The sequence below is a fragment of the Gymnoscopelus braueri genome, assembly GCF_963280865.1.
Source record: "Gymnoscopelus braueri genome assembly, chromosome: 20".
NCBI lineage: Eukaryota > Metazoa > Chordata > Actinopteri > Myctophiformes > Myctophidae > Gymnoscopelus > Gymnoscopelus braueri.
In genome coordinates this window covers 8,033,064-8,241,035 of record NC_137622.1, presented here as the reverse complement: position 1 = coordinate 8,241,035, position 207,972 = coordinate 8,033,064, and the positions used below count along the sequence as shown (strand labels likewise).

Below are 207,972 nucleotides of genomic sequence, written 5' to 3'. Positions count from 1 at the left end.
AGGCATAAATAAAGGTAGGAGGGGCATGAGAAAGGGGGATAGGGTGGGTGGGTGGGTGGGTGGGGGGTAGGTGGACAGAGAATGAGAGATTGGCGGGGGGGGGGGGGGGGGGTGTCCTGATTGTCTGATTTGCCCAGAGCCTTTGGGGGCTCATTCACACAGCAATCTGTCAATCAAAAACAAAAGCGAAACTTCACTCAAAACAGAATTTTCCCCCTCGAGCTGAAAGGAGCCGACAGTGGCCGCCTGGCCGGACAAATTCCTCGCAGGAAATGAAGACGTATTGGAGAACAGGAAGGGGGCAACAGGCCCTGGCTGGGGTCGCGGGTCAGAGTTGAGGATTTGGGGGTCAGGGGCAGATATGAAGCCTTAAAGACGTCCGTGTCATATTTATTGGGTGGGGTTAAGGTGATCAGTGACTCCGTCTGCCAGAGAGGCTCATAAACTTTACAGAAGTTACTCTGAGGAGGATCAGGGAGCCCCCCTCGCCTCCACACACTACACACATTAGTCAACCTGGGTCTTTTGAGGGGAGTCAGCACATTCTGCCGCATCCGCACCACGGTACCTCGCTATATCCAGAGCAAAGTTGCTCCCACCTGGCTGGGGCTTGTGGGGCGGGGGGGATGACGGATGAGAGCGGCTCCGCACTATTTTTAGGGGGGGGTGTTTATTTTCCTCACGGTCGGAACGAACCAACATCTCTCATTGTGACCTCTTTATCACAGCTGTGACCCTGACCTAACTCCTGCAACAACCAACCACCTCCACTAAACCCCCTCCCCCTCCTCCCCATCTCTCCCACCCCTCGCTCTCTCCTTCCTCTCAGCCTCGTCCACTCCCACATGCCCTGGGTCAACCACTCCCCTCTCCTCTCTGTGCTCTCCAAACAGTGCTTGTGTTTGTTTCTGTGTGTGAGTGTGACAGAGAGAGAGAGAAAAAGAGAGTTGGGGGTTGAGAGAGCGAGTGTGTCATGGAGAGAGAGAAGAGAAGAGAGAGAGAGAGAGAGAGAGAGTGCAGGGTGGGGGGCTGAGGGAGTGAGCGTGTCAGGGAGAGCTGGTAATACACGCATATGAACATGTTTATGAGGGGGGCGTCCTGGCTGATTTAGATGCTATTCTAAGAGCTAATTTACGGCAACTTGCCCTCCGATGAGCACAATTCATGACACAAGCTTATCGGAGGATACCGTGGGCCCAGTGCTCGTGAATCACTTAAAGAGAGATGAAACACTACACGAGAAAAAGGCTACAAGGAAATACCTCAGCTCCAGGTGCTGGCGGGCGGGGTCAAGGGTGAGGGGTGAGAGGGGTCACGCACCACCCCTTTAGGCCCTCTCTGAGCTCTGACCCCAACAGGCTGATGAATGGAGTGCTAACGAGGAGCAGCTCTCTCCAGAACTGTGTCTGTGCTCTCTCTTCTTGTCTCGTTTATTTTTTCCCCCCTCATTGTCTCTCCTTTCTGCAGGGAAACCATGGTTGTATATGGCAGACAAAAAAGTCACAACGCTTCTACCTGACGAACCCCTCAAATACCCTGCCATCTGCCGATGTATAGCCTAATTGCCCTCCTAGAACATTTAAACTGTGCATCGTCACCGCCTAACAGAATCCACCTGTCGCCACGAGCACTGCCGCTACTTAACAAGAGATTGAATAAATTGTTATTGCGCGAGGTGTTAAATCTTGGCCCGGGAAGGGAAGTGCTCTCTTTCTAATCAGGGTCGTACTGGCGCACACTGGAAGTGAAAGCGCTAATCATGGCACAAGCGTACAAGCACAAGCACACGGACACACTGTGACACACACACACACACACACAGAGGTCATGGACACAAACACATGCACACGTAGGCTACCTGCACGCACACGCGCACGCATACCCACACGTGCACACACACACGTGCACACACACACACGCACGCACAGGTCATGGACACATACACATGCACACAATACCCTTGCAGGTCCTGATGCGCACACACACGTGCACACACACACTCAGAGGGACGTTTTCACAGTCATATCGTAGAGCCAATTAAAGAGATGAGTCTTATTAGAGAAGGTGTCCAGGCTCTCGTTAATCAAAGGGTTTTCCTGGCTCTGCCGGCTGACACACAGAGCTCTCTGTCATCTTTATGAGAGCTGTCTCATCACGCCCTTATAACACAGTCATCCAAACTCCACTGACACCGGCGTGATTTAACGGTGACACTCGGCCCGGACCTCAGCCCCCGAATTCCGTCATGTCGTGGAGGGTCACCTTGGCGTGAAGCTTGGACCGGAAATGGAAGGCACACAGGAAATAGTTCTGTTTATTACGCTATAACGTGACAGAGCACTAATGTTCAGTGAATGCCGTAAACGTTCCTTCCCGCTGGCAAATACCATTATGACTCTTTTAGTTCTAGTGCGTCTCGCCCCCCCCTGCTGTGATGAGTGAGAGATTCTCCCGCGGGACGCGAGCGGGTGAGGTAAGGTGAGGACAGGAGGTGGAGACGTCCTGATTCTCTCCTGTCAGGGTCAGCATCGTGCGCACTCCCAGGGGAACAGCTGTCTTGTCTCACTTCATGGGGTCAAACCGCTCCGGCGTGACCCCGGTGAGACCCCAAACGGACCACCTGCGGCTCAGCCGACGACAGATTCCCCACCAAACACAACAAGACGGGCCTCGGCGCTCTGCAGGGATGAGAGAGCCAGAGAGTAATCCCCCTGTTTCTCTCCTCGCTGGGACTGCAACAACAGCGTCTGTCTGTCGTTCACTTGTTCAGAACACCTCAGCCGCCCACTGCCCCGCTCCGTCAATACTCAGTAAACTGACGGTGGAGTCAGACAGTTTGTTCCCACGGCGCTCTATTCATAGCTTCCGAGCTGGAATCTGTGACCTGTTCTGGCCTGCCTGAGTCGCACTCATAAAACCTGCTCTTCATAATGAAGAGCATTGATCCGCTCTCATTTCACATTCACCTCCATAGCTCCGTTACGGACCACAGAGCACTCCCTCTTAATCCGGGAAAAGATTCTTTGCCTTTGTCAGGGATACCTGATACGTTATTGGATGTACGCAGCAGTTTTGAAATGATTGGAATCACAAATGTCAAGGCTGCAGGGTAACTGTAGGGTGCTGTAAAGTACAGTTAGAGAACTAGTGGACTATTCTAGTCGGACGGACGGAGCAAGCCCAGAGTTGCAAGTCTGTTTGTATAGCAGTCTGCCTGCCCTATGGCCTGTGTGTCTGTCTCTCTGCTTAATCTGTGGCCAGCCTTGGTAAATGATTTTCCGGGGTCAGCTGCTCTCCTCGGCCCTCAGCAGACTAGCAGATTACAACTGATGTTGTCCATTAATGATTCAACCATGGAATAAAAATTCTGTGGATTTAACCCCTTGTGGAACACTGGAATGTTGGGTCCTACAGTGAGTACAAAAGCTTCATTGATGCGTGTAATCGTTTCTGAGAGAACAGCTGAATCAAGTGTAAAACCCATGTATACAATTTTTATTCTTGTTCTATTATTTATGTGAACGTATCGTTGCCAGATCTGCAAAGTGGTCCACAGTGAGTGTGTGTGTGTGTGCGTTTGTGAATCCTGGTTCCCAGGTCTCCTTGACCCTCCTTGAAGTCCCAACACCAGTTGAACTGATATGGCCCTTGGGGGCCCCTGGGTTATCAGGAGTAAATACATGCTGAGGAGCCTATCTGTGGCTCTGGCTGTGATTGAAGTTCAGCAGCCCTGACCTCACACAGCACAGCCCAGCCAGCAGCACCGACACTGTGGGAACAACTGTGGCACAGTAACTCCTCACTGTGGAAGAGCTGCTTCAAGACTGAGGGTCTGAGTTAACTACTTTCAACCTGATGACCCTATTTTTTGACATGTTTTCAAAAATGTAAAAAAAAAATGAAACTAGCAGATCTACAAGATCACATTGCATCGCCATGTGACCCGTTGTTAGCTTGTAGATCGGCTGCCACGTGAACACTTTTACAATGTGACAAAAACTAAACCTCCTCTTGGAATTATTTGTCTCAACTTCACTTAGTTTTCTGCTGAAGCATAGGCTTTCTTTTTGCCAGCAGAAGTGTCCCTTCAAATCAAAGGGACATGTTACCCCACCATATAATTATTGGACTTCTGAGATGGAAAATAAATCTTGTAATTTGATATATTTAATAGTGATGATTTTTTTTAAAGGTTATTAATCAGGAAACCACATTTTCCCTTCCATGTGTTTTTAAATCGTTATCCAGACAATGCAGCTATCTCTACCATTACTACCTGGCAAGTCCCTTTCCTACACGGCTCAACCAGCTTTGATATCTATAGATTTGCAGTGTGGTTATTATGATTGTGTGGAACCGTGGGCCCCTCAGAAATGCGGGGGTACAGTCTGTCCCTGCCTGTTGCATCCATCCACGTGCCGCTTAGCCAAGCTTTGAAGAGAGCGACCTACAGAGAGCACAATCAACCCGAGCTGCCAAGGTAACAGTGTTTTTTCACGGACACTACACATCCACTCTGAAAGCAGAGCTGTGATGAGAGCGTCGATGTGGTGATGGATGGATAGGCCACTCCATGTATCACACACACACACACACACCCACCCACAGAGGACGTGAATGGACCTCTTCCAAGTCCAATTCTAATGAGGCTGCATTGATCTGAGCTGCTCTTTATTAATGCTGCACTTAACACAGAAGACCCTTTTGCTTTCATCCTTTCATCTGTGGGCACATGTCCTCACTTTTATCATTACAGAAACCATGGCCCTCTTTGTCTGTGCGGACACGGATTGCTCTCTGAAATGGAGCCCTTTGACAGTAAACTCTCATTTAAAATACGTTTCCCACAACCAGGTACAAGCTATTAACACACTGGCTGCTTAAGGTTACATATTCGATTAGCTTTTTTCTTCAGGCTGAAGAATGAAAATGCATACATCACTACTATCAGTTCAAGTGACTGGTTTCATCCAGCAGTTCTGAGATTGGCAAGATGCATGACGGTCTTAGACTTGAATGCCCTCTACTGACAAAGAATGGAATAGAAAGTTAATTTAAACCAGTCAAAACTAATGTCACAGTATGGGTCGCTGAGTTCTCTCCTCAAATAACTTAAATAAGCACATTTACAATAATTACATTTAGAATAAGTGTGTACGTTTGGAATTAGAGGACTGGATTTGAGTTAACACATGCTTCACAGTGTTGGATGCATTTAGCCCTTCGGCTATTTTAGATGAGAAGCCATTCAAATACAAAGTAGAGGTTTGAAAACGCTCCGATTGTGTCATTGGTGTGAAGTGGGCTCCTCTATTTAGCCACTTTTAAAGTCTTTAGGAATGTATTTAACCACTTTCAACCTGGCTCACTATTTTGGCCATTTCATTATAGACTAACATTTAAAAAGAGAAAAGTAGTCCAAAAAGTTTCACAAAATGGAAACATTTCCACATAGACACTCTACAAGCTCACAACTCATTGCATCTTGAAGCGTTGTGGGCTTTTAGAATAGCTATTTTCATAATTTGTCGTCTAAGAATATAGGGCTTAAGTCGTTAAACAAAACTTAAACCAAAACTAACGTTTAGCAAAGGTCACATGTTCTCTATATTGAGCCTGTTCTAATCAGCGCCAGGAAATATAGTTACGCAGATGAAATGTGTTGATTTTTATTCAAAAGTTACTGTCTCCAGACAAGTACAAATCAGAAAGAGTGACAGATGGGGAAAGACAACTCAGAATGGGTAGAGTGCAGAGGAGAAAAAAAAAATCTGACATGGCCAAAAAAGGGAAGGAAAAAACAAAAGGAAAAAGAAAATAAAGCTCAAAGTTTTGTATATATATATACACATGATCTAATAAGAATTTATACCAATGTAGTGGTAAGTAAAGTAATAACAAACAATAAACAGTACTTTCTCCGTAAAAGAATTTGTTTTACTTACATAAAATAATTAGGCAAAAACACACACAGGCTGTTCATCTACTTTTATCACATTACATCCGATCACCTCGTGTCTCATGTCCTAAGAAGCCAATCAACCAACCATTAAACATGACTGATCCTCTGACATGGAAGATTTACTGTAAGAGAAGATGACCTTTCACAAGCATGTTTAAGGCTTGGGCATGGAATGAACACAAAGCAAAAATACCCCAAAGTAGACAAATCAGGATGCCATTAAAATATTTGTGTATGTGACAAGGACATGTCAAAATCTAAGCGTTTTTTTTTATTTTTTATTTTTTTATCTAGCTGCCAGAGCTTTCTGAATACCGTCTCACCTTCAGTAGGGTTTGAATGACTAGCTTGTCCTCTTTTAAACATTGTGGATTTTAAGCATTATTATAGTGACAGGACTGTTTGTTTTGCTTTAAAGCTGATTTTCACAAGTCTTTTCATTAGTCTTACCAAACTAATTTACACGTAGGAAAAAAGGTAGAAACCCCAGGACATTATCAAGACAAAGAAAAAACCATAAAAATACAAATTTAAAAATCTTCCTTTCACGCATGGCTTTACATGCTTTCAATTGTTTTGTGTTTTTTTTTTAAAGTCTACTTACACATTTCTCAAACGTTGTGACTGCAGGTTGAAAATAAGAAAATAAGAAAACCAAAAAGCACATTTATAAAATCAGCACCGATTCATATATTTATATATATATATAACCTTTTTCGTATCATTGTTATTTAAAATGGAGAGCTAACCCAGTTCCACATATCAATATGCTGGATTCCAAGGAAGAAATTTGATTTTCTTCAAAACGTGCTGCTGCTTTTTTGTTGTCATTTTTTCTCTTTTCCTCAACAGTCCACACAGTGGCACTAACCAGGACATACGGTACATATATTCTAGGGGTAAATGGAGGAGAGAGAGAGAGAGAGAGAGAGAGAGAGAGAGAAGCAGAGAGAGATAGAGAAAGAGAGAGAGAAAGAAAGAAAAGGCGAGAGAGAGGGGGGGGTGGAGGGAGAAAGAGAGAGGTCTGAATCTTTGGGGTAAAGCTTCAGGCCGTGTGGATCCACTGGTCTCTCTGGGCAAAATTCACAGCACTGAGGGGATTTTTCTTTTACCCATTCTAGATGATAATGGCTTCACCATATAAACCACCAGTGGTTATTAGGACCCGACCCCGGTCCAAAAAAACAAGCGAAGGGAAAAGGAAGGGGTAGGGGGAATTTTTAAAAGAAAAAGAAAGAAATTAATAAAACCAGAAAGCCGTCCGTCCACGTGGCTAGAACACAGTACAAGCTACTACAGTCTGTTTATAAATTACTACGTCACACCTGGTTACTGACTACCATTATAAAAAGGGTTAGACATAAAAAAAGGCTCTTAAGTTAAACACCAATTCGTCCCCATTTGAAACAAAAGCAAAAAAAAAAAAAAAAAAAAAAATGGATGTTTTTTTTCTTCAGACGTCTGATTTTTAAATCGGTTCGGAAGTGGCCTGTCACTCTGTTTCTGAACAGGAAGAGCTTACCCAAGATTATAAAAAGTAAATATCTGAAACAAAGTCCTCTCTGAGCAAGCAACACTGAGTGTGGGAGTCGTTGGTCCACGTATGTCGAGTATACGACAGAAATGTCCTTTACATAAAAGAAAACACTTCTGTTTATCGCATCTAAAATTCTCTTTAAATACAAAGCGCCTCTTCTCTCCTCTTCTCCCAGCATCTAAATATTAGCTTAAAACATGGACACCCCGAGGACCTAGACACAAATAAAAACATAACATTAGTTAACAAATCAACAAATACCAAAGAAACTCACTCAAATGAATCAAGCTCACTCAAAAAATCACCAACAAATAAACAAAACAAAACACTCAGTGTCACACACTGTGTCTAAGCATTTCACTTAGAATTTATGTTCCATTAAGCTTCTCTGAAAACACCAAAGCGGACTTTCTCTGAAGCCAGACTGAGATGATTCTGAATGTTTTGGACAGCAGACACAGGGTGGCTGTATGTTTCAGCGAGATAACTTAAAATCCTTTAAAGACCATTTTTATACCAGTTAGAGTGAAATATAAGGCCGATTTCACCAGTGAAATAAACTAATCCAAGTCTGTGTGACCTGGTAGATTGAAAACTAGGGATTCAGTGAAGTCAAGAAAACAGATTATTTCAAGGGCAAGGACACTTTGGTAGGTTTAGAGGTTTGGGTTGTGTACTTAACTTGCCATGATTTAACTACAAAGGTGGGGGAGACTTTTTTTTCCTTCTTCCATTTATTAGAAAAAAAATGATTCAAAATATGCTCCTCATTGACTTACATTGTTGTGAAAAAGCTCTCAAAGTCACTCTTTTAGCCCGTAAACGGACGCAAACAAAGCTGATTCATTTCTGACAATATAGATCATCACAAAACCCGGTACAGTTTTTGTTTTTTAATTTAAAATAATTCAACATAGCAAGGTGGCATGGCAGCTAGCTCCCAGTACCAACTCTCACACTAAAGGTGAGACACCACAGAAGACACTTCTTTTGTAAACTATTTATTGTTGCTTCAATAGAGAACTGATTGATTGGTTTAATATCATATTAAACCAATTTAGACCAGAGGCCAATTCTAAAAACGGCTTCTAAATCCTGACTAAATCCTGAATAAATTACAAAAGTTGTTTTTGCCTTGGCGGGGCACCGAGGCGAAAACAGCGATTGGATTCAAAACAACGATTTTCGCTGAAAAGCTACACGTTTGCATGCCTGGGAATTACCTGAATGCCCCCTCGAAGTGAAACGCTCAGAAGTGAACAAATGGACAAATTCAAACTATTTTCACACCACCTGCAATATGTTGTGCCAATGATCCAAAAATATTATTTTCTTTGTAATTTTATACATTTTCAGAATCTGCTTTGTTGGCGTTCATTTGTGCTAAAAGAGAGATTTTGAGACCCGTTTTACCATGCTATGTAATTCAATGGGGAGACTGAATTATGAATTTCAAATCAATCAAACAACTATTGAAGTTCATCTCAATGATATTTGGAATTACATCATGGCAAGGTAACTACCGTACACATTACAACCCAAACGAAAAACACAAATGTTTCTTTAAGACCATTTCAGGACGATGTTTCTCACCGATTCATCCATGATAGAAGCAGGGTCGAAGTAGTCTGGCTTCAGCTCGGACCTTTCACGTCGATTCTTTGAGGGAGGCTGGAACAAAATGACACAGGAGTTAAACATTAACTGATTCACTGCCAATCACGTAGATCTACGCGAACTTATTTAAAGCCGCCACGTGCCAATCGCGTAGATCTACGTGAACTAAAAAAAAAAAAAAAAATGTATATATATTTTTTTCAATTTGACCCAAAGACCAAGGAGATATGATTTTTCAAAGATCTAGACTCCTATCCACTTCCTTGTTAACTTAAAACTTAAAAATTCTGTATCTCGGCTCCTGAGTACTTTTTTCTTTTCAATGAAAAACTCTGGCACTGGCTAAAAAAATATGAAAATACCTCTGGCAGTTAATGGGTTAACCCACCAACAGGAACGCACTTTTAAAACAGTTCATTGATCACGATCAATATCAACTCTTGGTTTTGTTTTATTTCACCACAAGATTCAGTGTGCTGCTATTTTCTACCACCACAGGTGGTGCCTTTAAATATTTTATTCCATTTTGTGAAGTCCTTCATGTTTTTGTACAATGTTTTGAAAAGTGTTTTTTTAATTCATTAAAAGTCGTTATAACTGTCCTTCTGCTTGTGTAATGAATTACAGTATGTTAAAAGCTGAACTAACTGTTCTCTAAACCAATGACGGGCACAGATAGGTCTCCTCGAGTCTCACCAGGTCGATGTCCATGGTGTCAAAGTCCATGCCTTCGTTCAGATCGTCCATGCGACCTTCTGATGACATCATCACATCCTCCACTATTGGCTCCTCGTCTTCCTCCATAAGTCCGGTGCCACGGCGACTACACAAATAAAAACAAAAACATATTTACACCAATGGACTTGTGTGTGGCTTAATATAGGAACATACTGTTTGCAATCCATGGTTCAATACGCACTTGTGAATTGCACTTTTTCAACATTACAAACAGTTATTACTTCCAAAATGGCACTGTGTCTGTGTCACTGAAGAAAACCCCTCCCGTGAGTGAATCCAAAACTGTTTTTCTCCCCAATAGCAGCCTATCTACAAGCATTGCATCACATTGTGAGCTTGTATATTGTATTTTTGGTGAGTCTCACCGTCAGATTAACAAAAGAGCATAATGATTAGCCTACTGCATTGACGTCTTGTCGTCTGGACTGAGCTCGCTGCCTCATTCAAAATGTTAAGTTATTTCCAACATAAAAGCTTGAACAAAGTACTCCATGACAGCAGAGACGGACAACACTTGTGTTTCAAACACATTTTTAAATCCTTATATACAGAGATTAAAACAACCAAAAATAGTTTTATTGCAATAAACTCATTGCACTTGCAATAGTACCTCAGTGAAATAAGGTTTGTTTTTTTCCCTTGAAAGCAATGAAAGGCAGACAATAATCTTGTCATAATGTTAACTGTTATTTCTTTGCTGAGCAAAATGGAGAATTTCAGCAATAGTATCAACATTTACTGTACCAACCAAACTGAATCTGTTACCCAAAAACCGAGGTACGAACGAGGACTAACTGAACAGTTGCACCCCTAGTGTGTCCGTGTGTGTGTGTGTGTGTGTGTGTGTGTGTGTGTGTCTTACATAGCGTGCTGCAGGTTTGTCCTGAGCTTGGCGTAGTTCATGGCTCTTTCCTGCTGCTGGCGAGCTTCCTCCTGCTGTCTCTGTGCCAGCATCCACGTGACCTGGGAACTACGCACACACAAAGACACTGGTTCTTAATGTGGGGTCCGTGAGAGGGCTCCAGGGGGTCTCGAAGCAAAATGAGGAACAGTTTAAAAAAAAGTATGACCAATTTTATTTTTCAGCTATTTGAAAATAGCCGATCTACAAGCTCACGACGCGTCGCGATATGACTTGTGGTGAGCTTGTAGATCTGCTTTATTTATGTTGAAAAAGGTCCCAGGCACAAAATCTTTTCAGATGGGGGACCATGGCCAGATACATTTTGGGGTAAATTTGGGGGTCCTTGACATGGAAATGTTTGAGAACCACTGCATACCACTGCAACCACTGCAACCACTGCATCCTATATATATATATATATATATATATATATATATATATATATATATATATATATATATATATATATATATATATATATATATATATATATATATATATATATATATATATATATATATATATATATATATATATATATATATATATATATATATATATATATATATATATATATATATATTTTTTTTTGTCCACAGGTTAAAATGCCATTAACACGCTGACGCAGCATGCAACATTAAAATATGTCCTGCTGGCCAGAGGCCAGTTTAATAATCATGTCAGTTTACTGGTCAGTCACTGACCTTATTCATATAGAACTTGGCAAGCCTTTATGTGCGAGTTTTTCTAAACTTATTAATGTGCAAATGGGAAATCAAAATCAATCCTGCCCTCATGCATTTTGGCTCCTGATCATGTCCAATCGCCTGGGCACTGATTCATGGGTCGGATATGAAGTTTAACATGACACACCAAGATAAAGATGTAAAAATGTAATCAAAACTAAATGTCTTGTTGTGAATGACTGAGTGTCTAGTAAGTATACTGTCTGGTGCAACAGTGAGTTATCAGAATTATTATTCATACAGCAGCTTTCAAAACAGAGCTACAACGTACATTTAATATAATTCTATTATTTTACCCGTTTGCTTAATCGGAAACATAAAACGCACATAAGCGTGTGGGTGTGTATTGAAGACATGACGCACAATAAATAGACTGAATCAAAGCATTAATTAATTAAAAGCTAGTATGTAAAAATACATTTTGAGAAGATGATTTAGAAGGGATTTAGTGCATACTTGTAGTCCATGGGTGTTTGGATGTGCTGAGGCGTGTGCGGGAGGTGTTGGGGGAGTTGGTGCGTCTGTGGCTGGTCGTGGGGGATAGGGGGGTACACAGCACCCAAGTAGCTGTCTTCTCTGCCCCTCTTGGGGTCCCTCATGACCGTGGAAGTGAGGTGGGGGGACGGCAACATGATTGGGGTCTGTATGCTCTGCTGCCAAACTTCACTGCTGCTACTGCTCTCCTCTGGAATGCAAAACACATATGGTACACACTTTTAATTACATTGATTGCATTCATGCCATAACCTTAATTCCATGTGTAATTAAATATTTTGTTATAACAGTCTGTGATTATTTATGTGAACTGTGGCACTGATGAGAAGCACTGCTAATTAAGAGACCTTATCGGTCCGGTCAGTACTTTCCACTTTGGTGCAGGTACATTAATAGCACCTATACTCTATACCGATACCTATCCTTAAATGTACTTTAGTCAACTTATTAAAATGCCTTCTGACACAAAGTCCTAATCCAAAGTCACAGAACTCCAACTCAAGTCACAATAATCAGGAGCCAGGATTGGACTCAAGTATTACAAGACCGTCAGTCATACACATTCCCACAGCATTCTCCTTGCTCACTTCTCCCGGTCTGAGGACTTCTAATCACAGAGGCCTTTGTTTGTCTGAGTTATACCAACTAGAAGGGCTGGGCAATTAACCGAAAATATATCAAAACCGAAATGTAGAACCTCTAACTCGGTTAACCGAATCATCGAGAAGCAGTCTGATTAACCACTTAAGGCCTGTATTATGCAATGGCGGTGTGCAAAAATAGCTAGCCTGTAATATTTAGTACAGTACAGATTTCGTTAGAGAACTATGGGGCAGAGTAAAAAATATATATAAAATGATCATTCATTAATCGTAATCAAGGCAAAAGTTTAAAATAATTGTGATATTGATTTGAAGTCATATTGTCCAGCCCTACCAACTAGTATTGCTTTATGGGACCGTAGAAATTCATTTAGAACAACTGACAATACACTGACCCGGATCTAGATCTATAGTGAGCTCTCTCCTCCCATCTGCTATTTAATCTGCTCTCCCACCAGCATCTGGGTTAATCTGGGCTCCAACTCAGCTTTCATAACATCATGCCTGGGCTATAATGTATGGCTGATGGAGACCTCCACTCTGTGTGGGCACAAGTCTCCTCTACAAGTGAAAAGGGTACCGAGTGGATTCCCAACAATCAAGAAAATAATTGGAGAGGATTTTTTTGGGGCAACATAAAACTGAGTTGCATGTCTCAAAAGAGGGGTCTGGTTCCTTGGTAAACAGGTTAAGTATAAAGGCATCATCATGGTTCTTCAGAACAAGTTCGCACAACACATTTTGCAACCACGTATGACAGCAAAGTCTTTCATACCTTTTACAAATGGCAAAAATTGATGATGGGGAAATATATAGTCCACCATTGAGAGGGTGGGATTATAAACTGTTAGTAGTCGTTGCTACAAGAGATCAATTGGTGACATTGCGGTGGCCCATAGCTGTACTGCATGTCTTTGTTCGCCAAACGCTAAAGAAAAAGGAGGGGCCTGTTTACCAAAGAGCTGTCTCTACCTTCATAGGGACTGTCATTGCTACTAATGTTACAGGACTTGTTTCAGAATGTGCACACAGCTAAAGACTGTCAGTGAATAACTGCTTGTGCTCGCAAATTCACAGCAAGCTCACCAGCTGGACTAGTGCCAGTGTACAATGTGTACATTTTGTGCCTTTTCAATGCTTAGGCGATTAAGGATCTTAATTAAGGATTACTGTTCTGTTCAATCCATGAACCATGACCTGAGTTGACAATGTTCTGAGAGAAACTTTGTGATTTTAATTAAAGTGTTGTATGTGGTATAAACCCTGGTGGTGGTGGGCTACACGAGAATACAATTGTACCCAACAAACCACTTTTTTGATAGGTAAAAAGTATTAACCCAACTTCAAGCTACTGTCTGAGCTATAATCGCTGTTGGGGCGGACTAAATGAGAAGGTAACACTTGCTCAGAGCTTATTAAATTACCTTTTCTGTCAATTTCAATTCTCCGAAATCTGGCTTCAATGTTTTGACAAGGATTTTACCACTTCGGTGAATAACGGTACATTCTCGCCACCAACATTTATGTTTCCAGTTTTATTCTTCTTATATTATATTTCCTACCTTTCATCTGTGTGCAAACCACTTTGTATTGACTTACAATTTAAGAAATATTATATAAATGAAGACTAATTTACTTGAACCGTTACTGCCTGTTTAAACTAATGTATTAATCGTGTGTATAAAGTAGGGCCGCAACTATTGATTATTTTCCTAGCCATTAAATAACTTTTTTGATTAATAAAATGATCGAGAAGCAAGGTGTTTTAATATACATTTTTGTATATATTAACATGTAAGTTAAAATGTAAGTATTATTTTATACTTGGTCATACAATGGTATGATGCAAAAATAGCTTATCTAGGTCATGACATGTCGTATCGTGACGTGTTGCGAGCTTGTAGATTGGCTATTTTCACTATTATTGATATTCTTTTAACAGTTTTGAAATAGGGATCGATGATTGAACGATTATTATCTTTACTTTTAATAATCGATTGAAACCATTAGATCAATTAATTGTTGCACCATTGGAATAAAGTTAAGTTAGCGTTGCATGTGTTTGTCTACCTTCTGGCAACTTCCTCTTGGCCGTCGAGGGGCCGGCCGATGCAATAGGGGGCTTGGCTTTCTTGGAGCGGACCGAGGACCCTCGGCTGGAGTAACCGCTCATCACCGACATGGTGTCATCGTCACCCCCTGCTTGGAGGGAGTTCCTGTAGGAGATGAGAGGAAGCCAGCAGTCCTCTCTCTGCAACGCCATCTGAAACGTCATGAAGCGCTCCAGGTACATGTGACTGGAAAGAGAGAGAGTAGGGGGGTGAGATGTCAGCAGTGGTGGAAATGTATAAATTCTATACTACATCTCAGTGGAAAATATTGCACTTTTTACTCCACAATAATTATTCGACAATTTGAATTACTAGTTACTTTGCGGATTCAGATTCATATTACAAGATATACATTATCCACTTTAAACCAATGTTATACTAAGCTATTCGAAAATATACAATCTTAGATTGGCTTTTTTCAAAGAAATTTGACAAACCTCATTCAAAATAAGTATATTTTCATGCCAAAATTTTACTTTTAAAATGGAAAATGAGAAATACAGGCCTTTTACTTGTAACAGAGTATTTCTACATCATGGTATTGGTACTTAAATGTGACTACTTCTTCCACCATTGGATGTCAGATGGCGAAGACAAGATGCACAAACTCACGCAACACACACACACACTAGAAGCACACAACCAGGTGCACATTCCTATGGGAGGGGAGAAGCAGCCTCCCACCACACCAATCACACGGCAGCAGCGCCAGTTGTCAGGAACACCTGTTGCACAAAGACACCAGGGGCTCACGGCCGTCAGTCAGACTTACACCGTCCTCTTGTCCTGTCTCATCAGCTTGGAAGAGAACTCGCTCAGGATGTCGAGAAACGCTAGATTGAGGGGAGGGTTCCCTTCTCCCTGGGGACTGGGCTCTTTGAACGCAAACTCTATACCATCCCTGAGAGAGAGAAAGATAGACAGAGAAAGAGAGAGAAGGGAGAAAGAGGTGGAGAAAGAGGTAGAGAGAGAGGGTGTTGAGAGATGGAGAAAGAGAGAGGGATATATAGTGAGAGGGAGAGGAGAGAGAGAGGAAGACAAGGTTAAAAAAAGCATGCATTGACAAACCGCACCAAACAGGATGTTCCTGATAACCGAATGAAAATTCAAAATCCCAGGATGTCACGCTTAATAGTTCACATATTTTGCTTCGCATGCTTCTAAATAGCTGCCAGCAGTGCTTTTTAACAGCACAGCAGCTTAAAACTGAAATGAAGAACACTGCATTTGTGTCTGATAATACATCAGAAACATGTCTTCAATTCCCCCCATTCCATTACAACACAATTTGTCAAAGCAGATTAACACACAAGCCTCTCTGCAGTAGTATAATATAAAGAGCTGATCTGAGCACAGCAGAGCAGAGACTCACTTGTGTAGCATGGCAATGGCATCTCTGGTTTTGACCTGGTCCAGACCGAAGGTGAGAGAGAAGCGACGAGCCAACTCCTTGATCCCACAGAACGAAGAGGAGGACCGGTCGAACGTGTGACCCAAGTCTGACAACATCTCATTAAAGAGCTAGAGGAGACAACAATTTCAATGATCTGTTAGAAACAGTCTCGCATGTATAAGGCTGTGTGTCTGTGTGTGTGTGTGTGTGTGTGTGTGTGTGTGTGTGTGTGTGTGTGTGTGTGTGTGTGTGTGTGTGTGTGTGTGTGTGTGTGTGTGAGTACCTGTTGCAGACTGAGGATCAAGGTCTTGGCACACTGAATCTTGTCAATCTGCCGGGTCTTACTCATCGTCTCCTTGATGATGTCACCATAGTCGTTGTAATACTACCAACAAAGACACAGCAAGAAATTCTTGAGTCAAAATACACATTTTGTGTAAGACTACAGACAAAATAACGCCATAACATTTTGTTTAAGACTACAGACAAAAACAAACCCAAAACATACAGAGACTTCCATTAGTGCAAAAGGACGGATTTTTTTTTTCAGCCATGCAATTTTTTTGTTTGCACATGACCTGTAAATACGCATTGTTTTTAAGAAAGGTTTTGTGAATGAGGTCCATTTACCAATACCAATCTACATTAAACAAGCAGATCAGATGAGTTTGTGCATCACAAATTGATCATATTTAATGACAAGATCTGCTGAATGAAGACGTGATGATTCCTTTGGTATAGTCAGATCAAAACATCTCACCCTCACAGTATAGTGATATAGACCCATCTCACCCTCCCAGTGTAGTGATATAAACCCATCTCACCCTCCCAGTGTAGTGATAAAAACCCATTTCACCCTCCCAGTGTAGTGATATAAACCCATTTCACCCTCCCAGTGTAGTGATATAAACCCATTTCACCCTCCCAGCGTAGTGATATAAACCCATTTCACTCTCCCAGTGTAGTGATATAAACCCATTTCACCCTCCCAGTGTAGTGATATAAACCCGTCTCACCCGCATGTACTGTTTGAAGATGTCTGCTCCTGTCGACATCTCCACCACACAGTAGATGATCAGTTTACTGTACGCAGCCAGAAGATTCCTCCTCTTGTGGAGAGCTTCAATCTTTCCTGCCTCGTCATCCTGCTGGCCATCTGACGGACACACAGACACACAACCGCGCGTCAGCCACACAAAAACCTCATTGGTATCAGGGACCATGCACACTTGTTTTCAAACATTTTCCAAAAATATTGTAACATTTTCCAACGAAAACGATTATGCTAAATAATCGAGATTATCTCAAATAATTGCGATCAGGTATGATGGGCCTAATGTACCTGTGCTGTTCGTCTCATCGTCCTGGTCGATGAAGACGTGGGTGAGGATGAAGGAGAGGAGTTCAGACTGGAGAGTATCGTCTGGAGAGTAAACCAGAGGTTCCAGATAGTCTCTGCCTGTTGAAACCATCTGATGACTGAAGATTAACAGAACATCACACAGGATGGTGAACGCCTGGAGGAGGTAGAGGGAGAAGAGTGGGAGACAGAGAAAGAGCAATTAGGACTCAATTAGGACTCCATCTTTCACCAAGTTACATTCAACCACTTAAACTCTCTAGACTTATGAAATGATAGGCATTGTTCTTTCTGGTAACAATGTCACACAGGTTAAAGCCATTGGATTTCACAATTAAAGCAAAGCGATATTTTGTGGTCAAAGGTAAGTACTTCTTTGTTTAATGGGCCCCATATATAATGACTGAGAAATGTTAGTGGCACAAAACATTTGTAACAGTGGCTAAAGACAAGTAACGTTATGTTTTGCTTGGTGGATACAATTAGTAATGATAGCACAGGGACTGCAGGTGAAAGTTATCCAACTCTGGTACAGTACAGCAATCAAAATATGTTTTTAACACTGCAGTGTGCATGGTCCCTTACAAATAGAATTGGGTTTGACAAACTTTTGACAAAGTTTGACAAACTTTTGACAAAGTTTGACAAACTTTTACAAACTTCAATCATAAATTCATAATAAGTATATTTTGATGCCAATACTTTTAAGTACAATGCGGAATACAGGCCTTTTACTTGTAACAGAGTATTTCTACATCATGGTATTGGTAGACTTATGGCATATTCTATTTTTTGGGGGAAAAACTTCAACTTTGTATTCAAAACATTTAAAAAACGCTCATTAAAATAATCAGAAGAGTGTGTAGCTTGGAAGCTGGTAGTAGAATTGAATAGAACGTCATTGCATGTTTGAGCTCAGTGAGAAATCCTTGGCCGTTATGAATTGTACAAACACGTACCAGATGCATATCTAACATTGTGTCGCATCTCTGTTTTTGAAATGTGTAGCACCGCTGGTGCTTTTAGTGTTTTTCTGATCGAATAAAGCCAGTTGGTAAATTTAAAACATTGCTGCATAGGCTACTTATTGAAATTATTCAGATAAACAGGTCTGTTTTTATTTATATTTACAGAGGTGTGCACAGTGGGAGGAATATTATTACCCTTTCATAATATAAACTGTAGTTTCAACCATATGGTAAACATCGCCTACGCACAGGCGTGAGATTCAGACTCAAAGGGCTTGTACAAGCGAGGGAGAGAGGCTATATTTGTATTTAGAACAATGTCTGGAGAATAAGACTAAGTAAGTAAGGCTGGTTTGACTACCGAGTACTGTGTCCCTGCAATAAAAATTAATTAACTTAAAGATGTTGCACAACACACATTTGTTTATATATTATAACAATATTTATTTGGCTTTCATTAACTCTTTGACTGCGGACGACGCGATAACGCGTCAAGTGCTACTTTGTCCAGTTGGCCGTCGACGCGCTCGACGCGCTGGACGCGCGTTCATTGTTTAATCTCTGATTGCGCTATGCTGCTTAATATTCAATGTTATTCTCGAGTTCCACTTACTTCACGGACATCTGCATCCGGTTTCATGACCTGGATTCCGTTTCCGGTTTTTGATTCTTTTCCCCAGTCATTTTCGTCCAAAATAGGTAAATAAACGGTCTTTCACACGGTATGACGGACAAACGGACAGTTTCTCTTCTATAATCTATGGTCTGGGTGACGATCAGTCATCGCCGTCGTATATCACAACGTAATTTTCGCCGATCAAAACAATGGGGGGGACGTCACATCCGTTTTCATGTTTTTCCTTGTCTAATCTATGAAGAAGGGTGAGAGAGACCCAACGACATGATCAAAGCTGTCATGTGCTGCGCTCTAGTGGCGGATTTGTGCTGGGTCTTTACATTATGTGTCCTTAAATTATTTTCATGAGAAAAATTCAAAATATAAAAATAAAAAAACACGAAAATTGCTGGCACTGGGGGAGTACTTTATGAAAATACTCTGGCAGTCAAAGAGTTAAATAAAATTGCCAAAACAACTTCTTGCGTCTTGGGTGACGCATAAATCATTATTTGGAAGATGAACCACATTGTTTTAACTATACATATTTCCCCAGGAGTTATCGGACTGTTATCTATTTTATTTCATTTCATGTTTGTATAGTTTACGTTACTTTTGTTACATCAACAGGCCAGAGCTACTGTAGGTTGCACCACATGACTATAACTAACATGCCCACCACCTCAAACACCAAAAGACATTCACAGACAACATGCACTGAGTGCGCAGTCTGCGCACGCATGGATGGCTACAGCAGCAATAGACAACATTGTGGTTATTAGAAACAAAGTATCGGGAAAAGTATGTGTGTGAAAATACAGTGTCCTTCACATAATTTTGAGAGAATTGAGTTACGTTTCATGGCCTTGTGATTTGATAGTGTATTTAGTCATTGCGGACAGTGCAATACAGTCGTTACAATAATTCTTCTAGACTCAACTGATAATCATTGTACAGAAATGCAACATAGGACAGCACAATGTGGAGGAGACCTGCATTCCAACCCTGTGTGGCAAACTACCCCATCTTATAAATATCTATTGTCTGTCTGTGTGTTTTACTAAATGAACAGATTAGAAATGCTCGATTTATCTTTGGCAATAAGACCATAAATAATTACAGCTCCCATGACTAAGAATCGATCTAGCTCTGCTCAACTGCAAAGCAGGAGCACTATCCTCTAAGCCACACTGAGACTTAAAATCTGTAAATGTACAGTTGCTACAAGAGGATTACAACTCAGGTTGTTTTATGTTAGAGGACAGGATTGATTCAGCCTCAAATGTGCAATTTTTTCTTTGAGTAGACCTACACTATATAAATTCACCCTGTCTGGCTTCCTGTGCTCAATTATACTGTACTTTTCTTTTCTTTTTTGTTTTGTTTTATTTTATGATGTAATGTATTAAGCAATGTTGATGCCTATAGAAAATGTCTCAAAATTCAACATATAGTACAGGAACACTCATCCCGATGATCTGCTATAAATCTATCATCTATGAAAAATATGCCCAAATCCTTATTTTCACAGGGCTTGTGTGTGTGTGTGTGTGTGTGTGTGTGTGTGTGTGTGCGCATACACTTATGGATGGAAAGAACAGCCAGTGTGACAACTGGAGGAGTCTTAGCAAGTTAGCATGCACATCTAATCCCCAAAAAACAGAAACACATGGATAGGTTTAAGTCAAGTGCAGGTTACCTGTTCTTTGACAGCTGTGTTGACATTAGTGAGGTAGCGTTGACACATCATACAGAACGCCCTCATCTGTTTCCTCAACGTCACCATGTCGTCCTGATTTACAAGATAACCCCCGCAAAAACAAACATCATTAACATTATATTAGCACTCATCCCACATATCCCAGTGCTTTACAAATCATGGAGAACAGAATGCAGCTCACCTTTCTGGAGCTTCCTTCAGACAGCTTCGCCAGTTGCCACTGAATTACGTAGTGGGTACACTGCAGTGAGTGGATCACTATCTGTTCACACACACACACACAGCAAGACAACAAGTCAATACTCATGAGACCCAACTTAACACATGAATACATGTTCAGGTGTGACCACATATGTGACTGTGTGTGGAAAAAAAAAAAAAAAATGTAACTAAATAAGAACTAGCTTAAAGGAGTAGTTTATCCAAAAATTACTTATTTTCTATCAATTACACACCCCATGAAGCATTGAATTCATGGAATTGTTTTTGTTTTTGTCGCATTCCTAAGCCAATAATTTGATTACCGTCTCCTACCGGCTAATGTATCCGGTAGGAGACTCTTTGTGTCTCCTATACCGGAAATACACAAGGTCATCAAAATATTGGCTTAGGAATGCGACAAAAACTAAAAAATCCATGAATTCAAGGCTTCATGGGGTGTGTAATTGATAGAAAATAAGCAATTTTTTGGGTGAACTATTCCTTTAAACAATGCAAAATGAATTCAAATTAAATAGAATTGCATGTTAAAAAAAATCATCTTCAAGTGAGTTTGTCCGCCATCATATCTTATGCCATGCATTCTTTCATCCTACCCTTTTCAGCTTCTCTATAAATCAAGGCTTTCGTTATAATACCTGAAAAACTTAAAACTATAATTAAATAAAAACGAAACTAAAACTAGGCAATTCCTGAATCTAAAACCATGTATGCACTCGTAGAATTAACTGATTCACTGCCAATCACGTAGATCTACGCGAACCTATTTAAAGCCGCCACGTGCCAATCGCGTAGATCTACGTGAACTAAAAAAATAATAATAATAAATAAATTTAAAAGAAAATCCAAATTTGACCCAAAGACCAAGGAGATATGATTTTTCGAAGATCTAGACTCCTATCCACTTCCTTGTTAACTTAAAAATTCTGTATCTCGGCTCCTGAGTATTTTTTTTTTCAATGAAAAAGTCTGGCACTGGCTAAAAAAATATGAAAATACCTCTGGCAGTTAACACATTTACCGCCGGGCCCGTAGTTCTACGGGCCGTTAAATCCAACGGTTAAGCGCCGAGCCCGTAGTCCTACGGGCTGCGGTCTTTTCGCGCATGCGCGGTCCGGGTGCACTTTCGGATTTTTTTTGATCCACTTCCGTTTCCGGTTTGATGACAGGAAATAGAATTATTTGGGATCCGGTTTTGAAGATCACGCCCGCTCCCATTCTACAGACGAAACTGAAACTCAATTCTCTTCCTGTAGTTTTTTCTCCTCGCATTTCACTGTTTAACGTAATCCGCTCTAACTCAAACATGGATGCCCCGTTTGACACGCGATCTTCACTGGGAGATACAGGGAGATCTCGCGGATGTAAACAGACCGTGTAGAGCTCAATCTTAAGGATTTTAACAAGATCTATGGCGACATGAAAAAAACAAAAAAACAACAAAAACACCTTGGCACTGGTGAGTACATTATGAGATTAACCTCTGGCGGTCGATGTGTTAATGGGTTAAGACTAACCTGAAAACAAACTAAATCAAAATAAAAACGAATGAATATTTCAAAACTATAATAACGCTGGTGTATACCAACCTGCTCGGGCATGTCTCCGTTCTCGATGCCTGTGTTGAGCAGCTTGAAGTTGCTGGTGAACAGGTCCCACCCCGAGAGATCATGAGCACTGAAGTGAGATGGAGTCCGTCAGTTTCACACAAGATAAATCTGAAGTATTTTATTATTTGTATAATCGATTAATTTGCCAATAATTTATCAATTCATTTGCCAATAGTCCATAAGTAGTTGTACAAGCTCACAATGCATTGTGAGCTTATAGATCTGTTACTTGGACATAAAAAGAAACTCGCCTAAAAGGACATGTCTAAAATAGAGATGCCAGGTTTAAAGTTTCATTCAGACCATAACATGAGAGTAAAATAAGGTAATGTCCCATACTTGTGGAAAGCTGTAATCCTCTTCAGTGTGGACAGAACCTGGTAAGCATCGTCTTCGTCTGCTTCTTCACCCTGGAGAAAGATAGTGATACAGAACGACCTTTAGAGAGATGATGACCTGAAACGAGGTCAGACTCGTGCCTGACTGGCACCATATTGATTTAGACCAGGAACCCCTATACGCAACTCTAACTTTCAATCCGGGAACCCCATTTGGGGTAGGTGTTGTTATGTACAGTATATAGCAATATATTTTTTTTTGTAATTTTGGAATAAATATTTGAATTTAAAAAAAAAAACTTAGGTCAGGATTTATAAGGTGTTTTTAGAACCGGCCTCAGGTCTAAATGGGTTAACCAGTATCAGCTACACAACCTCAGATCAATCCTACAATCACACGTATCGATCAATCCTACAATCACACGTATCATAGGATACGCTCACCTACCCCCTCACTAAATGAACCAACCAGTAGAGGTCAGCATTGAGGGACTACAGTACTAACAGACTTGGGAGAATAAATTGGGAGAAAAAGATCAAGGTGTTATTTGAGCCAATATGGTGGAGTATAAATATAATACCAAAGTTTAAAACAAGCACATTTGCTGTGGTTGGAGATGTTCTTCATACTCTGCAATTGAGAATTTTTTCCTGGGCATCGAGCCAGAACTCAGTCATGACAGTGCCGTCCCAACAGGAACATGCCCAGACTTGTTCATGTGGGCCCAAGACGCACACATGCTGCAGCTATGTGGACCACTGCATTACTGGCAACCACATTTTACTGATTCCCAAAATAGTCTTTATTACCATTATCGTTAATAAAAGTACAGTATAATTATCAAGTACAGTATAATTATCGTTATTCTATGAACTTTGTTTTCACCTCTTGCAGGAAGTCCTCCAGTAGTCTGTTGAACTTGTCCACCAGTTCGTCCAGTAGCTGCGAGCGGGCGATGTCCACCCTGTTGTAGATGGTATACTCCTCATTGCAGAGGGCATGGTAGGTTCTAGAGCAGGCCTCCAGAACCTCAATGTCTGTGTGTTTCTCTACGATCTCTCTGATCTGACGGAGTAACGACTCCAAGTGCTGAGGAAGATGACGAGAGGAAGGTTTGAATGTGCGATACCAGCCAAAGATGAGCAAGACCATTTGTTAAACATTTACTGAAGCACCAGAAATATACAGTCTGTGTATGTATGTGTGTGTGTACACACACATGACTGAATTTAAGACTTTAGCGCTGAATAGAACAGTTTAAAGCACCGTTAAGGCCTCAACCTGGCGTCCTTATTTTGGGCATATTGTCATATATAGATGCCATATCTTAAATATTATTTAAAAAATAGCTGCTCTGCATTGTGGCTTGTAGATCAGCTATTTTCACAGCACAACACACCATTCATACAACAAAGTAGAAAACGGCGCTAAAGTGGAAGACATTTTCAGGACCTGCATAAATAGACCCAGTAAACTGTTCCACTATGCGTTACCTTCTCCAGACGTCCTGTGGTATAGATCTCCAGGTCAAAGTACTGAGGAAGCTGCAGCAGGTTGGTCACCTTCTCTGCATCAATATTATACTGCAAAACACATACACACACACAAATAAGGTTAAACTGGGAGATCATTTTAGATAACTGACTTGCAATATTCAACAACCACTATGCAGTTAGGGGCCAATGTCCACAGAAAGCGTCTTTTGAACTTTCTATGGTATGCTGGAGCGCTCCTCTTCCTACCGCCGAGCATCACGTTTCAGCACTCCCAGCATCTTTTGCTAGAGTGCTCTGGATGCCAAGCACAAAATAGTGAAAATTTTGGGAGAGGGGCACCACTCAATGTCACTTTCCTGTGCTGGGCTGGAGAGACATGGCCACAATCATTGAGCAGAGGTGTGTTTTGCTCAGTGCATGTGTAGCGCTCTGGAAAACAATATCCAAAGCGCTCCATCACTCAAAATAGGCTTTCTTTAAAAAGTTTCCTTTAAACATTACGAATGTCGAGTACGATCCAACCCTTCAGGCATACACAAAGTAGTTTTTATAGAGAACCACAGGTTCTCACAGAGCAACAGCGGTCATGTAAGGACGACTGTGTGTGTGTGTGTGTGTGTGTGTGTGTGTGAGAGAGTGTGTGTGAGTGTGAGATTCATACCTTGGCCAGCAGAGGGGGCAGTGTCACAGCAAATAGCTCTGTCATCCTGGTTCTGTCATCCAACTGTGTCTTCTTCTCCTTGGCTGTCATCACCTGATCATGCAAGCACACACACACAGAAATATTGAACTAGAAAACTCCCTAAAAGTCTCAATATGAGCTTATTTATGTAAACATAATTTAAAAACATTGGGCAAAGCAGCAAGCGTTGAGATAGGAGTTCAGATAGGGCAGCACAATTTACGCCTAAAATTATAATCCTGATTATTTTGCTGAATACAGTAATCATGATTATTAATCACAATCATTCATTAAAAAGATTTTTGGTCGAAAAATATGATTTTATGTAATGTGTGTTAATGCCTTTGTTGTCAATTGTGCTCATCATTACCATATTTTTGGCAAAATATGTAATGGCCTATGACTATGTGATATTGTTGAGCTTTGAGCTTGATGGACATAGAGATGGGTTGTACAATGCTCTGGCTCTTGTTAACTTATATTAACGGAGGGCATGGTGCAACAGCTGACCAAATGAGAACTTTGAATTAATTGCCAATTTCCACAATTACACAACTGTGAACCATAAAATTACAATTTCTGATTACTTTCCGTTGAGCAGCCCTAATTTCAAAAGAACCCATTCAACCATGAATCAAAGGCATAAAAACAGAATAAAAATAAGTTGTGTATCTCACCCTCTTCCCTGTTCCTCTGCCAACAGGCGGATGACATTCAGCGGCCTGTCGTACCGTACAGAGCATGATCTCTATCAGAGCCGTCTCCTGTCGGTCTGTCAGAGCTGCAGGACAACAGTCAATACAATACATGAACTATGTTATTGGAACAAAAGGAGCAGATTTTACACATGTATTGTCACATTTACTACAAACTGCCACTACTGTGGGATGCACCAGTAAGTGACCAGCTAGACGGTGAGTGTCAACCATGAAAATGAGCTTACAATCTTCTCTACGCTGTCAGGAGTCTAGCTAAAAGTAAAACATATTTGAAATAAAACTATTCCACATATTTTCCACATGTCTACATTGAACCCATTAAGACCGGGAACGCATCCGTGTCATTTTAGATTTCTTTGGCTATTCAAAAATAGCAGATATACAAGGTCATAGCGTGGCACTGAGTGCCGTGTTACAAGCTTGTAGATCTGCTATTTTTTTTAAATCATGAAAATGTGTGCAAATCTTTGAATATATATTTTTTTAAAGTGAACATTTGTAACTCAAATCTTTGCTTCTGGGAGGTCCCTGGAAAAAATATTTTGAGATGGAGTCCGCAGCCAAATGCATATCATTTTGGGGGTCCTTGACATGAAAAAGTTTGAGAACCACTGATGTAGCAACATAGGTTTTTTCAGAAAACTGTTAGGATTTAGAAGACATTTTGTAGAATCGGCCTCAAGTCTTAACCCATTGACTGCCAATCGCGTAGATCTACGCGAACCTATTTAAAGCCGCCACGTGCCAGTCGCGTAGATCTACGTGAACTAAAAAATATATATATATATATATATATTTTTTTTTTTTTTTTTTTTGGACCCAAAGACCAAGGAGATATGATATTTCGAAGATCTAGACTCCTATCCACTTCCTTGTAAAAAAATCTGTATCTCGGCTCCTGAGTACTTTTTTTTTTTCAATGAAAAATCTCTTATGAAATAATTTTGGCAGTCAATGGGTTAATGGGTTAAAGTCTCCGCACAGGCCGGTTGAGCTCTTTACCTTCTTCTCCCGGGAGCGTATCGTCTAGCAGTAAACTGCTCATACACTCCCAGTCTTTCAACACCTCCGGACCACAGTCCCATAGAGAGTCTACCAGGTAGGCTGCATGTTCATGGAGCTGAAAAGACAATGCATGTGTATCCAGTAAAGACACCACTTACAAACACAAACTCAAGAGAGACATTCCCGTATACCGCCATTATATATACAGTAAATGCTTAGAACTAGAATCTACATTCCTTCATAAACTGATTTAATGATGCATAAAATGCAATTATGCACGCTTGTACAGTAAAATCCATACTGTTAATTTAACTGAGTGTACCCGTAGGGTGCATTTGGTTCCATTTGTACGCTCTTTGAGTTAATGAACATGCTCATGGTCATGTTCTTTCGTGTACCTCGCTCTCCAGGAAGAAGAACACGGTGGTTTTGATGAGATTGGCATTGGGACTCTGTCTTCCTCTCCTCTTGGGGGCGCCCTCCTCTTCTGGTTCCCTGTGACTGAACAACCTGTGGTGGAGATGTGCTCCATGTTAATCACCACGTCTCTCTCTCATAAAGCCTCTTACAAGCCTTCAAAGATAACGGACTGTGACTGTCAACACTAGCAGACTATTTGAATTAAAGCCAAGTCAACTGCAGAAACTCATTAAATCACACTTCAGGTTTTTTTTTGTATTGACAATAATGGAATGGTATGTAAAAAACGAAATGTGTGGACTTCTGCTGACATACAAAATAAAGGCTTAAGAATCCATGTTTCACATTTCTAGGTCAGCAGTTTTAACATTTCACAACTTCCCCTCGATTACTCATAAGTTGTAAGTAGTGGAGTCTACACATTTCTAATACAAACCACGGCCTGGTCTTCCATGGCCTGCACTCTCTGCTCCTTTCCTCTTCCCTGCACTCTCTCCTCTTTTCTTCTTCCCCTCTGCTCTGTCCCCTCCTTTCCCTTTCTTCCCTGTGCTCCCTCCTCCGTTCCTAGCCTGCCTCTACTGTTCCTGCCTCTCTGTTCAAGAGAAGAATCACACCATCAGGTGACAGCCGCTCCTCAACATGCACACTGTGCTGCTGCTCAACCACAAACAGCTAGAACAGACGTTCTCGGGGTGACAGTACGTCTAAAGCAAGTTAAGGTCATAGCGTTTTAAAATTAAAACAGTTATATTTGATATATTTTTCATAACAACCAGTCCACACAAAGTTGTGTCACTCTAAATACAAAATAAAATAAATCATCTGTCCCCTACACTGAGAATCACAGTTTTGACCGACGCTTTGAGGAAGTTCACCGAAGGTGTCCCCAAAAAGCAAAGTTGCATAGTATGCCTTTAAATTGAAGACATTAATGCAACATAATATATGTAATATTTTAGACGATCATACCAGCAGTCTGGCATTAACCCATTAACAAAGACTCACAGTATACTTTCCAAAGCATACCGTAGTTTATTTCAATACAATATGAAAATCCGTTTGCAGAGTTCTAACTACTTGAGATGGGTAAGCAAACACAAAATTTAACTGGGTTTGACTCTGTCATTAAAAGGAACAATAGACAATATGCAGCCACTAGATGTCGTACTTTTACAATACGACCGTTTCTCAGTAACCTCTATAAGCGGCCATATCCACAGAAAGTGCTTTTGAGCTGCCAGTGGCTTTCAGCCATGCAAGCTATGGTAAAGATGCGGTGGAGCACCCTGAGCACTTTAAGTAGAAAATAGTTCAACCGCGCTCATCAACCGCGCTCATCATTGTCAAATTTCAAGACCGACCAAATCACAATCGAGGAGAGGCAGAACTAAATGGAAAACTCTCATCCAATCCCCCTCCCTTCCCCAATGAGGATGATCAACAAACATTAGTTTGATCCTCCTGGCTGTGTCTGTCATCCTGCTAAGAATGCACATGACATTATGTTTGAGCACAGCAACGGATGACAGGTTGGAACATTGCTGCCGTCTTTTAATGCTCTGTGCACTATGAAGCGCTCCGGACATGATGACAATGGAGCGCTCCTTCAAAAAATGCTTTCTGTGGACATCATTATAGTCTACAAAATTATAATGTGATGAATGCCTTATAAGAATATATTTAGGGTATAAGTACTCAAACCAACTCAACCCAATGCACAGCTAGGAGGGGAAAGAGGTGCACCACCTACGTAGAACCACTGCAGCTTGAGAGCTAGTAACACTATTTTTTTTAAAAGTATTACTTTACCTACGTATATAAACTTTAATAAAATACACATGAATGCTTTAACCTACAATTAGACATCAGCAGACGCCCTTATAGAGAGTGACTTACAAAGTACAAGGTAAGATATATTTATTCCCAGTAGTCTATCTGCGTGCATGGACATAAAGAAACACTGTGACATACTTCTTGTAGAGGAATTCCCCGGCTGCTACTGCGACCGGCCTGTGGGCGGAGTAAACCAGGTGATAAACGCTCTCACAGTCCTCGGGGCTCAGCACCTCATCTGTACTACTGTAGAGTTGCAAGGGCACACACACACACACACACACACACACACACAAACGTACAGAGCAGGGTCAGTCACCAAGGTTAGAGAGCACACGCTGGTGTCTGCCTGAGTCAGCATTACATTGCAAGTGCACCGTTTTATGATTTAACCCATTAAGACCGGAAAAGCATCAGTGTCATTTTAGATGTTGCAATGTATATAGCAACAGGATTTTATTTATATATTTTTTACAAAACAGAAGATTTTCTGAAAACTTAGGTTAGGATTTAGAAGGTGTTTTTAAAATCGGCCTCAGGTCTAAATGGGTTAATGTTCATCGTCCTTTTTTGTTATTTGAAAAACTTAACAAACGTCGATCATACAAGAAAAAAATGTGAAAAAGGGTAAATAAATAATGAAACAAACATAACATTACAAAGGCACTAAGCATACATAGCATAGGTATTAAAAGCAGGACATGCAGACACTTGAATATCTGCAGGTAGCTGCAGAGACATTAGACGCACATCTGATCTCCCTGTATAAGGAACCACAAAATCTGTGTGCTTCAACGACAACAACCCATTGAATTTAAGTGGGGGGAAAACAAGCCTGTAGAGAGAGACACATCTGATACAGCCTGTACAAGCATCCTGAAAATCTGTGTGCTTCAACGACAACATCCCATTGAACTTAAGTGGGAGGAAAACAAGCCTGCTGGTTTTATTACAACAGCTGGTTATCAGATAAAAAATAAAACAAACCAGATACTTACTGCAAGACTAGAGTGAGCAGTTTTATTGCTTGTACTGCAACATCATACTCCTTGTCTAGAGTCATAGAAACAATACGATCCTGTGAACAGAGAGGAGAACAAAATAAATATAAATTTCATAGTAATATGGCTTTTAATTTCCTTTTATCTACCATCATCTCTTTATCTATTGCATTATTTCTCTGGCTACTTAGCTTTTTTCTGGAATATTCTGGAATATTTCGCTTTTTCAAAAACAAATAATTTATTTTTCAGTCACCAGAACCAAGGATGGGTGTTTTTGAGGACTTTATCATGGTTAAAATTGAGTTTGAAGTTAAAATGGGTTTGTATAGGAAGGGGGTGTGTCTGATAATTGAATCAAGCAACTTATAAACTGTCTGGGGTGCACACAAACGCCTGAGTAAACCTTAAAATGACCCCAAACATGTTTGAAAGTGAAATATCCCATAAAGTAAAACAAATCTAAAATCGAATAAAAAAATAAATAATCATCACTCGCTAAAAACAACCTTGAGCGGAGCCCACAACAAAATGTCAAGCATTAAGTTGAAGTGGTGAGTTATTGTGTTTGTTGTGTCCAGCAAGTAGCACTGACCTTAAATCGACTGGTGAAGAGCTCTAGTCTGGTGTTGAGTTCCCTGTTGTAGTAGAGACCCTGTAGAGCTGTCAAACATTTCAAGCGCACCTCACCTTGCTGGGAAAGAAAAAAAACAACACCACACAAAGGTTATAGCAGACTCATACTAGGGCTGTCCCTAACTGAATGAGGATTAACTGAACGTCATACTATCAAGGGGAATTTAGTATGACGCTAGATGGTAGCTTAGCAGCATCACTAGCAAAGTGTTGCTAACAACAGGACAGACTATAATGAAGATCTGTTATTTTCAACTACAACAAAATCTTGAAACATTTTTTAATTGATTTGAGAAACACTACGGACAAATCCTGGTACAAAATATGTTCAGATGGGTGTCCGTGGCCAAACACATAAGGTAGGCTAAGTGATATTAAAATGTTTTTTTTATTGGCTATATAGTGTTCAGTAACGAGTCTCCCCATCTCTCCAGCTCTTTAATAATCAGAATTCATTTTCAGGTTGGTGTCAAAATTTCAGCCTATTAGGAGAGAGTACCCATTAATCAGCTTAATTGTTATAGTGTTCCAGTTCCAGTGTTTGAGGTCTCTATCATGATTGGATAAAACTGATACCCCGACCGGAAAATGCCTTTTCTGTTTAATAGAGAGCTGGAGAGACATGGAGACTCCCGTTACTGAACAAACACTATAGCAACAAGTACTATTGAACACTTATTTTAAAAATCACTTAGCCTACCTTTAATTTGGGGGTCGTTGACATGAAAAAGTTTGAGAACCACTGCGTTAGGAAACACCATCGAATGTTTAAACCCTAATAAATTACTTTGGGGCCCTAACACAAACCAAATCAAAAGCTAAGTGTGACCCACCTTATCGTGCATGGTCCATCCCACATATTTCAGATAGCTGTCATTGAGGAAGGCATCGCTGTAGAGTTTCATCCACACTCCAATCTCTTCTATACAGATGGCTCTGATCTCTGCAATCGAATCACTGACAATATCACAGATAAAGGCATAAGCATTAATACACCAGGAGAAGGCTGTCAAGAGTGGCTGTCTGTTAGTTACTAACGATCATTTTTTAAATTGATTAATGTGTCAACTTTGGGTGGAAATGATTCGAAAATCTGATATTGATTTAGACCACAAAATGACGGTAAAATAAGCGGCAAAATGATGGTAATTGCTTGTAAGATTATTTGAACACAAACATACGTAGTACATTCAATTTGAAATGTCATAATATTACCCAATACCTAGCAGTCCAAAACATAACTTTTCATTTTCTAAAATGGAACAGCAAGCAGCAAGTAAATGGCATACATTAGCATTTAATAAATGTCTGTGTGCATTATTTGATTAATGAAACTCAATTTCTACAATAAGGATGGCATCGTCAGGTGTTAATTGACTTCAGTCTCAGATGTGCAGGCCTACCGATATCGGTGAACAAACACTCCTTTGAATATCGCATTCATCATGTTTTCAATCTCGTCCTGATTTTCTTGGAGCTACAAAAAAAAAGAAGCACAAAAACATCTGTGAACACACTGGTTTGGTTCAAACATGAAGCTTCCTCTAAACACGGCCGTAATGGTAAGGAAGGAATGCCAAGCGGGCATTGTTAATGTAAGCAGACAGTGCGTGGTGACCAGCAATACCACCATGCAGCGTCTCTGCTTATCGGTGAACCAGCAGATGGACGCTCAGTGGGACCTGCTGTTACGTAACATAATAAACTGCCAATGGTAGCCGAATTACACTCTGCAGTACGCTCCACACCGGGCACACACCTACGGAGGTGTCGCCTGGGCTAAAAGCGGAGTGGATTTGTTCTGACAGCAGACAGGAAATGCAACAAAACAGAAGCTATTTGTTCTGGCACATGTTTCTACTAGCTCACTGGATGATACCAGCACAGATATGTCCAGTAGCCAACAACAGACAATACAGACTACAAGAATGTGAGTCACTGTTTCAAGAAATTAAGTGGCTCAATTATGAAATTACAAATTGATATTAACCAATTCATCAAAGAACCATTTCTTATTTAAGACAGTATATAGCTAAAGAAGAAAAGCTGACACGTTTAAAATATATTTATATACCGTGCAAAAGACGGTCCAACGGTGCGTAACGATCCATTAATCTAATAATAATGATGATGCAATCCAATCAATGTAAAGCAAAAATATCAATTTCAATCTTTACAGTACAGTAAATTGTTGCCAAACACTTTCATTGTGCAAAAATGAAATGTTTTATTTAAAAAGGCCACAGCATCGAGGCTGCTTGTCAATGTCTAACTTTTTTCAACTTCCTTCAGTCCAGAAGGTATTTTTTTCCCTGCCGGTTGCCTTTTAGGCAGCAATAAAGCAGTTTTCAGCCTTGCAGGCCAGCTGCCTGCTATACACCACCGAGGGAAAGAAAGCACCATCCTGAACTACAACACAAGCAGCGTGGATGACGAAATTGGCCTTGTGGGCTTCAAATCAGGCAGGGCTACAGTCAACTAGTAGGTGTCGTCCGACCCGACACCAGGAAGACGGAAACTCATGTCAGATGAAACGGACATGAATCAAACACAGCAGAAAGCTAGAGCTTCATGTCTCCACAAGGGAGCACAACTTCACCTCTTTCCGTTTCTGCAATAGTAGCTCCAGTCTGTCGTTCGCCCGCTTCGCCGCAATCTTGTTTCTCTCTGCTTCGTACTGTCGCTGGGTATTGTCCATGTTAATGCTCAGGTTCAGAGCTACATTCACCAGGGCTGTCATCAGCTTCATGGCTGCCAGAAAGAAAAAGACAACATTTTACAGAACATCTTCAAACGGGATGAGCCAGTAGCTGACTGGAAAGTGCATTGACCACGTAGCGTCGCAGTTTCAATTCCAGACTTGAGACCTGTGTTACCATGCAATTCATAGGGTTGTGATGGTAAAAAAAAAAGCAATGTAACCCCATTGTTTGCCCCTCAAAAAGTGTGTACATATTAAATTGAACATTATTTGAAAAGAATATGTAACTTTTGCAGTGATGATAATGAACTCAACCCTGCGGTAGGCATCACATAATCATTGACATCACAGCCCTAAGTTATTCCTCTTCTCTCAGCACTCAGTTTCCTGTCTTTCCAATATCCGATCTAAAGAGAGCAGAAAACTGCCCAAAGAAAACTCCAAACAGGGTGGAGTACTATGGGTTACTATCGGTAAGTACAAGGAGTTCAACAACTACTTACTTGAATTCAACACACATGCATACACACAAGGTCACTCACGAAAACAAGAACACAAGCTGTCTCGCTCTCTCTCTCTCTCTCACACACACACACACTCACAGCCTTACCTGCCAGTGTTGAGGTGTGTCTAAAGGCTCGGACCTGCGAGTCCGACAGGCCGGTGAGAAGTGATATGACTGTGTCCATCATGTACTCGTCGTAGATGATGCTGTACTGACACTGGCGCACCAGCACTGCGATGAACTCACAGAAACTCGACTTGAATTTCTTCCACTGTGGCCCTGCTATAGTTAGAGGGTAGTCTCCACTGTCCTGTAGCAGACACACGAATGAGAATATCACATTTTGTTTTTCTCTTTTTTCCCACCTTTGCAAAAGCAGTTTATAACATCGGTTTTGAAAAGTGTTGTATAAATTATTTGTATGTATATTTAATAGTAACACAGTTACTAAGTAGTGTAGTGTAGCTCTATGTTTGTTGTAGGACTAATGACTGTCCCAGACATTTTAAAACCATTTCAATACTGGTTACAAAGAAATATGAGAACAATTTCACCAGCGAGAAAAAATAAGAAAAGAACATGCATTGAAAATGAGAAAACAATTCTGTGAGACCTGGCTGATTTCAAACTTGTAGATAAAAAACCTAAATCAGATTAGACTGAATTCTCATTAAATATAACCGTTTTTAAAAATTTTAATTTGAGAAAATAAAAAAACTAAGTTTAAAGGGATAATTCACTTTCAAAAAAACTTTTGGTAATTTTATCGTCTACTCAGGCTTTTGAGAGCCCCCAAGACCGTTTTTCAGTTGCTTGATTCAGTATATAGATATTTGATATTCATTTTATCAGACACGCCCCCTTCCTATACAAATCCATTATAACTTCAAACTCCATTTTTAACATGTTAGATTCATCAAAAACACCCGTCCTTGGTTCTGCTGACTCACCATGCCCTCCTAATACGCGAGGGGGCCGTGTTTTTTCGATAACTTTTTTCATTTATTTTTAATATTATTTTTGGAAAATGAAAATAATTAAATACAATAAAATAAATTAATAAAATAAATGAAAAGGAGGGCAGGGTGAGTCAGCAGAACCAAGGACGGGTGTTTTTGATGAATCTAATAGGTTAAAAATGGAGTTTGAAGTTATAACGGGTTTGTATAGGAAGGGGGCGTGTCTGATAAAATGATGATCAAGTATCGAAATACTAAATCAAGCAACTTAAAAACGGTCTGGGGGGTTCACAAAAGCCTGAGTAGACGATAAAATGACGAAAAGTTTTTTTGAAAGTGAAATATCCCTTTAAGACACAGAGTTTCACTGCTCAAATGACATGGAAGAGTTTTGTGGTAAATGTAATGTGATTGTTTGTGGAAGAGGCTTTAATTACCTCATCAAACTCCTCTGTCATTCGTCTGATGATCTCAGAGTTCTGCATGTTACGGAACATTTCTCCAGTGACCACACCTGACACAAACACACAGGAGGTTATTTCCTGTCAAAGAAAACCAGCTCAACAATTCACTTTCAATGTAGGCCTAAGCCAAATAGAGGCGGGTAGTTCTGTTGGACAGACATTCAGGACAACAGAACCAAGTAGCACAGTATTACAACTTTGAAGTAGATAGAATTGGAGGGCCGTTATGACCCAGATGTAAGGCTAAGTGTGAGTGGTAATGGCACTAAATTATATTTTAAGAAGCCCATACTTTTTACCACACCTTAAACTCTGCATGTGATTGTATGTGTTTTTAAGAAAACAAGATGGTTGTTTTGCTATTAACTTATTTTCTCTCACGATCGCATGACCATAGAAAACTATGTGGGGTAAATGTGAAACTGTCACAATTAAAAAAGACATGGCATTTCTGGATTTGTTGTGCTTTTCAAATGCCTTAAAGTTGCTGTGCACCTTCCTGTACCACAAACAAGTGCTTTTTTCCAACACTGACAAGACATACGGACAGAGGACAATTAAAAATAGTATACTTAATGTCAGTCTCAAAATACGAAGAATGTGAATGGCAACGGAAACTGTTTCCATTTACTTGACTGGGAGAGACTTTATAAAGGTTGTGCCCTTACCTGCCTATATTCGGCCACAAGCAATCTCTCAGATTTCCTTTACTTTATACACACGCATACCAAGAACAAGCCAGCTCATCAGATACAGGTCTCCTAACTTTAACTAAATCTGGTGCATTTAGTCACTATGGTCCTACTCTCTGGAACAAATTGCCCGATAACCTGAGATCTGTAACAACGGTGTCATCTTTTAAAAGCAGGCTTAAGATCTACAGTACCAATTCTGTTTGTGTGTGCATGTGTCATTGCCGTTTCTCACAGGGGTGTTAAGCGTGAGCTGTGTGGGCGGCACTCATAAATGCTGTATCATGCAAATGAGTGGATGGTGTTTTAATGCTTTATTTTGTGTGTGTGGGATGTATAGTATCTGTTTGTATAAACACTTTTTTCACCATTCTTTTTTGTGAAGCACATCGGGTTTACCTAGTATTGCTTTATCAATAAAATTGACTTTAATGCTATGCATCTTACACACTACAGAAATATTCTCAATAAGCCTTTGAGTTTAAAGAATAAAAACAATGGAGATACGCACCTTTACATCCCGAGCACTGGATGAAGAAATTGATTAGGTCTAGGAGAGCTACATCTCTGTCATGTTTGTAGGATTCAATCCAGTCATCAACAACAGACTGTAAGAATCAGAACAGACAAAAATATGCTCAGTCTCTAAAAGTGAAGGGGTAAAACAAAAGCAACCAGCAACACAGCGATTCATTTCCAGGGAACAAGGAAAGCTGTCATACTGTACCTGCATTGCGCTTCTCCCCAGCCTAACCACTTCAAACAGCATCATGTTCTCCATGCCATTCTCCTGGTGGTGGCCGTTTAACCGGCCTGCTCCTTTGCCTCCTTTCCCCTTCTCCCCCGCTGCTTTCTTCCCCTTCTTTCCACCCTACAAACAGAAGTAAGAAAAAAAAAAGAACAGGTGAGTGTTCATGTGTCATTTAAAAAAGGTTACGTACATGCAGCAGACCTATAACAGTGAGTAGCTATTTGTCCATCCAAATGCAAACGGAGATTGAAATAAATGCATATTAGGTGATTTTCTATCAGCTTGGCTAAAATAAATAATTATTGACGATCAATAAGCTAGGAGAATGTAGAATGGAGCAATGTATGAAGACATCCAACAACTGTTTAAGTTGAAACGTTAACTGTGCTAGAATAAAACTGGGCTTGGCGGTTTCAATTATGTGTTCCAGTCCTATCTTCCTGTTTATGTTTTGTTTTTGTTTTTGTCCTGCACCTTGAAAGAAAGTTTGGTCACAATAAAAAAATAATAGCACAAAAGGCTATGTGCTTTACCTTTCCTTTGGTGGATGATATTGTACTTCTTCCATCTGGATCTTCAGAGAAGTCTGTGTCTGAAGAGAAACGTGTGTCTGTATCCCTGGTGGGAGGACAGAAAAACAGATGTTGGACAGTGCTGACACCAGTTCACACCAACGCATCTTCAAATGAATACACCTGTGAAGTAATGAGACAGGCCACTTACGGAGGGAAGGGGAACTCTGACGGTATTTCTGGTGCCGCTATCATTTCTGTAACATCTTCCGGACAAACTCAACTTATGATTGACTTGAGATCCCAAAGGACAGGAGGGGGTCGCATGTGACCTGCAATACAAAAGGGAGAATTTAAAAGGACAGCCCATTTTCAACATTGGCCACATTGTTTACATAAACCTCTACCTTTTTCTCCAAATTGCTTTATTTTTGATAGATTTTTTATCCATATTCATTAACGGTTACAGAACCTACCTGGCATTTTGGTCAACGTTAGCGCAAACTCATTGGATCATTTAAAGCTTTCTTCAAACAATATTTTTAAATACTGCACTTAAGCAAAACATTTAACAGACACAGCCTTTCGGGACACAGCCTGGAAGTCCCAAATATATTTTTTATGCAAGCCGAGATGTACAAAGAAATACACTGCATACACTTATAGAACACATTACTTGGAGACAGGGACAATCAATCTCTGCTAAAGACAAGAAATCAAAATTAGACTGGTATTGTCTTTTAAATATAAATGTACATGCAGGCACGTTCACACCTTTCAAATTTCAACACAAAATAAATGTGTTACAGCATTGAAAGCGAGAGCTGAGCATGTAGCCAACGTGTTCCTCAGATAACACATGCTCCGTAGTAGAGCCAATGTTTCTTTGATACTGTTTCACAGAGAGAGAGAAAAAAACTGTTTCACATGGTAACAGGGGGTGGCTAGGCTACAGATCCTCCTGTCACGCACAGCTGCATCCTCATTGGCTCCCTCTCTTTCTCCTCTCCCTCCATATCACACACAGCGTCACTGAAAGGCAGAGCAAGGGCTCTTCCTCAATGGCCAAATATGGCAGTGCCCTATCCGCCCCATGCTCGGTTCAGCCAATCCCTACCTAGTATCAACATCAACAAGGAGGCACAGTGGGCTCCAGATGAACAACTGCACTGTTGTGATATGTGACATTTACCCAGATCAAATCACAGAACGTGACAATAAAACACAGATTCTCACTGTGTGCCATCATAAACAGAACACATATGGGTATGAAATAACAATACAAAATGCTAAGTGAATAGAACATGAAAATGTATTCCATGGATGTAATCACTAGAGATGGCAAACATAACTCCTCCCCACTGTAGCAGCGAGGGCCTTGATCTGGGTGTGTCTTCCTGTAGTAACACATACAGTAGTGACACGCAAAGTGTGTCATTCAGAGATTACTGTAACATTTCCGTCACAAGCACTGGATAACTAGTTCAGAAAGAAAAAAGACCATTGTAGCTCTGTGTACATGACCTGATCTCTTAAGTAATTATAATCAATTGATGCTGGTGATCAAAACATCACCTCCCTCCCAGAAAAAAAGATGATCCACATGGCCTTAAGATGAAAGGTCTCATCAAGGCAGCACATGAGCACAAACAACTCATCACCACCATGTCACTACACACACATGCAATCTTGCAACGTGTGACCGCTGTGTATTAATACACCATGCAGTGTAATAACGCTTGTTACTACCGTTAATAACATGTTTACGTTCCAGAGCAGCATTTATGTTCTGCAGGATTCAAGGGGTGTTGACTGAAAAAAGTGGCGCCAAACCCGGCTAAGTTATAAGTCATAAACCCGGGATCAGCGACCCCCAGACAACACCATGAGACAGATGAAACACAACGGCTTCATAACGAGACTGTGTGTGTGCGACGAAGACGCCACAATTCGCCGATCCGTTTCCACCAAGCAGGCCGACCAGGCTGCGCTCTACGGCGGCGCATGTCAAAATTGACACCGGTGCGGGTGGAGGGGGATTGTTGCTAGAAGGCTAACTAGCCGAGTGAGTCTCTTTTACGTCCCACACACAGTCAATATTTTGATAACGAATGCAAATCAAACAATAAAATGTATTGGGGAAAAAAACACACGCACGAAACTAAAAGTGTTACAACAACCACAAGATGGCTTGTTATTTACCAACAATAAAAGGACCCAACGACGTCCATCTGAGATGAATAAACGTAACATTGAGCCTCATAACAAAACAACTGTACAGGCTAGAGTTAGCTGGTTAGCAGCAGTCTTGTTGTTTATTTTTGAACCAGATAGAACATCAACGGGGCACAAATACCGACAACACGTTCAACCAGATGAAAACAAAGAACAAAAACAACAATGAACCCCATGCCTGATAAGACCTCTGAGCATCAGTGTTTTGCTGCTAGCAGCGGCGCTGTAAAAACACACACATCGCGTCGCACGAGCCTTTATTTCCTTCCGCTCAATAAAATCGACGTCATTTTCGACCGAATAAAGTGTCGACGAGCGTCGCGTCGACACTTTTATCGGTCGAAAATGCGTCAATTTGATATTCAACGTCATTTTTGACATAGGATAAGTGTAAACGACTAAGTATAAACGAGTACTTAAAAGAGGAGAGAAAAAAACATCCCGTCCTCTCGTCCTCCATCTTGCCTCGGGACTTCCAGGCTGAGTGTGTGTGTGTGTGTGTGTTCTTTACATAAGCTGCAACCACAAACACTTTGTTTACTAATCAAAACGCCAGTGAAAAACGACTCTAAAACGACTCTATAAACGCACGATTTGCGTCTTTTTAAGTTGCAAATTAACAGCATTTCGCGAGGCGAGGGGGGGCAGGAGGAACGTATAGCTAGTTAGCCTAGCCAAACAGTCGAAGTAGCTGCTAACGGCGGCTAACGCTAGCCGCGGCTAGCTGCGCGAAGCTAGCTAGCAAAATACAAACCAACTTAACTTCCAGATTGCTCCTCTGCTCCTATCCGCCATTTTACGGCTAACTTACCGTGCTTGTAAGTACTTTGCTTCCGATAGAATCCCGACTCTCGCTGTGCTTTATGAAGACGTGGTCTGCATTTCGACGCGAATGTGTAAAAAGAGTTTGAAAGTGGCGGTCAGAGGCGGTTTTCGGACGCTTGCTCCGTACTTCAGTTTGTTGTTTCGACGACCTGAGGAAGGGGGGGAAACTGGAGCACAGCTGCCACCTAGCGGCCAGACTGGGTACCGCCCGCCATAAACCGTGAATCGACTGACACCTAGCGGCGAATGACTTGAAGTACAGCTGTCAACATTGAGCTAAGCGAGTTATATAATAATATTGTAAACGTTTCGCACCCCGAGCTGGAGGCGTGGGTTCATATCCCACTTCCAGTGGTGTAAAGTAACTAAGTACATGTACTCAAGTACTGTACTTAAGTAACATTTTTAGTTTTTTTTTTACTTTACTGGAGTATTTCCAATTTTCAGTACTTTTACTTCTACTCCACTACATCTCAGAGGCAAATATAGTACTTTTACTCCACTACAATTATTTGAAAGCTTTAGTTACTAGTTATTTTGTAGATTTTGATTATTATTACAAAACATACATTAACCACTTCAGCCCTATTTAAACTTTGGCAATTTGAAAATATCCGATCTACAAGGCAAGCTCACAACATGACCTCACATGCTGGGACTTGTTGTGAGCTTTTGTATACATATGATACCTTGTGAAACGGGACATTCTGCATAATACATAGTACTTTTACTTTTGGTACTTTAAGTACATTTTGATACCAATACTTTTGTACTACTTCAGTACATTTGAAATTGCAGACTTTTACTTGTAACTGAGTATTTCTACATTGCAGCATTGATACTTTTACTTAAGTAGAAATTTGAGTTATTTTTCCACCACTGCCCACTTCTGACACCAATATAACTGTACGCACCCCGATGTGGAGACGACGCACTCCGGCCTAGAGAGCCAGCTCCCCCCATGGAGGAGCAAGTTCCGCCCGGGTCTTTTGCGGGGTCGCTACTCGCTACATTATCTCTACTTGAGAGCCTTCAATCAAAACTCAGCGCCACTCACTCGTTATATTTGTGTAGATCGTGACCGTCTAGTATTTAAGTGTATTTCGTTTTCTCGAACTTGATAATCAATCCTGCCCAATTCTGGGCTTGAGAAAAGGTATTAATCGTCCTTATATTTCATCTCATATTATGCAACACACGTTGACAGGACAAATTATATAACTACGTTTGGAGTTACATTACAACTATAGATACACTTACAGGAATTTAAGGTTTTACTGGTTAATTTCAAAGCAATAAGTAAATAGGTAGGTCGGAGAGGCTTATTGTCTGTAAATGGATTGCCTTTAACTTATATTAATGGTGTATTTTAACTCCTCTCATACTTTAATATAGCATTTCTGTATAAACAAAGTATATAGCTCTAGCACTAGCTTCTGTGTCAGTAGTACTGACATAATACATAATACTGACTCAGTACCAGTGGGGTGCCCAGTGGAACTCCAGTCCACATTTAGGTTTATAATTGATGTCAATTATATCCATAGTTGGGAAAAGTTTGGGGGGCATATGCAGACAAAACGATGTTATGGGTGACCCCTTCACTGTTACACCGTAACAATGTTTATTTTGATGGAGTTACACGTTTTTTGGAATACTCTCACTAACGCCCAGGATTCGAACCCGAGTCTCCCGCGTGGAAAGCCAACATTTTAACTGCTAGACTAAAGAAAAACAATTCTGAATTTGGGGAGAAAATGTGTTTTTAACTCATCAGGCTGAGGCTGTGAGCCACTCTGCTACGAGTTAGCCTTCTTAAATTCGCTTTATGGATTATATTCCCTTCCCTCTAGTTTATTTCCTAACTTAACTCAGTAAACCATTTGATTAAATGACAATTTAAGGTTTCCCCAATAAGAAAAACAAAGAAAACATTTTGAATCAAGTACTTTAAATTTATTTCACACAAATGCAAAGCTGCATGACGGAATGGAAAGGGAGATGTGACCCAGAGTGACAGATGACAGAGACAAAAAACAGTAGAAACTGACTCAAGTCTACAGATGTCAACAGCAGCAAGAAACACTGAGAAAAAGAAAACCCTAAAAGTCTAAAACTGAAAGCACACCCAGCAAAAACAATATGAAGAGTGACATACATAAAAGGACATTACATCCACCACCATAAAATCCAGATAAAATGTCAAAATTAAATAATTAAATGACACACATTATGTTTAGCACTAACTTGGAAAAAAGGCACCTCTGGCAAGCAAAACAAAATGGGTCAGTGTTATCACGGTGCCCTTTAGTGTCCTTTAGTGTCTACATACGCGGTGAAATGCTCACCAAAGACCTTATGAATCTGTGTAATGCACAATATCAACAAGAAAGGTTTATCATCATATTGTGAAAATGTAGCCATCTTGTGCCCTTTTCCCTTTATCATATATACATATGTGTACAGAATGTTTTTTTTATTATTATAATACAACTCTATATACACTAGATTTTAGGAGAGAGTGTTATAAAAATAATAATCAGTTGACAAAGCAGCATAAATTAGTCCTCATTCCAGAGCCTGGTTAAAGGCTTATTTATATTTTATTGAACGACCGCGTTGTATTTTCAAATGAAACAAGTTCTTTGCATGAATAACATTTCATGTACAACACAGTCTTTCAAGGAAGTATAAATTAGCAATAACCAATTAAACCCAAAGTACTTTGTTGACCAGGGTCCCCCCCGGGGGTCTATAATTGGTACCCTACTTTTTTTCCCTCTAGTCTACACCAAATCTCTTCGCTGAAAATAGCTGATCTATAAGCTAACAACGCATCGAACGTTCACCCACTTTTACCCAATGTTCACTATTATGGCATGCCCAGAATAGGGACGGTAGGTTTCATGTGGTTAAGCAATATACGTCTTGATCTTCTGTGTGATGGCACCGCAGCAGATGGGACACTTGTTGAGGGGCTCGGCACACTCCTTGCAGGTGACCAAGTGACCACAAGGGATGAAGACAATACAGATGTCCCTGTCCATACATACTTTGCATTGTTTTTCCCTCTGCAGCTCTCGTAGTTTCTCCAACGGATCCTCATCTGAAAGGCAGAATTATAAGTACTTTGAGTGACATTCTTCAGGTGATTAGCACCGTCCGATAGCGATGATCTATTATAACAGAAGCTTGACTGGTTATAGATGTGTTGTTCTTTTTCTTGTCTAAACCATACTGTAGAAAAAAATACCGTATACAGTATAGATGGCATATGTTTCAAATGCATGAGGGTCAGCTTGCCGCAACTCCACAACAAGAAATATCCCTTTGATTTAAATAAGTAGAGACAAAAACCTTTTTTCTGTTTATAATCATTACGGTTAGCTAGCTATGCAAGATATCAGACTGTGTTAATCACCTATTACTACTTGTTTCCTGGTTTCCTTTGTGACCTTTTTATTATTTCACTTTAAAGCCTTTTGTATTAATCTTACTTTAAATCAATACATTTTAGCCTTGAACTTTATTGTCACATCACAAACTTACAATCTGCAGAAATCTACAGTAAAACAACTGAAGTTGCAACTTCATATGACAAATGTTAATTAAACTAGGACTAACTGTTATTGGAGGATAGATATGATACCAAGGGGAATAATAATCATGACAATAATTTCCCTCTCCAACAGTTAGGGATGGATAAAATGCAGAGGACAAATTGTACATATGTTTAAAGGTACTGTAGCAAATACCTCAAAAACATCATCAACAACAACAAAGTTTTGGTCAAGAAGACGATTTAAAGCTGCAATCCAGAACTTGTTTGTCTGTGTGCATAAATAAAATGTTATTTTGACCAAAGTGTATGGAAGAATATGTTAATACAATATAATTATAAGTAACACATCTGCAGTGGTTGGAGGTGGTCTCCCTGCCCTTCTATTGAGAAATGTAGACCCAGGCCTGTGTTCAGGTAGGACACCTACTGGTTGATAAGTGGTATTGCCTGAAGCACAAAGCACAATATTTCCCCTGCTCAAGCAGGCATTCCTTCTTCGCTCATTGGTAGAAATTGGGTTTGAATCCCAGGAAGGGCATTGCAGCTTTAAAAACAAATGGGAGGCCATCCTAAACTAATATAAATAATTAATCAATCATTCATAGAGGAAGCCAAGGAATAAAAAGGCAGTCTTGCAGATGGAGACAGACTAAATAAAATGAAACTTTACATGTACATAGTGATTTCGATGAGAATATGCAAGACATCAGCAACACTGCAGCAAGATAAAGTACCTTGTGACTCTGGGTTGAGACAGTCCTGGATAAAGGCCTCCAGGTTGGGGTAGCCTGACCCAGTTCTGCTTATCTTCTCCTGGATAGTTCTCTCTATCACAATGGGGTCCAGGCCCATCTCGAGAGCCTTCTGAGCCATTTCTGACTGCAGCACATCTGGACAAAAACAGAGATATTTTTAACGAGATAATCAAATAAGTAAATCAATATATGATTAAATAGAAGATTTAATGTTTACCATTTTGATGACTTGAAAATCCATTCTGATGACCTGATGTCTGTAGAGGAAAGACGTTTATTTCATTATCATTACCGGAATTATTAACTCAAAGCTTAACCTCAGCTAACATCAGCCGTCAAGGTAATTAACCAATAATGCACAAGAGGGAGTGCTATAGAGCGTGCCAACGTGTCGTCACCACGGGGGGGTATTGGGCGTGGCATTGGGCAATGTTAAGTCAAGCTGGTTTTTACCCCTCAAAGATATCCACCGCTACCAAAAGACACTTGTTGACGCCCCCTTCAGGATTTTTGGCACGCTCTATACGACGAGATTTTGGCACCGATGTGCTCCGAGTGTTGCCTATCGGCATTAAATGGCATAGCACAATCATGTGTATTATACCATTGTTTCATAGTGTAATATATAAGAAAAGGAAAAATACTTTGATACTAACAGCTGGCGACAGTCATTGACATTGCAAGGTGGCACTGTGGCAGGTAAGGTAAAGGAGTGCCGTTATCATGAGCTACTGGCACTTACACCAGTGGTTCCCAAACACTGGGTTGGGACCCATTTGCGGGTCACAGACCCCTTTTTATGGGTTGCAAGAAGATAGCCCTTTTTTTGGTTTTCTACAATTTCTTTACAATTATCATCATTTCAAAATATTTTCAAAAATCCCCCCTCAAACATTTTCATAAATTATTCAAAATAATTTCATAAATAAATAAATAAGAAGTCCCAGATCTTCAATTGAGCCACGCCGTTCCCATGCGAATTCTGAGATCCACAGAATTTGATTTATTCCCTATGTATCTTTTCATGTAATTATTCCAATTACGCTACTCAGTGGCTACTAGCCTGGTAAACCCTCCCTCCGGAAATCTCATTTGTAATTTATTTCAGGAGTGAGTCTGGCATGATCGCCCATTCGGCAATTTGGCTATGGGCTGGAGTTAATACCGTTGACTGACAACCCCTTCAGCCAATCAGCAGTGTTCCCCTTAAGCCAGTGCATTTTTACCACCTCCAGACTAATGTGATGCAACAGGACTTTTGTGACGCAACGGGACTTTTGAGACGGCCATGCCCAAAATAGGTTGCCTTATTCGGATACATGCGTGTCACTGCCCGCCCCTGCCGGTTCTCAGAATTTAAATTTTTAAATAGGCTCCGTCATGATTAATTGACCACATATATGAAGTTAAACAACTAAATTCTATCCAAACGGTATCTTAAAAGTAAATTCCGTGCCTCAAAATAGAAGTTTGAGAGCGTTTTGAAGTTTAAAAGAGAGTAGAAAACACTGCGGTCAAAAAAGATGGCTGCCATTCGTTTTTGGTCGGCTGCACTCAGGCTGCACTCGGTTCCATTTGGGCTCACTCGAACTCCCACCTGATTGGCCAACTTTCGCTGTCAATCACAGAACGATGAGCGACGACGCTGATAGGCTCGTCCATTTGGTGAACGGGCTAGAAACGCCCAGACAAGCCTTCAGGCCAGAGTCCTTCCTGAAATCAAATGGAAATGAGATTTCCCGGAAGGAGGGGCTTTACTAGCCTGGTAAACCCTCCCTCCGGAAATCTCATTTCTATTTGATTCCAGGAGTGAGTCTGGCCTGATAGCCCATTGTGGGGGTTTCTAGTGGAATTACCAACTAACCGAGCCTATCAGCGTCGTTCTGTGATTGACAGCGACAGTTGGCCAATCAGGTGGCGAGTTTGAGTGAGCCCAAAACACGAACGGCAGCCATCTTTTTCTTGTCCGCTATATTCTCCGCTATTTTTTGACTTCAAAAAGCTCTCTAACTTCTATTTTGAGGCACGGAATTTACTTATAAGATATCGTTTGGATAGAATTTAGTTGTTTAACTTCATATATGTGGTCAATTAATCATGACAAAGCCTATTTAAAAATAATAAAAATTTAGAGAACCGGTAGGGGCGGGCAGTGACACCCATGTATCCGAATAAGGCAACCCATTTTGGGCATTGGCCGTCTCAAAAGTCCCGTTGCGTCATATTAGACTGGTGAACTGCTGATTGGCTGAAGGGGAAAAATTATCATTGGCTGAAGGGGTTGTCAGTCAACGGTATTACTCCCGCCCAACTCCAGCCCACAGCCAATATTGCAGAATGGGCTATCAGGCCAGACTCACTCCTGGAATCAAATAGAAATGAGATTTCCGGAGGGAGGGTTTACCAGGCTAGGGCTTTACCAGGCTAAGTGGCTACTGCGTGCTTAGTTGCCTTTACCGAGAACCACTGATTCGACCGACTTCACACTCGGCACTGCACTCCTTGGGGCCAGTTTGACACCTGTGTTAACACATTGGGTGCCAAAACCATATATATACTTCTTTTCAAATACACCTGTTGAGTGCCAAAACCGTATATATACTGTTTTTGAAAAAGAAATGAAAAAAATAAAATAAAACATTCTTTTTTTTTTCTCAATTTCTTTTTCTTTTTTTCCTTCACAGCACCAGGAGATATAATTTTTCGAAGATTTAGACTCCAATCCACTTCCTGGTTAACTTATGACTTCAAAAACCTGCATCTCGGCTCCTGTGTACTTTTTTTTTTTACAATGTATTTTTAACTATTTTCAACTGGCTGCAACTATGGAACGGATTACCGAATGTTTTTAATTTTTGTCCCCCGATTGTACGAGACCTCTATGTGTGTAATGAGGGGATCACCGTGAGGACGGTGATCACTGAAAATTTTTTGTGACTACTTGAAAAAGGTTCAAAAATGGTTAAAAATCCAGGCACTCAACGTATAATATTTTAATAAACCTCTGGCACCCAATGTGTTGTTAAGAGGTTAAAACACAGAAATCATAAAATTGCTTACAGCTCTGTTTCGTCGAGGGTGTTGTAGCTGAACACTGTTGACAAACTCCTGTCCCTTTTCTGCCAGCAGGAAACTGCACCTGGTTGAGAGAGGAGAGGGAGTGAAGAGTGAAGAGTGATGATAATAATAATAATAATAATAATAATAATAACTTGAATTTATATAGCGCCTTTCTGAAACCCAAGGACGCTTTGAAGAGTGGAGTGAAGAGGAGAGGAGGAGAGGAGACTTACCCAGGATAGTGTTTGGCATGTTCCTCCCATGGGTCTTCTTCTGGTTGCCAGCCTTTCAGACCTCCACCACAGCTGAAACACGTCACCATGTCTCGTACTCCTACAACACGAAATGAAATGACCAACTGTTCCTTTGAGCTTGCTAAGATGTAATCCCAAATTTTATAGCCTCCGATTGGTCAACATAACTTTAGTGAATTTATTGATTTTGATACCAGCAACCTTTGCATACATTAATTGTTACCCTCAAAATATTTTCATTTTAAATCAACACTTGAAAATTATGCTAGAGATTTCTCCAAGCCCAGAACTATCACATGTACGAACCTTTGCTGTAGAAGCCAGCCGCGGCCAGTCTCTCGGGGTCAATGAGGTGTTGGACACCTTCAAAGCTCCTAAGCCTCTCTTCATAGCTGCCCATAGGAACAGCAGAGCTTGTGCGTTGGCTGATCCCTCCCTCCTCCGTCTCCATAACCCTAAGGGAAGGGATGTTGCCCACATCGTGCCCCAGGATGAAGAAGCAGTGAGGGAAGTGTTTGGAGTGTTCTCCCCAGGCTGTGTCACCTGCCTCCCAGCCTGCCAGCATTTGCCCACAACAGAAACACTGCACCTTGTCCCCATCCCCCAGGTAGTAGAGACCTGCTTCTGCCAGATCCAAGGGCCTCACAAGGGCAGCGGAGGGCCACGAGGCAAAGGTCGCCAGCCGGGAGTCCTCGCTGATCATGTGGGGGGCTTTGGGGTAGGGGGTCTGATCGACCACCTCCCCCGTCCTCAGACGAAACTCCATGTCCTCCATTTCCTCATTGTAGGGGGAGCCATTAGTCAGTGACTCTGGGTTGACATTGGACCGGTGTGTGCACCTGAGAAACTTGCACGATGGGGAAACCTGGAGTGCAATGAAAATATGAGTTAGGGGGGTACTATATTTGGTAGGAACCAGAAATGAAATTTCTAATTAGATTTTGTTTTTATTTTATTTTCACCTCTTTGTGTCGTTCTACAGGCATGTCTTCCCCACACCAGTTTTCCACGGTCTTCTGACAGCTGAAGCAGCGAACACGGTCAGCGTGGCCAGTGAAATAGAAGCCGGCACGGGCCAGCCTCTCTGCTGACAGCTGCTGGGCCAGGCTGGAACCACGGAACGAGGCTAGACGACTGTTCATCAAAGACCAGTCAGTAGCAGCGTTATCTGCCTCCAAGTCACCGTCTTGTGTGAGGTAAGACATCTTATAGCCTGGGTTCTGCTGAGATGAACAGAGACGACAGAAGACCTGAAGACAAAAGACAAGAGAATTCTATTATACGTAGGTATTGAAACACTGATAATCGGCTGATTGTTTAGAACCGGGCTCAAGAGCCACTGAGATGTACGGCCAGCCAGTCGTCCTGGTACTCTGTGTAGGGTCAAGATGATCTTCGAGCGTCGCTGAGTACACTGGGTTGTCTGATGCGCTAATCCTGCTTGGGTCGATGTTGGTCACTCTGGAAGGGTTAAGACTGAGTCTAGTGCCGATGATGAGAGTGGTTTCAGCCATGACATCCAGTGTGTTTTATCCTGCTGTGGGTAGCCCCTGACATCACCTTGGTGATGTCAGATAGTGTCAGACATCTCCCCACATGGAGCTGCCCATGTCCGCTATGCCCAAATATGGGACCAGGACGTCAGTCCTGGACGTGACGGTTATCTCCACATATGGAGCCTCTGGGAAGGGTTCACTGATGTCAGACCCCGTATCTATGACACGTCTTGGGTCTCTATGACGACCTCGTAGGTCGCTCGTCTCCATTTATGGGGATCTCCATATATAGGCCAGTGCTGGCAAGTATGCCCTGAACGTTCGCAACAGGTATAGTATATTAGGCAGGTTCTTTTTTTGCACTGATGTATAGATGTTCATCATCATACCTTTTACAAAATGATCCTAAATTACCCTACATTTTTGCACATCCCCCTGCCGATAAACAATGCGGCCCCCCAGAGTGATTGAGGAAATTTTGTGGCCCTCACCATCTACAAAGTTGCCCACCCCTGGGTTAGAATGTGTGTCCTGCCTGTATATGTTCATCTTTATCATATCTTTTTTAATTTACAACCCAGTATAAGTTCTATTAATCTTATTTTGTGTATTGTATTGATGTTGTAAGTAGTCTTGTAGAACACGCCACACTAACATTTAGCTGCTTTTACCTGTATGAGTGAGTGACAAATAAATTCTTGAAATCAAGCTCTGATGAAATCTAACAATGGAAAATCAAGATGTGATGAAAATTAAGACAATAAGTCTACACTGTACAAAGTGTAAGTCTGGTTTCAAAGGTGTAAAAACAGGGAGATGTCTTGCAAAAGAGTGCAGTATATTTGGCGAGTACCGCAGTGCTCTGAATTTCCACTTCCAGCGCTTAAAATGATCTGTTGCCCCGTCTTTAACAATCAGCGGAAAATAAAGTCAAAGTATGTCAAACGAGGGTGTACTGTAAAGGAATTCCTTGGCTGGCCGCAGTGGTCTTATATTAGGCCACTGTGCCTTTAAAAGCAGCAGTCAGGCTGTGGTCACATGGAGGCATTGGCTGTTCCATGTGAGGGAGGAGGAGTCGGATTGGCTCTCAGCACTGCACCCTGTGCAGCACTAGTACACACCCCTAGACACACACAGGAACACAAGGCACACCCAGCGCAACTACCAGCAAAATATCAACTCCTCCTCAAGGGAGAGATTTAATCTAATATACAATATGGAAAAAGCAATATTCAGATATCTAAATATTCTTATGTTCATTGCAGTGTTTCAACATCGTAAAGGAAAATAATTGTCCAGAACTTCTCCATTGCTACTAGCTACCCCTTTAACCTGTGTTATTCAGAAGTCTGATGTCAGTGAATAAACACATTGAAATACATGGTGTATATTTAAAGTTTACAGAAAACATGCCAATATTCAGACAACATATACAGACACAGTATGATTCATAAATAATATTAATATTATTTTTTGTGATTCTTACGTTTTTTTTATGTGATTCTAAAGCTACAGTAATACTTTTTAAGTCATATTGCCCTTTTCCAGATGTAAGGCAGTTGGACCCATAATGATAGATCACACACAGACCTGATATATTATCACCATGCAGCTGATAGAACAGTTAAATTGGAATAGCGTAGTGGCCTCCAGTTTGAGGGCAGTAACATGTTCATGTTTATTATGTAATGTACAAATGGTACTCTGGGATATGCTGTGACCCATAAGGGAACAAAGAGCTTAATGTGGGACTTTGTTAACGTCCTAGAGGACCATGTCTCGATGTAGACAGTTTCTTACAAGCATATCCTGCGGCAGATTAAGACAATCAGACAATCAAGAAAGGAGATGTGTGAGAAATACAAGTGTTCTCTGTGGGTATTCCATGTTCTGATGAGAAACAACAAACCATCATGTCTGATGTTTGATTTATGTTGATATCCAAACTTGAAAAATCTTGCTTATAGGACTGGCCGATATCTACTAAATTAAATATCACAATATTTGTTTAACCAAAATTACATCGCTATCAATAATGTGACAAATCATATTTTGAGGATTATTGTTGGTGATTTTAGAAGATATTTACAAACATTTTGGAAAGAATCATTAGTAATGTGGAAATGATGATCAAACAGGGAGTGACATTTTTAATTAATTTCACTTAGCTAGAAGTTTAATAAGTCCAATAAGTTTATAATGATAAAGTAAAGTGTAAAGCAACTCCCAAAACGGATGATAAAGTCTCATATCAAAATATCGATATTGTATCAATATGTCAGCCAGCCCTGCTTGCATGTATCTCCAATGGGGATGCGTCTGCACTCTGCACACAAGCCGTCTGATATAGGATGCATACACAAGCCAGTTTACAATACTACGAATCTCAGGACTGACAGAATATATTAAAGGCCAAAGTGGCAATAAATGTCACCACGCGGCAAGAATGTATAATGTACAGTAATAATTATGTTACAACTGAATATATCAGCCAACATAAGGCTTCAATCTAAATGGTCATTTAATCTGATGATATGTTATTGCATATTGGCTTTTTTCTTTTACTTTTCAAGTTTCTTTCTCGTCATTTTTGTATCTGTTCTGAATGCATCCATGATTCATTCCTCAGCAGATGTACTGTAATGAAGACATGCATGCAAAGGTGTACAGACCGATTATTCATTACCAGCAGCAACAATTAGAATAAACATCAATATTGGTATATACTGTATATAAAATCCATATGTGTCAGGGAGGGTTCAGAGTGAAGGGAGGGTTACTCTGAAAGGTGTGTTTCCATAATCTAAGTAAGGGGAGATGAGTAAGAGTTATGGATGACTTTGATGCAATCACAGGCGCAACAATGACATGTTCAATCAGCATCAATTGTTTCTTGATAACATTGAGGCCCAATCTTAACAGGCTTAACATGCAGTTTGGACCTTTGAGCTGCCAATGATATCATTGGGGTTAGGCACAAGTATTCTTTAAGAAAGCAGGTATATGAACTTATACGGGTGTTATACTTTTATCACGTATAATTATAACAAATGCCTGAGGACAGTCAGAACTATTGATCTTACACACTGAGTCAGAGTCATAGGGGTTAATGCATCCACCCACCCAGCTCAGTCAAATGTGTGCACAAAGTTGAAGAAAATATGCCTGAGGATGCATTCATAGCCATGTGATTTCAAGTCACACTGTATTGACTAACAGTGATGGAAGAAGTACTCACATGTTTTACTTAAGTAAAAGTCTCAATACTGCAATGTAGATACAGTATACTCTGTTACAAGTAGAAGTCCTGTATTCAAAATGTAAAAGTACAAAAGTATCGTCATCAAAATATACTTAAAGTACCAACAGTAAAAGTACTCATTGTACAGAATGTCCCATTTCACAAGTTCAAAATGTATAAAAAAGATCTTTTGAAAATAGCCGATCTACAAGCTCACAATGCGTCGCGTGCAACGCATTGTGAGCTTGTAGATCTGCTATTTTCAAATGGACGAAATACATATAGGTCTGAAGGAGTTTGTTTTGTAATAATAATCAAAATCTACAAAGCGACTAGTAACTTCAGTTTTCATATAACTGTAGTGGAGTAAAAAGTACAATATTAGCCTCTGAGATGTAGTGGAGTAAAAGTAAAAATACTGAAAATTGGAAATACTCCAGTAAAGTAAAACATTTTTAAAAAACTCAAAATTGTACTTAAATCACCAATCACATACATGTGCACTCTTAAATGATAGTGGATTTCAGATTTGTGTTTTAGGTTATTAGATAGGCAATTGCATTTTTTAGATTTGAAGTTTTATATTGTAATTATATTTCAGTATAATTCAATGTTTTTAATGGCACCTGTCTTTTTAAACATCTGTGTGACTGACCATGCTGAAAGCTGAATAAACATTAACATAAGTACTTGAGTAAATGTACTTAGTTACTTTACACCACTGCACTGTATTGACTGGCCACGTACACTCTGGAAGCATCACAAGGCTTTATGATCCAACACAATGAGCCAGACAACAAACCCACCGACACGATGGTCTCTGGTCTGTTTTGGTTCGGGTCAGTTTGACAGCTGGAATGTGGCAACGCAACAGCATGCAGGACCAGTGACGACTTAGAATGGAACATATAGCCGTGGTTACCAAAATAAACACAAACCAGTAACTAGTGTACAGTCCTGGAAAAAGTACTCAAATGTTTGAGTTTGACTTAAGTAAAAGTACAATACTGCAGTGTAGAAATATACTCTAAAAAATGTACTTGAGTAAAAGTACAACAATATTGGCATCAAAATATACCAAAAGTACTCATTATGCAGAATGTCCGATTTCACAAGTTCAACATGTATAAAAAATATTTTGAAAATAGCAACTCTACAAGCTTGTAGATCTGCTATTTTAGAATGGCCGAAATGTATATAGGGCTGAAGTGGTTCATGCATGTTTTGTAATAATAATCTAAATCTGCAAAGTAACTCGTAACTAAAGATGTCAAATAATTGTAGTGGAGTAAAAGTACAATATTTGCCTCTGAGATTAGAAGCAAAAGTATTGAAAATGGGATATACTCCAGTAAAGTAAAAAATCCTTAAAAGTGTACTTAACTTAAGTACAGTACTTGGGTAAATGTACTTACAGTAGTTACTTTACACCACTGCTAGTGTATCGGCTACTTGTGCAATTAGCCTACAATACCTTGGGCAAATGGGCACCAACGGTATTTAATGTGCCCTTTGATAATGTAGGTGCAGCTGCTGTAACGTTAATTAGTGATGAGAAAGCGTGGGATCCATCCAGGCAGTTAAGTTAACCCAAAAATTACTTATTTTATATCAATTACACACACAAAAATGACAAAAAAAATCTCCATGAATTCAAGGCTTCATGGGTGTGTGTGTAATTGATAGAAAATAAGTAATTTTTTGGGGTGAACTACTCCTTTAACGTTACGTTATATAAATACCTCAGAAATAGTATTGTTATACCTCAACTAAACAAGGGCCATGAATGGCACTAACACTTGTACTCTAACTTAAGTTAAAGCCACGTTTATAGACACAATAACGTTAGTAGCTACATAATAATAACGTTACGGGGCAAAGCGTTGTTTTGGTTTCCACACACAACTCACCGCGGACAGTTGTAAAGCGTCCCCCCTCTGTCACTGTCTGTTGGTCCCTTATTGTCACCGTGTGAGAAGAACTGTGTCCTTTATAAACCCGTTTAAACGACAGTTCTTATTTTCAAGCTAGATGTGACCTCCTGGTCGTCGTCGCTGCTATCCAGGAAGTCAGCGGCGCAGTTGTTGTGTGCAGCAGCGCGCAAGCGCAACGCTTTCGCGCACCCCAGCTGACCGCATGCATGAATGAAATGGGGAATGTCTGTCTGGTATCAGAGGGGCGGGGCCAGTCTGCTGTGACACCATGGTGACTGTGATCATAGATAGGGTCCATTTGGTTCCATTTGTATACTGTCAGAGTTACAGACTTGTATGGGTCAATAGGCTCTATGCACAGCAGCCATATTGGAAAGAAATTGGGCCTCTTCTTACTTCCTTAACAGGTGTTACCAATAATACCAATTAAGGCTCTGTTCCATTCTGGTCTCAAAGTGTGGTCCAGGGTTCCTTGGGGGGGTTCCAAATGGCCCCTTACGAGTGTGTAACTCTGAGAGTGTACAAATGGAACCATTTGGTTCCATTTGTACACTCTCAGAGTTATGGGAGTCCTTGTAATTAAAAAGTTTGAGAACCACTGTGCTACACTAAATGGAACAGAGCTTTCATTAGTATCATGAAGGCTCTTCAATGATACTCCCTCCCTCCCTCCAGAAATCTCATTTGTAATTTGAGATTTTCCGGAGGGAGGGGCTTTACCAGGCTAAAAGGAACCCACTGAGTCCCTGGAATCCACTTTGAGAACCGCTGGTCTAGTTCAGGGGTCTTCGACTTGGAGACAAAGCAGGGACTCCCAATATTGTGTAAAATTAATGTATTATTATTCTTTTGTATTTCATTCCATGCTCTTGAAGAGGTTTTCAAAGGTTTTCCAACGTTAGCTCACCATAGCTTATCAATGTCTGTTGATGATGACAGAGATTTGATACTAGCTTGGAAGTATTCCACTGGCTTTTCTTTAAAAAGGATCCCTGGCTAATACGGCAAATATGCCTTAATACGTTATAATTGCCCTCTAAAACAAAAAATACACCTTAATCTTTTATTTTATAAATAGTTCATCTTTTACTCAAGGGGGACAACGCCCGTCGCAAGTTGATGATGTCATTTGTCCATGTGTGGTCCAGGAAGTGGTTAGCATGTGTTAATCAAAAAACAACTTAACATTTCCTAAGGTTAATATGAGCATCAAAACAATATTTTAAATACATTTTATTAGCACATGCATTCCATACATTCCATAGGGCTGGACTACACATGGACAAATGACATCATCAACTTGCGATGGGTATTGTCCCCCTTGAGTAATAGATGAACTATTTATAAAATAAGTAAAATATTGAAGGTGTTTTACATTTTAAATGTTTGTTATATTACATATTAAGGCATATTTGGCTTATTAACCAGGGATAATTTTTTAAGTGGATTGATGATGCATCTTTGATGGCTTCCTAAATAGCAGCACTGTCATCATTGTTGTGTACATTTTACTCTAGTCTAGACCCTCAAAGTTCTTGAGCGGTTCCAGAGTGTCCCCAGCAAAATTAGTTTAATACAGCATCAAATATTGATTACTTGAACAGCATATCTACAAGCTCACAACGTTTCACAATGTGACGCCTTGTGAGCTTGATATGCTAGACTATTAAAAACATCTTATTGTCTCCGCCAGGCCGAAAGGCATGGCGATAGAGTATGTTTTGCCCCCTGTCCGTCCGTCCGTCCGTCCGTGTGTGTGTGTCCGTCCGTCCGTCATTCTGTCTGTGGACAGCTAATCTCCGGCACCGTTGGCTTGCTCGCAGTGAAACTGTGCACACACACTCCCTGGATGCCACAGCAGAACCTCTGCCCAAAAAAATTCACATGGGCCTTTTATAGCGCCACCAGGAGGCCGATTTGTGCAAAACATATGGCAAAACAAAAATGGCTTCCAAAGTTTGCAGGAGTGCTCCGTTTTGAACAAAATGGGCTCAAATCATGAACACAGCATGCAATTTCCTTGAAATTTTGCATGCATATTCCCACTATGCCGAGGAAGAAATGCCACTTGAAAATGTTCAAATCAGCCTCATGGTGGCGCTATAACAGGCCCATTCGTGTTTTTACCTATAACTGCACCGATCTGTGTAAAACTTTGTAAGCGCATTCCCTAGAGGTCAAGGAAAAACCCTTGCCCTGCATTTTTCAGATCTGCCTTTTAGAGCGCCACCAGGAGGCCGACTTATGTAAAACACATTTTTGTATATTACTCCTTCCGATTTGATCCAAATTTCACGCAAATCGGTACACATGATCTCTATAGTCATGTGATCAAGACGATGTTGATGATTTTTTACATTCCATCCTGATTGGCTAAGATTGACATCTGAAGTTTGCAGTAGTGGCTTGTTTTGAACAAAATGCTGCAAATCATGAATGCAGCATCCGATTGCGGTCAAACTTTGCACGCACATTCACACTATGTTGAGGAGCAAATGCCACCCTTTTAACATTGGCCTGTTATAGCGCCACCAGCAGGTCTAATTTAGCAAAACACATTTTTTGAACAAAATGCCTCAAATCATGAATGCAGTGTCCGATTGCCGTGCAAGGCCTAAGAAGAAATGGCACCCTTTTCACATTGGCCTGTTATAGCGCCACCAGGAGGCCACAATAACCTACCTGACCTGGCGAGGAGCACTTTTTCTAGTTTTGAATAATTTAAACATTTTTACAACATAAATCTTGTATGGGTCCCTAACACTGTGAGCTTGTAGATTGTCTATTTTCACTATTTTTTAATACATAACATTTCCCCCAAATGCCCCAAATAGGGGCACCAGGTTGATAATATAGTTAAACTAATTACATATATTAACGGAACAATAACTGTGTTTGACGTGTGATTTATTGGCTTTATTTGGGGAATTAAAATACAATACACCGTCATGCATAGTTAGCTAAATTAAATAAAATACACAATACAATACACAGACATGCATAGTAGACTACCTAAATATCTATCAGAATATGCAATACTACGTCAACATATTTACATTGTGGTCCAGTAGACTTGGCTGGAAGGCAAGCATGAATATGGAGTATGTAACTACTCATAGCACATTATAAAATCAACACATATTCCACAGATACACATTATAAAAAGAAAGTATGCATTCTGATATTTTACTCACGAGAATTCTTTTTTTTTCTTTCTGGAATCTGTGGAATCCCACCCGATCTACTATGAGTCAAACCCATTCAATGGAAAGGAATTTGCAAGTAATTCCTTTCCATTGAATTGGGTGATTCATAGTAGATCGGGTGGGATTGGGAATCCACAAAGTATGATTCATTCCTTGTGTCGATTATGTTTGTGTCAGTGTCACCACCAGTCAATGAAAGGTTGCTTTTTGAAATGGGTGGATTTTCTCTGCCCCACAGGTGCTTTGTGAGTCCTTTGCAAGTGGAAGTAAGATCCACTACAAATCTGAAAACTTTGTAAAAGAAAACTACATACAAATGTTACATCATCAACTAATCTACATAGTTCAAAGAAAATTGTGTCTGGCTGTCTGTAGCAACATGGAACATTGTGAATACTGAATATAGAACAGGATAGTTATCCACTGAAAGAGTATACCAGTACAGGTATCAGTGGTACCTAGTATACAGCTATCTACTGTATATAACAAAGTATAGCAGACAGTAGTGTTATCTACTGTGTAAACAATAACATAGTAAAGTAATAGCAGCAAATTCAATTATCAAATAAAAACTTAAGTAGTACAAAGGTGTCCTCTTTAAGTTTGAAGATAAAATAACATGACACAAATATGTTTTTGTTGCATTGGTAGGCTAAGTAAGCACAGACTGAGGCTGGGAGGGCGGCATCAGAGGTGTATTATTTAAGAGCAGAAAATATAGCTGCGATAGTTTCTTGGTTAGTAATGCTTGATCTTTAGTGTAATTTAAAAACATTTATCTTTCGTTGACTATTATATAATTATTAATGTCATACTGTGTAATATTAATTTTAGTAGTCTTTTTGGTGACAGCCTGATCCGAGCCCCACTGACTTCCATGATCAAATAAAAGTTGAAGTCTTAAGGTCCTTACACACCGGGGCGATTTTTTTCATGGGAATAATACGTATTTTTTTTAAACCTTATAAAGTCAATGCAAGCTTCCACACCAGTTTCGCGGAGCGAAAAAAGCGTCTTTTAATTATTCGGAACGAGTCCGAATTTTGCGTATATTCGCATATTCGCCGGTGTGTAACCGCCTTTACTGTGTAACATTCATTATAGTACTCTTTTTTTGGCGACACCTCTCTTAGCTCTGTTGTTATTACAGCGTGTCTATATGGCAGTAACGCTCAAAAAGGAATACTGCAGGGACTTTTGGAACACAACAAGTTGCGAGATAGAGATTAGCTCCGGGAAAAGAGACAGACCAAGTCATAAAACCTTTAAAAGGTTGGGGAAGAGATGGAGTCCTGAATAACCCAGTTAAGGTTGGGAAAGGCCTAATAATATATTTTAGACTATAACGGACAGACTAGAACATATTGGCCGTGTCTCTCAATCAAATGGAAATTGCTTCCATATTAAGGCAACATTCAAACTAAGGCAAGAAAGCATCAGGACATCCCGATCAGAGGAGCTTAAAATGCTGCCTGGTAAGGTGCCTTCTTTTGAATGATTCTGAAAGCAGCATTAGAGTATCCTTCTCGGGAGTAGGACATCCCACAATTCTGTGGGAAGAATAACATCATCCCTTGCTGTATATTTGTAATATTTTAAAGCTCATAAATGATTGGAGTGTATTTGACTTTAGTAGTCAGTGTTGTATAACAATATGTATTCAATGAAAACTAGCCAGCAGTTCCTTATTAGATTAAATATTACATTTGGACTTCAACTTCCAATAGGTTCCATCTTTGTCAAGACAATTACGGGCACTTTTTTACCCCAGCGGGCTCTGTCCTGTGCATTGGTTTGTGTTCCTTGCGCTTGGTGCCATGCTTTTATGTATGATTTTAGAGACTGCTGCGCGCCTTGCCCCTCTGGACGTTGTTTGGCGGCCTTCGCTCTGCGTCTCGCCATGTGCTGTCTCTGCAACTCTCGCCGTTGCTGCTTGCCCTCTTCCGTTTCTTGCGCTCTTCTCTGTGCCACGGCTTGTCTGTGTGCAGCTCGGCGACGGTTTGCAGCTTCTGTCGTTTCTGCCATGCGAGCTTCACGCTTTCTTTCCCTTTCTTTTTTTCTGCGCGTTTCAGGGTTTGATCTGCGGCGAGGAGCCATAGTAACAGAAAAGGAAGTGCCTCTTCAGCAAAATTGTCGTTCCTGTGGTTGATTGTAGGTGGTCTGCGTACAATGACAAAGAGTAGATACAAGACATACATAGGCAAAGTGGGTAATGGGTATACTATACAGGCCTATATTTATAATAAACACACTATTTAATAGTCACTGATTTAATGTTCAGATAAAACCTTTATTGATTCAACTGGGGAAATTCAGGCAGTACAGGCAACACAGGACAGATGCAGAAAAACATACATCTAGGAGTAACCAATACTGCTACTGCTGCTACTTCTACCACTAATACCAATAATAATAATAATAACGGAAGGGGATCTGAAAAAAAGAGCACCAGAGGCCAGGCGTTTCACAGAAGGCACACTAGCCAAAAATATTGTTTAATTTAAGTGTGCATGTTAATGTTAAGTGTCATATGGGAAAGGCTCTGAGAATGAAGACGAATCTGTCAAGCAAACAATACCTCAGAAGTCACCAAATCTGTAAATGATACAGAGAGGAAGGTTGATACAAAGAATAAAGTAGCTGCATAATGACCAACATGTCACAAGGGAACTGGCAGACTGAGAGCAGACTGAGGTTCTAGACTCAAAGGTCAAGGATCCCTAGGCTTGGATCAAGACTATCATAAATGTATTTTATCGATTCTGACATACGAAAGTAAAAGTCAGACTCGATAAAAATGCATCTATGATAGGTCTTGATCCAAGGCTAAAGGATCCCCACATTGATATCTATTTGAATGACCAATGACATCCCCCAGCATTGATAAAGCCTGACTGTGAATTAGCCTTCTGTATTAACACGGAGTCGTGTACTTAAGTACAATACTTGAGTAAATGTACTTAGTTACTTTACACCATTGCATACACACACACACACACACACACACACACACACACACACACACACACACACACACACACACACACACACACACACACACACGAAAGCGTACACATTATGGGCGTTCCACAAGCGTGGAGAGGACATTGCTGGGTGTTTTAATAGTGGTGTATATTTATGTATTGTCTTGTCTTGAATGCATGCATTGACCCGAGCAAAACGACGTTCCCTTGTGGATAATGAAGACATCTAATCTAATATTGGGTACAAACTTGGGTTGACTTACCACCGTTCGTGACTGCGATTGTTCAGGGTTATAAGTGAAGCTTGGATAACTGAAACTATATCCTGTATTTATCGGCATTTATCGGCAATTTTCTTTATCAACATAATATTGATTTGAGTTGTTGTGATGATCAATGATCAATCACTGAGCTGAGAGCTCGGCTCGCGCCGTCGCACTTGGATGACGTCACACACAAGCGAGTTCCTCTGTAGTTTAACCAACGGCGGGTTGCAACCACTGTTTTTAAGTGCATACCGCCACCTACTGGACTTGGAATTGGGGTCTATCCATGGCCTAATCCAGTGGTTCTCAAACTGGCAAGGGGTCCCCAAATTATTTTGGGGGGGTCCTATAGGCGATTATCTTACTGGGCAACATTGTTTTCTCACTCAACAGTAAACAAACCTGAAACCAACATACAATATAAGTGTTTACAGGGTTTCTGCACATTTTAAGTTACAATTCAAGGACCTTTAAGACCTTTTTAATACCAAATTGACAAATAATACATAAGAAAGAGGCAAACATTGCGAAAATAGCTGATTAACAAGCTCACAACACCTCGCACTGCGAGGCGTTGTGAACTTGTAGTCCGGCTATTCACAATGTTATTCTGTGAAACCGAGTCAAACTAAATGTAATGCTTACAATTCCAAGTGCTTGTCAAGGTGGGGGGTCCCCAGTTCAAATATGATTTTTTAAAAATTATTTTAGTGTGGGGACCCTTGGCCTAATCAGTAATCCATTTGGGGGACCGTGTGTGTGTGTGTGTGTGTGTGTGTGTGTGTGTGTGTGTGTGTGTGTGTGTGTGTGTGTGTGTGTGTGTGTGTGTGTGTGTGTGTGTGTGTGTGTGTGTGTGTGTGTGTGTGTGTGCGTGCGTGCGTGCGTGCGTGCGTGAGTGCGTATGTGTGTGTGTGTGTGTGTGTGTGTGTGTGTACTCAGATACAATAGAAACTAAAGTTTTATCAGGGTTATTCAGTTATTCTAATTAAAACTACAGTATAGTTGTTTTTCATATTTATAACATATAATAATGGTGATGATTTATACTTTGTCCTACACAGTATCACACACTGAAAATAGCAGATCTACAAACTCTCAAAGCATTGCATCAGTGATGCTTACATGGTAAGCTGAAGTATAAATCAGGCTTAAAACTTGGATTCTCTTGTTGATGATCCTCATCATGATTTGTGTGCATGGGGTCCTCATCTTAAACAAGCGTAATGCTTAATGAGGGTTTCCAGTTTAGTAGACCTTGTATTGTGAATTTGTACTTCCATGTACTGTTATGTACTGTCATGTACTATTCTCATGTCTTTCTAAATAAACTACATCAATCAAAATAAAAAATAAACTACATCAATGAGACAGAGTTCCCAGGTGTATAATGAACAATCACAGGCCTATAATGTTTATTTTATGTGAAATGGTCAGTTGTGGCCAATACTCTACAATGAAACATGCCGTGAGGCCACACACAGGGAAGTATTATAGTAGTAGGCCTATTCACAAACCTGCAATAGGTTTGTGAATAGGCCTACTACTATAATACTTCCCTTTTCAGCTTTTCAGTATTTGAGCAATGTGAGAAAAATGCTTCCTCTTTTGAGGTAACAACTGTGTTTGCTCACTTCAGTCACATTGTTCTGTCTGTGACCACAAAGGAACTCATGCAGGAAGCGATATAAGAACAAATGTCCTCGTATTTTTAGCTAGATAGACCTTTATTGATCCCTCAGGGGAAATCCAATTGTCATGGCATTACAGCACTTATGATAACAGGACAGAGAAAAAGAGATACAGCAAGAAGAAGGTAGGAAAATAGTTTCAGAAACCATGTATACTACATAAATCTTGCTTGGCCCTCAGCACTTGGACTGCCTATAGAAATTAGTATCCACGATTTGTTTGATTGATTAACAAATGTTTTTTTTTATTATTGTTTCTCTTCTCTTCTCATGTGGCTATGAAAAATATAAGAAAAATATAAGAAAAAAACAGTCACAGCCCACAAATTGTTTGTCCAATAAGGACATTTGAGGAACATAAAAAGCACATAATCACATTTTGATGATTATTTAGAATAGTTATAATGATTGCTGCTATTTACTGTTTTTATTCTTTATTTTATTTTAACTGCAACAGTGGATTTGTAAGAATGTCACCTCACTTTTACCTTTTATCTGTGTTGTGACAATAAAATGTGATTGATTGATTGATTGATTGATATCTTTATTGATCATGAAATAAACATATGGGGTTGGCGAAAGGGCCTTTATGTGTGGAGTTTGCATGTTCTCCCCGTGTCCCCTAGGTTAGGTACCCTCACAAAAAAACATGCTGTAATCCTGGTCTCTATACTGCCTCCCCCTGGTCAGCCGGGGCGCCTGATGGAGGGGAAAGGAACTGGTTGGAATAACATGTTCCTTCCACACACTACGTCCTACCGGGGACACTTCCCACTGTCAGGTGATAAGCAGCGGCTTGCTCACTCCTCATACATTGAAGGAAGCATGAGCTCAGTTCGGGGCTCTCCCCAGGCTGGCAGAGGGAGAGTAGCACCCAGGATTACAGCTTAGGCCAGTGGTTCTCAACCTGTGGGTCGCGACCCCCGACATGATTTTGGGTGAAGACCTTTTTTAAGACCTTTTTAATACTTAAATAAAAAAGAAAGAAAAGAACAACTAATCAGCAAACTATACTATAAAAACTATACCGATTAAAATAGACGATCTGCAAGCTCACATGTGAGCTTGTAGATCGGCTATTTTCACAATATTTATCTGTGGAAACGAAAATGTAATGTCTCCTAATGAAACCTACATTCCAAGTGCTTATCAGGGTGGGGGGGTCCACAGTTCAAATATGATTCTTTTGGATTCTTTCCCTGAAAAGGTGGAGAACTAGAGACATGACAGGCTGTCAAGTCATAGTGGCAGGGTGGGGAACTTCTGAGATGTTCAGAAACAAAGTTCAAGTCCTCCATAAAGAGCTAGCCGAATAGCAGCTGGACCTAACTAGTACTGTCAAGTTGAGGTATGCCAATCAATCAATCAATCAATCAATCAATCAATCAATCAATCAATCAATCAATCAATCAATCAATCAATCAATCAATCAATCAATCAATCAATCAATCAATCAATCAATCAACTGTCTGTTTTGTCTTCAATGTAATGTTTTGTATTTGTTGATGACATGTATTATTGTGTTATTTTTATGCTATGTTGATGAATTGAATACATAAGACCATAATGGAAACAAATCCCCAGGACTTTTTTGTGTTATCCATTCAGCCTTAATGTCTGCTGTACATACTACGCACTGTTTAAATGTTTGACTAATAAAGTATTAAATCAATCAATCAATCAATCAATCAATCAGCCATTCATGGTGCTGCATTTATTGCCTATTATTGACGTTGTCCCTCCTTTTATCAATTAGTTTACATAATATGTAGATTGTTGTTTTTTATTGTTTGAAAATGTATGAAGATTTGTCAACACTCCTCATGTGTCCTTTTAATATGCTCTCTAGTCCACATCCTTTGCCACAAACATATGACGGTTAATAATTGGGATTATCTCAAATTATTGCGATAAGGCAATATTGAGCTCTATGCACAGCAGCCATATTGGAAAAAAAATTTGGGCCCCTTCCTTCACAGATGTTACCAATGATTCTAATTAAGGCTCTGTTCCATTCTGGTGCATGTTGGCTCACTGGAAACACTCTGCTACACCAGTGGGTCTCAAAGTGTGGTCCAGGATATAGCCATGGTTCACATGATGACAGTCATGTTTCAGGGCTAGGTCCAGGGACTTTTTCCCATGTGTTTTCATGGTTCCTTGTGGGGGTTCCAATTTCCAAATGGTCCCTTACGAGTCAATTTGGTTCCATAATTGTACTCTCTCAGAGTTATGGGGGTCCTTGAAATTAAAAAAGTTTTAGAACCACTGGCTTAGGCAATTGTCACAGGGTGATAAAAATGGGTTACAAAAATCGTGGGATAAATAAAAAAATGAAAAAAACATCTGACCCACCATAATCAAAAGGATAACAAAAAAGCTTACAGCTTGCTTCCATTGCAGTCCTTTGCGGTCCTCCCAGTGCCAGAGTCTTTGAACACAGTTCAAAAGCCTGCAACTAGAGCAGTTTATGGGTTTGTTACCTATGCAACAACCGGCCATGCTCCTCCAATTTATAATCAAATCAAACTTATTTATAAAGCACGTTAAAAAACAACTCTCATTGTACCAAAGTGCTGTACAGAACAAACAGCATGAGAACAGTCAATAATAAAACAACATACAGAGGCATAATAGACAATCAGTAGTAAAAAATAAAGAAGAAATGTTTTTTATTAAGGGTTTGTTTGTTGAATGATGAATCAAATGGGATTCATAATTCAGCACACCTGGATAAGAGTACATTTTTATTTTGGTCATCAGTTCACTATGCAAACAATATACTCCATTCGCATTAAACAACAACAACTATAATAAATATTACATAGTTATGTGACTTTCAGAATTGATTTTAAGATTTTACTGGTGATATTTCATGTCTAAACTACAGGACTAGGCTCCTATAGTTACATCTTAGGTCCCTTATGGGCCATCCCTGCCTGATAATCTCAGGCTAGAAAAATCTTTAAAATCACTTCTAAGGCCTTTTCATAAATCGTATTTGTTTAATCTCCCTTTTCACCCATTGTACTGTTGCATATCTCCTTTATGCTATTTGAATTGTTTTATTTTATATTTATTATATATATACTTTTGTACTTATTAAGGTATTATTACTGTCATTCTACACACACACACACACACACACACACACACACACACACACACACACACACACACACACACACACACACACACACACACACACACACACACACACACACACACACACACACCTTCATTTAATCGGGGAAGCTCTTGGGTTATGTGATCCATTTGCCAGCATGCACTCATATGACTCATCCGAAATACACCTCACACAGCTATTGGAAAATGAACATTTTAAAATGCTTCTGACGCCCTCTTGTGGCTCATTAATGTAAGTCTGCCTGAAGTGCCCTTGACCAAAACTTTGAACAATATAATAAGCTAAACATCAACAATTGCTTGCATTTTTTTGAACTCCCTTTAACCTTGTAGTTGGTGAGAAATGAAAACATTTAATCTCCATTGTGATTTATTGGATAGGCCTATTCTTCTTTCAGGAGCAACCATAGGGAGCAACACTGTGCAGGTACATGATTAAAATAAGTTTATCCCTACACATGAATGATCACAGGATGTGTGCCTGGTCTAGATTTGACCCCAGTGGTGGAAAAAGTACTCAAATATCAGGAATTCAAAATGTACTTGAGTAAAAGTAACAAAAGTAGAAAGTACTCATTATGTAGAATGTCCCATTTCACAAGTTTTTTAATAGATAAAATGTATTAAAAATCTTTTTAAAATAGCAGATCTACAAGCTCACATTGAGTCGCATCACGACGCATTGTGAGCTTGTAGATCTGCTATTTTCAAATGGCCAAAAGGGCGAGAGGCTGAAGTTCTTAATGTAGGCTATGTTTTGTAATAATAATCAAAATCTACAAAGTAACTAGTAACTAAGGTTTTCAAATAATTGTTGTTGAGTAAAAGTAGGCTACAATATTTGCCTCTGAGATGTATGGGGTAGAAGTAAAAGTACTGACAATTGGAAATACTCCAGTAAAGTAAAAATACCTACTTTTGTAATCCAGTACTTGAGTAAATGTACTCTCCGGCACTGGATTTGACCTATGGAGCTCAAAGACGTTTAAAAAAAAAAAAAAAAAACTACATCCCCCATAACAGGATGCTATTCTCTTAAACCGCACATGCGCATTGAGTTCGACCCCGACAGACAGCTGAGGAGAAAATGGCAGCACACATGCTAGGACAGCAGGTACGACTTTCAATGATTTCTGTCTATTATTTTTGTTAAAATGTCCCCTACTCATCATTGCCAACGGCAAACATTGCTTTTTATTGTAGAACTCACTTTGTATATGATGGGGATACGATGTTAAGTATTCTTATTAAGATGTGTACGGGGCCTTGAGCTTGAATGACAGCTTATGTGCTAGCCAGCTAACCAGCTAGCTGCTGCACCATAACGTTGCACTTTGCAGACTGGGTGCAGTGGAAAAATAACTCTAAATGTCTTACTTAAATCAAAGTATCAATACTGCAATGTAGAAATACTCTGTTAGAAGGAAAAGTCCGGAATTCAAAATGTACTTGAGTAAAAGTACAAAAGTATTGGTATCAAAATGTACTTAAAGTACCAGAAGTAGAAAGTACTAATTATGCAGAAAATCCCATTTCACAAGTTTTCAAATGTATAACATTTGAAAACTTCTTTTGGAAATAGCAGGTCTACAATCTCACAACGCGTTGCATCTTGACACATTGTGAGCTTGTAGATCTGCTATTTTCAAATGGCCGAAATATATATAGGGCTGAAGTGGTTAATGTATGTTTTGTAATATTAATCAAAATCTTCTAAGTAACTAAAGTTTTTCAAATAATTGTAGTGGAGTAAAAGTACAATATTTGACTCTTGAGATATAGTGGAGTAAAGTGAAAGTACTGAAAATGGGAAATAATCCAGTAAAGTAAAAGATACCTCAAAATTGTACTTAAGTACAGCACTTGAGTAAATGTACTTAGTTACTTTACACGGATGCATGATTCTGCTCAAGGTCTAGGTCATATTCAAGCACTAGAAGAATAACACAATATGTTGTCTTCCAGATCCGTCAGTTCAGCTCGTCTGCGATCAGACAGGCGCTGGTAAAAGTAAGTAACGTAGTAAATAATAAAAAAGACTCCCTAGACTCCGAAGACTGTCATGGTTTTTGTCAGTGCAAATGGATGGGATAACTCTTTCTCCATGCATGACTTTATACATTTTCTCTCCCTTTAGGCTCCCATCACGGTTTATGGAGTGGAGGGCCGCTATGCCACAGCTCTGTTCTCTGCTGCCAGCAAGCAGAAGCAGCTGGAGCAAGTGGAGCAAGAATTGGTCAAAGTCTCTGTAAGTCAGGTCATGGGTTAGGAGAAACAGCTATACAATATTTTAGAAAGAATGTCATCACATCAAAAATGCGACTTTAGATCGTTTAAAAATAAATCATCGGTTGCATAATATTATATTATATGTAAATACACATTTAGATAGATACTACTCAGAATGTTCTATGATTATTGTATTATTTTTAGTTAATTTTATATTTCTACTTTCTTTGTATTTTGTTACTTTTTTATTGTTTCTACAGTGTTGAGGTGCTGAAACCAAATCTTTTTTACTCATGTACCAGTATGACAAAATCTGCTCCATTCATACTATTGTTAATGTACACCACATGCTACCAACCAATGTATATGTTTTGAGTTTCTTCATTATGACATCATTATTAGATGCCAAACTGGTAGCCTATCTGAGGACGAGTAGCCTGGGCACCATTCCTTTTCGGGTATATGATCCGGTCGGGAGCGGAAGTAAAAAAAATAAAAAGTGGCCGGATGGGCAGAACCGGAAACACGTCTCACCCCAAAATAGGTCCGTCCTAATAAAATCCTTGATGCGGCATAGTTTAGCTTATTTTTTAAATGTAAATGTGCGTGCACTATCCGGAAACTATTTAGCGTCTGTATTATCCCACGGGGAAATTCTATTCCATTTAAATAGGGATTGGGGAACCAAAACAAAGCGGCACCGCAAAACCGGATGGGCAGAATCCGGAAACAGGATTATTTTTTCCTTTTTTTTTTTCAGTAGGCGTGGCCTAGACCGGATCATATGGGTCTTTAGTAACAGACACCAGGCTTTCCTCCGAGGTGGAAAGACTGGTGATGCGAGGTTAGAGGACGAGTAATATACGACCACCAGATGGTAGTCTAGTGTAGTTTAGTTTACTTATTTTTTGCACTTTTTGGTGCATGTTTGTACAGCACTTCCATGAAGTGCACTGACTGTTCACAACAAGCCAGGTGCAGAATAAACTAACAAAACAAACGAAGTGCACAGCAGCAGTTTTACAGAGAAAAACCGCTCATGTATGCATAGACATTAACTGCATAGTGGTAGTGTTAAATAAATAAAGCCATCTTACCTGGAATTATTGCGCCAACGTAGCCTTGCATTCCCGTGTGTGTTGCTATTTTGATACGTCTCATGGTACTGTTACTTTGCACATGCATTACAGCTAGATGTCAGCCTCTTCTGACTGATCACATTTTATAATGTAAACAGGAGATTGGAGACTGATTTTCTTTTTACATGACTGCTGTCATAGGGAGGTACAGAGTTATAAACGTTCAATTAACATCTCAACGTCTTTGAACAGCCCCCTCATTTGTGGATGCAATAATGGCAGAAATCTGGCAACCTTATTGGCAAAGTTGAATGTTTTCCCAATTTAAGTCGGCTGCATTTCCATGTGTGATCTGTTGATCAGTTTTTGGAGTTGAATCTCATTCAGTGGCAAAACAAACAGATTGACAGGCTGACGGGGATCATTTCGCTTTGCAGTTTGTTATCCGTTCTGGAGTGGATACAGAAATGATCTGTGTGTGTGTGTGTGTGTAAATTACTGGATACAATAGGTGAGCTCGACCGTTTAGAACGGACGTCTCCACTGTGCATCTCCTGAGTAAATGTCATTCTTTCGCGTTACTTGGGCATCTAAAATATTATTCAGATTCAGACATTGATTCCACTTGACTTGTTCCCTCAGGCCATCATCAAGGACCCCAAGCTTTCCAGCATCATCTTTAACCCCCATGTGAAACGTAACCTCAAAAAGAAGGTTTTCCATGAGCATCTTGCCAAGGCTAATGTCTCCACCACCACCATCAACCTCATCAGTAAGTTAAATGAGTTGTTTGTAGCCTATATGACCGCGGTATTTGTGGGCTTTGCAAACTGAGGTAGTTGTACTGAAACATTATCTTGTTAACGCTTCTTAGATGTGTCCCTGGCCTTTATCAATAGATATTCAACCAGATACAGACACATTCTCATTTAGTCCAGAACTTAACCACAGCCCTATTTAATACTTAGTTGTATGATGGCGTTGTGCAGCGAAAATACCCAATATGCAGCTTGTAGATCGGCTATTTTTTGAAAAATATAAACTATGACTATGACATTTCCCAAAATTGGGACGGCATGTTGAAAGTGGTTAATCCAGGTGACTAGGAAATCATCAGATGACCAAACATTTCAGCACATTTAGAATGGAAGAAAGTACATAATTCAGATTTTGCACATCTTTATTGAAATCTCCACCACCTGTTAGGGTGGGGATCGTAATCGTTTTATTATATTGCCATTTTGATACTTTGATTAACAGAACTGTATTGCATTTAATATCTTGTCAAATATTAGAAATATGTTGGCGTATCATAAAACACGACTCATCACCAGGCCCTCAAATTATTGTTTAAACGGAGAGAAGGCAAGTGACACATTTTAGTTTGCTAAAATGTAAGAAGAATCAGTTTTGTTTGTTTGTTTGTCCCATGACCCTCCCTTTTGTATTGGAAGGGTAAGGGCTACAAGTAATGCATTCAGAGTGTATGATGCATTCATACATATAGCCAAAAGGCTCAGAAATGCATTACTGAAAAAACGCAAGAACATGGCTTTCTGGGGGAAAAAAACGAATTTGTTCAATAAACTTTGTTGTTGTCGTCCTGCAGATGTTTTGTCTGACAATGGCAGACTGACAATCACTGGGAATGTGATCACCGCTTTTGATAAGATGATGAGTGCTCACCGTGGAGAGGTCCTCTGTTCTGTCACCACCGCTCATGTAAGAACCACTCAACATGCATGTGCACACTCACACCCTCATTTTCATGCTGTTCTACAACTGTCCGGCAGAAACCTTGTATCTCACTTTTTTTTTTCTTCCATAAATTAATGTCGTCTTTGAACGGTGTTCACACACAAGTTGTGGAAATGGCCAATCTACAATCTCACAATGACTCTTGATGCAAGTGTCCCTGACGCGCATCAAGTATTCACATTGGAAGCATCTAATCCTCTCTATATTCGAAATATGTCACAGCCTTAACAGTTTGACACATACAAGATTTCTGGCCAACAGTGAGCAACTCTATATATATATAGATGTATAGATATATAGGTATATAGATAGATGTATATAGATATAGAGTTTCTTATTGAGTATGTAAGTTGCTTTAACCCTGGTGTCCCTTATTGGTCATTATAGACAGAAATGGTCAAACCTGCGAAAATAGCAGATCTACAAGCTTACAACACATCGCATTGTAGATGGGCTATTTTCGCTATTCATCATACGACAAGGTATATTAGGGCTTTAAGAAGGAAGGCACTGGAGCATCTCGAACAGTTAAACCCTTTTTTGATAGCAGGGTGCAAGTAAAAAAGAGCGCGACAATGTTTCGATGTCAATACATCTTCGTCAGGTCATATTTAGGGCTTAGTTAAGCCCTATTTTATACTTGGATGTATGATGGTGTTGCATGTTGAAAATAGCCGATCTACAAGTTTGCGATGCTTTGAGAGCTTGTAGATTTTTTTAAAACTGAACATTTTTGAAAATGTTCATTCACCTATAATGGCATGCCTAAAATGGGGACGCCACATGGAAAGTGGTTAAAGTGGTATAGCAGCTGCTTTAGCTTATGTATCCATCAACTGTTTCTCAACTTTTATGTTGATTTCATGTAATATTCACAACGTTATGAAGCACTTTGATCTACATGCCATGTATGAAAGGTCCAAATAAAACATTATTATATACAGGTGTCTGCACTTTCTCTCACACACACACACACACACACACACACACACACACCATGATGTATAAAAAGATGTTTGCACATGAGGAACAGATTCAGTGTTCCTGTTCATCTGTCGTTACAATGTTATTCACCAGAAACTCTGACTTTAGTGAAACATTTGTATTTTACTTCCATTTCAGCCTTTGGATGAAGCCAACCTTGCTGACCTGAAAGTTGCCCTCAATGCTTTCCTCAAGAAGGGTGAAAAAGCTTTGCTGGAAACGAAGGTAGACATTTTGTCCAGAGATCCCTTCTTTAGGGAGTCTGACTCCATGTTAGTGTAATAATAGAAATCGATAAAATGTAATGCTACTTCAATGAATTAGCAAGAAATGAATCTGTTATTGTAATTGGCAGTTTTTGTTTTTATAATTTATTCTCAATGCCACAAAACAATTTTTGCTACATTCTATTCATGAAAGGTATTGTAGAGTTACTTAATAATTGTTATTTATCTCTCCTCCTTACAGTCTGACCCCTCCATTCTTGGTGGTATGATCATCAGTATTGGAGACAATTATGTGGACATGTCCACCAAGACGAAGATTCAGAAACTGACCAAGCTCATCAGGGAAACCTAAGTCCTGTGGACCGCATGGAAAGCGAACATGGGGGGGAAATGCTTATAAATTGTACATTGCTACCGGTTCCAACACTGCAATTTCTGCAAAGCCAGTGTCTATTGTCGAGTTGATCTTAATGTAATAAAAACCTCTAAAGTGGTACATGCTTTTGTTGTCATTTACAGCAATTTCATTGACACAATATTTGTATTTCATGTGTTATCAATTTACAATTTAGGCATTTATGATCATATGCTCTTATCTAGAGTGACTACTAATTTAAATATCTTGGGAGCCTGATATTTTGACTTATCATCACATTGATTTATTGCTTTGTTAGAAAACAAAGTTAAGCATCTGTATTGTGGGGAAAGCTTTCTCTGAAAATAGCAGATTGACAAGCTCAGAATGTGATGCATTGTGAGCTTGTCCTTCGACTATTTTCAGCAAAAGCTTTCCCCAGAATAACAGAAAATACACTAGTATTGAGCCCTGAGGGGTTATGGTTTAAGTGGCTAAGTTGTGAGAATATTTGTCACAGTAACACGTGGATTGAATGGAAACGTTTGTTTCCAGAGAGAGCAGAAGAGAGTTGTAGCGCTTCTCCGACGCCAGCCATGGGGCGCATGCGCGATCTGTACATCTATTTTATTACTTCTTTTTTTTTTTCCTCCGACAAAATGGCTGCCTCTATCATCTCAACCTCTGCTCCAAAGAAATAAAAAAGCATGAAATAACCATCGCAAGTCGCAATCCTGATGCAAGACGGCATTCATGGACACTGGGGCGTAGGTTTGCATGCATCCTTTTACAGATGTTATGGCTGTCAAACGGCAAAAAATGTATCCGATCCAAATTTAACCCTTTCGATTCCATGTTCCGCCTACAAATGAGGTACGGGCTGATAATTTGCATTGTTGAAATATTTAAACATTGTGTATGTGGAACAACCGGGAATGTATGTATATTTCTAAAAGTAATATTTCTGTGTACAGGTAACGTGCGCGTCTCTCTGCATCCTTTTGTCTTGACGATGCATTTTGTCTCTTCAGTTGCAAAGCGGAGATGCTCGGCTTTACCAAATCAAAAGTAGACGATAATTAGGAAAATGAAGGTTTTATTCTGTTTGTATCTCCGTTTGAGTATAGCTAGCGACATTTAATGTCCACTATTGCCCCCCACCTCCACCTCCACAACTAACTATTTACGTTTGTATTTGTCTTTCTCTTTTGTACCAACAGAAAATGATGCACCAAGTGACCAGTGGCGGTAATGACTATTGCATGAGCGGACTGTCAGAAGACTGTCAGCACTCTGCCAGTCACTTTGACTTATGTACCACACAGGCCAACAAATTCTACCCCTCACCAAGCCCTGCTTTGCAGCTGTCACTTTCAAACTTGCACCCTTTGCCACAGGGCTTACACAAACCCGTGGCATGTCAAATGCAAGACACCCCAAATGATTTCCAGCCCCAAACAGCGAGAAATAGAAGCACTGAGGCCCCTGGAACCGATGGCTCCAAGAAGAAGAAAGGTATCGTGAAATCAGGCAGACGAGGGAGACCAGCGGGGACCACAAAGTTAGCCGGGTACCGTACGAGTACCGGACGTCCATTGGGGACCACTAAGGCTGCAGGGTTCAAAACTAGTCCAGGAAGGCCCCTTGGCACCACCAAAGCAGCAGGGTATAAGGTCAGTCCCGGAAGGCCCCCTGGCAGCATAAAAAGCCTTGCTCGGCTTAAGAAGCTGCAGTATGGCGGCTGTGAGGGTACCAAGAAACTGGACTTCAGCAATTCAACTGTCTTGAATTGCAGTGGTTCCAAGAAACTGGACTACACTAGTTGTGATGTTACACCACCCTTCCCGTACGCCATGATGCAGAAAAGAGACCTATGTGAGCCCAGCAACAAAGTAGAAGGCAACAATGAGTAGCTTTGCAGCTCTCTCACTTTCCACTGCTTTAAACACAGCTGTCAAGAGGTTGTTTCAGTGTGGAACGCTTCTCGGAAGGCGTGAGAGGAAAAAACTTTTCATGACTTAAGTAGTCCGTGAATGACTTAACCGTTGTACAGTGTGGACATTCTCCTCGTCTTATCGTTTTACAATAATCACTCCTCTGAAGTATGTTATCCTGTTTGACAGAGATGCATGCATAATAGCCTAGGCATACAATCAGATCAGTATAGGGATTAGTATGTATTCATTGTAGTTTGTTGTCCAATACTCACTGGAGAAAGGATGTTATTCTTAATATTTTTGTTTTTGGATTCGAGTCATTATATTCTTTGTTATTGTGCTTTAATACTACACTATATTTCATTGTCTTGTTCTCATATTTTCTACTTTCATAAAGAAAACAAACAAAAAAAAAACATTTTAGTAGGAACATTTGCAAAACTATTCAGCTCTTCCCTCAAAGTATGTGGAGTTCTTGTCATATTTGTGTTGTCTAGTGTGATATGTTTCCTTTTTCTTTCTACAATACAGTATCATAAAGGAATGGGGTCTCTACCAGTTTTATTCACTTGAATTTAAAAACTATCCATTTGAATTCTGCACTTTGTGAATATGGTTTTGGACTATGTATGTGGCCTCTTTGTTCCATCCAGCTATCACTTGATAAGCAATGCAGATTAAAATGTATGTTGTTATACTGTTCATCATAAAGTAATAACAAACCAACACAAAAAATGCTTCGTGGGCTATGTATTAAAAGCTAATGTGATGTTTGTCAAACCAAAATAAAGGAAAGAAATTGTGATGACTTGCTATACTATAAGTACATAGTCATTACTGAGAAGCATGTAATTCTTGTGGAATTACTTAATGTACTATAAGTACATAGTCATTACTGAGAAGCATGCAATTCTTGAAGTAGACACAAGAGGTCTCATGTCCCCAGACAATAGTAATACCTTTATTTTATTTTATTTTTTATAATAGAAATTAATTATTGTGTGAGTGCAGCCTACCTTTAAGCTGTTACATAATATCATTTGGTCTAGTATCGTGTTTTGAAAAAGAAGAGGTATAAGTGTAAGTTGAACACACCAAGCATATGATCCTTTGTGCATGTGTGTGTGTGTGTGGGGGGGGGGTTAAGTATCTGTTCATGGGTAGATCCGTCAGTCTCATGCGGTCAGCCTGCCAGAAAGCTTAGGAAAAATCGGTAATAACCACCGTATTCATACCCGAGCAGTTCGGTTGTGTTGCACAGAAAAGGTAAGTATTCGATGAGATCAAATCAATGCCCTCGCCTGGACGGGCTTTGTGTAACTGGCCCACTGCAGGAGGGCAGCGTGTCTGCAGTCTGTATGTCGTGGCTCTTAACAGTATGCGCTATGCGCGCTCTGGGGATAAATCACTTTTCATAGTCATAATGCCCACATTATACACTCCTAGAACCCAGCACGAGAACACAATAGACCCGGGTCATTATTTGAAAGTAGTAGAATTCGTAACACTGACACGTTTATTGCCGGTGACTTTTCCCCCCCTGTTCCTGTAGAGAGCACCTAGCGGCCTAGATTTCCTTTCCTCATGTCAAGAATCTTCTCCAGACACAGAGAGAGGCAACAACATGGCGCACAGTAACACAGTAACACAGGCCGTGTTTCCCCCTACGCGCCCAGGCCTCATGTAGCCTATATGGTAACCGGAACACTCGCCCCAAAACACGCTCACCCCCATTTTTTTTCGCGGACCATGTATTCTTGTATTTGTTTTACTGAGGATAATTAAGGTTAGAAATAAATGAAGGTTTAGGAATGTTTTTTTTTTACTGCGGTTAAGTTTAGGAATAAGGTTTAGGTATAGTTTTTACTGGGGTTTGGCTATACGTTTAGGAATACGGTTAGGTTAAGGAATAGTTACAGAGGTTACGTTTAGGAATAAGGTTAGGTTTACGAATACCAGGTGAATACGCCCGGATTTTACCCCCGGGGCGACTGTGTTTTGGGGCGAGCGTTTGGGTATTTGCCTATATACTCCGCCGCGCGAAGGTGTCGCTCGCCGAAAGAAAAGAACAGATCCCTCAAACTTAACAACGTGTCGCATCCGCGGCTCGCTGTTAAGCCCAATCTGTTCTTTTCTTTCGGCGAGCGACTCAATGAAACAACAAACACCCACCAGATCCTCGAGCCCAGTGTCGAGAATCCGCGGCCTTTAATTATTCGCTGACTGGTTTACAAACAACCAACAGAGCGATTGTTACGCGAATGTTGTTTTATAGGTCCTACCATGGGTTTACAAACAAAACAAACGCACATATCTAAATAAAAGCAGCGTGCGCGTGTGGCGTGCGCGTGTGACAGTGTGTCGGTGTAGTTGTGTGCGTGTACGTGTGAGTGTGTGTGCGGTGCCACGGCCCTGTGCACAGTCAGACGGGGGGTTGGGTATCTGAGCCGATTGGTCGCTGCTCCGCTTCACCAACACACTGGGCTTGTTTTAACACAACCAGGGGCACTTCTTCTCTTCGACAGCATGTAGCCAAATATATAAGCTTCTATTATTGTGATCGTTGCGGGACCCGCCATGGCACACTGACATTCCGCTGCAGCGTCCATGGAGAGGTTATTTCATTGAGATTTTTGGGTCTTTCATAGGGTTTCTGATGAGGAGGGAGATGAGGTGGAGAGAATGAGAGCTGCCTTCGGCCTGCTAGTGCTGCTGCTGCTGCTGCAGCTGGGATTCATGAGCAGATCTGCTTTCACACAAACCGAGAAAAACACTCGCTTTATGCCCGTTTCTGAAACATCCGCTGTCGGTTTCACGGCGGCCGACCTCCAAATGGTAAGTTTTGTCACGTCTGATCCCACGTGTTTGTAGTTTTTTTTTAAAACTTACAAGTTTGTCCAGTCCCCTTTTGTAAGGTAAGCTTCCTATGTTATTTGTGTGTGTGGGGTTGCGTGTGTGTGTGTGCTGTGTGTGTGTTTATGTGTGTGTGTGAGAGAGAGATGGCTAGTGTCACCACCTCTAGTCTGCGCTCCTTGGATTTTGATACAATCAGCGGTAGATCATCAGTCAGAGCGATAGTATTTTACAGTAGTATACTTAGTAGTATGCTCATTTATGAACGGAGCAACACCAGAGGTTGTATCCTGTTTTGTCTTAATGCCGTCCGGCGGCCTTTAGAATGGAGGCCAGCAGCAATGTCGGCATATTAGTGTGTGTGCTGTGTGTCTGTGTCTGCTATCCTACTACTGTCGCACCGGGTGCCATTGTCGCTCTGCTTTCAGCGGTGTTTTGAGATTGCATTATGTTATCATCAGACCCCTTTGTTACACTGACTGCCCCGGTGCATGAATGACAATGATCACCCGACCAAGTAATCAACATTTATTGAAAAACCCTCATCGCAGCACTGACCTAACAGGCACCATTTGGATTTTTCTTTTTTTACAGGAAAGAGCCATGACAACATGAGTCAGTCGTACAGACGGGCTGTTAGGGGAGGCTCAGTGTTTGGCTCAGGCCAGCCAGAGCTGAGGCCCCCCAATGGCCTGACCAACACTTCCTATGGGAACCAATGCAGCAGTGCTAAGCGCGTCTCAAAGAAAACGTCAGCCATGCAACTGCCATCTTCTACGCTCAAACAGGCACCTGTCCAGGGCTACAGCCAGCCAGAGAGGTCCCACCGCTACAGCCCACAGAGGAAGTGGTAAGTGTTCCGTTGCATTGCTTGTGCTGCAGGTAAAATACCGCACACTTTTACAAATAAACTATAAACTTGAACTTAAGGGACCTGAACTCTCTGGTTGACAGGTCTGACCTGGGGGGCCACCATGCCAGGAACCACATCCACTCACCGTCCCCAAGCCCAATCAGCGATGATGATGATGATGATGATGATGAGTTTGAGGCTCCGTTAGTCCGTCTGCCACCCTCTCCAGGTGACGATGAAGAGATGGAGCCCTTCAAAAACGGATTCTCCCCTCACAGTCCGGACAGCTTGGAGAATTGTTCCCCCCTTCCCAACGGTTACCTGCATTTTGAATCTACGCTGTTTGACAGCGGAGAAGTTAAGGGGGAGGAGGTGGAGGAGAACAGTGATGGAGAGCTGACGCCTTTTCCCCCCTCCCCGAAACGGAATCGGGGCCGAACTGTAACTGACCGTAAGACCACGACCTCCAGCTCAGGGGCGGACAATCATAGCACATACAAACCCGCTGTCTTTAATCTTATGGCTAAGACTATATCTGAACTCAACCCCACACTAAGCCCCAGCGCGCTGCCGGACATCACCATGGGAGATGGGTGGAGCATGGGCGAAGACTCAGATAGCGACAATGAACTCGTCTCTACTCCTGACCGGGGTCTCATGTCACCGGCTAGCACCAACTCTAATGTGAGTCTGAAAGCCCTGGGACACTTCCTCTGTTTAGTTTATTTATTTGACCAACTACATTTCCCACATTTAACCCATCCTAACAATTTTGAGCAGCGGGAAGTCATTCTCTGTTACCTCAGGGTCAGCTCCAGCTCTGGGGCCGCGGTGCATCTGTCAAGGGCGCTGGCAGCATGTCCCTAACATGCATGTGTTTTGTCAAAAGACATGCAATACATTTCATGTTGGTTGCTCTTGGTGTGGGATGAAACCCACGTGGGTAAACACACAGCCCTGGATAAATGCAAACTTTGCACAGTAAGGCCCCATTGAGCCACAGTCGGGTTCAAAGCCAGGACCTTTTTTGATGTGAGGTCACCGTGCTAACTACTGAGCCACGGTGTCCTTGTATTGAAAACCGGATTACCCAATGTTATCTACTGTTGTATTGATTGTCATTTTATTGAGGAACACTCCTGGTTTAACCAAGCATCACAAATGGGATTTAATTCTGCATTTTGTTGCCGTCGGGCAGAAACCTTGTATCTCCATATTTCAACTTTTTCATGTGCAAAGACAGCTGATCCACAAGCGTCGCATCGTGACACGTTGTGAGATTGTAGATGTGCAATTTTTTTAAATTTATTTTGGAAAGTGAAAGTCCGTCTGTGGATCTTTATATTAAACCAATTAAAAGTATTAACAAGAGCTTATGACTGAATAATAACTACACTAGATCCATTGGAACACAGGTTATTTTATCCATTTCCTGAAAAGTAACAGTTTTGGACATACAAGGTTTCCAACGGCAGCAGGGATTTATTGTACCGGCCTGGATCTGTAATTATGTATTCTCATACAGTAGATCATTTAAGACACGTTATTTACTTATTTGAAACAAATATGAGAATTATTTTTAAGTGAATTTCACAATCATAGAATGCATGAGTGAACAAGCAATTATTACTGGTTAAGTGGGCGTTTTTCATTACAAGAAATACTTATAATTCGTCAACATCGACTTGACTCTGGCTTCTTACAGAGAACATAATTGAAATTCAGAATTTGTCTTATGCAACTTATACATCTTATACACATCAGGTCTGTGGCGGAAAAGTATAATCTCACAGTAGCTGCATGGCAGACACAAATACGCCAACAAAGATGTGAATATTTTGCCCTGTGTTCTGCATAACATAGTAACATTTTTACTTTTGTCTTGTCTAGTCCAACAGCCCAAAGAAGAGGCCCCTCCCAACAGTACAGTACGCGGACGGGAGCCTGGTGTGGGCAAAGTTCAACAGAAGACCATGGTGGCCATGTCAGATCACCTCTGACCCTAAGGCAGGGAGCCACACAAAGATGAAAGGTGAGACGGAAGTTGTTGTGTGACCGATGGACGTGTCACTGAAAAGTGTCTCCAATGAGGAGTGCTTTGTGAAAATGACTACAATTTAACCTCCAGTACACGCAAAGAAATATGGAAAAAATGCAATGTGATTCAATGTCATCATACACAGAGAAGAGTCTGTATCGGATATTTTATTGAATACTAATATATCAAACTGCTGATGGAAGTCTGCCTCTTCTTACGGAGGGACTTAGGAATTCAGCACACTGCTCTTCGCCTGTACATACTTCCACATGCATTGTTTGCAAAGTCATGTATTATTTATATTGATTATGTAAAAAACACAAACCCGTTTAAGACAACAATTTTAGGTGATGGCTACTAACATTACATTTATCAATGGAAGAAGCAGTGTTTACATAAATATTGCCCACCACTGTATTAAAGTTGTGTTCAAGTGTACAAGGTCACACGCATTTGTAAGATTTATTGCATTGGCTGTGCTTGATCTTGAGCCTATTTTATACTCATAGTATGATTGTGTCACTCACTGAAAATAACAGATTTTCAGAAATTCTTCAGCAATTTTCGTAGTGAGAATGATTAGGCCCATTTAATACTTCGGCTGATCTACAAGCTTGTAGGTCTGCAATTTCCCCAAATGTAGCCAAAATAGGGATGCCAGGTTGAAAGTTGTTATTTCTTGAATGCATCAATATAGCTGCTTTGTCCTTGCAGTGCCCAGTCAACGTCCGTGCCGTTTGTATTTTCTGGAGACGATCGGGGAGGTCGTAGAGTGTTCCTGGGTTCAGGGGAAAGCCATTCTCCCATTCGTGGGTGGTCATCAATTTGATGATCTCCCGGTGCTTCGACGGAGAGGGAAGCAGAAGGAGAAGACCTACAAGTATACAGTACGTTTTACATGGACTGAAGTGAAGTGAAAATATTCAGAACCTTTGTTGTAAATGTCAATTATTTAAGCCATTAAGACCGGGAACGCATCTGTGTCATTTTAGATTTCTTCGGGCTATTAAAAAATAGCAGATATACAAGCTCATATTAGCTATGAGCTTGTAGAAAATCTTGAAAATGTGTGCAAATCTTTGAATAAATATATTTTTATATAATATAGATATTGTTAACGTTTGTAACTCAAATCTTTGCTTCTGGGGGGTCCCTGGAACAAAATCTTTTGAGACGGGGGGTCCGCGGCCAAATACATATCATTTTGGGTGTTCCATGACATGAAAAAGTTTGAGCACCACTGATATAGCAACATACCTTTTTCAGAAACCTGTTAGGATTTAGAAGACATTTGTAGATGCCTTCCTGGATTGAATGGGTTCTCATTACTCTTGTCCTTCGCAGATACCCAAGAGTTTATTGACTGCATGGAATGTCAGTGTGGCAGAAGCAGAGCATCTGCTCTCGGGTCAACGGCGGGGTGCAGAGAGCCCGCTGACCACTCCTGTCAACGGCGGGGAAAGGGTACCCACTCCACTACCTCCTGAAAGTCCACAGGAGACCCCCTCTGTTTCAACAGACCCCGGTATATCCCTCCCATCCGGCTCTTCGGCCAATGGAAATGTACACCCTCCTGTAACGAACTCGACCACAAATCAAGTGAGCAGAAACAAAGCTTTTAAGAGGAAAAAGAAATGTCTGTCTGACATATTTGGACATATAATTGGGGGAGTGAAGGAGGAGCCGGCTGCCCTTGCAGCGGTTAATCAGACTCACAGTGCAGTTCCAGTTAAAGAAGAGCCCAAGGACTCGCCGTACTCTGATCTGGATTCGGTACCTATGCTCCAGCGCCCGAAACGAACAGAAATACTCTTAACGCAGGACCCAGAGACACTGGTCAGTAAAGAACAGGGTCCTAAAAAGCCACAAGGCAAGTCCGATTTGAAAGAACAGAGTCCTAAAAAGCTGCAAGGCAAGTCTGATGAGAAAGAACAGGGTCCCAAAAAGCCAGAATGCAAGTCTGCAGAGTCCGCACAAGGCAAGTCCGATTTGAAAGAACCGCGTCCTAAAAAACTACAAGGCAGGTCCAATGAGAAAGAACGGGGTCCTAAAAAGCTACAAGGCAGGTCAAATGAGAAAGAACAGGGTCCTAAAAAGCTGGGCAAGTCCGTTGAGAAAGCGATCACTCCTAAGAACGCTGAGTCTGCTGTTGTCTCTAGCGTTCACCCCAAAAAACGGATTCTTAACGACACAGACAAAAATAAAACAAAGTCTGAACAGGGTTTGGGGAGCTCTAAAGAATCGTTAGAGAGCTCTGTTAACGAGCACTCTACGCTTCTTCCTGCCAGCAGTCGTCTGATGACTCGGGCCTTGAGAGCAGTGGAAGAGACAGAAGTCAATGATACATCAACCTCTTGCCAACACTCAACAGATGATAGCATTGATGATGAGCATGATAAAGTTTTTATTGGCAATGATCAGAGCAAAACTGACCTGTCCCCTAGCAGTGTATTGTCCCCCAGAAGCCACAGCTCTCCAAAACGACGCGCCAGAAAACCTGATAAAAAGCAAATTCGTAACGGCTCCTTGATAAAAACCAAGTCTCCATCTCCAGGTCCCGGGCAGCCGGTTGTGCAGCCAGTCAAGATCAAAACAGAGAATATTGTCTCTGATATATCGTCCTGTTCCTCCCCTCCATCCTCTCTCTCACCCATGGACGCGTTCCACGACGTCAAGGAACTGACGTTCAAGTCCCTTGTCAAGGAGGAGCACGATGACCCTGATTTATCTTCATTTCACCCCGATGCCAACTACAAATTCAGTACCTTCCTGATGCTGCTGAAGGACATGCATGATACCAGAGCGAAAGAGGGCCGACCTCTGAAAGTCCCTCCAACACCAGTGGTGATCAAAGAGGAGCCTATGGTTATCCCCAGCTCCTCAGGGAATGACCCACTCTCGGGGGGTGGTGGTACCTGGACATCAGGGATCAAAATGGAGAACAGACAGCCGGTTAAACCCTCGACACCCAAAAGCACAGCAGGCAAAGCCAAGAACAGGACTAAAGCTATCATGAAAAATGACACCTACAAATGTGAAGGGATGCCTCTTCTCACTCGGGGGCCGAGCTCGGACAAGCAACGTAGAAAGCAGCGACTGCCCGCCAAACTAAAGGTCAGCATACCTGGCCTATCTCCTGAACTAGCTGACCTGGCTTATGGCAGAGAGTTTGTTAGCGGCCACGCTGACCTTGCAGAACCTGGATTTAGCTCTCCTGTCAAAGCCACCGAACCCACAGTTAGCTACCTCGATAAGAACTCTGATCACAAAGTGGCTCCAAAGAAGCGCTGGCAGATGGTTGAGGGGGTTCCTCAGAGGGCAGCTGAGGCGGGGGGTGTGGTTGGGATGACCATGGAGGTGAACGGGGTTTCCGGTGGCACGCCAACGGCAATGCCACTCCTTGCCCCGTCTCCTGATGTGAACTTCGGGACTGAGAAGAGCCCGCACATCACGGAGAAGAGCGAAACTGCTGGTAAGTCCTAGATTGCGTCTATAAAGCCTAACCTTTTTACTTCATTGTACGACCATGTCGCTCACTGAAAACAACAGATTTTCAAGTGTAAAACGCTTTCACTTTAACACCGTCTTTGAGCCAACTGACTGATGACGGCCAAAAAGCTGATCGTTTATGTCCCATGTTTGCTTCCACAGCGCAGTCAGAAACCAAGCGGCTCCGGAAACCAAGCAAAAGGCTGTTGGAGTCGACAGAAGAGTATGAACAAATATTTGCCCCAAAGAAGAAATTTAAGAAAAATTCAGAGCTTTCTAAGACGGTAACATATCATTCACCTTTATATTTCTTTGGAAAATTTCAGTGGAAAAAAACTTACCCTAGTACTGGCACAATACTATGTTAGTCATATAACAAAAACTAGGATCACTGGATTCTATATTGGGATGTTTTACTGAATTATAACGGTATTATGTATGTAGTGTACAAAGTAAAATCCCCTCTATGGCCGCCCCTCTGTGGGGCGCCCATAGCTGAATGGGTAGAGAGGCCACCTGGGAAACAGAAGGTCCCAGGTTTGATTCCCGGCCCTACCAATCCTTGAGTCCCTGAGCAAGACATTTATCCCATAACTGCTCCCCCCTGCGCTCAAGTCTGACCACTTGGGCAGCAATCAGCTGGGTGAAGCTGAAAACTGACATAGAGAGGGATGTTATATAGTAGGGCTGTAGTGCATAAACACCTCATTACAAAGACAAATGCACATTTGCGAGTTCAGTGGTGCAAAAACCATAGGCACTTGTCTACTGAGAAAAAAGTGATATGGTCCGATGAGTCCTCCCTCTCCACAAGTCTGCGAGTGCATGAGAGAATGGTACAGGACTGAATGTTTGACCCTGACAGTGATGAGGTCTGGTGGCTCTATTTTGGTGTGGGGGAGGCCTTATCGCATGCTTTCGGTCCACATGTCCACTTAGGGAAGGGTCCCTGCATGCAAATTAATAAAGTTATAATTTTTTCCTTATATATATATATATATATATATATATATATATATATATATATATATATATATATATATATATGTATATGTAACCACTACCAATGGGTAAACATAAAAGCATTACAGTACGCATAAGCCTAATTTATACTTTGACGTATGATGTGTCGTGCCCCGAAAATAGCAGTTCTATAAGCAATGCATTTTGAGCTTGTAGATGAGAGCATGCTGAGAGCATAAATAAAGCATAAGTATTCTCATATTCCCACTTCGGTCTGCCACCACGATTAAGTGACTGACCTTCATGAAATAAAATTAATTGATTTAACAATGCAATAGCCTCAGGCAAGCTAAATGACAACACACGGCTATATTTGGATTAGTGTGTGGAAAAGTAGAGCTCTATTGCCATAAACGAATGGAACATGTGTTACGTGTGCTTTATAACCAATCAAACAATACATTTATTAATCAGAACTCTTAAATGTATGAGCAACAACAAAAAATCAGCAGGGGGAGGCACATAGATACAGCTGTTTGCAGCTTGCATCTTTCTTCGTTGCTCTTCTGTCTGGATTGCTTTATTGGGGGAGAATGGAATTAGGCAGACAAACGGAACACGTCACTTAGGTCAGATTTTTAGCCTGCTTGTTTTTTATGTTTGTAAATACGTAGAACTGTCCGTCATTCTGTTTGTCATTCTGTCTGTTTGCCTGCCTGTCGACCTCCTCAGTCACAGAGTTATTTTTTGTATCATGCGGCGTGCTGAACAGATTTATATCTCAGTGGGACCGTTTACCTGGTTAAATAAAGGTGAAATAAAAGTAAAACAGTGCTATCCATGGTTCTGAATATTATACGATCCACTACTGCAAGTCCACTCATTTTAATATATGATAAATATTATTTAATGTAGGCAGTTTATGTTGGTTATTATCCCTGGGCCCCCTTGTGGCAAACGGGCCCCTAGGCATGTTCCTAGAATGCCTGCCTGTGCATACTGTAGATCCACCCCTGAATGGGATTCCCTCCCTCCAGTACAGTTCTAGAGACTAGGATCTATGCCAAGATGCATTGAAGGTGTTTTGGCAGCTCGTGGTGACCCAACAATTAGACTAAGGGTTTATATTGCTTTGTCCTTTGTCCCCCATCTTTATATACAGTGTATATATCGTCGCTGTCACGCGGAAGCTTTCTATCTCCCTATTTCAACTTTGTATGTTTTTATGTAAATTGATGCCCTACATTGTGCTCCGGCTAAATAGCAAAAAATAGCCAATCTACAAGACATTTTTGTGAAAAAGTGGATAAAGTTTACTTTATATATTGAACCAATGAAAAGTATTAAAAAGAGCTTGTGACTAAATAATAACTACACTGGTTCCATTGGAACCAGTGTAGTTCCTTTTCAGGAAATTCCATTTCCTGAAAAGTAACAATTTTGTTTCCAGCCGACAGCGACGATATTCTGAAAGAATGTGTGCATGTAAACACAGACCATGTATTGCATTGATGTCCATATTACTGATCGGCATTGTTTTTGTTTTTGTCCCCCAGGGTACTAGTCCAGTCAGTGATAAAGTTAGACAGCCCCTCCATCTCAGCACCACACCAGGTGCTGTCACCTCCACATCCACCCCAACACCGTCCCCCTCCCCCACCCCCTCTGCTGGGGGTTCTGTGCAGCCAGACATGGCTCCAGCAGCACTGGAAGATGGCCTGACCCAGGACGAGTCCCCTGCTGTGGCACACCCGGTGACCCCAACACGGCCCTGTCTCTCCACAGAGTCAGCAGACAACACTCATCTACCTCTGGACTCTGGTAAATAGTGTGTGTGTGTGTGTGTGTGTGTGTGTGTGTTGCATTTTGTTCATATTACCATCAACCCTTATACCAACTGTTCTGTAGTTTTGTCTGTGTGGAATCACATCAGATATCGATCTTTGGTTCATAATTCAGTTTCCTCTGTGTACCTCCGTTTTGACAGAAATAGGACTTCCTAATAATTCATAAAGCTTACTCTATCGCACAAGCGTTTCTTGCCTACAAGAACTGATCCTGTTGGCAAGCAACGTGTCATATTACAAGTATACCTGAAAAGGAAACAACTGATACAGAACAGATGATTCTGGTGAATCATTATTGGACATTTTAAATAAGTATGTTCTTTGCAATACCTGGATATTGATTTTTTTCACATTGTTCTTTGAAATAGATTAATTATATTGGTATGACGTAGAATAGACTGATGATGTAGGCCAAATTTAAATGTTATTTTTTGAGAAATCCATTTCATATGTAAGAATGGTTGGGTAGGTAGTAAAAATACGTTTTTGTATCCCAAAGCACCTGTAAACCAAGAGAGGAAGAGGCCGAGGAAGTCTTCGCACAAGGTCCTGGAATGCACCATAGAAGAAGTGTCTGTAGATCCTTCAAAGGAGAAGGTATAATATACCTTCAGTCCAAATAGACATTGCCCAACAACTACAGTACCTCCTGTGATCCATTGATGGTTGTTGCAGCACTCTCTGGATGCATTTGAACATACATTTTTGGTTCTCTCCTTGTTATCCAGGAGGAGGCGAAAAGACACAGTGGAGTTACCTCAAAGAGCAAGCCAGAAGTCACAGTCACTCAGGTATCACCAGAACTCTTAACCGCTTGAACTCTAGCAGGCCTACTCTGGATGATAGTCAAACATTAAGCAAAAATAACAGATCTGCAAGCTCATAAGTGAGTTATTCCTATGGTTTAAATGTGCCTTAATGCGCATGCAAGTCAATGATATTGGGCTGGTGGGTTAATAACTAATGCTGGTGGGAGCTATTCACCTGTGCATCATTAAGCTAGCTGCATACTACACCAGAACAACCAAAGTCGGTTCGGGAGGGGTCCCAGACGAAAAAACGTCTGACAGACAAATTGCACTTCTTATTGTGACCTGTGGCCCCCGCTCACACCTCACGCTGTTGGTGGATAGTCACTCAAGCAGTGTGTACACTAGCCAACAGCACTGCTGGGCCCAGTGGTTAAATTAATACCTGGATGTTGCGACCGCAAGGCACTGTGGGGAATTTGTGACGGAAGTATGGAGGCTTTGCCCTTTCTAGTGATAGGTTGCGTTTATGAATGGTCGATAAAGAGAGATTTCAGAGGTGTTTGTACCTCCTGGAAGGTGGCTCTTGTCTATTCCAAACTACCGCTGCTTTTCACTCGCTTCACTGCTGACAGAATGAACTTGAAGCTGGGATGAATGAATGCGGAAACAATGCGGAACGTCTGACCTATGTCTGACCAATCACAGTAGCCAGACTTCACCGGGTGGCCACAACATCTCTGAGGCACCAAACACCCGAATTTAGTTCTGATCCCGCCCACCCGAACCTCTGAATGACGTCATATCGTAGTATGTAGCCAGCCGAACCAAACAAGCGTTGGTTGTTTTAGTGTAGTATTCATTGGGCTTTAGAATAATGGCATCTCTGGTTGACCATAAGAAGGATTTATACTTTGCCGTACATACTTTCGCATCGCCATGAGCTTTTTTTCGGAAAGCGTTTGATGTACCCTATGTAGCCGTTTTGTACTTTACCATCTTGTCTTGCTGCAAAACCAATTATCCTGAGAGGGACAAATAAAGTTGAAGGTGTTTTGGTACAGGTTGAATCTGTGCAGAAGGAAGTGCCTGCACCCAGCACGTCGGCTGACACCATCACTGCTGTCCAGCGTGTCCTCACCCCCTCTGGGCCTCCAAGCCCACCAGGATTGAAAACGCCCAAGCAGGAAATAGATATGGAGGGCTCCAGCCTTGGGGAGAGACGAGGCCCAGCCAATGGAACACTAACTCCCAAACCTGAGGTAACCTGTTATGTAACTTTCAAGTCAATTCAGTTTGTACATTCTTGCATGGTCACGATGACCCATCTGTAAGAGCTGAATACTTGGTCCTTGTGCCAGTAGAACAAAGGTGTGCCTGAGTAACTGTAACGGGCTCAATGGTAAGAGGAGGAACAACTGCAGGTTTTCCTTCAGAGTTGTCTTTATTTCTGTACAGCAACAGAAACTGATAGTCAGCTGCTTGCCTGCCAGTAGTTGTCACCACATTGGAATAAGAGCCAAACAATAGTAGATAAAACAACCTGTCATAACAGACTATTAACTCAGATTAATTGTCACATCACATGACAGGTTTACAAGTGTGGGTTCATTTCTGTGTCATACAAGCTCCATCATTACAGTTGAGTGGTAGAAAGAGACAGAGAAAAAAGAAACAGAAAAACTGATCAGATATCATTGTAAATATGGCAGTGTGAAAGATACACTGTACATTGTGAATATGGCAGTGTGAAAGATATACTGCATGGTTAAAATAGCAGTGGAATGGGGCATTTAAAAAGATGTAATGACAGATATGTACATAGGGTGCATGGAAGAAAAGATATCAACAAAATGTGTCTGTTTAAAAGTAGCGTGGCCGTAGCATGGTCATTGCAGATATCTGCTGGAAAATAATATGTAGCTTAAAGCAAAATTACACTTTGGTAGACTACTTGCCATGATGTAACATGAGGTATCTTCAGTGTAACTCCAAATATTCTTGAGGTATCTTCAGTAGTTGCTATGTAACTAAACCAGGCCTCTACGAAAGTGTCAGTTTGCTTTAAGAGATCAAGTAGGGCATTAATTTACGAAAAAACACAAAGTTAAAACATGGATATAAGAGGTTTCTGCCCGACAACAGCTGTATATAGATAGATAGATAGATAGATAGATATAGAGCAACGACTAAAATGACACAGAGGCCTTCCCAGCTTGAAAGGTATAACAATATATGTGTAACTGGTCTAAATGGGTTAAATCAGTCGTCACCCACAGCAACATTATTCCTTATTCTTTCTCGCTCTTTCTTCAGGTTTCCTGTCCTAGCCTGAACGATAGCTTCTTCTCCCAGATGGAGTTGAAAGGGAAGATAGGAGCAACCTTGAAGGAGAATGTCTGTCAGGTGAGATGATCGCCCAGACCTGATGTTTTTGTTTGTTGAATTTTTTATGGTTATTTGATGGGGATGTTGCCATTTATCGGGGAGATAGTTCACCCAAAAAAAATCGTATTTTCTATCAATTACACACTCCATGAAGCCTTGAATTCATAAAGATTTTTTTGTTTTTGTTTGGGGTGAGTAATCGATAGAAAAAAAGTCATTTTGGGGGTGAACTATCCTTTTAACATATATATATATATATATATATATATATATATATATATATATATATATATATATAAAAATAAATGGATAATTAGCAGATCTACAAGCTCATATGGCGGCACTCAGTGCCGCGCTATGAACTTGTAGGTAGGCTATTTTTGAATAGCCAAAGAAATCTTAAAATGACACAGATGCGTTCCCGGTCTTAATGGGTTTTGTTAATAGTTGTGGCAACTTGTGGGCAAGTAGCCAGTTTCAGTGTGTGTGTTTTTTTGTGTGTGTCGTTCTGCAGGTGTGTGAGAGGACAGGGGAACTTCTGGTGTGTGAAGGCCATTGCTGTGGAGCCTTTCACCCACAGTGTATTGGCCTTTCAGCGTCTCCAAGAGGGAAATTCCTCTGTCATGAATGCACTACTGGTGGGTGCACGTTTATTCTTGTGTTGAAAGCAGTGTTCAACGGACTGGTAGTCTCTCAAGCCAGACTATCTCTTCCACAATCTTCCAAGGCTACAGAGAGTTTGTAATTCTGCCCTGTAAAAAGATGAGTACTTGAAGCTGGCATCTGATCTTCCGAACGGAAGGGTATTTGACCAATCATGATGTGTTCAAGAAAATGTATTTAAAAATATTTTTTTAATTCCATTTTCAACAAGCAGCTAGCCGGATAGGCATAGACTAATTTGGTTTCCATTAGGAGTTAATTATGCGACTGCACAGGCTAACAGATATTGGAGGAGGCAGGACATCCGCTATAATTTCTACACATTTTCAGAGATTCTGAAGTACATACTGTTAGGCAGGAACATTTGTTCCTAAATTGTGGGAGACAACACGTCTGTCTCGAGAGACTACCGATCTGGAAACGCCCTTAGTTTTTTTTGTTTTGTTTTTCATTAGTTTTGCTTCTTCTCCTCAGGTGTTCACACATGCTTTGTGTGTAAGAAGTCAGGTTCAGGTAATCGGGTGAAGCGCTGTATGATCCCTCTGTGTGGGAAGTTCTACCATGAAGACTGTATACTGGCCAACTCGGTCACACAACCACAGAATAAAGGCTTTCGCTGCCCGCTGCACGTCTGTCTGGCCTGCCACATCACAAACCCGCTTAACCTCTGCAGCTCCAAAGGTAAGCTCTTAAGCCACCAAAGAAACATGATCTATCTATAAATTCCAGGAATCTCTTGACTTTTTGTCCGTTTCTTTTGCATATCTCGAGGTCCGTTCACACGATCGGCTTCACTCTTGGTGGGTGTACTGCTGAGGAAGTACAGCGTCGAGTGTGAAGTCGATCAGATGAGCGGGGATCTTCAGAACTGGCCTGCTACAAACGGCAGACACAACCGAACGGGCATTGCACCAATAATGCAAAATTATAATATACACTGCTCAAAATAATTAAGGGAACACTTTGATCCCTTAATTCTTTTGAGCAGTTTTTGTTAGCAGTATGTACACAGTTCATGAAAACTCAAAAATAATTAAGGGATCAAAGTGTTCCCTACATTTCTTTGAGCAGTATATTTTTAATGACTTATATTTGATTTAAACATTTATTTTAAACACAGTAGGAGGACATAAAGATAAAGTATTGGAATTATGATAACTATGAAGCAAGTTATTCGAGTATATCGTCTACTAAACACACTATGCTATGGGTTTATATCGGCGAGACTTGCAGATCACAGAGCCACCTAGGCAACACTTGCATGTACTTGAATATCGAACCTCCTTTGTGTCGTATTGTGCAGGTCGACTGGCTCGCTGTGTACGCTGCCCTGTGGCCTACCATGCTAATGACAACTGCATGGCTGCAGGCAGCTTGGTGCTGGCTAACAACAGCTTCCTCTGTCCAAATCACTTCACCCCTCGCAAGGGCTGCAAGAACCACGAACACATAAATGTCAGCTGGTGCTTTGTCTGCTCTGAAGGTAAGTCTTGTCTTGTCTTGTGTACGTTTAAATTTATTGATTTTTTATTGGGGTGCAGGGGTAAAGTTCATGCCCGCCACCGTGGCGACTGGGGTACAATTCCTCCACGGTGTCTCTGGCTTGGCCGGGCGCTCCAATGAACACATTTGGTCATGTTTGTGGGTGGTGGCATTGCACTGGCCACTCCGGCAGGTTGGTCAGGGTGCCTGTTCAGCAGGGAGTGGACCTGTGAGGGATTAGCTTGTTCCTCTGCATGCGTAACACCTTCTTGGTGAAACTGCTTACTGTCAGGTGAAAAGATGCAGCTGGTGACGTCGCATGTATCGGAGACATGTGGTTGTCTACACCAGTGTTTCCCAAACACCGGGGCGGGACACATTTTTGGGTCACGGACAAATTTTTATGGGTTGTGAGTAAATGACCTTTTTGTATAAAAAAAATACGATAAAACAAAAGAAAAACACATAAAAAAGGTTCAGAAATAAAAACAAATTCAAATATTTTTCTAAGTAACTATTACTATTAAATACTTTAATGAAAGGAATACCATAAATAAATAAATAAAAATTATCTCACAAGTCACAACACATCGCGACGTGTTGTGAGCTTGTAGCTCTGCTATTTTCACTAGTTTAGTTCTGTGAGACATCTAATTTCTCTTTTGGGTCTCGAGCTAAAAAAAAACCTACACCGTCCCAAGATCAACAAGTAGGTGTTTGCAGTGACAGGGAGTGTACACATGGGGGGGGGGGGGGAATTGGCATGACGACGAAATTGGGGAGAAAACACAACAACCGTTTTAATCATTCAGTCTTTTATGATGCGTGCTGGTAGTTTCCTGTCCACTATCCTATCTAAACAAAGGAGGAAAAAAAAACCTACCAAAAGCATATGGTAGCATCATTTTGTCATTCATGCCGATGCCAGTCTTGCTGCTCAGTCAGCACTGGAATGACCATTTCAATGGGTCTCTAACAACTAGATGACACTGTTGACCGTTGAGTTCATTTAATGTTTTGGTATATGTGATGATGTACTGAAACGCATTTCAGATGGGACTGTATTCTTTCTGAGGTGTGGTACTGTAACATTGTAGTGTGGTGCTACAGGGGACTTTGGGGTGTGGTACTGTAACATTGTACTGTGGCATTACAGGGGGCATTGGGGTGTGGTACTGTAACGTTGTGCTGTGGTGTTACAGGGGGCAGTCTGCTGTGCTGCGAGTCCTGTCCTGCTGCGTTCCATCAGGAATGTCTGAATATCGAGATGCCTCAAGGCAGCTGGTTCTGCAACGACTGCAAAGCTGGGAAGAGGCCGCGCCTCAAGGACATCCTGTGGGTCAAATGGGCTCGTTACAGGTGAGGACAGGGAACATGGATCTCTCCAGTATTGACAGAGGCTATAAAAAAAAGCTGCAGAACCTGGTTATCGTTGCTGTCAGGCAGAGACCTCATATGTCCAAAACCGTTACTTTCCTTTGTTCCAATGGATCCAATGTAGTTATTTTTTTGTTACATGCTCTTAATACTTTTCATTGGTTAAATATTTATATCACTTCCACTTCAAAAATAGCAGATTTACAAGCTCACAAAGCATTGCATTGTGCCACGTTGTGAGCTTGCAGATTTGCTCTCTTTGCTACTTTTGTGTGAAACTGTAGTATGACAAAGTAGGGCATTAGATTACAAAAAACATAAAAAGATGAAATTATGGAGATACAAGGTTTCTGCTCCGACAGCAACGTGTGCTTTTTCAACACCTGATCTCTGTGTTTAGGTGGTGGCCTGCTGAAGTTTGTCTCGCCAAAGATGTTCCAAACAACATCCTGAGGATGAAACATGAAGTGGGCGAGTTTCCGGTGCAATTCTTTGGCTCCAAAGACTTTGTGTGGACGTACCAGGCCCGGGTCTTCCCGTACATGGAGGGTGACACGCACAACATAGAGAAGATGGGCAAGGGCGCCGATGCCATCTACAAGCAAGGTAAATTGTCAACCATTGCACTGGTTGCACAATGTGAATATGCTTACAATGCACTGGATTGGGCACTAGATGCACCGCCATCTTTACTGTAGTTTGGGCGTTGTTGCAGTTACCTCTCTCCATCGGGAGAGGGAGACTGCAAACTTTACGCTTTAAGCAATTTTAAGATGCCCGTTTGGGTTCAGATCTATAATGTAAAGTACCATCATTTTGTACTTTTATTACTTTATTTTATCTTCAACAGATGAATCGATAAAGATAAATAAAATGAATATATTTTTGGGGCTTTTCTGCCTTTATTGATAGTAGACGGGAAACGGGGAGTGACACTCCGTCAGGCTCGGTAATCGAACCCTGTCAGGCTGCCTATATGTGGTATGCGCCTTAACCGCTAGGCCAGTGGCGCCCGAGATGAATTTATAATGAAAATAATCTCTCTCTATATATATATATATATATATATATATAATTAGCCCTAGATGTCTCAATCATCATGTCTTGTGTTGTTAGCGCTGATTGATGCAGCCGAAAGGTTCAAGGAACTACAGACGGAGAGGGAAATGAGGCAACTGCAAGAGGACCGAAAGAACGACAAGAAACCTCCTCCATACAGACACATCAAGGTATCGTATCCAAACCAACATACACGCGTCAGTTTTATCACCCACCTGAGGAGGTGTTGATTTTGAAAGCAAATTTTATTAGCAAATTTTGATTTAGTTTTAGTCATAGTCTTTTGAATAAAATTCTGTTTAGTTTTAGTCATATTTCAGTCACCTGAAATGTTTACTTTTAGAGTAGTTTTAGTCGACTAAATATGATAAGAATTTTGTTGACTAAATATACAGTTGATTTAGTCGACTAAAATGTATTTTTGGCGGGCCGTGATGGCATCGAAATGATTTTCACTTAGCTGCATGCCGAAAATAGCCGATCTACAAGCTCACAATGAGTCGCAGGCTAGCGTGACGCGTTGAGAGCTTGTAGATCAGCTATTTTCGGTCTGTGGCACCCGCACGCACCCATGATGACTTGTCTTAGTTCTACTGGATCTCTTCTCCACTAGTCCCACCCAAACATTTTAGTCTAGTTTTTATTTGTTGACGAAATTATCAGTATATTGACGAATTCAACACAGCGAGGAGTTTCAACAAAACTGTGCTGTTCCTTTTACTCAGGTGAACCGACCAATAGGAAAGGTGCAGTTCCTCACGGCTGACCTGTCGGAGATCCCACGATGTAACTGCAAGGCAACGGACGACCACCCGTGTGGCCCAGACTCCGAGTGCATCAATCGCATGCTGATGTACGAGTGCCACCCTCAGGTGTGTGTGGCTGGGGATCAGTGTGAGAACCAGACCTTCACCAAGCGCGAGTACACCGTCGTGGAGATCTTCAGGACGCTGTCCCGGGGCTGGGGACTGCGTGCCCCCACCGACATCAAGAAGGTCCGTGGTTGTGGAGAAATCAGCGGGAGGGGTTGTTTTTCTTAACCTTGTAAATGTGAATTAAAATGACCCGTCATCTTATCCCCTTCTCAATTATTTTCTCCCCCCTCTGCTCTTTTTCTTGTCGTTATCGTTGTCACGTTCCCTCGTGCACAGGGGGCATTTGTGAATGAGTACGTGGGAGAAGTGATCGATGAGGAGGAATGTCGAGCCAGGATCAGACATGCTCAGGAGAACGACATCTGTAACTTCTACATGCTTACACTGGACAAGGTGAGGCTGCGCGCTGGGCATTGAAAACATCTTGATTCATAATAATCTATTAATTGATATGAATTGTGGTATTTTGCTGTTTTTATTTATGTGCCGTGTAATGCACTTAAACTAAAAGTAAGGTAAGTAAGCCTTGCTGAGCCATGAGGCCCCTAGGGCAGGAGCCTATCTCCTGTTTATGTAGCGTGAGGCAGCTTGATGTACAAATACACCCCCTGGACAGGAGGCGAGTATGTCACAGCGACTTACCCGCAATCTAGCCCTTGATGCTGAGTGCCAAGTAGGGAGGCATCGGGTCCCATTTGAGTCTTTGGTATGACCCTGCCGGGGATCGAACTCCGACCTCCCAATCTCAGGGCGGACTAATCTAACCGCAAGGCCACAGCTGTTTTTTGTTTTGTTTCTTAACTCTTTGACTGCGGTTGACTCGATAACTCGTCAATTGCTAGTTTGTCCAGTTGGCCGCCGACGCGTTAGACGCTCGTTCATTGTTTAATCTCTGATCGCGCTATTCTGATTATTTTTCATTCTAGGTTTCGAGTTCCACTTACTTCACCCACACCTGCATCCGGTTTTATAACGCAGATTCCGTTTCCGGTTTTCTTTTTTTTCCCCGGTAATTTTCGGCCAGAATAGGGAAACACACGTTTTTTCACACGGTATAAAAAACGAACGGAGAGGTCCACTTCTATAATCTATAGTCTGGGTGACGAACAGTCATCACCGTCGTGTATCACATCGTAATTTTGGCCGATCGGAGAATCTGAGAACACGTCACATCCGGTTTGACGTATTTGACTGTTTGGCTCTGTTTGGGGGGGGGGCAGCGAGTCAGTGAGCTGATGAAGGTGTCTATTTGCTGCTCTCTGCTGGTGGAACCATCGTATGTGTTCAAAACCGCAGCTAGACTATATGAAAATTAAATAACAAAACAAAAAAACATGAAAATCGCTGGCACTGGGGGAGTACTTTATGAAAATACTCTGGCAGTCAAAGAGTTAAAGTGCTACAAAAATATCTTGTTCCAAATCAAAAGCTATCACTTACCCAGGATGTGTGTATTATTGTGACACCAGGACCGGATCATTGATGCCGGGCCCAAGGGCAACCAGGCTCGCTTCATGAACCACTGTTGCCAGCCCAACTGTGAGACCCAGAAGTGGACAGTGAATGGAGATACCCGGGTGGGCCTATTTTCTCTACAGGACATCCCAAAAGGTCTGCAAACATGACTCACTTTCACTTACTGGTCCCTTCTCGTTTTCTATTGAGTTGGCCTTGATTGTTGACAGTGTCTAAAGCATGCAGGTAATTCGTTGAAATCCATCTGTGGCTAAATAGCATGCTAATGCACTTTATCCAAACAGGTGTGGAGTTGACATTCAACTACAACCTGGAGTGTTTAGGCAACGGGAAAACTGTCTGTAAATGCGGAGCTCCCAACTGCAGTGGTTTCTTGGGCGTCCGACCAAAGGTAAATAAATCATCTTTATTTTCAAGCGTGTCAGTCTAACATTTAATCTATTGGCCATTAGAGCTCAAGGTCATCAGACTTGTGAATAACAGAGGTTCAAAATGAAGCAGCAGAGGTATAAAATAGGACATGGTTTTGAATAGAATCCCCAGAAGCAAAAATTTGAGTACAAATGTTCACACATACACACACACACGCATATATATATTTTTATAAGATTTGCACACATTTTCACAATTCTTCAAAAAATAGCAGATCTACAAGCTCTCGGTGCTGCGCTACAAGCACTCGGTGCTGCGCTATGAGATTGTATATCTGCAAAAAATATATATAGCCAAAGAAATCTGCAAAAGACACAGATGCGTTCCCGTCTTAATGGGTTAAAATAAATCTGTCATATTTGAGAGATCTCTCTCAGCCCAATGTACCATGTTCTGGGATTTGGCCAAAGTGCTGCAGAACAATCTTGTAGACCTCCAGTGTCTCAATGTCTTCTCAGAACAAGCCGCCAGCAGAGACACCGAAAGAAGGGAGAAGGAAAGGTGCTGTGAAGAAGAAGAGCAAGCCAGAACTGACAAAGGAGCGTGAGGATGAGTGTTTTAGCTGCGGCGACGGAGGACAGATTGTGTCCTGTAAGAAACCTGGCTGCCCAAAGGTCTACCACGCCGACTGCCTCAACCTGTCCAAGAGACCTGCAGGCAAGTGATCAGGAAGGGATTTTTTATTACTGAAATTTGAAGCCTTTATTCTGAAACATAACAATTACAATTACATCTGAAGGACACTTAAAGGGATAGTTCACCCAAAAAAATGCTTTTTTTCCTATCGATTAGTCACCACATGGAGGCTTGAATTCATGGATATTATTTCGTTTTTGTCGCATTCCTAAGCCAATAATTTGATTACCGGCGGAAAGATGCTAATGTATCCAGTAGGAGACTCAAAGTAGACTCAATACACCCGGTCATCAAATTATTGGCTTAGGAATGCAACAAAAACAATCTCCATGAATTCAAGGCTTCATGGGGTGTGTAATTGATAGAAAATAAGATTTGTTTTTGGGTGAACTACTCCTTTAAGAACAGTGCGACTGGATCTTAGAACAAATCATGAATTAACTAGTAAGAAATACACAAAATGGGAGTGTTGGAGGAGAATTTGAAATAACAAATATAAAAATATATGGTGCAAGATAAATGCATAAATAAATAAAATTATTTTGGAGTTCCTCACTTCAGCTTGCTCTGTTTACACATTATCTGGAATTATGAAATTAATAAAAAATAAAAAAAGCTAAAATGTTTCTAAATGAATGCACATCTAACTTAGAAAACTAAGCTGACAGTGATTTTGTGCCCCCTATAGGGCGATGGGAGTGTCCGTGGCACCAGTGTGACGTCTGTGGTAAGGAGGCGGCCTCCTACTGTGAGATGTGTCCCAACTCGTTCTGCAAGGAGCACCGCGAGGGCATGCTCTTCATCTCCAAGCTGGACGGTAAGCTGTCATGCAGCGAACACGACCCCTGTGGCCCCGACCCGCTGGAACCGGGGGAGATCCGCGAATATGCGCCCGACACCGCCCGCATGACACCGGGAGGAGGGGCCACCCCCTTGTCGTCGTCGGGTTCCGGCTCCTTGGTCTCTTCCGATCAGAGACCGGCGCCTCCTCATCCTGCTGCCGCCTCCCTCCCCTCGCCGCCCGCTGCCGCTGCTCTGTCCTCGCCGGTCAAACCGGAACCCGCTCCTCGACTTTACATCAACGCGAGAACCGCCACCACCAGGTTCATCCCCCCCAGCATCAACTACTTCGCAGACGCCGAAGCGCGGCGAAAAACATTCCTTTCTCCGCCCTCCTACAAGGACGAGAAGGAGGAGGTGGTGGTGGTGAAGGAGGAGGAGGAGGAGGAGGAGGAGGATGGGGAGGAGGAGGAGGCGGGAGAGCTGGAGGAAGGAGAGGTGGACGAGTTGGAGGTGGAAGGGGATGATGAGGACGACGACGAGGAGGATGAGGATGAGGAGGAGCAGGGGGACGAGGAGGAGGAGGAGGAAGAAGAGGAGGAGATGGAGATAGTGGAGGACGAGGGAGAGGAGGGTCAGTATGGTGCAGTAGAAGAGGAAGCCGAGGCGGGCGGCGACGTGTATGACACCTGGGGGGGGTATGTAGAGGATGAGGAGGATGAAGAGGAGGTGGAACATGATGACAAGGAGTGGTGGAGGGTGGAGGACGATGACAAGTGAGCGCTCTCTCTCTCCCTCTCTCTCTCTCTGGAGCGTGTCCATCCATTCCTAAACAAACGACTCTGCAGAGACGTTCTCATAGAGACATCGGAGGACTTCAAGGCCTGAGAGAGTTTAGTTCTGTCTGTGTGGTACCTGTTTGAACGCAGCACTCTGCCTAAAGTCCTGGTACTGAGTTGCCTTCCACATCTCCTGTCCCGGTTGGACGAACAGTGGGGAGGGGGATGCGAACTGGTGCTAAGGCTCAAGGACCGAGCCACTCCGTCTGTCACGTTTTTTTTATTATTATTTGTGTCTGGTGCTGATTATTATGTTCTTTTTTTTTTCTCCTTCCATTTCCTCTCTTGACATTGTTTACATTTCCATCTTTTTTTGTTTTGGAATACAAAAGAAAAAAAATGGATGAGAACACACCCCCTCCAACCCCCGACCACTGACTACTCGGCATAAGGGCGTGCTATCCTGTTGACATCGTCATTGTAGTAACCATGTCTTATTGGTTTACGAGAGTGATCAAAATGTATGTTCTCACTGATCAATGTCATAAAAAAAAGAAAACGATAAAACGCCAAACTGCTTGATGCCTCTAGATGGCAGAAATAGACCTTTCTCACAAAAGACTGGTCCTACACAAGAGAAAAGTAGCACTACAGTGGGTCTCCAGTGTAAAATAGAAAGAAACGGTGCAAACAGTTCCATATTTTATATATTGTAAACGGAAGCCAAGTCCAAATAAAGATCCAAAAAGTACAACTAGGTTATTTTTGTGAATTTATAACCTATCTCGTACTTCAAGGCCAGTCTTGAGCCGCGTGGGACTCCATATTGGGATAAAACATCCCCTGCCAATGTCACATTCTCCCTCTTACACAGCCCTGGGTAGGTCACCAAGCCTGGCGGAGATATGTCCTCCACTGAGCACCCCTTACTAGTTTCTATATATTATTGAGACTGGGTGCCCTTTTTAAGACCTGCCTTTTTTTGGACTTGCTTGGTGTTCACACAAGAAATAGGGCAAACAACTGGATATTTCCCTAAAAGTAGTCATTTATTTCTCTAAAGTCATCTTTTCCTTCTCCAAACAGAAATGTCAGAGCATAGATCAAGTTACAGAGCTGTGGCTCTGGGGCTGAGAGAGCCAATGTCTTGCTCAAGGACGGGATGGATATGTTGAGTTAGGGGGGATTTAACCTGAAACCTTGGGGTTATGAATTTGTTTGAACTAGCCAATTAGTATAAAATACATTCAAGGCTGTGATATATTGTGATTATACCACAGCTTCTGGCGTTTCAAACACCCGTAGCCTTGGTATAATCACATAGCCTTGTGTGTTATCGCTTAAAACACAATAACATTCCATGAATTTAGGATGTGGCCCAGCTTTTACTAACACACACCGTCTCTGTGCCGCACCACGTGCTGAATTAGAATAAAGTCAAACTACTAAAGTACTTGGATGCAGCGTTTTGTTTTGTCATAGTTCACATCTCCCGGACAACACACTTACACCACCTGGTCAAATTTTAGTGAGCTCTTTATCGTTATGAATGGTCACATTCTGTGTGTTTCAATGTACATATCTGGTAAATAATCAAGCAATACAGGTCATATTTTGACTTATGACAAGTCCTCTTTAGAGTTTTATGAAGTAGAGTTTTATACTTATGAATATGAGTGTTGTGCTGTATTCCTTTAGTCCCCGGATCCTCGGTGCAGACAGCTCTGTCTGAGATGACCATTTGCTCACATCTCTTAAGTTTAATGTTAGTTACTGGAATGAACACAAGCCAAGTATACACAGTGAAGTCCTCGGTGTTGACCACATTCAACCTGGTGTCACTATTTTGGGCATGTCATTAAAAGTGAAAGTGTTTTCAAAATGGCAGATCTACGAGTCGACATGTTGTCCGAGCTTGTAGATGAGCTGTTTTAGCCGTGCGGCATCATCATGCAACAAAGTATAAAAGTGATTAAATTAACTCAGAGTGTATGTAACCAAATGGACTCTTTTGGGTCCTGTTGGTTACATATGTACACTCAGTGTTTATTTAACCATTGGTAACTCTGAGGATTTTACTGTGTAATAATAATAATGATGTTTCGTTAGGCAGCTTCTGAATCAGTGGTTGGTTCTCACTCTCAGACTGTGAACATGCCAGGGTGTTTCAGAATTAGCTGAAATTGCCTTCAGTTACCTTCTGTTCTGTTGACTTCATGACTCGTACTGATATTTCTTTGTGGTTTGGGTTTTCTTTTTTTTACTTACGTGGCATTTTTCTGGCATTTGAATATTCACTGTGCTTTTGGCAAACGGTTTGACATTTTAAACTCCGATGGCAAAGCTGATGTTTTGTGGTGTCCTTTTTCATGAAAGTGTCTGGCGGGAATGTCATTTAAAGTTTGGGATTCAGCTGTAATCAGGACATTATTTTCCTACTCACTGTTCACACTATCTGTTTTTTGTTTTTAATTGAAATGTACATGGTTTTATAGAAACAATGAAAGAATGTCATTTATCAAAAATAATCAAATTGTTTCTTGATAATGTCCTCTAAAATTCAGACAGGTGAGACAGATTTTCTCAGTTGTTTGTCGCAAGTCACTGTAATTAGCCACGGTTTTGGATGGAACATTTATTTTTATTCTTTTGCAAAATGAACAGTATCGTGTTAGTAAACAGACTGCCATGAGAAGAATGTACTGCCTTTTTGGATAGATTTGGGGAAAACTTCTTTTTTGTGTGTGCCCATTTTTATATATATTAGGTTATACAATTTCTGTGAAAAAGGCGTCTCAGTCCCGTATAGCAAGCAAACACTTTCAAGCACTACCATTTTACATTATATTATTACTTGCTTGACATTGTTTTTGACATATGGGGAGATAGATGTAGCTTCTGTTGCATAGTTTTTGTATTAATCAATCATGTCTTTCATATTGCTAAGTTTTGTGTTTGTGATGATAATGCCAATAGGTCTCATGACTTCTGACCCCCTGTCCTTAAGAGATGAAACAGATATAATGATGCTCTTAAACTGAACAGAACTGTACTGTACTGTACTCCTTTATGTATTATAAGTAAAGTTTTACAATAGGCACGTTCTTTTCCTAGTCTATTGCCCATTTACTGACTTGTTATCCTAAATTGAAATTGGCTTAAAGGGAGGACTGGCTGGCCGGCCGGCCGGGTGGTGGGCAGACCTCTGACATGGTGCCATGACTCAGCCATAACGATATAAGGAGTTCCCAATGCAGCTACGCTCAAATATGGAGTGTGTTGTCTAACCTCAATGTGTCGTCATGGCATCAGGCGCAAACAAATAAGTCAGCGCCACATATGGGTACAAAAGGGGGCATGCCCATATATGGGCATATACTGATGACATTAGGAATCTCCATATATGGGCATAAAAGGGGACAAGGACTGACAGATACAGAGATCCCCATATATGGGCATAAAAGGGACAAGGACTGACGGATAGAGAGATCTCCATATGGGCGTATCAGCATGCACATATATGGGCATATACAGATGACATCAGGGATCTCCATATATGAGCATAAAAGGGACAAGGACTGACGGATACAGAGATCTCCATATATGGCCATATCAGTCGGCTTGCCGGTGCACGTAGGTGTGAAGGCCACGTAGCAGCCCCTAGCACTAGTGTGGACCGAACCTCTAGAACCCTGGCCTCCCAATTTTGGGCATGTGATTACAGGCGAAAATAAAAAGCGTATTTTTTATAGCAAATAAAGCTCAATGAATCACACCGCGCCGTGTTTGAGCTTGTACATCGGCTATTTTCAAAATAATTTAGGAAGGTTTTGATTGTGATAGTGGTTTTAATATGCACAGATAGTCAGTAAAGGAACATTACATGCTGTGTTCACACTGGGGGCCCTATTTTGCACGTCTTTGGCTATTTTGAGGGGCCAAACAGCGTTGGCCACACCTCCAGGTCTTGAGTTAAGTCATAAGACCTGGTACTTAAGACGCACAAAATAGTGCCCTATATGTGGAAGTGCTGTGAAAACACCAGATGCCGAAACGATTGCTGAACATCGGGAGCCTGCTACACACGCAGGAGGTATGAACAGCCCAACCGATTTAACATGGGATCCAAAAGGAAACTGGTGCAAAAAATTGCAACAGTAATGTCTAGTGATTCATCTCATTCAAATTTGACCAAATCCATCCATCCATTCATCTTATCCAAACCACTTATCCAAAGTCAATCGGGTAGCAGTTCCAGCAGAGAACACCTCAGACTTTCCCTTTCCCTTACAACATTACCCAGCTCTGACAGGAGGATCCCAAGGCGATCCCCAGGCCTGCCTGGAGATATAATCCCACGGTCTCTTCTCAGCTGGGTGTGCCTGGAAACCTCCCTAGGGATGCCCAAACCACCTCAACTGGCTCCTTTCTATGCAAAGGGTCATAGTCTGAGTACTTCATGGATTACTGAGCTTTCTTCTTACCTTATCCCTAAGGGAGATGCCAGCCACACTCTGAGAAAGTCTATTTCCTGCTTGTATTATCTGTGATCTTCTGTCATGTCCACATTTCATGACCACTAGGCCAATGCCTGTTGAACGCATAGTACTCCTCTGGTTATGCAATACACTTTGTATCCATCCCACTGTCAGAGTAGTAGTTAGCGCAGTAACCATTATCATAACTAGGACGGCATCAGGTTTCTTCTACCCTAGCCCCCCCATACCCTCCACAGTTTGATCATTAAAACTGCAATATGAGTTATGCACATACGGTACATTCATTGATTATCCACACATAGACAGCGGACACATACATCATGCACAAGAAGAGTTAAGCTTCTGGCTGCCACGGCATGGGGTTGTTGCTGCTGGTTAGTAGACCAGTTGTTTTCCTAGATTTTCCCAATGGAATCATGAGTTTCTGCACAGCCAGCAGGGCGTTGTAGCGGACCAGCTGATCCTCATGGTACATGTGGTTCATCACCAGTTGCTTTCCACCCAGGTGCTCAATCATTCGTTTGCCACGTGGATAGTGTCGCACGTACTCTCCGATGTCGTGGGCTGCCACCGCGATGACCTGTGGGTCATCTGACACCTCTAACGACCTGGTTAAGACCTTGAGGAGCTCATAGTTATTCTCATTCAGACGGACGGCATTCTCACACCAGAAATTCTCAGATTTGTGCACAGGACTCCATTTCAGGCGGCTAGACTTGAGCTCAAAGCTGTACTCGTCAAAGGAGGTGAAGTCTTGCATGCTCTGTTCAAGACGCTCTAGCAGGAACTTGATGTCGTCTGTGATGTCTTTGTCATCATACTTCTGCTGGCTGATGTTCTCCAACTGCTTCAGCACATTGCACTGTATCATGGCCAGGGCATACTCCTGGCACGTCTCCTTCTCTGCAGACATCTCCAGGAGGTTGCGGAAGGTGGCCAGAATGATGCGAGTGACCTTCTCCTTAACAGAGTCCTGGAAGATGCCGGACAAGGCAGGCACAATGTTGTAGCGTCGCAGCTGCTCACAGAGTTGGGGGCTGAAGGCCAGGAGCCAAATGCAGAAGATCATCTGGTACTGAAGCTGGAAGTCACACTTGTTGCTCAGAACAGCAGTAATGCAGTTTACGCCATCAGCCGCCACCCATGCAAAGCGATACTCGTTAACCCTGAGCATCAGCTGAAGGCAACCGGCCACACAGTGGATGTACTGAGAGCTTTCGCTGGGGGAAATAGTCCTTGTTCCAGTGCCTGTTTCTTGGCATGTACCATGTAGGTTTTGTGAGCTGAGTTGAGTCTTGATCCAATTGAAGTAGCAATTGAGGTCACTTCCTTCCATCAGGTCGCATCCCCAGGTGGCCAGTTTGGCTGTGATCCTTGCAGCCATGTGGACAGTGAATAGATCCTGGCGGTTCAGTTTGGGAAGAAAGTAGGACCATGCAGTGTTCTTAGTCTTCTTGGCATAGTCAAAGAAGATGTTCACCCTCTGTTTTTTCTCCTGCTGCAGAGTGTCATCAATCAGAGTCAAGATGTACTGGATCGTCTGCTCCTTGGAGATTTGAGCCATCAGGTTCAGAAACGTCTTCGCATACTGATGTCCTTCATTGGTCAGAATGGCCTGTTTATCCTCAGAGCGAGCCACCACAAACTTCTTAACAAACTCACAGTCCTCAGCAGAAATTATCTGAACCTGAAGGTAGGATTGCCAGTTGACCTGATTGGCTCGAACCTCAGCTGTCTTAGCAGCAAGGATGTTCGTGGGAACTGCAGCGTCCACAGACCCACAGATGTCCATCATTGAATGTGTAAACTAACTGAGAAGTCACACCACCCACTTCCCAGAGTCACTGGACCGGAACTGCAAGGTTCAAAGATGCTTTTGTTGTCCTTAGGGAAATGTTCCACACGGCTCCCTAACTGGCACAGTCTGTGCGTATCGGTCATAGCGTTGCCCAGATTAATGTGCATTAGGTTGAGGCCAGTCGATGATGTCAGGCATCTATGATGCAGCACTGTGATGTCATTATTGTGTCCATATATGTCAGGCATGTCCATATATGGGCATATGCGCTGTAGTTCATGGTCAGTCTATGATGTTAGTCATTATGATGTCTCGCTGTACTGTGACAGCAGTACCATGTCCATATTAGGGCATCATCGTCATGGATACACAGACCCATAGACACACCCACAACTTCAACTTTATAGTAGACTAACATAGTCTCGCGTGGCCAGACTGTTGCCTCCCACAATTTTCAAATGTTCCGGTCATACAGTCTGGAGCACAGACGCTCTGATCATGAGTAAAATATAAAGAGGATGTGAAGCCTCCTCCCCACACTAATGGAAACTAAAAAATTTAATTTAAAGATATTTTAAAATATATTTTCGTGAACGGAAATGCCAGCGCCCTCTCTGGGCTTTCGGGAGGTGTAGTTCCAGACTCTATATAGCATTCGGAGATTGTGTAATAGTTTGGCTACGCGAGACTATAGTAGACTAGACCGGTGCACTGATCTACTCTGAGTTGGGAACGATGCAAATAGGGAATGCATGCCCTACCCGGTTATGCTATACCTGTTGTCAGAGTACCCACTGTAACCGTCTTTCTATCTCTTCACCTGTCTGTCTGCCTGTATCCATTTTATGACCATATATGGAGATCTCTCACACAGACCCACAGCCACACGGACACACCCATAACTTCAAGTTTATATAGCGGCTATTTGGCCAGGGTTGACACCTATTTGGGCAATGCTGTTGATGTCACGCTATATGATATAAAGCGCAATGACTGTTCAGATTCTCATTGTGCGGCAGGTTTGGGTTTTTGGCACAATCCAAAAGACAGTCAAACATACAGAATTTATTTTCAAGGTTGGTCAATTAGCCTCACCTTATTTTTTAAGCATTTTGACATCACAGCGAGATACCTCACATTCACTCCGTCAGCAAGTTCTCAAACTAACTAGTTTCAATAAAAATTATTAAAGATAAATAACTTCCTTATAACACTTGTGTTTTTGACTAAAGATAAATAATGGATATTTGCAATGGGAGGAGACGGCAAAAGATGAGAAGCTTCCCATGGAAAGTGTTACCATATCCTATTCGATCCAAAAGGGACATAATTCGTCTCAGGAGGCGGGACGTGGACAGAACAGTCCACCGGGCACTGGCAGTGGAGAACAACAGCAGCGGTGGGGACGTCCCTATGGAAGAAGACCATGTCACCATTAATTTCCTTAAAGACCAACGCTTGGAACATGGCATGGTTATGCCACCACGTTACAGTTTGCTGTGTGAAGTTGGCAGGGGAAACTATGGGGTTGTTTACGAAGCTATCACCCGAAAAACCAGGGCACGGGTAGCAGTTAAAAAGGTCCAGTGCAACACTCCTGAAAATGTCAAGATGGCCCTGGCCGAGTTCTGCGCCATGGCGAGCCTGGGAAAGAAACACGAAAATGTGGTCCAGCTTGAGGAATGTGTGTTACAAAGGAATAACATGGCCGAGAAGATGAGTCATGGGAATAAAAATTCCAAACTTTACCAAACTGTTGTAAACAGTGAGCGCATCCTGGGTTACCCGGAGGAGCCGTGCTACCTATGGTTTGTCATGGAGTTCTGTGAGGGCGGGGACCTCAACCAGTATATCTTGTCACAGCGGCCCAATACCCGCACCAACAAAAGCTTAATGCGCCAACTGACGCGTGCTGTGGCTTTCTTACACAAGAACAACATTGTCCACCGTGACCTCAAGCCAGACAACATCCTAATTTCACAGAAGTCCGGCTCACCGATCCTCAAGGTAGCTGACTTTGGCCTCAGCAAAATCTGCACAGGTCTCGGTTCAGGCTGCAGAGACGGCAACAAGTGCACAGTGCCAGGCAGCAAAAGAGTTGCAGTCAACAACAAGAGCGCTGTTGATGTCAACAACTTCTGGCTGTCGTCGGTCTGTGGCTCAACCTTCTACATGGCACCCGAGGTGTGGGAGGGCCACTACACAGCAAAGGCTGACATCTTTGCCCTGGGTATCATCATCTGGGCTATGATTGACCGGACCACATTCATTGACCCAGAGTCCAACCGCGAACTCCTCGGCACCTACATACGGCAAGGCACTGAAATTGTGCCCGTCGGGAAGGCACTGTTTGAGAACCCCAATATAGTTATACACATCCCGCAGAAGACCAGGAGCATGTCACAGGGACTGCGGAAACTTCTCCAGGACATGCTAGCTGTAAACCCTCAGGAAAGGCCTGACGCCTTCGAGCTGGAGGTGCGGATGTACGAAGTAACTACTGAACTATAATGACCACAAAGCTCCACCCCTCCCCTCTTTCCAAACCATCATGTCGGAGAAGGGACTTTTGTGTGGCATGGGGTTTTTATTTATTTATCTTGAACAATTGACGGGATTCCAGGATTTTAAGCTCAGGGGTGGGGTCATTATTTGGACTCCAGCTCATGTGTCATGACATAGGAAATACAAACTCAAGCCGCTATTAAGTCCAGTACAGCATTTTGGTTTAGTTTACAGTGAGTCTTAATGTTGCATTTGGTTTGCACATATCAACACGGTAATTGCATAGGTAAACATAACATTTTTACAACCAGAATTAGAGTAAAAAACTAGAAAGGTCCACTCCTCTGATCTCAGATGTCCACCAGGCTGGGTTGCCTACCCAGGGCCGTCGCGTCATCCATCGTGTCGTAACATAGGCCCCGGCCACGATTTTGTGGATCTAATTACAGGCACAAACGATATGGAGTATGAAAACCTTGGTTAACCGTCATTGTCACATGACACATAAGAGCATTTGTGCCTAATTTTGTAAACATCATGCATGTGCAACAGTAATTTGTGGTGCCCACTATGGGTGTAAATAGAATTGTGGTTGGCTCTGCGTTGTTTAGATGCCCCTCAATCTATGTAAAAGATTTGGGGCAAATCGGATCAGTTCATGATTTGGGGCATTTTTTGCTAAATGGGCCCTATCCACAAACTTTGATAGTCAGTCGTAGTCAATCAGAAGAACGGATCATGAAAAATCGATCTGACAGATAGATTTTAATCATATGACTCCAGAGATAATGTGTGACCTTTGGGTCCATAGGACTAGTAGCAAAAGGTGTCAAATGAACTATGTGGAGTTGCATCATGGTCCAGGGAATCCAGGGGAAAACTAAATTTGATTGTATTACCTACGGTTCAAGAGTTATAGGCTAAAATGTGGAGGAGGCTGTTATGGTGCCAACATGATACTGATTGAAACACTTTGGAGTGAGGAATTCCCCCAAAATTCATTGCACTCCACCCAAAATGTGTGTGGTTTGTCTCTATACCTCCCCTAATGGTTGTTGTGCAACCGTTTGATTACTCTTCATTTTGGTGCGATGATCCAAACTCCCACTATGTTATTGAATTTGTAGTGGTGTGTTGTGGTCCATACAACGGTTCCCTCTCCATGCCATGGAACCACAAATAGCCATGACCTTTGGCTGCGACTAAAAACAAAATAGTGAAAATAGCCGATGAAGATCACAACACGTCACGATACATGTTGTGAGCTTGGAGGTATACAAGATAATAAATAGGAGTGTATTTGTCACTCATACAGGTACAAGCACAGAAATATTGGTGGTACATGTTCCGCAAAACTGTGCTAGTACAATATAACAGCAGGATAATAATAAAAGAATACTGTATTTAATAAATAAAAATAAGAAAATTATAAAGATATAGAAGTAAAGTACAGGTAGAACGGCAGGTATGACAGGTAACATGTTAAGGCAGTCTGACGTCATGAACCTTCACAGTAGTAGAGGAAGCTGTCACCTCCCTTTCTAAAAACGACTTTAAATTGTTAAACCTATCATCAGTCTAAACAGTATAATATACATTTTAAAGAATCTGTACATCGGAACTATACAAACTATAGGATGCTAGGTCAACAAATGAACCCGAAACATGAAATCTGTCTCCATAGCATGCTATCTAAATAAAATTTGAATCTTAAATTTGCATAAGCCTGCAAGGTTGTCAAGTGCTACGGGCTAAAGTGGAGTCTGAAGAAGTGAGTCTTCAGATTACGATGGGGAGTTCGTTCCACAGATTGGAGGCCAGAAGGGAGAAGAGGCTGGGACGTGTGGAGTGTTGTCCTGGATGTTTTAGGAAAGGTTCTGACAGCTACTCTGTGTTAGCTGATCTGAGTGAGCGGGAGGGTTGGATCGGGCTTTGAAGATATGGCAGTGCCATACCTTTGGTTGCTTTGTTGGCCAACATCAGTGTTTTGTACTCCAATGGAGGGAGTGGAGAAGGGGGGAGTCATGTGAAAGATTTTGGCTGGTTGAAGACCAAGCGTGCTGTGGCATTCTGGATAATTTGGAGGGGCCTAAGAAGTGCACATGCCCGGAAGCCAGTATGGAGTTACAGTAGTCAAGTTTTGATATGACTGAGGTCTGGATAAGGAGCTGGGCTTCAGAGATTAGCTCTGGATAAACAAACGAACAGACCCTCTTATAGACGACTAGCCTCTTTCAGAGTCATGCCATGCATGTGATGTCACCCGTTTATGCAATACCAGTTGTACTTGTTGTCAGAGTACTAGTTGTATCCGTTATCAGAGTACCCAGTGTGGTACCCACTACCATATAACCGATTGACTTACTATGGATATTCCGGGATTCCTGATGTCAAATGCTGCCGTCGTGTTGATGACGTACATGCGCGTAAATGGGAGACAGACAGACAAATACAAACACTTCCTGCTCTGCACCGTAAAGGAATGGAGTTCTATTGTGCACACTACACCACTTATATTGGTGCAGCGGCACAAACGTGACGCAAAGCGTGGCCAATCTGTGAACACACACACAGAGATGCAGACATTCATGGATTGTCTGTTCTGCACAACTGTTTGTCCAACTGAATCACTCGGCACAACACACCCAAGGTCATTGGTGACACACATGCCCGGACAGATACACAGATTCCGTGACCTAATAGATATATATAGAGATCTATATTACCCCCACCACCAGGGTTGACATCATATTTGGGCAATGCTCATGGCGTCACCCTACACCACAAATGATATAGGCTCACAAACCTTTTCATTTTTCATTGTGCGACAGATACGACAGAATCGTATTCTGCAGGCTGTGCAATGAACATTGCACAGCACTTTAACAACACAGTTGAGAGATCTCATGTTCAGGCAAACTAAACATCAGGACTTCAAACTAAGCAGTTAGAATGAAAGTAATTAAAGATAAGAAAAACTCCTCAACACACAAATTCAACAAAAAAGACATGAACATTTGCAATCGGAGGAGACGAAAGATGGGAAGCGTGCTATGGAAAGCCAATGAAGTCTTATCCTATCCTATCCGATCGATTATTCATGTCAATCGGTTGAAGAAGCAGAACTCGGACGCCAATATGAAGCAGGCCTTGGAAAACAGTGATGGGGATGGCCCCATGAAAGAAGACACTGTCACCATTAATTTCCGTAAAAACAAATTGTTGGATCACACAGTTGTCATGGCGCCACGTTACAGTTTGTTGCGCGAATTTGGCAGGGGAAACTATGGGGTTGTTTACGAAGCTATCACCCGACAAACCGGGGCACGGGTAGCTGTTAAAAAGGTCCAGTGTGACACTCCTGAAAAGGTCGAGCTGGCCCTGGCTGAGTTCTGGGCCATGGCGAGTCTGGGACAAAAACACGAAAATGTGGTACAACTTGAGGAATGTGTGTTACAAAGGAATGACATGGCCGAGAAGATGAGTCATGGGAATAAAAGTTCCAAACTGTACCGGCGGCTGGTGGAAACCTCACTCAAAGGTGAGCGCATCCTAGGTTACCTGGAGGAGCCGTGCTACCTGTGGTTCGTCATGGAGTTCTGTGAGGGTGGGGACCTCAACCAGTATATCTTGTCACGGCAGCACAGTCCCCAAACCAACAAAAGCTTCATGCGCCAACTGGCAAGTGCCGTGGCTTTCTTACACAAGAACAACATTGTTCACCGTGACCTCAAACCAGACAACATCCTCGTTTCACAGAAGTCTGGCTCACCAGTCCTCAAGCTGGCTGACTTTGGCCTCAGCAAGGTCTGCAAAGGTAATCCCAGTTTCAAAGACAGTGACATGTGCGCTGTGACAGGCGGAGGACGAGGTGGAACCAACAGCAAGAGGAGCATTGTTGACGTCAGCAACTTTTGGCTGTCGTCGGCCTGTGGCTCAGACTCTTACATGGCACCCGAGGTGTGGGGGGGCCACTACACGGCAAAGGCCGACATCTTTGCCCTGGGCATCATCATCTGGGCTATGATTGAGCGGATCACATTCATTGACCCAGAGTCCAAGCGTGAACTCCTTGGCACCCACATACGGCAGGGCACGGAAATTGTGCCGGTTGGCAAGGCATTGCTGGAGAACCCCAAAATGGTTCTCCGCATCCCTCAGAAGAGTGGGAGCTCCATGTCAGAGGGAGTGCGGAAGCTTCTCCAGGACATGCTGGCTGTCAACCCTCAGAAGCGGCCTGACGCCTTCCTGCTGGAGGTGCGGATAGACATAGTGACAAGTGATGCATGATGACCATCATCTGAAACCCCTCTCCTTTTTCAAACCACCCCATCAGAGAAGGGGCTTTTGTGTGTGTGTGTTTGTGTGTGTGGAATACAAAAGAATCCTCAATATAACACCAAGGAAGCATACTATTAGTAGACCCCGTCTTGTTTGTTTGTTTATTCATTTTCGTTTTTTGATTTGATTTAGTTCCTCTTACTGAGTCTTTACATTAGACTCAGAGCCATTCCCATGTGCCCATGTGCTGAATTCTGACAGGACACGGCCTATTCTGACAGGACACGGCCTGTCAGAATTCAGCAAATGGGCTTTTTGTATTTTATTTTCTAAAAATATTATAGAACAAAGACGTTCTTTCTTGATCCAAAGAGTTGCAGCATATTCATGATAGCAGCAAAGAGCAGAGAGAACAAAGGAAAGTTTCTTCTGACTTGGAAGTTGCAAAGCCATAGCCACAGGGCTATGGTTTTGCAACTTTGATCAAAATGTAAGCCTAATTTATTCATTCATTTATTGTGTTTTTGTGTTTATTTTGTGTGTGCTTTTTTTGCTTTCTTTTCAGCGAGTCACCCAGGCGGCTAACCATCTTGTATGTGTATCTGTCCCGGCTAATCTGGCAGACCAGAGGACTGATCAGCAGTCCGGTACCGGTTACCTGTAGGCCAGGGAAGTAAATCTCTGAATATTTTTCACATATTATGAATATTTGTTTGAATTCTTTTCACATTTTTCAAATTCATAATCTCAGATCTATTATCCCATTCGCATTGTCCCTCCATATTTAGGCAAGATTAACGTCATTAACATTTAGTCATTCACATGATTCTCAGGGAACCAACATCGTATTAGACCCACTTATTTTATTATTTACCATTTTAATGATTTCATTTATAAGTGGGGTTGGGACACCTCATTAGCTGTATTGTGATTGGCTCATTAGTACACCCCTAGCTGTACTGTGATTGGCTCACTCTATTGGCTGACTCTATTCAGCACTGTGATTGGCTAGTGAGACACATGATGACATTAATAACCTATAAATAGGATTATGCACTTCCAAAAATCATTTTTTTTGGAAGTGAGCTTCCATCACTATGATGACCACTGTGATGACCACACCGCCCACTTCACACTGGGTGTGATTTTTTATGTTCTCACCTGAGATTCACCTTTTTTGTTTTGTTTTTACCGACAGTTCTCTGAACTGTTAAACCACTATTTAAGCCCAATATTATACTTTGGCTATTTGAAAATACCTTATCTTCAAGCTCACAATGTGTCAAAGTTGTGAGCTTGTGGAGCAGCTATTTTCTAAAACGTTTAAAAAACAGTTGCATAAACTAGATTTGAAGACTGCATCAAATCTAGTCCTACATTGCGCTCATCAGAGCAATGGTAACCGAGCTATGGGCATTTGAAGTGTTAGACACTGCTGTAACACTGCTTTGGTGTGACTATTCTCATGCCAGACCACTGAACAGTGTTTGTGCCAGGTTTGAAACGGATTGTAGAAATGGAGTGCCTGTGGCCCTGTGGGGGCCCCTGACTGGGCAACTGGTGGCCCCTGATGTGACTAGGCAGTCCCCTGGACGGTGTGTGTGGCAAGTTTAGAGTAATTCGGAGCAACGGTGCGCCTTGCAAGTCCGGATGTTACGTTTGTGACGTCCACCATTGACCCACCCTCTTAATATGGGATTGTGAAAAACATTGAAAGATGTTCACCTATAATAGGGCCAAAATAGGGTCCCAAGTATGAATCAAACAAAGAACGTATCACTCTTGTGAGTGTTTTTAATATAACATAATACATATTTCTGCAGTGCTTCGTCATTCTATTTTTTTTACTTGAATATTCACCAACCTGGACCACATTAGACTGGGATCAAGTCGCTTTGCAAGTTGCTGATCCGGTCTGGGTCTAGGACGGATACGGAAACGGTGCATGCGTGTGTGTGTGTGTGTGTGTGTGTGTGTGTGTGTGTGTGTGTGTGTGTGTGTGTGTGTGTGTGTGTGTGTGTGTGTGTGTGTGTGTGTGTGTGTGTGTGTGTGTGTGTGTGTGTGTGTGTGTGTGTGTGTGTGTGTGTGTGTGTGTGTGTGTGTGTGTGTGTGTGTGTGTGTGTGTGTGTGTGTGTGTGTGTGTGTGTGTGTGTGGTCACTGGTCAATTCAGAACAAGAACTATATGGATGTTTTTATTGGACTTTATTAGTTGTAACCCACAAAATACAACAAATCTGTAACTTGATTTGCATGTATTTTTGCATGTATTTTTCACAAATGTGTCTTATTTGATTTGTGTTGTGTAAAGCAGTGCTTCTCAAACCTTTTCATGTCAAGGGCACCAAAATTAATATGTTGCTAGTTGGCCGCAGACCCCCATCTGAAAATATTTTGTGTCAGGGACCCCATACAAGATTTGTGTTGTTAAAATGTAATCTTCTTTTCCAAATTTGTTCAACAAAAATGTCTCCCTTTTTATGGCAGATCTACAAGCTCATGATTTGGACATGCAAATTATGTAGAATGAGTACTGTCAGAGTATAGAGCTATTTAACGCTTATTTTAACCAAAGAAAAATCACTTACCCCTTTTTATTATCATTAAAATCTCTATTGCATTATTTGGGGGGCCACCTGCAATACCCTCTTGGCCCACCAGTGGTCCCTGGCCCAGTAACTAAATACATTTACTGAAGTACTGTACTTAAGTACAATTTTGAGGTATTTTTTATTTACTAGAGCACTTCCAGATTTCAGTACTTTTACTTCAAATATTGTACTTTTGCTCCACTACAATTATTTGAAAACTTTAATTCCTAGTTATTTTGTAGATGTTGATTATTATTACAAAACATAGGCCTACATTAACCACTTCAGCCCCAACCACATTTCGGCCATTTGAAAATAGCCAATCTACAAGCTCACATATGCGTTGCGATGCGGTGCATTATGAGCTTGTAGATCTGCTATTTTCAAACGTTTTTTATACATATTAATACATTTGAAAACTGTGAAATTGGACATTCTGCATAATGAGTAGGCTACTTTCTACTTTTGGTACTTTAAGTACATTTTGATGCCAATATTTTTTGTACTTTTACTCGAGTTAATTTTGAATTCCGGATTTTTACTTGTAGCAGAGTATTTCTACATTGCAGTATTGATACTTTTACTTAAGTAAAAAAAACATGTGAGTACTTTTTCCACCACTGACAAAAAAATATATTTTGAAGTCCACCAAACGGAAGTGAACTGCTGCTGCCCGGCCGCTAGAAAAGCTCGCGGGCCGAACAGCAGCCGGAAGTACACACACAGTCCTCCACCATAGAAGAAGTTCTGCTGCCTGCTGCTACAAGAAGCTCAAACACATTCTGACAGAACGGTAGGTCTTTACAATGTTTAGATTTGAATTAATTTCTAAAGGTTTGTATTTTATACGTTGTATGTATATACATATATAATGTTTTATTCCTTATTGTCAAGCAATTAAACGTCAACTGGTGTTCATTGAATGTAAACACGAAGGGTAGGTATATGGTATTAATGTGGGGAAACTAACTGCTAATCTTAGCCACCATTATGACCGTTTAGCCTCTATGTTGTGTTTATATGTTCATGTTTTAACTATCACTGTGTGTTGGAGGGCCGTCTGTGTGCTTTGTTACCTTTATGACGTTGTTCATGTATGTCACAGAACGTATAGGATAAGGCTTAGCTAACGACTGGCATGCTAACGATTAGCTAATGCTTAGTTGGTTAGCATGAACTAATATCACTTACAATTTAGGCATATATGAGCAGAGTGGGGTCCGGGGACCCCCAGAGGTCCTTGAGGGAGTTCCAGGGGGTCCCCAGAAGCTAAATGAAATGATAGTGAGGAACCAAATGGACCCTTATGAATCTGTAACTCGGAGAGTGTACAAATGGACCCGTTTGTTAAATTAACACATTACAATATAAATTGGGGTCCCAGAGGTATAAATGCCATTAAATGGGGGTCCGTACTCCGTAGCCCAATGCATATAAAACTAGGGGTCCTTGAAATTAAAATGGTTGAGATTGAGAATCACTGCTATAAAGGGCCATGGCCGTTAAAATCTTCTCTTATGGGGGTCCCTGGCGTACATTTTCAAATTGGGGTCAGTGGGCTAATAAGTGTCAATTTGGGGGTCCTTGACATGAAAAAGTTTGAGAACAACTGATTTAACAGACTCTTATCCAGGATGACTTACAAGTGTGAGATTGGAATAAGCAGAGTACGCATGAACTCTGTTCAATAGACAACAAGGCAAATGGTCACATAAGTAGGGTTGCAGAGAAAACAAGTTATAGATATTGTATTGATTGAATACTTTTATTAGGCAGAAATGCAAACAGCACGAGGTACAGCCTGACATTTAAAAAATGAACGCATCAACATGCTATCTAAATAACATTATAGTGGTCAGAAAAAATACAACTCTGAATAACAATGTGAGAACAAGTGAGATATACAATGATAGATATATCTTAATAATACACATACAGGACTCCCACTTTCCTTGGTGTTTCGCCTTGATTGCGTCTAAATCCTAACATTTAACTTCACTAAAACTATGCCTAACCCTAACTCTAACCTCACAAACACTATGCCTAACCTTAACCCTAGTCTCACAGAAATTATGCCTAAACCTAACCTCAAAACCCTGTCCGCCTTGGTGAAACACAGGGAAAAGAGACTCCCTTAATAATACACTGGCATGCTGCATCTATCAAACAACGGTGACACGAAGGGTCAAGTAATCCTACAGTTTTACCGTTATGAAATATCACACTAGACTTTATTTCATTCTTGTGTTTTCTCTCTCGTCTTTATCCAAGCTGTCGAGCAACAGGACTGAACCATGAGCAGTGTAAGTTAATTAGTAAGTTCTAGACTCATTTTAAGTAGATCACCCTTATTTATTGTCAACATAGTCTTCCTCTGTGTTTCTTTTATGTTCCCAGTTGGTATTAAGAACATAGGTTTACATTGATCGACAGTCTTGTATCAAGGCTAAGGTTTACAATGACTAAGAAACAGTGGTGGAAAAAGTACTCAAGTTTTTTACTTAAGTAAAAGTATCAATACTGCAATGCAGAAATACGCTGTTACAATTAAAAGTCCAGAATTCAAAATGTACTTGAGTAAAAGTACAAAAGTATTGGTATCAAAATGTACTTAAAGTACCAGAAGTAAAAATACTCATTGTGCAGAATGTCCAAAATGTTAAAAAAATTACGTTGATCTGCTATTTTAAAATGGCTGAAATATATAGGGCTGAAGTGGTTAGTGTATGTTTTGTAATCAAAATCTACAAAGTAATTTGTAACTAAAGTTTTCAACTAATTGTAGTGGAGTAAAAGTACAATATTTGCCTCTGAGATGTAGTGGGGTAGAAGTAAAAGTACAGCAAATTGGAAATACTCCGGTAAAGAAAAACGTACTTAGTTACTTAACACCACAGCTAAGATTCATTATTATATTCATTGTAAACCTACTGTACATGTTGAGCAGTATCTTTAGGCTTTAGGCCTTGCTAGTTTGTTTTGTGTGCGTGTGTTACCAATTTAAATTTGTGTTTTTTTCCCTCCAGGGGCTGAGGAAGAGAAAGTCCACGACTCAATCCAGGGGGAACAAGAAGACCAGCAGGATGGCTGACGATGATAGCTCTGCAAGTGACACTAGCCCCACTAACTCCAACACTGACACATCAGACACCAACGATACCACAGACGTGTTGGACAGCAGCAGCAACAGTAAGTGTTGGTGTTAGGGCCGTACGTGATGACGCAGGGCGAGCTGTCCATATAGCACATTAACCCATTCAATCCAGGAATTTTTTGATTTTAGATTTCTTTGGCTATTCAAAAATAGCAGATATACAGTAAAAGCTCATAGCGCAGCAGCTTTTCTTTTGTGAAAACGTGTGCAAATCTTTGAATATTTATAAAGTGAAAATATTTCACTCAAATCGTTGCTTCTGGGGGGTCCCTAGAACAGCATATTTTGAGATGGGGGCGGGGGGGGTCTGTGGCCAAATACATATAATTTTGGGGTCCTTGACATGAAAAAAGTTTGGGCACCACTGATATTTTCAAAAAACTGAAGATTTGGATGACATTTGCAGAATCTCCAGAAGTAAAGATTTGAGTTACAAATGTTCGGTTTAAAAAACATAATATATTCAAAGATTTGCACATTCTCACGATTTTTCATAATGGTTATAGCTAAAAATCTAAAAGACACAGTATGCGTTCCCGGTCTTAATGGGTGAGTTGAACATGACAAATGATGTGCATATCCGGCTACTATTACTACTGTTACTCTACTGCTGCTCCCACTGCTATTAGTATGACCACTACAGTTATTAGTATGACTGCTATTTGTATTACTACTAAAAATATCACTGTGTGTAGGTGTAGGTGATGTAGTAGATTTGACCTGCGAGGGATCTGACCCAGCTGTTGTTGACCTGACTAACAATGACTCTATAGTGGTGAGATGCACAACACACACACACACACTCACGCTGTCTCTCTTGACACTCCATGGACATACACACACCACTCCAGGCTCCGTACAGTGATGGCTTATTCCGCTTACATGCTCGTCTGTTGCCTTAAACTAGTTTATCAGTTAGCTATTTCATCCAAGAGCATCTGCCAATCAATCATCTGTTTTTTCCCCATTTTTTTTATTGAACCGTTCCAATGGCAAAAATACATTGTCCCAAGTTGCCCTAAATGTGAGATGTGTTGTACAACCTTCAATATGTTGAATATGGTAGAGGCTATGCTAACCAGCCACATCAAGGCAGCACAAAATCCAGTGCTTTTATACATTTAAACGCTGGTGAATCAACACGTTGCCACAGTTTCAACTGCAAAGAAGGAGACGATAGTTGAAACAAGCCCTCAAATCTGAGACTCAGACCATAAAGATGATGAATTCATGTTACTAGTCCTACTAGTCATTGCTGAAAAAGTGTATGCACCCCCCCCACACACACACACACAGCCTAACCATCTACATTTTTAAGTTGACTTACCATAGTAAATGTTTTCTTATTGAACACATTCAGTCTTAATTTTATTCTAATGTAAACAGGTTTTAAATGTAACTTTTCTGTCTGTTTGTCTGTCCGTCCAGGTGGTTGATGAAGGTAAGTGTTATTTTTATTCAACTGCATTTTAGATTTCTACTCACTTCAGATCCTAGATCAGCAATATTATAATCAACCAACCTGTAGTAAGGAGTACAAGGACCAGATCCTAGATCAGTGACATTACAACAAGTAAAACGCGCGAACGCTGGAAGCGAACGCAGCTTGAAAATATTGTGTATTTACGGACTTGTAATCCGTGTTATTTCACCGTGATGGGGAGAGAACATTGACATTGTGTGTGTGTGTGTGTGTGTGTGTAGGCTGTTGTGCATTGTAAGCAGAGCATTGTCTAAATTCCTGCACTCTGGCGCACTCGGGTGGCTGCTTACAGGCAGTGCACGCATGTGAGTCACATGAGGGCATGAACACAGACACACAGACACACAACCTGAGCAGGGTTACATAGTAAGCTCCACTTGGTCGGAGGCGTGCGCCGCGCCTCCTTCCGCGTTCGCAATCAACCAATAGTAAGAAGTACAAGGATCTGATCCTAAATCAGTTCATATCCTAAAAGAAACTCGGATGAGGTAGAATCTGAAGAAAAGGAGAAAGAGATAATGTATTCATTTATTTTTTTGGACACTTTCTCTTTCATCTTACTTAACCTTCTCTCTCTTCCTATCTCCTCCTGTTCTCCGTCAGGTTCTCACACCAAGAGTCCGGAGAGTTACGTGGTCAGTAGTGATGAAGAGGACCAAAGAACAACTGATGAACAAAACAGTAGACACAGGTATTAGACAGTCCTAAAGGTTGAACAGGGTAACTGACATGGCCCTATATAGGTAGAGACTATTAGACATAACATGTATAGGTAGAACCAGGCCATACATATGGAAACTGGAAGAGTGGGCACCTCAATGTTAAATTGGCTATTTTTTCCAAAGTGTTAAAAAATCACATCATTTGACATTTAAGGCCCATCACTTTGGAAGAAATAGACAATTTAATATTGAGATGCCCACAATGTTTAGGTGCCCACTCTTCCATACACATATCCCTACACCAATTTTCAGCCTTAAATTCATATAATTGATCCATACTAATTCTCATAAGATGGTACCATTTTTGTACTTGTTCTGCATCTCAGAGGTTGGCTTTGGACAGGTCAGAAACCTTCCTACAATGACATCATTGGTCATTTCAACCAAGATTTCTCTAGAGATAGAGATTGGTTCAAGTCCAATAGCTTCTATTTTAGCTTCTATTTCAGCGTGCTAACTTTCTAGGAAGAGAGGCTGTAGTTTCCAATGGCTTGGAATCTCCACTGATGATGTAATTAGAGGAAGGTTTCTGAACCGTCCACAGACCACCTCTGAGACACAGAACGAGTATATCTTATAATGAGCATCATTGAGGGCCAATTATACAAATAAGGTTGAAAATGGGGGACGTGCTCCTTTTAATAGACATATATTATTGATGTTAATATGAATTTGGCTGTATAGTTAATAAATAGACATGGCCGGTGTATGCTATTATCGGAATGAATTTACTGAGGTAGGTTGCTCTGTTAATGCAACTCAAATAAACAGAAGGTAACAAATCTGAAATGGAAAAGAAAACATTATAAATATTAAGAATGACAGTACTGGTCGTGGGAGGGAGGGCAGGTTGCAGTCAATGAATTTATCTGTGAATGACAGGCTAGTTATTACATATTCTTATTTTTTATGTTCTGTTGCTAGGGCGACGCCTGGAACCGTCAGCTGTCCTGTGTGTATGGATGCCTACGCAGAGGTAGAAACCATTTTATAATTAAAGGGGATTTCACTTTAAAACACTTCTGGGGTCCTTTAAACATCTACTCTGGCTATACTGTATGTGTGCACCCCATACAGTTTAAATTGCTTAATTCAATATTGAGATATTTTTTATTAATTTGATCAGACACGCCCTCCTTTATAAACCCATTGAACTTCAAACTCCATTTATGCAAGATGGAAAGTGGATTCTGCTAATGTATAAAATGAAAAATTACAACTTTGTGTTTATTGTACTATTTGGATTAGGAAGAATATCTGAAAACGAATCGCTGCTTATTTGTCGGACATGTTAGAAAACAACCATAGTACCTTTTTACCAATCATTATTATCATACAAATAAAATGCTGAACTGTGCTTCATCATGTTAGACATTGGCAGAATCTCCTTGCTTGAGTGTTAGTGTGATAAGTGTGACCACCTGCCAGACCAGCACAATGTGTTGTGTTAATATGAATATATGAATATCGTAGACAGCGGTAGGCTAGTTGTGTCTACTCGCTGTGGTGTAATGTGTATTAAATGAATAATTCTATTATTTACCAGATCATAAAGGGTGGTATGCTAGTAGTGTCTGGTCAGTGTCGTCATATAGTCTGTATTAATATGAATTATTTCATTTACAGATCGTAGACAGCGGTAGGCTGGTGGTGTCTACTCGCTGTGGTCATGTGTTCTGCAGTCAGTGTCTCAGAGATGCGCTCCATCACTCTCACAGCTGTCCTACCTGCCGCAAGAAACTGACACCTCGACAATACCACCCTATATACATCTGAGCACTTCACTGTGTGTGTGTATGCACGCACGCACGTGTGCCTGTGTGTGTTAGATTTTAAAGGACATTTGAGGGGGGCGTCAGTTGGCGCAGGGGGTCAAGTTTCTGCCCACCACTGTGTAGATGGGTTTGAATCCTCCACGATGCATCTGGCTTGGCCTGGCGTTGCCAGCAATATACCCTGTGCATAACCGTAGTCCCCGGGTTAACAGAAGGTGACCTGTCCGGTTCCCTTTCAACATAGCTTCATTTGATTGTTTCTGTGGTTCAAATCTGTTGCTGAGCCAATCAAGCGAAGCTATGGGGGAAAATGAACCGGAACCGGTCATGTCGCCTTCTGGAAACCCGAGACAGCAGTTATGCACAGAGCCTATTGGCTGTGTTCATGGGTGGGTGGGGGAGGGCAATCTCTGTTGTTACATTAGCGACTCCTACAGGTTGGTCAGGGCAGGGCACCTCTTCAACAGGGACCTGGAACTGGGAGGGATGGCGTGTTCGTCTGCATGCGTTACATCCTCCCGGTGAAATAACTCGGTCCTGTGAAAAGAGGTTGGCTGCTGATGTCACATGTATCAGCCAAGACGCATGTGGTTGACTACACCATCTGCAAGACCAAACGGTATGGGTCAGTGGACTAATGGCATAATTACCAAATTGGGAGAACATTCAAAAATACAAAGTTAGTCAATCTCATCTGTGGCTGGTAAGTCTGTACTAGCCACTTTGGACCGCTGTTAGATTAGAGAATGTGATACATTACCCTGTCTTGTTCTGACAGATATGGTATTTATATTTAATTTATTGTATTTTTTTTATTTCTCTTTTTAATTGGTTTTATTTTCTCCCTGCACAGGGTAATCTCTCCTACCAGTGTACTGGATGTCTTTTCTTTTATTAACCACTTAAACCCTCTAGTTAACCACTTTCACTGTTAAGTAAACTGGACCTGAGCTCTGTACTTTCCCCCCCAACGCCAAATCTCTTCACCAAAAATTGCCAATCTACAACTTCACAAGTTGTAAGATTGTAGATCGGCTACTTTTGGCTACCCCCCCCCCCCCCAGAATATGGATGCTTTGGTTCAAGTGGTTAAATAATTGTACTTGTTTTAGAGTAAATTTAATAAAGCTTATGTATCTTGAAGTTCAATCATTTACCTTGTGTTTATGAGCTCACCACCAGATAGCTTTCTGAAGAAGACCTTCGTTGAAACCTAAATAAACTGTTGACCATGGGAGCAAGTTATTTTACTCTGGACTCTTTATTTTCTTTTTACCAGCCTTGATCAGTTTGTCCTGCACCTGGTTTTTATAGTGGATGTGCATGTGCTTTTTTCTTTCAACACCAGAGAACTTCCCACAGCAGTCTGTTACTCTGAACACACTCAAATACTGAAATATTAAGGTCACTTTATAAAGGTGAAATATTAAGGTTAAATATAATTTGAAACTCAAATGTTAGGGTAAGATATTCCCTGTATAGTAAAGGTTCAGTGTTACGGTTGGCTGTAAAGTTAAAATAAAACTTAAAACATTAAGTTCTACAAAATATGTAGAACTTAATGTGTAATAATTTGGTCCCCACTCCTTGGTGTTTTTGTCACTTGTATATTTGCACATACGTGAAATTTGTCCTTTACATTTACCCATCCTATAACTACTTGGAGCGGTGAACGCCATTAGTACAGCGCTCGTGGAGCGATTAGGCGTCAAGTGTATGGCTCAAAGGCACTTGGACACATTGAATGGAATCAAACCTGAGACCTTCTGTTTTCAGCGTCTATGAACTAAAACTAACCTTTTCCCAGTAGAACACATCAAGAATGTTAGATATCAGTGTGAAAGGATGACATTGACCAAGTTCTGGAGTACATTTACTCAAGTTTGTACTTCAGTACAATTTTTACAAACTTCTACTTTGCTACATCTCAAAAGCTAACATTGTACTTTTTACTCTATTACAGTTATGTGACAGCTATAGTTACTTTGCAGATTTTCGATTATTCGTACAAAACATGCATTCACCACTTAAGCCCTATTTTATACTTCAGCTATTGCGATGGAACGCGTTGTGAGCTTGTAGATTTTAAAAGAAACATTTTAGTACTTTTACTTTGCTACTGAAAGTAGATTTTTATGCCAATAATTTTGTACTTTATTCAAGTAATTTTTTTTATACAGACCCTTTACTTATATGGCCTTATTGATACTTTTTTTAAGTGAAAGACCTGAGTACTTCTTCCACCATGATTGTGTGTGTGTATGTGTATGTGCATGCACCAGGGGGTACATTTTGTATGAATACATTGTGTGTAATAATAAAGAATGTGTATATAGTTTGTGTGTCACGCTTGCAGACATGTGACATTGTTTTATTGGTGTTCCTGCAGGTCTGCTGACTTGTGAACAGTATAAGGCTAGCTGCTGTTTTTGAATGCGACCCCCATTCCTCCTGTTCAATGTCTGGCGAGAACATTCCTTCCATTAATAACTATGTTACAGAGACACAGGATGAGAAAGAGCGTGAGAGAGAGACAAACCGACAGGCAGAGAGTTAGAGAGATTTTTTATTATTTTTTTTCCAATTTGTGTTTATTTGCCTATGTAATCCTGGGCGCTAATCTCCCTCTGCCAGCCTAGGGAGAGCCCAGAACTGAGCTCATGCCTCCTTCAATGCATGAGGAGCTAGCAAGCCGCTCTTATCACCTGACAGGGGGAGTTTACCCGGTAGGACATAGCGCGTGGAAGGAACACGTTATTCCAACCAGTTCCTTTCCCCTCTATCAGGCACCCCGGCTGACCAGGGGGAGGCAGTATAGAGACCAGGATTACTGCATGTTTTTTTGTGAGGGTACCTACTCTAGGGGACACGGGGAGAACATGCCCACACACAGAAAGGCCCTCTCGTCAACTCCACCTAGGGTATTTGGGACATGACAATATTAGTATTATTCAAGTTTTATAAGTATTCTCTACCAAAAAGCCCCTGAAGGAGATAAACCCATAACACGCAGAATGGGGTGGAGAGAGGCCGTCTGGGAATCAGTAGGTCCCCGGTTCGCCCCCTGGCCCCGACCTATGTGTTGAAGTGTCCCTGATAAAGACACTGTAACCTCTAACTGCTACCTGGGGACTGTATAAATGGCACCCACTGCTCCTAATAGTTAGGATGCAGGTAAATACAGAGGACAAATTTCACTTAATATCTGAAAATGTACAGTGACAAAAAATGCCTCAAAGGATTGGGGACCATAGTATTATTATTATTATTATAAACAACAAGCATTATTTGGTCCAAATGTTAACTTACTTGTAAAAGACACACCTATGTATTTGTTTGTTTAGTAACTTTTGTCCGTTTTTCTAAGTTCACAAGAATATATTGTGGTTCCACCTTGTCTTTTATAACAGTTTGACAATGTCAACAGTGTATCTGCACATTTCTAAAGTGACAATTTAAGGACTTAAAAGACCTTTTTAATACTTTAAAAAAAATCAACCAACTACACTATAAAATTGTGAAATATTCCCTGAGAAATAGGTGTTGTGAGATTGTAGATCGGCAATTTTCACAATATTTATCTTTAATGCCTCAACTCCTACAATTCCAAGTGCTTGTCAGGGTGGGGGGTCCCCAGTTCAAATAAGATTTTCTTGGGGGGGGGGTCGCGGCCTGAAAAGGTTGAGAACCACTGATCTAGGATATAAACATTATTCTACTGTTGGAAAAGTGTATGTTGAAGTTGAGTTACCAAGCTATATGTCAGTTTTCTTTTATTTAGTCCCAAATTAATGATCCACAGAAAATGTACTAGCAATTGGATAATATGGTTTTAGAAATGTGTTAAAAAAAAATGGCTGAAAAATCTATCAAGGCACAAATAGTCGTGGCTTATATGGGGGTTCTCAAACTTTTTCAGGTCAAGGATCCCCAAATTGATTTTGGCCACGGACCCCCATTTGAAAATATTTTGTACCAGGGTCCCCCATAAAATGTGTTAGATTATTCAAGAAAAAAAATGTTGAAAATAGCTGATCTACAAGCTCACAACGTGTTTGTGAGCTTGTAGATCAGCTATTTTTTTAATAGCCAATGTATGAAATAGCGTTTAAAGTGGTTAAACTGATTTTGATGGTACATTATTAACAGATTTTACTGGGGACCCCCTGGAACCTCCTCAAGGGCCCCTGCGGGTCCCCAGACCCCACTGTGAGAACCACTGTATTTAGGTTAAAAAGTTATGGGCCAATGAAGTAAAGTTGTTATAGTGCCACCATTGGTCAATAATGCTATATCTATAAATATTTTCTCTGAGTCACCTTAAAAATATTGCAAGAGTCAGGGGAATTATGTCCAAGCAAGACCTAGAAACACTTATACAGTGGTGGAAGAAGTACTCAGATATTTTACTTAAGTAGAAGTAGCAATACCACAATATAAAAATACTCTGTTACATGTAAGAGGCCTGTGTTCAAAATGTTACTTGAGTAAAAGTATAAAATAGGGCTAAATGTATGCTTTATAATGTAATACTTTATATCTGCAAAGTAACTAAAGTTTTTAAATAATTGTAGTGGAGTCAAAAGTACAATATTTGCTGACATGTAGAGGAATAGATTAGTAAAAGTATTGAAAACTTCAGTAAAGTAAAAGTACCTCAAAATTGTACTTAAGTACAGTACTTGAGTAAATGTACTTTATTACTTTACACCACTGCACTTATACATGCTTTTGTTTCCAGTAGACTGGATTACTGTGATGGTCCGCTCACAGGACTCTCAAGCAAAGCTCTTCGACAACTCCAACTGATACAGAATTCTGCTGCCATGACTCCTGACCTCCTGAATGTTGTTACTTGTCTATATGTCTCTGTGGCTCTGGGCCCAGCTACATCAAGACATGCTGGAGCCATATGAACCCCAGTGGTTCTCAAACTTTTCCATGTCAAGGTCCCCCAAAATGATATGTATTTGGCCGACCCCCATCTCAAATATTTTGTTCCAGGGACCCCAGAAGCAAATATTTGAGTTACAAATGTTCGCTTCAAAATATATATATATTCAAAGGTTTGCACAAAATTTCACGATTTTTATAAAATGGCAGATCTACAAGTTCATAGCACGGCACTCGGTGCCGCGCTATGAGCTCGTATATCTGCTATTTTTGAATAGCCAAAGTATAAAAAGTTAAAATTATTGTGACGCTATATTAACACATTTTGCTGGGGACCCCCTGGAACCCCCCAAGGAACCCTGGGGGTCCCCAGAACCCACTTGGAGAACCAATGCCCTAGAACCCTTAGGTCATCTGGGGCTGGCCTGCCAATTGTTCCCAAAGTTGGAACAAAACATGGTGAAGCAGCATTTCACCACTATACACCACAAACCTGGAACACTATTCCAGGTTACATTAGACAACCATAGCCGTTTTTAAGTCCAAATTAAAAACATATTTATTATTTATTTAACATTGCCTACTCTACCCAATGATGGCTAAGAACAGCTAGGTCTGGCCTCTGCTTTAAATCACTTTTTATTATTTTTTTGTATCAAATGTGGGAGTATTAATTGTTATAATTGATATGCTCCTTTATCTTATTTTAATTGTATCTATTATATTCTCCATTTCTTTTTTAAGTGCATTATTGCACTCATTTTGTAAAGCACTTTGAATTGCCTTGGTGTATGAAAAGTGCTGTATAAATAAAGTTGCCTTGCCTTGCCTTACCATGTCTTGTCTTGCCTTGCCTTCCTTACCTTCCTTGCCTTGCCTTGAGTAGTGGGTGAGATGAGATTTCCAAACTGAAGTTTTCTGACACGCAGAAAGATACCTTTAAGGGCAGAAGAATAATCCTAACAGATACAATAGGGTGGGACCAGTGGTGTAAAGTAACTAAGTACATTTACTCAAGTACTGTACTTAAGTACAATTTTGAGGTATTTTTTTTACTTTACTGGAGTATTTCCAGTATTCAGTACTTTTACTTCTACTCCACTACATCTCAGAGTCAGAAGTACACTACAATTATTTAAAAACTTTAGTTCTGGTTACTTTGTAGATTTTGATTATTAATACAAAACATACATTACCCACTTCAGCCCTCTATAGTATAGAGGGCTGAAGTGGGTAATGTATGTTTTGAATTAATAAATGTATGTAAATGGCTACATTTCGGCCATTTGAAAATAGCAGATCTACAGGCTTACAATTGAGCTTGTAGATATTCTACTGCAGTATTGATACTTTCACTCAAGTACTTTTTCCACCACTTTGCATAATTGACTACCTATAAAACAAATCAAACCAGTTATTGTTGTCCAAAGGTTAGTTTTCAGGTCAATTGCATAATAACTTCATTTTTGTCTGCAGATTGCGCATTTTGTCGGGGCATTACGGTAACCCGTTTTAAATCACACAAGCTACCAATGGGCGACGCCGCTGCGCCGCGCCGCAGATCTACAAGGCATTCAACTCTCCCAAAGTCAACTCACGGATAGTTTGTAGATCTGCGCTCTGGCTGCGCCGTACACACAGTTTGTCTCAGGGCGGAGAGAGAGAGAGAGAGAGAGAGAGAGGAGGGTTGAGTTGTGTGTTTGGGAAGTCTCTCATAACGGAGAGAAAAGAAGAGAAGAAGGTCAGAGAGTGAAGAAGAGGAGAAGAAGATGGGCTGCAACCACAGCACGGTACTGTTAGACATCTTTAATACATGCTGTTGTTAGTTTGACTAAGTTTAGAGGAAGTTCAATAACAGTGTGTCACCGCATGGCCCTGTTTATGGGGAGGGAACGTGCACAGAATGTTTGTTACTAAATTAACCAGTGAGTGGTGGTACTCGAATCCTTTACTTAAGTAAAAGTATCGATGCTGCAATCTAGAAATACTCTGCTACAAGTACAACTTAGGTATTTAAAAATTTACTGAGTAAAAGTACAAAAAGTATCGGCATCAAAAAGTACTCATTTATGCGCAAGAAAGTTATCATTATGTCTAAACATTTTTTTAAAATCTTTTGACAATAGCAGACCCACAAGCTTGATGCAACACATTGTGAGCTTGTAGATCTGCTATTTTAAAATGTCCAATTGTTATTGTATGTTTTGTAATAATAAGCAAAATCTACAAAGTAAATAAAGCTGTCAAATAATTGTAGTGGAGTAAAGTGTGTGTGTGTGTGTGTGTGTGTGTGTGTGTGTGTGTGTGTGTGTGTGTGTGTGTGTGTGTGTGTGTGTGTGTAGAGGATCGGTTATTTTATATTAAGAAGAAACCATATAAAACATCAAGTTGTTAAACATCTGTTTCCAATGATCTCACCCTCTTCAGTTATGTTTCTACGTTGGTTTCAAACTAAAGTAGAGGCTGAAGGTGTGAGATAAATCTGGCAACTGTCCTTCCTAAAAGTTATTAACAACTACATTAACTATTATACTATTATAAATACATGAATCTGCAACTGTTTGTTTGTCAGACATCGAACCGGTTTGTTTTATCATTATTTTGTATTGCTTTGAGCAGAGGAACATGTACAGACATAGTGACATCATGAACCAGTGGTGGAAGAAGTACTCAGATATTTGACTTAAGTAAAAGTAACAATAACACAATATAAAAAAGACTGTTACAAGTAAAAGGCCTGTGTTCAAAATGTAACATGAGTAAAAGTACAAAAGTATTGTCATCAAAATATGAAAGTACCAAAAGTAAAAGTACTAAAATGTTTGAAAATAGCAGATCTACAAGCTCACAACGTCGATCGGCTATTTTCAAATAGCCTATATATGTATAAATAGGGCTAAAGTGGTTAATGTATGTTTTATAATATAATAATTAAAATCTGCAAAGTTGAACTAGTAGCTTAACTAAAGTTTTCAAATAATTGTAGTGGAGTAAAAAGTACAATATTTGCCTCTGAGATGTAGTGGAGTAGAAGTAAAAGTATTGGGAATTGGAAATATTCAAGTAAAGTACAAATACCTCAAAATTGTTCTTAAGTACAGTACTTGAGTACATGTACATAGTTACTTTACACCACTGGTGACATATCATGAACACCACATAGTACTAGATATTTAAATAACAAAACAATGCACACCTCTCCCCAGTGAGCTTATAAGATTTCCATTGACATTTTCATTTAAAAATAAACTTTGAATGCAATTCTCCTTATGATTACCTACTTATACTGTACATACACGTGTCAATGAAATATTGAGTGTTTATAGAGAGGTTTATACAGTTGAAACCATTGTTGATGAGAAACCCTTACTTTATGTTCGTTTTTTCTTTGATTTGTTTCTCACCTGCCTTTATATCAAATGCAGGATTAAAAAGTAGTTTCATTTTATTGTTGAATTTCTACTTTGTTGATGTGAAGGCTATTTAATCTACTTCTGAAACAACACGGGCATTGTGATTATTTAGGCCTATGAGTTGTGTGTTTTCCTAGGTTTAGTCTACCTATTATTTTAGTTTTACTACAGTCAATCTGTATTCTACTAGCCTGGCTACTTGGCTAGCATTATGCTACACTAGGGTCAGTCATTTTTGAATACTGCAATTCATATCTATTACTACAGTCCTAAAATCTGTATTTAATACTATAGTTTGGCTAATGTCTGAGCTGGTTTACAATAAGTAATGTTTCTGACTGGCAGCCTGCCGATTAATCTTCACATTGACTGACAGCTAGGGCTGTCACTATGACTACATTTAAGTTGATGATTAATTCTCATACCAATAATTTTGGCATCGAACATTGGAGCATATGAATGAAAATTACATTTCTGTTTGGCCTTTTTAGGCTTCGTAATCAAAAAGCTGAAATAGCTGATCTACAAGATTACACCAAGTGACGCGTCGTAAGCTTGTAGATCAGCTATTTTGAGCTTTTTCTATATTTTAAAATTGATGAACATTTTTTCAACATGGAAACGATTATGACAAAATAAATAATTGCGATAATCTCAAATAATTGCGATTACACGATTATGTAATAATTGTGACAGGCCCACTGACAGCTGCTGTCTAGAACCTTTTTCCGTTGTAGGACCTGTCATCCACCCATACATAGTACATCCACCCTCTTTAGTCTTTACACAGGTCAAACAGTTCCATTTTAGATTCAACAGCTGTGTGATATATTTGACACATTGAAGGAAAACGGACAGAGTTTGCCGTCAGTTCACCTTACAATTCTTTCTTCGAAGTGCGTGTGTGGGGGAGGGGGGGTGGGCGGGTGTGTGTGACTGAATGATTCACACTGCTTTTGGCAAGGTAAATGTATGTTTCCCATGACAATAAAGCCCCATTGAAGAGACACAGACAGACAGACAGACAGACAGACAGACAGAGAGGCAGAGACGGAGAGAATAGCAAGTGGACAAGTGAGCTTGTTAACACTGAGGCCTCTTTAATGTACAGCTATGGACATGGGAGTAAAGTTGTACTGAGAGCATGGAACAGGAACACACACGCACGCCCCATTGTATAAACACTAAAAACTGAATTCCTCCTTTCTTTAAACAGAGAGTAGGCTAAAGGCTAATGAAAGCAGCAGTCCGTGTATTTTACTTGTGTGGGCTGGGAGGCACAGAGGACTTTACATACTTGTCCTCCTCAAACAGGCTTAAAACGTTATGTTATCTTTTTTTTTTTTTAAGTTAATATTTTGGAATTTAATGCGTCAAATTGGGGATGTTTCTTTCTGGACATTGGTCTTATAGAAGAAATTTACTCAGACATGATCTCAACTGTTTAACACTGGACCTCAAGATCCCCTGCTGGTTTTCTATCCAACCAGGTCCTCTAGTACTGTACTTCTGGTTTCTCTATTACCAAGACACCTAGTATTGCTGGTCTTACTTACTCTGTCCTATCAGAACCCCTAGTACTGCTTGTTTTCTGTCCTACCAAGATCCTCAGTACTGTTGATTGCTATCCTACAAGCTGCACTCCTAATACTGCTGGTTTACTAGTCTACCAAGACCTCTAGTCCTGCTGGTTATCTATCCTACCAGGACCCCTTGTATTGCTGGTTTTCTGTCCTACCTGCCAGTATAAGATGCACTTGAGTCCTTTTTTAATTATTTTTCTACACCAATGATTTAATGTTCCTTCCTCTTCTCTCTTTTCTTTATCAGAAGAAAAGCAAAGGGAAGAAGGGAGAGAAGACACAGAGAGGTGTCAAACATCATGATGGTGGAGGTGAGTTCACTGAGGTTAGGTCACACGTGTGTGTGTGTGTGTGTGTGTGTGTGTGTGTGTGTGTGTGTGTGTGTGTGTGTGTGTGTGTGTGTGTGTGTGTGGAATAATCATCTTATTTCTACCTGATGTCCATTTATTTATTGTGTGAAGTGAAGTGTCCAGAAGATTTTTTTTTATCACAGGCTGGCTGGTCATGTGGACTTGTTTTGATGGATCACCCCAGGGGTCCCCATTTGATAACATGCCCCTCCCAAGCTGATCTTAAGCTGCATGGCTCAGTACTGCTTTGGGTAGCTGAAAACAGACTTGATCAGTAGCCTACTATTCAGAAACAACTACTATTGTCAAGGCAGTTAACCCCCCCTCCCCCCATTCTTGTCAGTCTCAACAAGCTGTGTTCAATCAATGCCATTAACCGCAACAAACTTGGTATGGAATTTTGTTGTAACTTGTAACATAACATGCTACCTTTCAATACGCATGTCGGAGATGGAGGCGACTGTCCCAAAAATGGAACGTTTGTCCCGCATGAACAGAACATTGTCCTGGATTCAACGATCATGAATAGAGAGAGAGAGAGAGAGAGAGAGAGAGAGAGAGATGCAACATGTGTCATAACCCCCCAGTCTCATCAATGTGTCAATGAGGTGCACTGCAGATACAATTTCAATATGAAAAGTAGGCTGTAATGACCAGATAATGGCCAGATGATTAACCTGAAAGATGCAGAAGTTGGCTACTACTGACCATGTGCTTTGTACTTTGTTTTGGGATGTTCAGCAATAAAGTTTAAATGCATTCCATGCATGCATGTGATCGCTATAATGACAGTTTCAGTAGGCTAAACTTGGTCAGGCTGACATCAGTGTTTACAGAAAATGAATTATGTGCATGGCACATAATTCACAAAACAATTAATTGTGTGGCAACACATGACACCTTCATATGTGTTCCCGGTTCAGATCTTCTGCTGAGCCAATCAAATGAAGCTATTAGAAACTTACTCCGAACATTTTTATACCACTTTCTGGAAAAGGGAACTACAATAATGCACAGAGCCTGGAAAAGGGAACTACAATAATGCACAGAGCCTATCGGCCTACCTGCTGGTATATGTAGTGTTTTTAACACACACACACGTGTCCCACATGCACACACACGTGTCCCACATGCACACACAGAACCTAGTGCATCACAGCCTCGATAATTTGCTCCGTCCATTCATTCTGTCATATGTAGGCATATAAATGTGGCCAACAAGTTGAAAGATCTTACTCCTCCTTACAATTAGTTGATTGTAATATTTGATCTATAGGATCTGAACATAATTTTTACTGTTGGAAGTGGAGAAGAAAACTGAAATGACTGTAACGATCGTCATGTGCCATTTGTCTGGCCGACAGTTGTGTTAACACACATTTTTATGTGTTTTAATGTGTTTCAATATGGTTTAATGTGTCTTTTATACGTTTTAATGTTTTTACATGGTTTACTAATGTGGTTTTATACGGCTCAATTCATATTTGAACCACGTGACTAATGCAGCACGATATGAGGGAGCATTATGAAGATGGATTTATTGCCTCTCTCTGTCCTTCTGTCCGTTAGGTAACGTAGAAAAGCAGTATGATTGGCAGGTGAAGGTGCTGAAGGAAGTGTTGTCGGCCAATGGAACGCAGGAGAGGGCGGCGCTACTGAAGGGTCACGCCCACGGAGAGCTGTGCTCATTGGTCCAGAGCATTGTTGACAAGGTGAGGTGTCCCAGTACAACCAGTACTACGCCACTGTATGAGCTGCAGTCTTCTACTCCTGGTCACTGGAGAAGTGCTTTTGCACAAGGGTTCACCAGTCATAGATGTCATTGCACGGGACTCCCTCTTTCTTTGGTGTTTCGCCCAGGTGGGCGTGGTTATATGCCTTAACCCAGTGGTTCCCAAACGTTTTAGCTCGAGACCAATAGAGAAATTTGATGTGATCCCGGGCCCAAATTAGTGAAAATAGCAGATCTACAAGCTCACAACGCTTGTAGACCTGCTATTTTCACTACTTCTAAAGTTTTTTTTAGAAGTAGAAATTGAAAATCTTTTGAAATTTGAAAACTTGCGAGTCGCGACCCATAAAAATGGGTCAGCGACCCACAAATGGGTCCTGCGATCCACTGTTTGGGAACCACTGCCTAAGCCTAACCTCAAAACCACACCTACCTGGGCGAAACACCTGGGAGAGAGGGAGTCCTGTCATTGCACATTCACCACACACATGGGATCTGTCACAAACACTTCTATCATCCATAGGTATACTGCTGTTGTCTGCTTATCTTGTCTCTCTGTCTCACGGATTTCGCATGGATTAAAGTTCTCAGTCGCCACTGATTTCAGGCATTTGGATTCCATAGAAGTTCAGCCATAGAGCTTGTAGATTAGCCATTTTTGGCTATTACTTGTTTTACGTTTAAAGGGTATTTGAAGTGGTCCAACTAGAATGTTCAGAAGCATCTTCCATTAAACCCTAATGGTCTGGGATATTTCAAAAACGCAAAGGTTAAAGCCTCAATATGTGATTTCATCAACTGGTTGGCTGTATGAAGAACAGCAAGAACATGGGTTTAGATTTAGAGCAATTTTACTGAAACATCAGGATTGTACATACAGTATTGTGCTAATTGATTAGATTATTTTTGCTTTAATCCATGCTATCGTATAGGCTATAACAAGACTTTATTTGTATAAAGGACTGTAGTCATGATGTCAAAACCACGGCCTCTGGGTCATGATGAAGTTAAAAAAATACCACATTTATTAAATCACGTAATCTAAGAACTGTATACGAAAAAAGAATGGGCATTTTACTCGTATGTTTATGAAACATCAACTGACGGTGAAAAAGTACTAATTAATCCAAAGAGAAAGAACATAAAATTGCCGCCTACATATTGACTATACAATTCCCAGGCTTAGAAATTACCTAACAACTACATCTCCCATTGTACATGCGGCCGCCGCCCAGTGGCAACACGTTGTGTCCATTGCAACACATTGTGTTGCATCGGATTTATTTTTTTATGTAGTAAGAGTTGTCAGATTTAATTTGTTTCATCAAACAAACTAGATAACAACACACACTGAACACATGTCATGGAATCTGAGGAATCTCTGGAATGTTTTTGACAGAGCGTGACATACTTCAGTATGGACACGTGATTTCATCCCTGGTACCGTTTTTAGTTTTTTTTACTTCCATGTACAGCAGCAGAATTGATAAAATGTTCTACAAACACAGATTGTATCAAATACTACAAAATGTAATCAATACAGAGCCACCAGACAGAAGTAGACCCCCCCCCCCTTTTTTTTTTGGAACACAATCCCATTGTGGATTACTGAACATCTGACTGTACATTACTGTACAGATTACTATACATAAATTATGTTCCTGAACAGCTTTCTGAATATATGTAGGTTACTTTACAGTTTACTCGTTATATATGATTGTAGATATATTACTGAGCATATGACTGTAACAAGGTTGATGCAGATCACGCCCCCTGCCACATGGACAAAGTACAGTTCTTTACTTCTTAACTTGAGTATTGGTATTTTTGGATACGGCCTCAGGTCTTAATGGGTTAAAATATTGTGAAAATAGCTGATCTGCTCAAGCTCACGAGTCGACACGGTGTGAACTTGTGATCTGACACGTTGTGATCTGCTATTTTCACTATTATTGATATTTTATGAACATTTCTGGAAAATCATTAAGAATTTTGAAAATGTCTACATACATTTCAATACAGCAGCGCATTGATATTAAAAAAGAAACTGTACTTTGTAATTTGCTTTTTTGAATACTTAATTATTTTTAACTAAGACATACTTTGAGGAGGAGTATCTATACTTTGACTCAAATACTGTGGTTGAATACTTTGTCCACCACTGCTGGTTGATCATATGAATGTAATCTTGTCTCAGATTAAGACAGAGACAGCTGCTGAGCTTAATGTTGTGCAAGAGCAGAGGAACCAGAGAACGGCACAGGAGCACCACAGGAACATTGAAGGTAAACAACAAAACAACAAAGTTGCTATGACAACAGCCTTCAGAGTAAAATTAGGTCATGGAGTTTCTGCTGGTTTTTCTTTCGGTTCAGTTGAGGCTTCTTTGTCCTCAAGGCCTTCAAAATGTAGGACAACAAGCATGGATGGATGGATGGATAGATATCTAGAGAGTGAGATAGATAGATATTTGAGGAGAAATAACACTACTAGTCACACACACATACTAAACTGCATTAGTGTGTTAAGCCCAGTCCACACCCATGATTCGCAATGCAACTCGTTGCAACTTGCAACCAGTTGCAGTGGTCTGAATTGACCCATTGCAGGTCAGAGCATGCAAGTCTCACTCTCAGTGCTTTGAGATCACTGCCAGTGGTGCAACTCCTTGCAACTACTTACAACTGCAACATCTTGCAACCATTATCCCCCCAAATGGCACCGGTCTGCCACTGGTCAGTCCACACCGCTGCAACAGTCTCTAAAACGGTTTTGTTGCAAGCAGTTGCATTGATGTGGACTGGCGAAAGCTAGCTGTTAAATAAAAAATAACCAATTTGGAAAAAAAAGTATTTAAATTTTGTTAGCTAGATACAGAAAGATAATATTGTAATTGAAGTTTAAAAAAGAAGAGATCCGAGCACTGAAAAAATGTGGAGGAGAGGAAGTAAAGTTAAAACAAATGTTTTAACTTTACTTCCTACTACCTACTACTACTACTACTACTACTTTTGAGTGCTTGGATCTCTTCTTTTTTTAAAGTCCTGCTGATCCTAGAAGCACCATACACCTTTTAGACTTTTTTTTTTTTAAATCTCCTGTGAGCACCCGGTTGGCCTCTGTGTCTTTTCATTGTAATTGAAGTGTTGTGTAAAGTTAGTCACCATTAATGTACTGTGAGTACAGCTGTGAGTACGGCTGTGAGTAAGCCAGACTGCTAACGTCACACTAACTTGATGACACTTTGGCCCAATCTCAATTGTATGGACGCACAGACTTTGATATGTGTTCCTGATAAGTCGGTTCATGACTCTCGAGGGCTCTGTAAAATCGGCAAGTGCATGTGGGCTCTGTCACAGACTTTTTGAACCCTTAACCCATTAAAACCGGTGTTTTATTGTTTTACTGTGTCATTTTAGATTTTAGCTATGTTTGTACAGTAGCACATTCGTTGGCTATTTAAAAATAGCAGATATACAAGCTCATAGCGCGTCACTTCGTGCCGCGCTATGAGCTTGTAGATCTGCTATTTCTTTTAAATTATGATAATTTGTGCAAATCTTTGAATATATATATTTGATTTATTAGATGTATTTGTGTACATATGCATGATATGTTGTCTTTTTCATGGGAAAGTTAATTGTTGTGCCGGTGAGGTAAGAAACCCTAGGGGGTTGATGGGAGAACCTCACCTTTTTACATTGCGTACAATTTGAATGATTTAATATCATTCAAATTGATTTAATATCATTCAAAGTGTAATATATATTTTTGAAGCGACATTTTTTTACTCAAATCTTTTCTTCTGGAGGTCTCTGGAACAAAATATTTTTTAGATGGGGTGTCCGTGGCCAAATACATATAATTTTGGGGGTCCTTGACATGAAAATGTTTTAGAACCACTGACGACATAAGTTTTTCATAAAACTGGATGTAGAAGACATCAGGCCTCAGGTCTTAACGGGTTTATGTACACATCCTATAAGCCTGCATTGCTGCAGACTTTAGGCAGTCGCCCATAATTCATGCCGCTGTGATGTTAAAACCAGGAGGTGATGACAGGCGAGGCCCAGAAGCATCCAAAAAAACCAATAAATATATAAATAAAACATGGAAGTTGCTGACAGAAAAAGGTTCACACGCAAGTATGAACACGACTCACTGGTGATTCATAGTTAGCACTAGTGTGTAGTTGTTTGTCCTATGATGGCATCATTGGCAAGATGACAGTTTCCAAATGTTTTTTATCTGATTTGATACAACAACATGATTATTTTTGCTTATACAGGGATCAAACATCTAACACTCCAACTAATTCAATTACGTATGGAATATGGGTAAGAAGCTAAGAAGAAAGGGAGTTCTACTGCGCCTTAACCACTCAAACCCCAGCATCTGTATTGTGGGGAAATCTACTATTTTCTGCTATTTTCCCCAAAAAACAGAGAAGACACTATTACAGAGCTCTGAGGGACTCCGGTCAACCGTATAGGGTTAAGCCAGGTTCAGGAATGATGACCAGCTTTATGACGCACTCTGACACACGTACATTTGACACGAGCATCTCCACATAAACCATGTACATGAACACTTGTTGCCCAAAAGGTATACACGTCAAGCCTGACACCATTGCGCGACGACAATAGCCGATCGACAAGTTCTTTTTTTCTTCTTTCTTTTACCTATAAGGTCCAATGTCATGCCCAAAATAGGGTTAATATGAGCCATCTTAATGTTATATTGTTTCTCCTACTATTTATGTGTGACCGACCATATTGTGTGTGTGTGTGTGTGTGTGTGTTTATAATAACTAAAGTTGTCTGTTTCCCGCAGAGCTTCAGAAACGACACAATGAGGAGAGCGGTGTCCTGAAGGTCTGTCTGTCTGTCTGCCTACCTGTCTGTCTACCTGTCTGTCTGTCTCTCTGCTATTTACACCAGAGGTAAAATATACAGTATGTCTGATCAGGTTATTTTCAGGATTCGTAAAAAATAAAGAAAAAAAAGATAATAATTGTTGAGGATTAAATTAACGAAGTAAAGAAGATAGATTATATTGATTATTATATGTAATCAGGTCTGTCTGACCCTGTATTGTCCAGACAATGGATATGCTAACCTCGGTTAGAGTTGTGTGCGTGCGTGTGGTGTTGTGTACTGTATGCGTTGTACATCTTCATTCATTCCTCTGTTTTATTCATTCTATTATGCTTTTTAAATACCTATGTATTTTAATGTCTTCCCTTATGAAAATCACTGAATTGCATTTGTGTTTGAAACATGCAATACAAGTAAACTTGCAAACCTTCTGTTGGAGTGTCAACCTCCAGTGGATCATTTAATATTAAAGGGAAACTTCACTGATTTTGAACCTAAATCCCATTATTCTGATGTGAGGAGATGTGTGGGGAAGAATGGCATGTCTTCTGTGTATTTCTACACGTAATTTCGCGTCATCTGGCTTAAATTAGTTACACCCGATGACACGTCTGATGTCCTCGTTTCATGACCTCAACATTTTGCGGATCAAATACACAGAAGCATAGGGTATTTTTGTCACACTATATCTCCTTACAACAGAACAATGGGATTTAGATTCAAAATCAGGTAAGTTTCCCTTTAAGACACGTTTATTAATATTTTCATTCTAGTGTTTATTCTGAGGTCAGGAGAGTTTTCTACCTGAAATCCAGTTTGTTAACCTTGTGTGTTTTGTTGTGTGTATGTCGTGTGTGTTTAGGAGCAGGTCGATGTGTTGAGTTGTGAGTTGAAGGAGTTTCAACAGCTGAAGAAACGAGTTCAGCAATCTACTTTTAAGAAAGACCTTCAAAGAAATGTCCCGGTAAGGCACGCGCGTGTGGGTGTGTGTGTGTGCAACACACACTCAGGACAATACAAAATTCGCTTATGATTCATCATTGGCTCACTTAGTTAATTGTGATGTGCGTGCTTAATCATCCATTCATTTAACACTCTCGCTGCAAATGTTTACTCTCTCTATCTCTCTCTCTCTCTCAGGCACATGGCAACCGAGGTGAATACTGGGAAAAGGAGTTCGAATCCTTGTTGTTTGTGATTGAGATGAAGTCTGAACGCGTGCGAGAGCAAGAAATCAAACTTCAGCACATGGCAGCACTGGTGGGTTGGCCCAACAACTCTGTAACTAGCAACCTGCACCTTAACTACATCTCAATTAATAAACTGCAAAGTACATATTTACTAACAAACTAGGGCGGCCATAGCTGTATGAGTAGGGAGGTCGCTTGGGAATCGGAAAGTCCCAGGTTCGATTCCCTGTTCCAGTTATGTGTTGAGGTGTCCATGACCTAGATGCTTAACCCCTAACTGCCGAGCACTCCATACGACGACCTGAGCAGCTTTCAGCTGAGTCAAAATGAAACCGAATTTCCCCATTGAGATTAATTTCAGACAGAAAGCCTGAAAAGTCAAAGCACCAACTGCTCCAGCCAGCCTCTGCTGTGTCCCACAAGTAGCCTGCATATGGAGGATGAGCACCAGTCACGGTTATAATGGTTTTAGATTTTTCATTTTAGTTACGTTTTTGGTTTGTTTTGAAAAAAATCGAATTCAGTTCGTTTTAATTAGTTTTTAGAGCAGATTTGCTAGTTTGTATTATTTTTGAAAATGCTAATAGTTTAAGTTGCACTTTAACTATTAAACTATGGCTTACATTACAAATTACACATTGAATAATAAACTACACCTTTACTAAAACTACCAAACTGCACAATAACCACTACTACACCAATGCAAGAACAATGGCTTCTATGTCAGCATGCTAACTTTCCAGGAAGAGAAAGGCTGTAGTTTCTATTAGCTTGGATACGTGTATATGAAGATTAGGTTGAAAATGGGTGACATGCTCCTTTTAACAGGTGAACTACACCTTATATAAGCACACCTTAACTACTCAACTTGCTAACCAACCACACCCGCACAACCAGCTGCACACAACTAACTACATCTTCTGAACACAATGATGGTGTCTCACCTCATATGGACTGACAGAACGACGTGTGTGTGTGTGTGTGTGTGTGTGTTTGTTGTGTTTCCAGATGGAGAAGAATCAGGCTCTGGGGGATCAGTTCGATAATGTTATTAAGAAGAATGAAGATCTAACAGTTCGAATCAACAACAACCAAACTGTCATCAAGTATGTAAATAATTCTAGACCTATATCAAATATATAATGTACTGTGTCTATAGATTTACAGTTTATATCATATTTATATTCTCAAACAATTGTCTCTGGAATTTCAACTAGCGCTGCAACAGATTTGAACAATTACTCACTTAGTGCTGGTCAATGATCCTCCATAGAACTGTAAAGTAGGCAGAATCTCCAGTTCATCAGTTCACTGTCCTGTTAATTTTTAACACTTCATTTTGTTTGTTATACACACCTGCATAGAATACAACAGAGTATGTTGCTGGACAGGCTGTTGAATAGAATAGACTAGAGTACATCTCTGGGTACAATAGAATAAATTACATATCTGTACAACAGAATAGAGTAGAGTATATCTCATGTACAATAGAGTACGTCTGTGTGCAATATCTTAAAAGTCGTTTTTCTTCTGTTTCTCAGGCAGCAGATAACAGAGCAACAGGCCCTGCAGGTGGCGCTGGAGAGGCAGACTGCTGCCAATCAGGCATTGTGTCAGGAGAAAGAGGAGCTGCTGTTCAAACTGAGACACAGGGACCCCTGCCAGGACCTGCAGTGCCCTCTGGTGGTCACTGATATTACATCACGGTGATGCTTTATTAATATTCTCCAAACCTGGACATAGCATACTGGAGCTAATGGTATACTGTTGGTTTTCTATTATACCACGACCATTGTTACTGCTGGTTAGAAACCCAGCGGCTCATCTGATAGGAGAGCATACCACACTGGTGGGGCTGTGGCCCTTCTCGCGGCTGTCCTGTGTTCGAGTCCGACCCGAGGCTCTTTGTTGCATGTCGTTCTATCTCCTCTCTCCCGCCTTTCCTCTCTCTCTCTCCCTGTCACTATCATATTTGTGTTGTTTAAAAAACAAAAACGGTTTAAAAAGGTTAAAGAAATGCCTAGAAAAACAAAAACGGTTTAACCCATTAAGACCGGAAAAGCCTATACGTTGTTGTCATTTTAGTCCTGTTGCTATATATTTTTTTCCCTGAAAAGTGGCGTTGAAAAAATAATCTGCCTCAGGTCTAAAATGGGTTAAAGAAAAGAAACCCAGTGGTACTAGGGGTCCTGGTACTCAAAGACCACTACTGTTCAGAGAAGTGGGTTTTTCAGGTGTTTATGACTTCCAACTTGATGTGCAGACATGGGAGCTTAAGACACTTCAAACAGGGCAAAGGAATCAAACCTGTGACCTTTTGGTTAGAGACGCTCTCTGAACCACTAGACCACTAAGACTGCTGCCTGGTTCTACGGCTGAACTGTCCACTGTCTGAATGTCCATTCCCTACATGTATATAGATGCTACTGCACTCTACTGAATTTCCGCCATGGGATTAACAAAGCCCCCCATTCTGTACTGTAGTCTGGCTTGTTTATATACAGAAAGACAGATTAATTTTATTTGCTGAAAATTTGTTTTACAAAAGCTGCCTTGCCTTTCATACAACCAATCAAAGCACAGTGAACTGACCAGTAACCAGTGTTTCTACTGTTGGTTGCTGAGAGCTGGCCAGTACAACCACAGAGTAATACTGTTGTACTTGTAGCTGGCCAGTACAACCACAGACTAATGCTGTTGTACTTGTAGCTGGCCAGTATAACCACAGACTATTACTGTGAGTGATTGGTGATTTCCTCGCTCAAGGGAAGGTAGGGGAATAGGTCAGGGTTCTTCTGAGAGCCAGTGTTCTTTGATGGGTAAAACATCCCTTCATATTTTTTATATAAATAAAGGCGGTTTATTTTTTATAAGAGGTTTTTATGTTTTAAGAACCTTACCCAACCCAGCGACACATTGGCTGATGTGTTTGTGGTCAAATATATTGCCATATGTGTTACCAATTTGGTAGTTGCAGTATAATTTTGTTTATTTGTTGCAGAACGTTGTATTATTTTTCAGTGTTTGGAGGTTTGTCTCTCCTGATGCACGAGCACTTTTGATTGTAGTTTACCTGTATTTTTGTTTACCTGGTTGTAGGTTTACAGTACCTGCTCCCCTCTCTTCATGTTTGTTTTTTTTTGTTTTTTTTTGTGAATTAAAAAGTTGTGAAGTAATCTAGTCTGCTTAATTTGACACCCTACAACCCATACTAGAATCAGAATCAACTTTATTGTCACATCACAGGTGTACCGGTGTAAAGAAGTGGGTGAAATTGTCATCTAGTTTTCATGGGAGGGGGAAAGTAGAAATTATGGAACCCAAAACAACAGTATATTGTTACTCAAAAATGACTTTAATGTTGCTATTAGAGACAATACGCTCAACACAATACACACAAGTCTATAGTCATCACAAGTACAGTGACAGACTACACAATTAAGTGAAAATCTACACATTGTGTGTCATTCCATGGTGCTGGCTTAACCACTTTTGTCCTGGTGTCCCTATTTTGGGCATGTCGTAAGCATTTTATTTTTTTTGCAATAAAAAAAAACCGTGAATATCGAGCTATTTTTTGCTATTCATCATACAATGAAGTATATAGGGCTTAACCAGCTAAAGAGAAGACACTTAATGCACTATAGACGTGTGCATATTTGTCTGTGCGGTGTGCATAGGTCTCTGATTTAATGCAGCCAAAAAATATTGGGCAAGAAAAGCCAACTAACTTCAACTTGACTTCATGGCTTAAAGCTGCTATAAGTAGTTTTGTCAAAATTTTAATGTATTATTATTTTTATTTTTTTTACGTATTCAAATAAAAAATGCTTATAGCTGCTTTAATGCCTTGACAAAAACTTGCCAATACGAAATGGTGATTTACTGTATACAAGTACATGGGGCATAAAAAGGAAAATACATAAACGGGGGCTTTATAAACTAGATGTCTACGGATTGAATGTTGGCAATGTAATCTCAATGTTTTTAATTTGAGGTATCCATTCTGCTCTATATGAATACTGGTCTCCCCCATAAAAGAGACGTGTAGCCTATCAATGGGACCTCCTGGATAAAAGAATACTGAAGGTGCTGTAAGTGATTTAATTTGTTAACATAAGTGTTAAATAGCTCTATACTTTTGATAGTAATCATTGCTAGAGGGTTTGTTCAGTGACGGGTCTTCAAAATTCATTTCTCCTTCCCATCTTGGTCCTATCTGTGAGAATCACAGATTTCCACCTTTCTCCCTTGATTTAACTTTTACTCAGTGGAGCAGAAGAGGTTTCTCTTGTTTAAAAGACCTTTACAGCAATGACAGGTTTTGATAACTTATGTGAGAGAGATATGACATTTATTTTCAAATGTGTCACTATTAGTATGAAACAAAAAGGCTGATTGACTGAATACTTTATTTGGTTTGCACAAAAGAAAAAGCACTATGGCTTGTTTCCATTGGAGTCCTGTGTATTCAATTCATCAAAACATTTAATGACCAACAATAATATACAATACCATGCAAAAACATATAAGCGAGTAGTATCAAGAAGAAAAAGATGTACAGTAAACAGTTCGGGGGGATTACAGGGGCTGGTCAACAAAGCTACTGCATTAGTAAAGCATTTCCTTCCTTCCCTTCTCTACCTACTGAGGCAATATGGGAAGAGAATACATTTTGTTCAAAAGGGGACTGATATCACTTTTATACTCTAAAGTTGTCACTGGAACATCAAAACCTCTCCCAGATGAATTCCAAATGGGAAGATGAGTTGATGATGGAATTAAGTTTGGAATGGAGCTTTGTATACCATTAACTCCTCTTCATGTGCTCGTTTGGGGTTGATTCAATTCAAGGTGGTGCATAGTCAGAGCTCATTTCAGTAAAAGTATATATATTTCTTACTATAGTACATGTTTTCCCATAGGTGACTGTTGTAATTCCCCACAATGACCACAAGAGGGCAGAAGAGGACAAGTGATGAAGGATGCTCCTTCTGAACCGTTGTGACGTGAACATTTCCTTAGAAGTTGAACTATGGTTCAATTCCCATGAATATATATGTTTTTGTTATTTATTTACTTAGGGTAGTAGCTGAGCACAAGTGCTCATTTTCAGCAACGCCCTGCACATAGAAACACACAGACAGACACAAAAATAATATAAATGGTATAAGAACAATATTATTAAATAAACACACACACACACACACACACACACACACACACACACACACACACACACACACACACACACACACACACACACACACACACTATATGTGTGTGTGTGTGTGTGTGTGTGTGTGTGTGTGTGCAAGATAGAGATTTTTTTTAATTAGTTTTTATTTTATAAAAGTTAGAATTATTAAACTCTTAAACTAAAATGCGTCTGCGCACGCTCACTAGCACTCTTTTGTTATTCTGGGTGGGCGGGGCCCGGGGCAGGTGTTGAGTCGCTCGCAGTGTTGCCATGTGTGCTTATTATAAGCGACGTTGGGCGGCTTGTTTTTCTGTAAAGTTGCTTGTAAATATTGGTGGTTTCGGCGGGGGCTTGTTTCTAAAGTGTTGGCTAGTTGTTTGGGTTTGTTTCTAAAGTGTATTTGGGCTTGTTTCTAAAGTGTAGTTGTTTATTTGTGCTTGTTTCTCAAGTATAGTTGGTTATTTGGGATTATTGTTTCGAAAGTGTTGTTGTTTGTTTCCATTAAAAAAAAATTAAACCAGTGGTTCTCACATATTTTCATGTCACGGGCCCCCAAATTAATATGTATTCGTCCCTATAACCCCCATCTGAAAATGTTTTGTGCCAAGGGAGCAGATTTGTCTTGTTAGACTGTTTCAAAAATCTTCCAAATATTCCACATTTTATTTCAAGATTGTATTTGAAAATAGCAGATGTAGGCCTGGCCTACTAGTGTGTACAGGTTTAAAGTGCTCATGTGCCCTAGTCGCTTCTTTTAGGCTTGTTTTTCCTGGACCTGGTTGCTTATTTCTCTCACAAACTCTGGCAACACTCGAGCCGTGTGCTCCTGTCAGAAGGCTGCTGATCCTCACATTAATCAGTAGCTGCACTGGCTGCAGGTCGCGGCGTTTAGACACTTCAAAACGAATTAACTAATTGGCTGTTTATGAAAACTTGGAGGATGAAATTATGAAAAAAAATTAAGAGGAGCCACATCTAATTAGAGTTGAATGCTTTGCGGGTTTTTTTTTTGTCTTCTTGAGGAAATGTAAGGATAAATAATAATAATAATAATAATCTGCTACTATTGTGAGAACCAGGTTTATCTACGAGAGTCATTGATTTATTACGAGATTATTACTGATTTATTACGAGATTATTACTGATTTATTACGAGACATACAGACTAGAGTAATAACTACGGCACAATTAGGCTACAACAAGGTGGAACTTGGAATTAATATGGATCTTTCACCTGGGACATTACTAAAGAATCAGAGATTGTAGAGACTTTTTGACGGACAGACTGGATTCGAGTCCTTCATCATCATCATCACCACCACCATCACCACCATCAGAATGTTCCGACAGGGAAACAACAAGTGTTTCACCATCGAGTCTCTGGTGGGTAAAGATCCAAACATCGGCTCTTCTCACCCGGCCACAGCCTGCTGCACCGCCCCGGCTGGAGGAGGAGGAGGAGGAGGAGGAGGAGGAGACGACCCCATCAGACCCACTGCCCTGCGGTTCGGGGAGCTGGGGTCTTGCTTCGGGACCACCACCGCCGCGACCACCACCACCACCACCGGCAGGTCTCTGTACGGGCCATCAGGGGCCGGGCTGGAGCACATCATCACCCCGGCATCCTACCACCACATCCCAGCTCCTCACAGCTTCTTCACCTCCGCCAGCCACAGAGACGCGTTTAGTTTCTACCCCTGGGTTCTGAGGAACCGGTACCTGCATCACGGCCACCGCTTCCAAGGTGAGAGACTCCTTTTAATTGTACATGTTAAATATTACTTTGTTTGTTTTGAATGTTTTGTTCCACTTTTCCTTGGCAATGTAAACGTATGTTTTCTCATGCCAATATAAGCCCAGTGAATTGAATTGACTTGCCGATCGATCGATTGATTGTTGTTTCTCAACGTTGGGTTCGGGTACCACCAGGGGGTCCCACATGGACCCTTGCGGGCCTGTAACTCAGAGAGTGTACACATGGAACATATGGACCCTTTGGTTTGTAGGCTACACTCGACTCGGAGTTAAATGAGGGTTTTATAGTGTAGATTGGGATTCCAGACATTAAAAAAGGTGTGAAATGTAGAAGAAACCGAGGGTCTTTGAAATGAAAAAGGCTTAGAATCACTGATCTATTGATTTTTAGTCTGTTGTCGGAACTTGAACGAGATGAGATTAGTTATTAATCTATTCTTAAACCAATTGGGTCCGTGTTTGTTTATATTTGTAGTTTTACACTCTCAGCGTTAATGGATACATTTTCACCGATGATATACTTATGATAGATGAGACTTATGTTATTGATCTATTGTTTTGTTTTTTAAATTATTATTGTAACTATCTGAGCATATTTGTATAATATACACATATTTGTATATTATACAAATATTTGTATAATATACAGATATAGGCTAAATGATGTTGTCTTCTAGGTGTGTTAAACCACGCCGATTTGATATTTGTAGATTCAATTTATATGATTCTCAATCTTGTAAAGAAACACTTTGAAGAATAATTAAGGTAGGCTACTAAACATTATATTCGTTGCAGCATTTAGTTCATCATGAAACAGGTATCAAGGCCTAATCAAATCCATACTGTTCGCCGTAAAATGAACACAAAAACAAATGATTCATACTTAAACTGAAATGAAATGAAAACAAAGAAAATGTCGGATTTCCTCGTTTATAATGAATTTCAATCCTTTTATTTGAAAGAAACAAAGAAACAAACAAACAGCGAATTTCACACAGAATAGGCTATTCTGATTAAGTGAAAAATAAATAACGGCTTTATTAGTTTATTTTAATTTAAAAAAAAAGTCAAATTACAGTTTAGCCTATAGTGTTTGGTTGACATTTAGGCCTATCTGAAAATATAATTTAATAACAGGCTATATCAAAATGTCAGATAAACAGAGACAGACAAAAGAAACAGATAGATGATAGTCATTATTATTACGTAGGCTATTATATCACAAACTGAACCACGCATGTGAAATAGAAAATTTGAAAGTAGGCTAAATAAATATTACATAATTTAGCAAGTTATTTGTCCAAAGTGAGTTGTGAGAAACAGTGGTTTCATAATTAATAATACATTTCAGTTCACGGGGATTCAGAAACATAATGATCACAGTAAAATACAGTGAAATAAACACAATAAAACATAGAATAAAAATAGGTATACAGTTATAAAGAGGACACTATAGGCTATAAATTCCCCTTGAGTTGAGACTCTATTTCACAGAAACAATTAATTCCGTATAGGCCCCGTAGTCAAAAGACACCGTTGTAGCCTAATAGGGTAGTGGTTCTCAACCTGTGGGTCGGGACCCCCACATGAAAAGAAGAAAGAAAAGAAAAAAAAGACCATTGCTGCATCAAAAGTAATCAACAAACTTCAAAATCAACAATACCATAAAAACTGGTAAAACATTGGCCAAATTGTCAAATAATATAAGAAAGACGCAAAAATTGTGAAAATAGCAGATCTACAAGCTTGTAGATCTGGTAGTTTCACAATATTTATCTATCGAACAGAGTCAAACTAAATGTAATGCCTCAACTCCTACATTCCAAGTGCTTGTCAATTATGATTATTTTGGGGGGTCCCCGGTTCAAATGTAATTGTTTTGGGGGGTTGCGGCCTGAAAAGGTTGAGGACGACTGGGGTATAAAGTTGTTTGAGAAACCCGACCTAAACCAATAAAACATGGCCATTGAAGGACTTGAAATGGAATAGTTGGTATCTTAATTAATATATCAAATTTCAGTTTGTTGTTTTTAACTATACTGCTGCTATATGTATTTTGTATAATGTATTATCATTAATTGGTTACTGTCTGGTAGTAACCCTTTTTGTCATATTTGGTTTAGTTGAATATAAGCTATACAGTAGGCTATATCAAATTTTAGATGTTTATTTATTTATATATATATATATATATATATATATATATATATATATATATATATATATATATATATATATATATATATATATACAATACACACACACACACACACACACACACACACACACACACACACACACACACACAGAAAGACCAGATAAAAAATGCACAAACATGTCACTTTGCTAATTCATGAGTCAAAAAAGTTTTTTTTCTTTCATGGTCAAAAACAGAAAGTTTATGATATTGATATTTGGTGCATTTAATTTATAATAATAACAGGACATTATATATATATATAATATATAATTATCAGGGTTGTTAAGGTGGAGAAAATGTTGATACAACTTTGATTAGAATGAAATTAAACGTTTCCGTTTGTTAAAAATGAAGCATGAAACCATGTTTAAAATCCACATAAAACTAATGTTTACGGTTGTATGAAAAATGTGTGTTTTCACAGAACTAAACAAAATAAATGAGTTATAAAAGTTTAAAAAGAGTTAAAAACAGGTTTTATCTATTCTAGACCCTATATGTATTTCTGTCTCGCATGCAGTCTCTCCCCTCCCCTTCCACATCAACAACAATGAGACAAGACAAATTAGGACATATACAGTGGCCTATGATATAAAGATATCATGGTGAGTTAACAGATAACATGCCAGGTTTCTGTTCAGGGTTAAAGACGTTTGTAGTTTTGATATCAGTTAAAAGAGAAAGAGAAGTCCTCATGAATGTTTTCATACCTTGTTATTTTTTACATAGACCAAAACAGAACAGTTAATTTTTACATTAAACTGGAACGGGTTGGATAGAGAACCCAGTTCATTTTAACATAGACTGAAATGTGTGGGGATTCCGAACCCCGTTAATTTTTACATTAGCCTGAAACAGGGAAGGATACAGAATCCCTCATGGGGAAAAAAACTGACTAACTCCTTCACTTCACACAACGTTCTGACACATCAGCCAACCAGCTTCCTATGAGTAACACTGATTCATCAGCTGGTTTACATTCTGTTGCACAAGCAAAGTGAGAAGACTGCAGCCGCAAATGGGAAGTGAATCAATAATTTGTGGCGATGAGATAATAAAATTACTAATTTGCTGTGTGCCCATGCCGATGCTAACACTTTAGCATGCTGTCTGTATATATAGGCCTACTATATTTTGTGTGTGTGTGTGTGTGTGTGTGTGTGTGTGTGTGTGTGTGTGTGTGTGTGTGTGTGTGTGTGTGTGTGTGTGTGTGTGTGTGTGTGTGTGTGTGTGTGTGTGTGTGTGTGTGTGTGTGTGTTTGTGTGCGCATGCTCAATCATCCATGATTCACAATGCTTATTTTGCTTAGTTTAAACCTCTACTTCTTCAAGGAAAGCTACCCAGTACATCCACAGTCTTCTACTGTTGGTCACTGGGAGCTGCCAAGTACCACCACACACAGTCATGTGTAGTAACTAAGCATATGTCTTTCTGTTCTCACCTGTATGTAAAGTCAATGTTGACTTAATTTGAACAGTTGCAGTGGTGTGTTATGCTCTTCACTGCTGAGGACAGTCAGCAACAACGTCACAAACTAGGATAATTGCCAACTGGAGGTAGTACAAAGTATTTCTCATCTTTGTTCATCAATTATTCTTCATTTATGTCTTTATTCTCATTTTTATTTTTCAGTCTTAATATTTAAGGAACATTTGAGACACGAGAGCTGCAACCCAGTACATCTGGGAGCTGCACTGCCCAGTACGACAGTTTTCTATTGTTGGTCAATGAGAGCGGACCAGTACAACCACAGTATTCTACTGTTGGTCATTGAGAGCTGACCAGTACAACCACAATTCTACTGTTGGTCATTGAGAGCTGACCAGTACAAACACAGTATTCTACTGTTGGTCATTGAGAGCTGACCAGTACAAACACAGTATTCTACTGTTGGTCATTGAGAGCTGACCAGACCAGTACAAACACAGTATTCTACTGTTGGTCATTGAGAGCTGACCAGTACAAACACAGTATTCTACTGTTGGTCATTGAGAGCTGACCAGTACAAACACAGTATTCTACTGTTGGTCATTGAGAGCTGACCAGACCAGTACAAACACAGTATTCTACTGTTGGTCATTGAGAGCTGACCAGTACAAACACAGTATTCTACTGTTGGTCATTGAGAGCTGACCAGTATACAAACACAGTATTCTACTGTTGGTCAATGAGAGCTGACCAGTACAACCACAGTATTCTACTGTTGGTCATTGAGAGCTGACCAGTACAAACACAGTATTCTACTGTTGGTCATTGAGAGCTGACCAGTACAAACACAGTATTCTACTGTTGGTCATTGAGAGCTGACCAGTACAAACACAGTATTCTACTGTTGGTCATTGAGAGCTGACCAGACCAGTACAAACACAGTATTCTACTGTTGGTCATTGAGAGCTGACCAGTACAAACACAGTATTCTACTGTTGGTCATTGAGAGCTGACCAGTATACAAACACAGTATTCTACTGTTGGTCATTGAGAGCTGACCAGTACAAACACAGTATTCTACTGTTGGTCATTGAGAGCTGACCAGTACAAACACAGTATTCTACTGTTGGTCATTGAGAGCTGACCAGTCATTGAGCACTTTTATTAAAGCAGGTAAGTGTTGGCAATTGATGCCCTGCTCAATGGCACAACAACAGTAGTTGGGAAGATAGAAGGCATTAATAATTCATAATATCCCCCAGTGTTTCCGAGCTGGTTTCGGGGATCTGAGCCAATAACCACGTGACGTGGAGCCCACCTGCTGACATGACAGTGACTTATAGGTCAGTCCAACGAGATGGGAGCCGTTCTGTGTCGACTGAACCTTTTTGCATGTGAATACAGATCCACAACAGTTCATCAGTCAGGCATCCTACAGCCACACCAGACCCGACCACACCGATCAGGGCTGAACCAGGCTTCTTTGCGTGTGCGTGTCTGCGGTGGGCCGTTTTCTCCGTCTCTTTTCAGACTGCCTCGCAACTTTCCATAAGGCGGTTCAAAATAATTCCTAGATCTATTTGCTTATGTAAAATATTTTTGTAACTTTACGTGCAATTTTAATAAACCGTCAAAAAGGCGGCGGCAGGGTCCCAGATGATGTCTTCGTGTGGTTTGGGACGGTCACGAACACAATGAGAGCCGAGAGTAAACTTCGTTGCACTATTGTCTGGGTTTGAATAAAATCCGAGGCATCTGTGAGATCGGATTTGTTTAATTGCACATCAATTCACCTGACAAACAAATGGATTTTGCATTTTCTCAAGCGTGACACATTTATCTGTCGATGGTCGTTAACTGATGGACTCGTATTTACATTTAAATGTGTATTTCTATATTTGTATCCAAATGAGGCTCTTAATGTCACACGGAAGGGAATGATACATCTGTTTTAGCCATAATTCATTGTGCAGTGCCGTGATGCTTTTAGGTGGTCCGTGGTTATAGTGAGCAGACCTTGGACCAGCTAACAGAGGGGCATAGGAGACCTGTCATCGATGCTCTTTATAATGGCAGGCTACTTATCTTTAGATTATTATCCAATTTGATGGTTTGTTTTTGTACTTTTGGAATAAATGGTTTTTGGTGTAGTTCTGCTACTGTGTTATTGAGGGCATTTCTTTGTATTCTGGTGATGGGCTCGCAGAGTTCATGTATTTGGGGTTACCTTGGAGGTTTTCCCAGTTTTTTTGGAAGTCCTGTTTTGTCTGTGGTCTACAACAGTGGTTCTCAAACATTTTCCTTTCCTTTTTTCATGTCAAGGACCACCCAAAATGATATGTACTTGTCCGCGGACCCCCATCTAAAAATATTTAGTTCCAGGGACCCCCAGAAGCAAAGATTTGAGTTACAAATGTTCGCTTTAAAAATATATTTTTTTTTGCAAAGATTTCTTTAAAAAAAAGAACAGATCTACAAGCAAGAAATCAAAAAATGTAGGTAAAACAGGAATTAATACAGGATTTGTCCTCTCTCTCTCTCTCTCTCTCTCTCTCTCTCCTCCAGGAGATGACAGTAGTCCAGAGAACATGTTACTTCATGGTCCATTTTGCAGGAAACCAAAGCGGATCCGGACAGCGTTCTCTCCTTCTCAGCTGCTCCGACTGGAACGAGCCTTTGAGAAAAACCATTATGTTGTGGGAACTGAAAGAAAGCAACTGGCCTCCACTCTCTGTCTCACTGAAACACAAGTAAGACACACACACACACACACACACACACACACACACACACACACACACACACACACACACACACACACACACACACACACACACACACACACACACACACACACACACACACACACACACACACACACACACACCTGTCTCACTGAAACACAGGCAAGTCAGACAGACTGGTCTTGCTGAAACACATAAAATGATAAATAGACAGGCTGTCTCAGGGAAATAATGGAGGCAGAAAGGAAAAAAAGAGCAATAATCTTATGTGACACGTTGTATCATGTTATATTATAGAGAGATGGATTGATGGATGGATGGATGGATAGATGGATGGTTGAGTCACACGTCTTTCTAATCAAACCTGCTGTTTATCATCTGGTCGTCACAGTAACGTTACATGCCAATGTAAACCAATGATGCAATTGGTGACGATTATTTTTATGAGCTAATTTCACAATCAATCAACCAACCAACGAATCAATGAATCAGACACTCAGATAACATGACTCAGATGTTCTGTTTTGTGCTTTTCTGTTCTGAGTGAACAAGTTAGTCTATCCTCTTCTCTTCTCTTCTGTTCGACTTGAGACCAGTGGTGTAAAGTAACTAAGTACATTTACTCAAGTGCTGTACCTAGGTACAATTTCAAATACTTTTACTTTACTTGAGTATGTCCATTTCTTGATACTTCATACTTTTACAACATTGCAGAATCAAATGTTGTACATTTGACTCCACTACAATTATTTTACAGCTTTAGTTACTAGTTACTTTGCAGGTACAATGGCTGTCACAAGTTACATTGGTTTTTAACAACCTGAAAAGGAAATGTGATTTGTAGTGAAGACGTCAGGCAGGCTGCAGTAAATCATTACCTCGGGCATCACAGATGACTGTTCAAGATGATTATCAGACAAAAAGTGATTACATGAATGTCTTGAATCTTAAAGAAACATTCCATGTACAACTACTGTGGAGACCTGCCCTAACCTGTCTGGATGGATGGATGGATGGATGGATAGATAGATAGATAGATAGATAGATAGATAGATAGATAGATAGATAGATAGATAGATAGATAGATAGATAGATAGATAGATAGATAGATAGATAGATAGATAGATAGATACTGTAGATAGATAGATAGATAGATAGATAGATAGATAGATAGATAGATAGATAGATAGATAGATAGATAGATAGATAGATAGATAGATAGATAGTTACTGTATAATTGACAGTCTATCTATCTATCTACAGTGTAGATAGATACTGTAGATACTGTGTAGATAGATAAATATATATATAGATAGATAGATAGATAGATAGATAGATAGATAGATAGATAGATAGATAGATAGATAGATAGATAGATAGATAGATAGATAGATAGATAGATAGATAGATAGTTAGTTAGTTAGTTAGTTAGTTAGTTAGTTAGTTAGTTAGTTAGTTAGTTAGTTAGTTAGATAGATAGATAGATAGATAGATAGATAGATAGATAGATAGATAGATAGATAGACAGGTATATGATTGAATTGTAGCTGGACATTTTAGGTGAAGTTTGTCTTTTTTCTAAGCCTACAAAACCAGATTGTTTCTCTCCTCAGGGTTTGTTCACATTAATTTAATTGCCAAAAGTGTGATTTTAAAACCTGTTTCAACATACAGTGAGCGTGAATGGAGTCACTACTTCTTGTTCCTCCATCACAGATCACAGAAGATAACCATGATAGATAATATTTGGACTTATGTCATCATGAGCAGAGTGCTATACAACCCATTGACTAAATCAGAAATTCAGAGTTTGTGCCGCATGTGTGTGTCTGTGTTCTTGAACATGGCCATTTAGGGACACATTTTAACATCAAACCAGTTGATTGGGGACACATGACCAAATGGGAGACAACATTAGTGTCTCCATGTTTGATTTGACTGTACTTTGAAAGTATCAGAGGTTAAACTAAAACGTTGCCAATTTTCAACCTAAATCCCAATGTTTTGATGTGATAATAGATAATAATAGTGTGGCAAAAATACCCTGTGTGAAATGTTGACATTGCAAAACACTGACAGCACATGTGCGAAGGTTAGTGTTTCAGTAGGGTGTGTGTGTGTGTGTGTGTGTGTGTGTGTGTGTGTGTGTGTGTGTGTGTGTGTGTGTGTGTGTGTGTGTGTGTGTGTGTGTGTGTGTGTGTGTGTGTGTGTGTGTGTGAATGTGTTTTTGTGTGTGTGGCTTAGGCTGTGCGTGTGCTTCTCAACTTCAAAAACACCCATTGTGATATGCATTAGGCAGCGGACCGCCATTTCTTACAATTGTTTCATCTCTGTGACCCTAATCTACTTGGTAAAATCCTCACTGGTTCATTTGGTTCCATTTGTACACTCTCAGTTACAGGCCCGTAAGGGTCCATTTGGAGCCCTCGAGGTCCCCAGACCCGACATTGAGAACCAGTGTTGTAGTTCTTGTTTACACCATAAAGCTTCATTGAGATAGCTGCTGTATAAGTAAAGGTGGTTGTTTCTATTGTATTAACTTTTTGCCCTCCATCCTGTGCCTTTAGGTGAAGGTCTGGTTCCAGAACCGCAGGACTAAACATAAACGTCAGAAGTTGGAAGAGGAGAGCCCCGAACACAACAAGAGAAAAGGAAGTCAGCACATCAATCGCTGGAGAGTCGCTACACAACAGGGCAACAGCCCTGAACAGATAGACATTATGTCTGAAGACTAGAGACACACACACGCACGCACACACACACACACACACACACACACACACACACACACACACACACACACACACACACACACACACACACACACACACACACACACACACACACACACACACACTAGAGCCCGACTGATGGCAGAATTTTGAGTCCGATGCCGATCCAGATTTTGGACAGTCCTAGCGATTGAAAAACTTAGATTTGCTTTAAGTTTCTATTTGAGAACAAGTAACTAGAATTCCTTTAAGCCCTATATTAAAAAAGCTCACAGCGCACTGCGTCGCAACATGTTGTGAGCTTTTAGATTTATTAGTTTGAAAACTATTGAACATTTTCAGACAAAAAAGTCAAATAATGAGGGCTCTAACACACGCACGCACACGCACACGCACACATACACACACACACACACACACACACACACACACACACACACACACACACACACACACACGCGCGCAGGTTTAACAGATGTTAATCAGGGAAAGCAGAGGAGCAGCAGGACATAAGTAAATGTATAAAGGCACATGAAATCGTGAAAAACAAAAAGACTGAAGACACGTTTGGAGGAAACGATGGTCTGTGAGTTGAAGTGACTGGTGGCTGAACAGAGCTATGCCAACTTCCACTAAATATGTTTTGACTGATTGATCGACTTTCAGAGACTGTTGTTGAAACGGTTCTACAATTCACACTGTTGATACACTGGAAAGTCTTCTTAGAGACACGGGTAGCTAAACAACCATTTCCGTTGCTCAACGGAGCAAAGCGATTTTCATGGAGTGCCTGCTGCGTTTTGTGATCGAATTCAGAAATGGTTTGTCTATAAGAAGATGGAAATAAAATGAGATGTAGTTTGATTTGGGCTGGAATTCATTGGTCATCTTACAGAGACAAACAGCAGCAAACACTTTGTTAAACAATATTACAGATATTATGTCAAGATGTGCGGTACATTATACTGTATGTTTGGTCTTCCATACGGGAGACCTGGGTTTGAGTCTCGGGTAGGACATAAAACCTCCAGATTGCAGCTTTAATTGAAAATTAAGCGGGACAGTTGATACAGTCAGGTTTTTCTCTGTAGGACAGACGATGCCGTTTGTCTCTGTAGGACATTGAAGAGACACTTTTTGTTAGTTTCTTTTAGAGCAAATCGTGTTTTTATAGCAAATCTAAAAGCCCTGAAACTTGCCTCTCTGACGTATACACAGTACTTTCAAATCTTTCTTCCCTTAAATGTAGGTATTTATGTAAATGATTTAAAAAGTATTCTATGCATCTGATGAATATAATGTGTTGGTTTCTTGTGCCATATCCTCCTCAACCCCGACCTGTCTTTCATTCCTTTAATAGTCTGTCTTTCTGGAATGTTTCTATAAGAAAAATAAGAATTACCTCATAAAAATATTGTTTTCAGCATACGTTCCTGATAAAACATCTCCATACAGTATGTAGCACTTCTTAGTGAAATCTATTTTTTCATTGCTTTAAAGACATTCGGGTTATAATGCACTATGTGTCATTTTACGCTTGAAAATGAAACGTTCTAATTTGTGTCTTTATTTGAAAAATAAACAGTTTTTCCTCATGTGGTTGGTGTTAATTCTTTACTTAAAAAAATAACATATCTGATTTCACATTGTGGCTAGTGACCCCCCAAAAAGACTTGGCCATGGCTCGCGACTCCCCTCCTTCACGTCTCACCAATCTAACAACATACAAGGACTGAACAAATGCTTGTGCGTGTGCGGCACTGTGCGCACACTAAACAAACACGTGTGTGCGCACATACCTACTGAGACTGCTATACTAAATAAAATGGCTAAATTAGTTAGTCGTTGTGGCTTTAATTATAGGTATATTTTCTAAAACCGGGGTTTTGATAAGAGGAAAACTATTATCGAGTCAAACTGTGCATCCGAGAGGAAAATGCACCTTTTGTCTTCACACAGCTCCAGTAGCCAATGGCATTGGCCCTGCAGTTCCGACTGTTAGGTTGAAAAACTCAGACATTAAGCTTTCGTGTGTCAGAACCTCAGAAGACACATTTATGATTTGAACTGTATTTCTGCTGTTAATGGTAGACTCAGAGCCTTGCATTAGAGAGTTGCGTCACCTCAGGGGCAGAAAACAGCGCCGGCCACGTGGTTCATGTAAACTCAAAATAGTGACAAACGCTCATAGACTCCAGTGCATTCCGTAAAGTTCCGGTTCAGGGCTTTGTCACTATTCTATTCACCAATAGAAGGCTCTGTAGAAGACTGGCCAGATGAAGTGAATGGAGGTGACGCAACTCTCCTTATATGGCTCTGGGTATACTTAGCTTGAGTTTGATTAGGCTACTTGCTAATAGGTGTAGAACTGTAGGCTGTATTTGCTGGAAGGTGAACTGTTCCTTAAAAGCCGGAGAAAGTTTAATTTAATTAAAGCGAGCCCACATTGTTTCTTTAGGAAAAATATTTTCTAGTGTAAATTTACTGTTCTACCCAGGATTTGTCTAAAGTGCTTTTGAATTGTTCTTTTGTAGTTTGGCCTTCATAATTTCAGAGTACTTCAGCAATGAACAATAATAGAACTGGGGTTTGAACATGGGCTCTCTGTGCTGAATTTCAGACCATTAGACCACCACGCACAGACCACTACACCATCACTCAGTGACTCTCAGCAGATGTCTTCAAGTAGTAGTTTTCAAAACATGTAGTGCCAGTGTACTAAAAAAAAAAAAAAAAGGAAATACAAATATTTCTTATGGGGGGCCCCCCATAAGAAATATTTGTATTTAAAACTTTTAAAAAGTGCATTGCCAATCCATGGCAAGGCACAGCCGGCCTGTGAACCAGAATGTTATAGGTTTGATTCCTATCCCTGACATTGTGTGAAAGTATTGACAAATTTGGAAAATATATATATATATTATTTTTAAGTATTAAATATAAATCTTTGTCATGGGGGGCCCTGACACTACATGGGGGCCTTGACCTCAAAATGTTTTAGATCCATTGATATCATAGAAACAGCTGTAGGTGAATGGATAGAGTGGCTGCATAGTGAGCCTAAGGTTACAGGTTCAAGACCCGATTGCTGCAGTATGATCCTGAGCAAGACATACTCCACTGCAATTATTTGGTAATAATACTGGTACTTTTACTTAAAACAAAGTATTTTTGTGTGCTACTATTTACTTAAGCACACAATGTGCTTTCCACCACCGCTAGTAATAACAGAGAAACAATATAAATATTATATAAAAATAACTCAGTGATGAGCAGTGGCCTACTCGACCATACTGTAGCTGAGTGGTCAGTGAGCTTACCTGGGGGATCCAGAGGCTCTGGTCGATCCAGGTTCGATTCAAGGTCAGGACACATGTTGAGGTATCACTGAGCAAGACATTGGAGTTGGAGTGGAGTTTCTAGGTGAAAGTGTTTTTTTTAGGTCCCAAAATCTTCCATTGACCTCCATTATAAATGTCTGAACTTTTAAAGGAGTATATTTCTAAAATTATGAAACATTTCAAAGATTCCTTTTCAGGCAAACATGTCCACACTAAGATGAACATTTTAAAGTTTGAATGGGGGTTCTAGGTGTAAGTAAAATACAAAAAAGCAAGTCAAAAGCACAAAGAGACATGATGTGAGCAGCTGAGGGATGGTGTAGTGGTCTAAAGAGCAGACTCTCAGCACAGAGATTCCATGTTCAAGTCCTATGTTTCAATGTTGTAGTACTTTGACATTTTCAAGGCCAAAATACAAAAAAGCAAGACAAAATCACAAAGAGACACAATGTGAGCAGCTGAGAGATGGTGTAGGGGTCTAAAGAGTGGATTCTCAGCACAGAGGTTCCATGTTCAAATCACAGTTGTCCTATGTTTCAATGTTGTAGTACTTTGACATTTTCAAGGCCAAAATACAAAAAAGCAAGTCAAAAGCACGAAGAGACACCTGTTGAGGGCCCAAAGGTGTGTTGGTGCAGTGGTGTGGTGCGCTTGATCGGTTGCCTCTGCTACAGACAGTTCGCAGGTTCAAGTCCCATGCCATCAACGTACTGGGGGACCGCGTCCCTCCCCTGTTTCCTGATACTTAAAGGTGGGGGGTTATGTCTGAAAGAACTCTGCCCAGCTAAGGTTTTACAGAAAGACACTCCAGCTCATCCAGTGAGAGTTCATATTTAACTAGAAGCGCCCAATGCATTGTCAATGGCAATGGACACTTAACTCTCTCAGTGCCAATGAAAAAAAAGATTTATTGCGAACCATGCCAACTTTTTATTTTTTAAAGTGCTTAGGAAGCGAGATACAGCCTTTTTCAGTTATAGGTTAAACAAAGAGTGGATGGAGCTGCAAATCTTCAGATAATGATATCTTGGGTTCTGAACACTTTTTTCAAAAAAAAAAAAAAAAAAAAAAAACGTTTTTTTCTTCTTTTTTTTTTTTTTACTCGGGATTTCTCGTTCTGGCACTGAGGGTATAACCCTAAAACTCGGGATAACTCGGGGTCTGGCACTGAGAGGTTAAACTGGGGGAAAACTGGGGTCCCAAAATCTATGTATGTAGGACTAGTAGTCTGCCAAAGTTTGCCAAAGTTTGTACTTTTTCCCCTTTAAATGTCCATTGCTATTGACGTTAAATATTTCGATATGTCTGAGTCATAGTGTCAGAGGCTTTGTCAGAGTACCCGTTGTACCACCTGTCTGTGTCCCTTTGTTTCTGTCAACCAATAAAGAACACCACAACATTGCGCCAAGGCACCTTTGGGCCCTCAGCAGGTGTCTTCTAATGCTTTAGTTATTCTTTTGTATTTTAGCCTTAAAAAGTCCAAAGTATTCCAACATTGAACTATAGGAGGACAAGGATTTGAACTTGGAACTTCTGTGCTGAAAGTCAGATCATTAGACCACTACACCATCACTTAGTAACTCTCAGAAGAGGTCTCTTAGTACTATTGAAGCATTCTTTTGTATGTTAGCCTTCAGTCAATCTGGGAACCCATCGCCAACTGAAAATGAAAAACAGCGCCCTCTGCTGTTTGTTCTATGTCTGTTGGCTCTGGGCGGAAGAAAACGTAACGCCAGAGCGCAAGGAAACCGGTGTTTGTTGTATGCCTTCAGCGCATCACTTCCGGTTGGTGCGACTATGTTTTCATTCCCACTAACAATGTTTCTACACGGAACACTAACACCACTTCTCCCAGAGAACATGGATCGTATTGGTTATAAGCCCACTTGTTTCTATGATGAAAGAGTAAGTTAAAATGTGAATATCTTTCCGTGGTTTTGTCTGCTCCGCGGACGCTATTGTTAAATTAGTTTCGGTTTGTTTCGAGGGGGGAAGGATCGACGGACACGTGAATCCCGCCCACTACATTTGATTGGGTAAAGCGCGGCCTGCTTCCTGATCTGAAGGCACGCCCATGCGCACATGTTATGACGAACCTCCCCGACAGATTCCAACGCAGTGCAGAAGCTGTTCTTGAGAGATTAGCCTTCAGTTAATTAAGTAAAGTTGAAATACTCTGGTATTAAACTATAGGAGGGCTGGGACTTGAAATGTCTGTGCTGTGGGTCTAATCATTAGACCACTACACCATCACTCAGTGACTCTCAGCAGAGGTATCTTAGTACTGTTGAAGCATTCTTTTGTATGTTAGCCTTCAGTAAAGTTGAAATAGTTGTAGAGTTGTTTTGGTTGTTTATTAGTTTTGTTTGAGATTTGAACCTAGGGATTATAAACCCTGGATTTATCCTTTGAGCCACACTAGCATGGAAGACACAACTGAGAAAGTAATACTTAACCCACCTTTAAGAATTTAGATGCACAGTGAAAATGATCTATAGGAGATTTGAACCTTTAACCTTCAGTTTACAAATCCTGGACTAATCTCTTGAGCCACACTGACATGGAAGTTTAAACCAAGAACGTAATACTTAAAGGTAGGGTAAGTGATATTTTTTGGGGGGGTTTTTGTGTTAAAAAGGTTAAAGTACTATATTCTGATAGTAATCATTGCTACAGAGCATTTGTTCGGTCACAGGGGTCTCTCCAGCTCTTGTCTTACTTGTCTAGTAAACAGAATATAGTACATTTTCAGGTAGGTGACACAAGTTAAGCCAATCAGGAGAGAGCACTGAAAATGCATTCTCTGTTTAATAAAGAGCTGGAGAGACATGGGAGACTCCTTTTACTGAGCAAACACTCTATAGCAATGAGTACTATCAGAATATAGAGCTATTTAACACTTATTTTAACTAAAGTAAATCACTTACCTTACCTTTAACTCATCTTTTAAAATTTAGATGGACAGTGAACCCTCCACCTTCGGTCCTGTAATCACCACATTTATCTCATGAACCAAGCTGGCACAGAATGTAGGACTACATCCGAGAACGTAATACTAAACCCACCTTTTAGAATTTAGATGGACAATGAAATTGTTCTTCAGGAGCTTTGAAACGCTATCCTTTGGTTTTTAAACCCCTGACAAATCTCTTGCGCCACAGAGACATGGAACATTAAGATGAGAAGGAAATTATCAACTTTTTAGACTTCAGATGCATAGTATTTCTACATATTGATATTTTCACTTCACCACTTAAACCCTCTATTCTTCAAACAGATCTGAGTTGTAACTGCTTTTTTCCGCCTACAGACTCTAGTTTCTCAACAGGGGCGGTATAGCCCCCCAGGGGGCATACAGTGAAGTTTGGGGGCTTGCTGAAGAGCATGCAAGGCAATGGTCAACATAGAAACCCCAGTGGTGTAGTGGTATGATTTATAGCTTCTCATACTAGAGGTTGGGGGCTCTAACTAAGTTTGAAGCTGGCTGTAATCTTTCATGAAGAGCATGCAGGGCAATGGTCAAATACACACAACAGTTTTATAAATACACACAACAGTTCTATAGTGGTAAACACAGTCAGACGTGTGTACAACCATACCCGCCCCATGGGCGCAGTTGAAAAGATGACCAATTGACATATTAATGCAACATTGAACTTTGAGAGATTTTTGAATGAAAAGTCATATATTATGAAGGTTATTGTTCAAATTCACTTAGTAAAACATTTTCACGTATGCTTATTTAATTAATTGACAGTGACACTACATGTGAGCTACTGTACATGAACCCATGAGTGCTGTTATGTCATAAATAGGTCTATACTACTTTGCAGTTGTTTTTTGTTCTACTTTTCTCCAGTTCTTTTTCTTTTGAGGCATATGAACCAGTTTCTTTTTTGATTTGTTTCAAAACCGCACCAGTTTGAGTTCACAGTTGTTTTAGTTGCTTATTGAGTTGTTTTTGAGTTTTTTCACAGTACCTTCGGTTTATAAACCCCTGACCTTATTGCTTGTGCCACGCTGGCATGGAAGACACAATTGAGAACGAAATACTTCACCTTTTATCATGTAAATGGAGAGTGGAATTGTGAAAATGGTGCCTAATGCCTAATGGAGGTCTTGAACCCCAAACCTTGGGCTTTTAAACCCCTGACAGAGCTCTCGTTCCACAGAAGCATGGAAGACATGTGAGAACAAAATACTTAAACTTGTAGAATTTAGATGGAGAGTGAAAATGTGGTGTTATTAAATTACAATTTGTAAATCTACACTTTGTAATATCAAGAATGTATGAACAGGGGTGTATTGGGAGTGGGTACAGGGGAGTGACGCTCCCCCAACGTCTAAAATTAGGATATCGGTTTTGGTCAAAACCACTTGATCCCCGGCATCCATATTCTGATGGGAACGTTAGCCCAAAATAGCCGATCTACAAGCTTACAACGCGTCACGCTGCAATGTGTATTCTTTGGAAAAGAGAGTTGGTGTTGAGGGAAACAAGCGGTATAGATGCGCTCCTTGGTATCAGTATCCTGGTGTCTGTGAAGTACAGGCAGCTCAGTGTAGGATTTTGCATTCAGTCTCATGCCATAGTTCTTGTCTAACTTTTGACGATAACATGGTCACTCTGGCCTGCGCTCTCACACACACTGGTAAAAAATTATGTGGCTGCCTGCTCCAAACACCATGAAAAACACTCTGCTTCTGTGATCAATTTATTCTTAGAAATTCCGACATAGGCAATTAATTTAATATTTGGCAATCAATCTATGAATTACTAATCATTTCATCAGTTTTCATCAAATATATTTCATGTATTTTCAAAATACGTATTTGTATCTTCTCAGACCAGTATTTTGTATTTGTATTGTGTTAATTGTTTTGACCCAGCATTTGTAATTTGTATCAAAATACTTTATGTATTTTTGCCCATTTCTCTGCATCCAGTCAGAGTGGGTAAATTAATTGCCGTCACCATCCTGGTTGTTATTTTACACCTGTTAATACCCTGGGCCCTGGGCTGTTACGAGGTGTTTGATCCTACTCACCTTTTTTCATTTTACAATAGAATGCCTCATTATCCACACGCATTCATGCACACACAAACTGTGAAGAAGAGTAGATGGAGAGAGCAGCTGTAATTGGCACTGCTGCTGTTTTCATTAACAGTCTTCATTCTTTCAGATGGTACATTTTTTTTGCTGTTTGCTTTCGCCAGTGGTTTTCAAACTTTTTTTGCCCAAGGCACACCAATGGTCAAGTCAAAATCTCAATGCACACCTGTAAAAACCTTTTAAAAAAATATCTACAACCCCAAAATGTGTTTGTAGATCTGCTATTTTAGCTTTTTTGAAATTGTGTGGAAAAACATTTCCAATTAAATGATTGCTCAGTTTTTTCAAATAAAACTGGGTAAATATATGGTTAACAAGCTTTTAATTGTTAATTGTTAAGAAATCTTTTAATTAAAACATTTCACCTTTAATTACATGACAACACACCAATGCTTAGACAGAAGCATCAAAACCTTCACTTTTGTCACTGTGCCTTAAACAAAGGCACCAAAAGTACAAAGACATTTTCTGCTTTGCACTTTGTTTTCAATGTTTCTTGAATTATACACTTTGTTCAAAATTATATCTCTTGCAATCATTAGGGAAAAACACATTCTCCACCCACCCACCCCCCTCGCACGCGCACGCGCACGCACACGCGCACACACACACACACACACACACACACACACACACACACACACACACACACACACACACACACGCGCTAATTGAACACCAATCAGTGTAAACATAACATAGCACTACAAATAGGCCTCAGGTAAGATCACCTTTTGTGAGGTTTTTGCAAACATGGAGGCAGTGAGAGCAAGAGCCAGATGAAGAGGAGGATGAGGACAAGAACAAAGAAGAGGGGCCAGGCAATAGACAAAGACACATTTCTAATGACATTAGGGCCACTTTGGTGGACTACTTCATCAATCATGTCCTGATGGGCAGAGAGTCCAGCTCATCCATAATACAGACCCTCAGACAGGAGAACAAGTATGCCTTCAACTTTCTACATTTGACTGTACCTAATACCTGGAATTGTTGCACAACAGGGGGTCCGGGACCCCTAGGGGGTCCTCAGAGTTACTACAGGGGGGCCGCCAAATCTTTGTGTAATATGAATTCTTCTTTTTACATTAACCACTTGAACCCTAGCATCCCTTTTCTGAGGAGAAAATATAGCCGAAAAAATAGCCGATCTACAAGCTCACAACGCCTCACACTGCGAGGCGTTGTGGGCTTGTAGATCGGCTATTTTTTGGCAAAGACGTATGGGTGTAGAGGGAAAAAAGAGCAGACCAAGTTAAAAAAAAAGTTTGGGAGGTGAACCTACCCCTTTAATGTTGTCATTTTATCAACTGGCCCCTGGCCCCTGGCCCCTTGCCATTTATGTAATGTGGCCCACAGGTTCAGCTATTTGAGTATCCCTGGAAAGCATCTGTCATTTTAGATTTTAACCACTTTAACGGCACAGAGTGCCGCACTATGAGCTTGTATATCTGCTATTTTTGAATAGCCAAAGAAATCTAAAATGACAGAGATGCGTTCCCGGATTGAATGGGTTAAAGTTATACACCACACTATACTTATTATTGTGATGTGGATGAGGTGATGGCCAGCTGAAATGATTAATACACCATCCACCCCATCCCTTACAATCTCTTACAATATTATCTTTTGTTTAAGAATTACACTATAACTAAATACTGTAATTATGTTTGTTTCAGTGAGTTTACAGTAACATGTTGTATTGCTTACTGTACTGTAATCCTACTTTTCTTAGTATTTTTTCTTGTTGTTCTAAAAACCTGGAATGGCTAAAATAAATAATGTTCATTTAAATGTGAGCAGGTGTACCTGGAACAATCTGTCAGAGAAGCTTGCATGATCAAATTAAAAAAGCAGCAATGTTTTGCACAAAGTACAACAGTGTGTTGTTGCTGCATAGAAAGAGTCATTCACCTGGAAACGTTTTCTTAATTTTCTTGGGCCTTTTTTCTTTCTTGTTTTCTTCTATGCCTTAATTTGACCTTGTATTTAATTGTATTCTTTAGACTAGTAGGGTCCCATGTAATTGTTTGGTTGCCCTTGCTGTTTTTCTGTCATGTTTTTAAACCCTGTAGCACTTTGAGATTTGCAAAAATGTAAAGTGCGTTATAAATAAAACGTATAATTATAATTATTATTCAAATGGTTTATCTAATAAAACATGTTATTTTGAATACAGGTTTGCATTTTGACTCTGAAAACTTTGAAATTAGATGATCTACAAGAGTTGTCATTTGTATACAATGAGCCAAATTCCGCAACAAGTGTGTAAGCAACCTGAATTTCTCTTCATGCTCAGTCTACCTGCTTCACTGTTGCCATGGAAATGTTTCATTCTTCACGTTGTAAGTTACGAACAAAATAACAGATGGCTGAAATGTATTCTGTGGTGTAGCTTATTCTCTCTCACATAACACAGTAAAATCTGCGGTGATAATTTACAGTTTTTCCTCAATTGGGATAGGATGCATTTCCTGAAACTTTAACCTCAAATTCCCCTAACCCTAACCCTTTAAGTGTTATCCCCAAAACAATAATAATTTCTCTCATAACATTATACCACCTGTGCAACAGAAACTATAACTATAATCAAAAAAGCAGATATACAAGCTCATGAGCTTGTAGATCAGCAAAAAATGTTTTATCAGGAAACTCATTGAATATATATATTTTTAAAGGGAACATTTTTTACTCAAATCTTTGCTTCTGGGGATTCTACAAATGTCTTCTGAATCCTAAAACTTATGTTATGTCTTAATCAGTGGTTCTCAAACTTTTTCATGTCAAGGGCCCCCAAATTTATATGTATTTGGCCACGGACCCCCATCTCAAAATATTTTGTTCCAGGGACCCCCAGAAGCAAAGATTTGAGTTAAAAATGTTGGTATAAAATAAATAAATAAAATATATATATAATATATATTTTTTATTTTTTATTTTCACAATTTTTCGATAGACAAAGTATAAAATAATGGTTAAAGTGGTTACACAGATGCGTTCCCGGTTTTAATGGGCAGTGGTGGAAAAAGTACTGACATCTTTTATTTAAGTAAAAGTATGAATACCACAATCTAGAAATACTCAGTTACTCAAGTAAAAGTCTGGTATTTAAAATTTACTTGAGTAAAAGTACAAAAGTATTGGCATCAAAATATACTTAAAGTAACTAAAGTAAAAGTACTCATTATGCAGAATGTCCCACTTCACAAGTTCAATATGTATACACATTTTTTGAAGATAGCAGATCTACAAGCTCACAACGTGTCGCGATGCGACGCGTTGTGAGCTTGTAGATCGACTATTTTCAAATAGCCGAAGTATGTACTAAGCTGAAGTGGTTAATGCATGTGTTGTAATAATAATCAAACTACAAAGTAACTAGCAACTAACATTTTAAAATAATTGTAGTGGAGTAGAAGTACAATATTTGCCTCTGAGATGTAGTTGAGTAGAAGTAAAAGTATTGAAAATTGGAAATACTCCATTAAAGTAAAAGTACCTCAAAATTGTACTTAAGTGCAGTACTTGAGTATACTTAAAGAAGTGGTGCCATGGTTTTGCACTTTTTCTGTTTTTCATGTGTCTATGAGGTTGATATAACATCATTAAGCCCCCTGGTGGTGTTTTTATGGTGTTTTATGTCTTCTCTGACTATTTTGAGTTTCTACCTGGAGGCTGAAACCTTGAGGGTCAAACGTGCCAATAGTAAAAATATGCCCTCCCCCTCATTATCATAACACAACAGGTGTGGGCATGAGGAGGAGGAGGGACTAGGACAGGTGGGTGGTGCTAAGGTGGTGGAGGAGGTGCTAAGGTGAGAACCAGGTATACTAAATGAACTGGAGGCGTGTCCACATAAAAACATAATTTTAACAATTTCTGTACACTTTTTTGAAACAAATCTTCCTCCTAGTATAACCATAATACCTGATGATTATGTTTTAGGGGGGGGGGGGAATCACTGAAAATCACGGCACCCCGTCTTTCAGTTACTTTCCACCACTGTTAATGGGTTAAACTGTAATTGTACTCACTCCAATAAAAACACCTCCATTGTACGTGGTATAGTGAAGTATAAAAACAGTGGTTATACCCGGTCACAGATCCATTGAGCTCTAAAAAAACATTTTCTCCCTCAAGAGCCACTCAACGTTTCCTTGGAAAGTTGCCTCTCAAAGCTCAAAAGCTCCAACTTAAGTGCTTGATCACTCAACCTGAGCATCTTCAGCCAAGTGTCTGAAAACACTGAGCCGCACTTCTGCTTGTATAGAGATTGTAAATGAGTTAATGCGGTGGTTCTCAAAGTGGGGTCTGGGGACCCCCATTGATTGATTGATGTACTTTATTTAGTAAGACATGAGAACATCAGTACATGGAAGTACAAACTCACAATACAAGGTCTACTAAACTGGGAGGCTCATTAAGCACTAAGCTTGTTTAAGATGAGATCCCCATGCACACAAATCATGATGACACAGACAGATGTACACACTACTATACAGAATGTCATACAATCAGCTTGCAGGTTACTGGTATGAAGAGTGGAAAAAAATGTACAAAAGAAGAAAAAGAAAAGGGGGGGTAGGTTAAGACTTAGACAGGGGCCCAGGGGTCCTCCAGGGGGTTCCAGGGGGTCCCCAGCAAAAGTAGTTTATACAGCATCACAATCATTTTAACCACTTTATCCATTTATATGTTGGCTATTGAAAAATAGCAGATATACAAGCTGCCGCGCTGCAAGCTCGTACATCTGCTATTTTTGAACATTATTTGAAAAATGTAGATTCTTTTCAGCACAAGTGATAGAATATTTGGTATAAGAACAGAGGACAAGCAGCTTTCATTCACAAATGTATAAAACACAACCTTTACGTGGAAGAACTGCCATTTTATTTGAATTAACCCATTCAATCCGGGAACGGATCTGTGTCCCTTTAGATTTCTTTGGCTATTCAAAAATAGCAGATCTACAAGCTCATAGCGTGGCACCAAGTGCCACGCTATGAGCTTGTAGATCTGCTATTTTTGGGGCGGTGAAACCGCCCCTATAAGTGAGGTTTGGATATTTGTACAACAAATCCTGCGCTGTGATTGGCCAAAAATGTACAAAAATGTACCCCGCCTAACCCTGCACCGTGATTGGCCAATCACAGTCTATTCAGGACTGTGATTGGCCAGTGTCACATGACACATGTGCATAGCCCTATATAAGAAACCATAACTTAAAAAAAAACATATATATATATTTTTTTAAAGTTATGGTTTCTTCCATCATAAAGAGTGTTTCAATAAATGTATTTCTTTTTTGTACATGATTGGTTGACTCCATTCAGTATTGTGATTAGCTAGCAAGACACCGCCCACTTCACACAGGGTGTGTTTTTTTTTTAAATCATGAAAATGTGTGCAAATCTATATATATACTTTAACCCAAAACTTTGCTTCTGGTGGGGTCCCTGGAACAAAATATTTTGGGATTGGGCGGTCCGCGGACAGATGCATATCATTTTGTGTGGTCCTTGACATAAAAAAGTTTGAGAACCACTGATATTATAGCAACATATGTTTTTTCCAAAAAAAACTGTTAGGATTTAGAGGACATTTGTAGAATCCCTAGAAGCAAAGATTTGAGTAATTATCATATTATATACATTCAAAGATTTGCACACATTTTCACGATTTTTCAAACAATAGCAGATCTACAAGCTCATAGCACGGCACCGAGCCGTGAGCTTGTCTATCTGCTATTTTTGAAAAGCCAAAGTATAAGATAATGGTTAAAGTGGTTAAAATGTAAAATGACAGATGCTTTCCCGTTCTTAATGGGTTAATTGAAGGGCATAAAAATAAAATAGCAAAGAAACTTTGCTGTCTAGCCTAGTCACCACTTAAGCCCCATTGGTCAATAGACCAATAACTCTGGAGTAACAGCCACTCTGAGGACAATACCCTACTGATACTGACTGTGACAACCATTCTCAACCTGTGGGCCAGGGGCCCACTAGTGGGCCGTGAGGATATTGCAAGTGGACCCCCCAAATAATTGACAAAACACAAACATTTGAATAATATAAAATTAATATACTGTATAGCATTAAAAAGTCAAAAAATGTCCTCAGTGTATTTTTTCTTTAAAACGTTGAAAAATGCAACGCAATCGCTTGATTAGCCATCAAAATAAACGAAATAAAGATTTGAAACTGCACACGGCCCATCCAACTGACCACTTAACACGGCAGATGGGTGGGCCGCAAACACTTTCAAGACTTTCAAGTGGGCCCTGATATAGAAAATGAACCACTGGACCACTATGACATTCTTGCCCATGGTCACTGTATTGTTTTACTGTTATCAGCGTATTCCATTCTCAACGGACACTGTATGGTGTGGTTATTGCATTGATGTATATACTGGCGACACTGTATTGGTATCAGTTACTCTGTGATGCTGTAATGACACAGTAATATCACTGTGATGGTGATTTCGGCATAATGCAGGATGCTGTTTTGGTGTGTATACTGTCGTAGAGTGCTGCAATATGGCTATCGCTAGCCTGGTTCCATACCATAGACCCCGGCGCAGTCTCAAGCGAACTTGAGCCACGAGAGGCACCACCAAGCTCGCTAAAGCGCGCGAGTTGCCGTGCCAAACATTGCGAAGTTCGCTTTGAGCCTACTCAGCCCCGTCCGAGTTATGTACCGATAGGCAGAGAATAGTAAATGATGTTGTGGGGACTGCGTTTGCCCCAACTGACACTCAAAGTGACTACTGGCCAATCACAGCGCGTCTTTCCCTGGACTTACACAACTCTCAACTTCCGCTACAAATCCGCACAGGGACTTTATTTTTTACACTAAACACTTGAACTCTAGCATCCCTATTCTGAGGGGAACATTAGACGAAAATAGCAGATCTACAAGCTCACAATGCCTCGCAGCTTCAAGAGGTTTGGTGTAGAGGGGAAAAAAGAGCAGACCAAGTACAGAGCCAACGGTCAAGTTTACAAAGTATTGAGGGTTTAAGTGGTTAAATGTCTGAAAACACACATTTAACATATAGTTAGATATGTACAATGTTACAATATATAGTGGGGGTCCCTGCTTCATCTCTCTTTCAGCTAGGCGGTCCTTGGCCTGAAAAAACGTTGAAGACCCCTGCCCTACTTGATCATACTACACTACAGCGTCACATAAAAGCTTTTTGAGCTTGTAGATCTGCTACTTTTGCTATTTTGGAATTTGACAGTTTTGGAGTTGTGAGGTTTCCACCCGACAGAGACAATATACTGTTGTTGTAACTGCTGATAGTTCTTTTTATATTGTTCTTCATTGTTGATCTTTCGTTAGCAGGTAGCTACTCCTAGCTGTACCCTTCACTTTTCTTTCCTCTGTATCTGTACTCAAACTGCTGTGCTGCCTGCCTCTGGTGATTGAATTTCCCCCCGCAGGATCAATAAAGGTCAATAAAGGTCTCTCATTTTGTCTTTTTTTTAATTCACACAAAAACTTAATAACATACACTGAAACTTAGTATCATACTGTACTGTACATTAAACTGTATAAACAAATCAGCTTATATCTTTATAGTAGAGATACAGAATACAGTTTTACGTTCTGTTTAATCAATCAAACACTTAATATCTATATGTGTCTAAATATTGGCATTGTAATTAATCCCAATGATCTGAGTGATTACATTAAATACGTTTGCTGAGTGCACACATGTGTGTGTGTGAGAGAGAGAGAGAGAGAGAGAGAGAGAGAGAGAGAGAGAGAGAGAGAGAGAGAGAGAGAGAGAGAGAGAGAGAGGGGTGGGGAACGGGAACAGGGAGAGAGAAAGACAGACAGAGAGAGAGAGAGAGAGAGAGAGAGAGAGAGAGAGAGAGAGAAAGACAGACAGAGAGAGAAGCGTTGATTGAAGTTACGGTAGTTGAAAACAATAGAAAGGGAATCAGCTTCCTGCCAGCTGCTTGTTACTGAACCCCCAATTAACCAATTAATTAGCACGACAGCCTATAGTCAACTCATCACCATGACTACCTCTGTTATTAAAGGAACAGTACGGTATGGACCTCAGAGGTCCAGTTCCTGCTGTGTCCTTGAAGAAAGACTCAACCCCAACCCACCCGCCAACTGGAAGCCTCTCAAACTGAAACATGTTTAACACAAATTACACTCTGGAACTTCTGTGTGTGCGTGTGTGTGCCTGTGTGTGCATGTGTGCGTGCGTGGACTGTGATGAGGCTGGGCACCATGTCTGTCTGTCTGTCTATTAATCTATCTATTACGTATCTACCAGCACATGAATTACCATCATGATTTATCTAACACACTGAATCATCACATGTCTGTGTGTGTGTGTGTGTGTGTGTGTGTGTGTGTGTGTGTGTGTGTGTGTGTGTGTGTGTGTGTGTGTGTGTGTGTGTGTGTGTGTGTGTGTGTGTGTGTGTGTGTGTGTGTGTCTGCCTGCCTGCGAGTGTCTGTGTGTGTCTGTGTGTTGATTTACAGCAGTACTGACAGACTAATGACAGCTGCCATTTTATAGACTTGACGAGCCAGTTCTTCTCACTGAGAGGCCCAAACTGACCTGAAAACTGTTCTCAGATCAGTTTCACTGCTACCTTTTCCAGCTCCACAGAGACGAACCAACACTGTCTGTCCAACAGAGACAAACTTCACTATATCGTTCTGAGCAGTGAAACCGCTTGACTAAACGCACTGTTAGTGCAGAAGTAGATAGTTTATCATTTAGTACATCTTGTGATTCTCATCAAAGTGGGGTCCATGGACGCTCAGGGTTCCTTGAGGGGGTACCAAATGGACCCTTACAGGTCAGTAACTCTGAGAGTGTATACAAATGGGTTCATTTGGTTCCATTTGCACACTCTCAGTTATGGGGGTTCGGAAAATTTAAACGTTTGAGAATCACTGCCTTATGGTATTATTGTTGATATAATATAACCCATAACTGTTAGTCTTTTATCATAACAGGCTGAGCTGATCTCAGATCAGGGCCCGAGGCCCATTGCTCTACCTCCTCACTTCTTCCTGCTAACAGCTGCATGGCCTGCTGTGATTGGCTGAGAGGGAGGGGAGGGGCGGGTAGGTTGTCTGTCAGACATAAATTGATTGTCTTTTATGAATCACAGAAGAACCCTTAATTAAGTGTAATTAGAACTGGAGCTGAGAAACGCAGTAAAACTTCACTTCAACAATAAACACATAATTGTAATTACACTTAAGGAGTTAAAGCATGTTCCCAAAAACTCAACTTTTACTCACCGCCACTGTGACGCATGCAGATACAGGCCTATAACTGTGCATATAATATATATATATATATATATATATATATATATATATATATATATATATATATATATATACATACACACACACACACACACATACGTGTCACACACACACACACACACACACACACACACACACACACTCACACACTTAAGCAGAAAAAAATTCAGCAGTATCAAAGCACATACGTACGCATACACACAAGCACATGTACATACAGTACGTACATACAGTAGTACTATATACTGTACGTACATATGTACGTACACACACACACGCACGCACATACACACACACACACACACACGCGAGCGAGTGCTTGTGCGCGCGCGTGTGTGTGTGTGTGCGTGCATGCACTCGCAGTAAAATGTGACAGAACCGGTCAAGCCAGGGAACAGCAAACATAAACAACTCGCAGAATGTTTGAAATGCAAACAGTGCTAAAGCTAACAGCTAGAAGCCACCATATTGCCATGGTAACAATATCAATATGAGCCATTGCAACGGCCATTGGAAAGTGTTGAGTTGGCAGAATAAAATATAAATAAATACAATAATATAAAAAAATATTTTGTAATTATTTTAAAAAATTGTAGGACAACACAACACAAGAGTAAAGGAGACAAATAATCTGTTTAGGGATTATATTCCCTATGCAGGGCAAAGCAAATATATTTGTGTAGCACATGAAAGACAATTCAAGTGCTTTACACATTAAGACATTACAGTAAGAAATGGGGCATTAAGAAACACATTATAAAAGGATATTGAATACAATTTAAAAATAAGAAGTTAAAATAAATCATAAAGATAAGAGAGGCACACGATTCCTTCACGTAGATTTAAATTTTGACATGCAAATTTGTGCCTTCAACCAATAGCAATACTGCTTTGACTGTTGACCTTGGATGGGTAGAAGGCAGACTACAAAGGGTCAGGTAACTAGTCTTTCCTTCATTAACCTGCAGCGCTGCCAACTTTTCATAAAACCTTGGGAGTGAGATTTGATAGTGCGACCTCAGCATAAGGTTTTGTGGCGCGTACGGGATAACTACCACACACCAAAGTCATTTATTTTGTATTCATTTTTGTACTTGAAGTAATATTTACAGTATATATTTCCCACTTTCAGGACTTCTAATCCACCACCAACTATTAAATGTGAACATAGATATAAAACAGTTTTTGGCCACCAGAGGGATCATTGACCAGGTAGCCAACAATCACATCTCAGTATTATGTGGACAGGAGTGAGTGGTTTTCAAAGTTTTTACGTCATAGACTCTCAAATTGACTTTCATTAGGCCCTGGACTCCCACAGCAATTATTATTCTGTCCTATGGCACTGACATGAAAAGATCTTTTAAATTGTCTAAAGGTCATAATTGTACATGATAAATAGATTCATATTGAAACATAATATAGTAGTATAGTCACATTTTTTTTGTAATAATTTCAAGTGAATGGAATTATAATGATCATTTGTCTAGGGAACCCCTCATCTATAATATGAACAACAAATAATGTCTACTACTAATCTACAAGCTCACAACGCGTTGCGATGTGCCGCATTGAGAGCTTGTACAGTAGACCTGCTATTTTTGTCAATTTGAAAGGGATATGGAAATGTTATATTTTTCTTTAAGATTTCTGCCTATGATGAATAATGAAAGTGGTTAATTAGCACATCGATATGTATAAAAGAGGTCACTTGTGAAAACCGTAGCTGGAACCTGAACTAACAATGAATTGGTGTAGAATGAGAGGAGGTATAATGGGTGGAGACGGACGAGGAGAGGAAGATGAGGGGGGTACGAACAAATGTTCGCCTGAGATGCTAGGGTTTTATGATATTTTTTTTGGCTTTTATGCCTTTATTGATAGGATAGTAGTCTGACAGGAAATGGGGAGAGAGATGGGGGGTGACATGCAGCGCTACGCCAGCGTTCCAGGCCAGATATTAGGGTTCTTGTAGAACTTGGGATAAAGATGTTTTGCCATTAAAATACCTTTGCGTTTAAAACAAAAAAAAATCTATGGAGAGCTGTATTGTTATTGTTATTGTTATTGTTAAATTGTTATTCTCCAATAAAAATATTTATTTAAAAAAAATACAAAGAAATACCTGTGCGTGGCTATACAGAAGCTGAATCTATTATATAATCAGTACATTGCTTTTGACAGGTTTTGATTATTATTTGAATATTAGCTTCTTTTTGCATGGGCATAGGACTCTTTAGACAAATTAGTGTTTGGATGACTGTGCTAATTGTTTTGAGAGGGTGGCTCTTAGCTTTGAGAAAATGTGTAAAATCAACTGAGAAAAGCTCTAACACTGCCAAGGGTTATGGGTTCTATTCCATAATGCACGGCATTAACACTGCCAGGGTTGACTGGTCTGCATTTCTAGTGCGTCTTTAACCAAAGCACTTTAAAATGTGTGTTACATTCATACACACGCGGTAGAGGCAACCATGTATCACAGGGAGCCAGGGGACAGTCACCGATGCCAAGAGGAGCCAGAGATCAAAGCGGGGACCTTCCACTTCCCAGATGGCCGCTCCACCTCTTGAGTTTGGTTCCCAAGAGCACAGCGATAATACTGCCAGGGTCTATTTACTAAATTGTGCACGCACGCTTGTGCACATAGCCGATTTGTCAAGATGTACTGTACTGTATAAATACCACAGTTATGATTCATATACGTACACTCATATGCTGCCTTTCCCTCTGTCTACCCCCACCCTGTCTTTCTCCATCTCTGTCTGTCTTTATTTCATGCTACAAGAGTGAGAATGAAGGCTTGAAGGAGCATTCCATCAGAAGACACATGATTTATACTTTACATGTTCTCACATTACTGCAGTGGAGGTGTTTTCTGGGCTGAAATGTCCTTTATAAAGACAGTATTAAGTTTAGTGTAGTTTGGGAAGGTGATGTGATGGTGCTAATGGTGTTAATTATAATTAAAACATTAATCACATTAGAGGCAAGGTCAGAAGGCTTTATGGAATTACTGTACAGTATATGTGACATTAGAACTTAATTGTGTCTATAGTCACTAGTCAGTAGAGGAATTATTGAGCCAAGTGGATAATTATTATAATAATCATAGTAGAACATTTAAAAGAAAGAACTGTCACCTGATTAAGATAGTTTCTTCTGCCTTGTTCTATATGTCTTTGTTGTTAATGAAACAGGATTTTTTTTATTCAAATGAGCCCCTTTTCCTTGTTAGCGCACCTGTGCTCTCCCTGTCTTCTTAATTAAAAGAAAGAAATCGTGTAAATTTCTACATCCGCAGACTGAGCTTCTGTTAGCAAATATTGAGCCAGGTAGCATCGTGCTAATTAACGTTACCAATCTGGTGGGAGGATATTTACATAAAGAGGTGTGCTGGAGAGAGAGAGAAAAAGACAAAAAAGAAAAGAAAGAGGAGAGGTGTTTATACCTGGTAGGTGATGTGTCGCCCTGAGGCCTCAACAAAACTTCATTATTATTGCATAAAATGCGCTTCTATTCTGAGGTTAAGTGTTATATTAAAAAGCTGCAGGTTATAATGCACTTTTTTTGCAACTGAAAATGAACCTGTAAATAATGTTTAATTCAATGGTTCATCCTAGCTGGGTGCTAATCACATCAGAGACAAAAGAAACTATTAGCAGCTCTCATGAAAGTCACAACCCACTCAAATCGCTGCCTTAGGAATAGCAATTAGCGATAACCAACACATGCATGTGTGGGAACTCAAACCCCGCTTTACCAACAGGAACACAAGACAAAACTAACAGAACAGAATGGATAATAGGATATCATAATCATATTATAATCATAAAACTATTATCACACAGCTTGCTGAGTTACTGTACAGTATACACAATGGTGCTAAGTGCTGTACCCTAGTTTACATGCAAGAATGTAATCTAAAAGTAACAATTTATTTATTATTTACTATTTATATATATTACCTGCGCCTCTCCTGGGTTTCAATACTATTGTTGCTGCTACAATATGACCCCTGAATTTCCATAGTGATCAATAAAGCTTTATCGGATCGGATATCTTTCACACTGGTAGGCTATTAAATGAACTTGTATGATACTGCAAATATTATTTGATATACCAGTTATAATATTATTATATGCGGTAAACAATCTGTATTTATAGAGTGCCTTTTTGACATGATGTCAGGAGGAGCAGGGATCAAACAGGGCACTTTTCGATTCCCAAACAACTACCACAGTCGACACGCACACGCACACGCACACACACACACACACACACACACACACACACACACACACACACACACACACACACACTAATTGAACAATTAAGCAATCACTGCTTAGACAAATAAACAGCATCAAAAGTGCCGGTCAATTAAAGTTTGCAAGATTACTATGCCAGAGTCAAAAACAGCAAAGAGCTGTGGTATTATATATATAGGTTTTTTTCGACATACAAGGTTGGGGTCCAGGAACACTTGGGGTCTCCGTTTTGAGCTTGTAGAGTGACTATTTTTAAAACATTTAACAACGCAAATCTTCTCTTATGGGGGTCCGTTTGCACAAAACCTTTTCAGATGGGGGTCCATGGCCTAATTTGTATGACTTTGGGGGTCCTTGACATGAAAAAGTTTGAGAACCATTGATATATTATCACAGTATGCATACTAGTATTATACATACTATTATATACTGTATAGACACTGGCCTACTAGCTTGTAAATGCTAGTTTTCTTTGGCTTCTTGAGGGTCTTTTTAGACTGCTTTTTATTTCAGACTAGCTGCTTCTATTATAATCATTCTGTGAAGTATTTGAAAAGTGCCATAATAAATAGTTATTTTTGATATATAATAGATTGCATTATCTCTATGACTCCCACGCAGCTATTAGCCAGCCAGCCTGAGGCTCATTTGTTTAAAAGGCAGCAGCAGGTTAAGAGGAGGCTGCCAGTCTCCTTTCAAACAGACAGCGATTCTTGTTGGTGAGCAGCCATGCATGGCTAACCACCCACAGCCTGCAAATTAGCACACTCATTTCCCTCACGGCGTTTGGACGGACCCGGAGTCCATGCTCGCAAAGATGGCCGACTGCAGCCTGGCCCTAGTAAAAGCAGGGATTACCCAAATAAATCATGGCACGGTCTGTTTAAACTCAGTCTGCGATGGAAACCGGCTGCCAGAGAGAGAGAGAGAGAGAGAGAGAGAGAGAGAGAGAGAGAGAGAGAGAGAGAGAGAGAGAGAGAGAGAGAGAGAGAGAGAGAGAGAGAGAGTGGGGGTGGGGTGGTGTGGATGTGTGAAGGGTCTTACTGTAAGTATGAGACTCTGCTGGGCCTTGTGGTTTCTCTGTCATGGCTGTTTTTCACCACAAGTTCAAACCCTGATTCTGTAACAGGCTGAGGCCTGCTCAGCATGTGAGCACTGAGCAGAGAGAGAGAGAGAGAGAGAGAGAGAGAGAGAGAGAGAGAGAGAGAGAGAGAGAGAATTTATCCATTTGAGAGTAAAGAAAATTACTATATGAAGTGGGCTATGAGAACTATGTCACTTTAACATTCAGTGACATGCAGTAACATTCAGCAACACACCAAGTTGATTACGCACACACAGACACACACACACACACACACACACACACACGTTTACTGCATATAAATACAATATGTTAAAGTATAATAGGCTGTCTGAAGTCAACATTGGGCAGGAAGATAAAATCTCCAACGCAGTAAAGCTCAGGTTCAGACATAAGATCTCCTGTCTTCTGCTTCCATGTAAATATCAGCAGCAACACTAAAACAAGCAGGGCTAATAATGGCAGAAGTACTTTACATAATGGCAATGAGGTGGTAAACTACTTTGTCTGCCTCTCTGAGGCATCCATCTATCTCTCTGTCTGTAAAGATAGGGGCCGGGGAGAGATGGCACACATGAGAACTGTTCTCTTTCTTGAGTGTATCTTTTTTATTTTCCTTGTAGGTTTGCTACCATTATTATGATTAATGCTGCTACAATGTCTAAATAAGTTTACTCTTACTCTTATGTACCTGTACACAAGACGTAACAATAACGAAACCTTGACCTTGACAAGGAGGTGAGAGGGCAGGAGGTGAAGGAGAAACTATAGAGGGCAGGAAGTAAAGGAGAGAGTAGAGAGGAGAGGAGGTGACGTGACAGGAGAAGAAAGTAGATAAAGAAAAGGAGAGGTTATTTGTAATGTTGATGTGGTTCCCAAACAATGGGTCGCAAGTAAATATCCCCTTTCCCCTTTCTACTTTATTTTATTTAATTTTTTTATTTAATTTTTATCCCGCGATTTTGTAACCCTATTTTTTACACCCAGTGCCAATTGTCTATGTAATCCTGGGCACTACCTTCCCTCTGCCAACCTAGGGAGGCCAGGGCTGAGCTCATGCCTCCTTCAATGCATGAGAGCCAACTGACCTTCTTGTCACCTGACAGGGGAGAGTTTCCCTGGTTGGACGTAGCGCGTGGAAGGAACACGTTATTCCAACCAGTTCCCTTCCCCTCCATCAGGCGCCCCGGCTGACCAGGGGGAGGCAGTATAGTGACCAGGATTACTGCATGTTTTTGTGAGGGTACCTACCCTAGGAGACACGGGGAGAACATGCAAACTCCACACAGAAAGGCCCTTTCGCCAACCCCACCTAGGGTATGGGCACTGATGACGCGGAGGAGAGAACACGCCCCCAGCGCCCACAGCGTCCCCTGCGGGAATCAAACCCAGGACCTTCTAGCTGTGAGGCGACAGCACTACCGACTGTGCCACCGTGCCCCCTTCTACATTTAAATTTTAATTATGAAAAAAAAATATGTTCATGAATTAAAAACTAATTCTCCAAAAATCTAAGAAATTCCATAAATTAAAAAACTAATGTTTAAGAAGAAGAAGTAGTGAAAATAGCCGATCTACAAGCTCACAACACGTCGCGATGTGACGCAAGAACGATGCGAGATCTGCTATTGTCACTAGTTTGATAGACAGATCAGATCAGATCAGATCAGATCAGATCAGATGTAAGTGTTGTGTGCAGTAAGTCAGAGGAAATGAAACACTTGTAGAGCGGAAGACCTCAGCAGGGAGCCGCCAGCAGAGACTCTGTGCAACTTTAAAACGCTCCATTTAAAAAAAAAGTTGCAATAGAAAGCATATGTATAACAATCTGTTCTGTTATTTACTGGAAACACTAATCATCTTCACAACGCCCCCCCCTCCTCTTTCTCCTCCTCCTCGCTCCTCGCTGTTCGCTCACGGCTTCCAGAAGCTCCTTGTGAAATCTGGAAGGATTTCACAAGTAATAATTCATGGTATAATCTCACTGCATGACTCTAATTAACGCATCATTAAAAGCATAATTCACATAATTATAATTTCTCACTTTTAAAACGGGAGATGGGAAAGAGGTGTCTAAGGAGCCAATTTAGAGAAACAATATTGAAAGAGAGAGAGAGAGAGAGAGAGAGAGAGAGAGAGAGAGAGAGAGAGAGAGAGAGAGAGGAACAGAGAAGTGAGGAAAGGATCTGGCTATCTATCTATCTATCTATCTATCTATCTATCTATCTATCTATCCATCTATCTATCTTATCATCGGTCCTCGTCTCTCCTCATTGCCCGAATCACAACGAAATATGTAATAAACTACAGTGCTGCAGGCAGACAGACAGACAGACAGACAGACAGACAGACAGACAGACAGACAGACAGGCAGAGGCAGGCAGGCAGGCAGGCAGGCAGGCAGACTGACTAACCAGCAGCCTCATGGCCTCAATGTCCAGATGGGAACCAGTTCTCCCAGTTGTCCACACAGGATGACTGGACTTGCTCCCAGTCTGTCACACCCATCTGTACTTACACACAGTCACACACACACACGCGCAATCACACACGCGCACTCACACACACACACACACACACACACACACACACACACACACACACACACACACACACACACACACACACACACACACACACACACACACACACACACACACACACACACTTCACGGAAAGACACTCAGTACAACCAGTTTTCTACTGTTGCAATGGGAGCTGCCCAGTACAACCACAATTTTCTACAGTTGTACTGGGAGCTACTGTTGGTCACTGGTAGCTGCCCAGTACAACCACAGTGTTCTACTGTTGGTCACTGGGAGCTGCCCAGTACAACCACAGTGTTCTACTGTTGGTCACTGGGAGCTCCCCAGTACAACCACAGTGTTCTACTGTTGGTCACTGGGAGCTCCCCAGTACAACCACAGTGTTTCACTGTTGATACTAAACCGTAGCAGTAGACAGATCAAATGTAGTGTCTATTGTGGTTTGACTGCAGTAAATCTGTTGATGTGATTCATGATGAGCCACTAAGATATTCATGGTAATGTTGTTGTACAAGAAACTGGTTAACCAGAATGAATGCCAGCCACCTCACCACGGTCATATCTCTCCTCCATCAGCATGAGAAACACACCACAACACAAGAAGTATGGTAGTATAGCAGAGGTAGTTTCTTCTGATTAAGGCTCTGAGTGACTCATCTTTTTTTCTCAGATTAACCACTTGAACCCTATACCTATTCTGGGGGGAATGTTGGCCACGCCTCCAGGTCTTAAATTAAGTCATGTAAGTGACCAATGCCATTTTGCTATTATGGGTGCGATAATCTGCACACTGCACCAAGGCGCTATGCGGTAAAACATCCCTGAATACTGCTGCCTAAAATATCTGATCTCCAAGCAGGGGCGTAATTTGCCTAGGGTTGCTGGGTTATGAGAACCCATACACATCCAGGAGGGATTCATAAAATAATAATAAATAAATAAAATATGCTGTCTTACTCCTTAAGTGTTTGCGTTCAGCGTAACTTGCAAAATAGGGATTGCGCATTAGATGGTGGCGTTATCACTTAATTACCGCATAAGACGTGGAAAAAAAACAGGAACAGGAAACTTGCAGCTTCAACTCTTTGTAGTAATGTGTTTATTTAGATCAAGGCTAATCAAGTAGTTTTTTTTTTTTGTCAATTAGGGCTCTGTGAGTGACCAATTTTGATTACCCTTTGGATTCTAGATTTGGATTATTATCTGTTTCTTTGTCATACTAGGACAGCAGTGGGTGTTTACAACTGAACAGCTGTTCCCACCTGAGAAAGTGTCAGTCCTATGCCAAAGGACATTTCATCTGAGCTTCGTTGATGGGGACAAGAAGCCCATAGTCAGGGGATTTATACCCTCATTCTGATTTATCATAATGATATCATTATATCATCCATGTTGTTCACTAGTTTGCTTTTAGCCCACCTGAACCCTATACTGTTTTCAAGTAATATTTGAATGTATATTTGTGTGTATGTGTGCGCGCGCGTGCGTGTGTGTGTGTGTATGTGTGTGTGTGTCATCCTGATTTGGGAAATCTTATTTTGGGTGGCAGAAAAGTGAGAGAGAGAGAGAGAGGGAGAGAGAGAGAGAGGGGGAGAGAGAGAGAGAGAGAGAGAGAGAGAGAGAGAGAGAGAGAGAGAGAGAGAGAGAGAGAGAGAGAGAGAGAAAGAGAAAGAGAAAGAGAAAGAGAAAGAGAAAGAGAAGAGAGAGAGAGAGAGAGAGAGAGAGAGGAGAGACAAGGAAACAAAGAAGTGAGAGGGATCAGGAGAAACAGATGGAGAGACAGTGAGAGAACCAGAGGAGAGAAAGAAAGAGAGAGAGAGAGAAACAGGGAGAGAGGGAGAAAAAAGCAAAATGAGCGTTTAGTGTGAAATGTGTTCTAATGAGCAGCATTAAGCAGAGACAGACAGTCATTAGAAACAACTTCATCTAACAGGACAGATGGCTCGCTAACAGTCCTCTGCTGTGTCCCACACCATCACATCCAACTGAGAGAGAGAGTGTGAAAGTGAGAGAGATGGAGAGAGAGAGGGAGAGAGAGAGAGGGAGCTAAAATGAATGAGGGGGGTGGAGAGAGACATGAAGAAAGAGACATTATGTCAGCCCTGCCACAATATATGTCAAAATCGTTTGATTCAATCTGGACCAAAAATACATTTGTGTGTGCGTGTGTGTGTGTGTGTGCGTGTGCGTGTGCGTGTGCGTGTGCGTGTGCGTGTGTGTGTGTGTGTGTGTGTGTGTGTGCACGCACGTGTGTGTACGTATTATGATGAGTGCGGATTCGGTCAGAAATGAGTTCCTAGCAGCCCGACATCATGTCTCTTTGTGAGAGGTAACTCCTTTTGTATACTGTACTTAACACAACTGTAACACAACTAAGTCCAAAAGTCTAATTCTCCTCTGGCCAAGAAGAAGGGGATCCCCTCTTATTAGAGGTAGATGTTGAGTGGTAGATGTTTAGGTTTCCCAGACGGAGGAGACCCAGGTTCAAATCACAGGTGTTACATTGGTGCCATGACCTGGATTAGGTTTCCCGGTGGGGGGAGGTCAAAGGGTGGGTTTGAATCTTGGGTGTTACACAGAATTGAAGATGATTGTGTTCTTGTGTTATTTGTGTATACATGTAAGATAGATACATAGATAGATACCTTTATTGATCCCGTGGGGGAAATTCAACCGCCAGAGACTGTAAGCTAGGATAATAAAAGCTATTAAGACTAAGTTCTGCCCTAAAAAGAAAGTGCAACTAGAAAGGAGCGCTTCGCTGAGCATGTACTACAGCAGTGGTTCTCAACCAGTGGTCCGGGAACCACCAGTGGTCCTTGAGGAGTTTTCAGGTGGTCCCCAGCTAAATGATGGAGAGTTGGTAACCAAATTGACCCTTATAGATCTTATCGAATGATAACAAAATATTTAGTATATCGTCAGTGTCCAGCCGGGACCAGCTAACTCCATTTTCAGTTTTTTTTTTCATAAATCAACGCTATTGAACCCCCTCTACATCTGTGTAATTTTTTTTTAAATAATAACATATGAAAAGTATTAAAAAGCGCCTCTGACGAAAACTCCTAACTCCATTGGACCCTCAAACTGTCCGTCAAAAACAAACAACTCCCCCCTCCTCTCAGGCTCTCGAGAAGCTCTGCTCTGTATGAGGCAGACAGGGAGAAGATTTTTCAATGCTTTTGGGAGAACATAAACTGGGAAGAGAAGAGAATGTATGTGCAAGGTTTGATAGATGTCACCCCAGTAAAGAGGAGAAGGGTGTCTTCACAAAGGTCATCTGCTCGTGTTTTCTTTTTAAATGTTAATGGACAGAGAATGAGTGTGTGCAGGAGTTTTTTTCAAACATCTCCAAGAGCTCAAGGAGATCATGCCAAAAGACTTTCACAGCTTTTATGACAATCTAAAGCACTAAGAAACACCCACCACACACACGCAACACACAACACACAACAGTGTGATAATAAAATGTTGATAGGTATATGATAGGTAAATTCAACTGTGGTTGTTATTGTTAGTGCAGTAGGCTACAGATTTGACAGATTCAATTTTTCATGAATGTATTTTGTATTTATATGCCATTTATTTATTGTTGGTGTGCCATGATCGCTTTTGTTAAATACATGATTGAGTATTGAGGCAGAATTGTTTGTTGCACTCAACTGTAGAAGAACAACAGTGGTAACAGTTAGATCCATGGTTGTTTACAATGCATGTTAAAATAAAAGTTGTTTAAGTACAGAATTCAGCTTGATCTATAGTATATGAGGATGGCGCTCACCATAAATAGCTGATCTCCAAGCTCACAATGCGTTGTGATGTGTTGTGAGCTTTGAGATCCATTGCCAGCTGTTCTTATCAATGATGGACAAAACCTCCTAACTCCACTTGCACTGGATTTGGGTAAAGTGGTGATAATATAATGACACATGCAAGTATCTGATAATATATAAAGTCACAATACCAAGTTTGATGAGGCAGTATTGCTTTGTTTTAAAAATATAAGGTTTTCTTCATTTTCTGAAAAATTGATATTTTGTTTTTCATTTCCTGAACAATTACCATTTTGGATTTAGCTGGTTCCGGCCTACAGAAGCTGTGTAAGTCGCAGGCTGCAATATGAGGTTGATTGGAAGTTATGTTCTTGATTATTATAATTGGATTTTTTTTTTGTAAGAAATTGCCCTCCAACTAATTTTGGATTGAATACCAGCATAGAATACCAAAAAGCTGTTTGAATTTGGGTAGATTGGACGATGCGATGCGTTCATGGTTTTTGTCATATTTTCGAAAATATGCCCCGCCCACAAACTTTGGAAGCCAATTATAGCCAATCGGTAAAATATAAAAAATCAAAGCATGTGGATCTCAGGATTCACATGGGAAATGACATGGCTCCAATGTGGCCCTCGGACTTCATGTCATCTATATGACATATACTATCTATGATATATGACTCCAAATTTGGGCAAGGTTTAAGCTCGTTCTTCAGAGCCCCTTTGCCATCCATTATAAAAGTTACACATCCAGTGAAAAAACATCATGTGAAAACAATTAGTGGAGGTACTACTGTGGCCTACTGGCGGTGGGCACAAGACATCGGATCAGTCCAAGCCCCCAGAGCCGCAGAGGATTATTGAAGCCACAGAAGCCTGGTGGCTAAATCTTGTATTTACAAGACTTCTGCATTTATAATTCTATACTGCACATGCTTCTGTCATCTGAAACGCTAGTGCGCTCTGCTCTATTGGCACCAACGTTGGAGCCAACCCAGGAAGAAGAGTTTACTTCCGGGTGCTTCATGCGCTGGTGAGCTACTTTCATTGACATGAATAGGTGGGGGGCGGGGCCGTCCGTTCTCTAAATATAATTTATTATAACTCTATGGATCAGTCAAAGCAGCTTGTGAAATTTGCTCCGGGCACACAGACACACACAGACTGACGGCTAGCTTCCTGCAGAGCCATGCTGTAAAAATCTGGATTGTTTCTTTTATAACATGACTCCAGACAGAGATCATGTGTAGCAGTTTATGTGAGTTTTGGACAGAATCTGTAGTAGCAAAAAGTGTGTTTGGAATTTTAAATTGCGGGAAAATATAGTTAAGTGGACATGGGAGTGGCTTATATAGTTGCATTATGAATTTTGAGTGTATATACCTATGGTTTTAGACTTATAGGCCAAAGGGTATAGTATGGAGTTGGGCGCTACCTTGAGGCCAATTTGAAAATTGTTCAGGAATGGACTTCCTCGGCCTACTACTGGCAGTGTGCACAAGACATTTTACGCTAATCAGCACAGTATGCCTTCGGTCTGGCGGATATCATAATAATAAGATACAGATAGCCTTTAGCGTAGCGTGTGTGTGCGTGTGTGTGTGTCACCTTATTTAGATTTGACACCTCAGCTGTGTGTGAGGGAACAACTGAACAGAGACAAGCAGACAGACAGACAGACAGACAGACAGACAGACAGACAGACAGACAGACAGTTGATAATGAAGGTAGTGGATTTTTGTCACCACAGATTGTTGCCCAGGGCTTTCCATGCTGCTCGTGAGTGTATGTGTGAGCATGTGTGTGTGTGTGTGTGTGTGTGTGTGTGTGTGTGTGTGTGTGTGTGTGTGTGTGTGTGTGTGTGTGTGTGTGTGTGTGTGTGTGTGTGTGTGTGCATGCATGTATCTCTCTCTGTGTATGCATGTGTACAGTACACTTTATCTACATCTTCACCCCCAGATTCCATTACCTGCTGTAAAAGTAACATTGGATGAAGAACATAATAATAATAATAATAATAATAATAATAATAATAATAATAATAATAATAATAATAATAATTAAAAACAATATATTTGTATAACACATCAAACCTCTTATTTTGATGTGTCTCTTGTATTTGCACAAACTGATGAGAGGTGAGTTTGGGAAAATCCGTTATAAAGCCAGGAATTAGTAAAGCCTTTCCACAACTTCACTGGTTGAAGTATACACGTTTTTCTTTCATGCAGGCATGCAGTCAGAAATACATAAGTAACACTGTAAATGATTTGGGTCTTCTACAGCAACCAAAACTATAAAAAAAACACAACCTTCGACAGCTCACATGACCTTCACCACGACGACCTTGTAGAACCTGCTTGTAGCTATTTTCACCATATTAAATAGTTTTTCAAATAATAATAAAAAAGGACCGGTTTTGGACATACACAGTTTCCACCTGACAACAACGATATATAGCAACGTGATTTACATTTTTTCATTTTAATCAAAAATAAAAAATAAAAATCAGAAAACTTAAGCTTGGATTTAGAAGGTGTTTTTAGAATCAGCCTCAGGTCTAAATGGTTTAATAGTTGATCAAATGCTGGTTCCTGTGTTAAACAGCCCTCAGGGTAACACCAGGTATGTAGGTTAGGGTTGAGACGAATGCCTTGCAGCTCCGAGGATTCATTCATTGAATTGGGATTCTGATCCTAAATGAAAATTTTGATAGCTCTGCTTATAGCCTATTTGTTTGTTTTTTGTTTGTTTGTTCATTAGTGTAGACTATTATGTTAATCAAAATCAGCTTTTATTGTCACATCACAGGTTTACATGTGAAAAAAAAGTGGGTGACATTTTTTGCGAGAACTCCATCAAGAAAAGAAGAGGGGAGGGGTGGGGCATGTGTGGCAAAGGGAAGAAAAAAGACAAATTAACAAAAGATATCTACATATATACACATTAGCATATCCAGTACAGTACTGAACAGTACGTACCTGAGGTTAGATGTAAGGTGCATCAACATAGATATTAGACATTAAGGATTGTGAAGGATGACTTGTAGTGATCCCTTAGGGCAGTGGTTCTCAAACTTTTTCGTGCCACGGACCCCCAAATTGATGTATGTGGCCGCAGTCCCCACCTGAAAATATGTTGTGCCAGGGACCCCCAGAAGCAAAGATTTGTGTAAAAAAAAAACGCCTTTAAAATATTAAAGATTTAAAGATTTGCACACATTTTCAAGATTTTTCAAAAATAGCAGATCTACAAGCTCATAGGCACTTGGTGCCACGCTTGTATATCTGCTATTTTTGAAAATCCAAAGTATAAAATATGGATAAAGGGGTTAAAATGATTGTGACGCATTAATAACACATTTAGCTGGGGACCCCCTGGTATCCCCCAAAGGACCCCTGGGGGTCCCTGGACCCCACTTTGAGAACCAATGCCTTAGGGGAAATGACATCTCTGCACTGACCCAGCACCAGCAGTTGGAGGTTAAATGTCTTGCTCAGGGACAGTTAACCAGGTGAAATGAAGCATGGAGGGGCTAAGGATCGAACCTGGGACCTTCTGATGCCCAGAAGGTCACTCTACCTTCTGACAGTGGTGGAAAAAGTACTCAATACTGCAATATAGAAGTAAATGTCCGCAATTAAAAATTTACTTGAGTAAAAGTACAAAACTATTGGCATCAAAATGTACTTAAAGTAAAGTAAAAGTACTAATTATACAGAATGTCCCATTTCAAGTTTTCAAATGTAAAAAAATATTTTGAAAATAGCAGATCTACAAGCTCACAATGCGTTGTGAGCTTGTAGATCGGCTATTTTCAAATGGCCGAACTATATATAGGGCTGAAGTGGTTAATGTATGTTTTGTAATAATAATCAAAATCTACAAAGTAACTAGTAACTAAAGTGTTCAAATAAATGTAGTGGAGTAAAAGTACAATATTTGACTCTGAGATGTAGTGGAGTAGAAGTAAAAGTATTGGAAATTGGAAATACTCAAGTAAAGTACAAATACCACAAAAAAATACAGTAATTAAGTAAATCTACTTAGTTACTTTCCACCACTGTCTTCTGAGCTACCTCCGACCTCCTTAGTGCATGCACCTGCACATGAAGACTGACAAGAATACATCATGATTCTGATGACGCAGCATCGTCAAAATGTTTGTATTTTATTTGCACAAATTAACAGGCCTGATTGCATCCATGAGCTCCAGAACTTTCTCATGTCCGGTTCCCCATCACCGTATGTCCGTCTGTCCATATACTTGTCATACTTATAATCTTTTATGGAACTGGGATGTTTTCTCGGTAGTGGAAACAGGCTGTTGTTTTTTTTTCTACAGGAAGTGACCGACGAAAGGAGTTTTCTGTTTTTTTAAGGAACGGATGACAAATGCACAATAGTCCTCCACCTCCCCAGCGGGAGTCTGGCAGAGTGTGTATGTTTCCTCCAGGGGGTTATTGTGTTGCTGCCCCCTGAGGGGGGAGTAAGGGCCTCGGAGGGGGCAGCACCAAGGATTACGTGTTTCTCAGCAGCGTGAGACTATTGGAGCCGTAACATCATTAAGACAGAATGAATGTTCCTCTATGGAGGACGTTTAAAGACCCGCAGGCTCTAATTGATGAGGTCTGTTTTCTCTGTGGCTTTAAGACCATAGAACCGGTGAAAGGAGAGGAAGAAAGGACTGGTGAAGGAGAGGCTTTAACTTGTTCGTAAGAGCTACTTCATAAGTTAGATTGGAGTTGTATTCATATATAATAATTAAACACACGAATCATCTGAATAGAGGCTTGTTGAGCAATATGAGTTTATGGGTGCATTTGGGGAAATGCAGAAGTACAATTATAAACGTATAATGCATTATAATCGGCTTATTACACAGCCTAACCCCATAATTATACTTAACAATAATCATGAGACATTATAAAGCTATTTATAATGACTTAAAAGGTCAAGTATCACAATACTTCATAATTCCTGGTCACTAACGGACATTTGCTTTTGAAAGGATCAGATTCAGAATGATTGAACTTCATTATCACATCACAGGTGGTTTACAGGTGTAAAACTGTGGATTAAATTCTCTCGTACAAGCTATCATAATTTGCATAGAAAAGGTTAAAAATACAGAAAGAAAGAAAAAGGAAAACAGGTCAAATATGGCAGATATCTTAATATAATATGAGCGATGTCAATTTGTCAAATACATAAGGTGCATGGTCCAAAAAGGTATAATTCTCATAGATGTTACTGTATACGTGATAATTTGATAATGCATTATAACCACCATTTATATAATAATATAATATATAATATAATATAATATAATATAATATAATATAATATAATATAATATAATATAATATAATATAATAATTATAGTATGATTGTAAGTCACTATAAGGGGTCATTGGGTGCTTTTTACTTGATTACACATTGATTTAGCTGTTGATTAGTTAGAAACAAACTGGATGTGGAGAAAGAGTGGGGGGAGGGGGTAAAAGGAAGGAATAGAAAAGCCTGTGATAACATGGGCACCAAATCACTAAACAGTTTGTCTCTAAACAGGATATTTACTGACTTTAAAAAATATATTTGTTCTGCATTTCATCCAGTAGTTTGCTGCTCATGTGAGCACACAGGGGAGCAGTTAGGGGTTAAAAGGTGTCTTGCTCAGGGACATTTGGACAGGGAAGCCTGGAGGAGCCGTGGATCGAACCGAGGACCTTCCGGTTCCCAGAACCTACGGGGCCACCGTCAACCCCACAATGGTGATATGAAACCATGACCTCTGATCTTTAAAATACACAGGCACTAATTGGTGGTCTTGGTGTTTGAGATCAAAGCGGTTCATGATTTTGAGCTTTTAATGAAGCACACCGAACTACAGATGGCACACACACGCACACGCGCACACGCGCGCACGCACGCACGCACGCACGCACGCACGCACGCACGCACGCACGCACACACACACACACACACACACACACACACACACACACACACACACACACACACACACACACACACACACACACACACACACACACACACACACACACACACACACACACACACACACACACACACACACACACACACACACTCTCTCCTACACAGTCTCTGGGGTGTGCATTAGGTGTTGTTTTTGTAATTGGAGGGAGTCATTCTGTGTCTTTGGGGACTGAAGGTGTTTGGTTTGATTTCAGACAATACTATCTGTTAGATAAGATTAAATGATTCTAAAACTGTCTAGAAGGAACGTGGAACATAACTAATTTATGAATATAATATGTAGTGTTTATATAATGCAATGTTAATATTATGTATTGTTAATATATATAATGTAATTTGGTCAATTTAACACAATGTGTTTATATAACGCAATGTTATTAACGCAATGTTACTGTAGGTAATGTTAATATAATGTAATGTTATGGCATGTTAATATAATGTAGTGTTAATGTATTCTATTGTATTCTTCTAACAGCAAGTGTGACATGAGATGATTTTAGGAAACAGATGTTTGTGTGTGTGTGTGTGTGTGTGTGTGTGTGTATATACAGTATACATACTGTGCGTGTGTGCGTGCGTGCGTGCGTGCGTGCGTGCGTGCGTGCGTGCGTGCGTGCGTGCGTGCGTGCGTGTTGATAAGCAGATGAATGTCTAGTAATAATCTGCTGTTCTTTTCTGTCTTAAAGGGTCAATAACTATTCTATTATTAAATATTATATATGCATCAGTAGCAGTAGTTATATTCTATAATGTTCCCTTTTAGCCACAATTTTCACTTCATGTCTCCTTAACACTTTACCTGCCAATCACGAGTATAACCGTTGATGAAAAATACACCCGTTTACTGCCAAAAAAATCCATCCACGAGTATAACCGTTTTTTTTTGGTCTTTTTTTTTTTCAATTTATCCACACAGAACCAGAGATATCACGATCCAAAGATTTCTAGCTCCATTCACTCCTTGGTTAACTTATTACTTTAAAATCCTGTATCTCGGCTCCTGTGTAAAAAAAAATTAAACACTGGCACTGGGGGAAGTAAAATAAAAACAAGAAATGACAAAGTCATAATATACCCGCTTGCGGCAGGCTGTTTTTGCCCCAATCTGCAGCACAAAATGTAAAAGTTGTCATCAAAATAAAATCTCAGCCATTCGAATGCAACAAAAATAACTCCACAGAGGTTCATTGGTTGGCTACCAATATAAAGTGTGTGTGTGTGTGTGTGTGTGTGTGTGTGTGTGTGTGTGTGTGTGTGTGTGTGTGTGTGTGTGTGTGTGTGTGTGTGTGTGTGGTGTGTACAATATCAATGATAGTGAAAATAATTGATCTACAATCTGACAGATCTGCTATTTTCACCAGCTGATATAGTTACTTCATAATGTAGCCTACCCTTACCCAAGTCAAAACTACAGTGTTTCACTTAGAAATGTATGAACAACAAAAATGACAAGACACACACACACACACCCAGGAGGACTGGTTGATAGTGTTGTATGCATTGTTCCTGGACAAAAGACCGGTGGTGACCAGTTAGTATTCATTTATGTATGAAAGAAATAAACTATTTACACAATAAACTAAGTGAGTCCATAGAATACAGGTAGCGTAAGGGCAGTCATGTTAAAAACATCAACAGTGGTGGAAAAAGTACTGTAATGTTTTACTTAAGTAAAAGTATCAATACTGCAATGTAACCCTAACCCTGTATAAAAGTGAAGCTCACAACGTGTCTTTTGATTTCACTGTTTGAAACAGCTAGGCTTGAGTTGTAATGCATAACTGCAAGTTTGCCCTTTTCACTACTGGCTTAAATGAAAGAAAAACCCAAATGGGTCCATTTGGTTTCATTAATGTCTTTTGTAAATGAAGTATTCAATAAAACGTCATAATAAAAAATAGCAGATGTACAAGCTCACAAGGCGGCGATGCGTTGTGAGCTTGTAGATCTGTTTTTTTCTGATAAAATGCAGCTGATTTTAGCGTCATACCTTACATGAAAAATGTTGCTACAGTAACCTTGGTTGTAGTGTGTAGTCATTCATTTGTAAACAGGGCAGTCATGCTAAAAACAGCAACAGTGGTGGGAAAAGTACTCGTACTAGTGTTGCCATGTATACTAATTACCGCCGTCCGAGTTATGTACCGATAGGCACAGAATAGTAAATGATGTTGTGGGGACTGCGTTTGCCCCAACTCGTTTCACTCAACTCGCCGGTCTCTCCCCGCACCCGCCCCGCCCCCCGCTACTGAGACCGGGGGTAAAAAGGCAGGTCGCGTGAAAGGCAGTATTATGTTGAGAAAATAGGAAGTCATTACAGCACCATAACATGGTGAATAAATTTTGTTTTGGGATGTACAATACATGAAAATTACGAGAGTAATAACGCGACTTGCGTCGATAACTAATGGGGAGCGGACAGTAGCGCGCTTGGCTAAAAACAGTTAGTTAGTAACATCATACAAGCTAACTATTAGCCAAATTCGGCTAGCGCTCGGAGGACTGCATAGTCCCATAGCTTGGGAGGACGAGGCCGCCCGTTCAGAGTATGGGAAAGTATCCCATTGGCTTAAACGACAGCCAATGACGCAAATCTGTCGAACAAATCTGTCGAATGCAAATGAATCTGTCGAATGATGAGTCATAGGTCTGCCTCTGCATAGACCCGCCAGCTTTCAGCAAGCGGGTAAAAACCCTCTGGCAGGGAATGTGTTAATGTGCTGCTTTGTCTTGCAGCTCTTCAAATGAAAAGTAAAATACGCAGAAATTCTGTTTGCGAAATCCCGGATCAGTGCAACACTCCTAGCCACTGACCGGCAACATCATGAACAAGCAACAGGACTGGGAAACCAAGACGTACCATTTATACTGCAATGTGGCACAAACATGATGTGACACTCCGCCAATCCGTGAAGCCAGCGGTTGGGTTGGCCAATCAGCGAAGCCTATGCATATAAAATCTCCCAAAACACTGAGAAATTCTGTATATTTCTTTCTGCCTCTTTCTTAGAGCTGCGGGCCGACAGATACAGATATTTGTGTTTTTTCGGTTCTCGAAAACCTTTGGTCCTTCCGAATTGCCTTTTGGCTCTGCACACCTTGCGGTTATGTAAGACCCACACGCCAAGTCCGAGTTATGCCAGGGATCTATATATTATATAGATGTCCGAATTAAACACACAATGGTCATTCATGAAATTATGCATGTTAATGGAGAGGTATAATAGTCCTAGAGGGGGTGACCAAGAAGAACTCCAGTTATAATGTGAATTGTGAATGTACTCTACAAATGGACTAAGCTGTGCTATGCTGCCTATGATATATTCTAATACTTTGACACCATTAACAATCATGCAACGATGCACAAAAATACTGTAATAACCAGAGACAAACAATCTGAATTGTGTTAACATGCTGATATTTTCCTGTTGTTCTAAATATCAAAAGGTTTATGCCAGATTTTATTCCTGGCCCCGGCTATGTGTCAAGGTGTCCATGAGCAAGACACTAGGCCCCTTACTGCTCCCACCCGAGCGCTGAATATGACCACCTGAGAAGCCATGAGTTGGGTGAAGCCGAAACGGAATTTCCCCTGCGGAATTAATAACATTACACTACACTACATTTAACATATTACTTACTACATAGAACATAGTCTATATCTAACTACTATAATAATATAATAGCAGATTCTATAGTTATGAATGAAAAATAAGTTAGCTATGAGAGGTATATAATCTTACAAAGGGATTAAACATTAACAGGGAAAACACACACACACACACACACACACACACACACACACACACACACACACACACACACACACACACACACACACACACACACACACAGGTGACTAGGTGTGTGCGAATGTGTAACCTATATTTTATGTGTCTGACAGTCTCCTGTAATGGTGAATGTACCTGTCTTTCTCCAATCTCTCTCCCTCTCTCGCTCTCTCCCTCTCATAAACGTTGTACCTCGCCCGCGGGCCTGTGTTGAGTTATGACATTTTTGTCATAGTTGTTGTGCAGGTGAAAACACGTCCGGTAGAACAGTTTAGCTTTAATGGAACGTCTCCCTGCAGTAATTTGTCCTTCACACAAACATCAGTGAGCGTTTAGGCGCTGTCAGACCCATCCACTATATACAGCTGTTATTACCGTGCTAACTGCACTGCATTGTGGAGGGAAATGAGAGCAGAAAATATGGGTGCGAGTTGTCATGTCAATGTTTTGAGGTTTACACTTCACACAATGTAGAAATAGTTTACAGTGAAAACACCTGAATGTTCCATCTTAACACGGTACATTTAATATTGGGTAGGGATGGAACCCACAACACTGGCACTGTTACGCCTAAATTAGTCGCAAAGAAGATGGCTATTTTCAGCACACAACACCGTTGTACGACAAAGTATATGGGTTCGTACAGACCGGGGGAATTTCTTTTGTGCGATGAAATCCCCAGAAGTATTTTATTTTGTGTCATCATGACTATAGCCTATACATACAGAATGTGAATATACGCAGCGACAAATTTCAAAACAAATAAAGTAATAAATAAAGGCATCAATCTGCAAGATTAGTTTTAATGTGAAATGATTGCTAGCTATTTTTTTTAAATCATGAAAATTTGTGCAAATCTTCACAAATGTCTTCTGAATCTTTATGTTGATATATCAGTGGTGCTCAAACCTTTTCATGTCAAGGACCCCCAAAATGATATGTTTTTGGCCGCCAATCCCCATCAAAATATCATATCTTGTTCCAGGGACCCCCCCCCCCCCCCCCCCAGAAGCAAAGATTTGAGTTAAAAATGTTGTTTAAAAAAATATACGTATTGAAAGATTTGCACAAAATGTTCAAATGTTTTCAAAAATAGCAGATCTACAAGTTCGTAGCGCGGCACTCTGTGCCATGCTATGAGCCATGCTATGAGCACTGCGAGGCGTTGTGAGCTTGTAGATCTGCTATTTTTGGCAAAGAGGTATAGGTGTAGAGGGAAAAAAGAGCAGACCAAGTAAAACAAAAAAAAGTTTAATCTGAAACACAATTTTATACAATATAGGAGGGGGTCCCTGCTTAATCTCTCTCTCAGCTAGGGGGTCCTTGGCCTGAAAAACGTTGAAGACCCCTGCAATAGAGGGATGAGAGGAGTAGGCAGAAGGAGTACTAGAATAGAGGGACTCTTTTGAGAGGATCCATTTCTGCTTCATAGACATCCCAGGAGCAAATAGTGGTTGGTGTTGGACCCTAATTACAGCATCAAGAGGTTCCACCAGGGATACGGTTCAGCCATGGGAGGCTATCAGCTACTTGATTAGGTCATTAGGGAGCACTGTGTTGCTGGGTCCTCATTGAGTCTCTGAGAAGATGGACTACTGTGTTCAACATTTTAACCCATTCAATCGGGGAACGCATCTGTGTCATTTTTAGATTTTTAGCTATAATAGTAGGGGGTACTAAGTGAAAAATCGTTACACGGCGGATAAAAGCATGAAATTTGATACAGATGTCCCTTGGGTCATCCTAAAACATCCTAGAAGGGGTGCCCAAAAAAATCTTAAACAGGAAGTGAGTTATGGACAAAATCCAAAATGGCCACCTAAACTGTTGACCGTTGACTCAAAAGACACCAAAATAATCTCCAAAAAGCATACAATGTGGCACACATGTCCTTTGGGTCATCCTAAGACATCCTAGAAGAGGAGCCCAAAAAAATCTGAAACAGGAAGTGAGTTATTGACCAAATTGAAAATGGCCGCCTAGTGTTGTCGATTGACTCAAAAGACAACTAAAGAATCTCCAAAAAGTATAAAATGTGTCACACATGTCCCTTGGGTCATCCTAAGACATCCTAGAAGGGGTGCCCAAAAAAGTCTTCAACAGGAAGTGAGTTATTGACTAAATTGAAAATGGCCGCCTACAGTGTTGGCGATTGACTCAAAAAGCCTATAGAATCTCCCAAAAGTATACAATTTGGCACATATGTCCCTTGGGTCATCCTAACACATCCTAGAAGGGGTGCCAAAAATAATCTGAAACAGGAAGTGAGTTATTGACTAAATTGAAAATGGCCGCCTACAGTGTTGAAAGATGATGCAAGATACCTACAGAATCTCATAAAAGCATGAAATGTGGTACAAATGTCCCTTGGGTGATCTGAACGCATCCTACAAGGGGTGCCCAAAAAGGTTTTAAACAGGAAGTGACCGCCTAAAAGCAGTTGACACAAAAGAAAACATAAGGGGACGTCATAAAAGTGTATAATTTGGTACGTACATTGAGTGCTTCTTAATATATCCTAGAAGGGGTTATTTATTTGTTTGCTTGTTTATTAAACTTTTTAGGAAGGGACCATGTTGAAGAAATTCTAAATGGCTGTTTAAACAGTTGACCATGGCAGTCTGCATATTATGCAGACTCAATACGACAGGTTATGCAGTGCATAACTTGCCGTATTTTGTAGTCTACCTTCTGTTTTCATTTCTACATCACTTATTTATTTTACTTTCTGCATAATTTTTTTATTGTACTCTTTGAATCTTCTTTATTTATCTAACTCTCTGCATATTCTCATTTATTTTACTCTGCATCTTATCTTACTCTGCATATTCTTATTTTACTCTCTGCATCTTATTTATTTTGCACTCTACATCTTCTTGCTTGTTTTACACTCTATCTTCTCATGTATTTTCTTCTTGATCATTACTGTTTTTTTGTGATTAGTGTTTAGTAACTACATGTATTCATGTGTGCCATTTCGCAATTACCAGCACATTGGCATAATGCTCTGCAAGGTAACCCAGCATCCCGGCATCTACACTTTCTCGAACAGAAGGGCTCAGCTTTGCAGCCACACTTGAGTTCTCTACAAACTTAAGCAGCCCTCTGGCAAGAGTGTCCATAAAGGTGTCCACGAATCAGCGACTTTAATTTATTTGTCAGGAGATGGTAGAGATTGCATAGCTTTCAGGCTTCTGGACCAAATGCTAGATTGGCTAACTTTTTTTGGCACCCCTTAGGATGCATTCAGATCACCCAAGGGACATTTGTACCAAATTTCATGCTTTTATGAGATTATTTTTTATGAGTGTCTTTTGCATCATCTGTCAAGACTGTACACAGCCATTTTCAATTTAGTCAATAACTCACTTCCTGTTTCAGATAATTTCAGGCACCCCTTCTAGGATGTCTTAGGATGACCCAAGGGACATGTATGCCATTATGAGATTCTTTAGTTGTCTTTTGAGTCAATCGACAACACTGTAGGCGGTCATTTTCAATTTTGTCAATGACTCACTTCCTGTTTAAGATTTTTTTGGGCACCCCTTCTGGGATGTCTTGGGATGACCCAAGGGACATGTATGCCAAATTGTATGCTTTTATGAGATTCTTTAGTTGTATTTTGAGTCAATAGATAACACTGTAGGCGGCCATTTTCAATTTTGTCAATAACTCAGTTCCTGCTTAAGATTTCTTTGGGCACCCCTTCTAGGATGTCTTAGGATGACCAAAAAGACATGTGTGCCAAATTGTATGCTTTTATGAGATTCTTTAGTTGTCTTTTGAGTCAATCGACAACACTAGGCGGCCATTTTCAATTTAGTCAATAACTCACTTCCTGTTTCAGATTCCTTTGGGCACCCCTTCTAGGATGTCTTAGGATGACCCAAGGGACATATGTGCCAAATTTTATGCTTTTTGGAGATTCTTTTGGTGTCTTTTGAGTCAACGGTCAACAGTTTAGGTGGCCATTTTGAATTTTGTCCATAAGTCACTTCCTGTTTAAGATTTTTTTGGGCACCCCTTCTAGGATGTTTTAGGATGACCCAAGGGACATCTGTATCAAATTTCATGCTTTTATCCGCCGCGTAACGATTTGGCCATTTTTTGTGCTTAGTACCCCCTACTATAACCATTATTTTATACTTTGGCTATTCAAAAATAGCAGATATACAAGCTCGTAGCGTGGCACGAGTGCCGCGCTATGAGCTTGTAGATGTGCTTTTTTTTTAAAGCGAACATTTGTAGCTCAAATCTTTGCTTCTGGGGGGTCCCTGGAACAACATATTTTGAGATGAGGGTCGGCGGCCAAATACATATAATTTTGGGGGTCCTTGACATGAAAACGTTTGAGAACCACTGATATATATAGAAACATACGTTTTTCAGAAACCTGTTAGGATTTAGAAGACATTTGTAGATGCGTTTCCGGATTGAATGGGATAAATGGAGAGGAGAGCAGAGCAGATTCAGAACAGGGTAGAGGAAAGGAGAGTGTAAATTTGACTTTGTGAGTCTTCGCACAGACAGATGCGGACTTGTCCCCATTCAATGAAAACAGCTAGAATGTGTTCATATTAATGTTAATAGAAGAACGGGGGTCATGGGTCATGTCAGAACACATTCTCCATTAGAAACACTTCAACTGTGCTTGCTCTTGTCTCACATGCATATACCAGGTGACACTTGAAAATTGTGTCATATTCCTGAAAGGATGTACAGTAGCGACTTGTCTGTCTGTCGGCCCTTCTCTGAAATTACAAAAACATTCCCTTCCAATGCATGTGCACATGTGCACATGTGCACGCACGCACACACAGACACGCATACAGCAAGAAGGGGTGACATCTACTAAATATACAATGCAACTATCAGCATTACGTTATTACAAAGAGAAAATAAGTTATCTATCAATTACAGACCAAGTAACCAAGTAAAACAGTTCAGTCGCAGGACAGCAGAACCACTTTTGCTGGACATTGTGGGACGGAATGTGTGAGGGAAATTATAAATCAATTATTAACAATAATTGTTCAACTATTATTAAAAGCCTTGATTTCATATTCAATGGTGTATATACAGTAACAGATTTTGTTCTTAATCGTCTATTAAGTATCTATTACAGGTACATACTCTTTTAGTAGTCTACATCGGTGTAAAACTCCTGGTATGTGCAGCTGTAGTTCACCTTCACTTATATTAAGATCAACGTTACTACGGTTCCTCCCTGTTGAAGACATGTCTAAGACAAAATATACCAAAGTATTTATTCATGTTTGATGTAATTGCACGCTTGAGCGGGTGCTGTCCATTCTGTTATGACAGGATGTCTTGCCACTGAGATCTCTCTTACCTGTGGCAACAGAAAACAGAACTCATTATAAACCTGGTCCGTGTTCAGTTTGCTGCTCATGATAAGAGCTTCAGCACACCGTGCCACACCTGCACATAGATTTATGACACATGTTAGAGACTCTCTCTCTCGGGACCACATCACATCACCAATGAAGAGGGGACGTGAAGGGCAGGGGTGGCGCTACTGTCTGACATGGTCTCCCACAAGAGGAGAAGAATGGCTGGACATGTACTGCAACTGCCAAGAAAGCGACCAGCAAGTGTGGCAATGGACTGGGTGCCAGAGCCCGGCAAAAGGAGGAGAGGGAGGCCAAAGAAGACCTGGAGACATACGTTCAAGGAAGACCGAAACGAGATGGGGGCGTCAGCTGGCATGGAGGGTCGCCAGGGACCGGAGCAGATGGAGGGGACTTGTCGCCCAATGTTCCAATAGAAACGGGAGGAACTAAGTCTAAGTGGGTGCCAGTCTATGACGTCAGTCATCTATGACGTCAGTACTGTGACAGCGATAAACGTCACACATTGGCCAATCTGCATAGCCCCACGCACGCACGCACGCACGCACGCACGCACGCACGCACGCACGCACGCACGCACGCACGCACGCACACGCACACGCACACACACACACACACACACACACACACACACACACACACACACACACACACACACACACAGTCTGTTACCATGACAACTACCTATACACACAACAAACAGTGGGTTGGGAAGGTAAAGATGATTGACAGTTAGCAACTCTGACATCATCATTGTTTACATTTCCCCCGACAACCCTAACCCTAGGAAGAGAAAAAACACTGAAAGATGGTCCTGTAATTTTGTCTCTTTCTTTCGTTCAGTGGTGGACAGTAACTAAGTACATACTTGAGTAGCTACTGTACTTTTTTTGAGTTTTTTTTTCTTTCACTGCACAACATTTTACATAGAAATATTGTACTTTTGAATCTAATACATTTCTAGGAGAGAACTCTTGGGCCAAACTCATGCCATATTTCAAATATAGTGAAATCTACAAGAGAGCTTGTATATCTGCTATTTTCACTATTTTCGAAAATGGCAGATTTGTTTTCTTTCTTTCTTTTTAAATGTTAAAAATGTCAATACAGCAATGCATTGATATTAAAAAGACAATGTACTTCATAATTTGTACTTTTGAATACTTTAGTATTTACTTGAGTTTATACTTTGTCCACCACTTTCTGATTTTGTTTTTTATTGTCTTGCCTTTATTGTATTTCCTTCTTTCTGCGTCTGTAAGAACGTTGGGCCAGGGAGGTGGAGATGGAGAGACAGAGGGATGATAGATGGAGGGATGATAGATGGGGGGGAGAGAGGGGGGGCAGCGAGCTGTTTAGGAGCTAATAGCTCTAAAACCCTAAGACACCTGGAGATACAGGAACCGCCTGAGGGGGCACACACACACACACACACACACACACACACACACACGCACACGCACACGCACGTACGCATGCACGCACGCACGTCACATAAACACATGCAAGACTACCACACATAACACACACATACAACTCTAACAGACATACACACGCATATCACATGCACATCCGACTCTCTACACAAAGACATGCAAACGCATTCACATGCACATGCTCACGCACACATATCACACGCACATCCGACTCTCTACACAAAAACATGCAAACGCATTCACACGCACGCACGCACGCACGCACGCACGCACGCACGCACGCACGCACGCACGCACACACACACACACACACACACACACACACACACACACACACACACACACACACACACACACACGCACACGCACACGCACACACACACACACACACACACACACACACGTCAACACTTCAGGTGTGACAGAAAACAGGCTGTCAGGGAAGCTCAGTGGATCAAAGAGACAGTGCGACAAGATGACTGACAAAGCAACACTTGGACCAGACTGTAATCTCTTTAAAACCAGACTAAACGATAGACCACAATCTCTTTAACACCAGATTAAACAATAGAATAATCTCATTAAAATCAGATCAACAGGCAACAGATCTCTTTAAGATCAGACTAAATAAAACAGAATCTGTTGAAGATCAGACTAAACAATAAACGTACTTGAATCTTTATCTCTTATTTCCTTATTTATAATTAGGCACCTTCGAACAACTGCTGTTGTTCTTTTCATTTTGTATATCATTATCAATTCACCCCCATGTGTACTGTTACTGTAGTCCCTGTTACTGATCTCCACAGTTGTTCCGTGGAGGGTGTATACCAGTGATTCTCTAACTTTTTCATGTCAAGGACCCCCAAATTCATATGTATTTGGGGAAATTCCGTTGTCATAGCAGCACCGCAGTAAGGATGAGTAAGTACAGAATAGTAAGACAACAAAACCTAATATAACAATAAAATATAAAAGAAAAGTTTAAGGATGACTCACTTAGATTCACTTAGAATCTGCCTGTGGCACTCTGCGCCTCGGCTGGTCAGGTGTGCATGGCCAAGTTTATAGGCCACCAGAAGATAGAAATAGAGGTAACATGTGCATTCTATCATCAATAAAAACAGCATATATAATGAATGAATAGACTTAAGACTGAATGGACATAAACAAATGTAATCCTAACAAAAATAATTCTAAAGAGGTCGGTGGCCGTTTAATGACATTCCATTCCTTGTCTTATAATAAATCATTAGAGGATACCTACGTTTCTGTTGTAATTGTTTAAATGACTTAAAAATGCCCCCATCAAATATTTGATCTGAGAAGTCCCTTCTCCACCCACTCGCTAGCATCCCGCCCCATCCCTGCACTCGCTAGCATCCACACACACACACACACACACACACACACACACACACACACACACACACACACACACACACACACACACACACACACACACACACACACACACACACACACACACACACACACACACACACACACACACACAGCAAAGGAGCGCACTTTGCTAGCTATTTCACTGTGCAGCTTCCCAACAAATATACTGCCATAGTGCTCCTGAGCAAGGCGGTGATCCCCCAAACACATTATGTCAGCTGTGCAATGTTTCATTCCACCTGTCCAGGTAGTGTTGCACTAAATCTAATTTGGTGGTAATAAATTGTCATGGACACCGCAAGTGTCCCCCTAACAAGGTCTGGATCAGATAAGAGTGGACACTCCCCTTCCCCCTCAAACCATCTCCATCCCTCTCGCCTGACCCCCAGCACCCGGCAAGAAGGACATGTGAAAAATAATGACATATTTGAACACACACACCAGTCTGTAAATTCACTGTCAGACAGACAGACAGACAGACAGACAGACAGACAGACAGACAGACAGACAGACAGACAGACAGACAGTGTTCTGAGCTTATGCAGTACAGTATGTTGTGTGTGTGTGCAGGAGAGATAATAACAGGTATTTAAAGAGAGGATGAAGATTAGCTGGTTGTGACATGTAGCTTCAAACGACTGACTAAAATAACATAAGTTACTGACACATGGATAGACAGACAGACAGAGACAGGAATTAATGGCTCTGAGCTGCAGAGAGACAAGTCTATGACCAAACGGTTGTCGCTTTCCGTCCTGCCTATGAAAGTGACGGCAGACAGTAAAACTGTGGTTGTACTGGTTTGCACTGGGTGGTTCTAAAGATGTTCCTTTAATCTGTGTCAAACCCAGCCCAAATACACATCTCTCTCTCCCTGTGTGTGTGTGTGTGTGTGTGCGTGCGTGCGTGCGTGCGTGCGTGCGTGCGTGCGTGCGTGCGTGCGTGCGTGCGTGCGTGCGTGCGTGCGCGAGCGAGAGAGTTTGTCCCTCTATCATTAAGGTCAGAAAGAATGTTGAAACTTAAGTTTGTCATTTGTCTGTCTGTCCGTCAAAATACAACAATATGGGCTATCTCTCTAAAATAGCTTTTCTGATACATGACATAATAATATATAATATTTATGGATTTAATAGCTGAAGATTTCTTTGTTCAAAACAAGCTACACACTGCCCTCTAGTGGTTAGTGATATAAAATCTTGTATGGAACAAACCATTATCAAACATATCACACACTGCTCTCTAGTGGTTGTTAGCATTCTGGAGATTTCATATTTTTAACTGCATATTTTACCTTTTGGTACCGTTGTTTTTTTTGTCTACATATTTAAACTGTCAATAAAATATTCAATCATCCATCAATCAATCAATCAATCAATCAATCAATTTTAAGCTATTATTCCACATGTCATATTCTACTGCATGAGGATACTATTCAAAGCTGTTGTTGTAGGGCTATGCTCTATTTGTATAATTCTGATACACTATATATATATATATATATATATATATATATATATATATATATATATATATATATATATATATATATATATACACACACACACACACACACACACACACACACACACACACACACACACACACACACACACACACACACACACACACACACACACACACACACACACACACACACACACACAGATGTTTATTATCTGAATGGTTGATTGTTGGTTGGCAGACATACATAGATAAAACAACAAGGTGTGTGAGCTGCACCGTTTCTCTCCAGGGTGTAATTTTCACCTTTTTGTTGGAAACAAACGCAGCGTTAAAAACACCTCTAGTGCTAGAAATAGCAGCTCACAGAGAGCTGCTCTCTGTTCCACACCTGGTACTATAACCTATTATTATAATGCATCATAATGTTTTATATCGTTGCTGTCGACAGAACCCTTGTATCTCCGTACTTCAACTTTTTCCGTTTATCCGTAAATTAATGCCCTACTTCATCATACAAGACAGTGTCGCACACGTTGTGAGCTTGTAGATCTGCTATTTTCACTAGTTTAAATTGTTTATAAAAAAAATTCATAAAAAAGGAACGGTTTTGAACAAGGTTTCCATCCGACAGGACAATATACAGCAGTGGTTCTCAAACTTTTTCATGCTAAGGACCCCCAAATTAATATGTATTTGGCCGCGGAAATATTTTGGGACCCCCAAAAGAGAAGATTTATCAAAGATTTTCAAGAATTGCAGATCTACAAGCTCGCAGCGCGGCACAAAGTGACGCGCTGTGAGCTTGTAGATCTGCAATCTTTTAATAGCCAAAGTATAAAATATGGTTAAAGTGGTTATAATGATTGTGATACTATTAACTAATTATGCTGGGGACCCCCTGGAAACACCCCAAGGACCCCTGGGGGTCCCCGGATCCCACTTTGAGAACCAATGATATACAGTATAGGCCAGTGGTTCCCAAATTGGATCGAGGTCCCCAAATTATTTTGGGGGGTCCCCAGATGATTAGCTTAATGTGCAATATTGTTTTCTCACTCAACAGTAAACAAACCAAAATACAGTATAAGTGTATACAGGGTATCTGCACATTTCTTAAGTTACAATTTTATATATTTTAAGATCTTTTAACACCAAATTGGCCAAATTGTCAAATATTACGTAAGAAAGAGGCAAACTATTGTGAAAATAGACGCTCTACATGCTCCCACAGGTTTTTCTTTTAAATGACTATGGCTTGTGAAGTGATGCTGCAGCTTTGAAGTCTTCATTGATTCATGTTAATGTGTATTTTTTAGACATTTACATAAAATCTAAAAAAGGTAATAGTCCCTGATCCCCTGTTGCTGTATGTGGTTGCATTATACCATGTTGCATGTGCTCATAGTGCATTATAGTCGTTGCTTTCATAAGTGTTACTGCACCATATACCTATATGGCCTACATACATACATACATACATATTTATATAAATAAATACAAATACAAATCTTGCCTAGGCCACCAAACTAGTAAGGGCCAGCTCTGTCTTTAACATTACCAAATCACTTTAGGTAGCACCTTACCAGCATGCTGTTGCTGTTGTCTGCCCACATCTGGACTATGGGTCTGTGGTGGTGAGGCTGTGGTCATCATTGGCTCTTTCAGGCTTCTACGCTTCTTAACATCATCTCTGTGGAAAATGGACAGAAGATATTGTTTTTGTGAGGTGCTAGGCCAGGATGAACATAGTGTGCATAGTTATATTTAGGTTTACATTCACTTATAGGTAAAGTAGGCTACATTCACGCCTAATGCAACACATCATATCATTATTTCCATCATAAATAGACTGTATGGGGACTAGCTCTGGTCCATAGCGTTAGAAGGAGTTCTGCTTCTAAGGCTATGGACCAGAGCTATATGGGGACTACATGCAAAACTATCACAGTAGGCCTAAATCGAAAGAAATCATTGCAAAAACTATCTCTCTCCCGCACACGAGCACGCGCACAAGCTCTCCACGCATTTGTGGTGCTGAAACAATCATTCAGCAGTGGGTTCTGAATTATGCTCATTGCTCAAGGTACAAAGCAACATAATTGCCTTACCTTCAGATAGAATAACTTCTTTCTTGACTATTATGTGCACGCAAAGTCGTTCATTTGATCTGTAATAATAAGTGTACCTGCTGTAAATGAGCGGGACTGGGACACTTCTCTTCCTCATAGATCTGAAACATCCGCACCTGACGACAATCTCCCTGATTATGACACCAAAAACATTACATAGTGAACTGTGTTTATGTGCTGTGATTGTTTTTCTCCAGTGGTGGAAAAAAAGTATTCAAATTTTTTACTAAAATATACTATAACAATCTTTTGAAAGTAGCATATGTTTATAGGACCGAAGTGGGTAATGTATGTATCGTAATAATAATCAAAATCTTCAAAGTAACTAGTAACTAAGTTTTCAAATAAATGTAGTAAAGTACAATATTTGGAGCTGAGATGTAGTGGAGTAGAAGTACAAGTATTGGAAATTAGAAATACTCCAGTAAAGTACAAAAGCCTTAAAATAGTACTGAAGTACAGTACTTAAGTAAATGTACTTAGTTACTTTCCACCACTGCTCATATCATATTTTGTTTGGCAGCTGATGTCCAGCGCTGGGCACTGCATCAATGTGTGTGTGTGTGTGTGTGTGTGTGTGTGTGTGTGTGTGGGGGCACATATAAATCTAATCGCAACTATTTATATTTATACACATTGATATACGGTATCAGTGTTTATCTTTTAACCTTTTTTGTACCTGTATAGATTTTTTGTATCTTTCAGTAAATAGTAGGCCTATATATAGAAAATAAG

General features: G+C 40.6%; 11 protein-coding genes across 20 annotated transcripts; 8 read left to right on the top strand and 3 right to left on the bottom strand.

Moving 5' to 3' along the window:
- Window positions 1–5,653: 5,653 nt before the first annotated feature.
- On the bottom strand, window positions 5,654–40,513 carry stag2b (STAG2 cohesin complex component b). Its single transcript, XM_080416078.1, has 34 exons — window positions 40,360–40,513; window positions 37,525–37,645; window positions 37,335–37,419; window positions 36,778–36,921; window positions 36,562–36,658; window positions 35,332–35,408; window positions 34,041–34,245; window positions 33,329–33,480; window positions 32,133–32,206; window positions 31,563–31,686; window positions 30,689–30,787; window positions 30,091–30,170; window positions 29,231–29,338; window positions 27,238–27,349; window positions 26,837–26,954; window positions 25,793–25,896; window positions 25,095–25,187; window positions 24,431–24,520; window positions 23,823–24,026; window positions 22,938–23,008; window positions 22,578–22,665; window positions 20,951–21,031; window positions 20,749–20,841; window positions 17,448–17,622; window positions 17,122–17,261; window positions 16,389–16,490; window positions 16,085–16,233; window positions 15,485–15,613; window positions 14,672–14,898; window positions 11,961–12,189; window positions 10,717–10,824; window positions 9,813–9,939; window positions 9,093–9,170; window positions 5,654–7,713 (listed from the first exon to the last, which is right to left on the bottom strand). The coding sequence occupies exons 2-34, from the start codon at window positions 37,566–37,568 to the stop codon at window positions 7,690–7,692; spliced, it is 3,831 nt and encodes a 1,276-aa protein (XP_080272204.1). The 5' UTR covers window positions 37,569–37,645; window positions 40,360–40,513; the 3' UTR covers window positions 5,654–7,689.
- Window positions 40,514–42,313: 1,800 nt separating this feature from the next.
- Window positions 42,314–54,826, bottom strand: xiap (X-linked inhibitor of apoptosis). Of its 2 annotated transcripts, XM_080415766.1 has the most exons (9): window positions 54,652–54,826; window positions 48,967–49,254; window positions 48,311–48,869; window positions 47,984–48,083; window positions 47,751–47,829; window positions 44,908–44,947; window positions 44,670–44,825; window positions 44,129–44,203; window positions 43,371–43,479 (listed from the first exon to the last, which is right to left on the bottom strand). In XM_080415766.1, the coding sequence occupies exons 2-8, from the start codon at window positions 49,207–49,209 to the stop codon at window positions 44,163–44,165; spliced, it is 1,218 nt and encodes a 405-aa protein (XP_080271892.1). In that variant the 5' UTR covers window positions 49,210–49,254; window positions 54,652–54,826; the 3' UTR covers window positions 43,371–43,479; window positions 44,129–44,162. The 2 variants fall into 2 exon arrangements, with proteins under 2 accessions (XP_080271891.1, XP_080271892.1); XM_080415765.1 differs by lacking the exon at window positions 44,129–44,203 and having other exon boundaries at window positions 42,314–43,479.
- Window positions 51,113–123,322, top strand: LOC308075808 (E3 ubiquitin-protein ligase RNF4-like). 4 transcript variants are annotated; one of them, XM_080415770.1, is made up of 8 exons: window positions 51,113–51,123; window positions 117,218–117,261; window positions 117,973–118,135; window positions 118,796–118,875; window positions 119,529–119,541; window positions 120,187–120,274; window positions 121,230–121,281; window positions 121,932–123,322. In XM_080415770.1, exons 3-8 carry the CDS (start codon window positions 118,030–118,032, stop codon window positions 122,079–122,081), a joined length of 489 nt encoding a protein of 162 aa, XP_080271896.1. In that variant the 5' UTR covers window positions 51,113–51,123; window positions 117,218–117,261; window positions 117,973–118,029; the 3' UTR covers window positions 122,082–123,322. The 4 variants fall into 4 exon arrangements, with proteins under 4 accessions (XP_080271896.1, XP_080271894.1, XP_080271895.1 ...); XM_080415768.1 differs by having other exon boundaries at window positions 51,114–51,123; window positions 117,218–117,249; XM_080415769.1 differs by lacking the exon at window positions 51,113–51,123 and adding an exon at window positions 115,688–115,739.
- Window positions 67,026–72,739, top strand: LOC308076610 (ATP synthase subunit O, mitochondrial-like). Its single transcript, XM_080417025.1, has 7 exons — window positions 67,026–67,080; window positions 67,932–67,976; window positions 68,104–68,214; window positions 69,917–70,046; window positions 70,884–70,996; window positions 72,155–72,241; window positions 72,485–72,739. The coding sequence occupies exons 1-7, from the start codon at window positions 67,054–67,056 to the stop codon at window positions 72,593–72,595; spliced, it is 624 nt and encodes a 207-aa protein (XP_080273151.1). The 5' UTR covers window positions 67,026–67,053; the 3' UTR covers window positions 72,596–72,739.
- Window positions 73,241–75,298, top strand: LOC308076609 (uncharacterized protein). Of its 5 annotated transcripts, XM_080417022.1 has the most exons (3): window positions 73,263–73,471; window positions 73,573–73,691; window positions 73,819–75,298. In XM_080417022.1, the coding sequence occupies exons 2-3, from the start codon at window positions 73,686–73,688 to the stop codon at window positions 74,509–74,511; spliced, it is 699 nt and encodes a 232-aa protein (XP_080273148.1). In that variant the 5' UTR covers window positions 73,263–73,471; window positions 73,573–73,685; the 3' UTR covers window positions 74,512–75,298. The 5 variants fall into 5 exon arrangements, with proteins under 5 accessions (XP_080273146.1, XP_080273150.1, XP_080273148.1 ...); XM_080417020.1 differs by lacking the exon at window positions 73,573–73,691 and having other exon boundaries at window positions 73,241–73,365; XM_080417024.1 differs by lacking the exon at window positions 73,573–73,691 and having other exon boundaries at window positions 73,252–73,369.
- Window positions 76,973–102,378, top strand: nsd1a (nuclear receptor binding SET domain protein 1a). Its single transcript, XM_080416924.1, has 24 exons — window positions 76,973–77,370; window positions 77,983–78,238; window positions 78,343–78,925; window positions 80,132–80,273; window positions 80,994–81,166; window positions 81,624–83,751; window positions 83,931–84,052; window positions 86,288–86,552; window positions 87,078–87,175; window positions 87,307–87,369; window positions 88,392–88,589; window positions 89,644–89,733; window positions 90,230–90,353; window positions 90,853–91,059; window positions 91,682–91,861; window positions 93,063–93,219; window positions 93,638–93,843; window positions 94,354–94,466; window positions 95,022–95,291; window positions 95,448–95,564; window positions 96,641–96,782; window positions 96,932–97,038; window positions 97,538–97,736; window positions 98,404–102,378. The coding sequence occupies exons 2-24, from the start codon at window positions 78,000–78,002 to the stop codon at window positions 99,273–99,275; spliced, it is 6,795 nt and encodes a 2,264-aa protein (XP_080273050.1). The 5' UTR covers window positions 76,973–77,370; window positions 77,983–77,999; the 3' UTR covers window positions 99,276–102,378.
- LOC308076428 (V-type proton ATPase subunit H-like) lies at window positions 104,055–105,565 on the bottom strand (the record flags this gene model as incomplete). The annotated part of the gene is given in 3 exon segments (XM_080416660.1): window positions 104,055–104,157; window positions 104,159–104,185; window positions 104,187–105,565. Coding segments are annotated over 3 exon segments (1,509 nt in total).
- LOC308076427 (serine/threonine-protein kinase PDIK1L-like) lies at window positions 106,844–108,082 on the top strand (the record flags this gene model as incomplete). The annotated part of the gene is made up of 1 exon (XM_080416659.1): window positions 106,844–108,082. The coding sequence occupies one exon, from the start codon at window positions 106,844–106,846 to the stop codon at window positions 108,080–108,082; it is 1,239 nt and encodes a 412-aa protein (XP_080272785.1).
- LOC308075857 (serine/threonine-protein kinase 35-like) lies at window positions 111,317–112,366 on the top strand (the record flags this gene model as incomplete). Its single annotated transcript, XM_080415835.1, has 1 exon — window positions 111,317–112,366. One exon carries the CDS (start codon window positions 111,317–111,319, stop codon window positions 112,364–112,366), a length of 1,050 nt encoding a protein of 349 aa, XP_080271961.1.
- A 5,325-nt stretch (window positions 123,323–128,647) lies between the features above and the next one.
- On the top strand, window positions 128,648–143,262 carry ccdc69 (coiled-coil domain containing 69). 2 transcript variants are annotated; one of them, XM_080416256.1, is made up of 9 exons: window positions 128,648–128,763; window positions 132,217–132,280; window positions 133,889–134,031; window positions 136,249–136,336; window positions 138,885–138,925; window positions 139,791–139,892; window positions 140,069–140,188; window positions 141,127–141,224; window positions 141,660–143,262. In XM_080416256.1, the coding sequence occupies exons 1-9, from the start codon at window positions 128,743–128,745 to the stop codon at window positions 141,826–141,828; spliced, it is 846 nt and encodes a 281-aa protein (XP_080272382.1). In that variant the 5' UTR covers window positions 128,648–128,742; the 3' UTR covers window positions 141,829–143,262. The 2 variants fall into 2 exon arrangements, with proteins under 2 accessions (XP_080272382.1, XP_080272383.1); XM_080416257.1 differs by lacking the exon at window positions 140,069–140,188.
- Window positions 143,263–146,383: 3,121 nt separating this feature from the next.
- Window positions 146,384–157,070, top strand: LOC308075966 (homeobox protein EMX1-like). The gene is made up of 3 exons (XM_080416014.1): window positions 146,384–147,062; window positions 153,267–153,451; window positions 156,013–157,070. Exons 1-3 carry the CDS (start codon window positions 146,657–146,659, stop codon window positions 156,178–156,180), a joined length of 759 nt encoding a protein of 252 aa, XP_080272140.1. The 5' UTR covers window positions 146,384–146,656; the 3' UTR covers window positions 156,181–157,070.
- The last annotated feature ends 50,902 nt before the right edge of the window (window positions 157,071–207,972 follow it).

What these genes read in the sequence shown, in the direction of transcription:
- stag2b (XM_080416078.1), bottom strand. Translation starts at nt 37,568, where the DNA reads ATGATAGCGGCACCAGAAATACCGTCAGAGTTCCCCTTCCCTCC. An exon ending in TACGCTCCCGGGAGAAGAAG is followed by an intron (nt 25,897 to 26,836) that starts GTAAAGAGCTCA and finishes GTTGTCCTGCAG; the next exon opens with CTCTGACAGACCGACAGGAG. An exon ending in GCAGAGGAACAGGGAAGAGG is followed by an intron (nt 25,188 to 25,792) that starts GTGAGATACACA and finishes TTGCATGATCAG; the next exon opens with GTGATGACAGCCAAGGAGAA.
- xiap (XM_080415765.1), bottom strand. Translation starts at nt 49,209, where the DNA reads ATGTCTTACCTCACACAAGACGGTGACTTGGAGGCAGATAACGCTGCT. An exon ending in ACCCTCGACGAAACAGAGCT is followed by an intron (nt 44,948 to 47,750) that starts GTAAGCAATTTT and finishes TTTCCTCTACAG; the next exon opens with ACATCAGGTCATCAGAATGG. An exon ending in TCTCAACCCAGAGTCACAAG is followed by an intron (nt 43,480 to 44,669) that starts GTACTTTATCTT and finishes TCTGCCTTTCAG; the next exon opens with ATGAGGATCCGTTGGAGAAA.
- LOC308076610 (XM_080417025.1), top strand. Translation starts at nt 67,054, where the DNA reads ATGGCAGCACACATGCTAGGACAGCAG. An exon ending in GTTCTGTCACCACCGCTCAT is followed by an intron (nt 70,997 to 72,154) that starts GTAAGAACCACT and finishes CTTCCATTTCAG; the next exon opens with CCTTTGGATGAAGCCAACCT. An exon ending in AAGCTTTGCTGGAAACGAAG is followed by an intron (nt 72,242 to 72,484) that starts GTAGACATTTTG and finishes TCCTCCTTACAG; the next exon opens with TCTGACCCCTCCATTCTTGG.
- LOC308076609 (XM_080417020.1), top strand. Translation starts at nt 73,336, where the DNA reads ATGCAAGACGGCATTCATGGACACTGGGGC. An exon ending in GCATTCATGGACACTGGGGC is followed by an intron (nt 73,366 to 73,818) that starts GTAGGTTTGCAT and finishes TTGTACCAACAG; the next exon opens with AAAATGATGCACCAAGTGAC.
- nsd1a (XM_080416924.1), top strand. Translation starts at nt 78,000, where the DNA reads ATGAGTCAGTCGTACAGACGGGCTGTTAGGGGAGGCTCAGTGTTTGGC. An exon ending in AGAAGACCTACAAGTATACA is followed by an intron (nt 81,167 to 81,623) that starts GTACGTTTTACA and finishes TGTCCTTCGCAG; the next exon opens with ATACCCAAGAGTTTATTGAC. An exon ending in CAGAAGTCACAGTCACTCAG is followed by an intron (nt 87,370 to 88,391) that starts GTATCACCAGAA and finishes GTTTTGGTACAG; the next exon opens with GTTGAATCTGTGCAGAAGGA.
- LOC308075808 (XM_080415768.1), top strand. An exon ending in GAACAAAACAGTAGACACAG is followed by an intron (nt 120,275 to 121,229) that starts GTATTAGACAGT and finishes TTCTGTTGCTAG; the next exon opens with GGCGACGCCTGGAACCGTCA. An exon ending in GTATGGATGCCTACGCAGAG is followed by an intron (nt 121,282 to 121,931) that starts GTAGAAACCATT and finishes TTTCATTTACAG; the next exon opens with ATCGTAGACAGCGGTAGGCT.
- ccdc69 (XM_080416256.1), top strand. Translation starts at nt 128,743, where the DNA reads ATGGGCTGCAACCACAGCACG. An exon ending in CAAACATCATGATGGTGGAG is followed by an intron (nt 132,281 to 133,888) that starts GTGAGTTCACTG and finishes TCTGTCCGTTAG; the next exon opens with GTAACGTAGAAAAGCAGTAT. An exon ending in TTCAGCACATGGCAGCACTG is followed by an intron (nt 140,189 to 141,126) that starts GTGGGTTGGCCC and finishes TTGTGTTTCCAG; the next exon opens with ATGGAGAAGAATCAGGCTCT.
- LOC308075966 (XM_080416014.1), top strand. Translation starts at nt 146,657, where the DNA reads ATGTTCCGACAGGGAAACAACAAGTGTTTCACCATCGAGTCTCTGGTG. An exon ending in TCACGGCCACCGCTTCCAAG is followed by an intron (nt 147,063 to 153,266) that starts GTGAGAGACTCC and finishes TCTCTCCTCCAG; the next exon opens with GAGATGACAGTAGTCCAGAG. An exon ending in TCTGTCTCACTGAAACACAA is followed by an intron (nt 153,452 to 156,012) that starts GTAAGACACACA and finishes CTGTGCCTTTAG; the next exon opens with GTGAAGGTCTGGTTCCAGAA.